This window comes from Pygocentrus nattereri, chromosome 23 (genome assembly GCF_015220715.1).
Source record: "Pygocentrus nattereri isolate fPygNat1 chromosome 23, fPygNat1.pri, whole genome shotgun sequence".
NCBI lineage: Eukaryota > Metazoa > Chordata > Actinopteri > Characiformes > Serrasalmidae > Pygocentrus > Pygocentrus nattereri.
The window spans coordinates 13,142,277-13,380,975 of NC_051233.1; the positions used below are offsets into that span (position 1 = coordinate 13,142,277).

A 238,699-nucleotide genomic window follows, 5' to 3' on the forward strand; every position below is an offset into this window, starting at 1 on the left:
GTTTTGCCCGGGTTGAACCTGCCCACAAGTCCAAGATCGTGGGCTACCTGCAGTCGTTTGATGAGATCACAGCCATGGTAAGATAAAAGCTCTGAAATCACTTAAAACAAATTTTGCCAAAAACTTTCCCCTTTTTCCAATTGTTGTCAAGACATGTTTGCATGAAATGCTTCTTTGGTGTTACACTGGTGCTCCTAGATTATTGTGGCAAATAACGGAAGACTATACCCCACTACTGAGCATCATTTATGCCTAAATAACAACACTCTTGCCTCAAACTACGTTGAGTTTTAAAGTAATCAAAAATAAACTTGCTTTTATGGTTTGTGACACTGGATGCTGTACTGTTATCTATAAAAGTGCACTAATGCATGTTTCACTTGAAAGTAGTAGTTGCAGTCTTGAAACCTTGACCAAATATTTACTTGACCAGTTTTCAGACTTTTTATTCATGTGTGTACGGAGCAACATCATTGCATGTGTTAGGACAGGGGTTGGTAACATGTGGCTCTTTTACTGCCCTGTTGTGCTTCTACAGCAGAATTAGGTGTTTAGGTAAAAAATAAAATAATCCTCCTTTACAGTAAAATAAAACTCTACTGATTGTTCTAAGAGTTTTAACCCTCCTGTTACCTTCAAATTTACTAACATCTTTTATCCATGGGGTCAGTTTGTCCCCAACAATTTAAACTTCCAGAAACGGATTATAATTAAAATTGTTACCCAAGTTATGTCACATATTTTCTTTGTTTGTTGACTATTTAAATAGCCTTTATGCAGGACAGCATCTTTGTGCATTGTGCTCATCAGCAGGACTTTTTTTCCCTTTCTTGGGGCAATAGGAGATGACAGTGGCTCTGTCAGTAAAGGAAAACATTGAAGATGTTAGCTTCCCTACCGTCACAAGCAGCTCAAAGGGAAGCTCCAGCTTGTTATTTCTCACTGTCCCCAACATGGTAACCTTCCTTTTCAGCAGTTCTTTGCCCAGGGCGTATGATGTGAAAAAATTATCACATGTAATGTTATGACCATTCAGTCCTTCATCTATGTCCAGTACCACTCTCATGCCCTGATTTTTTTTTCAGGTGCTTCCCCATGGAATTTATAAGTGTAAACCTGCATATTCCGGGCATAGTTGGGCTGTGTATCACATGCTGCCCATATTTTGATACCGTATATGGCCGATATCACGAAATGCAACCAGACATTCATCCACAGTCACGTGGGGGCCTGGATTGTAAAGAAAGGGTAATCGCTGAACCCACTTGTCTCATACATCCCATATTGCTGCGAGTTTGTCACACTCTTGTCAGCCCTGCATTGACATGGGAGAAAACATGGAAAGTGTTTAGAGACATGGTGGCTGGAAATATTGCCCTTCCAGTGTCAGCAGCCCAAAGGTTTGCTGTTGCTTCGCCTTGACTTACACTCGCCTTTTGACTTTCACTCCTGCCAAAATTAGCAACCTAATGTAGGCTTGCAAGGGGGTCACATACAAGTGTTTCCAACTGTCCCTATACATATGCCTCCCCTATAAATTTGTCATGTCAAGCATATCCTTTTCAATTGATGGTGTTATGAAAAGCTCAAATGCTGATTTTATGTCTTGGACGTGGCTCACTGCATATCTGGTGGGACCTGGAACCATTAGCAGTACTAAGTCTACCCTGTTGTTCAAGTGGGGAGACGGACCATAATAACTTTCCATTTTTGGAAGGTAGTGTGTTTGCTAGTGGTTGAGAGACAAAAGGAGAGCCAACACTGAGCCAACAACCTCATAATCAGGGTCCTCCTCAACATCATCCTCTCTCTAAGACATTCTCCTCTATGCCACTTTCATGGTCAAAGAGATGTGACAACAACTCATTGACAGAAAACCTTTCCTTAGTAGTCATGTTCAGTTGAAAGAGCAGAAAGAGAGAGCACACAGAGCACCATGAAAAATGGCTTAGAAGGATGCTTGCAAACCTTTTATATGTTTGCTCCACCCTATGTTGTGTGAACTATAAATATCTTTGCAGAAACCATATTTTCTCACCCTCACAGCATGGGAAGCATCAAAGTTCCTGTGAGAATGAGTTTTCCCCTCCCCCATGTCATGTAAGCTATCAGTGGTTCTTGCACTACTGCAGATATGGTTATGTTAGCTTAGGGCCCTAAAGTCAGTTAAAACAGCCTGGGGTCAAATTGACCCAAAAGAACACTGATGCGTACAACGTGTGTACAGGACATTGAAAACATATCATCATGTTAATTTTATGTTCACCCAGTTGTCCCCATTAAATTAGGAAAAGTCATTAAATAGGAAGCTAAAAAATGATGTCAATCATTTATTTAAAGATGTTGAAAACTGAATGGGATCAAACTGACCCTAAAGATAATAGGATGGTTAACAATAAATGGGAGTTAATGTGCAAATGTTAATTCACCCATTAACCCTGAAGATCAGTGCACAGACCACTGGTCTCATAGTAACACAAACAAAAGGCTCACCTAGCTATTAGCTAGCGAATAGACAAAGAGAAAGATTTAAGAGAAACATTAATAACTTGGATACGAATAGATCTGCATTTATAATCACCCCAGCTGGTTTCCTGATGCGTTTAATCTGCAAAGAGAAGCTGTCCAACTCTAAAAAAGTCCCAAAGCTGAAGTCATTTGCAGCTTCTTGTTTGAATTTTCCTGTTCACACAGCAAGCACCATTTAAGGTGGAAAGGGAAAATTTGAACAAGAAGCCGGCGAAACAGAAGGTGACTTAAGGCATATAAAAATTGAACCTTGAGAGACGTTTTACGAGAAACTGTTCTACTGTTGGAAAAGTTTCCTGCCAGAGATGAGAGAAAAGCACTATAGCTGAGCTAAAGCTTCAGTTATTTAAAGTCAGTTATCATGAACTATTCTTACTGCATGATGTGTGCAGTGTTGAACAGCATGTCCCCTCTGATTTCCACTTTACACAAGCCAAAACTATCCCCTCTAGCATAATGGAGGTTATGTTGTACCATTAATAATAATAGTAGTCTATCAGGTCAAATTAATTCAGATGTTTGTGACAGATGGTCTTGTGATGTACAGAATGCCCAGTTAGTTTTAGTATGGGATTATAATGTCATCTTAAGCCATCACTGATTGCCTGCTAGAAAAAAGATAGCCCAAAGATTCTTTAGATTTAGAAGCTGATGCATTCCCTGGCTGCACTTACTGCGTTTGCTATCTTTAGCTTTTATCATTAAGACTTTCCTTTAACACTGAACTGTTTTTTTCATTGAAATTTATGACTGCAACCATACATACATTCGTGGGCTCCTGCTGGTGTGGGTTTCTCTCAAAATGCTACTAAAGTGCTACTAGTGCCTTTGTGTGGATCTTAATTATTTTTGAGAAAATTAAAGCTGATTAAATGCTTACCTACAGCTCTGGTATATCCTACAGTCAGACTGAAAACACATTAGGAAGTGTATTATTTATTATGTTAGACTATTAGCAAATTTCAGCAACCAAGCATGTTATGACTGATCAGCTGCGGATGGGGGTAAGAGGAAAACTGGGATTTATTTATCCAGACCTTTTCTTTACGACCCTACCTGCCACCACAGTACTGCAAATACCTTTTGCACACACAGAAGGGTTTTGTTGCTGCAGTTATAAGAAAACTGTTTCTTGTCTACCCACTTCAGAGCCTGCAATATTAGTGAAGATTGTGAATAATTAGGCTGAACTTGACTAAAATTTGAAACTTTTGTTCCCACTGTTTACTGCTGTCTGAATTATTGAAAGATGTATCAGGACAGCAGCTGTAGATTGCCTCAGTGGTTGCTGTTCCCAGCATGGCCCAGTGCCTACAGTTCTCAGTATGCTTTGCCATCACATAGACAGGCAGTACTGCCTTCAGTCCTGCTATACTCTTTCAGCATCTATCAGACCATGTTCTCGTTTTCTCTCTGCATGTATCCCTGCACCACTACCTCCAGCCATCTCTATCTGACTGTGTCTGGATGGATCTGTTGTTTTTACTCTCCTGATGAGGTCTATAAATGCTAGGAAAGCATTAAAGAAAAAAGCATTTTAAAAAGCATTCTACTATTCCTATATGGGACCGTTGTGTAGCTGTGAGGAGACAAAGTGCAGCTTCTAGGTACAGTTTTAGATTTAGGATTTACAAATTTAGGTTTAGGCTGTGAAAATATAGAGTACAGTGGAAAACCCATTTAAAGAGAACATTATGGTTGTGAGCCAGTACCCGTGATTGGTACAGGTACAATTTTTTTGGGGCTAAAGTTTCCTATATCTGATAATTAGATTTGAATTAGTGATGTAATTGATTAACCATTAACTGACAAAGAAACAATTGTTCGATCAGTACTATTTGTCAGATGTTCACTACATTTGATTTCATTTCCAATAGACAACATTTCCAGTTTGTCAACAGCCTACTGTAATAGGCAGGTTTATCATTCAGTGTTTTGGAACTGTGCATAAGAGCACAACAGGCAGTTGGTTCTACTTGACAGACCCTCTAAAAATTTTAGTGTAAAGCAGAAAATAGTGGTGTAAATAACCACTTTTTGAGAGGACGATTGCATAACTACAACAATGATCACAACTATTTCATCCATGTTCTCTGAGAGAAAGTGTGATGCATGCTGGGGTGAGGATATCACACATGCAAACTTGTGGTGGATTGAAACAGCTTTCAGGAAATACTGAGGAACATGGATCCAGAGTTAACCTCAGTTATGGCATTTATGTTTGTTTTAACTTGGTCTCGTACTGAGTGGTAAATATAACTTTAGAACTTAAGAATGTATAACGTTTGGTAGCCAGTCATTTAATATAATCATGAACATGAATGTGTGATCATACAGAAAACTTTACAATTATTTTATATACATGCTGATGCCTAGTCCCACCTGTCAGTACTGCACTTGATGATCTATACAAGCAACACCTTTTACAATCTCACTGTTTTAATACAGAATTCAGTTGATGTGAGTACTCATATGTGTGCGTATATCAAGTGTTTTACAGCATCTTTGAACACGACCTTGCCGATTCAAACCAAGAACTATCGGTTTTATTACTGATATGTTGCCGGGTTGCATTCATGTTTTTATGCTAATTATCTGTTATCAATCAAAGGAATTTGCAATTTGCACACACAGCCAAATGATGTGTTTTGTTGATTGTTGAATACATCCTTTTTAGAGAACAAACATAAATGTGGCATCCTAATGTGCACAAGTATGTTCTTTAGAAGATGGTCTGTTAACTGATTTTCATTTTGTAAATCAACAGATCATGTCATTTGACCAGGGGCATCCAAACTTGTGAATTCTTCTTTCGGCTGCTCCCTTTAGGGGTCGCCACAGCGGATCATCTGCCTCCATCTTGCCCTATCCACTGCCTGCTCTACTTTTACACCAACCATCTCCATGTCCACCTTCACTACATCCATAAACCTTCTCTGAGGTCTACCTCTTCTCCTTCTGCCCGGCAGCTCCATCTCCAACATTCTTTGACCAATATATCCACTATTCCTCCTCAACACACGTCCAAACCATCTCAACCTGGCCTCTCTGGCTTTATCTCCAAACTGCTCCACCTTCACTGTCCCTCTGATCTGCTCATTTCTAATCTTGTCCATCCTTGTCACTCCTAATGAAAATCTCAGCATCTTCATCTCCGCCTCCTCCAGCTCAGCCTCCTGTCTTTTAAGCCACAGTCTCCAAACCATACATCATAGCATGACGCACTACTGTCTTGTAAACCTTCCCTTTCACTCTTGCTGCTATCCTTCTGTCACACATCAGCCCTGACACCTGTCTCCACCCACTCCATCCTGCTTGCACCCTCTTCTTCACCTCTTTTCTACACTGTCCATTGCTCTGGATGGTTGACGTATATTTAAACAGGAGGGACAAGTTCAACTCCAGATGGTACTGCAACCAGAAAATGTCTTTGTTTCTCTCAGCCCTCTACTTGTCTTTTTTTTTTTTTGTCTTTGAAGCGGGATTTCAAAAGTGTGTATTCAAAAGTGTGGAAAGCCAATTTGCGAAAGTGTTCTCATGAGTGTTGTGTTTTGTGCTCTCTAGCTTTCCTTTCATCTGTTAAATCATTACATCTTTTGGATGTTCTGTGAACACATCATTAACCTCCACCCTCTGACACTCTATCACAGACTGGCGATGGAGTGAACGATGCTCCTGCTCTGAAGAAAGCTGAAATCGGCATCGCGATGGGCTCCGGGACGGCTGTGGCCAAGTCTGCCTCAGAGATGGTGCTGTCGGATGACAACTTCTCCACCATCGTGGCAGCCGTAGAGGAGGGCCGAGCCATCTACAACAACATGAAGCAGTTCATCCGCTACCTTATCTCCTCCAATGTGGGAGAGGTTGTCTGGTGCGTCACTTTGACTATACCTGATCATCCAGAACCAACTGAGACTGAGGTTTTTGATGATCTAGTGTCAGCTGAAATTCTGTTCAAGACAGCACATTTAACGTCTAATAAATCTAGTATAGAGCCTACATTACTGTCCTAAAGTATAGAATCATTCTTCTAAATAATATAAGACTAGTTTGATTGCTTTTCAGGGTTTGATTTGTCCCGCGAATCCTGTGCAGTTTTACAGGTGTCAAAAATTCATTTGAAGCTGTAAAACAAAGAAACTGTTAATGTATTCAGAACTATACATGGTTTTAAAAGGTTGGTTCTAAAAGGTTGATTCTAGTTACTCAATTACAATTTATTGATTACTTCTCTCAGACTGTAATAGGACTACTTATTTCCATTCACACCCACCTGCTCTCTCTCTCTTTGCAGCATCTTTCTGACTGCGATTCTGGGGCTTCCTGAAGCTCTGATCCCAGTACAGTTGCTGTGGGTGAACCTCGTCACAGACGGTCTCCCTGCCACTGCTCTGGGCTTCAACCCTCCAGACCTGGATATCATGGACAAACCACCTCGCAACCCCAAAGAGCCACTCATCTCTGGCTGGCTCTTCTTCAGATACCTCGCCATCGGAGGTGAGCAAGCCCAAACAGCACTGAACAGTGTCTTGTACTGTGCTATTGTAGAACATTCTAGACAGTAATGTGGCTACAGTCAAATGCTGTTTAGGTTAGCTCAGAGTGGCGCAACCGTCTAAGCCTTGACGCTTTCATCAGGAGATTGTGAGTTCGATCCCTGGTGATGCTACAGCAATCCGTAGCCGGGAGTCCAAGGGAGCAAAATTGGCCTTGCTCTCTCTGGGTGGGTAGCCTGTGCTAGCCTCCACCCTTCTAATGTTGATGGCATCTTGAAACTGGGGGAGTCCTAACTAGTGGGTGGAATTGTAAACGATTAAATTGAGGACAAAAATCAGGTAAAAATATATATATATATATATTGTTTAGGAGTAGATTCTAGATTTCATGGTTTCCCAGAACAGAAATGATAATTATTTCAGCCTGATCATGACATAAAGTACATGTCTGTTTCTATTTTGAATTGTTTTTCCCCATGATAATTTATTGATAAATGATAATACTGTGTCATGAATGTCATTTTAACTTTAAACGCCCTTATCTGATTAGTGATATGAGTTTTTTGTCCATAAGCCTCTTACTGTTGGTGTTTGTTCCATTTTCTTTAGGATATGTGGGATTAGGCACAGTTAGTGCTGCCACCTGGTGGTACCTGTTTGATGAGCAGGGTCCTCAGGTGTCTTTCTACCAGCTGGTGAGTAGAAAAAAAATACATAATTTAGCTTTAGGAAACAGGTGGTTATAGTAGCTTAAGCCCATAATCCAAGTAGAAGTATTGGTTACACTTTAGTTTAATGAAAATATACTGTGGATTTACTAAGGTCTTGTTCTTTGTTCAGTAAAGCTAAAGTTACATTTATCTAAATGGTTCATTGTTCGTTAAGCTTTATTCATTATGACATGTATTAGTGCATAACTGGAGGTCTAGCATGTGAGAATCACTAATCATTACATTATTAGTGGCAGTAATGCACAATTAATACTTAAAAACGTAGTTATGCACATTAAAAGCACGAAGTAATCACCTAAATTGTCTTATTAGTGAGTAATGGGCAACATTATTCCTATAGGTTTTAAAGTGTCCAGTGAAGTTTGTTCCTTATTCTGAAGTGGAAGTAATTAGAGGCTAATAAATGGGTAAATCAGTTCACAGTAAAGATATTTTCTTGTTTTTTGGTATGCACAACAAAAAAAGTATTTTTTCTTGTATGGACGAGTTTTCAGTGGTGTCAATCAAAATATAATTTGAATGGGTAAAAGGCTGAATACTATGAGGACTAAATGGGCGCAGTATCCCACAGAAACACTCCAGAGTCTTGTAAACAGCCCTTCCAGAATAGTTTGTTACAGCCTCAAAGTGGGCCAACTCCATATTAATGCCGACAGTTTTGGAATGTGATGTCCAATAAGCTCGTTTGGGTGTGATGGTCAGGTGTCCACATACTTTTGGTAATATAAAGTAGATTGCTTTCCTCCAATCTGTTCATTCTGAGCAGAACCAGTTTTTTCATTATATTTCCATTATTGCATTCCAGCCCTGACACAACAACTAAATGAAAGCCAGTTGATTTTTGAGCCAGTAGTTATGTTTGTATTTATAAGGACATGCAGGCTATGGATTTTAATTATGTGAATCAGCAAATAAGTTTCAGTTTAATTTATTAAAGATTGACAAGGCAGGGTGCAACAGCATAAAAACATAGTTCTTAAACTGAAGTGTGGAGGGCATTACAGTGATCAACATCGTTGGCATCTGATAGCTGATGTAACAGATCTGGCTGTTGGCGCTTTCCTCCGAGCACGTTCGGCTATCCAGTGACATTGCGTGAGCGGCAGTTCGAAAAGATGCAGTGGCTGGTTCCACGGGTCTCGGAGGAAGACTGGTGTGATTGGGAGGGTCCTAACTAGCAGGTGGAATTGGAAACGACTAAATTGGGGAAAAATTTGGTAAAAATCCAAAAAACTAAAAAAAAAAAAAAAAGCAAAGCCATGCTAAATAGTTAACTGTTTTTTCTCATCATGACATAAATAATGTGATAAAAACAAACAACAAATAAAACATCATATGAGAGAGTATATATGACACATACATCTTGTAAAATAACACTATAGCAGTGTTAAATGCAGAATATTTTGCCTTAGATGTCATTATATGTCAAGTACCATAGTGGTACTAACGCTACTTTCCACCAACAGGTTCCTGAATTCATGTAAATCAGTCTAGTTTAGGATGGTTTTTGTTGGTGATGGTGTAAAATTGTGCTCACACCGCTCTGCCATTTGTTGCTGTACAGAGGCACTTCATGCAGTGTACGGATGAGAACCCCATGTTCCAGGGTATCGACTGTGAGGTGTTTGAGTCCCGCTATCCCACCACTATGGCCCTCTCTGTTCTCGTTACCATAGAGATGTTTAACGCACTCAACAGGTGGGTAATATTTTTATGGAGATGACACAGACTCCTATAGTAAAATGTTATTGTGAGGAGTTTTTAGGCAAAATGTAAATTGGCTTATTGCTTTTATGAAATAACATAACCTATAATAAAACACATACAAGCCCATTTCCAAAAAAAGTTGGGGCTCTGTGCAAAATATGAATGAAAACAGAATACAGTGATGTACCAATCATTTAAACCCTATATGTAATTGAAAATAGTACAAAAAAAGATATCAAAATGTTGAAACTTCTTTTCTTTTTTTTTGCAAATAAATGCTGATTTTGAATTTGATGCCAGCAACACATTTCAAAAAAGTTGGGACGTGGCAGCAAACGACTGGGAAAGTTCTGTAAAACTTTCAAATACTTTGCAAAAAAAAACCTGATGGAACATCTATCAACTAATTAGGTTCATTGGCAACAGTGTGAATCATGGCAATCCATGATTGGATATAAAAAGAGCTTTTCTCAGCATTCAGAAGATAGGGAATAGCTCAACACTCTGTAAAAGACTGTGCAATTATGCAGTAAGTCACAGGGCTCAGGAACACTTCTGAAAACCGCTGTCTGTAAACACAGCACGTCGCTGCGTCCACAAATGCAGGATCCAGAAACACAGCCACTTTCTCTGGGCCCAAGTTCATTTAAGATGGACAGAGGTATTATTTCAGGAATGTCAGATCACGTTCTGCATGTATTACAGCAGCATGGATCCATAGTGAAAGAGTCTGAGTGCTAAACTGACTTGCCTGCAGTCCAGACCTGTCACGGATTTAAAATATTTGGCGCATTTGCTGTGAAAATGCAACAAAGTAGTCCCTGAACCGTTGAGCAGACGAAACCCTATTTTAAGCAAGAATAAGAAAACATTTCACTTTCAAAACTACAGCAATTGCTTTCCTCAGTTCTCAAGCGCTTAGTGTTGTTAAACGAAGAGGTAATGCAGCACAGTTGTTAACATGCTTTTTTAAATGTATTGTTGGCATTAAATTCAAAATGAGCATATATTTTTCAAAAAACAATAATTATACATATATATGTGTTCACCCTTATATGTTTAATGTTTTTGTGTCAGTCTCTCAGAGAACCAGTCTCTGTTGAGGATGCCTCCATGGGTTAATATCTGGCTTTTGGGAGCAATCATTCTGTCCCTGTCTCTACATTTTCTCATACTGTACGTGGAGCCCCTACCAGTAAGTGCCAGTCAACACAGACACACACATTCATTCTTTCTGTCTCTCTTTTCCACTTGTTTGAAGAATACTGTATTCCTACATACTTTGTGCCACAAGCCAAAGAACTTTCACCAGCCACTGTATAAAATCCAGATATATCCACACATATATTCTTGGTATGACTAGAGTTGTTTAGCATACCTTAGAGGCCTAAAGGATCTACCTGTATCACAGGCAGTGCAGTAAACTTTACTGGTTTGAAATGAAATGGTGCCTTAAATGAAGCTCCTAGATCATACAGAAAAAATCAAAACAAAGATCACGTGAATCACAGAAACTCTGCAAATTTATTTTAAAAAAATCAGAAAAAAGCTCAGTCATTTGAACATGGATGTGTTAATATGAGTCCTGCTTCAAACATTTTCATTGCATATATCTTTATTTATACAGATGTAGATGTACTAAAAGCGCACACAGTGGACTGTGATATAGATTTTACGATGTTTGCTGTTCTGCTGTTATTTGGCCTCTAAAATAATTTCTCCTGTTCTTACCTAATTTTTCTCTCAGCTGATCTTTCAAGTGACCCCTCTACGCTGGTCCCAGTGGATAGTTGTCCTCAAAATCTCCATTCCAGTCATCCTCTTGGACGAAGCTCTCAAATACATCTCCCGGCATCATTTAGAAGGTACAGGGCCTCTGTCTTACCACTGCATCCTTCCCACTGCATGTGTAATGACTAGGGCTGTAATGATTTAAATTGCAATTATGGTATATAAATGATGCACCAGGCCTATTTTTTGACCACTTTTTAGGCTTCAGGCTTGATCACTGAATGTAATGTGTGAGCCAGTTAGTTGAGGTTCTGTTGTCATGCACGCATCATGTGGGTTTTGAGTCACTGCAGATTGTTCTAATTCAGGGGTGCACAACTCCAGTCCTAGAGGGCCGGTGTCCAACACAGCTTGTTGATTTACCTGCTCCAGCACACCTGACTACACTTATCCGTTAACTGCCAGGTTAAGTGGGTGTTTTTGAGCTGGGAAACCTCCAAACTATGCTGGCCCTCCAGGACCGGAGTTGTGCACCCCTGTTCTAATTCATCCTCAGGCAGATCACAAGTGCCATTTCAGGAAAAAAGCATCAAGTAAAAAAAATTCCAGTTCTTGCTATATAAAAACTGCAGTCTTTCAAATGCACCTCTTGTTTGTGTGCATATTTTTGTCACTTATGTCAATGACTGATCCTTTTATGCTTTCAGTACAAATGAGGTTGGACAAGCTTTGCAGAAAACTGACAACAATCCCATTTAACCTAATGAAACAAGGTAGCACAAAGCCCAGGTTTAGATTTTAAAAGTTCAGTTCAAATAACATGCATTTTGTATGCGTGAAAGTTCACAATGTAACTAAGTCATTGCATAGTTAGTATACTAACATTAGCATGGTGGCAAGTTCATAAATATTTACAACATGCCTTCTAATGATTAGCTACCACAATGTAGCTCAGCTTGGTTTTGTAGCATATTAAACTTAGTAATGAGTGTAAACTCCAGCCCAAACTCATTAGGTTAAATAGGTGACTGCATTCTGAAAAACTTGTCCAACAACAGTTGAAATGAGCCACAATTACACCATACTTTCAACTATTTTCATCTCTGGGATGGAGAAAAACTCAGGCGATTATAGGTTATTATTTTAGTTTCTCAGGATTTTCTCATTCAAAAGGCATTCAAAGCTATAATACCCCTTATAAAATGTTTGCTCAGTCCTGGTCCAGGAGATCTACCATCCTGGAGAGTTCAGATCCAGCACACTTTAATATTCAGATGCCCCTGAAAGCATTCATTCCTTAGATCAGGTGTGTTGGATTAATGTCTGAGTTAACCTCTGCAATGTGGTAGAGCTCCAGGCAACCCCTACATTGGAATGGGTGAAACTAAACTGCTGTAGGATATTTCTAAAGGAGTTTGTTGTTGTGACATACAGAAACAAGTTCAGCACATCAGTTGGTTTTGACTAATCATTGCAGCCCTAGTGCTAACTCTCCTGCTGTCTCTTACCCACTCAGCTGTTTTTTGTATCTTTCTTCTCTCTTTTTTCTTGCTGCAGTGTAACTCTGTCCTCCCATCTTTGTGAAAAGGTATTCCTCTCCCTTGCTTTTCTCCTACGCCTGCTCTCTTTCTTTCTTTCTCTCGGTCTCTCTCACTCACATGGTGTATTCTTGTGGATATTGATCTGGTCTTTTTCTTCTTTCATTCTATAGGCGAAGAGGAGGAGAGGTATATGAAGAGTCGGCAGCTGAAATTCTAGTACAACTCTCGCTTCAGCACATGCACACGCGCACACACACACTCACACACGGATACAGATACGCACACACACGCGGATACAGATACGCACACACAAGGATACAGATGCGCACACACACTCAAGCAAGCTCCCCTTCCCCTCTTGCCTTTATGTTTCAGGCACCTCAGAATCCTATTTGCTTCTTTAAAATAAATTCCCTGCATGTTCAGCCACCACTAGAAATGAGCAGGGCTTGTTAGCGTGTGTGTGTGTGTGTGTGCGTGTTGTTATGTGTCAGCACAAGCACGACACGGTCACGCAACATTGCGTGACAAGCAGCTAAAGTTATTTAGGGATTCTTGTTGCTTCTTTTTATACGGCTTCTTGGCTTCCACTCGTGCTGTAGATACTAGTGCAATAACTGGAGCTTGGGGAGCAGGGAGGGGAGAGGCCACAGTCAAAGTTTAAGGTCATGATGTTGGGTTTTATGTTGGGAATCAAGGCCTTTGGAGGACATTAAGGCCACAAATAGACAGCTTGTTCAGTCCTGAAGAGAGCCATGGGAGATGGAGGAAGAGGATGGAGACACCATCTGGACATCTCACTGTGTGGCGTGTGAATGTGTTTGCATGTGTCTATGTGACTGTGAGCAAGAACAGACTGCCTGACCAAGGAGGCACTTGTGGTCTCACTTGTTCATTCTTGACTCTCTCGCTCACTCTCGCATGCTTCATCTTCCTTTATCATCTCATCAGATTCCCAAAATTCACCTGTTCATGCACACAAATGTTCTTTTGTAGCTGTTGTTGAGAGATAGCTGGCCAGTACAAGGGGTGGGCAGTAGCTTAGTGGTAGAAGAGGTAAGTCAAATCCAAGAACAAACTGGGTATACCTGGTTGTGCCCTTGGGCGAGGGTCTTAACCATCCTCCACTGCCCCTGACAATGCTTACTGATCCTACAAATTCCCCTTGTAGAATCGATAAAGTACAAAGCTTAACAACTTTTTGTCAAAAAGTTCCAATCAATGTAATGAAAAAACTGTTCCACACAGCTCCGTTTTAGTCAGAAAACCTACATTTAGGTGGGTATGCATGTGCCAGATAACACTAGGGGCTCCCGAGTGGTGCAACCATCTGGTGGTGGTCACCAATCTTCTTAACAGGTCTGGTGTGGTTGCAGGTTTTCATTCCAACCAAGCATAAACACACCTCATATAACTAATCAGTTTATTGGAGTGGAATCAGATGTGCTTCTCCTTGGTTAGAATGCAACCCTTTAGCCACATCAGCCCTTTATTAGATAAGATTGGAGACCATAGTCTAAGCATTGGCACTGTTGACAGGAGATCACAAGTTCCATCTCCAATGATGCCACAACCATGAGAGCATAATTGGCCCTCTTTCTATGTATGTATAGGGTGGTTCTTCCTCTCCTTCCGATATTCAGCACCAACACCGGCATCTTAGCCTTCTCCTCCAAGTGTGTTGAGCTGTCTGATGATTAGCTGCAACTGGCTTCCTGTGATTGGGTGGAAGCATGTGCCAGCCTTCACTCTGCACTCTTGAGAGTTAGTAGAAAGCTAGTGGGTGGAACTGGACATTGCACATAAAATGGGAGTATGCCCATATATGGCAAGTACACAGAGGAAAGTGTCAGCACATGCCAAAGAGCAGAGTAACATGCTGCATATCCTGGTAATATAGTTTACTTAGTCAGTCAGCAAGGTTAAAACAATGGAATCTAATGATCTTTGGCTGAAACTGTCAATCAAAGTTTTCATTACAAGACTACAAAAAGTACAACCCATCTAATAGTGTGATTTTTCACAAGTATATTTGGAATCAGTAACGCACTCTAAATTTAGGTATTTTGACATTTATATGTTACGTTGTCTTATTCAGTTGAGTTTTTTTTTTTTTTTTTTTTTTACCAATATTTTGTAAAGCTTGTACAACCTCACAACAGTTGCTACGAAAGAACATGGAGGATGGCTAGGTCAGTAGTCCAGATACCACATAAAGATGCTCTACTTAGTTGTTAGGTGGCGCTAACAAGCAGCATCAGGGTCTTTAAAAATCTGAAGATGAGACGGAGGCCGATGAGGTTCATGAGGACTGTGTAGGCAGAAGCTGTTGATAAAGTTTATACACAAGTTCCCCATATTGCATGTTACCAAGGAGTAACCTAACCAAATTGGAGACTACTAAGCACAATTTGGCATCATTTCATTTGCATAATGCAGCTTGGTGGCTATTCCAGTTGAACATGCTTTAAAGGCGTAGCCCAAATAAATATGCTCATAGGAATAATGAATGAAAACTAGTTAGCAGTTAGCATGTATTAATTTGCGTGGTGCTACCTGGGGGCTATTGGTGTTCATTGTTAGCATTTCTGACTCGACTTTTTTTAATGGAATGGTCAAACTAGCCAAGAGCTCACAGAGGAGTGCAGTTTGAGCTGATTCAGTACCAGCGTCTAGCAGCATTAGCACGGCCCTTTGGTTGATAAATGTGAATTGCTCTGCTGTCCTTTCCGCTTTCATGGCGTTGGTCTCTGCTCTGACTCTGGAGATGTAGTCTGTCAGCGCCTCTAACGGGCTTCCCCTCTTTCTCTCCTTTCACATTGTACTAATTTTACAGGAACACTAGTCAACAGGAGCTGCTAGCATTCCCAACACGGAGCAGTTTAAGAATTCAGTTTACTCAGATATTTATAAGGAGCAGTTTTACGGATGATTGACGGATGATTTAGTGAGAGGAAGGGGAAGAAGAGGAAGTCTGTGAATCTTGCTAATTAAGACAGCTCCAAGCATAAGCGTACTTAGCAAGCAATCTTAGTAGGAGTTTTGATGCTTAATGTTACCTGAAGCCATTTATGTTAAGACCGTCTACTCATGCCTATGCGAGCACACACATATTTACTCCACACACCCAGTAAAGGAATCTTACATGAATGTACCTTCACATATTTCTCCTTCTTTAACCATTTGTGAACGCGCTCTCTGGCCCGCAGCTCGAGCCGATCCCCTTTTTGTTTACGTATTTTAATCGTGCGACCGTTTTCTCTCCTCATGTTTCCTTCGCTTTCATTTCCATCTCGAGTTCCACTCACCCGGGTCATTTCATAGTCGCTGAATGTCGTCTCCAGGACTTGAAAAAGCAGCGGAACATTTAAGCGGACCAACATACGACACCGCTTTAAATGTCGAGGGGCTTGTCACCACCAGTGCTTTGGCAATCTTGATTAACTCGGCTACTCGTTGTTTATTTTTTTCAAAGAAATAATAGTAGTAATAATAATGTGTTTGACTGAACGAACCCAGGCGGTTTAGGTTGTCCGTTTTGCTGTGAGGAAGGGTTTTATACGTCCTCACTGTCTGTTGATATGGGCCAGTGCGTGTAGAGAATTAGCATACGAGCTAATTCCGTTGCCTGTGTGCCACTATGAACTTTGCTAACTTTGGGAGATGTTGTCTAATATCTGTCCTGTCTCTGTCCGGTTCTGAAGCACTTATATTTTGTGGCAGATGTTCTATGTGAGATGTGCAGCCTACAGCGTGTTGGCGGCCGTTTTTCTTATGTCAATAACGGTCAGTGTCGTCCGACAGTTCAGTAATTTCAGCGTAACGTTACTCTGTGCACTGTCAGTGATCATTGAGCACATTTGCTCTGGCTTGAATTGAGAGATTGAGAGACCATGTAACTCTAAACCGAACGCACTGACATAAGGCAATAACCAGGCCTCCTTCCATCATCGTGGCTACAGAAACCACTGGCAGTCCAAGCAACAGAAAATGTGGGCTCGTACAGCCTTGCTAATTACTACTGATCTTGAAAATCTGTACAGGAAAAAAATAAGATTGCATGGAACCTTGTTACTGTAATTAATAACCTATACAGTATATAATATTTAATTTTAAAAAAAATATTAACTCACTTAAAATGAAACCTATTTACCAACAGCTAAAGAACTGAGTCAGAGTTTGTTTTCCTGCCCAAGGACGTTGCATCAGAGGATTTTGTTCGGTTTGTGGAAATAGCAGAGGGTGCTTATTAATTGTTACTGTTTATTTTTAAAGGTTGTTGGTTTTTTGTGTCTTTTACTTAAGTTTTGGGGTTGAAAAGTTGTAAAATAAAGATAAGAATCATGCTAATAATATTTGAGGATTTTTTTTACAGTAATTGTAATTTGGTTTAAGAATATCTATCTGAGAATTTTGTTTGTTTTCCCAGATGAGTTCAGCCCCTATTCACTTCCTCTAGTGTGTACATGTTGGGGAAAGTCAACGATGCAGGGATTTTCGTTTTAAAATGGTACACCATCTTGTAAATATAAGCTATACCTTCCACCTGAGATAGACTTAACAAAGGAACCACGTATAACTCTCTTAAATAAGGTGTGTTACGAAACGTTGAAGCCAACATGGATTTTCTTTTGTCCCTTAGCCGAAGTGGCGAGGCAAAGTAAGTAGGGGCTGATTCGGGATTGGATTGCAGTTTACACAGCAATGTCCAGTGATGAATGCCTAGTAATGAAGTTTTTTCATGTCTGTACATTTTGAAGGGCTTGGGGTGGGTACAGAGGCTCCAGAGGCGCACGACTGTAATTGTGTATTAGTTTGCGTGTTTGTGAGGAGTTTACATCTTAATATATTTATTAATATTTTAGTCATTCGTGGATTAATTATTCATTTATCTGATTTCTCCGCTGTAGACAGTGGCATGGTTGTTCTCTTGGTATCTCCTGGGCATCAGGGAAAAAAAATAAACCATCCAGAGCAGGTTCATATTTATGGACCTGTACCTACTGCATGCACAATTTCTGTCGAGCAGCGTCTGGAGCCTTGTATCCACTACTGAGAATGGAATCTCTGCATTGCCTTGGTAATATTAATTGTGGATACATAATTTTATATATATGAAAAAAACATGGAAATAAAGATTATTTATCTTGTTATTTATTCAAGGTGTCTGTTTTTTATCTGTTGGTGGTCACCTCAGTGTGGAGGGCTGCTGTGAAGCCTGTAGATGTAGCAATAACCGACTTATTTCAGTTGTAATGGGCAGTAATGACCAGCAGATGGTGCAATAGTACCGTTAAAGCTTTAAGCTCCACTCAACACAAGCATATGAGTCACTGTGGCTGATAACTGCTCAGCGTTTACTGAGCTTAGCACACAGATACTGACCTTATACAGACACTGTGTGTTTTCCTATCTTTAAATATGCTGTAATAGACAGAAGGTGAAAGAGATTAACTGAAAAACGAAAGGAAATATATCACTAAGCTGAGGTTTACTCTGTCTCCAGCATAACCGACCACTCAGTTTAGTTGAAAATGACCTTTTATAGTGAAATAGTGATACTTTTTTGCTCCCACAACCAGGGAAATTCCACCTCCGCATTTAACCCATCCGTGAAGTGAAACACCACATACGCACTAGTGAACACACACACTAGGGGGCAGTGAGCACACACTTGCCCGGAGCGGTGGGCAGCCCTATCCACGGCGCCCGGGGAGTAGTTGGGGGTTAGGTGTCTTGCTCAAGGACACCTCAGTCATGGACTGTCGGCCCTGGGGATCGAACCAGCAACCTTCCAGTCACAGGGCTAGATCCCTAACCTCCAGCCCACGACTGTCCCAAATGCTGCCTTTAATACTGAAAACACTTTCCATGCAGCTATTACTTAGCTAGAACATCAATAAATCTACATTTGAGAGTACTTTCAATCGAGTACTTTGATTGGGCAAGAGGCGTTCTAATCATTCCAAACATGTTCTATCACTTACGTGGTTTAACTGGTAGTCTGTATCGCCCCACCCCCACTTTTTTAAGCAGCAGCAGTAGCTGTGATGTCATTTACTCCAACGTGACCTTGAATATTCGACAGGTTTTTGTGCAAATATGTTTGTAATATGGGCGATGTCATCCAACAAAAAATGCTTTGCCACAAATGGCTTGCTGTGTGGTGACTAGCCTGGAGTCAGTGTAATGATACCAGTACGGTCAAAACAGTGGGCCTCATTCACCAACTGTTCTCAAGAAGAACGTTTTTAAGGTCCACTTACACAGTTTTTATGAAGATGTTCTTAGGTTAGAACAGAATCTGCCCACACTCAAGAGCACAAAGGTGTGAACAAGTCCATGGTTTAAGAACACGTCATGAATTTGACGTAGACGTTTTCTTAGCACCTTTCTCAAGAACACATTCAAGAATAAAATTAGGAAGATATTGGTGAATGAGCCCCATTATAATAGCAATGGTAATAATATATAGCCCAATAAATAAAACAGATATATAGACAACAAAAAAGAAAAACTACGGTACAGATATTAAACAGTCTTCTAAGCATCTTATTTAATTTTTTAAAGAACAGTTTTTGCCAAATGGGAAAGCCTAGTGCATATTTTATGGTGCCTAAATCTTACTAAAAGTTGACTTCTACAAGTGAGAAATTTCAGAGGATGAAGGTCTAGATTGACAAGTTTAAGTTTAATTCATTTAATGTGAATGAACCTCTGAATTTGCTGTCAAATAACTGGAATATTCTTTTTACTCGAATGTGTCTTTTCAATAAAAACACCTATTTGAAAAATATTAATATCATAAACAGTACAAATACAAAGTTTCTGAAGTAGATGACGTATATAAATCTGATCGGGTTGCAGTGCTACCTGGAAAACTCGCCTATATAACAAGATGAGAGATAAGGATACATTATAATGAAGAGTAAGAAGACCATTTGTGTTGACCAGGTGACCAACCCTCCTTACTATATCAAATCAAATCAAATCAGATTTATTGTCACATCACAAGAGTACAGGAGTACAGGTGAGTGAAAAACTTGGGTGCAAGTTCCCACTGAATGCAGCGACAGTATTTACAACATGGAGTAGAATGAGTGAGAGAAAATAGTAATAATAATAATAATAATAATAATAAGTAGAAGAAGAAGAGAGGAAAAAAAAAAGAGAAAAAAAATATCCCAGTCTATTTGTTTTCTCCAACTCAGACTCTCATCAACACACACACACACACACACACACACATCTAAACCATTTATCCTTCTGGGTCTCAGGCAGAGCTGGAGCCTATCTCAGCTGACATTAGGCGGAAGGCAGGAAACACCCTGGACAGGTCGCCAGTCAATCGCATGGCAGACAGACAGACCCACACACACAATCACACACCGATTCACCTCTCATCAACAATAATTCCCCCAAATTTTGTAGTTGACATTTGCAGCATCTCAGCATCTTTATAATTTTACATAAATCCTTAATGTTTAATGTTTGTTAATGTTTTGATTGTTGGTTGTATAGCTGAGTTGGTCTGCTTGCCAAATTTGATTGCATAGAATGTAACATTTTTACAGGGTTACAGGCCAGCTGTGATGGAACTACCTTTCAAAAGAAAATCTACTCAACACAAGCCTGGAGTGACGTCAGTTAAATATTAGGCTATGACAGATGAAAAGATGCTACTGGTCATTTCAAAGCTGAAAAAGTTTAGGATTCAGCGAGGTGGCACACCAAACTCAGAGGTTACCACCCTTCTAGAAAAGTCACATATATTTGTGTTCACAAGTAAACATACATAACATCATGAGAACATGTGGTCACAGTGACACATCATGGCTACACATGGGTACATGTGATCACATGTGGGAAAATAGCCAGCAAGGTCCTCATTTTCCACAAGGGCACACAAGTTACCTCAGCTCCAGTGTAAGCTAGGCTGTATTTGCTAACATTCATCTTACTACAATTCCTCCATGTTACTGAACTTTCAGGCTATTAGCACAGGATGCTTACCGGGTGGGCTGAGCTGAAAGTTCAGTTAAACAGTCAATTAAAGCGTGTGAGTTCTTGAGCTGTTATCTACCATATCATTCCCACAACCTGTAACATTGCTTCTCAGAGGCTAGTGACACCTCATCACTAAATATCCATCATCCCAGGTGGCAGCCTAGCTACTGCTTGAACATGTTGAAAGGAGCGTTTTAGCTGATGATGAGTGGAAATGCGACTAATTGGCTTCGCTTGACCCACCTTACAGGCCTGAGTCGGCACCATCGTACCTCAATTAAGTGCGATGTGGAGGTGAAAGTGGGCGTCAGCTGAGCGTTGAATCAGTATCCCCTAATATAGAGCCTTCTCTGAGGCAAAGCTTTTGTTTGAAACCCTGCCCAATTTCCATATTTGATGTATTTATTTCTTTTTTTTCCTCCCTCCTTTTTCATTCTAGGCGAATGTGTGCTGGAAAGCTCACTGCCAATTAATTACAGTTTGATGTCTGAGCAAGAAATTCTCTTCCCATGGCAACCCACGGTTTTTCCTCCTGGCAGAACCTGAATAATAATGGACAGCCAAGCTTAAGATTTCAAAAGTAGCTACCGAGGGGCTGCAGCAATGCAGCAAAGACCTCTAACAAATCGTTTAAAGTTTACTGTGTGCGGAGAGCATCCTGACCAATCATGTGCACATCCACAGATGCACCAGCTAGCATACGTGCTATACAAACTACACACCACATATAGCACTTCAGCTCTGTGTTTCAGACTGAGGGTTTTTCTATAATGAACGGTTGATTATGTGAAGCCATATTAAACCAGACAACGCTGTGAACTGTAGATGCTGACAGGTTTTTAGAAGGGTCTGTCTTTAGTGTAATGCAATGCCTGCAGCAAATAATGAGGCAAAACTAAAATTCTCTGCTGAAGAGCCAGTGACTCAAGAGTTGACTTGGACATCAACGTCTCTGTGTTGGTTGCACATGTTCCAACAACCAAATAAATGTAGTGCAATAAATGTAAGCCAGTCCTCAAGTGCTAAGTAATATGCTTTCCATGTATTCAAATGTATATTGCAGGCAGATGTATGGTGGGGGTTGGGGTGTGGCTTGATCCCCTGCCATTTTACCCTCAGACTGTACAAGAGCCCTCTTGGTCAGCATGTTTAATAATCATACTTTATGTGGATCTCCAGGATCCATTTCAGCGAGATGAGGTTGTGTGTTAATTTGGGTGTGTGAGCTTCGTTGCTCTTGAGCGCCAACTCTAATGCAGAACTTCCCACCTCGATTTCAATTTAATCCATGTTCAGTTTGCCCTGTTATTGTCTCAAGCCCCCACCCCCACTAAATGTCTGGGCACAGGTTTGGTATCCTGAATTACAACATGCAGCAATGTGTCATTTTGTCCACATCATTAAACTTCCCCCATTATTTCCATCACTAGAGTGAAAATCAGCTTTAGTTCATTTAATGGACAGAAGTATTGTGACACCTGCACGTTAGACCAATGGAGCTTTCGTGACATCCCATTCTAAATCCACAAGCATTAAATATGTAATTGGTCCCTCCCTTTGCAGCTTTAACAGCTTCCACTCTCCTGGGAAGCTTTCTACAAGATTTTGTTGTGTGTCTGTGGGAATCTTTGCCCATTCAACCAGAAGAGCATTTGTAAGGTCAGACACTGATGTTAGACGAGAGCGTCTGGTTCTGTACTAGTTCATCCCAAAGGTGTTCGATGGGGTTGAGGTCAGGGCTCTGTGTAGGCCAGTCAAGTTCTTCCACACCAAACGCACCCAGCCATGCCTATATGGATCTTGCTTTGTGCACATGCTAGAACAGAAAAGGGCCACACCCGAACTGTTCCTTCAAAGTTGGAAACATGCAATTGTCCAAAATGTCTTGGTTTGCTTAATCATTAAGATTTTCCCTTCAGGGTTCAATCCCTGAAAAACAACCCCATAGCATTATCCCTCCTCCACCAAACCTTACTCTTAGTACAAAGCGGTCAGGCAGGTAATGTTCTCCTGGCATTCACCAAACCCAGATCATCAGACGGTAGTGTTATTCGTCACTCCACGGAATGTTTCCACTGCTCTGAAGTCCAGTGGCAGCATGCTTTACACCACTTCCCCCAATGCTTGGCATTGCGCACTTTGATCTTAAACCCACTGCTGATTTTGCTTTCAGAAGGACTTTTTTTAGAACTTGTTAGTAAGTGACTAGACAGAGGATAGGCACTGTAAGCTTCAGCACTTGCTTACCCCACTCTGCATGGTCTACTGCTTCATGGTTATGCTGTTGTTGCTCTTGGGTGCTTCCAATTCACTTACAGGTGTTTCAGCTACACTCATTGCTAACAGTTGGCTGGGGCAGATCTAAGCAGGACAGACATGTCGCAAACTGACTTGTGGCAGAGGTGGGTTCCTATGACAGGCAATGTTTAAAGACACTGAGCTCATCAGTACGACATATTCTACTGCCAGTGTTTGTCTATGTAGACTGCAAGGCTATGTGCTTAATTTCATCCACCTGTTAGCAATGAGTGTAGCTGAAACACCTGAAAATACTTTTGTCCATATATTGTATATATATCAAGCACACTGCAGTGTCTTTGGCTACAGTTTTAGCTTCCTTTGGTGCTTAACATTGTACCTTTGTTTCTTTTCGTGCCTAAAACGAGGTAACTTGTTGGTGTGTGACCCCTAAACATGATGGGACCATGCTGAGTCAGCAGTATGATGATTCTTCCTATCGCACACACACACATAGATACTCGGCTCCCTGAGTCGCGTGGGTTCCTGGGCCTGCTGGGGTGTGCTCCTGTGGGGAGGAGAGCGGAAGGCAGGCTCTCGTTAGTGCCGGTGAGGGGTCGTTAGTTCCGCTTGCTGTGCTTTTCCTCTCACTCCGGGATTACAGAGAGGCTAAACCTGACTTACTGTTCTCAGGAGATCCAATCAGAGGCGGAACGTGCGACACAAGGCATCAATGCCCTGGAGCCCTTTCTCCTTCTCTCTTCTTCTACTTTCCTCTCTCTCTACTGATCTGCTCATTTGTCCACCCATCTATCCAATTAATCCCTGACCTATCGTCACTTTGTAACTCCACTTGAAAAAGAACTAGAGTGATACTACAGGACTTTCTTCACTGGGGGACTGGGGAGGGGGCATGCACACCCCATTCCTCTCACAAATAATGTGAGATACATTGGGAGGGTTGAGGGACGACTCACCAAAAGGACCTAAGCCTATGTTATTTATGGAAAACTTTGAATATGCCATAAAATCTCCCACACCAGTGATATTGCATTGTCATTCAACTGAAACAGTGAATAAAGATACACTCATGAAGATATGCAAATCTGAACGGTCTCTGGCTGTACAAATCAGCACCCCACTGTAATTTGCCTCTACACACTTGAACCCTTCAAGGGTTCTTTGGTCAAAGCAATGGTTCTATTTAGAACCACACGTTCTGTCCACAAGTTCTGTATAGAACCATTTGCTTGCTTAATGGTTCTTTGCATGGTGAAATAGTTCTTCAGAGAGATGGAGAATGAGTTGTATGTGGTCCTGTATAGCACCAAAAAGAGTTCTGGTATTGTTACAATGTCATGAACGTGACAGGAGGAAGAACCCTTTTTGGTGCTGTACAGAACCATTTTCAAAAAGGTTCTATAAAAATATGCAATCTTAAAAAGGCTTTTCTTCAAGGTTTCTTTAGTAAAGACAATGGTTCTATATAGCCTATGAAGGACCATTTTGCATGCTTAAAGGGTTCTTTGCATGGTGAAATGGTTCCTCAAATTGATGAGCGATATTGTCCTATATAGAACCTTTTTGAAAAGTGTTCAATATAGCACCAAAAAGGGATCTGGCATTGTTACAATGTCAAGCTTGTAACAATACGATATACACTGCTCAAAAAAATAAAGGGAACACTCAAATAACACATCCAAGATCTCAATGAATGAAATATTCTCATTGAATACTTTGTTCTGTACAAAGTTGAATGTGCTGACAACAAAATCACACAAAAATCATCAATGGAAATCAAATTTATTAACCAATGGAGGCCTGGATTTGGAGTCACACACAAAATTAAAGTGGAAAAACACTACAGGCTGATCCAACTTTGATGTAATGTCCTTAAAACAAGTCAAAATGAGGCTCAGTATTGTGTGTGGCCTCCACGTGCCTGTATGACATCCCTACAACGCCTGGGCATGCTCCTGATGAGGTGGCGGATGGTCTCCTGAGGACTCTCCTCCCAGACCTGGACTAAAGCATCTGCCAACTCCTGGACAGTCAGTGGTGCAATGTGGCGTTGGTGGATGGAGCGAGACATGATGTCCCAGATGTGCTCAATCGGATTCAGTTCTGGGGAACGGGCGGGCCAGTCCATAGCTTCAATGCCTTCATCTTGCAGGAATTGCTGACACACTCCAGCCACATGAGGTCTAGCATTGTCCTGCATTAGGAGGAACCCAGGGCCAACCGCACCAGTATATGGTCTCACATGGGGTCTGAGGATCTCATCTCGTTACCTAATGGCGGTCAGGCTACCTCTGGCGAGCACATGGAGGGCTGTGCGGCCCTCCAAAGAAATGCCACCCCACACCATTACTGACCCACTGCCAAACCGGTCATGCTGAAGGATGTTGCAGGCAGCAGATCGCTCTCCACGGCGTCTCCAGACTCTGTCACGTTTGTCACATGTGCTCAGTGTGAACCTGCTTTCATCTGTGAAGAGCACAGGGCACCAGTGGCGAATTTGCCAATCCTGGTGTTCTCTGGCAAATGCTAAGCGTCCTGCACGGTGTTGGGCTGTGAGCACAACCCCCATCTGTGGACGTCAGGTCCTCATACCATCCTCATGGAGTTGGTTTCTAACCGTTTGTGCAGAAACATGAACATTTGTGGCCTGCTGCAGGTCATTTTGCAGGGCTCTGGCAGTGCTCCTCCTGTTCCTCCCTGCACAAAGGCGGAGGTAGCGGCCCTACTGCTGGGTTGTTGCCCTCCTACGGCCTCCTCCACGTCTCCTGGTGTACTGGCCTGTCTCTTGGTAGTGCCTCCAGCCTCTGGGCACTACGCTGACAGACACAGCAAACCTTCTTGCCACAGCTCGCATTGATGTGCCATCCTGGATGAGCTGCACTACCTGAGCCACTTGTGTGGGTTGTAGAGTCCGTCTCATGCTACCTCGAGTGTGAAAGCACCACCAACATTCAAAAGTGACCAAAACATCAGCCAGAAAGCACAGGTACTGAGAAGTGGTCTGTGGTCCCCACCTGCAGAACCACTCCTTTATTGAGTGTGTCTTGTGAATTGCCAATAATTTCCACCTGTTGTCTATTCCATTTGCACAACAGCATGTGAAATTGATTGTCAATCAGTGTTGCTTCCTAAGTGGACAGTTTGATTTCACAGAAGTTTGATTTACTTGGAGTTGTTGTGTTGTTTAGGTGTTCCCTTTATTTTTTGAGCAGTGTATATAGCACCAAAAAGGGTTCTTCTATTGTTACAAGCTTGCTGCTGTAACGATTACAGAACCCTTTTTGGTACTGTATGTACATCACTCTGAAGGACATGGTTTTGGAGGTTCACAGCTCCAAAGCTGGATGTTTGCTATAAAAAGACTGAGCCTCGCATGTCATCAACAATATGAATCTATTTAACTACTGAAGCTCCGCTGTTCCTGTCAAAGTTTCTTCCTCCTGCTCTTAGGGAGTTTTTCCTAGCCACTGGGGCTTGGACCTCAAGGACACCTCAATCACGGACTGTTGGCCCTGGGGATCGAACCGCCAACTTTCCGGTCATAGGACCAGATCCCTAACCTCCAGCCCACAACTGCCCCCAACTTAACTTGATATTGTCACAGTTATGGTATTATTCAAATGAGCTCTGAGCATTAAATGCAAAAGAATGCAGAAATGTAGTCCTTTCCTTTCCTTTGGTCATATTTATCACTATCAATGATCAGAAAATATGCTACATTACTCCTGTTAAACAGCCTTTAGAAATTTGACAATGTGGTAACAGCAGAAGTACATTTTAACCAAGCTTTACTGTATGTAGAGTTTAGCCTCCCAGCACAATAGCCTAAATCATCTTATTAAAAACCGCTACCAGCATTGAAACTACAGATAGGATATTTAGATAAGTCTTAATCACCTAATCAGATGCTGAATAATAATATTTTTAAGCTAAATCTGCACTGAATTAACATTAAAAACAAAGATGTTTGAAAGCATGCATGGTAGGGCCGCTCAATGGGTAGGATAAATTAGAAAAACAGAGCTCAAAAACAGACTCTCTGGTCCTTAACTGGACACCTGAAAACCCTAGTTAGCCATACATATGTGTCACACAAATAGTGCTACACAATTAACTTCTTTTTCATGGTAAATAAACCTGCTGGACCCACTAAACTGGATAGATATATTAGCATGTATTAGCATCCTGGACAATGCTAATAGATATATTAGCATGTATTAGCATCCTGGACATTGCTAATAGATATATTAGCATGTATTAACATCCTGGACATTGCTAATAGATATATTAGCATGTATTAGCATCCTGGACATTGCCAATAGAAATATTAGCATGTATTAGCATCCTGGACAATGCTAATAGATATATTAGCATGTATTAGCATCCTGGACATTGCTAATTGATATATTTGCATGTATTAGCATCCTGGACAATGCTAATAGATATACTTTCATAATATATATTCTTGCACGGTAATAGATATACTTCTCTTCCTATTCTCTTATGTTCTACTGTAAATTATGGCTATATTTATTTCTGACTAACATATGTAAGTTTGTTTATGTTTATGTCTTGGGACTGTATTGCTGCAATTTCCAGCAGAATCAATAAAGTTCTGTCTATCTGTCTATTTATCTATCTATCTTAAACAACAAGACAAATCTAGCTGGCTCAGCTTATGAGAGACTGCATTTCCCAGGAATCTGTGTGCAGGGGTTAAAGACATGACAAGACATATGGACCAGATTTAAAGTGTGTGACAATTTGGTTTTCTTTGTGCACTCTCTATGCTATCTCCAACTCTTGACCAAACAAGGGATTTACCATACCTACAGCTGACCTTGAGCTCACCTTTATCCACAAAGCCTGCGCTTCCATTCTACATACTAAATCCATTTACTTCCCTAATGTCCTTTTCCTAACCTGACATCGTGCTCAACCCCTCTCAACCATAATCCAAATCTCATCATATACACTGCAAGTCGATGCTTTTACGTTTTAAACACAATAGTTTCCACAATAGTACATTAATGCTGTTCATTTTGTAGCGTGCAGTACGCCGAGCACAGAAGTCCACATCTTTCATTTTCAGTATGTTAATAGCATTTCACTAGCACACTCTCTGCAATGCAGATGTCTCTTGTAAGGATGCAGGTTTAGAAATTCTTGCCTCAGCCTGCCCTGGGATGAAGCATAATAACCTCACCGTAGTGCCAAGTCTCCGTGCCTTTGCAACTCTGGATGCAACTCTGGATACACTGCTCAGCACAGAGATCTAAAGCCGTCAGTGCTTTCCTCCAAAGCACCGGCCATCAACTTTTGATGTTCCTGACAGCTTTTTAGTGGCAGCCCTCTCTCTGCCTCTTTTCTCCTCTCTCTTGCTGTAACAGTGGTTGTGTGAACAGCGTATTAAAAGCAGTGTAAATTATTCGCATGAGTCATGCCAACGTAAAGATGAAGAGAAAGACGCCTGCAGGACACAGGAGGAGAGAAAGCACAAATACAAATGTGTCCTGAGAATATATATGCTTGCGTGCGCACATGAGACTAGGGGTCATTGCAAAGCAACTACAGTGGTTGATCCTGGATTCTGGTTAATCCCAGAGGATATGGCACTTTGAAGCAGCTCATCATCTGTAAGAATGTCGGCATCTCCCCTTGTCCTTTACTCCTTCACTTAGCCTGCTTAAGCCCGGATAAAGTTCACCATAGAAGCCAATAGACTTACATTACAGATCATCGAACAAACTGACCAAACAGATGGACTAATGTGTGAAGCTGTTCTGTTAAGTTAGTTGACCTCTCAGCTGAATGAGCTCATGCTCTTGTTCAACCTTTGCTTTGCTTTCTCCTCAAATTTCACAGCCACATCTTGCTCCCAGATTTGCTCTAATAACTGATTAAATAACATTCAAATGTACATTTAGTTCCAGTCAAGTGATAAGATGCGCTATAATATGATTTATTACTCTGCTGCCTGTTACCAGGCCTGTGGTTGAAAGCTGGTGTGAATGCGCTAGTGAAAGTTAGCATTATTGTAGCGGAGGTAAAGAAGCCAACAAGACTATTAATAAAGTGGATTAAAAGATATCTGCATTAACGTCATTACTGTTCTCTCACTACAATACTCTGCATGCATTATGTAAACACTGGAAAAACTCCTGACAGCTAGCCTAGCCACTAAGCTATAGGCTAAAAACAACAAGGCTAGCACTAGCGTAGCTCCTACCTCAGTTGTCAAACAAAATTAGCAAAGAAAACCTTTCCATTTCTGCCAGTGAATATCTACTTAGCCAGGTAGCTACTTTGCTAACTTTAGCTTAGCTTGTTGCCCTTCTCATCTGACAAGTCGTATCTGTTGTTGGAGTCAACCATTTTCTCCTCTGTCATGGTGATTTGAAGACACTAATAGCCGCAATGATAATCAGTTTAGTAGCTAATAATGTTAGCTAAGTGCCTTCGTTTTGCATTCATTAGCTAATATAAAAAGTCCATTAAAACTGATGCAGTTTTTCTAGTTTCTTTGATGATTTGCAATTTCTGTTGTTTATGTGACTCTATATTTTACATTTTCAAACTGAAAATAAATGCCTTTACATAGAAACTACAGAAATTTCTACTGGAATGTGTGCCTGTGTGACGTGTACATGTTAAGCAGAGTCAGATGCTGCAAGGAAGTCAGAATTTGGCACAACAACCTGTTGTCTAAAATGGCTGTCTCCCAGCTATACAGTGATGGTTTGTTCATTTTTACATTTCACAGTGAGTCATACAGCAACCTAAACCACATCAACAAGTCAGCATGACCTTGGTGAAGACCTGGATGCCATATGAGGGATTTTGTACACGCATTTACAGAAAAGCCTTTGGACTTTTGGTGGGTTTTATTAGGCCCAGTCATCCATTTCTTGTCTCCTAATTATTTGTAATATTTGCTTCACCTCATTTTCCAAAATAAAAGGCTATGAGTTTGAAGAGATTAAAAAAAATATTTGGACCTTATATACAGGATAATCATTTGGGTGGTCCTAGGGCAGAACAGCAGTGGCATACATTCAGCAGACCGATATATACAGGGTTGGGATGCAATGAAATGCAAATAATGGGAATATGTCTTCAGAATACAGAAATTACATATATGTTTTCAGTCTATGTTACATGTTGTAATTACAATATTCAGAATACACTTTTTTATATTTTCATAAATTGTTAATCTCAGTGTTACTGAGCTCTGCTAAAGCCTGAGTAGACTGATGAATCAATGTGATGAGTCAGTTACTAATCTTAGTGTTACTGAGTTCTGATAAAGCCTGAGTAGACTGATGAATCAATATGATGATTAGTTATTAATCTCAGTGCTACTGAGCTCTGCTAAAGCCTGAGTAGACTGATAAACCAATGTGATGATGAGTTAGTTATTCATCTCAGTGTTACTGAGCTCTGCTAAAGCCTGAGTAGACTGATAAACCAATATGATGATGAGTTAGTTATTCATCTCAGTGTTACTGAGCTCTGCTAAAGCCTGAGTAGACTGATGAATCAATGTGATGAGTCAGTTATTAATCTCAGTGTTACTGAGCTCTGCTAAAGCCTGAGTAGACTGATAAACCAATGTGATGATCAATTATTAATCTCAGTGTTACTGAGCTCTGCTAAAGCCTGAGTAGACTGATGAATCAATGTGATGAGTTAGTTATTAATCTCAGTGATACTGAGCTCTGCTAAAGCCTGAGTAGACTGATGAATCAATGTGATGAGTTAGTTATTAATCTCAGTGATACTGAGCTCTGCTAAAGCCTGAGTAGACTGATAAACCAATGTGATGATCAATTATTAATCTCAGTGTTACTGAGCTCTGCTAAAGCCTGAGTAGACTGATGAATCAATGTGATGAGTCAGTTATTAATCTCAGTGCTACTGAGCTCTGCTAAAGCCTGAGTAGACTGACGAATCAATGTGATGATCAGTTATTAATCTCAATGTTACTGAGCTCTGCTAAAGCCTGAGTAGACTGACGAATCAATGTGATGATCGGTTATTAATCTCAGTGCTACTGAGCTCTGCTAAAGCCTGAGTAGACTGATGAATCAATATAATGATCAGTTATTGATCTCAGTGTTACTGAGCTCTGCTAAAGCCTGAGTAAACTGATAAATCAAGGTGATGATCAGTTATTAATCTCAGTGTTACTGAGCTCTGCTAAAGCCTGAGTAGACTGATAAATCAATGTGATGAATCAGTTATTAATCTCAGTGTTACTGAGTTCTGCTAAAGCCTCAGTAGACTGATGAATGAATATGATGAGTTAGTTATTAATCTCAGTGTTACTGAGCTCTGCTAAAGCCTGAGTAGACTGATAAATCAAGGTGATGAATCAGTTATTAATCTCAGTGTTACTGAGTTCTGCTAAAGCCTCAGTAGACTGATGAATTAATATGATGAGTTAGTTATTAATCTCAGTGTTACTGAGCTCTGCTAAAGCCTCAGTAGACTGATGAATCAATATGATGAGTTAGTTATTAATCTCAGTGTTACTGAGCTCTGCTAAAGCCTGAGTAGACTGATAAATCAAGGTGATGAATCAGTTATTAATCTCAGTGTTACTGAGCTCTGCTAAAGCCTCAGTAGACTGATGAATCAATGTGATGAGTCAGTTATTAATCTCAGTGTTACTGAGCTCTGCTAAGGCCTGAGTAGACTGATAAATCAATGCTATTAATCAAACAGCTCCGGGGATTATGAGAGCAGCAGTGGACTAAAGCAGGAGGTGAGTGAGGAAAAAAAAAGATTGTTTATGTAATAAGTGAATATTTAATGTATTAACAGAATAATTCCTTTAACAGAATAATGCCAACCAGTAACAGTGAGAAACAGTGTGATTTCACTTTTGAAAAAGTACAGAACATTAAGTATTCGGCCATTTTTCAAAGTTTTGCCCATTCCTGGATATGTGATTGCTATCTGGGTCCTCCTCACTTTCTCGGGAATCGACGAAGGAAACGGGCGGGCTTTAGGACCCAACATGAGAGAAGAGGGGGAAATGTTTTAACGAAGCATGGAAGTTCCACCGGCTATCACTTCGCTCGATCATCGAGGCTATTTCACAACCCCAAGCCTGTTCAGCACAGCTCTGCAGCTCAGCTCTTTCACCAAAAACCGAGCGAGCGAGAGGAGAGCCCGGTTCCCCGCTGCCCCTGCTCCCTCACTGGCAGTGCGGAAGGAAGAGTGAGAGGGTGAAAAGGAGGGATGGGACGCGTTTGTGCACTCAGAGCAGAACACAAGAAGCGGCCGAAAACCGAGGTGCGGAGGCGGTGCGCGTCGAAATGAAAGCAGAACATCAAGTCGCATTCTTTTCTCTGCTGACGTGCAGTCCGGCGTCCTTGGGCTGAAGCAGCGAGTCCGAACCAAATCACGGAGTCGGTTCAGCGAAGCCTCGCACGCTCCGAGCAACCTCGGTTGGGGAAGAGGATCCAGGACGGCGTGGAATTGGTGAGTAAAACTTTCTGTTTTGGAGCGTTTCAGCTCTGATCCCAGGTCCATTTAAGGCCTGGCTCGGGCATTCTGTCTGCAAACCATTCATGGAAACAATGTGGATGAATCTGTGACCGTGTGTTGGCCACTGGCCGTGTAAGTTCAGTCTTTCTGGGCAGGCTGGCGTGTAGGCAGTTCTGAAGGATGGACTGGGTCTGAATGGTCTGCTTTATTATTGAGACCAATTGCATGATGTAAGTGCCACAGTACAACAGCAGCTCACCGCTTCGTGTCAAGACGCTGTTTTGTTTTGGAGAAGAGCTTCTAACAGGGGCCAGTTTGAATGATGTAGGGGCAAACGTGACATGTGAGATACACCGGTCTTATTTTGTGGCAAATCTCATAATAACGTGGCTACGTATTGTATTATACTGGGGCAAATATCATAAAGGTGGGATACTTAGTGGGGTTAATGTAAAAAAGATAAAACATGTCTCATTCTGGTAGATCCCATCATGATGCTACACTTGCTTTATATCAGGGCAGATCTCCTACTGATGACACCATTATCTCATACTGGGGCAGATGTCTTAATGCTGAGACTATCTTTGTCTTTTTTTGGGGTACATTTACTTAGCCAATTTTGTCTTCTGTTAGGTCAAGTACAGTAAAGATGAAACACCCCACCTTATTGTGGCAAATCTCATAATGATCTGCCTGTTTATGTCTTGCATTGGAGCAAATATCATAAAGATGAAACCCTTATTATCTTATAGTGGGGCAAAAGTAAGTAACATGAAAGATGTGCTGTCTTATACTGGGGCATAGATCCCATAGTGTTCTCATAGGCTTGTATTGTAATAGGGCAACGAGGATGGACAAGGTTAGAAATGAGCAGATCAGAGGGACAGTGAAGGTGGAGCAGTTTGGAGATAAAGCCAGAGAGGCCAGGTTGAGATGGTTTGGACATGTGTTGAGGAGGAATAGTGGATATATTGGTCAAAGAATGTTTGAGATGGAGCTGCCGGGTAGAAGGAGAAGAGGTAGACCTCAGAGAAGGTTTATGGATGTAGTGAAGGTTGACATGGAGATGGTTGGTGTGAAAGTAGAGGAGGCAATGGATAGGGCAAGATGGAGGCAGATGATCCGCTGTGGCGACTCCTAAAGGGAGCAGCCAAAAGAAGAAGAAGATTTTTATCCTATTCTGGGAAAATTGTCTAATGATAGATACATGTTGTCTTACACTGGGGTAAATGTAAATGCAATATGTGCTGTTTTATTTTGGGTTAGATCCCATATTGATGACACAGTCTTACACTGGAGCAAAATACAATAATGATGTTCTCATTCTTACAGGATCAATCAGTATAAAATCTCCTAATGATGAGACCATTTTTGACCAGTTTTGGGGCAAATCGCACAATGATTGAGACCACTTTTGGTCTTAAACTGGGACAAACATAATCGTGATAAGACAAGTTTGTCTTACATTTGGCGAAATCTCATATTGGTGTCTCCATTTTTGTCTTATAGAGGGGCAAATGTCATGATGATTGAACACATGTTGCCTTATAGTAGGGTAAATGCCATAATGATGCCACCCATATTCTGTCTCAAACTTCATAATGATAAGACTGCTTTTGTCTTGTTTTGGGGCAGATCCCCTAATGATGAGACAATCTTGTGTTATATTAAGCTAAATGTCATAATGTGCCCATTTTTGCCTTGTACTGGGTCAGCTCTCCCAATAATGAGACCATTTTTGTGTTGTTTGAGGCACTTGAGACACTTGCTGACACTCTCTTTTAAAAAATGCCAGTGTCTTGTCTTTGGGGCAGATCTTTTTATGATTTGTCTGTTATTACATGCAGCATTAACAGATTGCAGCCATTGCCTGAATGTGAGCTATTAGAGTCTTATGTAGGGATTAGGTTTTGCAATAGCAATATTGGGATGGAACATGAGTTGCATTTCTATATATATATGCACATATACACGCTCAATTTGCTGTCTTGCTAGGTGCAGTGAATTTAACATCAGCGTATTGATCATGCTGTGCTTGAAGAATGCCTCTGTATCACACAGCCTGACAGAGGAGCCACAGAATGGAAATGAGATGAAAGAAAAACATTTACGTTATATCTCAATGCCGAATACATGTTCTCTTTAGCTTTTACCATATGCTGATTTTATGTAACACTATTGTCATCAGAATCAATCATCTTATGCATCAGTATTTATGGCATATTACTATTTCCTACTATTGAAACAAGCTGCATGACTGCATGATTCAAAGCACCAAACGGAGAAATGAAGTCTGTACTGGCAAAACAAACGTATTTCAATAAGTCTTTGTCAGCAGTAGGAATATACCAACACCCAATTGTTGTTGCTGTTTAGTTCTTATAATCCGTTGTTCCTTTTTTTGATTGATGGCAGAAATATAACATCATGATTTTCATGATGCATGAATTATGTCATCATATTTAGGTTAACAAAATGAAATACAATAGTGCTGCATTTAACAGCTGTGAAATCTTGCATTGCCATTATTAATTATTCCCTTTTGATTAGTACAACTCTGATGTTAAGTAGAAGCTAGAAGACTATGCTGTTCTTTTGGCACAAACCAGCTCACCTCAGCCACAGACTGAATGGATACATTTTAACATTTGAAAAGACATTATCTAAAAACAATTACAACATTTTTTTCCCTAAATTGGGTGAAAACCACATACAAACTGAAGGCTAGGAAGTGAACATTAGTGCATCAGTAATAACCTAATGCCTCTACCTTGTCCAGGCATTTGAGTTTGGCTGGGTGGGCTGCTCGGCCTATGTTATTGTAGGGTAAATGCGGGGAAGAAATACACAGCTATCAACAGTGTAAATGTGTGCTATTTCATGCTAGATTTGTTACAGTATTGGAAGAGATTTATTCTTTTTTTCTCATCCAGTGTTTTCTTCTGATATGCAAAACCTGGCATTGGATCAGTGTTATCTATAGTCCATGTTGTTATCATACACTGGTTGTTGTTGTTTACAGACCTAATATAATTGGTCCAAATCTGTCTTTTTTTGTAAAACTTGCAACAGTTCATTGTTCGTCAAGTCCGGAGAACCACGATACGATACACTTGGAAAAGCACATCATGCCAGAATTGATCACGGTACTGATGACATCCCATTGCTTTGTCCACCACTGGTTCCACTTACTTTATATCGCAAAAGCCAAAGTCATACGCTGCATGCCGTTTTTGTATAACCGGTCGAGCTGTTGAAACGAGGCTTATTCTTTGCAGTGGGGATGCTTTGTTTGGCAGTGCAGGCACAGGTTCCATTCCAATCCACTCTTTGCTGTACCTCTAATTCAGCAGCATTAGAGGCTCTCGGCAAGACCACAGGCAGCCTTCGCCCACTCCCGGTGGGTGTGAATGAATGTGTTGAAGGCTTCCTGAATGTGTATGTGTGTCTATGGGTCTGTGTGTGTTTGCATGTATGTGTGTGTAGCCACTGAGACCAAGTGGCCTTTTCTGGCTGGTCAGTGAAAGGACTCTATTAGTCAGAACAGAAATGTGCAGGTCACTGAGAGAGAGAAACTGGGAATATGAGGGTTCCTATTTGGAGACTGCAGGTAGAATCAATCTGTGCAAATGGGTTGTTTTTTGAAATGTGAGCTTCACAATGGTATAAGTAAAAGAAGCAGCAACTCCTGCAGAGGAATGTACAAGCAAATGGAAAGTGCATGACCTGGGATTTTAGTAGATAGGTTCATTTACCAGAGATGTAACGATCTACGTAATTTCAAGTCCAGTGCGGTCAGTTTAATAACACACATTGAATTGGCTCATATTTCTAAGCGGCCTCAAGAAAAAAGACTTTGGGTATGTGTGTAGCTAAGCCCCTGTCCTTTGCCTACTTTACTCTGATATGATAAGAGTAAAATGATGGTTTCCGTGAAAGATGGCAAACGAAAGAATGAGGTGTGTATCAGCCATAATGGGGATGTAACAGAAGAATGTATTATAATGAATCACAGCATATCGTTCCTGTGTTGTGTTGTATTGAAACTAGTATTTTAGCTTGTGGCCGGTTGTTTTGGGGCTAACTTATTAGCTTGTGATTGTGATGAGTAGTACACTGTAAAGCACAGATTTTTTTCTTTTATATTGTTAAATGCTCTTCTAAACTAAAAATTCGACAACCAAAATATCACCATGAGGCAAATTTAAGCCATTTTTATTTTTGCTCGGTCAGAACATGTAACAAATTGACACACTGTTGTATCAGATTAAATGGAAATAATTATTAAAGTGATACAGATTTATTTTTTTTTTCCATTTTTAAAAAAAGTTGTTAGTACCTCTATTATTTAAATCAACACAACTTCACACTCTGCATGCTGCATGTCTTTTACTCCTATATAAGGATATAATATAAGGATGTTTGTGGCAGATATCATGTTGATTAATGCTACAGTGATTAGTCAACAAAACTGATTATCAGCCGAGGATGTCAAAGAAACGCTCCATAATCTACAAGCCATCTTTCTGACAAATAGCAGTACCCTACAGGAAGTGTAGGGGGCGATATGACTCTTTCACTGCATCATAAAAGAAGAAATCTGTTGCACAGAGTCGGCTTTAGTTTCAAGTCCAACGTTTAGATCTATAGGACATAAGAACTCACAGGTGCTTGGTCTGCATTAGAAAACAGTTTTGTGTGACATGCAGGTTCTGTACATTTATTATCTGCAGTATTTATTATGAACTGTGCACTCATTTCAGACTGTTGTGTCTCTGCACTCTATGTAGTTCCGTGTAATTTTACTGCTGTGGTGTGTTGCACCATGAGGCCTGAGGAACGATGTTTTATTCCAGTGTGAACAAGTTATTTAGAGGAATGAAAAAGACCACTTGACTGAACCTGAGAGTACATGTGAATTCTGGCTCAATTACAAGTTAAAACAATAAATGCATTTTAACTCGCATCTGAATATCTTCCGCAACGGTGCAGGATCAGCAGCCTATTACTCCAAAAATCCATCCATGAGATACAGTGGGCGGGTTTGTTTATAGCTCTCTGTCATTTTTGAGTAATAGGCTGCTGCTCAGTCCGCGTGATTGCGGTCCTCACTGAAGGTCGCAGTAAAGTCACACGGAGGGCACTAGCGAGCCCCCCTTTGAACAGTGAAAAGAGATTCCTTACAACCTTATGGTTTTGAATGAAGGTGATGCTGTGATGAGCCACAGTGACAGGTAATGCCAAAAGATATAGTGGTTTGATTAGTTGATTCATCAAATAATAATACTTGATTATAGAAATAATGTATAGAAATAACATTATTTTTTCGTTCTGTATCTCACTCAGATGCCACTAGCCCAGCATTGGCAGTAATGTTTAATTTGATCTCCTGCTTGTTGTGTCCACATATCCTGTTTCAGGTTTGTTTTTGAGGCCTTGTCGAGCTTGTTCCGGAACATTCTGACGTAGCATGAGGGCAGCACCGTCACTTTTGCTTCCACTTCTGACTCAGCAAGAATGGTCGCTGGAGGCTTCTCTAGTAATTAACTTATAGTAGAACCCACAAACAGCACACGTGTCTCCTTCACGCACTGCAGAGTAGCACCATCATCCACACCTTCGTTTTCCACACGTCTGAGCAGCGCAGACTGAGTGAACACAGTCGCACTACTGCTATCAGACTGAGATAAGTGTGTGTGTGTGTGTTTGGAGAGTGGTAGAGTAGAACAGTTGCAGACGAAAGGAGTGTGGGGGAGTTCCCATGTCAACTCAGATGTATGAGTAAGGGATGAGAGAAGAAGGAGAGCAGTATGAGAGGGGGATATAGTAGGACTGAGAACACATCGCTGAAGAGATAAGACTGTTTTGCACAGTCGGGAACTCGTGCACTGCAAGGAACATTGTCACGGATATTTTGTACGTTACTTGTCAGAACGAGCGTATGGCTGCACACAGCCTTAGAGAGGGTGATGTGTGAGCCATATATACGTTCACATGCAAAAGTTTGATTACCCCCAGTACAAAAAATTGCATTATTGGTTTTTTAAAATATTGGTTGTGTTTCTGACCTCTTCCCCAAGCAGTTAAATCATATATTTGCAAGCACTTTGAAAGAGATTTTTTAGAGATTTCAGTCAAAACTTAATGTGTCTTCTGAAGATGTGAGTTAATTATCTACTATTATCTTCATACAGTGGCAAAAAAGTGTGTGAATCCTTTGGAATGACCTAGTTTCTGCATTAATTGGTCTTAAAATGTGGTGTGTTCATCTAAATGACTAGTATAGACAAACAATCTGCTAAAGCTAGCAACATGCAGGCAATTATAATCATTATCTTAATTATGCACACCAATTAAACATTCATAGTGCTGGTGGAACTGGTCAAACCTCTTTTAGCAAAAGAGAAGCAAAAGCTTCTGGTAGCTGCAAATACTGGGCCATTCTTTCTTACAGAACTGCTTCGGCTCAACCGTATTCTTCCAATGTCTGGTGAGGTCATTCCAGTGCATCTCTATTGGGTTAAGGTCTGAGCTCTGACTGGACCACTCCAAAAGTCAGATTTAATTTTTGAAGCAATTCGATTCATTTTAATCTTGAGTCATTGTCCTGCTGCATCTGTCAGCTGAGGTTACTGAGGTTCAGCCAGTGAACAGCCACCCTCACATGATCCTGTAGGATATCTTGACAAACTTGGGAATTCATTTTTTCCTCAATGATGGTAATCAGTCCAGGACCAGAGGCAGAAAAACAGCCCCAAATCATGATGCTCCCACCACCAGACTTCACTGCTGGGCTGGTGTTTTCATGTTAGAATGCAGCACCCTTTTTACGCCAGACGTACAGCTGTGTGTTCTTCCTGAGCAATTAAAGCTTGGTTTCATCAGTTTATAAAACATTTTCCCAGCAGCAATTTGGAATATCAGGATGCTTTGTAAAAATTTCCTTCATGCAGAAATGTTTTTCAAGATCAGCAGCTTCCTACGCAGTGTCCTGCCATGGACACCATGCCTATTCAAAGCTTTTCTTATGATGGAGTCTTGAACAGAGATGTTAATCAGTTCCAATGATTCCTTCAGAGCTTAAGCTGCTGCTGTAGGTTTCTTTTTTCCTTTTTTGGTCTATGTTCAGTCATTTTTTTAGCATCAAGTAAACAGGTTGGTTCAAGTATAATGACAGCCTAAGTAGAGCTGGGCGACATGGCCAAAAATGTTGGAGAAGGTTAATGGGAGAAAGTGTCTTGTGAGCTGTTTTTACCACCTGGAAAAGCACAGCCGCAGTTTTTGTAGTAGTCATTATTTTTAGCTGTCTGGTGACGAGTGTTGGGCTAACCCTGTTGCAAATGCTAAGTGGCCAAAAACCGTGCTAAACTGTTTAGTTTCTCACTTCAGCGTTTCCTGTGAACGGCAAACATTACTGCCATCACTCCTACCACATCCATGTCGGAGCATATCACAGTATTCAAACACCAGCTAGCAGACTTCTGGATTTCTCTGTAGTAGTTTGAGGGCTGAACCAAAATATATGTAACACCAGTCAAACGGAGTCCTCCTTTCAGGTACGTTTGAACTAAAAGCAGTGCTTTTCTGTCACATTTGATCTACAGTATCAGTTTGCCATGTTGTTTGAGTGATGGAGCACTGCTTCAAGTTAGCCAGCTGCTAAAACCAGCTAGCCTGGAAAGATGGCGTTCTCCCACTCTCTAATGCCTCACAGCGTCCATAGTTTCCTTTCATTTAAATCAGGGCTGTAACTGACATGAACTCACTTCTTTCTTTCACTTTCATTGCTTGGGAATACACTAATACTTAAATATGACTTTTTGACAGTGCTGTAGTTGTGAGGATTGTGATTTAATGCTGCTAAACTTGTTAGGATTTAAGGAAAGAGGTGAGTTCACTGTAGGTCAGCACAGCAACACCACTTATCTTGTCACTCACACTTGGTCACAGGAGAACAGATCACCGGGTGTTCCACTCACAGGAAATATATAACTCCACGTTTCAGACGTTGCTATAGTATATTTTGTGACCCTTTTTTACTTATCGCCCCCTCCCTCTCTAATCGTGTTGAGATACTCGGAAGTGCGCCCTCTCCTGGTGACAGCAGAGTACTGTTTTCCTTGCAGTAGAAAACGCCACCAGGGCTTTCGCTGAACGTGGAAGTGTGAGAATAGTGTATTATATTGAACATTTATCAAACCTTTCTTATCGCTCTATCGAGGAAAGTTATATCGTGATAATTATTGTTACCACAAAGCCCTAACCCTAAGTGTACATTCTACCCATCAAATCCATTTGTGTGCCCATCATGTACATGTGCATGTATATGTTCTAATAAGCCAAAAGGTTATTATTAACACTATGTAAGTGAAAAGTTGGTTCTCGTAGGTCGCATGTTGGATGCAGGAGAAACAGGAACGCGTCTATAACTGAGCGACTTCGACAAGGGTCCAGACGTTTCGGCTAGATGACTGGTCAGAGCATCTCTGAAATGTCAAGGCTTGTGAATCAGCATTGATGAATACCTACTGACGGTGGGCCGAGGCTAAGGCTCATAGATTTGCACGGGCAACAAAGTTTATCCCATCTGGTCTGAACTGACAGAAGGGCTACTGTATCAAAGTCACAGACATTCTTAATGACAGTTGTGGGTTGAATGTCGCAACACACAGTGTATCACACTCTCCTGTGTATGGGGCTACATAGCCACAGACCAGTCAGAGTGCTCATGCTGTCCTCTGTCCACTGTGGAAAGCACCTACAATGGGCACGTGAGCATTGGAACTAGACCTTGGAGCAATGGAATAAGATCTACTGGTCTGAGGGGTCTTATTTTTTTTTTTCCGTTGGCTCATCATGTTGACAACCGGGTACTGTTTACCTGGGGAAGTGATGGCACTAGGATGCACTGTAGAAAGCAGGCAAGCCGGTGTAGGGATGATTTGCTCTGGGCAAAGTTCTACTGGGAATCGCAGGGTCCGGGCATTCATGTGACTGTCAGTTTGATACCTGGCACTAACCTAAGCGTTTTGGCAGATCAGGTACACCGCTTCAAGGCAGTGATATTCCTCTGTTGTAGTGCTCTCTTTAAGCAGGGTGATGCCCCATGCCACACTGCACACATTGTTCAGAAACAGTTTGAGGAAGATTACCAAGACTTTAGGAGTGCCAAATTGACCAGATCTCAATCCGTTCAAACATCTGTGGGATGTGCTAGCATAAGTAGCCCAATCCGCAGGTTCTCCACCCAGCAATTTACAGGCTGATGTCTTAGAGACAGACAACATAGGGCACTTTCAGTGGTCTTTGAATCCATGCGTATGTGAGTTGGAGCTGTTTTGGTGGCCCAACAGAATATTGGGTGTAATAATACATCATAGTGTTTTGGCTAATCAGTGTTTGCTACCCAAAAAAGAAGCATATAGTCCTGAGGGTCCATATAATCCCACATATCAGATTTCCTTCCAGTCTGTGGGAGTTTCTGAGTAAATTCCATGATTAAGTTGTGTCTCTCTCCATGGTGGGAGTGCACAGTGATTTGATTCTGGCTTTGATGTTTAGATCTGCGCAGCATCTTCATCAGGCTATGTAAAGTGTTACACTAATTACAGGGTAGAATAGGTGGCGTAGAGTGCCGAGCAGGAACAAAGCTTATTATTATCTGCGCCACGTTACTTCTGTGTAAGCAAGGGGTGTGTGTGTGTGTGTGTGTGTGTGAGAGAGAGAGAGAGAAAGAGTATTGTATGAAGGAGAAATGCTTTGTGAGTAATTTTAATTTAGATGCTGCATTTGCAGGACATGACTCATCTTTTATGGTTTTGAATGTGTTCATATTGCTTGTTCTCGACTGAGATTGCATCTCATAATAGAAGTTCTGTGATATGATCTTGGGTTTGACAGTGTAATATGCTGGGCTGCCAGGAGAAGCATTGCAGTCGTTGACATTTTATTTTTGGATACATTTCAATCTGGAAGAGTTAAAATTGTCCCAAATTGAGATGTCTTGACTGAAATTTGTCACTTTAAAGTGACAGCTTGGCCAAACACATGCAGTTTTCCCCCTTACCACAATTGTAGTTGCTCAAGCAAGACGTTTGGTGTCTGAAGGTTGATTTGCACTGGTGCTACAAGGCTAATGTAGCTAACAAGTAATTAAAGCTTACAGCCCACTAGGCCTGGGTGATGACATGTATCCCAACTGCAATATGTAAAAGGTTGCATTTTTGGGAAAAGAACTGAGAGAGAATAAAGGAGAAATAATAAGGTAAGAAGTGTGCAGTGTGAGCTGCAATAGTCACTGGACTCCAGATGAAAAAGTTCAGATCGGCTCTGTGGTTTAAGTACACTATATTGCCAAAAGTATTCATTCGTCTACCTTCACACGCATATTAACTTTAGTGACATCCCATTCTGAATCCATTATGATGTTGACCCACCCGTTGCGGCTATAACAGCTTCAACTCTTCTGAGAAGGCTTTCAACAAGGTTTAGGAGTGTGTTTATGGGAATTTTTATGCGGTCAGACACAGATGTTGGACAAGAAGGCCTGGCTCGCAGTCTCCACTCTAATTCATCCTAAAGGTGTTCTGTCGGGTTGAGGTCAGGACTCTGTGCAGGCCAATCAAGTTCTACCACACCAAACTCACTCATCTGTGTCTTTATGGACCTTGCTTTGTGCACTGATGCGCAGTCATGTTGAAACAGGAAGGGACCGTCCCCAAATTGTTCCCACAAAGTTGGGAGCATGAAACTGTCCAAAATCTCTTGGTGCTGAAGCATTAAGAGTTCCTTTCACTGGAACTAAGGGGCTGAGCCCAACTCCTGAAAAAACAACCCCACACCATAATCCCCCCTCCACCAAACCTTGCACTTGGCACAACGCAGTCAGACAAGTACCATTCTGGCAACCGCCAACTCGCCCATTGGATTGCCAGGCGGAGAAGCGTGATTCGTCACTCCAGAGAACACGTCTCCACTGCTCTAGAGTCCATTGGTGGTGCTTTACACCACTGCAGTCGACACTTTGCATTGTGCTTGGTGATGGATTGGATGGTGCTAGAATGCAGCTACTCGGCCATAGAAACCCATTCCATGAAGCTCTCTACTCTGTTCTTGAGCTAATCTGAAGGCCACAGATTTTTTGGAGGTCTGTGGTGATTGACTGCAGAAAGTTGGTGACCTCTGCGCACTATGCACCTCAGCATCCACTGACCGTTGTAGACTGGTCTACAACTTCGTGGCTGAGTTGCTGTCGTTCCCAATCACTTCCACTTTGTTATAATACCTCTGACAGTTGACTGTGGAATATTTAGTAGCGAGGGAATTTCACGACTGGACAGGTGGCATCCTATCATGGTACCACGCTGGAATTCACTGAGCTCCTGAGAGCGACCCATTCTTTCACTAATGTTTATAGAAGCAGTCTGCAGGCCTAGGGGCTTGGTTTTATACACCTGTGACCGTGGAAGTGATTGGAACACCCGAATTCATTGATTTTGGATGGGTGAGTGAATACTTTTGGAAATATAGTGTATGTCTGCCTTCCACTGTGGCTGATTCTCGTCATGCATATTATCAGATATCTTTGGACACATCCAGTTTTTTTCACTAAGAAGATTTCATTAAGAGGTGAATTTGGTGAAGGATAGTTATTAACATGCTATCATGTAGGCTGTTTTGAATTTAATTTTAAGCTAATTTTAATTGATTTCTTTTCCAGATGTTTTTTTGCATGCACAACACTTTTTTTTCTATTTAGGATTTCTATTTTCTTACTGTGTGAGGACTTGGTAGTTTTAAAGCAAAGTAAAAAGTGTGCAACAGGATTCTCAGTGATTGAGTACGGAGGTAAATCCTTGGCAATAAAAGTTGCGATAGAGTTTTGTAATTTGCTTCGTCCTTTCCGCATTGGGTGGCAGCTTTGACGTTGCTTGATCGATGGTCCCCTGGTTGGCAGCAAGTACAAGTACAGCAGCAAAATAAGGCTCTGCTGATCATCCTAACACTGTTTTACCAGTGGATGGTCTTAAATCCTGCTAAATCACCACCCTATAACCCTGAAGGTCGGCGTTCAGACTACAGATCACATAGCAGTGCAGACAGTCTCGTAGCTAGTTAGTAGCTATGAAAAGACAAAGAGAGAGATTTAAAATGAACATTTGGCGATGAATGGACTTTTTTGCATTTATAAGCACCGTGGTTGGTTTTCTGGAAGTTTTCATCTGCAACGAGACTGTCAAACATTAAAAAGTTGCAAAGGTGGTGCCTCAAGCAGAATTTAAGGTGGAATGGGAAAATTCGAACAAGAAGCTGGCGAATAAGAAGTGACTTCAGCCTCATAAAACAGTCGGTCCGTAAACACTGTCTCTTATTGGAATATCCTGTGGAAGCTTATTCTGTGCCTTTGAATATGAACTCTAATCATTTGAAACGGCTCACATTTTGGTTTTTGTGGTTGATGATGGCCTCACTCAGTGAAGCGGATTTCTGTGTAACAGTATTATGTAGCGTACACGCTCTGCTCAGTTCCTGGGATTTACAGAGGTTCTAGGAAAGTCTTTTTCTGTTTATGCAGCAGCTGAGCGTCTGCTTGCTTCAGTCTCTCTCTCTCTTTTTCTCTCTCACTTGCTCTTTTTTTCCCTCCCTCCCTCTCCCTCTCTCTCTTTCTTCCCATTCCACTTTTCCAGTTGCACATGTACGTTTTCACATGCACACAAATGCAGGTAATTAATCCAGTCAGCCTTGTTGATCTTGTCAACTGCGCTCTGTGTCTGTGACATTCGTTCCTCCTCTCGTGCCTTCACGCCTGTGATTTGAAAGTGGTTTAGTCAGAAACGCATCACGTGCATTCAACCTGCTTCTTATATGCTAAACCTCGTAACACGCTCTTCTTTTCATATCTCTGTCGCTTCCTTATATGTGAGTGAGACATGCTGAACTAACTGCAGAGCATCTCCTAGAGCTGTGAAATCATATTCCATTCTCTTCGAATCTCTTCTTCTCCCCCAATACAGCACACAGCGATTTTTAAAATTTATTTATTTATTTATTTATTTATTTCTTTTTTTGGCAACCTACAAGTGTAGAATTGAATTTTTATGCGCTAGCCTGTTAGCACCCACAATGCTCTTGCTTTTTTTGTACTTTCACTGCAAAAGCAAGAGAAAATCTCTTCAAATATTCAAGTATATTTCAAATCTGATGAAATAAATCCGTGTACGGGTGTGATGACCTAATGTTTGCGCAAGAAAGAGAGTGCGTATAGATGCTGCATTGGCCGCTGGATCTTGTGTTGAAGTCGTCGCCTTATTTTATAACTGGACGTTTAGCCGATTGGTTAACTTCCTTTCCATGCAGAAGATCAGAGCTGCGCCACTCTGGGGCTGCATGCATGAGGTAATTTGCTCTGTCCTGTCATTGCAGCCCTTACTTATTGGAAACTCATCATGATCATGATAAAATGCATTTAATGAGAATGCGTGGGTCTTACAGGAAGTGACTGAGTCTCAAAAGCTAGGAAATCAATTGGTCATTTTAAGCTGCCGAAGACGCACAGTTAGTTTCATGCCAAGTTAGTCATCAGTAATAAGTAGGCAGTATATATTTTTTAACTTGCTGGGTCTGCTCATGTAATATTTCATTCCAAGTAATTTCTATAGCATTTATATTTGTCCATTTACCTAGAAATGTTTATAAAGTGAAGATAATAACATTTATTTTGAAAAATGAAGATATGGAAGCAATGAAATATTAGAACTCTGATTTATCCTATAGATGTGTGGTTTAATCGAAGTCAGATTTGGAAGAATAAGTCCTAAACAGTATTTCAAATGGAGCCTAGAGCAGCAAGATTATGGATGTACAGTGCTGAAGATGGCTAGGTGGCTATGATCAATCAAGGAAAGTGAGGATTTGTGGGGTAATTTAGACCAGCCAACAAACTGCACAAAAGATCTATTTGGTTTAAGCAGTGACTTGACATCAGCGTTTTCCAGCTCCATTACAGCTGAGGAAACAGAGCTTTATGCCCTTCTCTATCAAAATGACTGACATTGCTCTCTTGCCAGACAGTAGTACATTCATGCAGGAGCCTGTAGCTTAAAGAATTAACAGATTAAAAAATATGTTCAGAGCCCCTTTAAGCTGAGCACAAGCTGAACACAGATACATTTAAATAAATGAGCTGGTCATGTGAACTTATTAGACCTTTCGTGATGCTCTCACTAAACTTCAGGAAGTTTAATGGTTTGTTAGAGGACTCATTTGCATGTGCCGGCCTTGTGTGGCTGGTGTTGCAGTAATGAATATTAACTGATATATTACGCAGGCCTTGAGTGCACCTGTGGACTGTGCTGGACTGGAAGGTTAATGGTTAGAGGCTGGCTCTTCAGCTCGTCTGCTCTTTGCTGGCCTCTTGAAAAACAGCGCTGATCCAGGCTGTGTTCCTGCCCCCTGCTGCGCCACTCTTGCTTACCAGCGTCCTCTGTGCCCATAAATAATTCTCTCTGTGTGTCGGCAGGTAGAATCATTCTCTCTCTTTCTTGCCTTGCTCACACACTGTTTCTCTGTCAGTCTCTATCTCTCTGACCCTCTGCAGACCCTATGCAGTCTCACGCTACCCGTTGACCTGCGTACCTACTCACCAACCGACCTGCCTGCCTACTATCCTAGCTGCGTATCTGCCTACCTACCTACAGACCAACCAGCCTGTCAACCTATCTGCCTACCTACCTACAGACCAACCAGCCTGTCAACCTATCTGCCTACCTACTCACCAACAGACCTACCTACCTACCAACCTAACTGTCTACCAACCTAGCTGCCCACCAACCTACCTTACTTCCTACCTACCTACCCAGCAAACGACTGACCTTCCTGCCTTCCTGCCTACCTATTCATCTAACTGAGTAGCGACCTATACCTGCCTAGTGACTTTCCTACCCACCAACCGACCGGCCTACCTACCTGTCTACCAATCTACCTACTAACCGTCCTGCCTGCTTGCATACCTGCCTTCCTACCTACCTACCCACCAAGTCATTACATGTCACTTTTTCCTTGTTTTGAATTAGCCAGCTTGCCTCAAGCTCTGCCTTATCCTTTAATGTCAACAGCACATGTGGAGTTATCAGGTAGCCTCCTGTGGGCCTGTGCCTCATTTACTGCTGGGTCTGTGTTCATTGCTCTGGAGGAGGTCTGCGGAAGCACCCTGGAATTAACACACCATTAACGCGAAACTGCCAGCCCGTTGGCATGAGGTTCTCCCGCTACAGTATTATTATTCATGAGAGCTGTGAAATATTAGGCTGGCCAAAGAGAGGTGGGGAGAAAATGAGCAAGAGGATGAGGAATTCTGCGGTAGATAAGGAAAGATGGGAAATGGTAGAGGTTTGGAATGCTAATCAGGTTTTGCATGCATGCTGTCAGCCAGCACTACTCAATGGATTTTTGCGTGAAAGCCGGCAAAGAGCCCAATCATCCAATCAAACCTTCAGGTCGGGATTAACAAGACAGCAGGAAGGCAGACAAGCAGGAAAAAGACTAAAAACTAATTCACGTGAAATGGAAGAAGAGTAAGAGTAGTTTGTTTTTGTATGTTGGAACCACAAATGCCAGGTGTCCATACTATCAAAAAACAAGTTCTCAGTTTCAACATTTGATATGTTGTCTTTGTACTGTTTTCAATTAAATATAGGATTTAAATTATTTGCACATCATTGCATTTTGTTTTTATTTACATTTTGAGCAGTGTCCCAACTTTTTTGGAAATGGGGTTGTACACGTGTTTGCCACAACCCAATGACAATTGACGTTGTTGTGATTAAGCATATGATTGTGAAAGCAATGAAAACCATTTAAAACAGTGTAGTAACAGCGATCGGCTTATGCTCAGGGCTATTTTTTGCCCTTAAGCAAGTTGCCCTTTTGGAACAAACTGAGTGAACTTTGCACAATGAAGAAGTGTTTCTTAAGGACTTGATTATTATGAGCTTGTGAGCCAAATCTACCAAGAGTAGAGACTAAGGGCCAACATTTTTGGTCTGGATAGATCATATTTTGATTGGCTTCTGATTTATAGAATTGACAGCATGTATGAAAATGAATATTTTCTCATTAAAACCATACGGGGATAAATAGCACTGCATGTCTTTTTCGTGATTAAGTGCTTTGAGATAATAGTCATGACTCATATCCAGGAGACCATTCCAAACACTATAGACCCTCTCCAGTTTGCATACAGTCAGAACCGGTCCACAGATGACACCGTGAACACTGCCCTTCACACAGCCCTCACACACCTGGAGGGAAAGGACACGTATGTCAGAATGCTCTTTATTGACTTCAGCTCACCATTTAACACGGTCTTCCCATTTAACACGCTCCTCACCCTCAGACAGACACCCGCCCCCTGTTACTGGGTGCTGAACTTTCTAACAGGCAGACCCCAGTCATTCAGTCGGCAGCCACACATCCAGAACAAGAACAGTGAGCACGGGTCCCCTAGGGCTGTGTGCTGAGCCCCCTTCCATACACGTGCTTCACTTATGACTGCATGGCCCCCCAGAACAACACCAGCAGTTTGCTGATGATACTACAGTCATTGGGTTGCTCACTACTGGGGATGAGACAGCGTACATGAAGGAGGTGGCTGAGCTGGTGGCCTGGTGTCATGACAACAATATTTCCTTGAATGCAGACAAGACCAAGCAAATGATTGTTGATCCAAGGAGGAAGCGGGAGCTGCACACACCCCTCTACATAGGTGAGACAAAGGTGGGGAGGGTGAAAACCTTCAAATTCCTTGGCATCCACATCAGTGAGGATCTCACCTGGTCTCGCAACACAAACCTCATCATCAGGAAGTCCCAGCAGCGGCTGTACTTTCTGAGAAGGCTGAGGAAATTTGGCATGCCAGCCAAAATTCTCAGCACCTCGTACAGGAGTACGATCGAGAGTGTTCTTACCATCAGAGTCACTGCACTGCTCAGGACAGAAAGGCTCCCCAGCGTGTGATCAAAACTGCACAGTCCATCTCAGGAGCAGCCTTCCCCTCACATACACGACTTAGCCATAATATATGTACGTCCCCTCGCTATTCTACAAAGCGCTCAATAAAACCTTTTACCGCACTACAATTTATAGAAAACCTCCCAGAACCATCAACCCCAGTTTTCACGTCATCAGACCCAGTGGAGCTAGATTTACTAACCAGTTATTTAGAAAACACCTTCCAATCTACTTTAGAAATGTGGCACCACTTAAAATAAAAAGAGTAAGGCAGAAAAAGCTCGCCCCATGGTACAACGATAAAACCCGTGCCTTAAAACAAACAGTTGAGTGGAAATGGTGACAAACCAAGCTGGAGGTGTTCCACTCTGCCTGGAAGGACAGCCTTATAGAGCATAGAAATGCCCTCACTGAAGCTCGCTCAGCATATCTGGCCTCGCTGATCGAGAATAATAAATCCCAGAGTTCTGTTTGGTGTGATTTCCAGAATCACAAAAAATCAGGCAGGTACTGAACCACAAATTCCGGCAACTCTCACCAGTGAAGTTTTTATGGGCTTCTTTAATAATCAAATTGATAATATTAGATAAAATTCAACCCACAGTATTTAATCCAACATGGCTGTCATCTGACTTGGCTGATATAAAACAAAACACAGTTGTAGAAAAAAGGCTGGAAATTTTTTACCCACTCCCACAGCTAGAACTAGAGAAGATTACCTCCTCTGCAAATTGCACAACCTGCACACTCGATGCAATTCCCTCAAAATTACTCAGAGAAGTATTGCAAGTTATTATAAACCCTCTTTTAACTATAGTAAACTCATCCCTTAGTCTGGGCCATGTACCCAAAGCTTTTAAACTAGCAGTTATCAAACCTCTGATCAAGTTGAAGTTTTCATAGACTCCTAGCTGTTACTACTACTAATACTACTGCTATTAATATTAGTAGTATAATCACTTGTAGGTAGTTTGACCAGAGGAAGATGGGTCCCCCCTGATGAGCCTGGTTTCTCCCAAGGTTTCTTCCTCAGCTCTGAGGGAGTTTTTCCTTGCCACTGGCACCCCTGGCTTGCTCACCTGGGGGTTTTTACATTCTTGTTGAAACTTTTGTCTTTTCTGGAATTCTGTTTAGCTGCTTTGTGACAACATCCATTGTAAAAAGCGCTATACAAAATGATTTGATTTATCATGCCAGGGTCATCAGGAGGGCCCACAACATAATCAGGGACAGTACACACCCCCACACTCTTCACACTCCTACCTTCAGGCTGACGCTACAGGAGTGTGAAGCCTAGGACTACAAGACTGACCAACAGTTTCTATTCACAGGCCAGTAGGCTGGTGAATACCTCACTCACTTCACCTCTTCCCCCTCCCACTCTGAACTGGTTTAATTTTTGGCCAACCTTGCACTTAATAACTGCACCTTACATACACTGTACTGCTGCTGTCAGAACACTACTGTTTACATCTGTTACTTGCAGCATGCACTTTATGAACTGCTGCTGGACATACTTGCACAATATGCACATGTAACTTTAATTTTTCTTTCAACTACTGTTTTACTGTTGTTTTACTGGTATTATTCTTATTGTCTGTTTTTTCTGTTTTCTTCAAAAATTATATTAAGATTATATTTCGTGAATAGAGGAATAGCAGCGTAAGAATTTCATTGTACAGTGTAACCTAACCATCTGTTCTGCTCTGCATATGACAATAAAACTCTTGAATTGAATCTTGAATGTCTTCACAATACTTGTGTAATGTCAGAAATAACAGCTGGATGTAAAGCTGGATATGAGATCTCAGAAATCTGTTGGTTTGGTTTCTGTATTTTGATAATTGTATGATCAGTAGCTTTCATTGCATTCTGTACTGAACCAAAATGATGTGCAGTGTGATGTGCAGTCAAGTCATTAATAAAAGAAGGATTTTCCTTGTTTTTGCTATTTGCTCGTGGGTGTGGCTTAGCGACTGTATGAATCATTCTACTTAATTGGTTCAAAAAATGTAAAGCACGTTTTAGGCTTTTAACTGATTTCTGACTTTAGTTTTAGTCTAAAATCCCTTTACTGTGAGTTACCCTATACCTTAATTATGTGTTTGTTTTTTTTTTGTCCCTACTAGACCAATCATAACACCACTGAAACCTTACCAAATGTTTTGGTAGTGACTGTTTTAGCTCATATTGAACAGGTCTCTGAATAGCAAGCACAGCTTTGAACAGTTGTACACACACAAAATCAGAATATTTACACAAATAAAATCAGAATATAACAAATACTTAGTTGCAGAAAATGTGTCTGTAGTGACAATTCTCACTTATTTTCAGACTTTTGGACACATTTACTTCAAAACAACTAACTGCTTGCCATGTGGCCATGAGAGACAGGGATGCAGTCTCACTTCCTGCACTAAAATGCACCTGCAGAATTGTGTTTTGGGAAAACCTGAGATATTTTTATTTTTATTTTTATTTTTATATATATATATATATATATATATATATATATATATATATATATATATATATATATATATATATATATATATAATTATTATTATTATTATTATTATTATTATTATTATTTATTTATTTTTTTTTGTTAAGCTCATGATAAAACTAAATCTGTCAACTTCACTAAAAAAAAAAATCAAAAAGTTGTTTAAAAAGAGCAAAATTTAAATGTTATCTATATAGATAGATAGATAGATAGATAGATAGATAGATAGATAGATAACATTTAAATTTTGCTCTTTTTAAACAACTTTTTGATTTTTTTTTTTTAAGTGAAGTTGACAGATTTATTATATATATATATATATATATATATATATATATATATATATATATATATATATATATATATATATAAAATGATGATTGTACATTTTTAGCTTATAATTAATACCTTGAATGGAAATAGATCATAACATAATCCTTGTAAATATCTAATCTTTTTTTTCTTTTCTGTTGGACTGCAGTTTAAGCTAATTTGGTAGATCGTTCCATATAAATTTGTCTTGGACGACATTAACCTTCAAAATGAGGTGTCTTATATTCAATCAGCCATCTTATGGTATTTTTTTCATTCTGGATCCCCCCTCAAACCTTCTGTGAGAGGTTCTAGTAGCTTATGAATAAAACAGAATCCCACTGTGTGCTGTTTTTATGCTGCTTTCAATGCATTCACTAGAGCTGTCCAATCCAGACACTGAAACGAGGCCATTGGCGTCTGTCTCGTGCAGCATTAGGGATGGCAGTGAACAGTGAAACACAAACACTCTCACTCCAGAAGGGCGTTTCAATGCCCCTGAAGAGCTTTCATTTCAAGAGACGTGCTCAGAGGTGCTGCAAGGTATTGCAGTGAAACTACTGCTACTACTGCTTCCTGGACAATAAATTCTTAGCAGTCCCTACCGAATCCTTCTCCTGGTTCTGGGACAGTTGTGGAGAAAGAGAAAAGATTAAACTGCAGAAATTCCAGCTTGTGTGATTTTCCTCTTACACCATATGTAATTCATCCGTCAGGACGTGTTTGGTGAAGTTCGCTCCATATGAGCTAAAACTCTCTCAGAATCAAAGGCAGAAAACGGTCACCCCTCTTGTCACTGGGATGAGACCTTCGGGAGTAGTCTGTGATCATAACTGTACAGTAATCCATTGAAATTTTATTTCTAAGCTGTGTTGACCCCACACACCCCATCTCATCTCCAGGCCTTTTATTTTACTGTTCTGTATTAAAACATTAGGTTGTGAAAAGGCACAAAAACTTTTCACTGGGAAAAACTTATTTAAGGTGTATAATTGGGCCTTAAAACCATAAAACCTTAAAAACTGGTGCATGTTTTCAAAAGTACATTCACATTGTTTGTACCTTAATGATCGAAAAATATACCTGCACAGTAGCTTTATTTCTAACTGTGTACAACTAATAATTTACACTGCAAGCCTAAATCATCACATGCTTGCCCCAAACTGTGTTGTTGTCTTGACTTGCTTATTTGATACTGCATGACACACATTATATTATCTATAAAAATGAACAGAGGTACAGATAAGACTCCAGCTTCTGGATGACCTTAAGGTCTGTGCTGTTAGAGATGACTCTTTCTGTCAAATGTGATATGCAAATTTGCTGGAAAAAAATAAGGCCATTTTATTATCGCTGCACACTGGACTGAGACCTCAAAAATCCATATTAAGTGATGTGTGGCTTGAAATGTACACCAATAATCCTGCTTAGTTTGGAAGCTCCACTTACCCCTTGTGTTGAGTTAAAATGAAGAACTGACCCACAAAAATGGTTATAAATTACTTCCACCAATGTGTTTGTGTTTGTGTAGTGAAGATGTATCTGTGTGTACACAGTTCAAAAGCCTGCATCTCTGATGGTATGGGGTGGCATTGGTGCCTGTGGTGTGGGCAGCTTACACATCTGGAAAGGCTCCAGACCTTTCACCAATAAAAAAACATTTGGCGCATCATGAAACAAAAAATCCGGTAAAGAAGACCCAGGACTGTCAAGCAACTGGAATCAAGTGAGAATGGGACAACATTCCTCTGTCAAAACTCCAGCAGTTGGTCTCCTCACTTCCCAGACATTTACAGACTCTTGTGAAAGGAAGAGGGGATGCTAGACAATGATGGACACGTCCCTGTCCCAACTTTTCTGAGATACGTTGCTGCCATCAAGTTCTAAATAAGTGAATGTTTTTCATGAAATGGTAAAATGTCTCACTTTCAACGTCTGATATGTGTTCTATGTTTTACTGTGAATAAAATGTGGCTCTATAAGATTTGCAAATCACTGCATTCTGTTTTTATTTACATATGTTTACATTTTACACAGCATCCCAACTTTTTTGGAATTGGGGTTGTATTTTATTTCATTAATTGTTAGTATTAGGCAAATGTGTATTGCAATTCCAGCCATAGCTAAATCCATGTAGAATAACAGATTTTTATGACTGTTAAACATTAGCATTTAGGTACATTAGGTAGGTTTCCCTATCTAGATGATAAACATGTTGATGTTATTTGATCTGCTGTCTGTTTGCTCAGAGGGATCATCATAATAATACTGACCTTTATCAGCTTCCTTATTTCTACACTGACCGTTCTTTTATAGCCAACTGTTAGTGTTTCACAAATATAGTCACGTAAATTTAAGTTATCAAGAACATGCAGAAATCTCTGACAATTATGGCTGCACAGACGTTGTGTTGTGTCCAGTTGAGAATGACGGGCAACACATCATTTATGAACGTGTATCTATGTGTGGTGGCCTTTAGCCGGCTGCAGTAGTCTGTGCTTTATTCTTTGGCCTAAGCAGAATAGATTCTTTGACCAAAACATGAGGCACAAGCCCTACACTGCCTTCTAATAGAGCAGAGTTTAGACAGCTTAGAGTTCTTAAATATGAGATTGTATAATCTTAGAGAGAAACTAAAATGTTTTCCAATCTACTCTTTCAAATCTTAGGATGAACTGTGTTGTAAGTGGCTTACTCAAGCATAAGCTCTGCTCCTTTTTGAGGGTAGCATTATAAGGGTGGAATATTGGCTGATGTAGATGCCAACTGGCCTCTGGTGGAGACGCTGACTAGCTTTTGGTGGCTCCTCTAGCTTACCATGTGCTTCCATGCTTTTCTTGCGGTGGTGCTGCAGATTTACAGGCGGGAGGCTTGGCATGGTTCAACTTCATTCAGTCCCTCGCCACATTGGATACATTGGAAATTGTGGCCTCGAAATACATGTACCCTGACAGCACTGCGTGTTTTGGAATCATTAGAATGATTTAGAGATTACCCGCTGCTGTTGTTTTGGATTTGTTGTTGTTTTTGTCATTTTCCGCAGCAGTTCAGGAGAACAAAGTGGCAGATGGCTCTTGCATGAGGCCCGGCCCAGTTACCCGGTCAGCAAAGCTGTTGCTGAAGAGCACGCCGGCCAAAAAGGAGCTCTCCTGACGTGCTTGGGTTGTTCACTCCTGATTCGCTCAGCGAGACCGCCTGTCACGTACCAATTTGGTCCTTTGACCCCAATGTCTTGGATGCTTAGGCCAAGACAGAATGAAGTCAGTTTCTCTATTTTGGGCAGTGAAGAAGCTGTCTGACAAACGTTCCTTCTCTTCTCTGATCTTAATGGCATGACTCAGTTCTCGATTACTGAGGTGGAACAAGTGAATGTACGTGTGTCTCTTATGTCTTGATTTTGAGCCCACTGTCCTGCCCACTCACTGTCAATTCTCCAAATGTGATGACAAGATTAAAAAGTGAAACCTTAATAGTTTAGTGTTCTTTATGCAAGCGTTTTGTTGATAATTCACTTTCCTTGACTTTCATATTAGGGTCTTGATGTTGGACCTATTTTAAGTCTTCGCTGCCTGTGTGCGGAGGCAAGATGACACAGCGAGGGGGTGGGGGTGGGGGGCGTGTTTTGAAGAGTGCAAAGTTTCTTGCCAGATAATTAAGCTGATCTCCAGAGGGTTTGGAAATAAACAATCTTGAAGGCTGGATCATAATTTGCTTCTCAGCAGATGGCCCCCCCCCCCCAATGCAAACACATTTAGCGGGACGTTTTGAGCAAACATTCTCTTTGAGGGAAGCTGACAATTTTCTCCGCCGCTGCCCACTGCTCTAAACTTCGACATGGAGCTGCAGATGTGGTGGCCGGCTGTCCACTGCTGAGACTCCAGGGCCGCAGATGGTGTTGTTTTTCCCCCTGTTATCAACAGAAGGCTGGCAGTTGGGTTTGGAGAGAGAAAGACTGTTTGGAGTGAAGAAGACATTCGTTGGTAAATAACATGCAGATTTTTTTCCCATGTCGTTGGCCGATGTTTAGATGTTTAGCCGTGAAGTGTGTCTGTGGAGGCGCCAGACTGATCAGCCTTTAGAGCTTGGCTAAGCTGTAAAATGGCTGTTTGGGAAAGCCAAACTTGGTCGCAAGTTGGGAAGTCACAATTAGCAATCTCTAAAGCCTTGAGTGAAACTAACCACAGTAAGGCAGTAGTGACAGTTCGTTTGCTTTTTCCCACCATCCATCCTTGGAATTGGTGGGCAAGGCAGAAAGCACAATGCAAATGTTGCCAGTAGGGATGTATCATTCTGGAAATTTTGGACCAACTCAGACATTCAGTGTTTTTCATGTACATATCTGCTGATGCCAATACATAAGCATTTGTTAAATGTAGAAACTGGAACTAGATACACCTGGATTAACAATATAGAGAATTATCCCAGACTGTGCAAAGGTCAAAGATTGCCCTCAATTTCTTTAATTTAACAGACTTGCTTTTGCAAATTATTGCCGAAATATTTTGTCAACATCAGTCTTAGATGTTGGTTGCAAGAAATATCATAAATGTTCATTGTCATGTTGAGGTCTGGGCTCTGGGGTGGTCGGACTGTTGTTCTGAGAATATCTGCAGCTTCTTTGTTTGGTTTGGCTTTTTAACAGCTACACACGCTTTCAGATCCATAGCTTTGAGTTGTGATAGTTTTGGTGGTCTGTCACCGCCTGCTTTCTCTATATCACTTTCAGAGCCGCAAATGTGCCTGACTCAGCTCAGCAGCTGTTTGGCAAGACACTAATTTGTAGCAGGTTGTGGTCTAAAAGGAACCCGTTTTGCCACCCCAGGGTTACAAAAATGATCGAGTGCGTTTAAATGTACTCAGTAATCTGATTCATAATAATTGGATTTCTGCAGTTATCTAATTAGTAAAGTGGTCATGTAAACACCATACTCTGATCTAGAAATCTGATTAAGAAATCCAATACAGAGCTGTAATCAGGTTTCTCAGTGTGTGTAAACTCTTACTCTGATTTCTTTTGAATTTCTCAGTCTGCACATGCACAAGAACAGAGGCGGTACCGGCAGCGCTGTCACTAAATGGCAACACAACACCTTTGGAGCGGCGCTGAAACCAAACAAGAAAAAAATAAGGGTTCAAATATTTTTTATGTTCTGAATAATGTATGTTCATATAGTCAAGCAAAGTGGCACAATGTTAAAAAAATAAATAAGTAAAGCTGTGGCAGGAAGTTAGTTTCACGTTACAATTACGTCGTCTTCTGTGAGTTTATTGGCAGAAATGTGTATAATGTGAGTTTCACATTATATGATTATTAAGTACATGTAAATGGGTTGATCAGATGACTGACAAAATCATGTACAATCAATGCACTCAGTGATTAATTTTAGATGGCCTTGAGAACTATGAGAACATGGCTAAATCAGACATGAGAATGTTGGTAAACGTGTAGCGTTTAGCCTATTTTCTTATCCAGAGTCACATATAGTTAAGTTAACTTGCTCAAGGAGTTTTGGTTATAGCTGTAGTGTTCCGGCAATAGCGGATCCTCCAGTTATCTGTGTGTGGGCCTTTGGTGTGCATCATCTATTATGCTATGCATTTCAGTGGAAAGTTTAAAGCATAACTTCGTCTCCTCTGCAGACTAGTTTTTATGATGCAGACTCACATACACAGAATGTACTTAAACTTTCCCAGTGGGAATGTAGTCAGTTACACGTGTTTACATGCTTATTATTCTTCTACTTAATGGATTATTTACAGGTTAACCCACCTCGTTCGATCGGATTAAAAGTCTCTTCCAAATGGCCTCAGTGAGACCAGTCTACTCTGATATAGGTGTATATGGACATATTTTCCATTTCAGTTGAGCAGTCTATTGGATTATTAATGGCTTATCATGGCTACTGACTACACATACACCAAGATGGTTGTTGTAGTTTGGGCCGATAACCATTCTAGATGCACAATGATATTGCAGTCACGTCTATATTGATGATCAACTGATGACAGATGCTTAGATCTGGCTGATATTTTAAACGGACATAACCAACTATGTATTTGTTTCACTTTGGAAAAGAAGAATGTTTAGGTGATGCTGGGTTACTGTAGCAAAATATCTGTATTTCATTCATTTTACTGCATTTGTGTCTTTTAAGACTTAAGAACTATTTCTTTGTGATGCTAATCTAGGTGGATTTAGTTCCAGTTTCCACGCTTTATAGATGTTTATGTATTGCCATTGGTATCAGCATCAGACGATTTGTACATTGAAAAATATTTAATTTTAGCTTTAGCCCACAATTCCTGTATTGCTGCTTCCCAAATAACACATTTTTACTGTTGTTACCAGTATATCATGCCCACTATGGTTTTTAACTCCCTAATGCTACTGCACTGCCTCTAAGCTGCAGCCTCTCTAAATCAATACGAATATCATTCAGAGGCCTCTGAATTTGGCCTTTTTTAAATTAAGGCAAGAGAGCGGCAGTTTATAGACTCTGTCTGGGCTCAGTTTGAACTTTTATATGGAGTTATTGAGCTGACTGTTTTACCGATGAAATCACTTGGAGAATTTGTAATAATCTGCTCCCACATCATATTCAGTATGTTGGTGCAACTGCAAATCATCCTTTCAATGTGATGCAAATGAGACCTCTAGCTAGGTTTATGTAAGCACTCTCAGTAGCATATCTAGTAATAGGCCTGTGAAAGACGTTCTCATACCTGAAGAAGAATTCGGCTGCTATACTGACTGAAGTTCTTCATTAGGTATGCGTTTTTTTATAATGAACAGAGTAAACCACTCTAGCATTAGGCCATTTAGCTAAATAGCTGAGGCCTGGATGTTTCCTGATGTTGTGACATTTCAAATGTGAAAGTGAAAAAGCAGACGTCCCTCAGTCACCTCCCTCTGTCCAGTCTGTTGCATCAGGTGTAGTCAACTTGAGGCAGTGACCACTCTTTTCAGGTTAGCCTTAGCCTAACATGGACACCGGACTGATAACCATGCTTTGTTTCCTTTTGTACCGCCTGAGAAGCTGCCTTGCTTGATCAGCTGCGTCAAGCCATGTTGTGCAGTTGTGAGCAGCTGGTACCGACCCTGTAAACAAGTGTAATATTTTCCAGACTCCAGCAGTATCTGAGGCTCAGAGGCACGAGTATATGGGACGCACATATAGGACAAGTGACTAGAGAAATATGACAAAGTTGAAGTTGGTTTCTTATTTATATTTTTTGATGTACATATCTGCTGATGCCAATGCATAAGCGGTTATTAAATGTAGAAACTGGCGGTTACATTCTGGCACATTTACAGCCCTTTGGAAATTTAAGACACAAATCAACGAGGCCTGTTTGGTTAGAGTTAGATAGGTTTATCAACATGTTGTTAAGCTTTCTTTTCACTGTTTTGTACAATATAATTCATTAACTTTTTTGTTAAAAAATGTCAAGGGACATTCCAGAATAATAACTGCTGACCTAAAAATACAGGTTGACTTAAGCATCTGAAACAAGAAAACAAGTTGACCAGCCTCTTCATTAAGTACACCAAGCTCTTACCTAGATCACTGTCCAGTTTATCAGCTCAACTTACCATATAGGTGCAGACTATAGTTCATCTATTTCTCCACATAGTTTGTTTAGTCCTCTTTCACCCTGTTCTTCAGTGGTGAGGGTGACATGGATGAAGTCTTGAGTATTGTGATGTTGTATTTTTCATCCCTAATATAATACATTATCCTGCTGTGTGTGTGTGCGTGTGTGTGTGTGTCTGTGTGTGCGTGCGTGTGCATGCGTGCGTGTGTGTTTTGACTTGTATGTGCAGTAGTGGTACACTTATGTAATACACAGTTGTGTGTTGTATAATTCATGTTCCACACGGGCATATAATGTGACTCTGCTCAGAATACCTTTATAAATGTAAGACAAATTGAGGAGAGGACATAATAAATTGAAAATGACCCTGAAAGGGGGCTTTTCAACCATAACATGTCAGTTGCCAGCACATTATGTGTAGGAGTCCTTTAACTAGGCCTGTCGCCATTGTGCTGTCATCACCGTGAATTTTAGCAGACTATTTACTGCCATGTACATAATTGAGATTAACACCAACGCCTTTCATTTTATTTCAAACATGAACGTCAAGTGGCCAAATTGACTGATTTGCTGTTTCCCTAAGACCCATGTTGTGTCTCAATAAATGCTTTTTTGCTTGTTTGTTTTACTTGGTTACATGTGTTTGCCTCAACCTAACTGATAAAAATGTACACAATTCTGTTTGTTGCAGTGTAAACATATTGGGACAACTGTGGAAAATAATTGCTGTCAGCTGAAAACGACACTAGGTGAGATTTTTCTGTTAAAATAAAAGAGGTAACATTACAGAGTCTGAGTGTTCGCTGCTGTGCATCACCCTGTAAAGCCTGAAATAATCATTTAAAAGTCAGAGGTGTCGGGTCTGATGTAGGAAGGTTTTTTCAGCCTATCTCATACATCTTGTATATATTAATGTCACACACCTCACAAAAAGAAGGTCTGGCTTGAGATTTAGATCAATTTTAAAACCAAAATGAACATTTATACTGATAAAGATATGATGATTCACTCATATTCTCAGCACACACGTCATTCACATCATTCTCTTTGAAAACTCTCGCTTGCAATCAAATTTAACTTCTCTGGGAAGGGGTCTGAAACACAACCCATGTTACATAATATTCTGCAGTTACACATTTCCACCGGAGAGGTCTCCAAATCCCTGAAGCTTACTTAGTGTAGCATTGAATTATTGCAGTTATCATTTACGTAATAACTGTGACACAGGGACAGTGAAATCGGCACTAAAGTGAGAATTGTATTTCAGTAGGATTTCAAATGCAGTAAAATGAATAAAAGCCTGATATTTTTTAGTGCGGCAGCACATCAACTAAACAGCCTCTGCTCTTCTGATAATCATGTCAGTTTAAAAGATCTGAAAAATATTAAATAGAACAATTTTATGATCATGGTAAATTCCCTCACAGTATGTCCCAGTTTTAGCACTATGTGGATATCCTCACTGCTTAAACATTTTCCAATTGTATGTTTAATTGCAAAGCAACTATGTTCAGCCCTCTTTATTTTGATTTAATGTAGGTCTGTATCTAAAATGTCTGAGTTTTATTTTTTGTTTTTTTACTTTGCTATTACTTTGTCTGTTCCAACTTTACTAATGTCAGAAATATTCATATATAGTGTGACATCATGTACTGTGAAAAAAACTCCTCAAAGTATCATGACATTACATTTTTGCCACAACCATCAGCTCAACTTGGCCACATGCTCAAGTGCCTCAGACCTCTGAGTAATACATGCAAGACTGAGCACTCTCATTGGCACAGCTGGACACCAATCACACTTTTAGTCTTCCAGCTGTAGATTCTGTTTAACTGAATCCATCATCCTTTATTGGCCTTGTACTGTCAGCTTTAGACTGAGACGTATCAGGGGAAATGTCATTGACATTGACCAAGTATACAAACTAGTGTAATGAAGGATCAAGGCTGTTTCATGAGTCCTGGAGGAGAATTCCCATGCCTTCTTCCCAGCTGTCAGTGGTTGGTCGTGACTGATGTATTATGACAGTTTTTTAACCTGGCTTGGCTCTCGGCTCTTGTTAAAGAGTATGCCAGATGTTGGCAGTGTGTAAATCAGGCATCATCAAACTGATTTAATTAGGTAATTAGAAATGGGTTATTAAAGCAGTCCCTGGCCAATCTATTGGAGCTGGTCTGCTTTGGTTGGCATCAAGAACAGGAAAGAGTAGCAGAGAAGCCTCAGAATCCCCCCCAGAGGAAATATTCTACCAAGTAGTTACCCCTGTATTTTTGATTGAATATTTTGTCTTTCATCAGAATGTGGTGTCTTATGCCCTCCTCTGAAACAGTGTGTGATCTTTGATTACAACACTGTCCACCGGTGGGTGGGGAAAATAACGTTAATAACCCATAACTGCATGTTTCACCCCAACCCACCCATAACCCCCACCTTTTATTGAGCCAAAATGCTCAACTATCACTAATGTGTCAGGGGACGAAAGGTAAATATGTTGTGATTTGCGTTTCATGCTCACTTTCTGGAGTTCTGCAAGGGCTCTTTCGTAAAAGCCCTAGATCCATGACCACGCCAAGACCCATTTCCATGCTTTGTGTGCCAGTCTTATTATGCTGCAGTTGCCTTTACAAGCTTCTGGTGGTGGTGGTGTTGGTGGTTGTTGCTGTCGTCATTATTATTATTATTATTATTATTATTACAAACCTTAATTCCAAAAAGTTGAAATGCAAATAAAAACAGAAAGTGTTGGTTTATGACTCCACTTTGACCTGTAATTGAACAAAAACAGTGCAAAGACAGGCTATTTCATGTTTTATCTTATCAACTTCGTTGTTATTGATTAAACAAATGATGCAGTCATGCTTGGGTATGAAAGGAGCATCCAGGAAAGGCTGAGTCCTTCATGAGTAAGGGTGGGTCGAGGCTCGCCAAAACATGCATTAGCAACTGTTTGAGAACAGCGCAAGAAGTGATTGCAAGGGTTTTTCTAAGTATTTAAACCTTTAAGGTACATAATATCATCTCAGGATTAAAGGATTCCAAAGAAATATCTGTCCATGAAGGAAAAGGCCATGACTGAATGCCCATGACCTTTGACTCCTTTGCACCCTCATACAGCACTGTATTAAAAACCAGCATGCTTCTGTGTTGTATATCATAGTGTGGACTCAAGAACACATTGACACATTGTTGTGAGTAAACACTGTCTGTCAGTGTGTCCACAAATGCAGGTTAAGACTATACTGTGCGTGGTGATCGCCATTTTTCAGCAGCATCCAGAAATGCTGCTGACTTCTCTGGGCTCGAGCTTATCTGAAATGGGCTGATGCAAGGTGCAAACATGTTTTGTGGTCTGATGAGTCTATAAAAGCCATCTTTTGCCAGGATGTCCATGCTTATTTCGAGGAGATCGTACCATACCACATTCTCCATGTGTTACAACAGCATGGTTGCCAAATCAGAGTGTGGGTCCTAAAATGGCCTGCCTGCAGTCCAGAACTGTCTCACATTTAAATTGTGTCTTATTAAGCTCAAAATACAGCAAAGGCCCTGAACAGTTGCACAGCTGAAGACTTGTATAACCAAAAAAAAAAATGGCAAAAGGAAAAATAGACTTTCAAACCTGGATTAGTTTCGGTCTTCAGTCCCCAAATGATTATTAAGTGATATTACACAAAATGTTGTGTTTTGTATCATGTTCAGTTTAATACAGGTCAAACAGAGACAGACCACTGCTGTTTTATTAGCATTTCACATAGCAACCCAAAAAAGCACAGTTCTGATTTCTTTTTATCAGCCTTATTCTAATCAAGTACATTTTCAGAACTTTTTATGAGTCAAACTTGCTATATAAACCACACTGTTTTCTCTTTTCTTGGCTGAAATGGCATTTAATTTTTATTCCATTTTATATTAGTTGCCTGTTTAAAAAGCATGAATCAAGTAAAATGCTGCACTGAAATGAAGTGCTGACTGGCTATTCAGCACAGATACAGCACGAGTGGAGTTTATTTACATCACGTTACTTTCCTCATTAAATCGCACACAGATGTGTTTAAAACTTTTGTGTATGACCTTTGTATGCGACATTCCTTTTAAACTGGCTTTATACTGTACATCGTTCTGCTGTTATAATAGACACTATAGAACATTTTTGCGGACGTTAGAAGACCTTTATTAAACTTGACGTCAGTAAAATGGTAAAATAGGCCATTTCCGTGGAAGTGGATTTGTGGAAGCTCACTAGCTTGCTCGCTCTGGCCTTCACTGATATTTCATCCCATTTTTATGTCTACTGCAAAACCTGTTTTTCAGACTAGCATCATCCAGTCGAGGCCCACCCTCAGTGCTCTGTGTGGCTGCACTAATCTTCATCTAGAAGCTGTAGTATCATATTCCACAATGACCTTTAACCACCGGCAGAGCAGAGTAGCAGTCTCACTGCAGAGATGGTGTTATACTGCCTGGGTTTACTGCATGCTCTTGCTATTCAGTGTGGCCTGTTCTGAATAGCCTAGAGAAGATAAGAGGGGGCTTGACTGTGAAATTTCCCATGTACTTTGCCCAAGATTGGCTTCATCTGATTGCCAGACCTCTTGGTGTTGTTGCTGTTCTTATTGTTGCTGTTGCTGCTATTTGTTGTTTGTTGTTTTAAAGTACTTAATTGCTTTTTTGCTGAAATACTGCTGTCAAAAGCAAAAACGCAATCAGCAAATTTACAAATATTATATCAGGATTACATTTTTCTTTTTTTACTTCCCACTTATGATGGTTGTGATCTTATGTTCCAATAACACCCTGCGATGGACTGGCGACATGTCCAGGGTGTATCCTGCCTTTCGTTCAGTGACAGCTGGCATAGGCTCCAGCACCCCCCGTGACCCAGAAGGAGAAGCGTCTTATAAGGGGTGTGTGTGTGTGTGTGTGTGTGTGTGTGTGTGTGTTCATGTTCCAAAAACAGTCGTGATTGATTTCTTCGTGACCTTTTTCCAACCTCTTCTTAACCCTTAGAATTAAAGAGGCTGTTTTTGTTATTTTGCCTTAAGACTGATATACAGTATGTCCTTGCTGTCCAAAGTAAATAGTGGCTTTACAGGAAAAGGCAAAAGAAAATTCCACTTTTAACTGTCTTAACTTTTATTGTAAGTTACTATAAAGAAATTTTATTCTAAAAAGTTTTTTCATTATTTTGTGTAGCTAACTATGATTAATCAGAATTTTATGCAGTTGATCAGTTACATTAAATGTGAGCTTAATTGAAGGTTTTTCCAACAAAATCTTCACCAGAATGTATTTATTACTGTAAATAATTCAGCGACCAAATTTTCATCAGTTCACATACACCTTAACTTGAAAATGATTTGGTAAATTAGACAACAAGATGTGTAATATTTATGCAAAGACAATAATGTGACACGCACATTTAAACTTTGGTGGTAGTTTGGTGAACAGTACCTCAGAACATTCACTTTCACAGCTTTTTACATTTACCAGCCACATTTAAGCCGATTTATAGATTACTAGTACATTAATTGTCAAATAGCAGAATATTCATTTGTTGCCCTGAGCATGGCAAGATGTTTGTAATATCATTCAGTTCCTTCATCTATTACTTTTTTATTTATATTTATTTACTTAAAATGTTTGCTACTAAATATGCTGTATGTATTGCTACTGCAGTCAAAGCCTTTAAGGAATACCAGGAAGACCTGATGCTGTTTTTAAGACTGTCCATTTAGATTCATCACATACACACACACACTTTCCCACACACTGCTGACTGGGGCTGATTTGATTTCCCGTCGCTACTCTTTACATGCCATCTTTTCCCTTAATTGGATTTGCCTGGATGGAGAGTGACGCAGTTACGTGGGCCATGGAGAATTTGGACACACAACAAAATATTGTGGGTTACTTCAGCGTCATTCAAGCCTTCATCCTTATTAATTTATTCACACTCTCTCTGTGAGTGCCAACTACAACAAACAGCGTTTCTGTTACATCTGTGAAAAGAATCCATTCCCCCTTACCTGTTTAGAGCAGGGAGAGGTGGGCTGTGCCTCTGTATAAAAGTTAGCTAAGAAGTCATTGTAAAATACAGGTAGGCCTGTGTGTGGTGATGATGGTTAACTGAGTCACCATAGTAACAGCCCACACTGGCGGTTAAAACTTATTTTCTGCTGGTCTCCTTTGTTCATTTATAGCTTTATTTCATGCAAATACACTGCACTTGAACATAACTGAACTTTTAACCATGTTGCATGATGAACATAGATGAGACTGTTCTAGAAAAGCAGCTGTTAAGCTGCACTGGTTGCACATATGATGCTTGTACAGAAAGCTGGCTATGTGTTCAGGGGTGACTCTATATTAATAATGGATTATTTTTTTATTCGTAACTAACGTTGTTATGCACTTATTACATATAATAGTGGTAGGGCTGCCCAATACGATCCAAGTATCTTCCTGTACCTGCTGTGTAAATGCCAGTAGGCTACCTATTTCTCCAAGCGGTCTTCGTTTGGCGAAGGACTGTAGGGCTTTGTTTGTAGGGCTGGCCCATCAGCGCTCCTCTAACCAAGTCAGTAGTTAAAAACACACCATGCATGTTCTACATCCTTTAAGTAACCAGCTGTGGGGCCCAATCACATTGGCTCCATGCTGAGAACATAAAAAAAGAATAAATTTACATACATCCAGATGTTTAGTAGATGTCATTTACAGTATGGGTGTTGCTATGCAGCTAGCCATAGTTCTTCATCAATTGTGGTAGCTACTTCTAATAGCAAGGCAACATATTAAGTTCAGTTGAAAATGTAATAAAAGTTAAATTGATAAACTGCCATTAGAGCAGAAATTAGAGATTAAACGTTTGGGACAGACTAGATAGAGGATTTCAACATCATTCAGTCTGGAATGACAAAAACAGTTCCTTCAGTCCAGAGTGGTTCAAGAGAAAAACATGGCTAACTGTGAGTATAGCTAAAAACACTTTCACAAGATTTTTGAGCAGTGAACATCACCATCGAGTCATTTTGCATTATTACAAGGTGTATTATTCCTAATGCCCGGAAAGCAGCGTTTCCCTGTTTCAAAATGTTGCTTTGGAAATGTAGTTGCAGACCATAATGATTGTATACTGCTAGAAAATCTTGAATTTGTATTGCAATGCTGTATAACAAGGGTTTTGTGCAATCTACTGCTATTATGATCTAATGTTATTATATTCGCCTGCACCATGTTACGTTAATTTGTGAATTTGTGATTTCATTGATGGGGTGCGTTTGTGTTTGGATCAGGTTTGTGTGTAGATTTATTGACTAGTCGGCTGCTGTCCCTGCAGTTTTTTATGCCGCACCAGGCTTTCTATGCCAGAGACACCACTGTATCACTGGATCAGGTATACTAGATTAGGGTTGGAGATGAACACTGCAGGGCAGTAGATCTTCAGGATCTCCAGGATCAGACCACAGTGTCAGGTTTCAAATATCTGACAAAACAGCCACAGGTTTCGAGAGAAACACAGTAGAACTTTGACAAAAACAAAGAAATATGTAAAAAAACAAATTCCACTATTGCCTTCCAGATGATTATTGACCTCAGAAATACTGCCGTTTATATCACTTGTGTTTTCCACAACCACCAGCTCCACTGAATGAACGTCTACTCACTGCCAAGCACATGCTTTCTCAAATACTAACAGCTTTCCCAGGGACACATGGAAACTGTTCCACTGAAAGTGGCTGAAAACAGCAGCATCTCTAAAGCTTCAACTGGCTTTACTACAACACTGCCTTCACTAGTCAGCAACGATCAAGTGCTGACACAAGGGTCCTCCCCATCTGAACAACATTAACTCCTTCATCCCTCCGAATTGCACACATCAATTTTCCTCTGCTCACCATCAGCTGAGAGCCATAAACCTGAGACTTAAGTTTGTTTTTGCTTCTTGTTCAGACACTTGAGTGCATAGCAAAAGCTCTTCTTTTCCTCAGCCATAGTTGTTATTGCTGTTGTTTTGGCAGAACGAACCCAGTAACAAGCATTTCCAGCAGAAAAAAAAACAGAACTATGAAAAGTGCCTATGATGTCTTAGCTCTCATACATCAGGCAGTACAGACTGGCCTCAGGCGAAATGGCTTCAGAGAAGAAGGCATCAGGCTAAGCTAAGAGGTCTCAGACAGTAAAGTTCATGTGACAGTTCTCTTCTTTATTGCTAGATTATGTAGTGTTGTGGCCAAAGGATGAGTGTGTACTTCAACCTCAGCTTTTACAACGGAGCTTTCATCATGTTCTTTTAATCTGAAAAGCTTAAGCTGCAACTCACACAATATAACTGTGTTTGCGCCCGGGTCCAATTCTGTGTTAAGACTTGCCTCAAAATGACCAGACCAAAAACTGTTGCTATTATTATTTTTGTATTTATTTATGCAGTTGTAATTGTTGTTTGTGTGGGGAAATAAATTAAAGGTAAAGATAAGGGGGAAAAACGCCTCCAAAGGCCCAAGACTGCTTCACCTACCCACCTGTTCAGCGTTTATGTGCCACACTGTTACCAAATAAGAGGCCTGACAAAAGCCTGATTACCGCAGTAGAAAGTAGAACAAGGCTGTGTTGCTTGTTTAAGACCCAGCGAGTCTAAATCTTGTTCTTGCGGGCAGACAGTAAGCATGTACTAAGTAAACCCTGAATAGTGTTCATATGACCAATACATGACCAACATATTTCACCTTATTGCTCTCCTCTCGATTCACACTGGGTGGTCCTAAAATTGGGTAATGCTTCTGTAAGCATCCCCCCTGACCTATCAAAAAGTTGGCTTCTCTCATCTTTGTTTGTCTGTCCATCTGTCTGCACATGTGCTCATCTGTTTCCTTTTTCTCCAGTTACCGTCATATAAAACCTAGATAATAATTTTAGTTCAGCATGAGAGGTGGAGCCTGTTGGACAGAGAGCTGCCAATCAAGGTGCTCTTTAGCCACGCCCACACTGTTCTCAGGTCTGATGAGCTTATAATTTTCATTCAAGCTTTGTTGGATGGTTAATATGACACTCGGGTTTAGAATACATTTTTATTCTTCTCTTTGTTCCCAGAGACTGTAACTGTAATCACAATGTCGACCTTTGTGATGCTGATTTCACTGAATGCTACAATATGCAAATGAGCTTTCACAGTGGTTTTATTATGTTTTGGACAATCACAGTTCCAGTTAAGTTTTTGTGGGTGTTGTGATGAATGTATTTGTGTATTCCAGCTAAAGTTATTTTAGTCAAAATAAGCAGACCAGTCTTTAGAATCAATGTAAAACAGAAATAAATGTGTTCTTCACCCCCTCGCCGAACTTAAATGATTAAAAAATCGTCAAGTATGAAATTAGAATTTAACGTCATGAAAGAATGAGAGGTATTCTCTGCTCTGAATGCTGGGGGCGTGTCAGCTGAAGGGCCTGGAACCTTGTCCATTTGCAGGAAAAAGGGCAGACTCTCTTCACCTTCGTATTTGTCAGCATGTAACTGCAGAATTTAAAGATAAACGAGAACAAAATTGGGAAAAGAAATTGATTTATTCTTCTGTTATTTATTGACCCGTGTTCTCCACAATGTAACTGCTGCAGCATTTAAGGTGGAACAGAATAATTCATATAGGAAGCTGACTTCAGCTTTGCATTTGCCAGAATGTAACTGCTACAGCATTAATGTAGAACGGGAAAACTGGAGTTTTCATGTTCTTCAGAATGTAACTGCTTTACCCTTTTAAGGTGGATCGGGAGCATTGAAATACAAAGCTGATTTAAGCTTCGTGTTCACCAGAATGTAACTGCAGCACAATTTAAGGTGGAATGGGAAAATTCAAATACGAAGCTGATTTATGCTTTGTGTTTTTCAGAATGTAACTGCTTTACTATTTAAGGTGGAACAGGAAAATTTGCTTCAGGAAAAAACTTCAGCTTCCTGTTTATGAGAATGTAACAACTGCACAATTTAAGGTGGAATGAGAAAATATGAATAAGAAGCTGATTTAAGTACTGATTTAACTGCTGCACCATTTAAGGTGGAATGGGAAAATTAGAATAGGAAGCTGACGTCTGCTTTGTACTCGCTTTAGCATATGCTTTAGCTTGCTAGGTGAGAAAATGCCTCCAGCGTTGAATTTCAGAATTTTCAAAAGAGTAGTATTCAGCCGTCCCGTCACAGTGTTACAGTGAATCTTTCAGTAATAGTCAGAAAAAATGATGGATGAGCCTGTTGGCCTGCTGGCAGTCTACCAGCTGCTTGCTAAACAAAATCACATTCTTTTTGCTAGGACTTTGTAAAGACTTATAAAACTGTGTTAGTGGGGCTTGTTGTCTATGAAAATGTGGTCCTCAAACTCTTGATCTGATTTGTTTGTGACAGTCACTGGTTAGGAGACACAATCTTTGTTCAATCGATTTCACTGGTTCCTTCCAGTAATTGAAGAAAGATCTCCTTCAGCCTGCAGGTCCAAAGGCAGGTTTGATCTCTCGGGTCCTCGTCCATGCTGTCAGGCAGTCAGATGGACACCTAAATCCTATGTGATCCTGTGCCTGTCTGTGAACAGAAGGCAGCTGAGCTCATTAAAAGCTCCTTTTCCATTAGGCCCCAGTACAGAACAGGCCTGGGTACAGAGAGACTTAGGAACATCCATGCAGGCTGGCCAGCAAGGGCAGAGATGGATTAACCAATTACAGCCACTGTATACACATGGGGAAAGTGTTGGTGGACACAGATTGGATTAATGGGACATTGGCTTTTGGCCATTTGTAATAAGCAGTGGTTCAGTGACATCTGATTAGTGATCAGTCTAGCAGTCTCTACAAAGATGCAAGGAACTGTTTTTCTGATAATTTTCTTCATGTCTGCTGTTTGATACAATATGAAATGGGCTGTTCATCACCAGTACTTTTATATGTGGGAATTTTCCACATACTGATACGTCCAAGACACCTCCGTATCAGCAAGCCAGTATATTGATTGGGCCTTAGTATTGGATTGGTGGGTATACTGTGTCTTGCCTTAATGTGGATTTTCACAGTATGTGTGAATCTGCAGTGCAAACCTGTATTATTATGTTTACTACTATTTGTTTTTGCAGATTTTTGGGTGACTAAAACATTGGGGATCACACACTAAATGATTAGGGATCACACACTACTCAACATTACTAGGAGAACCAAACAAACATGGAACTGCTCGCTGCTGCTGCTGTTTTCTCTGCTGTTTGCACTGACACAGTAAAGAATCAGCAGGTAAATATGTTAAACTGAGGCTCATGGATTTAAATGTCATCAGTGTGAATTTTTTTTTTTTTAGACGTATAATTAAAAAGCTTTGCTCCACTTATGAGTGACTTTTTTGCCATTTTCTTTGTTTACTTGCTGTATTTTCTTCTTTCATGCTCTTTGTATTCAATGGCTGTTGCAGGAGTCATATTGAGTCGTTGACTTGTTTCTCTCCAACTGTCGACTTCAGCTGACCCAGACTAGAGCCAACTAGCGTAGACATGGCCGGACTGAGCATAACAGCTAAAATTGGGGTAAAAATCGTGCAGTGTAACCCCGGCTCTATAGTCAGTATCCACAGGTGTTTCTGCCTATCCTTCCACTGTGAGAAGAAAACTCAGCACAATGGGTCTGGAAGGATGTGTAGCTGTTAAGAAGAAAGAAAACTTGCAAATCAAGCTGTTGGGGTCCAACCCTGACCTTAGCGTCCCTAGATGTGTTTGGAATTACAGAGAAGCAGAAAATCCAACCAACATCTAAAATTTAACAAGCTGAAAGCAAGTTTATCAAAAAGAATGGACGCTATGATAAAGGGAAGGGGCAAGAGGTGGGCACACTAAATACTGAACAGTTGTACTTGCACTGAATGGCAGTTTTGATTGGTGGTCTCTGACATTGGGTGTACTGCAGTTGCTAGCAAGCGTTATCAGTCTCATCACTGACTGTAGATCATGACAGATGAAAGAACTGTAAAACACATGAAGGAGTGCGCTGGTTATCCGAGTCATGACTGGGCGACTGTGAAGTCCTGGTCAAAGCAGAATCAAAGCGAGAGATGCATCTGCTCATTTTGCGCTGTTTTTTAGGGTTTTGATTAAATGCTGTATATCTGTAACTATGTGCCAAAACACTAGTGCTGAGAACTGATGAGACAGTAGTCAAAGGGACTGAAGCTGCTCTTTTGAAGATCTGAAAATAAAAGCATAGGAGGGTTTTAGTGATGCACACAGTGGTAGTGATTTGACTCCGGCTTGTTTTTAATAGCCCAACACAGCTGGATGGGATCCAGACTCTCCCAGTATAACTCCATTCATCATTTGTGAATCACTATTAGCCATTGGCTATTTAAAGCACGGCGTGTGGGTGTGTGTGATCTCAGGAATGTTAAGGAAGGGATCTCCCAGACACGTCTATGAGCTCCATGTCATGGTAAATCTCTGTCTTTCTGTCTCAGTCAGGGCATTAGAGGGATCACCCAGACTATAAATAAATATGCAGTGAACAGTGTCAAAGCTGAGAGAGAGAGAGAGAGAGAGAGAGATGCAGTGGGTGTAATGGGAAGATAGGAAGAAGGAATAGAAAGGAAAGGAGAAAGGAACAGAATGATAGATAGAGGCGGGTGATGGAAAGACAGGAAGAAAAGAGGAAATGAAATAAGGAAGAGGGAGAGAATTAGAGAGGGGGAAGAGAGAGGAAAAGAAGGAGTAGAGAAATGAAGGGAGGAAGAAGAAATGGAGAAACGGGAGAGGAGAAAGCATGAAGGGGAGAAGGAAAGGAGAAGAGAGGAAGAAGGGAGAAAAAGAATAATTGTGAGAGAGGAAAAGGAATAGAGAAAAGAGAAAAACAGAGAGAGGAAGAAAGAATGGTGAAAAGTGAGATGGGAATAGAGCGAAGGGAAGAAAAAAATGGAGAGAGTGAGGGAAGAATGTGATGGTAAAAGAAGGAAGGGAAATAGGAATAGATGCAGACAAAGAAGGAAGAGAGAAGAGGGAATAAAGAGAGGGAAAAGGAAGGGAGAAGTGGGAACAAGGGGAAAAGGAAGAGAGAATAGGGAATGGGGGGGGAAGGGAAAATAGGGCAAATAAGGAAAAGGAATAAAGAGAGATGGAAAAGGTAAGAAGAGTGAAAAAAAGAATATAAAGAGTAAAAAGGAAGAGAGAAGAGTGAAAAAAGGAATAGAAATAGAAAAAAAGAGAAGAGGCAAAATAGAATAGAGAGAGAAAAAGAAGGGAAAGGGGAAAAAGAAAAGGAAAAGAGGGATAGAGTGAACTAAAGAAACAGGAGGTGGAGGGGAAGAAAGAAAGGAATAAAAAAGGAACTCTGGGGGGAAGAGAGAGAGAAGAGGGAGAGTAAGAGAGAGACAAAGAAAGAGGAAGGGTAGAGTGAGAGGAGAAAGTGAGCGATGTTAAGAAGCTCCAGCCTGTCTGTCCTCCAGGCTCCACCCCCTGTCCCGCCCACTGTGAGTGTTTGGCTGTGTGGTGTTTGCTGAGCACTGGAGCGTTTGACCTAGAGTTCTTAGTGCAGTGGACAGTGGAGGAAGGGCAAAGGGCTGGAAGCCCCAGCTGCAGACCAATGGACTTCCCTCAGTCTCTTCTCATCTGAACATTCAGTGTCCCCTCAGACAGACTGGACCATGTCTCCACCAGCCAACACCCAACCACGCAGCGGCCCGTCTGTTTGTGTGAGTAGACAAAAGGCAGGAGGAGAGTAAAAGAGAGAGAGAGATGAAGGAAACAGATGTGAAGATGTGGAGCCATTGGTTTTGGAATGTTGAGAATGGGATTTTGGTACCTTGTTGTATTTTCCTAGTAAATAATTATGTACGTCGTTCTGAATCAAATCAAATTGTGGTTGAATCTTGAGATTTCTTGAGGTTTGGAATCGTTTCCCAAAGAATCGTAATCGTGCCATAGTGTTTTACAATTTGACATTTCCTTTATGCTCTGAATCAAAAGGTAAACATGTAATAATGGTTAATTTGAGATTTTGCTATGCATTTAATTGTTTTTTAAAAAAAAAATAACTGTAATCAGATCATTGCAAGAAGAGAGGCTTTGCTGATGTAATTCAGCTTACTCACAATCACATTTTCTGAAAAAAATACAGTTTTATGATTTTTCGAATCAAACCTGAAATTTGAAATGTTATGAAGGACGGTTGTTTCCTGAAAAAGTGCAGATCATTATGAAATTTGAGATTTCCTGATGCAGTTCAGGTAAATTGTGTTGACATTAATAAGTCCATGAATCGATTCCTAAGAAAGCGCACATCTTCTGATGAAATCTGAAATTTGAGATTTCCTGCAGTACTATATCGTTTCCTAAGTAATAAAATCATGAAATCGCATTGAACTGAAACTGATGGAATGATGAGCGGGTTCTTTGATGCAGTTCTGTCAGTTTGTGGTGATATTTAAGATTCCATGAGTCATTAATTCTTTCCTGAATAGTTTGTGACACTTAGAATCGAATCAAATCTGAAACCCGAGATGTGACAAAGCAGTTTCCTGTGAACTGTAATCAAGTCATTGTGAAATGGGAGTTGCTGACGCTCTGAATCTTTTCCTAAATATCTGTAATCAAGTGAAATCATCAAACTGCATTGAAATGAATCAAATTGTGGTGAGATTTGAGATTTGATGATGAATATTCTTTGAAGAATCCTAATGGAATCGTTGAGAGGTCAGAGATTTCCACTCCTAAAAGGCAACCTGCTCTTCATCTCTCTGACCCTCCACTAATCCCTCAGTCAGTGACCCATAGTGGGAGAGCTGGAGGAAGGTTAGCTCAGGATTTGGCCTGGATCGCCCCTGTGCCTATTTTGGTCCAGCCAGTGCGACCTTTCGATTGGTTTACGGTCGGCTGGACGGCACAGCCACGGAGCCCCGTGTTTTCCTGCATTTGTGTTTTGTTCTGACTGCTCGTAATGGCTGCTATTGATTTGGAGTTTGCTGCTAAGACTGTCCGCCCTATTTCCGATAAGGGGAGATAATCTGAGTGATTCAATTAAAGGGGCCTGAGGATTAACCACTCGGATTCGCACTGGAGAGAGTGGACAGCTAGCGTCATTATGCTTCCCCACACTCTATTAGAACAGAACAGAAATGTAAGAGTTCTGTTATTAAAATAAGGGGAAATATAATTTTTGTTATTATAGAATAGATCATTTCGTCCTCATTATCCTCTGCGGTGTCTCTGGGGTTCCAGGGGGTTTAGTGGGGCCTGCTGTGCTGGAGGACTGTAATCATTTTAAATGGAATGGAGTGTTAACTCTAGTTGCGCTCATTAGCTTTGGGAATTACGCCGATTGGATTGATTAGCCTCTTTCTAGCCACTAGTGCTAACGTAACCGACACTGCAGTATGTGTGGCTCGGCCCTGACCCTCAGCAGCATAATCCAATATGACCCTTGACCCCATTTGTAGATGTGCTATTTTGTGCCTCGCTGTCACTCGTCTAATTGCTGTCGATCTTAGCCATTAGCACACGTGAAAGCTAGCACTGAGCTCCCATGTTGATGTTGGAGATGTCACAAGCGCTGTAAACTTAAACGTATAGTGTAATGTATTAATTTTTCAGAAGATATTTGACATTTAGATACAAGATTAAGATCAGACACTGAAAAAAGTGATCAAACCTTATATAGGGTGATCAACATTTTATTGGTGTGCATGTAAACATAGTGACTTAAAGAAAGGTGGGCAATATGGCAAAAATATCATATCACTGTACTTCGTCATTTTCATGATACACAATATGCACTGCAATATTTCTTATTTCTGAGATTAAATAAGCTGGAATACACAGTCATTGCCATAAATGAATAACTATTCTCTGTTGTCAAGCCCCATTCTGACTAGATCAATTTAGGGGGTGCGAGTTTTGGGGCTATAAATTCTGCAAACCTAGATGTTTGTGTCCCACAGGGTCATATGTTTACACTTTAATCACATGAAAAGTTGATGGTATTGTCCTGAAGTAACACTTTGATGATATTGTGTAGATATATGTGAATTTAAAGTGCTATAAATGTAGCTGCCATTATAATCGCCCCCCTTTATCAGATATCACTTTTCATTCTCCTGCTTCAGACCAAGTAAATGGTGCAAAAATGTTTGTTTAATATAGATATGAGTGCTTGGAGACTCAATAAGACCAGTTGTAACAATAAAAATGTCCAATGTGATGCGACATCTGCCTGGAAAATCCACCAAAATCGCAGGGATTTGTATCCAGACTCGATTCCAGTTGTATTTTGGTGAAAAACAGGAGGCCTGTAATTTTCTTAGAGCAGGAGGGAGAACAGCACTGACATGGATCTGCATTTATTCTGATGAAATATGGTGGTTTGTGCAAACACAAATGGGCTCAGCTGCCCAAGACCTTTGCACAGTACTGCATATGACTGTGGTTCACACACAGTTTTCAGTAAAGGAAGTTATTCACAGCTCTGCAAGGTCTTTAATAAATACATGATCCTCCTTGCTCTGCATTATGAATGAAAATAAATTCACAGGAACACCTGTGGAAGGAGAAATGAGCCCAGGACTCCATGTAAATCGAATCCCATCCAAGCAGAGGTTAATTATAACTGATCATATTATTCCAACGGCAGTGAATTACCAGCATGTGATCGATGCCTCATGATACAGCAATGCATTTTTGCACCCAGTGTGTGTGCGCGTGTGGTGCTGTGTGAGTGGCGGAGTCATTAAGTGTGCTAATCCACTCCTCCTGGGTTTCCTCTGCTTCAGACAGACACTGACACTGTCTCTGCCTCCAGCCACTGCGATTAGCAAATACTGTCTCTTGCCTCACTGTCCACACTGAATAACCTTATCATGCTTTGCCTCGCTGCAGAGCTGGGTTGCCTTGGTTTCTTTTGCTCTGTGTGTGTGTGTGTGTGTGTGTGTGTGGGTGTGTGTGTGTGTGTGTGTCTGTGTGTGTGTCTGTGTGTGTGTGTGTGTGTGAGGATGTCTGTGTTAGGTCAAGGCAGAAAGTGATGCAGAGCAAACAAGATCATGCATTTATTAAAGACCTTGCAGAGCTGGCTGTAACTTCCTTTACTGTCTATGTGTGAACCACAGTCATATACAGTACTGTGCAGAAGTCTCAGGCCCCTAAGCACACTTGTTCTCCAGGGTATATTTTGGTTTGTCTATCTGAATTTACATGAATCGTAATGCAAATTATTGAGTAACTGCATGGAATAAATTTTTATTTTATTTATTTATCTGTAAAATCTCCCCTCAATTTAACAGAATGTGTTTTATGATCACACATATTGCTATATGCTTACAATTTACAGCTGAAAGCCAAAAATCTTTAGACGCTCTTTGTATTATTTTATAAAATTAATTTTTACAGAGCAGATCACTGAAGAGATGCCACCTGTTTATAGTTTATAGCCCAGGTTTGTGGAAAAATGGGTCGAGTTTCAGTAGAAGAAAAGAAATAGTGAACAGGTGACAGTTACAGCCTCATATGACACCCACTTTTTGAATATAGCTTATGAAATATGAAAGTTATGAAGAATATGACAGTGTTTTGGATCCAACCGGTGGTCTCAATAAGTAGAAGAGGTTAAAACCATTTGCTAAAAACCCCCCATTATTAGAATAAATGCAAAGAAATATAAATGCAGCAAATGGTTGATATCTTGTGAGCTAGTGTGGTTCCAGATATCTCCTGGATGCACCCTGGATACACTACTTAGCTACTGTATGTAAGTTTTGGGGATTTGGTGAAAATGTGTAATTGCATGTAACATCAATAGTGCTTCTGACCCCTTCCCTGAGTGGATGAGTCTGACGATAGCAAGCATGTTGAAAACGCTTTGAGTATTCAAAGACAACTCAGTCAAAACTTTGTGAAAGATGTGTCTTCTGAGGATGTGAGTGAATTATCTACTACACTCCCAGAATAATGGCACGGAACTGTCACTGGGGCAATACCCTTTCTTGTCACTGGGGTGAGACACTCAAGGGTACATCTCAGTACCTTTAGTCCGGGAACATAATTGTACCATAATCCATTGAAATTATATTTTCTAAGTTGTATTGACTCCACACCTCATCTCATCTCCAGGCTTTTTATTATATTGTTATGTTTTAAAACACTAGATGAAAAAATACAAATATGTACTTTTAACCTGGAAAAACGTATTAAAGGTGCACAATTAGACCTTAAATTAACTGTTTTACCTTTGAGGGAACTTTTGCATTGTTTGTACCTTAATGAATGGAAATGAACTGTGCAGAACCTTTTATTTCTAACAGTGTCTTGTCATCGTATATTCATGTGGAACATTTTGACTTTGTACTTTACTTCTTTTTGAACCTGTGCATCTGGAAAAACTCCCAGAATCTGATCCATCACCTCTTTCTCAAGATCAGTAAGGCCACTATCAATTTTAACCAAAAAAAAAAAAAACTTGGTGCAGCTTTTAATTCACTCACCCAGCAGACTTGACACATCATGGTGAAGTGTTGAGTAACCAAAACCGGTACTGGATGATGACCACAAGCAATACTGAGCTGCCACTAAGAGAAGTTTCGATTCTAATCTTCATATGCCTAAAAGTTTTGCACAGCTCTGTGTGTGTGTGTGTGTGTGTGTGTGTGTGTGTGTGTGTGTGCGTGTGCGTTAGACAGACAGCAGTAATGAGTCTGTTATTGCTGAAATGGATGACTGAAAGAATCCCTAATTGTTTAATTGTGTTGATTGCAGAAAAGGTTTGATGATCCATTCAATTTGCATCTGTTTTGTATTTCCATTTTTATTATTGTAAGCTTGCACGGCTCTGCATGTCTTCTCCTGAACAATATACCGGACTCTAGTTAGTCTCTTCGTTCCTAGGTTTTTCCAGTTCAATCCCTGGCAATGCTACAGACATCAGAAGCTGTTCCTCACCTTCTATTATCAGTGTGTTTTGTGCCAAGAGATTTTCTGTTCTTACAGAAGCACAGCAGGTCAAATTGATTGCCCATGATTATCGACGGTGTGATACAGATGTGGCAAACAGAGAAGTCCCACACTGATCCTGCTATTGTGTGCTTTTTAGCTCTCAGTCCTGGGTCCTTTGATCTTGACTATCTGATTTTAACGTCCCAATCTCATATGTGTATTTTCATTGATAATAGTGCAGGAAGTGCACACTTAACATACGTCACATTTGGTAAAACCATGTCAGGCTTCCTTGACTCTGTACATAAAAGCTAAATGGTAGAGGGAGTTAAGCATTGATATTACAGAGGAAGAGTGGACTAAAATGTGTATAACACAGCACATGACCACTAACTCAAGGATATGGAAAGAATTTGGATGGAAGAATTTGACCCGTTATGTTATAACTCCTGAAATACGGAGTTTACAAATTGGTAATCAGCAGCCATGTTGGAGGATGTGTGGGAATAAGGAGGCCAATCATACACACATCTTTTGGAAACTGTACTCTTTCTGGGAAAGTGTATATGATGCGGTGAAAGACATTTTGGGTTATTTAGTCCCTGAAGAATGCAAAGTTATGTACCTTGGAGATATAGATGAACATGTTATGGTTAATGATAAATATGTGACAAGAATTCTTTTGACAGCCAGCAAAAAAGCAATAACATGAATTTGGTATAAAATTGAACCCCCCTCAACAGAACAGTGGGTGGAAATTGTAAGACAAATTTATATACTAGAAAAAAATGTCTTAGGAACTTCGATTGAGGGAAAATATATGTGCTAACAAGTGTTGAAAATGGATGACATGCGACACCATAAGGAATAAATAGAAATAAATGCAAGGATATTGTATCTTTACATATGATCACTTGATCATTTGAGTTTTGTAACCATAGACAACCCTTTTTTTTTTGGTGTTGTCTGTGATGTTTCATCGTTGTGTACATTTTACATATTTTACATATTTTACATCTATGTCTACTTGTGTAAAAAAAACTCAAACACTTAAGTATAAAAAAAACAAATGGTAAAACCAATGAAATTGATTTGAGACATACTAGGCCACAATTTACTTTAAATTTAAGCTGATTTGATTGACCAGTTTCTAATTATTTTGGTCATTACTTAATGCCTCAGTAAAAAAAGAGCATTCAAAGAGAAGTCAGTCAAAACTTGAAGTCACTGTAGAATGTATAGTGTGAATAGTATGTTTTAGCTGATTGATGATAATACTACTACTACTACAACAACACTAGACATAAATGGAGCACATCGTAGTTGAATAGCAGTAAGAAAGGGTCAGAATTGGGTTCACTCTTCATAAACTGATACCAGTCCATTAACCTGCCTGGACAGACTCCAATTCCGCTCTTTCCAATCATATCAGAACGTCCCCATCATTCACACAGGCTTTTCTCCGTGGAACCCAGAACTTGCCTTTGCTATCATTCCAGTTTCATCCCCCTCCATTTCTCCTGTCGACCAGACGTGTCTCTTCCTCTCTCAGGCTGGGATTAAAAGTGACAGACAGAACCAGCAGAACGAAGCGTGTCCCCAGCACTGGGTTATCTTCAGGACAGACCGCAACACTGAGTTCTATTACATCCACCTTGCACAGCTGAGGAACGAGACCCGAATACCTGCAGCCGTCGTTCATCTTCCTCTCTTTCATCCAGTCAGAATTAACGAATGAATGTCTTTGCTGTCAACTTCCATCTGCTCCCCTAAGTAGAAAAGCTGGGAAAAAAGCCCAGCAGATTCGCCGCCACTGTCTTCTGCGAAAATGGTTTCAGGATTGCCGTTGTGCGAGAGGCTTTGCAGTAATCCAGTTGACACCTCTTTATGTCTGTGTCTCTTTTACCCCAAACTGTTTTGAATAGGGACTGAATGATGACATTTCCAAGCTTATGTCTGAAGACCGCAGGCAGTAGCCAGAGCACTCGGTGCAGTGACATTTAACGAATTAAGAATCCAGAGTTGGCATCTGTTCAGGAGCCTGGAATGCAGCCTGGTTGGCCCAGTGTTGGAAGTGCTCCAACCATCTTCTGCACAAAGCATCTGGATCTACTTTAGTTGGTGATGCTGAGTTAATCAAAGTGCAGCCTGATGGGTTACAAGTCCTGCTGGCAAGGCGGCAGTTTTTAACTCTTAAGAACATTGTGGTGTAGTTTGGCAGATTGTATAAAGCGCAGCTATGCCACATAGAATATGTTGAATGTGAGTGTCGATAAACATCAAGCTTGCTTATGCTATGGAGTAAACTCTCTACATCATTTAGTGAATTTGTCACATTTGGTGTCAACTAAGTAGGTTTACAAACTGTAGATTCCAAGGTAGAAGATATGAGGACCAAAAAATAGAAGCTAGTAACTATCTAGGATGTCATGACCCGCTTATTAATATTCATTTTTTCATTGTTGAGGGAGTTGGGGAGCGATAAATGCTGCAAATCGAGTACAATTAGATATCATGCTGTAAAATACACAGTAATGGAAATGATAATCCTAGTTCTATTTAACACAATCTATGATATTCCTTAATGTGATAACCTCAAATACCCACGCTAATACCAGAAATATGCCAACTCATTTGTGAAGACATCAACAAAAGGTGCCAGCTACTAGGGTGAAGCCATAGTCCACCAGCTTTTTATTAAAGTTTTCTGTTCCACTTTAAATGGAGAAGCAGTAACATTTAACTACTGCTTTGTATAAGATGCAGTGGAATTTTTAAGAAGCTGACTAAAGCCAGCTTTAACCTCAGGGAGAACACAAAGAAAAAGTTTCAGCAGGTATGTCTCCTCACAGGTTTCAGGCACCCACTAAGTAATGATTCTGAGTGGACCTTGCTCCGTAGTGATGCTAATAGCTACCATTTTGCACCACTATTTGGTTGTGCTGTCCACCTCTGTTTGGTTGTGGATTCCGCAGTTTGCTTGGAATGATTGTATGATGATGCAGAAAACTTTGTTAATGTAGTTCAAAATATCCATGATGGATAGCAAATGTGTGCTATGATAGGTGACCACAGCATATTAACAGTCCGGCTGAAGCCTATCGACTCACCTGCTTTTTTGCTGTACTAGAATTCATGAAATTCCTCTCGTTGACAGTCTTTATAAATCACTTCTACCACATATGTCATTTGTTTTTGTTTTTTCAGTTCATGAGTAATTTTTATTCTTGAGTTATTTAATTTGGCTATTGTCACTTTTCACCATGGAAATCAGCACTGAGGTTGACTTTGAGGCTGAGTTCAGCTCAGTCACACAGCCTAAAGAGTCACAGGCTAGATTGTGTAATGCGCACACGCATCTGTCTGAGAGCAAGTGAAGTTGAATTGAAACTAGCAGAGAAATTCTTGCAAATATTTCAATCCATGTTGGACTGGTGTTTGTAAGCAGAAGATATTTTAGTACAACTTCTTCTTTCGGCTGCTCCCTTTAGGGGTCGCCACAGCGGATCATCTGCCTCCATCTTGCCCTATCCACTGCCTCCTCTACTTTTACACCAACCATCTCCATGTCCACCTTCACTACATCCATAAACCTTCTCTGAGGTCTGCCTCTTCTCCTTCTACCCGGCAGCTCCATCTCCAACATTCTTTGACCAATATATCCACTATTCCTCCTCAACACATGTCCAAACCATCTCAACCTGGCCTCTCTGGCTTTATCTCCAAACTGCTCCACCTTCACTGTCCCTCTGATCTGCTCATTTCTAATCTTGTCCATCCTTGCCACTCCCAACGAAAATGTCAGCATCTTCATCTCCGCCACCTCCAGCTCAGCCTCCTGTCTTTTAGACAGAGCCACAGTCTCCAAACCATACATCATAGCAGGATGCACTATTTTATTACAATTTGAATTTGATAAGTCTGTAGATAGTCTTGTTTTTCTGAGCGACAAAACGTCTTTTACATCCAGTGTTTGTGCCGCTGTTTGACTTCTGACTTCTTCCCTTGTTTGTTTCAAAGTACATAATACTGAATGTAATTTGAATATAAATGTAATTCATTACCTAACTAAGTATATATGCTGTGTAATTACATTTAATTAGTATATCGAAACAGTGATAACTCTGTTACTTGTAAGCACAGTTACAGTTGCATATATACTTATTTAGGAAGTCAATTACATTTATAAACAAACAATCCTGCTTGCTGTATGTTGACCTCTGTGTAATAGCAGGGCCATAAGCTGGGCCAAGGACAGCTACTGAATAATTTCTGAGCCATTCTATTTGTTTAGTCATCTCACTGAAAGCAGACGCTTTTAGAGGAAGTCTGCTGTCTCAGAGGAAAAGGCTGACCCTCGCTTTTGTTGGGACGAGTCTGTTTGAAGGACAGTGGCTGTAGCATGTGTGCCAGAGCCTTTTTGCAGACTGACTCGTGTGTTGACTGCTTGATGTTTCTGGAAGTGTTTTATACAACTTAGCAGCATGTCTGCTGACAGAGATTGGCCTGGGTCTGGCATTTAACATGAGATATTAATCTGTACTTGACAAGCTAAAGCCACTGATGCTCCTCTAACTGCTGTTCAGAGCATCATTCTGCTGTGAAGGCTTGTGAGGCAGGTCATCATGGGAGCATTCTGGAAATGTTTAAACAATGCTGTGAACGTTTGTTTAGGATGCTAATTTAGGTTTAAACCCATGCCTAGTTTTAGTGACTTCTGCTCATTGCTAGTCCTTTAGAACATTTTGCTATTGACCAGCGTTTAGCGGGGCCTCCTTTTGTCATGTTTTTGTTTAATATGTGGTAATTAGCTAAGAATGAACTGTAGTATCTGAGTGAACAGATATATTTGGTTAACTGGTAAATATTTGGTAAAAGGGAAAAGGAGTTTCAGCTGATGACAATGTGCTGAAATCTTACTGATAGTACACAACCAGGTTAACTGGTTCACTAGTGCTAGCAGGCTAAAAACATCAGTCGCAGGAACATATAACAGCACACAAAGGATTTGAAAACATGCTTTCTTTTTTATTCAAAAACAGTCAAGGGACAGTGTAAAGCCATTGTGAATTAAACCACAGGCAAACATCCTTTTATGGAGTCTCTGTTAAGACTTGTGCAACAGAGGCTGCTCCTTCAGATGAGCTTTTAAATGCTAACACTTGAGCTAACCTGTGCAGTGGTAGATGATAGTAACTCGTGAGCTTCTGCTTAAGGTTTTTTTTTTTTCCTCAGTGGCATGTTCATTTGTGTTTTGGTTGTGACATGAAAATGTGGGACAGCAATTTTTGAAGTTTTTTAATTAAAAAAAACGTATTATTTCATGTTCACTTTAAAGGAAATCTAAAGATTGTTAAACTTTTATACATAACAAAAATATATATATTTTCACAAGTTGAAATTTAGGGGTTAGGGTTTGGCACAGACATCTCCCCATAGAAAATACACTATAATTGATAAAGTTTTATATATGTAGCTTATTACTATCTCAATTAATGCCTTGGGCTTACATAGATCACAGTTTGATAGAATGGTCCATTTATTAATGTAATGATGTACTTCTATGTAACCTATTATCCTGCAAGCTTATGATTCATCCATTATGAGAGTGAGGAATGGGGGCCACATTAGACTGTAACAGTTACAATATAGTAACTCATTATTGTTATACTGAAAAACTCAGTAACTAGTCATTTAAAGCTAAGTTTGGCACACAGACTAAAAGACTAGACTCTGTCATATTTGTTTCACTGTTTGTTCCTGAGTCAGTGTATGTTCCTGTATGATCATGTGCCTGACTGACAGCACTGTATGCTTGATGCATGTCGTTCACAGAGGGAAGTACTAACCAGGAATCAGGATGTGTGGTCTCCCCATCCCCCCCCATCCTCACTTGAGCTTCGAACAGCTTGCTTCCCTGTTCTGTTCTTATAGCCTGTGGTACTTTCTCGTTGCAGGTGTTCGTCTGTTACAGAGAGAGGAGGTAGGGCCAGATGTCTTTGGTGTGAGGTGAGTTTGCTCAGATGTACTGCTGCGTCTTCACTGTTCGCTACATATACAAAAATGTTTATTTAGTTGATTTTGAAGTGAACACATCCTCTACAGAGATCACACTTAAATACTTTTCCTTCGATTTCTGTTAGTCATGAATTTCACATATTGGGGAAAAAATAGCATGAAATGTGCCATGACCTTTTTTTTATAGGGTACATTTTATGTATTTTTCCTCAAAATGTTACATTCGGCAAATGAATAGCAACTGTGCACTAAAATGTGTGGGATGTAAAGGGTGTGCTGTCGTTTTCACTTGAACAGCCCATATCCTACATTTTTCTTGCATTTTATTGTTGGACCTGACATCCACTAATGAAATACTTCACTGCTGTCAGAACAAAACCTCATATGTCCATTTTTGCTGTTTTTAAGTTTTTGACATAATTTAAAATTAAAATTCTTGTTGGCCTTTACATAGTGTGTAAATTTAATGATGGATAGAACAAAATAAATGCCCCAAACTGTTTGGAAAAAGGACTGGTTCCACTGAATTGCAATAAAGGTCAAGTATGTTTTTTCTTTCTCCTGTCATCATTTTAGAGAATGAAATTTTGATCTGACAGCAGATTATTTTAGGTAGCAAAAACGGTAATTCATGTTTACATGACCAGTTTCCATCCTGTCTTTATCCTTTAGAATGAAACATTTTTTGTTACTGTGACTGTGACTAAGTAACTAAGCTTCAAATGGATGCTGTATTGTGCCTCATTTAAGAAGCAGTCCAGGCTAAAACACCCCTTTATAACTTCAGTCTTAAGGGGAATTCCACTAATTCTCTAAATTTCTGCATAATTCAATATCTAAGATGTAAACAGTGTCATTTAGAATGGGTTTTATTTAAAATGTTTAATTGTAGAGAAACATGTAGATTGTTTATTTATTTTGGTGGTGAATCAAGGACTGCGAGACAGCCGTTTTATTGACTATGCAAAACTACCAGTGAACCTGGCTTCTGAATTTTTGTGTGTGATGTTGGTGATGGTTAAAAATGCTAAATCAGAAAATATTTTCCTTTAGGAATGTTCTTTTAATCCTTTACGACACCCCGCGTGTGCCTTTTAAAGGTAAATGCTGTTAATGCATTAGGAGTCACAACATACTGTATTTGTAATCACTTCTTGTGAGCTCATAGTGAGCAAGCATTACATGCTTCTTACGTCTGATTGTTATCACTGTTGTGAACGCTTCAAAACAAGTCATTTTCTCTAGAACCGAGCATTTTGCATCAAATTACTCTGAATGACTTTGTTTACATCTTAACCATAATTATACAGAAATCTTCCCTTTAAAGTCTGTTTGGCTGAATGCGGCTGGATTAAAGGGGAATTCCACAGAAGTTCTGAATAAATAAACTTATTGAGTCAGAGTTGTTTGCACTGGTGTTAATAGGAAAAGATGTCTGAAGGGTTTAGAGCCTGGGAAAGCTCCCTCACAGAAGGTTATTACATGGAATGGATACGATGCTTCATGCCTTAGACGTAGTCTTATGATAGTTTGGAGAGAAGATTCTGGCCTAAAAACCTTTTTTGATTTTTTTTAAAGTGCACTTTGGTGGAGAAGTACATGCAGGGTGCTGTAAGGCAAAATAGTCCCCAAAGAAAATGTAAACGTTTCATATACATTACAAATAAATGTATCACAACTTTATATATATTTCAATTAAATGTGTTGCAACGTTTCATATACATTACATATAATATTTCACATCAGACCACTTCTGAATGACTTTGTTTACATCTCAGTGATTGAATTATGCTAAAGTGTTCTGCTTAAATGAGTGGTACTAAACTGATGCATGTGAAGTAGGTTGATATATGCAAATAATTTGGGTTTTTAAAGACACGACAAAAACACTGAATTCAAGCTGTTTTTGTAGCTTAGTTCTGCTGCAAACCTCATATCTCCATTTCTGTCTTTTTTATGCTTTTGACATCATTTGAAAATGCCTGCTGTCCTTTATAATAACTTCATTTCATGATGAATGGACAAACAAACCAAAAAGACTTGGAAAAATGTCTGATTCCATTGACTTGCATTAAGTTTTTTCCCTCTTCTGGTGCCCAAAGCTTTGCATGCGCCTGTAGAAACTATTGCCATTTTTGCAGTTTTATATAACAGGAGGTTACAGTATGATATAATAGTCCATATAAAAGAAGAATGGATATGTACAGTGTGGGATGAATGACTGATCTTATTCAGGATGGTGTGGGTAGCGTGGTGTTTGGTAGGATCATCTATAGCAGTTTCCTTTAAAGAGGATGTTGTGCAGTGATACTGTTGTACATCTTGTGTAAGTCTTTACGACTTGCTGAGCTGTGGTACTGCTTTGATTTGATTTGTTATTCTTTCCAGTTTTATCCCATTGGTAGGATTGCCCTCAATTTCATTTATTTACATACCGACCACTCCTACTTTGTAGTTAGTCTGTGGTGCATTTTGGTGCACTTAGGCATCAGAGTGTAACTACTGCAGCTTTTAAGGTGGGATTGAATATTCAACAAAGTTTAAGATTAAACAGCTTCTAAAGACACACTGTGTTTTACTTGACTCTTGTGCCAGACGTACTAGCATGTTTTACCTTGGAGGAGTTTTATAGGCTCTTTCAGTAGAGAACTCTGCTAAAGAGCTGCTGCTGCTGCTCATGTTCACAGCCAGTGACGTATCTAGAACTTCCAGAATGCCTAGTGTGATGTTTTTTTCTCACAAAATTAGTCCTGCAAGCTTATGATTCATCCATTATTGCAGGAATAAATATATGGTTGATTTCTCTGTCCCTTTATAGTTATGCAGATGGTTAATCTAACAGGTTAGGCCTTCTTTTCAGCTCCTGAAGTCCTAACCAATAGGAGAATTCACTTTGCTATATGTGCCTGAATATCATGGCGACAAATGATTCCTGATTAAAAAAAATTTGATTTTTTAACTTTTTGTTTCTATCCAAACATAATGAAACGAGTAGTTCTGTCTCTGTCTCTCTAATAGTTGCAGAGTGTAAATAGAAGCAAGATTCTGTTGATTAAAAAATGAACTAAAAATTACAGACACTTATCGAGTCTAGAAGGCCTACAGAATTCTTCTATGGTTCATACATAATTTGTCTTGAGCCCCATTTGGGCTGGAATTTGGGGGGGGGGGGGGGGGGGGGGTTGTCAGTTAATTACAGGACATCTGTAATGTTTATGAGCAATTCTTATGGGATAAGAAATCTCTGTATAAATGACAGAAATGGGAGTGGCTGCTCGATTTATGCACCGCCTTTAGAGTAGAAAGGATATTAAAATGTTTAAATTTAGCCATTATTTAGTTTCTTATAACTTTTTGTCTCGCTGTCTTAAGTGAATGCAATGCATCATTAACATTGCCATTAGCTGGCAATTCACAAGAAAAAGTCAGCTTAAGCACAAAATCTAAATTTCTTTGTAATTTTTACGTCATGAGTTATTTAGGTGAAACACGATAGTAACATTTACATATCGGCCCAATCCTATTTCAGATTTTTACCCCTACCTCTTGTTTTCAAGTGTCACCTTGCCACTTGGAACTGAGATACAAGGGGTAGTGATTGAAATCTTCCCTTATGAAATGGTACCCTCGAATAAAAAAGAACACTGCTTCGTTATCCGACTACTAGCGATGCTCTGGAGGTGACCTTGCCAATCTGCAGTGATAGCAGAGGAGGGTAAAGTTCAGCAACCTCAGTTAAATTTATGGCATCATATGCCTTCAAAGGTGGGATATGTTTAGAGTGTGCCTCTGACAAAACCTCCGTAGCCCTAACACTTCACCCTACCCCTCTATCTCAACAAAAATCAGGACCCCCTACCCCGTAGGCGTGAACGCGCAAAGTGGGATTGGTCTATCAACTTGATTTTAGCCACAGAGTATAACGAGGCTGAAGTTGGCTTCCTATTCACCAGCTGTTTGTTCACATTTTCCTGTTCCATCTTAAATGGTGCAGCAGTTAAATTCTGCTACCTCAGGTGTTGTAATAATAACTGCTGCACTGTTTAAGGTGGAACGGGAACATTTGAATAAGAAGCTGACTTCAGCTTCATGAGAAAACACAAGCAAACGCTTCTTCAAGGCTCCATACTTAAGAAACTGCTTTTCCACAGGATATGATAGCATTTTTATCAACATGTGGATTCGCACAGGATTAATATAAGCTGAGGTTATTTTTAAGGCCTGTTTTACAGAAGGTGCTGTAATTTATACTGAAGTGTGAGTGCGCCAGTCAGTAAAAATGACAGACATGGTGCATTACAGTACAAATGTTGCTGAAGTAAATGAAGGACACGTTAATAATTGTTATGCCACCTCCTCATGTAACAACCATCCAAATAGAGGTTTAGTTATCCTCTGGCCATTCATTGATTGTCAGTTTCTGACCACAGAGCTGCTCTAGACTGGATATTTTTGGGTGGTGGACCACTCAACTGAGCATTGATACTGATGTGCCAGTTCATGTCAATGCTTTGCTGAGAATGGTCCACCACCCAAATAACTTCTGGTCAGCAGTGGTCAGAAACTGACTCAGGCTAGGGGAGGGCTGACAACAGGTGGACTACAGAAAATATATAATTGACCTGTAAGGTTGGTAGAGCCCATAAAGTGAACAGTGAGGTGGACACACAGAGCAGGCATTTCTCTACATTGACTATGATGCAGACTCTTTTCCTGTAGTTCCTCCCTCTTAGTGCCCAGCTTCCATTTTCATTTGTGTTGCCACCCTGACCATGTTGATCCCCACTTTCCGCTCATCATGTTTTAAACCTGTCAGGGACCATCTCATCAGAATTCAGTCTCTCCCCCACACTAGCCAATTAGGAGGCTCTTAGAGGTGGAGTGATGGGTCTGCGGGGACATGCGGTGGTCTGCACGAGAATACTGCCCAGCTCTTAAGAGCCTTTTGAAAAAGGTTGCTTCATATAAACAAGTGCTCTTTTTTTGTATGGCTAGGCTTGAAATTCATGGATTTGTTGTTGAAGTGTGTACATTTAGAGCATTTGTTGTGAAGCTTGGTTTCATTGAACAAGATGTGTAGAATCATAATTAATCTTTATTTATGTTGCACCTCTTTTACATAAGATGCAGAGTTGAATTAAAAAAATCTGATATCTGAACAAACTATATATACTGAGCCATTTGTAAATAAGAGGAAGAAAAATAAAACGATGTGATAAACAATTCATGATTCAAATAAAATGTGGTTAAATATGAACAAAGACTAAATAATTAAACAATTAAAGAAAAGCTTTGATATGGTGAAAAAATGTGGACGTCCCATATAGAGTTCACGTGTTTCCGCCACACCGGTGTATAAAATCAAGCACATAACCCTGCAGTCTCCATTTACAAACACTGACGGTGGAATGGCTCATACACTAGCACTGTCATATGATCCCACCTTTGCCACAATTCAGTCCCTGAAATATCTACCCAGCAAGATCTGCCCCAGTCAACCGTAAGTACTATTACTATCAAATAGAAGCATCTAGGAAAAACAACAGCTTAGCCACGAAGTGGTAGACCATGCAAACTAACAGAGTGCAGTCACTGCATGCTGTTGCATTGCTCACTATAGATTTCCATACTGCAACTGTAAGTAGCTTCAGCACGAGAACCTTGTGTGTCTAAAGCTTAATGAAATGGCCTTCAGTGGCTGAGCACCTGTGCACAAGATCACTATGTGCAATGCCAGACATCGACTAAAGCACACCACCACTGGCCATTAGAGCAGCGGAAACATGTTCCCTGGAGTGATGAATCTAGCGGACCGATGGGTAGATCTTGTTTGCCGGATGCCAGGAGAGCACTACCTCCCGAAATGCATATAATATGTGATCAAGTTTCTCAGTACGGAATATGTATTGTGATATTTAACTTTTCTGAAATTATATTCTTAGGTTTTCACATTGTGTGTCATATCAAAATATTAGATAATCGAATATTCAAATCCATCGAAGATGCCTGGTGTATTGGAAATAGTTTGAGAAATTTTACAAATAATTCTGTGCTGTGCCAAAATAACATGCTAAAATATGGGATTTATTGAATCATTTCTGATTAACATTAGAATAATCGTAATCATACTTAATTTTTGAGGTCATAAACCTACAGTTCCCCCTCCTACTGTGGACAGTGAGTTTAAATCATTTATTTCAGCAAAGAAGTGTTTAATATTATAGGATTTAAATGACTAATTAAAATACATTTATAATAGCTAACAGCATTGTACAATAAGTATCGGCCACAATTTTTCATATCACTTAGGCCCTGCTAACAATATCTTTAAGAGGCTAAGTAATGAGTAGATATGAGTTCTTTGGCTGCTGTATAAGCAAGTGATCACACTTTGCTGGCAGGGGCATCTCACAGTTTATATCAAAGCTTTGCTTGAAGAGCGCAAGGAGGCCAGTCTATGTTCTGAACTCCATTCCCCTTTTCCCTTTCATCCCTCGCTTCTCTCCTCCTCTCTGCTCTGCATGTCGCCCAGCCTCAGTAGAGACTGTTTAGCCACATGGTCCAGTGCACCTTGCAGTGTGTGTGTGTGTGTGTGTGTGTGTGTGTGTGTGTTCATAGGATTTTTTGCCATGAAAGCTGTAGTTTAGTGAAAAAACTGATTTATCAGTTACAGCAGATGCAGTCGATCAGCCAAGATAGATTTTTAGTTCTTTAGTCTACAATGGGAGATGTGAGACTAACGTTGCTAACAAACAATGGACTGAACTCCAGAAACAATCCGAAATCTTTTATTTATTTGCTTCAAAAATCTGTTTATCAGCTACATTAATACAGCTTTTTTAATGGTTTAGTAAAATGACATTGATGGACCTGATTTAAACATTATCCATCCATCCATCCGTTTTCTAAGCCGCTTCTCCGTCGGGGGGGGGGGGTCGCCCGGCCGGGGAATCGAACCCAGGCCCTCCTTGCTGTGAGGCGATAGCGCTACCCACCACGCCACCGTGCCGCCTTATTTAAACATTATGCTTTTGGTAATAAACCACAAACTTGCTAGATAACTTAACGTAAGCGTTGATCATTTTTCACCTGAGAATGACAAAGAAGGTTGCAAACGGGATATTCTAAAATCTACATCCAGCTAACATGCTTGAGAAATGTTGTTTTACAGTTTGATTGCAGAAATAAAGAAACTTTTTTTTTTTAAACCACCTTTAGCACCGTGTGGTTGCATAACATTTTATTTAGAACATTTTTAACTGTATTTAAATTTTTGAATAAACACAGACATACTAACACATTTTTTTTCTTTTTAGCAGATTCAGAGTAACTCTTTCAGTACTGAACTCTGGTGTAGAGCTGCTGCCACTGTTCTCCGCTTCTAACGACCCGTTCATTAGGCTGCTGCCCATACAGTCAGTGATGTACCTAGGACTTTCAGAAGGCCTAGAGTGACATTTTTCTCATGAAATATTTCCCATGTACTGGAAATCAAAATGTGATGGGTTCATTTCTGTTTAATATAATGTGTTAAGCAGCCTCTTTAACTCATAAAGCCGTAGCCAATAGGAGAGCGCGCTTAACGATATCTACCTAAAACTATGAAGAAAAGTAATTCCTGTTTGGCCAATTTTCTGTTCTGCATTTCAAGAATGAATTTCATTACTGACTGTAATGTATCATTTGGCGGAGTAACCAGAGCTGCCGAGCTATCTAATATTAGCTGGTTCATTAATGTGAAATGCAGTGGAGATTTTATAAAGTGGCCCAAAAGCTGTTTGTCCACTTTAACTGTTGGTAAACCTGAATTAAGTTTTTTGGGTTACTTCATAAAATAATAATTGTTTCAGAGAAATGGAAAACTGGCGATAGAGAATCTGAAGAATTCCAACCAGATTGCGCTGCTGTACAGCAAAAAGGTGGAAACAGTCAAATGTGGGGCTTTTTCTTAGTGCTGTTTTGTGAGCTTGTGTTCATTGGTGGGATCATGAACTCCCGAGGTGTACAAAGGCACTGGATGCAAACCTGCAGATATCATCACAGAAACTGCTCAAACGACAGTGGAACTTTCAGCAGAATAACAATCTGAAACACACCAGCTGCCTTTTGAAAGGTGAATGACCTGTTTAAAACTAATGCTATTTGGTTTAACAGTGAACTGAGTATATTTTTGAGTGTGGCACAAATGCCCAAATACTTTTTGAGTGACTGTTAATTAAAATTGATGGACAATTTGTAGAGCTGAATAGGTTTGTCTGTTACAGTTGAACAAATGTGCAGTTTAGTTCTCTAAAATGATATTTTCATTGACAAAGTGTGACTGATATGTGAATTAATATCCCTGTTTACTGGTTAAAAAATGTAGTTTGTCAGACAATCTACTTATTTTATTCATTTATTTATTTTGCCTTATTAGGTCAGTTTTCCATGTTGAATAAAGGCAAAGGGAAATCTAAGCATTTCCAAAGATTTGGAAATTTAACTGATTACAAGCACCATAACACAAAAGTTAAGATCTACCAAAATTATACTCAAGTATGGTAATGACAAGCACGCCAGTATTTGCCACCCCTGCCTTATAATGCCTCTTCTCAGATTATCCTGAAATGTGTGTGCTTCCTCTCAGGAATCTCCGACTGTACTTCCCAGCTTCTTTTTGCTTGTTATGGTTCAACTTCTGCATTTTAAATCTCTAAACAGCCCTGCATTCCCATACGCCCAGTACGCTGAGACTGTGTCTGCAGAATCCAAACTGCGCTTGTTAAATGCTCTATGACTGGAAGCCTGGCTGTGCTCACTTTTTGATAGATGTTGTTTTTGTATATGCGCTGCTGTTCCCTGCAGGTGATCCCTTCAGTATGAGACACTAAGCTCAGGTTATTGGATTTGGAGCCCTCTGAAAGAGGCGCAGGGCGACTGGAAGCAGAGGACGCTGGGATGTGTGCTGTGCAGAGGGCTAAGCACAGTCAGGAGTCTTTCTAGGTCATCTAGTTTGAAGTGCTATATCAGGGCTGTGTGGTATTGACAAACACTATATTGGGATTACATCACTATATATTGCAGTTGTGATGTACCTCACAATATACATGTCCGTTATCTTTGGATTATGGACCATATGTTTATTTCATTCATTTAATTTTTGGTTGAAGGAGGTTAGAATGCTGAACACATCATTTAAAGATATTCACTGGATTGTGTAAGAGGCTATTCTATTGCTCAGCGCCTTGAAAATAGAGGTTATCTTTATTTTATAGAAGCCTTGCAGTGGTAGTGTATAATAGCAGCTGATGATGCCCAGCTAGAGCGAGCACTGCGAGGGAAGGTGGAGTGAGAAAAGGTTAAAAGGAGAGATAGAAGTGGTGAAGGCAGAGAGAATATCCGGTTTCGGCTTTCAGCAAAGGCCTAGAAAATCCCTCAGTCGACGTTTTGTTTTGACCTTAGGAAATGTAGGCTTATTGACTGCTGTGGCTCATGTCTGAACGTAGTAGTGCACAGCTATACGTAACGCAGCGTGCATTGTGAAGAACACTGACCTAGAAAGTGCTGCTTATTATATGGGATGCTATGGAATCCCTCTAATAAAACTCATTTTGGTAGTTTGTTTGACCAACAACTGACTAGGAGTGAATGACTTTGGCAAAATATCTAATTGCAATTTTTTCAGACTGATATTGTGATTACAATTCAAATTGCAGTTGTTTATAATTGAGGGATGAATTGAGGTTTGGACCTTTTCTTGGCTAAGCAGACCAACGTGTGCTTTTTGTATCTTGAGATTTGAACTCAAGCTTGTTCACAAGCTCCATGTTATTAGGTAAAACTTCTTAAAACGTGTAGCGTACCAACATTGTTGCTAAAAGAGTGTAAGACTATACTAAAAATCACAGCTCTGCGATTGCAAAATTTCACATTTGCGATTTTGATATAAAGATATATTTGATATAATAAAGATTAGTCCTATAACTAATCTTTAATCAGCGATTGACGGTTAGCTGGCAAGCATAAAATCAAGGATGCAGCCCACCAAAATATCAGTTATTAAACAGATTGCTCCGGCTCTGAAAACCTGATTGGCTGAGCCAGGAAAATGAGCAAGGAGGATGTTGTTGAGGAAAATGAGAATAAAGCTATTTCTCTTACATTTTCAGTGCAAGATGACTGTGACACTGTGTCTAAGATGAGCTGCAGTTTCTAGTGACATTAGTGTTTGTCAAAGCGGCTGCAAATGAATTACTGTGCACTGAAAGTGATCTAATAAGCCTCAGTCTGGGTGCATTTCAAATGCATTTTCATTTACATCACTGTGTCTTTTTCCTCATGAGTCATCGTTATGTGAACTGCTTTGACTGCAAAGCCTCTGTCTCATCTAATGCTTCATATCTTACAGAATTCTTTGTAGTCCATCTACTTCAAAAAGCCATTGAAGAACTGAGGAACATGACTACAACATTCTTAAGAAGAGTGTTCTCATATTCATAATGGAAGACTTCCAGATTTAAGTAGTCTTTACTTATAGTCTTTACTTAAAGACAGAGTGCAGTCTTAGATTGGCATTGCTGCTTTATCTCCTGACTTTCAATGTCACTGGTGTTTAATTGACTTTGTCAAGTAGCTGTTGCGGCGATATTGTGTGTGTTGCTTCTGGAAAGCCTTAATGGAGCTAATGTAAGAGGGATTGTGTGAGGAAAGGGGGGATGAACTGAGTGAAGCAACAGAGGGAGGCCTTGCAGTGAAAGATCTTTTACATAAAGATGACAGATAGGAGTAGATGATACATTAGCGTAATCAAATACATTCGAAATGCACACCCAGTGATTGCTATCAGAACGTCTTTGAAGCCCAGCAGTTTATTTGGAACAGCTCTGCTCTGACAAACACTTAAATCACCAGAAACTGCAGCTAAACTGAAACACAGCCTTCATTTCACTACCATTACTATGCCCTGGTTAGCTCGGAATTGATGACAGTCCCTGATTGCAGTCTTAATGGCTGTTCCAATGCTGTATTAGCTGAATGTATTAAGTGTGTTGGCTCACATCCCCATCCCATACCATAACCATTCAAAGACAAAATTCTTGGTTTCCTGTAATCTACACTAAATTTAATGACTTTTTGCCTGCCTCATGAATGTCAGTTATGAGTAGCAAACAATGCTAATCCAAGAAGTCCTGGAGATCATTTTACCACATTGTCTTAAAACTGAAAATAGATTTTTGGTGACCTCCCTCTCAGTGAGCAAGAGGGTGACCATGTTTTAGGTTCTTTTTGAATTCTTTAGGTTTAAGCTGCTCAAAAACCATGTTATGCATGAGTATGTGGAAAATTCTGCTGTAATTGTAATGCCGGGTGCAGTTTCTTTCTTCTTCAGCTGGGCGGCTCGCTATAATTTATTCTTTGAAATAAATGTGAAGCAGAGTGGCTAGCTAGCAGTCTGGAGCAGTAGGAAAAGCATTTGGGCTACATCATGCACTTTAAACTGACATCATCACCCCTCAGATTAGAGCTCTAATACAGACTGGAACAGAGCCTGATTTCTGACCACTGTCGAGATATCACCGCTGCTTTTACAAGGAAGTACCATCTAACTAACATGAAAAAAGGCTGACCATAAATCACTGTTTTTGTGAAATGCGCAGGCAGCTCATCTCGTTCTCTGTAGAGGTGCTGCTTCTGCACCCTATTGTCTGGCTTGATAAACAAAACAACACTTTGTTTCCTGATGCACTGAAGCAAGCACGTTCATGAAAACTGGTAAAAGTATCAGTTGCTGAATTTGCTGTTTAATTTTAAAAGATTTTAATTATCAAATTTATCTCATCAAATATTTGCACCCGACCTCTAATGCATTATTTTGCTAGTTTGAAAAAGTAGCATAGGCAGAAAACAGTTTAGTAGATATAACTTCGAAATGCGCTAATGTCCCCTATTGTCCCACAAAGCAGATGACCTGACTGAGATACAGTCGGACAGCTGAGATGTGCAAAGACAAGGAATAACAATGCAACAAACCTAAACACCTCATCACCAAAGCCAGATACATACTGCCATGGTGGGCATAAAAAATGTTTCATAGGCCAGTCGTGTCTTACCTTTGATTCACTGTTAGATGTTTGCTTTAACATTTTCACGAAGCACATTGCAGTATTGAGAAGTAATTGAACTTTCTGCTACATTGTGCAACTCTAGCTAATTTGCTCACTTAGGCTAGCGAAGCCAATGACAAGTGGGCTCTTATTGAAAAATCCACCCCTTGTTGGCGCTCACATTCTTATAAAACTCTCCACATAGGTCTGAATCTGGCAGATTTGCCTTGCCTCCATTTCTTTTTAATTACTGTTTGAGTCTGCTCTAATAGGTCTGAATCAGAACGAGGTAGGAAATGAGCTCAGGTGAAAGCACAGCCTGCAATTTGTGCGTACATCAGAGTTGGCTTGGCATGACTGGTTGTCAGGGGCAACGGGACGACCACCTGTTGAGAATGAAGTGCAGTTGGAGGGTCACAGCATTCTCTCCTACCGATCGGTCACCAAAGACGTTCGTGTTACACAACCTGCACTTGTGCAATGGAAAGTACGGGAAATGATTTTATCCTCTTTCAGTGGAGATGCTTTTCTCTGAGGGGAGAGAAATGATGAATGATGTTCCAGGTCTGGAGTGGATGTTTTTTTTTTTTTTTGTGAGGGTGATTTCGGTCACTACTGCTGTCTTTCAGTATATGTGTTTGAGTTTACATGCAGTCTGCCCTGCGATGGACTGGCGACCTGTCCAGAGTGTATCCTGCCTTCCGCCCGATGACTGCTGGGATAGGCTCCAGCACCCCCGGCCCCCCCCGCGACCCTGATGGAGAAGTGGCTTAGAAAATAGATGGATGGATGGATGGATGGAAGGCCAGAACAATATCAGATAGGAAGAGTGGTGCTTTATGTATAACACTGTAGAATAGTAGCGTATACTTTAATCTCTTTCCACATTGGCCATAAAAGGCAGTTTGTGGATGCTCAGTTGAACTATACATTTTTTTTCTTCAATAATTTTGATGCAAATGTGGAAGAGATTCACTAAAACGAAGTGAACTGAATTTTTTCTTTATAGCTTAGCAAGCAAAAAATCTACAAGTTTCTTTTTTTTGAGGCACTTGTGCTGCTCTGTTACCCCTCTTTGCTTGCTAGCAGCTCAACATTTCACCAGTTGTAACTAGGACACAGCAGAGTTTGAAGGAAAAATATTTGATTGTATTTATTAAAAGTCAGTTCCCACTGGGGGGGCTGAAGAATTGAACTCTACCATAGAACAAAATTTCATTTGACCAACCCCAGTAGAGCTCTGGAAATGGTCAAGGTAACGCACTGTCATACATTAGTCCAAAACGTTTTGTTCACATGTTTATTCTTATTTATTCTAATATTTGCATTTTTTAAACAAATTAACACATACTGCCCAGTTAAATGGCTTTACGTATTATTTTCTCAGGTGTCTAAAGCCAGACCGTGCTGTAGATACAAAAAACTTATCCACACATTTTACACCATAACTGCTATCACCACTATAGGCTACTGATACATGCCACCTACTGGATAGATTTTCAACTGCAATAATATTGAAGCATAAATATTTTTGTTTTTAAATGTAATTTTTAGAAGTACCAATAATCAAAGCCTGTAAAATGCTGTTCAGGCCACAACAAAGAAAAAGGAAGGATATTTTAACTTAGTTGTTAACTGACCAGATGTTTGTCCGCAGGGCATTTTTACATGCTGCTATGGAGGGTAGCTCGTTGCTAGCTGATATGAACAGACATACAGGACTGCTTAAAAGAACTGAACAAATGCAGTAATCAGTTGAATCAGAAGTTCTGAAAGTATTGTTATTATATAATGACGAGTTATTATATAATGACGACTGTAAATAAATATGTACTTATATACACTATTCATATATGCCACAACAATAATGAACATAAAATTATGGTTAATTATGGAACATGAATAATTTTGTTTTGATAGGTGAGGGGTACCAATCCTGTAAAATACTCTTTGGGCCCCAACCATAAAAAAGAAGGGCATTTTAACTTGCTGCTATAGAATTAGCTCATTGCTAACTGACAAAGTTTATCTGAAGGCCATTTTCCCACTGTTGTGGAGGTGAGCTCATTGCTAACTGACAGAAAGTTTGTCTGAAGGACATTTTCTCATTGTTATGGAGGTTAGTTTATTGCTAGCTGACAAAGTTTGTCTGAAGGACATTTTAACACTGCTATGGAGGTTAGCTCATTGCTAACTGACAAAGTTTGTCTGAAGGACATTTTCTCATTGTTATGGAGGTTAGCTCATTGCTAACTGACAAAGTTTGTCTGAAGGACATTTTAACACTGCTATGGAGGTTAGCTCATTGCTAACTGACAAAGTTTGTCTGAAGGACATTTTAACACTGCTATGGAGGTTAGCTCATTGCTAACTGACAGAAAGTTTGTCTGAAGGACATTTTCACACTGCTATGGAGGTTAGCTCATTGCTAGCAGAATGTTTGTGAGAGACAATGCGTCTCTGATATGAACCGAAGTAAATAGATGCTGAAAGAACTGGACAAATGCAGTAATCAGCCATATTTAGAAATACAGAAAAAAATATTATACAATTTTTTTCCCCTGTTTGGTATTGTAAACATCATGAGATCATGCTACAGCTTCTGTTGACAAGCACAGTGATTTTGCCTGAAACAGTAATTGCTGGCTGAATGTTTTATGGGTCCTCTGTTAGACCTCTTTACTCGGTGACTGTATTGCCTTGCCCAAAATGACCTGTAACGGAGAGATGGAAAAGCAATCTGTGACTGGAACAATGATGCATGAAGGCAACCGGCCTGCTACGAGTCTGAGGTTCCACATATTTGTCTTGAAATCCGAAGCACTCCAGGGAACGCGGGGAATGAAAGGAGCTCTAAATGCTCTGTGTGTTTTTGGGTAACCTTGAGCGTATGAGCAGAGTGAGAGAGAGAGAGAGGGAGCGAGACAGGAAATACTTGGCATGCCCTAAATCTGTCTAATTGAGAGTGGGTCCCCTGCCATTTGTGTTAGAAGTTTGAACATTGTGTCTTTTTTAAAACTGCCCTCTCTGCTTAGTCATTCAGGCCATCTGTTTTTTTTTCCTGCCTGTAGGCGGCCAGGAGCAGGTCTGCTGTGATAGACGGATCTTTTATTTTTCTTTTAGTTGCATTTGCGTCATTCGATTTACCTTGTTCTGCTGATTGGCCAGATTGGTGCGTGGTCGTTTGTGTCCTGCACTGTGACAGTAATTTGGTTCTGCACAGCACAAATTGATTAGTATTAATTCCTGATGAGAAGTGGCTGAAGAGGCTTGAAGGTGGGTTAATGAGTTTATGTAATCCATCATCTCTCTCTCTCTCTCTCCTTCTCCCTCTCTGTATATATCTGTATCTCTTACTCTCTTGTTTCTTGCTCTTTCTCTTTTAGTCTTTCTCTCCTCATTTTTTTCTTCTCTCTCTCTGTATATCTGTTGCTCTCTCTTTTTGTCTCGCTATATCTTTCATTCTCTTGTGCTGTTTTTGCCTTCTTATGGTCTCTCTCTCTCTCTCTCTCTCTCTCTCTCTCTCTCTCTCTCTCTCTCTCTCTTGTGAATTCTTTCTCTTTCATTCTTTCTTTTTTTCCCTCCTTTCCCATCTGTATATCTCCATTTCTTTAGCCATTCTCTCCTCTCAGTCTCTTGCTATCTCTCTCTCTCTCTCTCTCTCTCTTGCTCTCTCTGTATATCCCCTGCCCTCTGCTTCTCTCTCTAGCTCTATCAGGCTGTCTATTTGAAGAGCATTCCTTTTGTGTCTTTTTATCTGGGGAACAATGGCTCAACCAGCTGTCCAGTACTGCTTTGATTCTCCTTCAGTGAACTGAATGATGTCTGTGATCACCACAGAAACAAGAGCGAACGGAAGGTGGACAGGGCCAGATGGACAGGGCTGAGGTAATTGGTCACTCTGTGACACAGCTTAGCTGTTGTGGTTGACTACTTGCAGGATGCGTCTTGCTGTCAAATGTTGAGTAGTCTGAAAGCAGACAGGCTGTGTTCAGGATGCCCTGACAATAATAAAGGTACTGGCTGCAGAGAGATAAAGATTTAAGGTGTGAAATGAACATTTATGGTTGACTGTTATAATTTCTACTTATAAAGTACTTAATAAGTAAACTCCAGTGCCAATCAGAGACGACACCAATCCGATACCATGTAGCAGAAAATGGAGTGGATCAGACCCAGCAATGCTTTTTAAATACCTCATTGTCACTGCTGGACTGAGAATAGTCCACCAGCCATATATACCCAGCCAACAACATCCTGTGAGCAGAGTACTCTGAGCACTGATGAAGAACTAAAGGATGACCAACAACAACTGTTGCAGCAGATGAGCTACTGTCTCTGACTTTAAATCCACAAGTTGGATCAACACGGTAGGTGTGTCACATAGAGTCAACAGTGAGTGGACACAGTGTTTAAGAACTTCAGTAGCACTGCTGTGTCTGATCCAACACATCAGTGTCACTGCAGTGCTTAGAATGATCCACCACCCAAATAATACCTGTTCTTTGGTGGTACTGTAGGGGTCCTGGGGGAATGTAGGGGACTACAGTCTGTAATAGTAGAAATACAAAGTGCAGCTATGTGGTAAACGAAGCTGATAAAATGGACCATGAGTGTAGATACAAGGAGGTGGTTTTGTGCTTTTGCTCTGTTTTACAGCTTTACAACTGCTGTGTTAGCTCCCTGGCCAACCACAGCTGCACACAAATCACCTCACACTTGTCTGCTATGCTGGTAATTTACATTGTTTTTTTTTTTGTTGTTTTTTTTTACAGATCAGTGTGCAGCACTATACTCATTGGTATAACACATTGTTCACATTTATGACTACTGTTTATGGTTAGCAAATTAGCTTGGTAATTGCACCAACATGTAGGATTTCTCAGCCTCGATCACACCCATCAATCACACCCATACTGTGCCTTTGGCTTAATATGAAGTCAAAGGTAGTGTCCCACAGAGTAAAAATATGCATGAATTTTGGAGAGCAAGAATACTTGAGAGCACACACACACACACACACACACACACACACACACACACACACACACACACACACACACACACACACACACACTTTCATCTGCTGCACTTAATCTTCATTATTTCACTTCTCCAGGCAAAGTTCTCTCAGACACGTTTTTTCCAATTAGCCGATCATGTGTAGATGACTTCGTCTGGCAGTGGCAGAATTCACGCCGTCCCTGTAATGACTGTAATAGCTAAGAGAGTGAGAGTGGTTACACAACAAGCCTTCATTTATCCTCCAGCCACAGACAATATAATCTTCATAATAGCATTTATTTAGGACTTCTTTTCTCGCTTTCAGCAAAGAGGGCGGGAAGGAGGCTGGCTGCAGAGTACCGAAGCAGAGAGAAAGATAAATTGAAGCAGTTGTAACTGAGGACAGAGAGTTCATTTCCACCTGTGTTCGAGCAGAGTACCAGAGCACATCTGGCTGCTGTACTGACCACAGAAATGCAAAGTGGTTACATAATCCATGACGGGTTGTACTGTTCTGTTGTACTGTTCGTAAGGATGCTAGAAAATTAATGGCCATGTCATCCGAAAAATTCAATACATCCACACTAGGCCTGCACAATATGGACAGAAAATAGGACAATATAAGACAAGTTAAAATATAAATGAAGTAGTGTGACTGGGTGCCACCAAGTACAGACTATAATTTTGGTTTTGTCTGTGTTGTAAAGTCTAATATAGGTGCAAAAAACAATAAAATATACACAGATGTGCCAAAACATTATGACTACCTCCCTGCTAGTTGTTCTCTATGTGCCGCCAAAACAGCCCTGACCAACCAAAGTTTCTGAAGGTATCCTGTGGTATCTTGCACCATGACGTTGGCAGCAGGTCCTGTAAGTTGCGGGCTGGAGCCACCGTGGTTTAGACTTGTTATTCCAGCACATTCAACAGATGCCCAATCAGATTGATATCTGGGGATTTTTATCATGTTGCTCAATCCATTCCCTATCAGTGTATGCAGTGTGGTAGGATGCACTGTCTTACTGAAAGAGGCCACTGCCATCTGGGAATACCATTGCTGTGAAGGGATATACCTGGCCGCAGCAATGTTCAATTTGGTGACACTTTATTCCCAGACCCAGGGTTCTGGGCTCAGCCAGAGTGTGATGCACTATGTTTTCTGTCGTTGCTTAACCATCATTAAAATATATTTTGACTTGTGACAGAGTAGTCCTTCTGTCAGTTTGAATCAGGTAGGATAACCTTTGTTGCTCTTGCGCGTTCATGAGCCTTGAACCACTTTCGGTAGTTATTCACAACTGTGGACCAGCCTTGCCATTTTTGAGATGCTCCAACCCAGTCATCTGGCCAAAATGATTTGTCCCTCAGGTCTTCACACATGCCTGTTTCTCCAGCATCCAAAACGTTCACCATGAGAACTGACTTTTCTCAGTCACTTACTGTCTGATGGATTCCAGACCTTGACAAGCTCTGTTGTTATGAGATAATCAATGTTATTTATTTGATTTATGAGTGCTCATAATGTTTTGGCTTGTTGGTGTATATTAACTCCTTTAAAAGCTGCTCTTTTGTTGTAACAGTAGCCATTGCTGCTTCATAAACAGTTGATTAAAAATAGAATAGTTTTTGAGCTTTGCTCAAAAGAACTGGACAAACTGGATATGTTTGTATTTTAAATTGGCTCTGTAGCAGAGTGGCTAACTCACTTTGCATGTTGGAGAGCAGTGTTCAAGCCCAGCTTATGAGCTGTCACCGCTGTTGATACTGTTATAATATTAGGCACCACTACGTTCCTGCCAGTCTAATTACATCAGACTTGCGCTGTATATAAAATTTAAATTGATCCACTCTGTCAGCGCAGCCCATGTTCTCACTTATATTGCAAAAATGTTAAAAAAATCATGCGGTAATGATTTACACACATACATAAGCTTGCACTCCAAATTCTATTTGCTATTTGATTTCTAAAAGTGATAAATTTTGGGCACTCCTGGCTGAATAATATATTATGTTTTGATTTTTGAAGTGAAAACCTCTGTAGCAGACAGTATTTTGTAAATACAAAAAGATATTTTTGTAAACGTAAGTGCACAGCCATTTTATATTTGAGAAGCCTAAATAACAAAATATAGTAATTGTGGCATATGCAGAATTTTGGACTTTGTGACATCTCCCTCCCCTTAGGCAGACATCATAGCTTGCAAACACTTTTTTGTAGACATCTAGTCTTCCTGTCCTTGTTATAGAAATTTTCACCCCCTCTTCCTGCTTTACACTTCCAGTTCTGCAAAATTCTTGGACTCTTTTGCAAGATCTACCCACAGATTTCAGTGCTGATCAAGTGAGGTGAAGTCATTCCAAAAGCTTCAGCTTGTGATTCTTGAAGTAGTTCGTGGTGAAGTTTGAGGTATTGTGTCCTGTTGTAGAAGCCAGCCTTGTTTCAGCTTCAGTTTGTTGACTGAGTGGGTCATGTTTGCTTCCAGAATTTGTGGATATTTAGGAATCCATTCTTCCATCTACCCATAAAATGTTTCCTGTGCCACACAACCCCAAATGTAATAGATCCACCCTAAGCTTAACAGCTCTTTCAATCTTTTCATTTGGCGAAAGGTGACTGAACGTTTGCATACAACTGTTTGTATACTTTCACTCTCTTACTTTGGTTGTTTAGTGTTCTTTATAAAACATGAAAGGTCCTCTACAAGTTTTCCAATATCTGGATAATGACCTGAATTTAAATGACCTGGACTGAAGGCATAGCTCAAACAGTCGTGGGTCACCAGTGATATAACAGTCTTAAAGCTGCAGTTTAAAAGCCTTTTTAATTCTAAGAGAAAAAGAGAGGTTGGAAAATGTAAAAAATAATTATGATTGCTATTGCTACATAAACCTACACAAACATTATAAGCGGGCTTCAGGGAAGAAAATAAAATGTAGAATATGGCCTTTAATATTCCAACAGTTTATAAACTGAAGTTGGAAATGCAAATGTTCCATTGTTTGTCATGCTAGTAAAGCACTCTCAATTAAATGAAACTGTATTAATTGATTATGTATGTGTTTTTCTCTCTCTCTCTCTCTCTCTCTCTCTCTCTCTCTCTCTTTCTTTCTTTCTTTCTTTCTTTCTTTCTTTCTTTCTTTCTTTCTTTCTTTCTTTCTCTCTCTCTTTCTCTCTCTTTCTCTCTCTCTCTCTTTCTCTCTCTCCCTCTCTCTCTTTCTCTTTCTCTCTCTCTCTCTCTGTCTGTCTCTCTCTCGCTAGCTCACTCTGACTACAGGAGGGGTAGGGGTGAGCAGTTGATGAAAACACTCCACACACCCCTCTCGCTCCCTGTCTGCAAGCTCCTCCTCCTGTAGCCCCATCGTCATGGCGATGAGTAGCGATCCTGGCTGCATGGGGACGGAGCCTGACCCCGACCCCGAACCCTTCTCCCAGTCCGAGCTGGCTGATAAGATGGCTGCCATCACCATAACGGACCCATCAACCAACGGGCTAAGGAATGGGGCGGGGGTCCGGAAAGTCCCACCACAGCGACCGCACCTGTCCGGCAGGAAGATGTCTCTACAGGAGAGAGGGACATACCTGTCTGCGGGGGGTGGAGCCGAACGATACCACCATATATCCCCACGGGCTGCCCGCAGGCCCACCATAGAGTCCAAACGCGTGTCCATCTCAGATGCACCGGTAAGGACTCAAAGGATTTGATTCTGATTCTTTAGGAAACGATTCAGGACACAATCTCAGGTTTCACCAAGAATCAGTGCAGTGTTTCAGTATAATTCATAATAATAGTATTGTATTATATTATTAATAATATTACACTAAATACATAAATGGAACTGAAGGAACTATTATATTTTTCCTGTATGAAAATAGCCTAAATTCCTTTACACACATAGCACAATTTGTTCATGCAATTTATTTAGACGACAATAAATGTATTCAACCAGATGTATAACTGGCGATATCTTGTACACCCATTTGGCAAAAATATGGCATTGCTTTATTTACCCACTTTTTGATTTTTGCAACACTTGGCTGGAAACATGAACTGTCTGAGCAGTCACAGTTGTCTATGGTGTTAGCATGGCAACTACCAAGCTGACAGATTGGCTATATCTAAAAGGATTTGAATCTCCTAAAGTAGCTCAAATGGGGCTCAGACTGGGCTACAAACATCCATATTATAGCCAGAAGCACTCAAAAAGTTTCAGGTTCTGAAAGGAAAAATAAAGCTCTTCGTGCTACTTTCTTTTTTGACAAATAAGTATTTTTTGAGTTTTTTATAAGCAGACATAGATGTGTTCAATAAAGAAATGTAACAATCAGAACATAACCAAAAAGAGGAGGGGTAAAGAAAAAAGGTTGTATGTGGTTACAAAACTTTTATCACAATCATATTTAAAAACGTATTGTTATTGCTTTTACGTCCATTTATCCCTATGTATTTCTAGGGTGTCATGTCATCCATTTTAAACAACTTTTTCTCTAACTCAAAGCTGTTAAGTCATTTTTTCTAGTATATACACTCGCTGTACAATTCGGTCTTACGATTGTAGATGCAGGACTACATGGTTCACAATTGTTTAGGTAACTGATTAAAATCTGTCCTTAATATGAACGATCTGGTGTCCTGAAATGACTTACATGCACACATCCTACTCATTAATGTCATTTGAATGAACCATGTACATAATCAGCACAAACTAACAAGCAGAACGAGTCTTTGCTCTGAAGACAGTGAACTCTGATCAGCTCTCAGCTGTTCATTATTAAAGCAAGATGACGGCAGAAAAGGTGAGATGTGTTGCTTTTCTACAGGCTTTAACGTCTGTTTGCCGCTGCTGCCATGGTAACGCTGAATGATGGCGCATGCACAATGGTGAGAAAAAGCACATGAATTCCGATCTGAGCGTTCACATTAAGGTCGTATGGCCACAAATCCGATCTAGGACCACATATGAAAGTGACTCAGGTTGTTTTCGAAAAGATCAGATTTGTGTGTCCACACAGCCCTAAACCAGATCTGAGGCAAAAAATCTGATTTGTGGCACTTCAACCTGATGATACTACCCCAAATGTTTCGGGAATGACTGTTTTAGCTAATTTTGAGCATAATTCAGAGTTACACTCGGCAGTATATGGCTAGCAAGCCTTCAAACAGAGCTTTGAACAGTTTTACAGACAAAGTCAATATTTCTCACCAAAGCACAAAATTTATTTAATTGCAAATTATGTGTTTCAGTAGTGACAATTCTTAATGTTACACACTGATTTTCTGACTTTGGGACACATTTACTTGAAAGCAGTGAAGCCTAACTTCACTTAGGGGGGGGGGGTAGGGGGGGACGGGGGTGTGGCGGCTAAGTGGGTGTTAGAACGCTCTTCCTGTAATCAGACCACAGGTCATGCAGTAATATATAGAATTATGACGCGGTGCTGCTCATAATCATTCAATGGTGGGTCTCTCTCTCTTTATGTCCCTCTCTCTTGCTCAACAATCACAGTACAATCACAGTGTAGCCCTGGTCAGGGACAGCGAAGATTGTTTGTTTGTTGCTGTGGTTACTATAGTTTCCATCTTTTCTTCTTTATTTCCTTTCATTATGTCATGTTTAAAACACCAACCCAGGAACGAATGCTTTCCTTCTCCTATTCATTTGCTGCCCTTGAAGAAGAAGATGAGATGAGGCGACCGACAGTAAGTGCCTTCAGGAATCCACTGTGCTGAGGCGGGTAGTGGTGGTCTTCCAGTGTGTATGTTTTTTTTTTTTTTCTTTTCTGTTTTTGCGAATGGATTCATGCCAAAAATAATATCCACACCATTGAATGATAATGTAGGATGACAGTAAGGCTAAAAGGTTTCGTCCATCTTTGTGTGAATTGAGCAAATGAGTTAGCAGTGCTTGCACATTGCTTTGCAGTGCGCAACACAATTGTTATTCGTTATGTCATTTTGTGATACCAACACTGAACCTCCACAGTGTTTGGTCTGATTGGGGATGACGAGCTTGTATTCAGGTTTTTGATCAGGTTGATCAGTTGTACAATGATTGTTAAATGTCAAAAAAGTTTTTGTGAAAGAAATAAATGGTAGAAATATGTGCCCAAGGGAATTTGCACCTCTCTCTGTTTGTCACCTAGATACACTAGTACACTAGCAACATCTTAGCATCCATGTAGGACTACATAACAACTGCTAAGCAACATCCTAGCAACTACTTTAAATACAGTCTTAACCACCTCACAGCACTGTAGGAACACCAGAGATACCATAGTAACCACCCAACAACATCCTAGCAACTACCAGAAATACCATAGCAAACAGTTAACAACACCCTCGCGACCACCTGGGGTACCATAGCATTATTAATGAATTGGCAAGACCAAAACTAAGCTGGAACTTGTATATTCATAGTAACTACTGTCTTAGTAATAGCTAACATAATATTTTTGGGTTATAAACTGTTGAGAATGGGGATTATCTGGTAGACTTTATGGCAAAATACAGTGAAATACTGCAGTGTAAGAAAACATTGTTAATGTTAATTGTAACTGTAATATTACAGCATCTAGGCATCCACAGTTTATGAAATGCAAGCATTGGCTAGCATGTTTGGTCATTGTCCATTCAGACAGTCATTATTATATTCATACGTATTTAAAATTATGTTAATGGATATGTTTGCAACTGAAAGACAATGATTAATTAACATTTAATGTATTAGTCAAACACTTAATAGCATTATTAATGCATTATTATAAATACATTTATGCTTTGACTCTCATGCATTTTCTGTTGGTGTATATTTTCTTCTTTACATGCTACATATTTTTATATATATATAATGTTGTTTTGTCTAATGTGAGCACAGGTGTTAATCATTTCCCAGCCAGTTTCATTCTGAAGTATTACTGAACTCTTTAACTCTTTGTAAGGACTTTTACAGGCAAATAGGAGGATTATCTGATACCATCTCTGCAATTTTGCAATAATTATGCAAAGCTCATAAAGCGGAGGAAGCTTAGCAGAGAGAATATAGTCTACTTTAAGCTATATTTGCTTTGGTGAACTTTTATAATGTTGGCATGTCAGTCAAATGTATTGGTACTTAGTTATTGAACAATTTTGCATTCATCATATAAATTACAGATCTTCATTCCTTTTGTTCATTTAGATTTTCTGTACGTTTCCATTTAACAGATTCTTTTAAGAGTAGAGGTAGCTGTGACGTGACAGCTGGTCGTTGTCTCTGTCTCTCTTAGAGAGCTAAAGGCCTGTCATTCTGTCTCTTGAGGTATGATGAGTGACAGGATGAGAGATAGATAGATAGATATCTAGATAGATAGATAGATAGATAGATATATACATACGGACTTACTGACTTGCATACTTACTTACTTACGTACTTCACTGATCCTGAAGGAAATTTAGCAGTCACACAACACGGGACAGTAATAGTAATAAGGGTGTAAAAAATATAACAGGCATATATACAAACAGAAAAATACAAAATCTGGGATAATATCTATAACCTAAAATGAAAAGACGCAGTGCAATAATGACTACAAGGAGGTGCAGGTAACGGCATATAATAACAATACAGAATAAATGTTCAGATATTGGTACCAAAATAAAGTGTCTAGTGTGGAGTGTCCTAATGTGCAAGATGCGCAATAAGGTATGTAGAAAGTGCAGATTGTGCAGATGGATAAAGAAACACAAGATTAAGCCTGAGATGTAAGACCTATAATTTGTGATTTAACATGAGATTTAGTCCTCATCTCTCCTCTTCCCTCTTCGCTCTTCTCTTCTGGCCCCCCTGGGAAGAGTTGAAGGGCCTGATGGCTCTGGGGACAAAGGATCTCAAGGGGACAAAGGTGGTCAAAGTAATTGGCCTGTAATGTCATTATATGAGTCTTTTCTCTTCTGTGGAGTAAGAATACGGCTTTCTTTGCGCTGCCTCACACTCAATAGCTTACGTTCTCGGTCAGTCTTTGTCTTGTTCCCTTGCTACTGCACACACTTATCTCTCTCGTTCTCACTCGAGTTGTGTACAGTCATATCTGATTGTAAAATAAGCGCACACAAGTTTCACTGACAGGTTTGTGGTTAATCAGTTTCTCCTTTAGCGTATCTGTAAGATCACTTGTATAGTGTGTGTACATTTGTAATAGTTTAAAAATGCTGAAAACATGCTTTGTGTTAAACCAGCGCTATTACATTTATATTTAAAACCAGTTAGGTTAAAAATGTGTGTGCAGAACAGTGCAGTATATTGTTTCATATCAGGGTGTAAGGGATGCTAGCTAGCAAGCAACGTAACTAATTAGATGCTTAAATGAGCAAAAAGTTTTAATCCTGGTTATTATAAGGGCTCCAGCTGTCTCCCAGGCAGTTTCAAAGTGAATTAGAACCAGAATCATAAATGTAGTTGGTTCATGTTGGGTTCAGTTCCGTTTGAATGTGGAGAAAAAAAACATACTTATAAAGTGAAATGCTTTTGTATTAAACCTTCCATTATAATGTGTGGCTGATGCAAGTTCATGATCATAGAATAAAATGAATTACACAGTCCTGAAGTTATTGACCTGAGAAGGTGATTTTAAGAAAGTTTAGTTTTTTCTGTCTTGAGTCTTGGTTTAAAACTCTTAATAGGGACAAAAAGACAGCCAGCCAGCAGCACCTAGCTCTACGACTCACCACACAGTGGATTTCAACAAACAAACCTCCATCTTGCGGTTCATTGATGCTGGAATCCGTTCTGCATTTAATCCCCCTCATTGCTGCTTCTACTTTCTGTAACACTAACTTTGGTCCGTATGTCCATAAACGGGCCAGATCAATAGGCCTTGTTCCCTTGTTCACATTGAACATGCTGGGTTTGTTTTCCCCGTCAGGAATGATCCCATATGGCGAGGTCCACCACAGTGACCCTGCCCAGAGGGGCAATAGGCTGGAAGAGAAGGGGAAATATTAAGCTTGCCCCAACCTCAGCCATTGAACATGCATAGTCAGTCTCACTGAAGGATTAGCACACCAGGGCTGGTCAGTTGTTGGTGAAATGTGCATGATACTTTTCCACGGGTATAAAAAGTTTAAATAATTAAATGAGTGAAGTTGAAATAACTCAGAGAGAGAGAGTGAGAGAGAGTACAGCTCAGCACTTGAGTTACCTCAGACAGGGTGATGTGGTGCGTATGGAGTTGTCTGTGTGGGAAAACAGTTTATGGCAGGGTTATCAAAAAAAAAAAAAATAAAAATAAAAAGGAGTCCATGTATGTATACTGCAAAAATAAATATTTTGCTTGCCCCTTTACAAGATTGTAATGTAGAGTTTTAGTTGAAGTAGAGAATGCTGGGTGATATGCAAATTAAACTAACACACTCTTGTACATGAGATCTGCTCTTCTGTAGAGAATAACATAGATGAGCTTGTGCAAAAGAAGGGTGCTAACGTGCCAGTTTGGCAATTATTTAGCTTCTATCAAACAAACACAATGTTGAGAGGGTTAAATGTCATCTATTTGGATTATAGTTACCATTATAAATGGCTGTATGATGGTAGAAGCTAGTCCATTCAGTAATTATATGGTGATTACATTACCATCAGTGAAAATTCAGTGTATAGTGCAGGAGTCGGCAATGGGCATAGAGAAAGATTTACGATGAACATCGATAATTTGGAGACGAATGGACTCGTTGGTGTTTATAATGACTCCAGCTGGTTTCCTGATATGTTTAATCTGCAGAGAGAAACTGTCGAACACTAAAATGTTGCAAGGCTTAAGTCAGCTTCTCATTCAGTTTTCTGTTCCACTTTAATTGGTGGAGCAGTTATATTCTGGCATCTCAGACGCTAAGGTGGAACGGGAAAATTTGAACAAGAAACTGCGAATGAGTGACTGTCTTCAGCCTCGTAAGAAGTCAGTCATTGAGAGAGATTTTACAAGAAACTATTAAACTTTTGAGAAGAAGTTTCCTGCCAGAGATGCGAGAAAATGCGAGCTATAGATGAGCTATAAGTCAGTGTTTTTGTTCATATTATATTTTTAAACCTATACTAGTACTTTAGCACACACCGAGACATATTTCAGCCACAATGGCAAAAAGAACATAAAATCCTGTGGTTCCCAGGGTGGTATGATTTTTGTTGAAGGACAAAATGACTTTCCTTAACATTTGGGTTGCTGAACCCTGGTATACTGTAAAGCTCTAACACTCGTGGTGGTACTTCATTTCTGAATTTGAATCACAATAATATTTTTTTATTGCCTAATTGTTTACATTGTCATCCAGGCTTTGCATTTAAAGTCAAAAGAGTGTTAGTGAGGTCTGCTGATATCATGTGATAAAGCCTAGCTCACAGTCAACATTCCAGTTCATCCCAATGGTGTTGGATAGCGTTAACTTCAGGCAAGTCAAGCTCTTTGATGCAAAACTCAGCAAACAGTTTCTTTATGGAGCTCTCTGTGTGCATGCTGAAACAGGAAAAGGTCTCCCCCAAATAGGGACTAAACCAAACAGTCCCAGACCATTATTCCTCCTCCACCAAACTTTAAAGCTGGCACCATGCATTTGAAGAGGTAGTGTTTTCCTGATATCCACCAAACGTGGATTCATTCCTCAGAGAGCCAGACACTAAAGCGTGATTGACTGAGCTTATCAGTACCATCCAATCTCTTGCCAGTGTTTGTGTAAAGAGATTGTGTATGCTTGATTTGATATGTGTTAGCAATAGGAGTAGGCAGACACACTAATTAGAAGTGGTAAAATGAATGTCTTTCTTTGCCGCCCATCCCTCCTTTCTCAGAATCTCCTTCTCTCTGAAGACATGTAATTGTTCCTGTGGTATTGAGACAGTGCCAGTTTGAGCCATGATGACTTTTCTGGGCCTGTTATTACCATTAATATTGCTATAATAAGGCCTGTATGGAAGCGGACATGAGGTTGCTCTGTGTCTTTCCATAACAAACACAATACTCGTCCTCACTGCACATTCCCCCCACCGCCCACTGGCCTGAGAAACATGTCAGCTCAGTTTAACGTCTCTCTCTCTCTCTCTCTCTCTCTCTCTCTCTCTCTCCCCCTGTATCTCTCCCTCTCTCTCTCTCTCTCTCCCCCTGTATCTCTCCCTCTCTCTCTCTCTCTCTCTCTCTCTCTCTCTCTCCCTCTCTCTCTCTCTCTCCCCCTGTCTCTCTCTCTCTCTCTCTCTCTCTCTCTCTCTCTTTCTCTCTCTCTCTCTCTCTCTCATATTCAGGACTGCATCCAGCTTAACCAGTACAAACTGAAGAGTGAAATCGGAAAGGTAAGAGTTCCTTATTTATAGACTCCAAATATAGTTTATAGTATTCACAGTGTATGTTAACCCCTTACCAAGCCATGGGCCCACCGACAGGCCCAAAGTTTTATTAAACACTTCTATAACCTGAGAAAAGCTCCATTAGTTTGCATTGAAGTCCTTGTAGTTACTGAATAATAAGCCTTAATATGTAAATAGGAATGTTAAGGAGTTAAGCTTGTCTTACGTAAGAATAAAATAACAATTGCTTTTATATCAAAATCGCAAATTAAATGAGTGGACTTTTCCATCTTGTGCTTCATAATGCACTGCATGTTTTCAATGAGTGACAGGTCTGGACTGCAGACAGGCCAGTCTCGCACCTGTATTCTCTTACTACAAAGCAACGCTGTTATAACACATGCAGAATGTAGCTTGGCATTGTTTTGCCGAAACAACCAGGGATGTACCTGAAAAAGGTTAATAGTGCCTTCACAGATATGCAAGTGATCCTGGCCATTGGCACTAATTCAATACTCTGACAAATGCTGGCTCCAAAAACAAGTGCAGACATGGGCGTCAGTCCATCTCAGATGAGCTTTAGCCCAGAGAAGTTGACGGCATTTCCATGTGATATGTGACTTTTGCTTTGTGCAGTTTTCTGTGTTCCTTTGATAAAATATAAGGAGTTCCCAAAAAGTGATTTCAGTATTTAAATACTGGCACCTTGAACAGTTAACTGAGTACCCATGCACATCTTTAACTTAACATTGCTTTACTGAAAATATTTGCAATTGGGCAAGAAAAGGAACTATGTAATTTCTCCAAATTGTTCAGCCCTTGTCTTATCTAATGTATAATTATCTAATGTATGATTCAGAGACCTTGTTGTTGTCCTCTTTTAAAATGTAGAATGCTGAAAAGCAACTTAAGCATGAAGAATATTCCTATTCATTTGTTTCCTCGCTTAAATGTTATTTCTCACACTGATTTTTGATTGCAGTATATTGGGTTCTTTAAATATAAAAAAAAAAAACAACAGCATTGAGAAATCATCATCGTCCTCATTAACCGCTTAATCCAGATAGGGTCGCAGTAGCAGTTGGAAAAGAGAATCCCAGATGACCCTGTCCTCCGCAACTTCCTCCAGCTCATTCCGAGGGACCCCAAGCTGCTCCCAGGCCAACTTAGAGATGTAATCCCTCCAGCGGGTCCTAGGGCGACCCCGGGCCTTATCCCAGTAGGCTGTGCCTGGTACACCCTCACCGGGAGGCATCCAGGGGGCATCCGAATCATATGCCCAAAACCACCTTAGCTGGCTCCTCTCAATGTGGAGGAGTAGCGGCTCTACTCCGAGCTCCTCCCGGATGGCTGAGCTCCTCACCCTATCAAATAGAGTGTAGCCCACCACCCTGCGAAGAAAGCTCATTCCCGCCACTTGTAATCGCGATCTCATTCTTTCAGTCATTGAGAAATCATGTCATTTAAAGTCAACATGAGTCATGGTGCATTTACTCTCACTACCATAATAGTATTATTGAGGGTCTCTGAGCTAGCTGAGTGTTTAGCTCAGTCACAGGTGGGGTTGCTGGGTGAAGAAGGTGAAACAAGGTTTTATTGGTTACTATTAATTGATTCAACTTTCTGGTGCACACTGACATGATGAAAACTCAGAAGACATTTTGTAGATGGTCAGAAGTTGTTACAATTTAATAAAAACTACAGGTACAAGAAGTTTGTCTTATGCATGGTATATGTTATTATTTTAGATGTATGAAATGACCATGGGGATAAACCTGCAAGACAAAGTGGTCTATTTTAATTTTAGGTTGACTTTAAAGCTGGAGAGTAGAAGGCAGGAACAGTTTTTTTTTTTTTTTTTTTTTTTTTTTTTTTTTTTTTTGGTTTCACATAGAAGATTAAGTCTAATCCCAGCTGCTTTCCTTGTTATTTCTTGGTGTCCACAGATGCTTTTCTATTTCTCTTTATTTGCTTTTTCTGCAGGGCTCTTACGGAGTGGTCAAACTGGCTTACAACGAGGATGATGACAAGTATTATGTGAGTCTTTCTGAGTGTTGCGTTGTTTCTATTCGCTAAACTTTCAGCTTCAGAATCTTCTGATGGCGTGGGGGTTTGGGGGTTTGGGATATAGTGAAATGTAATTTGAGAACAACAGCAAAATGATGTGATCATCAGTACCAAGGTAAAATGCCATTACTCTCATGTCACTCTGCATCTTAATTAGCATCTTTCACTCTTTGCCCTGTTTTGGAAGGTTGTGCTCAGATAGACTTGAAGGAATATTTTGCTGAAGAATCACATGGACACAATTTTTCTCTCAAAAGTTCAATTCAAATGTAATTGCTCTGACAGGACATGGTTGAGGTCTAAATTTTGCTTTTTTAGCTTTGCACTGAAGCAACTAGGTAATTACAGATACCCCACATAGAATTATGTTATAATATGTAGAATAGCTAAAAGCTATTTTTCTGTGTTGTTGCCTCATGTATTAGATGTAGAATTAGGCCTTCAGTTCAGAGCAGAAATATCAACACTTAAAACCTACACTATATTGCCAAAAGTATTCACTCACCCATCCAAATAATTGAGTTCAGGTGTTCCAATCACTTCCATGGCCACAGGTGTATAAAAACAAGCACCTAGGCCTGCAGACTGCTTCTACAAACATTAGTGAAAGAATGGGTCGCTCAATGAATTTCAGCATGTTACCGTGATAGGATGCCACCTGTGTAACAAGTCCAGTCATGAAATTCCTTCGCTACTAAATATTCCACAGTCAACTGTCAGTGGTATTTTAACAAAGTGGAAGCGATTGGAAACGACAACAACTCACCCACGAAATGGTAGGCCATGTTAAATGATAGAGAGGGGTCAGTGGATGCTGAGGTGCATAGTGCGCAGAGGTCGCCAACTTTCTGCAGAGTCAATCGCTTCAGACTTCCAAACTTCATGTGGCCTTCAGATTAGCTCAAGAACAATGCACAGAGCTCCATGGAATGGGTTCCCATGGCCAAGCAGCTGCATCCAAGCCTTACATTACCAAGCGCAATGCAAAGCGTTGTGTGTCTGACCTCACAAATGTGCTTCTGGAAGAACGTGGAAAGCCTTCCCAGAAGAGTTGAAGTTGATATAGCTGCATAGGTGGACCGACATCATATTAAACCCTATTGAATAAGAATGGGATGCGGCTCAAGTTCATATCCGTGTGAAGGCAGACGAGCGAATACTTTTGGAAATATAGTGTATCTACTATACTTATTTCTACTAGCATCTAAATGGAGAAAGTTTGGTAGCACTAAGCTATTGCTGGTGCATATGAACTTTTTGGTGATTCTACGTTGGCCCCACCCATTGGAAATCCCAACGTGATTAGTTGATTCCACTGTCAGTTCCTAATTATGTTAGTGGTTAATCTGACACATTAGGCCTTCAGTTTAGCTCCTGAAGGCCTAAAAAGTAGGAAAACCCACTTGGCTGAATCTATCTTGATAACATGGAGAAAAACCATCCTTACTGCTTTTATTTGGAAACTTGGAAAGTTTGACCATTTTGATTTCCAGCAAAAATAAATCATATAACAAAAGTATTACTGCAGTAGTACAATACGTATAGTTTACAGCAAGCATAATGATTCTTATTTTAATAAAAGTGAATTGAAAAATTAGACCTTTTTTTTTTTCTTTTCCGAAATCATTCGGCCTTTTCCTAAAAACCATAATGGTTCCTCACTGCTTGTGCAATGTTAGAAACCACATAAGCAAGTCTGTAGCACAAACTTGATACAGTTGCTTTTGCATGAGGTTATTTGAGTATATGTTTTAGTGCTTGATAGCTACATTCACCTCAGTGCTCCAGTGCAAAACGAAAGAAGCAAACATGTCTTGGCTGATCATCTCCACTTGTTTTACAGTGGAAAATTTTGTAAAGTGTGGTGGACAAGCCTGTAGCGTTGTAGAGCCTCTGTTGGTCTTGTAGACTCTGAAGTGTTCATTAAATGCACTAAGATTCTAGAGTCAAAGAGATTCTGTGAGTGGAGTAATGGCCTTATATGACTCTGCAGTGTGTGTGTCTGATGCACTCTGGGTGAAATGAGGCTTGCTTTCCCCCCCCCCCCCCCCCCCCCCCCCCTGCCGATTTGCACAGGCTGCAAATGACCTGTAAAACATGACGACTATAGCTCTGTTGCTGGTCTGCTGGGGCACATAAGGTCAAACATATGCTAGTTGTAATGTAAGGCTTTATTCAGTTCAGTTTTACATATTACTAAATCTAAGTGACTCAACCCACACAAAAAAACTAGTTTTTACATTAAGCTAAATATGTACACCTACTCTCAAGCGGTTTAAGTGTTGAGAAATCAATTTCTGGTTTTAAATTTCAGCTCCAAACATGAAGCGAGCATCCACAGCGCCAGTTCAGTGAGACTCAGCTGCTCCCGAACTGTCTAAACTGATGCCGCTGTTATGTCAGTTAAACTGTTGTTTAAAATTTGTTCACGTTCGATTGTTGCATGGAAATATTAACCGTTAGAGCCCCACAGGGGGCAACCCCGCTAACAGATTTCCTAAATTCCTAAAAATAGTGGCTCATCACAAAAAAATTAAACGGAAATTTACAGACATGTGCCTATTTATCCATTTTCTGTTCCATGTTGTCTGGAGGCCTAGAAGACCCCAGGGGTTCTCCACTTGTCAGCTTTAAGTGTGTTGGACAGGGCCTGTAGTGTCATAGAGCTCCACAGAGTCATGAATGGCCTCCATGAAGGATGGAACCCACTGCCTTCTGGTTGCTGGCTCCCTTATTTTACTACTAGTCTACCAGCCACCCTTGGTAACTAAAGACTTAAGCACAAGCTTAAGTACAAACTTATACAAAACTGGTGTACCCAAAAATGGACAAAGAGAGGTCCAGTATGAAAACATTGACAAAGATGGAGCAAAGACGTGAGGCATATTTGAAAGGTGAGCGGGAGTTATGAGAAGGAAAGAGATAAAAAATTTTTTGAAAATGGAGAATGTGGGGGAGGCAGGCACATGCAGAATGAAAAAGTACTGATCATCCGGCTCTGTGTCCATTCTCCGTATTGATCCAGCGCACGTCAGTAATGGCTGCACACGTGCACAACCACACGGACACATACAAACAGCAGCAAATCCACGCATAAGCATCCTGTACGTGCATAAGCAATACCTGTCTGTTGCCAACATATGGGCAGATCATCTAGAGAGAGCCAGTGTGTGTCGATCTTTATCTTCTTAAGGGAATAAATTCACTGTAACACTGTATTCATATAGATCTTTCATCATAGCAGTGTCTCTAATCACACTGTTGACAGTAGGAATACAGATTGAAATGAAAAGATCTTTAAGAGTATGTCTCAGCATGGCAGCAGCAACTGTTCTAAGGTGTTCCATTATAGATTCATTATGTAATTTTCTTATGAAACCTTGAGTTGCCATAGCGAGCACATTTGTTCCCGGTGTTCACAGCTTAGTTTGTTCTCTTCACTGTCCTCCTGTTACCTTCATGAGTTCAGCTCTGTTTAAAGGCTGTGTAGGGGAAGAAAATAAGATAGCTGTACTTCCTCCTTAGCTGCAGAGCCTTAGCAGTCCAGATGGTATTTGAGCTCAGGTCAGCGCCTGAGGACAGGATACTCTCCAGCAGACATGCAGCTCATTACGGGTAGCACTTATGCTGACCCTACATCTGTGATTCCAAACTTTTTGCTGAAAGTTTCGAAGCAGCAGTTAGTTGGCAAAATTGAGAAGTAGGAGTTGACGGAGTCTGTTAGGGTTGGGTGGTATAACTGTAATAAGGTACACTGCTGCATTTCAAAATGATGCTTATAATACAAAATTCTGACATGTCACATTTCTGTTACATATCTGAACGGCCAAACACATTCCACCTATTTATATTCTAGAATAATACGTACATTTTCATTGTTAGCAACCAGTACAATCAGCTACTATATGGTTTTACTCCTAGAAATGATGTAGTTGGTCCCTACAGTAGAGATTTGTTTTTTTTAAAACTTTATGATGCTCATAAATTTTCATGTCTAGTTTTACAAAGGCTATCAAAAGATTAACCACTTGATTTCCTCATCTGCCTTCAAATCATCAGAGATGATCCTGCTTTTTTTTTAAATTTGATCATTCAACTAGTGCTTCCAATTAGTGGATTGCCTCTTGGCACTACCTGACCCTAACCTGACCTTTTAAATCAGTGAGCTTGAGTCTAGGGAGGGAATAATTACCAGACACGATCTTTCCTCAGCGGAGATGATGCTCTAATGACTGGTCACCTAATCAAAGTTTTTGAGAGAGTCTCCTCTGCTGAACATACAGAGACCGGGTAGAGAGTTTTGTGGTGTAGAGAGGGGGGAGTCCAGGAGGTCATTAAATTGAGATGATTGAGTGAAACAAATGTAAAAGAGTAACAGAAAAGTTTGCTTTAATAAATCAAAGAAAAGATAGCTGCAGTGTATATATACATTTATTATATACATACCTACATATATTAAGCATTTGCCAGCATAATTGCTTGACTCTGTGTGACAATGTTACCTGTTAAAAAGTACATCACATACAGTACTGTGCAAAAGTGGGAGGCATCATCTCATACATTTAATTTACAAGATATACATTTTTCAGCATCAGTGGAAAAAAACAAAACAAAAACACCTTCAATGAAAAATAACATAATTCTCTAACACAGAGTATATCAAATCTGTCAGTATTTAATTTGTCCGCTCTTTGCTTCTGTGCCTTTTACTGCCACTTTAACTCTTCCATCCTTTCAGTCTGAAAACTAAGTTAGAGCTGCATCCTCCCAACAAAAGCTGCTCCCAAAGGAGTCTCACTGACAATATGATCCCCTTCAAAGAGACACTAACGTTCACACAAGCAAACTACTCAAAGTCACCTTAACTGCCTTTAAATTTCTCTCTCGTGCATCTAACGGGGCTATTTCTGAGGTGATGAGATAAAAGATTATCCACCTGCAAAAAAAAGTAGAAAGTCAAACAAAAGAAAAATGGGGAAAAAAAAGAATTTTCCAAAGCTTGAGCTTAAAATGATTAAAATAGGAAAGTGGAGCTTTTAATGACTGTGAGTCCTGGTAGACCGCCAGACTTATCACATTCAGAAAAACAGCACTTAAAGCTTTCATCTTTGAGAGAGAGAGAGGACAGTCAAGCCACGTTCTTACTTCGGATCTGAAAAACTCCATATTTCTGTCAGTCCATTCACTGTGAGAACACAGCTCAATGCTATGGGTCTGAAAGGACGTGTAGCTGTCAATAAGTATTTACTGAGAAAAGATCCATCCATCCATTTTCTAAGCCGCTTCTCCGTCAGGGTCGCAGGGGGGTGCTGGAGCCTATCCCAGCAGTCTTCGGGCGGAAGGCCTGAGAAAAGATCATAGACAAAAAAAGAAGAAAATTTGTAAATCAAACACAGAAGCTGCTGCTTGCATAGTGCTAATTAGCAGGTACTTGTTTTCATTACTTAGCCACATTAGGCTTCTAGCACCAATACAGAACTGAAGAAGCAAACTTTAGACTCCAGAAATGTCTTGGCTGATCAACAACAAGGAGGAAATTGTGTAAATGTAATTTTTGGCTGAACTTTCTCTTTAAAGGATTGCTGCGCTTCCGCCTCATCTTTAATGAATGGAATGTGCTTGTATGACTCTGTAATATTGCTGAATCATTAAATGCCTGAAACCCCCAAGTTTATACTGCTCTCCAAGATTACAAATTTTCCTCTCCTGTCATTCCTCCAGCACATTACCTAATTATCATTGACTCTGGGTTCTAATCTTTCATAAAATGTTCTTTTTTTCACAGCAAGCCAGTGAAATTAAGCCTTTTTCTCATAGGGTGTGATGAATGTATAACTCTAAAAGAGTCAGTGGTGTAGCAGGTATTAACCCACCCTCAGTGTAGTTTTTGCCTCCTTTTTTGTTTAGATAAAGGTTACAGTGATTTGGAGAAAATTCATAATTGGACCAAGTTATATCAGGTAGCTTGACAAATGATTACAGTTGTGTACAGCACATCTTACCATTTCAATTTACATAATATCACATATTTCATATAATGAGGCTGCTGAAGCAGAACCTCAGACTGCCACTGAAATTGTGACCACAAGTTATTATTTTGCAAGTAATAAAATTAAATAGCTTACCAGTGGTGACAGTTGTTTGGGTTAACTATTAATTACTATTGTTCTGTATTTAGTACCTTTTTTGTTTTCGTGTGTTTTTATTTATTTTTTGCCATTTTGAATCCTAAAATGTAACTGACAGGCCACCTATCATAAAAACGTCTGCCTGCTTGCAGGATTTCATCGCAATTTCTAATTCTCTTCTAAAAGCAAGGAAAGATACAGCTGGAAAAATGTATTTCTTACCAGAACTGAATCATTAAAAAATGGAGATGGTGAAAAAGCATGGCGAGAGTCAAACACATAAAATGCATGTGATTTCATTAACGCAGAGAGTGGCTCCCTTAGCCAGCGTAGCATCTCTTGCATGTGACAGAACAGCTGAGAAAGGATTCATAGAGCTTAAAATTAAATTCAACACAGCCTAAACACATGAAGGACTACCCTTCACGCTTCACTTCCCAAATCTTCCTAATGAAGTAAACAGGCTGGATGTGTCAAAGATGTCTAATATATACGCCAAGATACTTGAATCACAGAGCTGATTTGAAGTGGGTTGGAAAGCTATTGGCATCTGATTTTTTCTTTTAAGCTAATATTTTTGTTGGGAGCTCTGTGAAACAAGTCTGATCTTCAACTGGAAACCCAGAGTGACGTACTAGAAAGTCATTACTATGCTCAGAATCCTGTGAAAGTAAACCATTATTAGCCAGTTAACCAGATTTAAAGTAAAGTTTTTGTGTCCGAGCTCTCTTGTTTTCTGGTTCTCTGTTTCACAAGGCTAAAGTGAGCTAATTTGCCAGTTTCTTATTTTTATCACCTTAAATACAGTTGTGACAGGAGTGTACAGATGCAATAATGTACCTACAGTGCCATTTAAGATGGAACAGAAATTTGAATAAAAAGCTGCCAAAAAAAATTCAGCTTCGTGCTATTTTCAACAACCTTTGGTTAAAAATGTAGTTTTCTTTTTGTTCCATAAACCATTTTAAATCCTTGTTTGTTGCAGCCCTAAACATGAAGAAAATGAAGAATTTGGCTTTCCGTAGCAGAGTTAGAGTGCAGAGTGAGGCAGTATTAAGGCAGTCGTATTAAAAAGTTTTTGTCGGAGGCTAGTGAGCAGCATAGGCACGTCATAAAGCTGGAGTCGGCAGAGACGAAGAGACGACTTCAAGCACTTTGACTTGGTGTCACTGGCCAGGAATCTCTCAGACGTGTTGTAGTCAAGGAATTGACTCTCCATCACTGCTGTCCTTGAGAAACAGAGTAGTGACAGCTGGTCATAATATTGGATGGTGGGCTAACACCTATCAACAGCTCAGGCATTGTAGCATCACATTTGAGAGCGCCTTCAGAACTACAGCAGTGAATCAATGGAGTAAGTTGTCTAGCGAGCAACCGATCACAATTGTTTAAATAGTGATACCATCACTTAATGCAACAGCAAGCTAACAGAACACAACAGAACACAGTATATTTTGCAGCAAGCCTGTGCTTTTTATCAACTACACCAGCACAACATTCATTCATTTATCTTCTAAGCTGCTCATTCTCCTGGCTCTCTAGGGGTGCTGGAGCCTGTCCCAGTGGTCATTGGGTGGGAAGGCAGGAAACACCCTGGACAGGTCGCCAGTCCATCACAGAATAGCAGAGCATGATAAGATTTAAGTTTAAAACATTAGCAAAGAACAGAAATACATGTTAAGTAAAAAAAAATACTGCTAGCATGGTGTTAACATAATGCTGCACATCCCATACGGGGATAGAAACTAGCATTATTAATCAGATGAACACACTTCTTATGAAACGTTTTAAAATGTATCTTCGTCAAACATTGCTTTATAATGACATACAGTTTGACTGTATCTGACTCTGAAAATTTATATAGTACTTTATAAAGACGAACATGTCTAAGCGTTTTTGGAGAAGACCTGCCTGCCCCAACAATGACTGACTGCACACTGCTTGAGGGCAGAACTAGACATTGTGGGCTGTATGAATCTACAGCTTGTGCTTCAAGTAAATCAGCCCTGCCTTAGCCAGTTCAAATCTGGGTGGACATTGTAGTGGACAGCTCTGAAAAGTCATCTCCTGTACAAACCAAACCTGTTCATTTGAAATGGCACCACATCATGGAAACATGAATTTCCCATGCAGTTTTGAAATAAAGCAGTTTAAAATGAAATGTAGGTATTGTTGAGGTTTCAAAATGAACCATTGGCCAAGAGTCTCTCAGAGATGTTGGAGTTGAGGAATAGACTATTGTAATTGACTCCCGATCACTGCTGTGCTGGAGAAACAGAGTAGTGACAGCTGGTCATAATATTGGATGGGGGCTAACACCTATCAACAGCTCAGGCATTGTAGCATCACATTTGATCTCTCTTCATAACTACAGCAATGAATTGGTGAAATCAGTTGCTCTTCACACTTAATTGTTTAAATTACTATAACCTATAGATACAGCAAGCTGCAAATCCCATAAGGGCACTAATAAAACTAGCATTATAAATGAGATAAATCCAGGCTTCTTATAAAGTGTTTTAAAATTAATTTTGAATTTATAATGAATTGTTTCTGTGATGTCACGAGAGCTAACTCATTTACATATCTCTGTTGTCGGAAGAAAAGCTTGTATCTCCAAAATAGTAACTTTACAGTGAAAGGAAAAAACCTTTACTTTTAATGTAAGTCAGTGGAACCACACTTTTTTTCTGTATCATTTTGGGCTGCTTCTTTTGGTCCATTCCTTATGAAATTTACAGACAACAGAAAGGGCAACAGGTATTTTCAAATTATGTCAAAAACTGAAAAACGTCAAAACTGGAGATATGAGTTTTTCCAACAGCAGCAATATGCTACTTTCAGGTAGTCTTGGTTTTATCAGAAAAGAGTTTCCCACCAGGAAGAACCACATGAACGGTCTTTGAAGTCATATAATAAGACTGGGTGCATCAGAATTTTTGATGCTGTGTGAATTGGTGAAACTGTTTTCATCAAGCCTGAGGAGAGAAGCCTGTTTTATGACCATTTTTGACACATTAATATAAGACTGAAATATTGTAAGTGGACCTTGGTAGGGGGGTCCTTTGGACCTTTTGAGAAATAAACTCAAAAAGCAGTATAAACCTTTTTTCCCCAAATACATTTCCAGTCTGAACAGTTTGCACTTCTTCCCTTGAGAAAGTAATTTCAGGCAATGTGCTTGAAACAGCTTCCCAATTCATTCATTGCAGAGCCCTAATCTTCTCCACAGGTGCTGCAAATTGGCGGACTGTTTCTGCCTGTAATGAACAGAGATGTGTTTCAAAGCACTTCCTCAGTTGCATAAGACTCAGTGCTCAGTGTTTACACAAAGCACAGCTTCCTCTGCTTTTCACAAGTGGAGAATAGGCACAGGTGCACTTATCTTTTTTTTTTTTTTTTTAATCAATCCGTTTCATTCAGATGAGATGCAAATCAATCATTGTAGAAATACGAGGAACTGATGTTGCACGGATTTGTCCGGGTGTTGGATACCTTGTAAAAAGGCTGCTACATTTGTTAGTGCTTGGTTATACATCCACAAAGACTCAGCATCACAGTGGAAGGATATACAGTGCATGAGGTTTGCTTAAATTTGCAGCTAAAATGTATTGGGATCCATTGCAAGTTTTGCTAAAAATAATTTTACTCACCTTTTTGTAGGTACTGGCCATCAAATGCATCATAATGCAGCTTTCCATTAGAGCTTGTAATGTGAAATTTCCAACCTTCAACTAGAATGAAAGGTACATGTACTAAAAAAACCCACCTCAACTACGAATTCATTGTATTCCAACTTGAAGTTCATTGTATGATATCATATCAACATGGCTGCTCACACCACCATTAGTAATAAAGTACCACTTCTCTGCTTGAACATTTGCTTTACATTAGTCAACATACAGACACGGCAAGTGACGACTCTTAAATCTACAACTCTCTCCAACTATCTACAGCTACTCTCAACATAAATACTGTTTTGAAAAGGTAAATACATAATAATACATAGCCAGCTAGCATGTTATTAATAATACTGACAGTCATGACGCATTAGTTTAAGTTAAGGCATCATCAACATTAAATTAGCAACATTAGCTGGCTAGCTTACAAACAATACTCTTACTTCATGGAGGTGTCCATGCTTTTCTGCCCCTCTGTAGCTTGAAGGAGGTCGAAAATGTGTATGTAATTTCGAACTCTGACATCCAACTTCCATATGTTGTGGTTCTTTAGTCTTTTTGCAACACTTTGTGATATTTTCTTCACGTTCCGACAGCTGTCAATAAAATGTGGCTCAGCCTTGTAAACATGGAAAAAAATAAGTGGGCCACCCAACCTTAAGCCAAGAAGGAAGCTACTTGTTCTGTATCTACAGCACATACCAGAAGGCTGTAGCTTAGACATTTGTGTAGTGGACTAGAGAACTGAGTTATATGAAGTGCTGGGACAGCTGGTTAGTTCCTCAGATAAATACTGGCAGTCAAAATAACACCAAAATAGCCAGTTCCACCATTATCTTCAACAGCTTACAAGCTGAAGCCTAAAGCCCTGTGTGGTTGGCATTGGCTTTACATGGGGAGGTGTGGTAATGCAAACTTTTCCGATGTTTCTCAGAGGTTTTAATCCTGTCTGAATGCGCCATGTCAGTCATTTTTAATGACCGCATGCTCCAGCTTTAGTAAAGATTCCAGCGCCTTTTACCTTCCATGAAACGAGCCATATAAATAGCCCCTGTTTGAATCGACATTAGATGAACATGCTATCACATTCTGTAGAAAAGGAGTTTCTAAAGTATGAGGCACTCAAAGAAGTGTTTGTGTCCTCTGAGGCTAAAATTAAGCCGATATATAACAACGTCCTGTCTCATTTGTACAACTCGGAACAAGTTACAGAAGAACGTTCGATTTTTTTGAAGTTGACTGTTAGCAGTGATCTAAAAAGCTAATGCTGATGCTAATGACGCACTGCATTCACTTCAAACAGCAAGCTAAATGGTTAGACTAAACACAATAATGGCAAAATGAAATGTTTTGACGTGTTTTCTACTCTTTTTTTCTGAAGTGAAGAAGTGCATTAAGCAGCCACTCTCATCTCTATCATTTATTCAGGGATTTCTAATCCTGTGCCAATCGGCCATGAACATTAGACACCCTGTGGTAAACTGGTATTATCCACTTCACAATGGAGGACTAATTTCGTCAAAATAGGGCTTAAGACAGTTGAAAAGAAACAAATGTGCCCAACTGAGAGCAAAGACAAGCGTGAACATCGATGTGGCTTGCCAGTGAGAGTGCTAGTGCATTTCATTCTAAACTGCAGCTGACATTGATAAGTTGCTAATGTAGTTAACCCATGAACTCTGTCAGTCTGTGCTGTAGCGTTTGCGAAGACATTTAGAGATAATAGACATTCTTAAGCTAAAAACTCCAACATAGCCAGTGTTAGCTAACTGGCTAATTAGCTGCAGTGATTAAAATGGCCCAGTAAGGAGGTTTGTCACATTTATTTGCTGGGAAAAACTCTAATATGAATACAAATACCATTAATACAATAAAAAGGGATTTTATGTAGCCTTTTCCCAAAACTTTTTTTTCTCATAGGAGCCCAGTATTATCTGTGGTTATCACCAAGTACTTGGTTTGTCAGTCAGTACTTCATAATGTTTACTCAGCTGTGCTGATGGTGCATGAAACATATCAATTCAAACCAGCTTACAAGATATCAACTACTTTTATCAAAATAAATCAATCTTGCTCTATGGTTATTTGCATCTGTTCTATCAATGTGTTTTTTTTTGCCAAAAAATACTGTGGGGACAGTTTTAAATAATTAAATAATGATTAAATAATTAAATAAGAGTTTTGCACAGTTCTGTGTTTGGCTGGGTATTCAAACCTTTGTATACAACTGTAGCTTCTTTACTTGTTTATTGTCTTTTTGGCCCTTGGCTCAACACAAATGTTGCGTTTGCACCCCGAGACAAAAAGTGATATGGTGTGTAATCATTATTATTATTATTGTTATTATTATCAAATATGACAGACATTAAATTATAGAGATGGGTGACATGGTAAAAACATAGTATCTTGATACTTGAACACACTATATTGTGATGTGTAGTTTGAACAGACAATACTAGTAATGGTGTGTTTAAAAAAGTGCTCTAAAACTATTAATACAGTGCTTTCACACATTGAAGTGCACTAAATCTAAATATACAGGCCTCATTGTTCTCTTTTTGTAACGAAACATGCCGTCAGTCAGTGTTCTCGAAGTCCTGACGATATCCACGATACGCTCAGAAAAGCATATTGTGATATAATTTATTGTGATGTAAAACAAATCATCTTGTCCATCCCTCTCAAATTACAGTGGAACTCAGTTCTGCCATTGACATAAAGCTGAGATGCTGGAGCTCTGTATTTTAACCTGTGGACATGACCATATTCCTCCTTTCTGTTTGTTTTTTTTTTTTTTCCCTTCAGCCCATCCCATCTTTTTTTTTTTTCCTGGAACATTACTTTGCCGAGTTCCAAAGCTGCTGGTTGGTGAGCAGCCTTTTTTGAGCTCATTACTCTCGAGAATCTGCCACTCAATTATTCATTGGCAAATTTCCATATTCGCTTGTGGATTTCCATAATCACTTTTGCAATCACTTAGCCGGAGCCACTGCTGGGAGGCGAACCTGGAGTGCTCCATTAAGGCTGGGGGGGTGGGGGAGGGGTGGTGAGGGGTCTTGGCCAGACTGCACCGTATAAAGGCTCTTTGTTTGATTAATATGGAAATGCAAGAAAGTCAGCCGATTATGTCACCCTCTCAAAAGTGTTTGACAGCCACCTCCGGGTGTAATGGTGATTGGGACGTTCTGTGTGCAATGGAGGAAAGGGATGAAAAAAAAAGTGTTTGTTTGAGAACATCATGGTTTCAGCTTTCAGCTAATTATTTTTTTTGTTCTTCTCTTTCTTTCTCCCACTATTTCTACCTCTCTATTTCACTTCATCCAGGCGATGAAAGTAGTCTCTAAGAAGAAGCTGATGAAGCAGTATGGATTTCCACGTATGAATGTTTCTTCTGCTTGGACTAACTGGCAATCAGTGCTTACAAATACATATTTTTTCAAATATCTTAATATTTCAACCAGTATTATGTGCATTCAGAAGTTTGGGCACACTTCATTTAATGTATGTTTTTCGTTGTCCTAAAACGATTGTGTTCTAGAGGTTTGTTTTTAAGTTTCCCACACCCTTTAGTGTAATAACTTTTTTGTGAGGTAGCTCTAAGAGGCATTGAATGCTTCAGACATCTAGTTTCTGTCACCACCAATGTAAACAAATTTGACTCATTTTTATCTAGGCACATTTCACCATAAACCACTCGGAATGACTTGCATTCATTGTAACTTTTGGAAAATTTGGAAATATCATCAGAGTTTTTTTCAAGTATAATTCTGTATGTGTGGCATCAAATCCAATTCAAAATTTGCAAGTGAGGGAAAACTACTCTCGCACATGAAGACAACTACTCGTATCCAGAGTTACTCAGAAGCAGAAGTGCTCATACACAAAGAAAAATTGTTCCAACAATCACCTGTTCTTTCTGCATGCTATTAAGCTTCTGCTCTGCAATGGCATTACTGCTCTGTTTGTAATTACTGAATTGTTTCTTGGTAAAGGGAAGGGTTTGCTTCACATGCACAAGAGTAGTTTTCGTCGTACGAGAGTGGTTTTCCTTGCTTGCAAATTTTGAATTGGATTTGACACCATACATTTTGTTTGTCTGATACGGTGCATCATTCTGTAGTCAGCGTCAAGCCCATATAATGAGCTCAGAGTCTAACCAAGTTTTTCTGTATGGAAAAAATGAATGCCATTTTTGAAAATGTCCATGTGCTGAACAGAAATGTTACAAAAGTTATATTGTTTTCTGTACATACATTTTCCTCTGAATATCACTGGATCCTGTACATTATTGAAATAATTGAATTATTTTTGTTGTTAAAGCATTGAAATATGACTATTGCTGCATGCAAACTAACATTGCTATGCACTGAATTGGCATCAGAAGACAGCTGACATGAAAGCTTGGTGTCAAACTTGGTAGTTACTTTGGCACAGGTCTACAAAATCAACCACATAGCCTTGCAATCTGCATAGACATACATTAGCAGTGAGGGCAGTATTACTGCCCTGCTAGCTCTGCCCCAGACAGCTGTAAGTGCTATTATTGTGAAATGAAAGTAGAAACAGCTCAGCTACGAAGATGAGAGGAGAACACTTTCCTGGAATGCATAGTGCAATCAGTAGAGTTTGGCAGAGGAGGGATAATGGTCTGGGCTGTTTTTCAGGGTTTGGACCCCTTAATTCTAGTGAAGGGTGACGTTAATGCTAGAACACAGACATTTTAGACAATTATATACTTACAATGTAGTGACAACAGTTTGGGGAAGATCTGTTCTTGTTCCAGACTGTGCTCCTGTGCACAAAGCAAGGTCTATAAAGACGAGGTTTGATTAGTTTTGTGTGGAGGACCTTCAGTGGCCTGCACAGAGCACTGATCTCAATTCCTTCTGAACACCTCTGGGTTGACCTTGACCATTGACTGTGAGCCAGGCCTTCTTGCCCAACACCAGTGCCTGATTTCACAAATGCTCTTTTAACTGAATGGGTAAAAATTCCCACAGACACCCTCCAAAATCTTGTGGAAGGCTTCCCAGAAAAATGGAGGATGTTATAGCCGCACAGGCTGGGCAACTCCTTATTAATGCCCATGATTTTAGCCAGGGATGGGGGAGCAGCAAAGTAGCGCACTACTTTTTGTAGCTAACTACAAATATTAGTAGATAGTAGCTGTAGCTGCTACAGTTTCATGAAATGTAGCTGTAGTGCCTGCAATTTTTTTGTGTAGCTATAGCAAACATTTCGCTACAGGCTTCAGTCAATCCGAGTAAACCTGAACCACAGAATGTGGTCGTTAACTGGACTGGTGGCGATTGTGCAAACCTGACTGAGCTGCGTTGATCACCCCTAACTATAGGCTTAACTCAGGGGTCACAACCAAAATGTTAATAAGAGCCATTTTGTCCATTCAGCAATAATGAAACCAACTTGGGAACTGTGGACGAAACCAGTCCTGCATGTCCGTTGATGCAAAAAATGAGACGAGTAGATCAGACTGAAGTGAAACAAACAAAGTTTTATTACAGAATTCTGGAGAGGTTACAAACAGACAACATGCATCATGTATCTCCCAAGTAAGCTCTGACCTCTTCTCATCAGACTCCCTTTTTATACTCTCATGACCGCTCCTCCCTTACCCAAGATATCAGTAGATTCCATCAAGCCTCAAATGTGTGCGTTAGCACATCTCACCAAACGATATCATGGAGGTGTAAGTATGTGCTTGAGAAGTGAGCGCTTCTGCAACGGTCAGCTCAAGGTGTTTCCTGTGTTTATCAACTCCTCCCGCTTTTCACACAATGGCTCTGCTTATCTGATGGGATGAAACACATGTATGGTGGGCTGATCGCAGTGTCTGCTACTATCAGCTTTGAGCTGTTTTCTGTTATCTGACGTCCTTATTCATTCCACCGTTAGTCAGCACACAGTCTTATGTGCTGACTCTTAGCTCTTATCTATTCCAGCCTTATAGTTGAACAATATGACCATTAAGCTTTCAATGCTAAACATAAGCTTTCTTTAATAAATCTCAAAAGAGTAATAAAAATAATAATAATAAGGCTAACAATTCCACAGAACCACAACATTTTCTGTCCTTTTACCATCTTGGCTGTAATTATGTCTCTGTGTGCTGATGTTGTAGTACAGGCTAAAAATATAAACACAAACCCGGATTTTGCTCTGCTTTAACCTTTAGCTCAGTTATATCCGCTTTTCTCGCTTCTTAGGAAACTTCTCCGTGAGTTTCTTATAAAATGTCTCTCATTGTTTGACTTTTTATGAGGTTGAAGTCACTTCTCATCCTCCGGCTTCTAGTTCAAATGGTTCCACCTTAAATGGTGCCAGATTGTACTGCTGCGGCATTCAAGGTGGAGCGGGAGAATTCGAAAGAGAAGCTGACTTCATTTTCGCAAGTTGCTGCAGATAAAGCGTATCAGGAAACCAGTGATTTTATAAATGTAAATTTAAGTGACGTCCATTCATCTCCAAATTATCGATTCGTTTCGTTCTCTGCGTTGGTGTGATCAACAGTCTGTGTGTCAGTCTTCAGCGTTAGAGGTTGGTGAATTAGCAGTTGTGTTACCTCCAAAAATCAGCTCTGCAGCAGTGGAGAGATTATGCAGGCCTGATTCTCACCCCAAACAGAGTCAGAGTCACTCATAAGAATTTTGAGGCTAAAGTGTTGCTGAAGTTTAATAAAGTCTCTGAATGTCACGTCTGTTCATAAACCAATCAAACATAGCATTATGACCACCTCCTTGTTTCTATGCTCATTTTTAAACACTGTGTCCACTCACTGTCCATTCTATTAGACGCACCTGCTGTCGATTCACCCTGTAGATGTAAAAAGAGAGATGACATGTCTTGCTGAACAGTATGAGCTAATCATCCCCTAGTCGTCCCCTAGTCGTTTAAAAACTCCAGCAGCACTGCTGTGTCTGATCCACTCAGACCAGTGGAACACCCACTAACCCCTTACCACCATGTCAGTGTTACTGCAGTGCTGAGAATGATCCACCATCCAAATAGTACCTGCTCTGTGAGGGTCCATGGGGGTCCTGACCACTAAAGAATAGGGTAAAAGGGGGCTAACAAGGTATCAAAGAAACAGATGGACTACAGTCTGTAACTGTAGAACTGTTTTTTTTTTTTTTTGTTTTTTTTTTTATGAAAAACCTGGAATGATTGACTTTGCCTTAATTAAGTCTTAATTTTTGCTGGATATCACGCCTTTGGGTGTGTAAGTTTGATTGTTGGTTACACTTTTTGGTGATATTTTTATATATTTGTAGCTTTTCAGTTGTGTTTCTGGCACAGGATTAAATGCAGTGTCTTGTTCACACTATCAGTTGGGCTTGCTTGGTGTGTCAGGTGGACATTCACAACCAAACATTCTGGCAATCACGCTTTGAAAGTAGCTAAAAAGTAACGCACTACTTTTCAAAAAGTAGCTAAAATGTAGCCACTAATCTTTCTAGAAAAGTAGCTAAATTGTAGCTAGTTACACATTTTGAGAAAGTAGCCACAAAGTAGCTAACTACAAATTTTTCAGTAGCTGTCCCAACCCTGGTTTTAGCTCATATAGATGGTCAGATGTTCGCATGCTTTTATCCATATAATGCATCATAGTTTATATTGGTAGACTGGTTTTGTGCATCATTCCAGTCCAGGAGTATTCTCTTGCTTGCATTATTCAAAATTCAAAGGATCACTTGACATTCAAGTGTAAAAAGGACAAAAATCTGTCCAGAACATTTTTATCACAGGGTGAGAGAGCAGCGATTTTCGAAAATGGCATTCATCTCTCCCTTACAGACATCTGCTTAGGTCTTCAAAGGTCTGTTGGCATCACTATTAACCTTAAAGTGTCCGTATATTATAGCAGTTTTCTCAATCCTGGTCCTGGAGTACCACTGTCCCTGCCTAATGAACTGATTAACAGGGATTCTTGAGTTGAAGTGAATACGTTAGAGTGAGGAGAACACTACAGCATGCAGATCAGTGGTATTCCATGACCAGGATTGAGAAACACTGCCCATTAGAATCTATATTGCTTGTTAAAGCTCACTATCTCCAGTTCCTTTGCCTCTTTTTAAACACTGCTCCTACTCTTTGTGCAGGCCGCCCTCCTCCACGGGGTCCGAAAGCAGCCCTGGGTGAGCAGCCTAAAGTGCTTGGGCCCCTGGAGAGGGTCTACCAAGAGATCGCCATCCTCAAAAAGCTCGACCACCTCAACATCGTCAAGCTGGTGGAGGTTAGCGCTGGTCCTTTTACACTTAGAAATAAGCCTTTCATGTGAGCTGAGATGCTGAGATTCAGGCCGAGGTTTCAGGCTTTTAAAAAGTTTGTTTGAGCAGTGCTTTTCGGAACGGTGCCTGAGGCTTAAATGAGTCAGCCTAAGTGACTGATGTGGTTCTGTGGAGAGAGAAAGCGAGAGAAGCGCCCTGAGAATTGAACTGAAGATTAAAAGAATGTGATTCAGTGCAATCAGAACTTGAAAACTGAGTCACGCAGCTGGTCATCTAGCAGGGGGACAAAGCAAATGGCAGTTTTTCAGAAATTAGCCAACATTATTGAACCGAGGAATCCTTTGTACCTTTAAGATCAGACAAAAAGAAGGAGATCGATTGGAGGAGAGCGAGCAAAAATGGTGGGATGGAAAGATGCTGAAGAGAAAAGGGGGGGCACTGCTGAGCTCTCAGCATGGCCCTGTTGGAGAGTCCTTCAATCACAGGCTTTTAGAGAAAGGCCAAAAGAGGGAAAGAGTGAGAGGGCTGGGCTAGAGCTAAATGAGACTTCAGTAAGTAGGCAGTGCTCCACTCCATGGTTGTCAGTTTGTTCATAAATAGCTTTTTACTGTTCTCTGTTTTCCCGCGTTATTGTCTACAATAATACACTGTCTGGTGTGCTGTACTGTAGTTCAATAGACTTCTGCATGACTTTGTAGCTTCAAAAGCTTCTCTAGTCATTGTAGGAACAGTGCAGAAAGATAATAAATATGCTCCACAGGGGACAACATTCATCCCGTGTTCCGTTTTTGTTCTCATTTTAGCTTGCGTCCTTGTTTTGTATGTTATGTAGTGTGATTTGTATGTTGCGTAATCCAGTTTGCAGAATTCTGGGTCATGCTCGACATCTCTTCGACATTGATATTAACACCAGTGCAGCACAGAAAGGGCCTGTGGGAGCTTTTGATCTACATAATGTTTCTTTTCCAGGTGCTGGATGACCCAGCTGAGGACAATCTGCACATGGGTAAGGGCATTGAACTGTTCAGATACACAACAATCTGCCAAAATATTGAATTTCTATTCAACTTACAAGTAAATGATTATTTTGCCATTAAAATGGCTGATGTTGGATGAGAAGGCCCAGCTTTGGCAGTCGACACTACAGTTCATCCCAAAGGTGTTCAGTAGGGTTGAGGTCAGGGCTCTGCAGCCACTGCAGCTGCTTGGCCATGGAAATCCATTTCATGAAGGTCCTCATGCACAGTTCTTGTGTTGGTGTTGCTTCGAGAGGCCGTTTCGAACTCTGTAGCCAGTGATGCAACAGAGTCTTTCACTTTTTTGATGCAACTGTCTTTCACTTTGTGGCACCAAGACACTGTGAAGATAAGTGAATGTATCCTCTACAGGAAACAAACATAAAGATTGAACTGTTCTATGGAATTTAGTGCACAGTAATTTCTGTTCAGTTGCAGAGTTTAACATGTGGGGGGGCAATATATGAATAAACAGTTGTACATTGTAATGTGCAGAGATGTGTTCTCTGTAGAGGATATATTAACTTAATGTCACTTGAAAAATCAACAAAACATATCATTTGACCAGGGCCACCCAAACCTTTGCATACAACTGTATAAAAGTAGAGAAAAAAAAAACAAGGACTCGTCAAAACCATGGCTGGATCTACCAGCTGGGCAACTGTCAAAGGGGCAAGGGGCACCACAGAAATTTATTCACAGACCAAACTCAGTCTAATATCCAGGTGATAACACCCCATAAGCTATGTTATATATGACATACGTTTTGTGGGCAGTAAAGTATCTGGAAAACATGGAGAAATGATCATTTTGGCATCTTACCTGATGTAGATTATGATGTTAGTGATCTACGTGGGTGACTTTTGCTGGCATGATTTTGCAAGACAACAGCTGAGGAGCTTTAAGAGTACTGGACATGTCTCCATTGAAACTGTTTTAAGGTGTCCTGACAAACACCTTTTTTTTCTAAAACAGATATTTCATATCCTGAAATCTGATTGGCTGGGCCATGTTGGAAGCCTTTGTAAAATAACCAAAATTTGAGATTCAGCCTCAGCATGAAAATAAAATGACCAAACAAATTCAACGAGAATGCAAAACTAACCAAACTAACTGTAATAATACTAAATGATGATGATTATTAGTAATATTATTATTATTATTATTATTATTATTATTATCTGCAGTAGTAGTATTAGTGGTACTTGTTGTTGTTTTTGTTTATGGTTTGTGGTGACCGAATAGTTGCTAATAAACATTGACTAAGATCCACTTAAATTACTGTATGTGTTGAGTAGTTAAACCTCATACACAAAAAATGGGACCCTGCATTTTTTTAACTGGCCCCCTCTTAGATGATCACCTAGTGGCACCCAAAGTAATTTGAGTTTGAGACCCCAGCTCTACACACCTTACACAATCTTCCTTCACCTACCAGCAGCAAGCAGCCGAGAAAGCCCAGAGCCCATCGTCAGAGGAAAGAAATCGATTTAGCAAATTTTGCAGACAAGTGCTCTATTACAGTGGTGGAGACTGTGGATGGAAGCTCATCTCCCCCCTGCTGCTCTCACTGACAAGCAGGACAAATGAAAAAAGAATGCAATTTGGGGAGTTTGAAGAACTCTTGTTCCAAACAACGGAGTGCCTTTGTCTGCGATGCTGGAATTTTATGCTTGCACCTCCTGGCCATTTTGAAAATACCAATCCCCACACCAATGGTTTCCAACCCTGGTCCTGGATAGCTAACTGCAGAACCTAGTTCCAACTACAATTTGCCACACCTCTTTCAGGTAATGAGCCTATTTCCATGTCCCTGATTGGCTGAATCAATTGTGTTTGAGTTAACTAAGGGGTGTGGCCACTCTCAAGGGCCAGGTTTGGAGACCACTGATCACTGTAGATTCTGGCAGTAAGCAGCACTTTCAATAGTAGCTTTGATTCACTCTTCATAAATCTGCATGTTCTAACAGTATATAATAAAATTGCTCATCTAACACAAATTTTCCAGCTAATTCTCAAATGTCAATTACATCTGAGACATGTACACTACTCAAGTCAAAGACCACCTTTTTATTTATTTTTAATAAGAACAGCTATGAAATGTTATTTTTAAATCTCAGGAAAATAAAGAAAAACATGTTTAATAGAAATTTACCCAAAGACTTCATCAGGTGAATGTCATTTTTTCCCCAGTAATTGGTGGGTCCACTCTTTACCTTTTGAACTTTCAGGAGCCATTCATACTTCCCGTCAACGTTTCAGTAAAATCTGTAGGGATATCTTCCACACCTCCAAAGTTCAGTCTTGAGTTAGTTGCAGTTTCTGCTTCTCATTATCCTTTTAATCCTAAGTACAAATTCAGTCCATAAAACCTTACTCCACTTCGCAGATGTCCCGTTTGAGTGTTCTATTTCAAATTTGCATCTTTTTTAATGTATTTCCTTTTCTCTGTAACAGCATCATGACACTGATGTCTGTAACGTTTATAATGTCAGAGAGAGCTTTGGGAACAGCTTTTGTTGGGAGGTCACAGCTGTAAATGGTTGGTTTTAAGACTGGAAGGATAGAAGAGTTAAAGTAGCAGTAGAGTCCACAAAAGCAAGGAGTGGACAGATACTGGCAGTGTTTGCTCTTTATTTTTCTGTTAAATGTGTTTCCTGCTTTTTTTCTGAATCTGAATAAAGAATAACGTGAAAGCGGGAAAGAAATCTGATTATGGAGCGACTCATGTAGACTGAGTTTTCACAGTATCACATAACTGAAGTGTGCTTGTATACATGTTGAACAAATTATTGCCGATATTGTCCATGCTTATTTTAACATGACAATAGTTAACCACATCCTGTATGTTACAACAGCATGGCTGCATAATCAATGTGGGTGCTAGACTGACCTACGTGCCGCCCAGTCTCTCAATGAAAATGTGTTTTGTTAAGCCTAAAATATGACAACAAAGGCTTTGTACATCTGCACCGCAGAATACTTGCTTTTCAAGCTGTATCAATTGATGTCTTCAGTCTCCAAATGATCATTAGGTATTGGTAGAAAGGTGGAAAGGTGATGTAACACAGTGCTGGCTTATCGCTAACATAACATTGCAAATCCACAAAGGGTTAAGTGGAAATTAGTGCTGTTGTAGTGTTGATCAGATTACTCTTGGTCAAAGGTATCAAATTTATCACAGTGTGCTTGGACACGTGCAGAACCAATGATCTTCTCAGTTCAGTTTGCAGAGAGAAATGAGGCAGTGAATTGATCTATAGTGGATGTATTTTCTACATTATATGCAGTAGAACTGATCTGTATATTTTAATACAGCGCTCTCTCTCTCTCTCTCTCTCTCCCTCTCTCTCTCTCTCTCTCTCTCTCTCTCTCTCTCTCTCTCTCTCTCTCTCTCTCTCTCTCACTCTCTCCCCCCAGTGTTTGAACTAATGCAGAAAGGGTGAGTGTTGTATCCTCTCTCGTGTGTAATTGAAGCTTTGGCTCCTCACTGCCTTTCTCTCTCTGCCTCTCTCCATCCCTCCATTCATACCTGTCCTCTCTAGCATAGCTATCAGCTCTTCAGCTCTGCCATTCCACCTCCATTTGCCCCTTCTGCTCCTGCCTTCCCAAAGGATTCATTACATGCTTATGCTTTCACTTTACAGTTAATTCTGTTGTTATTTTTTCTGTTGGTCGTGCCTCATTTTCTGTTCTTTTTTATTATTATTATTATTCACTACATTTTTGAATACGGTTTGTTGTTGATCAGACTGCAGGGCTTGACTTCTACATAGCCCACATGTCACTTCATTGTGATGCCCAATAATGTATATGATGACTAACTTTTGGATGAATAACTGAATTTGCTGAATAATAAGTTTATTTCTCTCTCATCTCTTTTTCTCTGTATGATTCTCCTTCTTCTCTCCTTCTTCTTCTTGTTTTTTCTTTCTTTGTATTTCTCTTCCTTTTTTTATTTTTTCTCTTTGTATTTCTCTGTTTCTGTTCTCTGTCGTTATCTCTATTTCTCTCTCTTTCTTTGCCTCACTCTTTCTCTCTTTTTCTTTCTGTCTCTCTCTTTTTTGTTTCTCTCTTTCTTTTTGGCTTTATCTGTCTCTCTCTGTACCCTCTCTCTGTTTTCTCTTTTTCTTTTTATCTCTCCATTTTTCTTTTTTCTTTCTCTTTTTCTTTTGTTTCTCTCCATTTTGTTTTTCTTTCTTTTTCTCATCGTTTTCTTTCTCTTTTTCTCATCATCTTTTTCTTCGTTTCTGTCTTTGTCTCTCTTGCCTCTCTCTCTCTCTCTCTCTCTCTCTCTCTCTCTCTCTCTCTGTCTCTCTTTCAGAAATTAAGCTGTGCTAGTTCCCTGCAGTCTCAGTGAAGTGTTATAAAAGGGCAGGCAGCATCCCGCTTCACCACACGACTCTATTCTTTTTACAATGTGACATTTAGTTGTAATTGAAAGCAACTTCGGCCAGCTAATCGGCTCTGCTGCGGTGTGGAGGGTGAATGTGTTATTTCGTCTCGCTCTGCTTTGTGCATCTGTTCTCAGTGAAAAGCAAAGGATCTGCTTTGGTAATTCCAGAATGCTCTGTTATCCAGCAAAACGGCCTGAATTGGCCCTTTCCTCAGCGTTGTGCTGGCGTGTCTGTAGGTTATGAATGATGCGGGGAGGTTTTTTTTTTATGTAAATCTCTTGACGGGCTGTAGTGTTTGGAGGATTTATCTGAACTGTGCGCTGTAGTGTCCTCTCACTGCTCAGCTCCTCTGGTTCGTAGAGCCTCTGGCTTCAAACGCCGTGTTTAAACCTCTCTTTGTAATGAGACTCTTCAAGTATTAGACCTCTATTGAACTCTCAATTACAGACATGCTCTCTCTCTCTCTCTCTCTCTCTCTCTCTCTCTCTCTCTCTCTCGCTCTCGCTCTCGCTCTCTCTCTCTCGCTCTCTCTCTCTCGCTCTCTCTCTCTCGCTCTCTCTCTCTCGCTCTCTCTCTCTCTCTCTCTCGCTCTCTCTCTCTCGCTCTCGCTCTCTCTCTCGCTCTCTCTCTCTCCCTCTCGCTCTCTCTCGCTCTCTCTCTCCCTCTCTCTCTCCCTCTCTCGCTCGCTCTCTCTCTCTCTCGCTCTCTCTCTCGCTCTCTCTCTCGCTCTCTCTCTCTCTCTCTCTCTCGCTCTCTCTCTCGCTCTCTCGCTCTCTCTCTCGCTCTCTCTCTCTCCCCCTCCCTTCCAGGCCTGTGATGGAGGTACCTACAGAAAACCCCTTCAGTGAAGAGCAGGCACGCCTCTACTTCAGAGATATCGTCCTGGGCATTGAGTACTGTGAGTTATTATCTAGCACTTGCAGAGCTGCAGAGGGCTTAAGAAAATGATCAAAAACACTAGGCAGTCTTTAGATATATAATATACTGTGCAGCAGACTTAAACTGCCTGAGAACATTCCGTTCATAGTTATTTATTTGCTTTGTGTCTGTTTTTCTCAGAAACTCACTAATATTAAAATAAATTCCAACCGGCCTCTAAAATGGATTCATTTTTGATGAAAGCTGGCGATTTCTGGTGACAGGAAACAGCACAAACGTTGGTGAGGCAAAGTGGGCGGAGTTAGTGATGTGACAAAGTTAAGCAGAGTTTAACACTATTCAAATAAGGAGCAACTAGAGACTGAATAATGGCAAAAGTGCAACCAAATATTGTTTTCCTCACAAACTGACCAGACAGACACAGGGATTAAATAAAAATAAGCACACAAGCGTTTTTACACCAATGTATTGTAGTGGGAATGCATCTAATTTGTGCTTGGCATCAGTGAAACCGTGGCAGTTATTGGTCCGGAATTTAGAAGCACCCACAGGCGATAAGTCGCTGCTGGTGTGAACGGTGTGTCAGTCTGACATGCACTGCCATCCTTTTAATGACATCAGTACTCGCTCTGCCACAACTGTGTACTGTGTTGTGAACCACGTACTGTAGGGCAACAAGAGTTGCACTGAACGTATATTAACACTGTCATACTGGTAATAAGGTAATTAAATCTAAAAACTTTCAAAATAAAAGCTACAATAATGATAAGACATGAATGTTGGGTTTGTTCCCACTCGTTGAGATACATATGCTTGGAAGCCAGAACAACCCAAAAAATCTTTTTGCTGTTTTTGCAAGATTTTACCAGCAAAATGTTAATTTTGCTTTTAGTTTGGGGTTTAAAGGTCTCCTTCTTTTCAAAAATATAGATGCCTGGTCTTGTTTGCCTGGAAATATCTGTCTAGGGGATGTTAGCAAGATGGTCATCCAATAGACAGACTCTTCTATAATCCTAAAGAAAACAAAAGCTGAAAATGAATGATATTTTGGTAGATGGTAGATGACCATAGAAGTAAGGTAAACTTGTAAAATTTGCTAATAAATCTGTAAAATAAAACACCTTGCAAGCATTTATATTTTAGATGACTCACTGATTATTGGCGTAGGAGCTGACCGATAGGTGGCACTGGCAGAAAGAGAGGAAAAATCAAAGGCAGGAGAAACCTCAGAAAAATGAAGAGTGACAGTGGCTCATCGATGGCTAAGAGCTACACACACCACAGAGCACGTTTGAGTCCAACTTTCAATCTTTGACTTTGCACTCTCAGATATCCTCTAATGGGTGTGATCAGCCGGAGCCAAGCCTGTGCTGTGGTGTGTGGTGCGTTTGGCCACCTAACTAAGCTGTCAGAATCACTGATTTCTGAATTCTTTCTGCTCTATGTCCCCTTACAAGAAAAGAGGAGATTAACCTCAGCATTAAATTGAAAGACGTTCTACTGATGAATGAGAAAAGTGTGAGATCAATGAGAACAATGAGATTTTTCTTTTCTTAAGGAAAAAAAAATTATATTCTAAGACTGGGGTGAGACGAGTCAGACACAGAAGAGTTCGTCCACATGTGTGACAATGTTTTGATCAAAATGAGAAAATCTAAGGGGTTATTTCTCAGGAATTCAGAAAATGGCTTAAGTCTCACTTTGAGAAGAACATGAGCTTTAGAGGTGATCTCATTTAAAGTATTTCTTTCATCTGGGAAAGTTCTAAACTCCACAGAACAGGTACTGCATGATTTCAGTCGCTCCAACTCCGACTTTCACTCTCTCAGACATTAGTTTTTATTCTCTACGCTTGTTCCAGCACAGCAGCAGTTAGTCAGAACCAGGCCTGTGCTGTGATGTGTGGCGTGTTTGGCCTGCTAACTAAACGCTTGTAAGCTTAGCCAAAATGCTACAGTCCCAGACACCACAGAACAGGTTTAACTTCAGCTTTCTGTCACTTCAACACACTTCACTCAATTTTCTACGCTCGTTTCTACAAAGCACCAGTTACTCAGAATCAGGCCTGTACTATGATGTATGGCAGTATTTGGGTCTGTAGTGTGTTCTCTAAGCTAGCTTTAGTTAGCCGATCAGGCTATACATCCAAACATCACAGAACAGGTTTAATTTTGCCATTCTGTCCATTCAGCACCAAGTGTTTGACTTGACTAACTCAGGTTGGAATCATTATCATCTAAACTTGTGCCTTTGCTGTAGGTAGCTAGAATCAAACGTGTTCTTTGGAGAACAGATATGTTATCATGCTAGCTAAGCTAGTGCTAACCAGCTTCTCTCTGCTAGTTTACAGCACTGCTTAATAGTCATAAATTGTTAAGATAGATGGTTTGACCTTTATTAAATGATGGCTTGCAAATTGTGCACTGTGTTCATCTATTTAGTGACCATGTAAGCAGACTTCTGATGCTGTTTTATTCAATTTTGAAATAATGCAGAACAAGATGGCAAAAAAGACGGATGGGAGATATGAAAAATGTCCAATACCACACAGCCTTTTTATAGGCTATGTTGTATACAATGTTACATAAATATCAAAAAAGATTGGCTAAATGAATACTTTTTTTTCTACTGTGTTTTTCTTTTAAACACATGCCAAAAGACTTTTCAAGGCTCCTTAGATGTAGTAAGTGAGCTGTGTGTGAGCTGCATTTATTTAATTTTTTTAATCCAATCTTGGGGTTTTGAGACTCCCACCTCTTAATACACATTCAAAGCAATTTGCAGTCATTTTCAAAGTAATGAAACATTGCTGAGTTCCAACAGGTGGGTGTCTGAGTGACCCTGGAGCCAAATAAAAAATATTCCAATAAGGTTTGTTACAATTTGCCAGGTAGAGCAGAGATTTCAGAGGCCTGTATTTCTGTGGAGCGTGAGACTGTTTGAAACATGGAATCCACAAATTCATTAAAAAAACAGGAAATTTGGCCGTCCTCATGAGAAATGTATTATGTGCTGGAGGAAACGGACGACTGGCTTGATGAAGCGCCGTGTTTTTAAAACAAAGCCTCAAAAGTTAGCGGTCCCCGGAGGGGTGAGCTAGCTCACAGGCTTGCTAGCATCCCTCCTGCATTTCCGTGGTTACGGTTAGTCATTGTCACTTATGTAAAAGTGAGTGCCTTGGGGAGCTGTAACTCGAGAAGCGTCTCCATGTTTGTTGCTCTGTTGTTCTAGCACATCCTAGTGTCCGATTAGTCTAGTGGGAAAGCGGTCAGGGGAATTTTAGTATGTGTCAGGGGCATTTGTGAGGGTGTGTACGCAGTGCTGAATGAAGTCTTGCTCTTTTGGTGTGAGATACATTTGCCTGTGTGATAAAACATGAATGACAAAAATGTAAAGTTTTGATCATGTGCACTCGAGGTATTCTTGGTAAAATGGGGAGGGAAAGCATAAATCAGTGTGACAGTAAGGGAAAGTAACCATATAGATTTTGTTTAGGATTTTATATAATTAGTTTTTTTGATAATTTCCCTTATTAGTGTACATGATTGCACCACCTGCCATTTTTAGAGTTTTTGAAGGCAAAAGAAGCTAAAATGAATTGTATATGAATGTAGTAAAATTGTTTCACATAGAAGAGGAATTGTTTAAGAATTAGATATATGTTATGTATTAAATTATTTTGGGAAAATTATGGGCATCTCATGTCAGTGATCCTTATTCACACATTGGTGGAACCCAGAAGTCTGAGACCACATTACAAATTTTTTTTTTTTTACTTGAAATAACAGGAAATAAACAACAGAAAGTCAACAACAAAATATGGAAACAAAATAAAGTTATGAGAAGTAAAATAAAGAGTATAGATGATTTTGTTGTTACGAGGTCACTGTTCAAACTGAAGCATATTTTGTTTTATCACCTCCATTAAATCCATATTCAGACAATTCTTAGGTGGATTTGACCTGCTAATCAGAGGCTGTTGCACAAACTTGTAGTCAGCTCGACCAAATACTGAAATTCTGGAATTAATGTTCGAATTTCAAGGATTTTAATTTTCATGAAAATTGTTATGCACATAATTTGTAATAAAAAGCTTTGTAGAAAACAATAGTAGTAGTGGTCAGGCTACTCAGGCATATGTGTGTGTGTATGTATGTATGTATGTATGTATATATATATATATATATATATATATATATATATATATATATATATAAGATTGCTTTTGCTTTGAATCATCCTATACCAGTGGTCCAGGAGAACTACATTCCTGCAGTTTACTTCCAGCCTGTATGCAATAAGCTGCCCTGTCCCTTACTTAACTCTAACTGATCCAGCCAATCAGAGACTTGGAAACAGGTTGATTAGCTGGTGCAGGTGTGGTAGGTAAACTTACCAAACTTTCCCAAATGTTTCAGTAGTGACAGCTTTATTTTATGTTGATCAGGGCTCAAAAACACTAGCAAACTTAGCTTTGAACAGTTGTGCACACATAAAATCATAATATTTCTCATTAAAACACAAAAAAAAGTTTACTTCAGTGTAGAAATTTTGTTTCAGTAGTGACCATTGTTAATGTTACACACTGATCTTTAGACTCATATGGGACACATATTTATTCAAAAACACTGAAGTAACTGTTTGAAAAGGTTGAAATGGCCAGTTAGAATCTAACTGATGAAATTATGATAATTGTGGCCAACTTGGTATACAATAATTATCAAACCCTCTGTGTGGCTCTGTGGACAGAGCATCATAAACAGTGACTGCTGAAGGAGTAAGACCTGTGGTCTGGAATTGTCAAGAGTGGAGTCATCTCCACTCCAGGGCTTGGGCCTCCGCTCGGTCATTAGCATGAGCCGCCTCATCTGTCCTCAGCATGCCTGTGCCACAATGACAAGATAGCAGAGATACAGAGATGACCACAGGCTGTCTGTTTGATTTAATTACTGAGCTATGCTCGTCCGTTTCCTCTATGGGGCATTTGTTATGTCTGTTGTGTTCAAGCCCTGAGAGTGCCAAGCTCTGTCTGTTCTGAGAGCAGCTACTTATGTCTGCCATCTGTCTCTGATTTTGTGCATAGTTGATTCAAAACTGTATAGTCACTGACCATTGAGTATGCTGTGTTGATATTGGGCCCCTGAAGCTTATCAATACAGATTTAGTCTCATATTGCTTTGCACGTTATGTAAATAGATCAATATCTATTACAGGTCATGATCTCTCCCACGTCCAATCTCTCCACATGCGTTTGCTCATGTCTGTTTTCAGAGTAGGTTGGAGGGACTTGCCTTTGATGGACCTAGCTCTTGTTTTTCATTAGCTCTGTGTGAGGCACCCCAGGGAATGTGGGGAACGTTTACTAAATCAATAGGGCTATTCAACACTCTGCATTAGGGAAGCCTGTGATGGCCCGGATTGACTTTTGTTATTTTAATGTTTGCTTTTCTTGATCTGTGTGTGTGGATCAGATCCCACAAGGAGGTAGAATAAATGCCATGGGGGTGGGGGGTGGGCAAAAAATCCCATACTCATTATTTCTCCTAATGTACAATGCATTTTTCCACTTCCACTTATTTTTTAAGAGACGCTTTGTGTTTGTTTTTTATACTGAAAGGGCAAAACCATTTTTTTTGGTTACTGAACTATTCTTATTACATACACCAGCTGTCCACTCCATTAAGTACACCTCCTTGTATCTACACTTATTGTCAATTTTATCGGCTCCTCTTACTATATAGGTGCACTCCGTAGTTCTACAATTACAGACTGTAGTTCATCTGTTTCTCTGCATACTTTGTTATCCCCTTTTACCCTGTTCTTCAGTGGGCAGGACCCCCTTAGAACAGGTATTATTTGGGTGATGGATCATTATCAGCACTGCAGTAACACAGACACAGCAGTGCTGATGGAGTTTTTAAACACCTCAGTGTCACTGCTGGACTGAGAACAGTCCACCAACCAAAAATATCCAGCCAACATCGTCCTGTAGGCAGCGTCCTGTGACCACTGATGAGGGACTAGATGATGACCAACACAAACTGTGCAGCAGCAGATGAGCTACTGTTGTTGATTTGACATCTTCAAAATGGACCGCAAAAAGTAGAGGTGTGGGGGGGAAAGAAAATGGACAGTAACTGGACAGTGTATAAAACTGCTGTCTAATCCATTTGTACCAGAACCCAAACATTTGCATACAGCTGTACCCAGTGTGCAAAGTAGGCTGCAGGGCCAACCTGAAGGAGAGCAGTGCAGTAAAGTATCCCGAACTCAGAAGCTCAGCAATTGTAGCAGAACCTTTCCCTAAATTTGCCTTTAAGCATCTATTTTTGCCTGACAGCATAATATAAGTGATTCTAAGACACTCGGGGGGGATTTAAGAGGTTAATTAGGAGAGTCCTGGACACCCCATGACTGCATCTTTTATTTATTTTTTAGCTCAAAAATTTCCCTTTCCTTGTGCTAGTGGATTGTTTTATATACAATCTCAGAAATATCTTCTGAAACATGGATAACTCTATTTTGACTAGAAGGTAATTAAATTAAATCTGGGTTCTGCCCTTTGCACGGTACTGTATTGGTCTCGACTAAGAAAGCAGTATACGCAGTAGGCCTGGGTGATAGGACAATGTAATCAGATATTGATGGACAAGTATCCTGATGATAATGCTTAAAATGCAATTACTGCCACGTTGGGAAACTGACAGGGAATTAGAGTGGACTACTTTACTGTTAAACAGCTTACTAAACCTGTTGAGAGATTGGAACTCGTTTCTCTAAGAAGTGTAGCTTTACTTACCTTACAGCTCCTCACCTTTTGCTTGTTTTACTATACGTTGGGTTTAGCTTGTGTACGAGTAAAATAAACGCTGATGTGCATTCAGACTTTCTCGCTTCAGTGTTCCTCACTGCAGTAAAAACAACCAAGCTTCTGTTGCCGCAGAGCACCATCTCTAGCCCTGGCTACTCTCTAATCCTTGTCTATGGCCAGGAAATGGGATTAAAAAAGGTAACAGATAATGTTAAATACTATATACACATAATGTTGCATGTATGCACTAGCTGAATTACAGTGTGACTCTGCAAATCTGGCAGATTTTTTTTTTTTTTTTGTGTGGCTTTGGAAATCACTTGCAAACCCAGGTCAGCGTGAATCTGCACCAGAGCTGAGAGGTGAAGTAATTTTCAAAAAAGCTGGATTGCTTAGTGTTATTTAATGTTTTAAAACAAATATTTGCATTAAATCAGTTATTGTATGAAAAATATAAACTAAAAATAGAGCAAAAAGTGGGACAAAGCTGCAGAGGACTGTGTGTATTGTTTTGGGGGATATAATCAATAATTGCAATTTTTCAACCAGAAAATATTGTGCTTATTATTTTTAGATACCTTCTAGGCTATATTTTTCCCTTTGATTACTGAAATGTCTGAATGTAGGATTGCCTTTGATTTGTAGGATCGTCTGTAGCACCCTTAATCCTTTTTGTAGCCATCAACACAAGATGTCTGAATTTTTTACACTGGCTTAATCACAGAACAAAACAAATGACAATTTCCTGAAGGGCATTGGCACCAGTTTAGCTTTGATTGACCACTTGAGACAGGAAGGCACCACTCCTCCAGTCAGCTTTTGTGTACTTTTGTCAGTTGGCTGTGGTGACCTCTCTTGACCGCTTAAGTGGCCCTCATGAACTTTAAGAGGCAGTCTGCTTTGGCAGTTTTTTGGTTTTTTTTAAAGTGTATTATTTTATAGCCCTTGTTTAACTTTTCAGTTGTGATTTAATTGCAATTTCATTACAGTGCTGAAGATTTAAAAAACATTTGAAAAATTTGACTTTCCTCTGCTCCTCAGTGCACTATCAGAAGATTGTCCACAGGGACATCAAGCCGTCTAATTTGTTGCTGGGAGACGACGGCCATGTGAAGATTGCTGATTTTGGTGTTAGTAACCAGTTCGAGGGGAATGATGCCTTGCTCTCCAGCACGGCTGGGACTCCTGCTTTCATGGCCCCAGAGACCCTTTCTGACAACCGCAAAAGCTTCAGTGGAAAGGTGAATGTGTAAATATGTGTAAATATCTTTCAGTGTTGCCCAGTGATGCCTTCCTGAACAATAACAGTTGGCTTTTGAACTTGGAACTGCTGGTAACTGTTGGGATGGCCTTTTACTTTTTTGGGCCTTGTCTTGTACACACAGAGATTTCTCCAGATTCCCTAAATCTTTTAGTGATATTAGGCATGGTAGAGGGTGAAATGCCTAAAATCCTTGCAGTCTTTGGCTGGAGTGTTAATCTGTTAACTGTTTGATTTTTTGCTGATTAGAGAAGGGTATCGTTAGGGTTTTTTTCGATACCAATGACAATGCCGATACTGATCAATACTTTTATTGATACTGCTTTACATAAATAAAATAGACGTGACATAAAAGATGTGAACATTCATGAAGATTCAAGATGTGAAAGGGCTGTGGTCATCTCTCTACAGTTGAAAATATTAATCATAAGCAATACAAAATCAGCTTCATCAAATATAACGGGTCGCTTGTCTTTTCGTTTATGTGTTACAACAGGTGTTTTAAAGTTTTCAGGACCTAATTAATAAACTCATTTTAAACCATTCCTAAACCATTTATAAGAATAGCCTTATTGTGAATGGTACCCCTCCCACCCAGTTTGTATGTAAATTATTTTTTTGTTTACATGCTGAATTACATTTGCTTATATATTACATCAAACACTGTTACATCAAAACATAAGAAAATTTAGATTTTCTATGGGCTCTTTAGACCCATCAGGCTCTCTGTATTTTGACATACTGACCACTGCCTGTGCTTAAATAGTGGCCAGTGTTTATATAAAGCTCCGGCACGGTCAGTAATGACAGCATGTTGACTGTATTAGGTCCAGTGACCTGTGCTGTAGGCTGCTTATCAGCTTGTGACACTGTGCATTGAACTAGTAATGAGCTGCTGTGTGTGTGTGTGTGTGTGTGTGTGTGTGTGTGTGTGTGTGTGTGTCCAGTGCCAACAGTAAATCACAGTAAAAATATGATCTGTGATGTGAATAAGTAGGTGGCACACACAGTCGTTTTTTTTTTCCCCCTTTATTTCTCTTCAACATTCCATACACACATACAGACTCTGTACGTGTGCTGTTACACTGCAGGCACGTGTCACCAGCCAGATTGATTTAGGTCTGCTGTCACCCCAGAGACTCGGCCAGACAGTCACTGATTCAGACAGGCTCTTGTGTTTACAGGACCACAGTGTCCAGAACCTGCCATGCACTCCAGACGGCCTTTCTGATGGGCTGGCAGAGTCTGAGGAAGTTTTAAAGTGCCAGCGTGCAGGGAGACAAAGAGATAAGGGCTACAGTCATTACCTCAGTACTGCAGCACTGGTGAAGTAGCGTGCCAAGTGCGTCACCACCATAACCACACATTTCCATTTTTCCCCATGAGAGCACAGTTATGCAAAGCGAAGCTGACTGGAAACCAGAAGAGGTAAGCGTGTAGCTTCTGAACCGCATTGTGCTGCTTGAGTACACTCCTGTGTTAATCAGTATAGCCCTACAACAACGGTTGCCCCCTGCCACACCTGTAGTGTATTACAATATCTCAGAATGACCACGAAATATGAACGTTATAGAGCATTATAGGGTGCTTTTGTTTTTATGTGTATATTTGATATTTGTCAGGTTTTTTCTAGGGATGCCCCAAAATTTGTTATTTTCATATATATATATATATATATATATATATATATATATATATATATATATATATATATATATATATATATATATATATATACACACACACACAATTCCAATGAAGTTGGGACGTTGTGCAAAACATAAATAAAAACAGGATATGATGATTTGCAAATCCTTTTCAACCTATATTCAATTGAATACACTACAAAGACAAGATATTTAATGTTCAAATGGATAAACTTTATTGTTTTTTGCAAATATTCACTCATTTTGAATTTGATACCTGCAACATGTTCCAAAGAAGTTGGGACAGGGGCAACAAAAGACTGGGAAACTTGAGGAATGCTCAAAAAACACCTGTTTGGAACATTCCACAGGTGAACAGGTTAATTGGAAATTAATTGGAGCATCCCTGAAAGGTTCCATCGTTCACAAGTAAGGGTGGGGTGAGGTTCACCACTTTGTGAACAACTGCGTGAGCAAATAGTCCAACAGTTTAAGAACAACTTTTCTCAATGTGTAATTACAAGGAATTTCAGGATTTCATCATCTGCAGTCCATAATATCAAAAGATTCAGAGAATCTGGAGAAATCTCTGCAAGTAAGCGGCAAGGCAGAAAACCAACATTGAATGCCCGTGAAAGTGGAAAAGTGTCCTGTGTTCTGACGAGTCCACATTTCAAATTGTTTTTGAAAATCATGGACGTCGTGTCCTCCGGGCCAAAGAGGAAAAGGACTGTCCGGATTGTTATCAGCGCAAAGTTCAAAAGCCGGCATCTCTGATGGTATGGCGGTGTGTAACTTGCACATCTGTGAAGGCATCATTAATGCTGAAAGGTACATACAGGTTTAGGAGCAACATATGCTGCCATCCAAGCAACGTGTTTTTCAGGGACGTCCTGCTTATTTCAGCAAGACAATGCCAAGCCACATTCTGCACATGTTGGTGTGCAGGGCACAGTGCGGGTACTAAACTGGCCTGCCTGCAGCCCAGACCTGTCTCCCATATTATGGTATATTATATACATAATATACATATATATATATATAATATATTATATATATTATATATATATATATTATATATTATATATTATATATATATATATTATATATATAATATACATGGTATATTAAAAACGTGTGGCGCATTATGAAGCGCAAAATACAACAACGGAGACCCCGGACTGTTGAGCAACTGAAGTTGTACATCAAGCAAGAATGGGAAAGAATTCCATTCCAATATAGGTTGAAAAGGATTTGCAAATCATGGTATTCTGTTTTTATTTATGTTTTACACAACGTCCCAACTACATAGGAATTGTGTGTGTGTGTGTGTGTGTGTGTGTGTGTGTACAAAAAACAACATAAAATGTGGTCTGTGCAAATGTTATTTTCTCTGTCTCAGTAAAACTCTGCACTACAGTTTACAATGAATTGCCATATGTACGTTTGTTCCCTGTAGAGAAAGTATTAACTTGTTTTCACTTAGAAAATTAACAACATATTCAATCTTTTCCATACCACTAGAAGTATGTTTCATTGTTTTGCTTCAGCCCTGCTAACTCAAAGCTATACTATGTAAAATTTGGAGATTTGGAGACCTCTCTGGTGGAAATGTGGAATTACATGCAACATGTGGAAAAGTATTTTGTAATGTGGGTTTTGCTTTGGACCCTTTCCCCAAATGGATGAATCTGATCATTGTGTGTTGAAAGAGTATTCTTAGGATGTGTACAGACTGTAGGAAAAGCAAATTTGTTTCTCACATCAGATTTTTTGAAACATCACACTGTTATTTTCAACTGATGAATCGGATTTGTATCCAGATATCACCAACCTATTTGCGTGTTGCTGTGGTAACCACATAGGTGCCAGTAACTGTGTAGCTATGCTGATGATGTATATTTCAAGTCTTTGGTGCTCTTCTTGAATCCCAGCACTTCCATCACTTGGGATTTGATGTTGTTTGTTGCATTGAAATTGATGCAAAAGACGATTTGAAATCTGATTTGATCTTAAAAATCCAATTGGAATTGCAATTCAGACCATATCTAAATGTTGTTTGGATCCAAGATGGATTTTATGTGGGTTTGTGCTGTCCAGACTACCAAAAATCAAACAGGATAGTCTGGCTATGCCAAAGGTGACTTGCAGCAGCGCATGGGCGTTGTATATTTTGGCGTGTTACTTTTCCTCCTCAGACAGTAGTGCTACTTCTTTCAGTGGAAACAAAAAAAATCTTACATAGCCTGTGTGCAATGGCTGTGGCTTTCTTGTGTTTCAGGCTCTTGATGTGTGGGCAATGGGGGTGACGCTCTACTGCTTTGTATTCGGAAAGGTAAGACTATAGAGGAGGATTGGAAGCTGTTGGTTTTTGATGTTTTTCTGATGATGAATGGAAATTAGCAGTGTGGAGTCCATTTATTGCAATGGAGGCTTTTCCGTCTTTCATTTTTGATGTATAGCAAAGCTCATGTGTGATTCTCTCTTTTCAGTGCCCTTTTATTGATGAGTACATATTGGCTCTGCACAACAAGATCAGGAGCAAGCCGGTGGAGTTTCCCGAGACGTGAGTTGTTCCTTTCGTCTCCACCTGTGTGTGATCCATCAGAGAGACAGGGACATGTACAATGAGCATGTGCAAACCACTCCAAGCCTCTGGGTGCAATTACCCTGATCTGGCACAGCGACTGAGGTGATAAGCCCCTCTTCAGCTGGCTGCTACAATTGCCAATCGCAAATTCTGCAGTTGGGTGTTACGAGGGCATTTTTGAATTTTTGTCTCAAAGTCAATATTTATGTGACTTTGTTTGGAACAATCATAAATCCAACATAGTGTGAATCATTAAGCTAGTATTCCTGCACAGGTTGTTATCACTTGCAGTCAACCACAGTGATTTAATTATGTTAACATCCAGCCCTACCATTCGGACCATAAGTGTGAGAATTAGGTAAAAAACAAAAAGAACACTACTACACTAGTGTTAATTTCTGCTAACGTCCCTCTGGGAATCTAGTAGTTTGGTAGTGCTAAATTAATGCCAAGTCACTGTTCTAGGTTAAACTCAGACATACAAAGCTTCTAAAAGACATTCAGTGTATCCCAGTGAAATGGGGGAAAGATTTTTCTTTTTCTTTCTGTCACTATGTCATGGCAAATCAAATCATTATGTTCTCCACTGTTCTCTGCCTTATTTTCTCACCCCCCTCCTAATCATTGCACAGTAAAGCATAGCTATCTGTCAATGCCTCAAGTATTCGATTACTTGTCAGAGTGGCAGTATTTGAATTTAAAGTTTAAAGCTTAAAGGGACCCCTGACTGTTCAGACTTGTAGGCCTTCAAATAATGTATGTTTAATACTATTGAAACATGATATATAAATCAAGTTGATTTGTTCAATTTGATTTTCTCAATAACAAATAAAATATTTTACTTGGTCTAAACAATGTATTTCACCAGCATTGGACCTATACATTATTTTGAGGCTTGCATGTCTTAACAGTCAGGGTTCCTTGTACCTGGGGATGTTTAAAAGTGAAATTCCACCCCACAGAACATTGTTTTTTTTTCTTTAACCCATCTAAAGCCATCAGTTTTGCTGCAAAGACCACAATGTGCTTTGTGAAATTGTCAAAGCAAACATCTAACATTACTTCAGTGAATCAAAGGTAAGACATGAATAGACCAGAAATATGCCCACTGTAGTATGTTTATGCCTTTGATGATTAGGTTTCTAAATTTGTAGTTGATTTTTCTTGTCTTTGCATATTATATCATATTCATTGTGCCTGTGGTGAGCATCATATTTAATAGTCTTTCTAATAAAGGGTGTTGGTTGGTTGTGTTTATGTGAATTCAGTATTCTGGTTGACTGCCAGAATACGGAGATATCATTATAGGAAGGACGTGTTGGTAGAGGTACGGTGAGGACTGCATAACTGTCAGGAATAGACTATAGCCTGATATAATGGCATTGTGGGACATAAGCACATTTGGAAGTTGTATCTACCAAACTGGCCTACCCACATGCTGCCTACGCCACTGCACCAAATGTCTTGGCTGATCGACTGCCTTTTGGGTGAGAGGGAAATTGTGAGAATTAGATTTTTCACTGAAACATCGCTTTAAATTGACTGAATTGTTAATTTTGCCTGAGGGAGCTACGTTGGAAAGATATGAATAAATCACGAAAGGATTTGTCCTTGGAAAAGTGTCAGCGAAGGCAGAGAAGCTCAGAGAAGAGCCTGGCAGAGAGAGAGAATGGCTTTGCCCGCAGCATCCTCAACCTTGCGCTCTTTGAAGTTCCTCAGCTCTCTGAATATGGAGATAAAATGTCAATAAAATGTCTCTGTTAGTCTGTTAGGCCTTTTCAGCCCTTTAAAGTGTGTGTGACTGCGTACATCTGTATGTATGTGTGTGTGCACGTGTTGGCTTAGCAGCGTGCATGTGTTTCTGAGAGTCGGGAGGCATATCGGGGAGATTGGCAGCTGGAGTGTGTGGTTGGACAGGTTGTCATCAGCTAATGAAAGCGTTTTCTTGAGAGCCTCTCATACCCACACATGCTCGCGGTCACACACACACACATGCACTGTATGCTGATCTCAACCCACATGCAGCTATGAGTCTGCATTCCACTCAGTCACACTCTGGTGCTTTTAATTATGTACGAGTTAAACTATACTACTGTTGATTTGGCCATTTTTATAGATAACTATATGAGATGAAGTGTCAGAAAGCATCAAGACAGGTCTGTTTGAGATTGCTCAAAGAGGAATTACGCAGATTTTTAAACATTTCTGCATATCTCAGTCATTCAGAGTTGTTTGCTGTGAAATGCTCGGTTCTAGAGAAACTTGCAAAGTTAGAATTTTTCACAGAAGTGGTAGTAGGAACCAGACATTGATATTAGAATAAATACAAATAAAATCAGTATGATATTAATATGTATCCTCTAAATTGTTATATATTAAACACATCTAGAAACAACTACATGAATGAAATACATGAAAAATTGCATGTGGTGTTAGTGGCTGGTTTGGCCTGAAAGAAGGCTGTTACAATATAGACACAATAGGAGTTCATACATTAATAAGACTGATTTTGTTTATATTAAAAAAAAGGAGCAATTTAAAAAAATGTTGAATCTTAATCTCACAGGAGTTTTTCATTATTTTATGTAACTTTTTTTTTTTTTACATCATTTATTTTTATTGGTCTTGCATGTTGTGATGGGCCTCACAACCCAGCAGGATAAGCAGCTTAGAAAGTGTGCGTGCATGTGTGCGTGCGTGTGTGTGCATGTGTGTGTGCGTCTGTGCATGTGTGTGCATGTGTGTGTGCGTCTGTGCATGTGTGTGCGTGTGTGTGTTTGTGTGTGTGTTGTAGTTCGGGGTTGCTTCCAAATACTCTTGTGCCCAGAGGCCTCACAAGACCATGATTCATCCTTCATGCTTCCATTGCTTTTTAGCTACATTAGTCTCATTTCAACACACATGGAGGAGCTTCTCTCTAGAACTGGAAGTTCGGGCAGAAGAGGGAAGTAAACACACAGGAGTCACTGTGTTTTTAATTTGCACCTCTACTTTGTGCCACTCCTTAAAAATGCATAATAATGAAATCAGGCGCTAAAACCTGCATCTTGGCAGTGGCCTCGTGTTCACGCTCTAAAAGCCTTCTGATTAATAGATCAGTCAGCTGTGGTGCTTTTATGCGAACAGTTTTCATTAGTGCCACCACAGATTTTTGGTAGGTATGGGCATGATGTCCTGACTGGGAGGAAAAAAGGTGGGGTCTTTCTCTCACCCATTGCTACCTGCAAAAGCCTAAAGTGTTCTTTGCCTTCCTAAAATGTACAGCATAGTTTGGCTGGGCTACAGTAGGATTGGACGAACTGGAACAAACGGCTAATACCCTGTAATGGCTGGCTGTATGAAATACGTCAGTAGAGATGCACTGTAGTCTAGGCTTAAGTTTAACCACTTATGTGTCCACATTTTTTTGCATAATCACAAAAGCTTAATGAAATCAAACAGTAAATTCAGCTGAATCTGAATTCTTACTGATTGAGACGAGCCAGATCTTCAGTATTTAGAAAGATTCGGTCTTTCTGTCACACCAGCACTGGTCAGTCGATTTTACTAGCTCAGAGTCCTAACTTGCCTAAACGCAGTACTAGTGAGCCAGATTTGCCCTTTTGCTAAGGTTAGCTTCTGGCGCTAACAATGATATGCATTAAAAGTAGCTTAAGCTAACAGTTTCACACACACTACCAGTAAGATTTGAGTCTTTATTCTCTAAATTTGAGTCAGTGAGGCTTCAGTGATCCAGAATAAACCTACATGCGTGTTTGTATAGCTGCTTAAGCCGTCTCTCGAAGTTAACGCTAGATTCTAGTGCTAACAAGGTTCCTGGTAGCAGGTACCAAAGCTGAAAGAGACAGTGACAGCAATGTGGGATTGCTGTCACTGTCTCTTTCAGATTTGGTTACTTTTAGAGGATTAGAACACAAAAGATACTTTGAGTTGTGCTGCCTTTGATTTGATTGCCACCCAGTTTCTCTACCACTCTCTGTTAAGTTCCATCTGTCTGCTTCGAAGCTTTTACAAAATGACTGTCTGACAGCGGATGTAATGATAGCTCTGCCAGTTTGTTGTCTGCTCAGGGACTTTGTGTTTTTTTGTGAGCGCATTTGGGATTTCCTATAACAATGGGTTGTCATAGTTGTTTTTCAGTTCCAAGGCCCTAAATAGGTTTTGTGGAGAATAGAGAATTGTTTCTGTGACTGGTTGAAGAGATGAATAAATCCAGGATAAAGCTGGATCATTGTAATGTTCAATGTCTTATTTGATCATTCAGGTGTGAAAGACTTGATTTATGAGATCAAAGTCAATTTTATCGACTTGATTTGCAAGATAAAAGTCTATTCAAACTGCCGCTTTTAGATAAAACTGATTTCATGACCTTATTCAATCAATTTTATTTCCATCAGGCCAGCTGTCAGCGAAGGCCTGAGGAACCTGATCCTGAGAATGCTGGACAAGAACCCAGATAACAGGATCACCATTCCTGAGATCAAGGTGAGTTAATGTGCAGTCTAAATCTGTATGTAACAGAGTGCCTTTAGGCACATTTCCTCCATAAAAGAGATTTGGACACCCAGAACCCACTGGTTTGGGGAAAATGTGAATTAATGTGGAACCTATTTGAACACCATAATAACTTGCAAAGGGTTTTTCAACTAAGTATGTATTTCCCTGCCTATATCAGCTAAACTGTTTTCTGTCTAACATAACTTTGATTTAAAACAGAAGGTGAACTAAGATGCTGTCAGAACCCAATATAACAGATTTTAAGAAGCAAGTAATTTCAGGTTTGTCACTAAAATGTAAATCACTTTAGGGGCTGTGTTCATAGCTCTCTCAATGTAGACATGCAGATCTGCGAGGATATTGCTCTTTTATTTACAGTAACCTTTCTGACAAACAGATCTTTGATCAGCACTCGTTTGAATGCGGATCAGCTTTATGAATACAGTCCCAGGATTGGTTCATGCAATAAAAAGACTGGGATTTGACCAGCTTGTGTGAGATTATTACTGGTGAGGGAGAAAAAGTGAGGGCCTTAATGTGGAACCTATGTGAACACCACCATAATGAGCAGTGTCTTCAACTGAAACATGCTTTCTTGACCTTATCAACTAAAGTTAGTTATTAATGTACTTCTTAAATGTGATTTGAGGTATCTCAAGCACTGAAAAATAAAAGGTGAGAGATTTTGAGAAATGTTAATCTTCTCAATGTAGGAGTGCTCATCTAGAATCAGATTGCTTATTTATTTATGAATAACTCTCACATCAGCGTTCCTACTCTGGAAAGCATTAGTGATTTTAGCCTAGGTGTGTTTCATCTGCTAAAAAGACTTGAATTTGACTTCTTCATGTGAGAATTCCACAGGTGTAGGGAAGAAGTGAGTGGCCCTAATATGGAACCTATGTGCATGCCATCAAGAGGAGCAAAGGGATTTCTAATGAATATAATCTTTCCTTTATCTATCTATCTATTAACTAAACTTAATTGTTGCATTGTTTTGGCAGATAATTTGGCTGCAAGTTGCAGATGTTTGGCTTGCATAATAAGCTGATATGCCAGCAAATTACAGATGTGATATGCAGTTGCATTGGGTCCCAAGTGAAGACTCAAATTCTGTTCTGGAAACTTCCATCTGCTGTCTTGATGTGAAAGTGTGTGTAGATCATTAACACACATACACACACAGAATCCAGGCCATGTGCAATTACCTAAATATGAAATGTTCCAGTAAAGCTGAACTCCCCTGAGCACTCATGAGACACTTTAGGGAGCGCTCCTTTCCCTCAGCTCTGTTAGATGGGGTTTTTAGGGCATGTTTTAATACATTTGAATATGATTCAGATCATGTTTGATTTTGTCCTCTTCAACCCTTAGAAATTGATTGATAATTGCAGTCACTATTGTTATCCGACAGCATATTATTTGTCCTCTACTTGATTCATATTTTTTGTCTGCTAACTCGTCCCACAGTTTTCAAAATATCGACACTATTTCAACTCCAGAATGTTCAGTCTGATTGGAAATTGTGTGCTTGTATACAGGTTTCTGATCGGACATGAGGTTCTTGTACAATTTTTTTTTTCTATAGAAATGAATGGGGTGCAAAAGTTGTGCCATGTTCATGCAAGTCCATTAGTCACACCCTATTAACCATGTGGGCATCCACCTGGGATACCATAGCAACCATGTAGAAACCATCTAAAATACCATAGTAACTGTGCAGCAACACCCTAGCCACAGTTAACTAGAACCTACCTGGGAACTGCTTAAGCTGTGTAATCCTCTGTATTTTCTTCAGGAAAATCAATTGTAACTCATTGAATCATGAGGAGAAATTTTGTAGAAACGTATTTTAAACTTTCAATCCATACCACTTTTGTATTTTAAGTCAAAGAGAAGATATTTTATTATGGTTTGAATTTGACGAAAAGGTACGGTTGTGCAGACTTATTTTGTGGAAAGTAAAAACACATTTGGCATGTATTTGTCTTCAAATGAACACAGAAATATCATCTTAAACACAAAATATAAATCAAATGTAAGTGTAGTTCATTACGTAGCTAACTTTGGAATTATGTTATTATTTTGAATAGTATAGCAAGTCGATAATAACTTCTTTTACAGGTTTAACAACAAAACTAAAAGACGTGTATATACATTTGTTTTTTACAATTGTTTTAGTCGGCTATAGAAAACATTTTTAAAAACAGCCCTACCGTTAGCCAGTTCACAAACCTGACCTGGTTCAACTAAGATTCACTACTGAAAATGCTGTGTAGTCCAGGAATTTGAGTGGATTCCTCACTTAAGTATTATTCACTTATGCATTTATTATATTATAATTAATCTGTGCTGTTCTGCTGGTTTGGTTTATGTCTGTGTGTCTAGCTGGACCCCTGGGTCTCTCAGGATGGTACTGATCCATTGCCTTTAGAAGAAGAGCACTGCACAGTGGTGGAGGTCACTGAAGAGGAGATTCAAAACTCTGTTAAATTTGTCCCCAGCCTCTCTGCTGTGGTGAGTGTGTGCATAGGTATAGTACCAGTCAAATGTTTGGACTCAGAAAAAGAGTTGTTGATGCTCTCTGAAGAGTTTGGACTTTACCAATCCACTGTCAGGCAGAAAATGTAACATCATTATTACCCTTTCTAGGAGTGGTTGTCCAACAGAAATCTAATATTGTATAGTGTAATATCCTGAGAATCACAAAGAACCCCAATATGACATCTAAGGATCAGCTAGCCTCTGTTTAACTGGCTAATGGCAATGTTTTTGAATCCACCATCAGGCAAACATGAATATTGTGTATAGAGTGATAACAGGGAGCCACTATTCTTCCATAAGAACATTACTGCATGTTTAAAGTTACCTAGAGACTACATGGATGAGTGAGAAGACTACTAAATGAATGCTATTTGAAATGAATAGGCTAGGCAAAAACATAAACATTTTTTGTTAAAAACTAATCAGTGCATTCCAGCATAAGAACCTAATTCCAGCTATGAAACATGGTGCTGGCAGTATCACCATTTGTGGCTACCTTTGACCATAACAGCTTGCAATCATTTGATGGTGCTATTAATGCTGGATTACACCAGGAAATTCTGTGGGCGAATGTCAGGGCATCTGTTGTCCTGCTGCAAGAAGGTGGGTCTGTCAGATGTCATGTCATGATGTAAAATGTGTCTAAATATTCTTATTTGACAGAAGGCGTATATGTGTTAGTATGGTAGTTCCATATGCGTTTTTAAAGTTTGATGTGTTCAGTATCATTCTAAATTGTGGAGAAAAGTAAAAATAAATTAAAACCCTTCTACTAGGCCGTGGTTTTTAACTTGTACTTCATATATAAAAGTAATTATATGTAATGGACAGACATGTGTATTGTCCTTATCTGTATGTGCTAGAAATTGAATTTCACTTGAATGATGGACTGAAAGATCATATGATAAGTGTAAATAAATCTAACCTCATTAGTTAAACCATTCTCAGCCTTTCCTCTTTCTGTCATTTAGATCCTAGTGAAGGCCATGTTGCGCAAGCGCTCTTTCGGGAACCCTTTCGAGTGTCCTAGCAGGAGAGAGGAGAGGTCCATGTCTGCACCAGGAAGCCTGCTAATGTGAGTGTTCTTAACACGCACTGTTTATGTCTCTGTTTTCCTATTTTCCAATCAGTCTACAACCCCATTTCCTGAAAAGTTCCGACGCTGTGCAAAATGTAAATAAAAATAGAATGGACTGATACGCAAATCACGTAAACCACATTTTAAAAGGAAAATACTACAAAGATGACATGTATCGAATGTTGAAACTGAGAAATTGTATTGATTTTTTGAAAAAAAATGTATTTGATGCCAACAACTCGCTCCAAAATAGTTGGGACGGGGGCATGTTTCTTTACCTATTCTTTTACCAACATGTGGGAACAACACATTTGAGAGCTGCTGTAGTTTTTTCCCAAACTTGTTTGATACAGGATTTCAGCTGCTCAACATTTCAGAGTCTACGTTGTTCTATGTTTCATTTCATAACGCACCAAATGTTATCAGTGGGTGACAGGTCTGGACTGCAGGCAGACACCCCTGCATTTAGTAGTTTGTGCAAACTCTGTTTACCAGCATAACAGCAGTGTGTCTTCTCCTGTAATGCTTGGTGAGTTTGAAGAATACAGAGCAATGAATCTGAAACCACTCCTCCACACAGAACCACTCCACATTTTCCATTGTCTGAGGTCCTGTCCTCTAGAGTCTCCTCTCCAGGTTAGGTCACCTCCCAGGTTTTTTAGTGAGGGACTGGGATGACCATGTCAAAAGCTTGATTCTGTGGTCAGTGAGCTATTTTTATGTGCATTTGGATGCATATCACTGCTGGCGAAGCAAAACCTTGTCCAAATCTCCGAAATGATAACTGTACTGAACTTTACATACTATACTTTTAACGTAAGTTAATGGAAGCAGACTTTTTCTCCACAAGTTATTTTGGGCTGTTTCTACTTGTCCAAATTTACACACATTGTAAAAAGCAACAGGCAGTTTCAAATTATGTCAGAACCTGAAAAATGACCAAAATGGAGATGCACGTTTTCAACAGCAGAGATCATTATCCTGCTGGAAGACCTACCACAGCCCAGATTTAATACAGCCAGCCAGATTTTCATTTAAATATCCTGGTATGTCATGGAGTCCATCATGCCATGTACCCTAATAAGGTTCCAAGAACTTCAGGAGTCACAACAGATCCAAAGCAAGAGTCCCGCATCAAACTTAACAGTGGGGTCGTGGTTCTTTATTGTATTACCATCCTTCATTTTACACCAAACCAGGCTCTATTTTGTCTCATCTGAAAATAGAACCCAGTTCCAGTCAAAGTTATAGAAGCATCTAGTGCTTATGTTTATGTTTAGATGAAAGAGAGGCTTTCTTCTGGTACACCTTTTAAATAGTTTGGCCTGGAAGTGACATTTAATTGTAGTTAAAAATGAAAAGAATAGACTTTCTTTCTGCAGAACAAGACCGTGTGCTTAATAACTTTAATTATAATGTAGAATAAAATGCCTCCTATTTTTCATAATAACATGTATTGATTGATAGTTCACAGTGCAGAATTTTTCAGCTGAACATTTCTCAGCAGACATTTTAGTGCAAATTTTAGTGCACAGTTTTTATTTACTTGCTGAGTTAAACAGTTACGTGTCACAAATTAAGTTTTTTTCTGATGTTAAATTCGGCAAATAAACTTATGATATATAAATATATAAAATTATGCGTATGACTTTTTATGCCCACTACCTTTGTCCTTCTGTAGTGTTCTGTTTTTTGACTGTGGTCATTCAAGTCAGCTGAATAGCCCCTCCTTTTCACATCCAATCCCTTTTCTCTCTCTTAAAATGACCACATGAGCAAGGTCACAGCATGCCATTTGGAATGGCTTGCTTGGCTGTTTGAACAGGTGAACAGAAGGGACACACTAATAAGCACCCATTACCTTCCCCTCTGACCAGCAGCGTAGCGTTTCCATAGTAGCGTGAGTCAATGACATTTACCTCCGCTCTGTTCTTCTCCGGCATTTTGTGCTGAAACGCAGCACTCTGTAAACCCTTTTACAAACTTTAGCGGCTCGGCTCAGTCTGTCAGAGCCTCCATATGACCTCGTATCTGTGCATGTTTCATATCTCTCTCTTTCCATTACTCTCTTCTCTCTCGCTCTGTCCCTCTCTTTCCCATATGCAATCTCTCTTTCTCTCCCTTTCTGTTTCTCTCTCATTTTTCTCTTCTCTTTTCTCTCTCCTCTTTATTTCTATAGGTTTGTATCGCTCTTTCTCACCTGTTTCTCATCTGTCTCTCTTTCTTTCTTTCTTCCTTCCTTCTTTCCTTCCTTCCTTTCTTTCATTTCTTATTTCCATCCCTCTTTGTTATCTGTCTCACTCTTTATTTTCCCTTGTCTTCTTCTTCTTCTTTTCTCTCTCTCTCTCTCTCTCTCTCTCTCTCTCTCTCTCTCTCTTTCTATTTCTGTCTGTAACTCTTTCCATTGTTTTCTTTTCTCTTTCCTTCTTTCTCTTTTGTTTCTCCTGTCTCTATATCATTTTTTCTTTTCACTCTCTCTCTGTCTGCCCTTCTGTCTCTTTCCATTGCACTCTCTCTGTCTCTGTCTCTGTTTGTCTGCCCTTCTGTGTCTCTCTTTCCATTACTCTCTCTCTCCCTCTCCCCCATTTTGTCTCTCTCTATATCATTTTTTCTGTTTGTATCCCTCTCTCTGAGCTCTGCCTCTTGCCCTTTATTTCCTCTCATGTTCCTCTTTTCTTTTTCTCACTTGCTATTTCTCTGTCTGCATCTCTCTTTCCATTACTCTCTTCTCTTCCCTTCTCTTTCATCTCTCTGTCTCTGTCTCGCTCCCTTTCTCTCTCTGTTTCCTTCTTTCTGTATCTTTCTCTTTCCATTACACTCTCTCTCTGTTTCTCTCTCTCTCTCTGTTTCTCTCTCTCTCTCCCTTTTTCTCTGTTTCCTTCTTTCTGTATCTTTCTCTTTCCATTACACTCTCTCTCTCTCTCTCTCTCTCTCTCTCTCTCTCTCTCTCTCTCTCTCTCTCTCTCTCTGTCTCTCTCCCTTTCTCTCTCTGTTTCCTTCTTTCTGTATCTTTCTCTTTCCATTACACTCTCTCTCTGTTTCTCTCTCTCTTTCTCTGTCTCTCTCCCTTTGTCTCTCTGTTTCCTTCTTTCTGTATCTTTTTCTTTCCATTACACTCTCTCTATCCGTTTCTCTCTCTGTCTCTCTCCCTTTTTCTCTCTGTTTCCTTCTTTCTGTCTTTCTGTATCTTTCTCTCTTTCCATTACACTCTATTGCTCTGTGTTTCTCTCTCTCTCTCTCTCTCTCTCTCTCTCTCTCTCTCTCTCTCTCTCTCTCTCTCTCTCTCTCAGCAGATTGGCAGTAAGTGTCTCTGTACAGTAATTTCTGGTCTGAGTGCAGCTCATCAGAGTGTTTTACTCAAGGCCAGCAGATAGACTTCACTCAGCATGCTTTTCCAATCCTCTCTCTCTGCCAGTGTAGCCTTGATGCCACTCTCCCTCTTTCCTTAACAAGCTCTTCCTCACATGGAAAAGTGTTCACTCTAACAAGCATCTCACTACAGCCATCACCTGCACTGTGTTTGAGTTGGGATGTCTAGGCTTGGTTTTGCTATGAGTCACATTTTTTGCTTCGTGGAAAGAAAAACATCAATTTATGTGCTTCTGTGAATTCTTTTTGTATTCTTTAGAACGCTCCCTTGGTCAGCGTCAGTCATTTAGAGACTAAATGTCAAGCAGGGCTTGGTCAGCGAGGGAAGCCCAAAGTTGCCCCATAAGAATGTTTGGCCCATCAAAAGTTTTTACCCTACCCACTCCCTCCACCTCACTCAATGAGAGAACAAACATTTTTATATAACTCATTTTTTTAAGATTAGATTTTTTACTAAGTATGCTATATTTAAGTATGTGAACCCCTTTTAAAGGGTTGGGACCACAAATGTTAAGAAGAGTCATTTTGTCCTTTCAATAAAAATTAAACCACCTTGGGAGCCACAACATTTTACTTCCATTTTACCATAGTGTGTGTGAATATGTCTCAGTATGTGCTAATGTCTTAGTAGTGGATAAAAATATTATATAAACCAAAACACAGACTTACTTTGCTCTGCTTTAAACTTTAGCTCAGCTATAGCTGCTTTTCTTGCATCTTTTCTGCAAAAGTAAAATAATTTCTTAAAAATGTCTCTCAACAATCAACTTTTTACCAGACTGAAGCTGCTCATTCTCCAGCTTCCTGTTCCAATTATCTCGTTCCCCCTAAAATGGTACATGAGACCCCAGAATGTACCTGCCGCACCATTTAAGGTGGAACAGGAAAATTCAAACATGAAGCTGGTGAACAAGAAACTGACTTCAGCTTTGTGACTGGTTTTTTAGTGTTTGACAGTTTCTCGTCGCAAATATCAGAAAACTAGCGGAGTGCTTATAAACACAAATGAGTCCATTCGTCTCCAAGTTCTCGATATTCATCTTAAATCTTCCTCTTCACTATGGTGACCAGCAGTCTGGTCTTCAAGGTTAAACATAGGTGAATTAGCAGTTAGACATTATATTCAGTCTTTAAGACCATTTATTGTTAAAACTGTGTTTGAATGATCAGCAGAGCTTTATTTTACCAAAAAGGGGGAATATTAGATTTTTACCTGACAGTCTAAAACTGCTGAGGAGCTGCAACAGGGCAGTAAAAGAGCCACATGTTGCCAACCCCTGCCAAACCTGCAATTAATGAGGTGAGGCTGGAGGTGTGGGCTAGAGCTACTTTGACTTGTAAATGTTTCTTAAACATTTTGAGTTTGCTGTTAACAAGAAGCATCTGCTGATGTGAACCACACCTCACAAAAAAGAGCTCTCAGAACCTACAATCAATAATTGTTGGTTTGCATAAAAGCTTGACAGACTTACACAGTGATCTTTAGAGTTTAGGTGTTCATCAGTCTACACTTAGATTGACTATAAATAAAGATGATTTAGTACTGTGTCTACTCTCACTAGAAATGGACACTCAGCCAAGATCACTCCAAAGGCACAATGTCGAACACTCAATGAACACTAATGTGACAGCTAAAGCTTTGAAGGAATGAGGAAGTGGTTATCATCTCTGTTCATGAGCCTATTATACAAAAAAATGATGTTTGACAAAGAGCAACTTGACACTCTGAAATAATCCTTGGAAATGGTTTTGCATGCTGAGGTCTGAGGTAGAATTGTTCAAGAAGAACATACAGCACTACATACAGTGTAAAAATGGTGCTTCATACCAAAAAGAAACACCAGCCCAACAGTGAAGTATGGTAGGGGGAGCATTATGCTCTGCCGCTTCCTGCCCTGCACTGCTTGCCATTATTAAGAGAAAGTTTATGAAAGTATGGATCATTTGAGTGTGGCTGTCCGTCAGCTGAATCTGAGTAGAAGCTGAGTGATGCAGCAGGACAATGACCCTAAACACAGAGGTAAATCTGCTAAAGAATGTCAAATCTTATGGTCAATTATTGCAGAGAACTAGGGTATTCCAAAGGGTTCTCATACTTTTAATACTTTTAATCATACAGTTAATGGAGGGAAATGGACAGTGCCAGTCAAAACAAGTCAGCTTCACATGAAAGAAAACTGTTGTATTTAAAGCACATAGCATTCATCAACATTGTGAAAGCATGCATGCTCCCAATGTGCATAAGGCTAGTGAGTTGCTCTTTTGTCTTTTTGGCCCTCAGCCCACCACAAACATGATACTTTGGCCCCAGAAGAGTCTCTGGTCTAAAGGTTCTCCTGTATTAACTTCCACAAAAACGCAGCTTTAAGTAATATAAACTATCCAACTTCACCAACACATTATGATGACCACATTATGATGACCTAATTACATAATACATTTCCTCTGCTACTAGGTCATTCCGCCATTGCACTGACAACTTTTCTTGTTAAAACAAATAAAGAAAACGGATGTTCTTGTTTTTAAATTTTTAGGTTCAATTTTTAGCTTAGTGATTTTAGGCATGTTGAGCATGGCACAGCAGTGACTTTACAGATGCTGATGTATTACGTTTAATATTAAGTATTTTTTTCATTTTTCAGTCTAAAAATGTTATTTTTTCTGTCCTATGGTAAAATTATTTTACACGTATCTCAATTTTTTTTATTTTTTAGGGATATCTCAAAGGACAAAAGACTAACTTTGAGAAAGTGCGTGGTTAATGAAAAGTCACCTTAGGTGTAGCAAGAAGATTGTGTCTGTGGTGTTACTCATGACACTTTAAGTGATTTTAAAGTTAAAATAAACATCATAAATGCAGTATTTTCTACATAAATTGTGACAAACAAGCATGAGTAGACTGTATTTTAGAAAAGCTCAGATTTTAGTAATGTCATCAGTGATGTTACAACTGATGATGTTCAGCAGTCTCTTTTACGCTTTGATTACATCATCAGTGTTGTAACCTGTTTGTCACCGCAGTGGTGGAGTGACCCTGCTGCTGCATATACTCTATATTGACAAAAGTATTCGCTCGTCTGCCTTCACACACATATGAAATTAAGTGAGATCCCATTCTTAATCCATAGGGTTTAATATGATGTCAGCCCACCCTTTGCAGCTATAACAGCTTCAACTCTTCTGGGAAGGCTTTCCACAAGAGTTGGGAGTGAGTTTATAGGAATTTTTGACCATTCTTCCAGAAGTGTATTTGTGAGGTCAGACAGTGATGTTGGACGAGAAGGCCTGACTTGTAATCTCCGCTTTAATTCATCCCAAAGGTGTTCTGTTGGGTTGAGGTCAGGACGCTGTGCAGGCCAGTCAAGTTCTTCCACACCAAACTCGCTCATGTCTTTATGGACCTTGCTTTGTGCACTGGTGCGCAGTCATGTTGGAACAGGAAGGGGCCGTCCCCAAACCATTCCCACAAAGTTGGGAGTATGAAATTATCCAAAATCACTTGGTCTCCTGAAGCATTAAGAGTTCCTTTCACTGGAACTAAGGGGCCGAGCCCAACTCCTGAAAAACAACCCAACACCACAATCCCCCCTCCACCAAACTTTACACTCAGCACAATGCAGTCCGACAAGTACCGTTCTCCTGGCAACCGCCAAACCCAGTCATCCATCAGATTGCCAGACAGAGAAGCATGATTCGTTACTATAGAGAACACGTCTCCACTGCTCTAGAGTCCGGTGGCGGCGCTTTACACCACTGCATTCAACGCTTTGCACAGCACTTGTTGATGTAAGGCTTGGATGCAGCTGCTCGACCATGGAAACTTATTCCATGAAGCTCTCTACTCTGTTGATGAGCTACTGTGAAGGCCACAGGAAGTTTGGAAGTTTGTAGCGATTGACTCTGCAGAAAGTTGGTGACCTCTGCGCACTATGCACCTCAGCTTCCGCTGACCCCTGTCTGTCATTTTACGAGTTGCTGTCATTCCCAATCACTTCCACTTTGTTATAATACCTCTGACAGTTTACTGTGGAATATTTAGTAGCGAGGAAATTTCATGACTGGACTTGTTGCACAGGTGGCATCCTATCACGGTACCATGCTTAAATTCACTCCTGAGAGCGGCCCATTCTTTCAGGAATGTTTGTAGAAGCAGTCTGCAGGCCTAGGTTCTTGGTTTTATACACCTGTGGCTATGGAAGTGAGTGGACCACCTGAATTCCATTATTTGGATGGGTGAGTGAATACTTTTGGAAATATAGTATATGTGAAAAGGCTAAAAAAAACAACAGCTCCCCCTGGTGGTGAAATAACTTTCTGTCCCTGACTGCTTTATTCCTGCAGTCAAATAAATCTCTTGCTCTCTGTGTGGTGCATTTACATCTTGTTAATAATTCAGTGTCAACTTTAATTATACTCACTATGTATTTCTCATTAACCTTTCACACAAACTGTGTGGAGTTCCTCAGTTTCAGCATATAGTTAAGCTAAGCTAGTCTTTTAAACTGACCATGTGTTCAAAATTCAGTTAATAAAATACTTCATATTTGCAGTACTACAGAGTTGGCAGTGTTTATTGTGGTGTTTCCTATTAATTTTGTACTGGGTGTCCTCGCAAAGTGTCTGACATCAAACAAAACTTCTTAATATATTGCAAAAAGTCTGATTGCTAAAAAGCCAGGTTTTAGAACAGTAGATGATGAGACGGTTTTTAAAAGTTGTTAAAAGGTCAGTATCTAACACAGTGTCGGATTTTTTGTATCTCAGTCATTTAAAGGACAGTTTCTGGCACGGTCTCTGATTTTGTGTTTTTTGTAGCACAGTCTCTTAAAGGACAGTTTATAGCACAGTCTCTGATTTTGTCTTTTTTGTAACACAGTCTCTTAAAGGACGGTTTCTGGCACAGTGTCTGATTTTGTGTTTTTTGTAGCACAGTCTCTTAAAGGACAGTTTCTAGCACAGTGTCTGATTTTGTGTTTTTTGTAGCACAGTCTCTTAAAGGACAGTTTCTAGCACAGTGTCTGATTTTGTGTTTTTTGTAGCACAGTCACTTAAAGGACAGTTTATAGCACAGTCTCTGATTTTGTCTTTTTTGTAACACAGTCTCTTAAAGGACGGTTTCTGGCACAGTGTCTGATTTTGTGTTTTTTGTAGCACAGTCTCTTAAAGGACAGTTTCTAGCACAGTGTCTGATTTTGTCTTTTTTGTAGCACAGTCTCTTAAAGGACAGTTTCTAGCGCAGTCTCTGATTTTGTCTTTTTTGTAGCACAGTCTCTTAAAGGACGGTTTCTGGCACAGTGTCTGATTTTGTGTTTTTTGTAGCACAGTCTCTTAAAGGACAGTTTCTAGCACAGTGTCTGATTTTGTGCTTTTTGTAGCACAGTCACTTAAAGGACAGTTTATAGCACAGTCTCTGATTTTGTCTTTTTTGTAGCACAGTCACTTAAAGGGTGGTTTATAGCACAGTCTCTGATTTTTGTCTTTTTTGTAGCACAGTCACTTAAAGGATGGTTTATAGCACAGTGTCTGATTTTGTGTTTTTTGTAACACAGTCACTTAAAGGACTGTTTATAGCACAGTGTCTGATTTTGTGTTTTTTGTAGCACAGTCACTTAAAGGATGGTTTCTAGCACAGTCTCTGATTTTGTGTTTTTTGTAGCACAGTCACTTAAAGGACAGTTTCTAACACAGTCTCTGATTTTGTCTTTATTGTAGCACAGTCACTTAAAGAATGGTTTCTAGCAGTGTCTGATTTTGTGTTTTTTGTAGCACAGTTGCTTAAAGGACAGTTTCTAGCACAGTCTCTGATTTTGTCTTTTTTGTAGCACAGTCACTTAAAGGACAGTTTCTAGCGCATTCTCTGATTTTGTCTTTTTTGTAGCACAGTCTCTTAAAGGATGGTTTCTAGCGCAGTCTCTGATTTTGTCTTTTTTGTAGCACAGTCACTTAAAGGACAGTTTCTAGCGCAGTCTCTGATTTTGTCTTTTTTGTAGCACAGTCTCTTAAAGGACAGTTTCTAGCGCAGTCTCTGATTTTGTCTTTTTTGTAGCACAGTCTCTTAAAGGACAGTTTCTAGCGCAGTCTCTGATTTTGTCTTTTTTGTAGCACAGTCGCTTAAAGGACAGTTTCTAGCGCAGTCTCTGATTTTGTCTTTTTTTGTAGCACAGTCACTTAAAGGACAGTTTCTAGCACAGTCTCTGATTTTGTCTTTTTTGTAGCACAGTCACTTAAAGGACAGTTTCTAGCGCAGTCTCTGATTTTGTCTTTTTTGTAGCACAGTCTCTTAAAGGACAGTTTCTAGCGCAGTCTCTGATTTTGTCTTTTTTGTAGCACAGTCTCTTAAAGGACAGTTTCTAGCGCAGTCTCTGATTTTGTCTTTTTTGTAGCACAGTCGCTTAAAGGACAGTTTCTAGCGCAGTCTCTGATTTTGTCTTTTTTTGTAGCACAGTCACTTAAAGGACAGTTTCTAGCACAGTCTCTGATTTTGTCTTTTTGTAGCACAGTCACTTATAGGATGGTTTCTAGCACAGTCTCTGATTTTGACTTTTAGTAGCACAGTCACTTAAAGGATAGTTTCTAGCGCAGTCTCTGATTTTGTCTTTTTTGTAGCAGTCTCTTAAAGGACAGTTTCTAGCGCAGTCTCTGATTTTGTCTTTTTTGTAGCACAGTCACTTAAAGGACAGTTTCTAGTACAGTCTCTGATTTTGTCTTTTTTGTAGCGTTGTCACTTAAAGGACAGTTTCTAGGACAGTGCCAAAAATAATGTTTTTAGCACAGTTGTGGAAAGTCCACCGAGTTGTTACATCTCCAGTTACCTATGACCTCTGACTCTCTTTCCCTCACTCTCTCTCTCTCTCTCTCTCTCTCTCTCTCTTCGGTGCAGGGACTCATGGCCGTTCCGCCCCTCTCTAAAACTCCACCCTTCTTTAAGGTAATTGTTTGCTGTATGGCCATCTGTATGGTCATCATGCTGTTTGGCTAGCCATCGGTCAAATGCTTCATGCAACCCCTTATCCTCTTCAGTGATGTTTGTGTGCCTGCTGGTTTGAGACTCTTGAATGTAAGATGACATGTCCATATTGAATGTCCATCTTTTCATATTCATACCGTATTTTAGCCGTGTGGTCATCATTGTTGAAGGGGCAGACCCAGTGTTTGTCTGTGTTTGTTGTGTTGTGTATCCCTTCCCTCTTTGAAGTCTGCTTGTTGTTTGCTATACTTGGATCAGGTTGTGGGTGTCACTAGTGTTACAGCCAGAGAATAATGTTCCCCTGTGCTCATCTCAGTTCATGTCTACACAGGCTTACATATCCACTTTGGTAAGCTTTAAATTTACTGAGACCAAGCATGAGCAGTGTCCTATTATTTTACAATTCTCCTTTTAAGTAACAGCATGGATTTTTAAAGGAATAGATTCTGCAAGAATCAAGTGTAAGAGAGTGTGGCAAAATGTATCATTAATATTTAATCTAGTTAAGCATATTAAAAGTAAAGAGTGCTATTATTAATCATCTTGTAGTCCCATAGCAACATCTGTGAATAAAGATATTTCTTGGGATTCAGTCTGAATACTGTTTTTTTTACCATCAAATAAATTTAAAATAACATTTTTAACATAATTTTAATGATTACCAAGTGCTTATTCCCTGCGTGATTTGCAGCCTCAGTTGTAATACAGCACCATTTTAAAGAATATAAACAACTTACAATGAGAGCTGGTCAGGCTAAAGTGTAGCCTCCACATGGCAGAGTTAGTTTTAACACAGTGTTACAACAAAGGCCCTGAATTAAACAGTGAGAGAAGTGTTAAATATAAATTTAATGCCTTAATTTTTTATGAACACATCAAAATCAAACGCTGAGTGCTGAAGATATCATGCAAATGAAATATATTTGTGTTATTTTGCTGAAACTTGTGGGCTTTATGCCCCCCCAGCCAATGCTTGGCTTGGTCATGGTTACCCTAGGCTTCTCCAGAGCATTCAAATCTATTGGTACATTAAGGGGAAAGTGGTGTAATTTAGATACAAGATCAAGCTATTGATATATACATATATATCATATATATATAAAGCTTTTGTTTCTCTTTCCTTCTTAGAAAAGGTAGCAGTGGGGAAGGTGGAAGGGAAGTGGAGCTGGAGGACCTGCATGAAGATGAGCCACCCTCTTCCTGAGCATCTTCGCCTCTTCTAACATTCGCAGATGACTGTACGTGCCCTGCCCTTTACTAACTACTACACTGGACATCAAAATGAATACTGCTGCACGCCATTTGCAATCTGCTCAAGTTCAGTCCTGCTTGCACTTCTTGTTTCTTTAGACGTAGCTCCTCTTTCCCGCTCCTCTGATGACTATTGTTATTCCAAAACCTTTCGAGCAGCCTGGATGCTAGTAGTTTAGCCTGACCACCCTTGCTTTTTGGTCCTAACTTGATCCTTCCTTCATTCTGGATGCCTGAAAGCTGTATGTCCACCAGCTCTCTTCTACAAGATGATATCCCTGGCTTCACCTTTCCCCACAGTGGAACTCCACATGCCAGAAAGACGCTGGGAGCTTCATGAAACACGGACCATCTTCACTTTGGAAATGCCGCCCTTTATATTTCATTCATGCTCAAGTGGTCAGCATGTCCATCATGAAGTGAGCAGAGCTTCGCTGGCTCAATCTCAGAGACTTTTGCTGAATTCTAAGGTGTGTTTGGAGGACTGCCTTTGCTTGACAGTGGACTAAGCTTTAAAAAAAAAAAGAAAAAAAGTCCTTGTTGGAAAAATTATGAACGGAGAACCAAAAGACTTGGAGCTACTTCTGAGGAACATTTATTTAACATCTCAAATCTAGAACAAGGACATTGTTCTGGTGCCACCTTCTGACAGAAGCAGGAATAGCATGGCTCTATCAGCTCAGTAGAGCTTTTTTTTTTTTTTTTTTGTATATGTGTGGAATATAATGTTGATGTCTTGCTTTGTCGCACTTTGCATACCGTAATATTTATTCTCAACATGGCCAGTTTTACTATGCTTGTCACTTTGGTATATTCAAGCATTCACAGAACGTATCTTCATTCACATATACACACACTCACATGGGCAAAAATGAGCCAATTATGATAGGGCTGTCTTAATATGCGTGTTTCAGACAAACACAATGCTACAGAATAGGGCTTGCACACAATTACATGCAAAGTGTTTGAGGGCTTCTTGTTTTAACCCCTTAAACTGCAAGGCCAGGGCCGTCTCTGAGAAACGTTCTACGTGGGGGGCCCAGACCCAACCCAGTCATGTACGTAAATGTGTATGCAAGAATTTAAAAAATAATGCTTAGTTTGTTTGTTTTTCAGGGAAAAAAATAACAATGGAATATTTTTCTTGCAAGCAATATTAAATAAGTAAAGCACAGTACTCTTCAGAAGTCAGAGGCCATCCTTCATTTATTTCATTTCCAGTTAAGTACAATTTTTTCAGAAGTTTAAAGAGCTCCTGAAGGGACATCTGGTACACACCAGATACAATGTGGTGAGTATCAATACATTCAATGCGTCCCTGATTATATCAGGCGTGATTAGCAACTCATGGATTATTGGGACCTTAACACATAGTATCTGGTGCCCACCACATAATACGTTTTTTGAGTTTTTTTACCTTATTATACCCTACTAAATACACCATATACACCATTTCTGAAAGTTGCACTTAATGGCTGATTTGACTGGAAATTAAATAAATGAAGGTGATCTCTGACTTTTTCCACATAACTGTACATACTGGTGGGCCCTTGGCTTGAGGGCCCTTAAATTACTGCTTATACCTCTTACAGCTTACAGGGAAATGGCTCTGTGCCTGTGTCTGTATGTGGCTTACATTTAATTCCTTTCTCACTGCATAACCTTCAAGTTAGTTTTATAGTAATTGCCCTGTGATTTTAATTGTGGCTTCAGTGTACCGTTACAGAAGCCTTAAGATCAGTTACTGATTAAGTCTGCGGTTTAAGGGGTTAAACACACACACACACACACACACACACACACACACACACACACACACAGAGACACCACTACCATACAGGACTTTCTTTCCTCATCATGGTGAATGTTGCAGATGCTCCATTCTGACAGAATCGGTAGCAAAGATACTGTTGTGTGTCACAGTGTGCTATTGTCTCCCTGCAGAAGCAGAAATCTGTCATTATTTACAGTCTCTTCATTCTGAATGGCTTATTTGTCAGTTAGGAACGCAGACAGTCTCTCTATCTCACACACAAACATCCATCCATAAACACATGAGTGAATGAGCATGTATTGGTGCAGAAACAGAGAGAATCGCTTTCGCTCGGTCTCAGACAGCCGCCTGCAATCTGAATACAGTGATTAGTATCAGAGCACCCGGCATTTAAAGGAAATGCAGTCCCTCAAGTCCTGAAGTACAGCTGTAAAGCACCAAACTCATCTTTTTTTTTTCCTCCATCCTCCCTTTGAAAGGCGCCCTTATTGGACCTTCCAAGCAGTTCAGCTGGGCAAAGGGTACTGTTTTCTGGACAAGAATGGCAGCTGTGGGCTGGCGGTCTTATCACACTGTAATTGCAGGGGCATTTTAAATTGGCACCCATCTAAATTGGATTTTGTCCGCTTAGGAAGCAGCCGTGCTCTTTCAGATCAAGTGAACACTGGGGGGACTGCCCAAATTAGAGTAGCTGCTAATTATTCACCCTGAATGCAGCTTGTTTTTTTTTTTGGATGAAAGTATAAAAACTCTAAAAGCAGCCTTCTCTCTCTTAGGTAATGTAGATGACTGCATACACAGGCAGATTCAAAACAGCTTGTAAATCTATCATTTTTAAATGTGTTAACAGCTGCTCCAGTTCTGAAACGAGTACTAAAGCAGGGTTCCCAACCAGGAGTTCAGGATCCCCAAGGGGTTTCTGGTGCCAGAAATGTCACTATCAAATTGTATAAAATGTCAAAAATATCACTTTTATACAAATTGTGTCCTGATAAGTTACAAAAATGTCCATTATAACATGTTTTCATGTTTCATCTGTTGTGTTTGGAGGCGAGTTGGGCATCAATACTGTAAAGTCACTGGCGTAACTACTCAGAGGAAAGGGAGGAGGGGTGCAACCAGGCCTTATAAAACCTAATTGGACCCCTCATATAGATCATGACACAATTGTACCCAAGGCTCATGCGTAGTTTCATATCAACATGCGTGATCAGTTAGCTCCCATCACTACACAACCAGTCCATTATTTATTATTTATCTCTCTTATTCATAATACATCTCATCCATTGTTGCTGTAAAGGTTGCACCATGATATCGATATTGGCAGATATTATCTGTACATACGCCACTGGACAGATGTTTAGATTGGACTGTTATTTCAAAGTGATAATAGAAGAATCTGGAAGAGCAGAATGTTTAGGTGACACTGGATTACTGTGCCATAACATCTGCATTTTGTTCATTTCCTGCAGAAATTTCTGTGTAAGGCTAAACCAGAAGGATCTTGTCCAGATGTACTAAATAAGATGTCATAGGATGTTTGCTTTAGGGAGGTGCGTTCTTGCTTAGGATCATACAATCCTAGTTACATCACTGTCTAAAATCATGCATTAAATGCACTTGACTCCAATGTGTTCTTTTCTCCATTTTCACCTGTAAAATACATTACAGGATCAGTTTTATCAGTGTACCTGCCTTTGGCAGTAACTGTATTACTTTAATATATCTTTCTAACATGGAAATGATGTACACATTTCAGTCAAGTCACTTTAAAAACTTTTTTTTCTCAGCACCAGTTATTTAGCAGATAAACTAATAAACAGATTTAGCAGATAAACCAGGTACACACATACACGAAAGTGTTCAATATTGACAAATTTCTTGCTACATGCTCAGAAAAACGCTGTATGTATGTGTTTCATAAGTGTAACCCCTCTTAATGTTCACTATGCACTTGTATGTCGTTTGTATGTCATGTGGCATGAGCTTGACCTCAATATAACTTTATAACTTCCGTCTAACAAAAGCTCGAATATCAGGTGCAGCGCATATGGCTCAAGTATATCATTAATTGTGGTACGACTCAAGTTAACTTTAAAACCCCTTTAACACATTTTATCATAGAGCAAGCAAACACAAATGCTAACAGGTGCAGGTGCTTATACCTCAGCTTTAACCACAGTGTAGTCTCTGTTGTGTGGTGTGGCTCACCATTTGCACTTCATTACTTTGTGTACATTGACTTCTGAAGTTCTGGCATCGTTTCTTAGTCGATGACATGCCCATATAAGGAACTACAGTAGTTGTTTTTGCAGCCTCAGTGTGCCCTGTCATAGGCTACCTTCACATTACGAGCCTCTTTGCTCAAATCCGGTCTCTCTGGATCTTCTGAGTTATGAGACTATGTTGTCACAATCTGAATGTTGCTACATGCAGGCTAACACTGCTGTGCGTTGAATTGACAACCTTGCCAAAGCAGCAAGCTTTGTCAAATGTCTTGGTTAAGTTACCTTGACAGTTCTAGGTTACAGTTTGAGTAGCTGGTATTGGTATATAATATTGTCAAAGTATGACAGCAGACTTACTTTCATTCAACATCATTTCAATGTGCAAGATGGTAGCATTTATTAATATTATGACTATTTAAACCTTTAAGGTCGACACAAAAAAGTGTCTGTTTCTGCTTTTTTATTTACTCATTTTTGATATTTGATCACATCAGGCACTCTCCATATAGTAACTCTAATTTTATTTATTTATTATTTTTTTGGATGCAAATTCTGTTCTGAGTGAGCTCATGCACTCACTCGGAGGAAACATGGTGCATCCACCAAGAAAGGAAGCCTTGTGCATCTTTTATACAGTGATATAAAACACGGAAGCACACGGAAAGTTTATTTTCTACATGCTGAATTTGGTCAATTTTTTTACTGTTTACAACGGGAACATGTACATGGCAGCAGATTTAAAAGAGTGACTTTCTTTTTTGGGAGCCCAGCACTAGGCCTGTTGGGTTCATGGGGGTGCAGATGTTTTGGAGGATCCAGTGACTTTGGGTGGGGAGTATTTTTGTGAGGAGTATATTTTGAACATTTTTGTTTTGGCTACTTTTGAAAATACCATTCATTTTCCCTATAGAGACAAATGGCTCAGTCCCCGGAGTTCCCTATATTGGCATGACGTCAACTATAGAATAGTGCACGACTTCAGATATTTGTAGCAGACAGAGTGCTTCTCGCTGTCCTTGGACCCCTTTAACACGTCTGATTCTGCTCATGTGAATGGTCTGGTAATGAGCTTAGGTGTGTTACAGGAGGTACAGATGTACAGAGCCCTATGGTTTCATTGCAAAGCCCTCATTTAAAAGTTATGTTGGGGTTTTTATGTTAAGGGAACAAGGGCAGTTTTGACAAGCTCAGTGAAATGTAACGTCACTTTACTTTGATATTTTTTGGATCCAAAGCTTTTCTGGTTGTAAATATCTTCCTGTTCTAAATTTGTGTGTGAATGTGAGGGTTCACGAGGGTGAGTTTTCATAATGGGGTGTTAACAAAAAGGATTGATGGCCTATAAATGAACTGCAGTTTCTCACATATACTCGTCTGATTTCTCTTTGCTTGAGTGACGTTGCTGGTTGTTACATGGATATCTGTGTTCTCGTGCATTAACCTGAATGTACTTTATATTTCTGAAAATGACAAATACAAAAAAAAGAGAAGCATGGCACAAAAACTACTGAATGCAACTTATTACAATGTAAATATGTACCAAAAATATACAAAGAAGCTATTTTTTGCATGCTTTTTGTACACTTAGACATAATCAAGGACAATAAAGATATCACAACCAATCCCTGAAAATAATCTGCTTGTTTATTGTCTTGGGACATTCCACACCAGAGCAAACCAACAACATCAATGATGCAGTTTGGTATTTAGTGCAGAAGGAAAAATCATTTGTGTTCTTTTTTTGTTCTTAATAAATAACAGCAAAGGAAGACAAATGATTGTCAGGTGGAATTCCCAAATAGTCTCAGTGATCAGAATTTGTGTCTCTGTAAATAACGTCCATCAAAAACAAGTAATACATACAATCACCACCATCCACTTTATCCGAAACATCTGCATTGTGCTTCCACAAACCAGCCACTTCATAAGTTCCACCTACCTAATAGGTTCACTATATAGACTACACTATATACACTGCAATGTTCTTGGCTTGGTTGTTCTGTTGTAATTGGGGTAGAGAGTGTACAGTTCTTTAAAAAGGGTCTTCATACTTGACAATCACATTTACAAACATGGTTCTTTAAAGACTCTCCAACAAGGTTCCAGGGACCCCAAAATGGTCTAGATTTTTGCATCTATCTAACTTACAACATGTAGAGATAAGGCAAAGTTGTGGAGCATCTGGGGATCCTTGAGGACCAATTTGAAAACTATTGCTTTAAAGAATCATCCTTTGAAAGATTCTTCCAGCTGAAAGTGTTTATTTTATGGCATTGCTCTAAAGAACCCTTTTCAGTTCCATTTGGCAGCTTTACTTTTTTAAAAGTATTCTGTTCAAAAGTGTAGAATTGCTGTTCAGCTCAATATTAAATCAGTTTGGCTGCGGATAAATGTGTTCTAATACTCTACAGCAGAGCTCCACACTTTGAATCCAGTTTTTTCAAGTTTTTTTTCAAAACAGGACCTGAAACTGGATTCAAGGTCTGTGTGGTTTTATGCACAATTAGGAATAATTCATTGTAAATGGCCATTTTCTAACCTCTTTACGTCGTTGAATTAAGTTTTTGTTGTTGTGCCTTTAAGGCATGTAATACATGGTCATGAGCTCTGATACATGTAAATGAGCTCTGTTCTGATTGGCAGCCCTGTATAGTGCCTCATTCAAAAAGCAGTCCAGTTCAACTTCAGTGTGACTGGGCAGCGCTAAACCACTGGTGGCTGAGAAGGTGGATACGTGTACATGTGGTTGGTTTTTGTGACCTCACAAAAGCAATGAATTTAAAAAGGGCTGTTTTTACTGCTTAGTTTTCATATTTATACTCTTAAGAAAAGATGGTTCTCCAAGGGCTGTTTAGTAAAGGAACTAGTTCTAAGGATTCAAAATCTGCATTGGAAGACCTCTGGTCTAAAATTTCATTGGTTTTTGACTACTTAAAGTAATAATTGAGTGAAAGTAAAAATGAAAGATGAGCAGAGCTGTATATGATTTCATAGTAACTGAGAGAGCCGAATAATATCAAGAATGTTAGACAAATGTTATACATACATATTAGAACATCACGGTCAGACAAAAACCTGGTAACTTTGCAGAAGGAAAAAACATCCTTAATTCGTAATAAAAGTTGGTGTGAACATTTTATTCCAAGTCATTTAAGGTCATTTCTGTTGGTCCCTTCATCATGAAATTCTGACCCAATGTAAAGAGCGGCTGGTAATTCAATTCATGTTGTCAAAAACAGAAAAGCAGAAACAGCAATACAAGGGTTTTTTTTTGGACAGTGACGAGATGTATATCTATCCACCAACAAAACTTTGTATCTCCAAAATTATGATTTTACAAGAGAAGGGAAAAAACGACTTTGCTTTTAATGTAAGTCAATGGAACCAGACTTTTTCATGCAATTTTGGGCTGTTTCTTTTGCTACTTTAACCAATACATACAATACACAGTGTAAAGGGCAGCAGGCATTTTCAATGTCAAACAAAAACTGAAAAGCAACAAAAATGGAGATATGAGGTTTTGCTCTCTGAAAGCAGCAATATATATATAACAGTATATTCAGTATCCAAATTGTAATCAATTGCAATATTGAATAAAACATCTAAAATACCTTCTGTTTACCTTCTTACCAAGTAAAATAAAATTAACATACAGAATTCTTCACATTTTGAAACTGGTGATCAAATAGGCAGATAACATGATGTTGAACCATTGAATAAAACCTGTACAAATTTAAGCCTACACTGTATAAAAATGTATTATTAACCTGAAAATTGATTCCAAACTTTTGAACAGTAGTATATAGATGCAGAATTATAGACTGTAGCTCATCTGTTGTCATGTACAATTCATCATCCACTATGTACCTCATTCATCGTTGGTCAGTTTCTGACCACAGGACCACTGTTGACCAGGTGGGAGTCTTCTCAGCACAGCAGTCACACTGACATGGTGCTGGTGTTTCTAGGCTCTTTACTTACTTCACTGTCACTGTTGGGTTGAAAGTGGTCCACCACCCAAAAACATGCAGGCAAGAGCAGCTCTGGGGTCAGTAGAGGGGCTACAGTCTCTAACTGTACACCAGAAAGGTGGAGCTTCTAGGTGGAAGTTTCGAATAAAGTGGTCTGTGAATGTTTATGTTCAACAGAAGTTTTTGGTGTAGGGCCCGACCGATAAATCATATATGGCCTATAAAATCTGCAAATGTTAGGAGGCTAAGGATTTGTCTGCATACTTCAGATTATCAAGTGTACTTTTTAAAAAATAGAACACTTTTAAGGTAAAGATCTGATGCATGTAAATGAGCTCTTCTCTGATTCTCTCCATGTGAGTGGGCAGAGCTAAACCACTGGAGGCTGAATAGGTGGATATATGTAAATATGGTTAGTTTTTCATGACATTGCAAAAAACAATGAGTTCAAAAATGGCTCTTTTTATACTGCTTAGTTCTCACATATTTACTCTTAGAAAAGATGGTTCTTCAAGGGCTGTTTAGTAAATGTTATATATGGGTTGATGAAAGTGAGATTTCTGATCATGATCCTTGTGATCCGTGTGAAGGTCATTCAATTGCAGTTTGATGTGAAATGAGCAGGACTTGAGGAATTTACCAGTTTAGAGTAGTTGTGGCAGTGATGGGAACCAAACGTCTGAAGAGTTGAATGTACCTAGAAGCTGCATTAGAGAGCTGTGAAATGGTATATATGTATATATAATGCATGAGACATTTGTTTTATGAAATTTTTGAATTAAGATTTTGGCATGAAATAATTTTATGGTGTAGCTGTAGATGCAGATTGTTGTAAGGGAAAATAGTCCCTCAAAAAAACTTTTTTTCATGTTTACCATTATTTTACCATTATCAATATTGCATATAAAATCTTATAAAATGTGTAGGTTCACTGGTTCCTATCACCATCACTGTAATAGAGAGGTCTGCACTGCTGCGGATTCCTGCGAGACCTACCACAATATATTGCTGTGGAGCCCAGCGAAACAGCAAAAATAACCATTCTGTGGTTTAATTTCTGTTTGTGTTAACTGGGAATAAATGGCGTTTGGTGAAGTTACACACAGTGAGCCTGATGGCCGTAACTGCCGTGCTATTTCAGTAGAGGATAATGTAATTGTTAATAGACTATGCCAGAGATTGGATGTCAGTTCGTCTTGACGGAACTGCGTGGGCAGGAGCGGCACAAGTCGCTTTGGTTGCGGGCGGGAGCGGGATGAAATCCCGTGGGAGCAGACCTCTGCTGTAATGAAAGCAGAGTCTTCTCTACTTAGAACCATTTCACACCAAACTAAGCTGAACAAATGCGTTTCATTCTAAGTGAAGGACTAAATCTGAGCTGTGAAAAATGAGTATACATTTTTTCTGTTTCAACTCCGAGAAAGAAAATTTGACAATTTGAACCTACAGTCATATTTAGAATATTAAGGTAAGCAATGTTCAACTAAACAGTCTAATTTTTTGACTGATATTGATTAGCAGAATAGTTTGAATTCGCTTGTATATCAGTCGGGCTCGAGGCAGGTCCAGGTACAGTATCTTACATCAACAGAATCTATTTACAAATGTGCTTTCTTTAGTGTGAAGTTCTTTCACTTTTTTCACATCTGCAGAGTCCACAGTACCTTGACGTTCCAAAATTCTGTCCATGTACAACAGTGTGTTCTGACCATTCTGCCACGGTGACTCTTCATGTTTACCAGGTACATTCAGCCTCTCCATAATCTCTGCTACAAAACGGCTGCTGTGATTGTGGTCACTTTGGGTTCTCCGTCTGGCTCTGTGCAAAGGTGAGTGAAGTGATGTTAGTGTGAGTGTGGCAGGTCTCAGAGGCCTCGTGGTCCAGTGTAGTGTTTTGAGTTTTGTGCTCTTTATTTTGTTGTTTTTTTCTTTGTTGTCAGTGCAGTAGTCAGCGAGCCCAGCTGCATTCGCTTCTTCTTCACTCCTTTGCAAAGAAACACATTACCATGACAATGAGATGGAAAATACTGTTTTCCTAGGAACCTGGGCAAAATCTCGTCAACATAGTGATGACCGATGCATCAATTTCTGGTGTCATGATTTTGACACAACGTAATATTGTTTTCCTGTTTTAGCAATGTTTGTAAGGGAGTATAATTTAGGAATATATCTAACAGCGTACATGAGTACATGTGCTAGAGTATGAGTACACAGCACCGTTTAATGCAAAAACCTTCACTTTATAAGTATTTTTGGTCACAAAATTACTACCAATCCAGAGGCGCCCTCTTCTAATGCTGGGGCTCAATCTCAAGCAGCTCTATGCACCCTACATAGCGCACTACATAGGAATTTAAATAGTGGCTCCTGCAGCCCAACAGTAAATAATATAGCTAAAAGATAGAATCTGGGTTTCAGCCACATACATACTTCATAAATGCTGCACTATTTGGCTATAGAGGCTAGGATTTCTAAACTTTCATAGCTAGCACTCTATTTTGAGCGTTTGTGATTTGTCCTGGCTTTGACACGACTTCTGACTGAAACACAAACATGTGAAGTGTGTAATCCAGTCAAGTCCCATTACTTAGACTTGTATACAGCCATTTTACAGTTAATCATACCGTAAATACTTCAAGTCTATGATATTAATGATGCAGTTGTTTAGGATGTTTGCTATCTTTTAGCCTGTTAGCTAGTTGACCACCCTAGTTCTAGTTAAGAACATAAGTTGCCAGCCACTCAGTTTGAACAAAAAAATGGGTTCTTATTTCATCAATATACTCGGTGGTCCATGCGAGCAGCGTGAGAATCAAAGGTTATTCCATTAACAGCACAAGGGATTTTCATGCCGTGGCGCAGTGATACACAATTCAGTCTCTGTGAGGCGGTCCTTGGGCATATTGTTGATTTGCTTCGAACATGGCTCAGCCAATCAGATTTTGCAACAGATTTTCAGCTTTATAATATAATGTAATAATTTTATAAAGTTTGTTGTAATAAATATTATGAAACTGTGGTGTTTATTTTGCTAAGCAGTTTGATTTGTAGTTTTGTTTGATCTATTTTGCTTTGCTCATATCCAGAATCTGACAGTTAACCGGTGTCTATTTATTTGGAGCTTCAGATTGTTTTGAAAGTTTTAAAGGCATAATAATGGCATAAATAAGGCGTCTTACCTTTTCCTGATCCTCTTTGTCCAGCTGTATAACTGGCACCTGCAGAGTGGCAGAGTGGTTCATTGTTATAAATCAGAAAAAACACTAATGACTATAAGTCTATGTGACAAATGATGATGCTGCTTATGAGGTGAACCGCACACACTGTTAGTTACTTCCCACACAACCTGTGCACTGTGTTCTTATTCATCAGTTCACTGTCTGAGTCACTTTTGTTTAAAAAGGATTACAGTGTCTGATTTTTGTAGGGGGTCCAGAGCTGTTACTCTGTGAAAAAGAAAACACTTCAACTCTGTCAAATTGTGGCTTAGATGTTATGAGAAGTGAGCGTTTGTATAAACTAGAGAGGAAAACTTCACTTTCACTGGATGGGCAGATGATTCCTCTGGGTGAGCCACGCCCTCCTCAGCTCACCTGTAGACACGCCCTTGCCAGAGAGTAGGTGAAATATTTATTTCTGTTGTAATTGAATGTATCGTGTCATTTAAATGTAAATGGAAGTATTTTATGATTTTGTTGTTTGACACATTATCTCGCTTTTGTCTTTTTTATCTTGCGCTCTCTCCCTCTCTCTCTCTCTCTCTCTCTCTCTCTCTCTCTCTCTCTCTCTCTCTCTCTGAGATAGATGAGTTGTGTCAGTGTGTGTGTTGCTAGGGTAACTGTCGCTGGGGGATTTCTGGGGACAGTCTTGGCCTTGTATGTAGCGGAGTGTGAGAGGCTATAAAAAACAGGAGCTGTCCACGTGCTCTCAACTCACAAACACACAGCTACACACACAGTCCTGTGCTACAGTCAGAAGACTCACTTCATCTGTTTCATTTCCAGCTAAAACAGCTATTAAATACAAGTTATTCATGTTTCAGCACCAGGAGAAAAAGCAAACAACATTTACTCGACAGAAAATTATTCCCAACAACTAAATATAATATCAGTGTTCAGTACTGAGTGTATCAAGTTGCATCCCAAACACACGTTTAGCACCTCAGTTGTCCAGTTTCAGTGTTCCTTCTTTTTTTGTCTATTTCCTACATACCATTTCAGGGTCATAGTATTGGTTTGTCGTCTTTTTCAGATCTGAAGCAAGAGTAGAGCTTTCAGTGCTGTTTATCTGATGGGGACAGTTTTGTTGGCCTACAAGATCTTGCAGGGTTGTTAGGAGTTCAGTGTTCCCTATGTATTAAATAATGATTTGGAAACTCCATAAGTTTGAACTTGTTTTTTCACTTCTCTTCCAGAAATGGAAATGGCTACCCTGACTGGAAATTAAATAATGAAATGAAATAATAATTCCTATTCCAATTTTTGCTGACTGATATAATTGGACAAAATTTAATTTCGTCACATTTATTCAATGGCTATGGCCCAATTAATTCTGGAATTTATCTTGAAGACGGGGGTTTATGCCCCCAGAATATTGTTTTTTTTGTGACTGCATCATAGTGATCTGGTTTGCTTTATTATATTAAATATATTAATTTGCACCAGAAAAATGCTGAAATGTAAAAAATAGAATTATATGTGGGGGGTTCTGTAGAGAGAAAAGTACATTTGGTTTCAGAGGATTTTGTAAAAAAAAAATGAAGTTGGACCTTCGAGGTCTGAAATCCCCCAAACAGGGGGCAAAAGCCTTCTTTAGCATGCTGCCCACATTTATTATTCAGTCAGTTAACCCCTTAAAAGGCCAGGGCCCACCATCAGACCTGGAGTTTTATTAAACACTTCTATAACCTAATCAAATCAAGTTTATTTGTATAGAGCTCTTTACAATGGATGTTGTCACAAAGCAGCTTCACAGAATTCCAGAAAAGACAAAGTTTTAACATGAATGTAAAAACCCCCCGGCGGGCAAGCCAGGGGCAACAGTGGCAAGAAGAAACTCCCTCAGAGCTGAGGAAGAAACCTTGGGAGGAACCAGGCTCATCCGGGGGTGTACCCATCCTCCTCTGGTCCTAAGATAGATTATAACCTAAGAATAGCTCAACAAGTTTACATTGAAGTTACTGAATAATAAGCCTTAGTATGTAAAATGCCTGAGATTTTAGGGGATTAAAAACACAAAGTTGCTCATTGGAGTTTGACTGACCAGCTAGATTTAGTGTTATGTGTCTATAGAGATTGTTAGATACATTCAGGCAACACTGGTATTGCAGCATCTTACCCCAGATAGTGAGACACAGTTGACCTAACAGTGCATGGGTTTATGTCATCATCTTGTACCTGCTACACTCATGCGTAGATGTAGTTTAGTATTGCGGTATACAGACTTTGTCCTTTGTAATAATGTTAAAGATGCTGCACTCACAGTGCGAAGTCAGATTGAAGTGCAGTGTGAAAGGTATGTAACTTTCACTCAGCTCTCCTGACAGCAATGGCTATCTGGCGCCATCTGCCGTACGCAGATAAAAAGAGCAGCTACGGTTTTACAGCAGCTGCTGCTGTTTGTCTCTAACTCAACTCTGATTCAGTTTATAAGTGTGGCTTCTATGTAAATCCATCTTTGTCAGCACCAGTGGTCTGATATCTCGTTCACGTGTGGCAGATGAAGGGTTTTTGACACAACTCACTAAGTTGTGTCAAGAACACTGAAGCAGCTCTAGATTCCTAGAAGAATGCATTTCTTTTGAGTGAGCCCTCAAGCACCTTGGGAGCTTCCTAGAAGAACCACCTTTTAGGCCACAAAAAGGGGTTATTTTAATAACTCTGGACTTTCCTAGTTTTCTCAAAGTCTGTTTGTGTGGTTTTGTGAACCCCAACATCCTTTTAGAGCATGACTGAACTGGAATTTGCAAGCATTCATTTAAATTTTTTTTGTGCATAGACTTTCTAGGCTTTCTGAGACTGTGTGAATGCTGGCGTTTTTTGAAATACTAAAGAGCCTGTCAGTGCCTCGAGGTTTCCCGCCAGTGTAGCAGGCTAAGGAATCCCAGTGTGCCTTGACTATACTTTTGTTTTCTCAGTGTGTATTGCCAGTATGTGTAAGCCATACCTGAAAAATATGGTGCAAAATAAAACTATTTTATCCTAAAAGAGATTTGACCCCAGCAATTTAGACCTCTGGGAAATATCAAAGTTGGGATTTGGAACCGGAGGGAATTATGTTTTCCGCTCCGTCATGTGGTGTGAACTACCAGCAGAGGGAAGTTTGTTTGAATGTTATAAAATTGCATGTTATAGAGACTGAAGAACGCTGATGCATACAAAACGTGAACATTGAAAACATATGTAAATTTTTTTGTTTACACAGTTTTCACCAATAAATTAGAAAATGTTAAATTTTAAGCAAAGAATTATGACGACCATTTATTTAGAGATGTTAAACTCTGAATGGGGTCAAACGGAACTCAGAGATAATAGGAGAGTTAGCTGTTTTAAAAGGGTTTATCCTTTTTATATTTATATATATTTTATACAAATTCTCCCATTTACTCTAAAGAGTAAAAATATTGCAGCAAAGCTCTCATATTTAATGCATTTCAGCTCCTGTTTTTCTAATAGTGTTTGCATGCAATTAATAAACTGATAACTGCAGAAAATCAGATTTTGTAATCCGATCAACATAATCAGATAATTATGATATAACTATGATAAGGCTATATTGCCTACGTATTATTGATGTAACAGATCATTGTATGTTGCATACAAGATGTTCAATGTGGGTGTGTATGTATATGTGTATACATATATCTTACCACTGTATTTACTTAACATACTGCCTGCCTGTCATTATTAGAATTATTAATCATTTTCTCTCTCTCTTTTTTTGGCCTAATGTACTGTCTGTTCATTTCTTTTAAGTATTGTTTTTTTTTTTTTTTTTGTTTTTTTTCTCTTCCTTATCTCTTTGTGGCTTGTCTTGTAATAATGCACCTGTCTATTTCTTGTACTATATATCTGTTGGTAATAATTAAAAAATAATAATAATAATAAATAAATAATCAGATAATAGTGCAGATCCAGGTCTACATGAACAATCGGATTTCTGCTTTGCAACCAGCCAGTAAACTTATAAATGTAATATGAAACTCTAACTTCATGCCATGGCCTTTTTTTTTTTAAACATTGTGCCACTTTATCTAGAACTATCATCTAGAAAGTGAAAAATATTTAAATCTTACTTTTTTTGTCAAAAATGTATTTGGTTGTTTTGCATTGTTCCAAAAGTGTTTTGCTGCCATCTTGTGGCAACACTGCTTACTTATTTTCAGTACCGCCATCTGTTTTCGCACATACACAGACTGAGAAAAACGAAGGAAATCAGAGTAAGAGTATACATGCACTGAGACATCAGGTTACTGAGGTAAAATATAGATGCCTTTATCGGATATCTTCATCTAAAAAAGTTGGAAAAAAATTGGAGTATGCTGACTGCAGAAAGCCAATAATGATTGGATTATTGAGTGAATGTAAACATTTCCCATGTCTTAGTGTAAACTGCTTTACTCAGCTAATAAGCTTATCAGGTTGCCAACCTATCAGCACTTAGCAGCACTAAAGTTAACATCATAGTGCACAAAATGTGTTTGCTGTAGAAAAATGGAAAGTTCCTAGATGAATGGCCAGAAACATCTTTAAGTGAAAATATTAGCTGTAATCTCCATTCACCCCAGTGAAGCTTGCGTGTGCCCTCTAGCATTTACAATATCACTGAATTGATGCAACAGCTGTCTTCCTTCACTTCCCAAATGGAAAGAAATTTATGCAAAGCACATTCATTTAATGCACTAGAAAATGTGTTTTTGCTTAATGTACTTCAGTGTTTGAAATACACTTTGGAATGAAATGTATCTCACATATAAAAAATACTTGTATTTCTTTTCCATTTGGGTTTGTCCCCTTCTTCTGTGTGCACTTACCTCATCCTGTACTGCTGTGTATTTGAATTTCATATTTTTGTAGAAGTCTTTCTTCGGCACTAAATTTAAGAGCACCAAATCACACACGACGGTCGCCTAGAAAGGAACCAAATGTCAAAATCCTGTGCTAGTTTAGTCACACTATGTCTTTAAGCCATCTGCTGCTTATCACCATATCAACTTAAATGAACCAAAATTATAAACCAGTTCAATATGTTTATAGTCCTGGTCATCATATTACAGAATATCAATCATTCCTAATGCACTATAGGCCTCTTCATTCAAAAAAACAGTGTTCCTAATATGGATTCAATTCAACATCTCTCAGGCTGCTTCCATAAACATCAGGAGGTGAATGTGAATTGTTTGGAATGATAGAGGAAAGTGGTCCTGATTCGTCCTACCGCTGCGCTGTCTGTGATACTTACCACTCCGAAGATTCCCACTCCAGAGCCTATCGCTGTCAGTGTTGGAATGATATCAAATTTTCTCGCCTAAATGGAAGACAATAGCTTCAGTTACATGTAAATGGACACCGGAGCAGAACAAGGGCTGATGGTCTTACCAGTCCGTGAACAACGATGTCGATGCGTATGCCAAAGATCTTCATCAGTGTCCTCTTCTCCACTTTGTCCTCCATGTAATATTTTGCCGTTCTGAAATGTCACAGAAGAGTTCACACACTGTTCAGTCTGATTTAAGACTCAGTCAGATCATTAAACTCTGTGAGTCAGTTTCTTTAAAATTCAGCAGAACTGCTACTACTGTTTTTGGCTATGCTACATACTTATGTCCATTTTTACATGACAACATTTTGAAGTACACCAACCTGGGATCCATACTCTGTCCAGCTTATTGGCTCCACTTATGCGCTTTATAGCTCTACAGTTGCACTGCAACTGCATACCATTTTACCCTACCCTACAACTTTCACAACCACCACAGAGCAGGTATTATTTGGGTGGAGGGTCAAGTTTCAAGTTTATTTCAAGTCATGTGCACAACATGTCCGGACATTTCTGCATTGAAATGCTTGGGGTGAGGCTCAGGTTAATCACATTACAGAAAGTTAAAGTAAAGTAATAAAGTTAAAGCACTGCAGTGACATTGAGGTGTCCACTCACTGTCCACTCTATTAGACACCCCTACCTTGTTGGTCCACCTTGTAGATGTAAAGTTAGAGACAGTAGCTCATCTGCAAGTGTGTGCTGGTCATCCTTCATCAGTGGTCACAGGAGGAAGTTGGCTGGATAATTTTGGTTGGTGGACTATTCTCAGCCCAGCAGTGACACTGGGATGTTTAAAAACTCCAGCAGCACTGCTGTCAAACAAAGTCAAGTCAAGGTTTATTTATATAGCACTTTTTATAACAGGTGTTACAAAGCAGCTTTACACAATAATCCGGGGTCCAAGCCCCCATGAGCAAGCCAGTGGAGACAGTGGCAAGGAAAAACTCCCTAAGAGCAAAAGGAAGAAACCTTGAGAGGAACCAAGATTCAAAGGGGGAACCCATCCTCCTCTGATCCACTTGTACCAGCACAACACACACTAACACACCACCACCACGTCAGTGTCACTGCAGTGCTGAGAATGATTCACCACCCAAATAATACAACTGCATAGAAAAGCATGATATTCAGTGTTTTACTTGTTGCCATTGATGACATTTACTAATCGTTACAGGGTTGAAGAAACAATTGGTTTTGAAAACAGTATTTTTTGCATTTTTTCAGTTATCCAAATGTTCATTTGTGCAACTTTACAGGGCCTTTGTTGTCATTGTTTGTCCTTCATCCTTCATAATACATCAGACTTCAAAGGCAGACAGACAAGCCAGTCTAGCACACACACACACACACAGACACACCACCCCATACACACACACACACACACACACACACACACACACACACACTCTGATTACGCAGCCATGCTTTTGTTACATGGGCAGAATGTGGCTTAGTGTTAACCCCCCTGAAAAAGACAGTGTCTAAAAAGCAGCAAATATTGCACCAAACGTCATTTAGCATTGGTGGTGCTTTTACAGTTGTGCAATACCATAGCATGCCAGATCTTGGACGCTTCTTTACTTCTTTGACTCAAGAAACATAATGGCCATTATCTACATAAACAGTCTGACAGGTTGACTCGTCAGATTACAATACACATTTTTTTTTAAGTTCATCACTCTCTTTCAGATGAGCTTGAGCCCAGAGAAGTTGGTGGAGTTTCCAGAACTTGTTGACAGATGGTGTTTGTAAACTTGCATTAATGAATGCAGCAATAACAGTTTGTCAGAATACTCCCTGGCCATGTGATAACGTCCATCACAAAGGCATGCTGGATTTAATACAGTTCTGTCTGAGGGATCAAAGGTCACAGATATTCATTTGTAGTTTCTGGCCTTGCTTTTCATGCATAGATTTGTCTGGACTCTGAATCTTTTGATTATACTACGCAATGTAGATTGTAGTAAAAGCTTGTTGTCTAACGTTCTAATTAACTGGACAGTTTTTTTTTTTGGCAAAGTTTTTTCTTTGGCCCATTCTTGCACTTACAGGACTAGGCCTTTTGCTGCTGTCAGAACAAATCGTTTACTCACCTGAAATTGTAGCCCACTGATGCCTGGCTACTTTCTCCCTCTTTGGCGTTTCCATAGAGGCCATGGAATCCATACTTGGGGATGCATCTTTGGAGACTGAGGTCCAGATTACATTCCCATTCAATGAGTATCCCTATAGCTCCACCCTGCCGGAGAAAAACAGGAAAGTATTTACTTACTAATATAGAGAATATCTCATTTAAACAAAGTAGATATTTTTACCCAGATTACGACTCCGTAGGTGCAGAATGTTACTTAGACAATGCTGCTGTAAACTGTCAACCAAGACAATCTTGTAAAGCCAGCCAAAGTGATTGTGCTGCTTTAACAGCAGGTAAACAATTATTAGGGTGCTACCAAATGGGTGCTATTGTATTTTAGGTGGTTGCAAAGATGTTCATTTCTGGTATCCCACTTAGTTGCTAGGTGGTTGCCATGACATCCTAAGTAAATGCTGGAGTGCTGCTAGGTGGTTGCTGTGGTGTCCCTGATGGTTGCTCAGGGGCTGTTACCTCATTGCCATGGTATATCACACGATTATGGGGTGTTGTTAATAGATTTGTGTCATCATGTAATACACTCATTCATTTCTAAGCGAAAAAGGTCATTTAATGGTGACTGTGTGAATATTGTACTCCCAATCAAAAAGCTGTATACAGGCATATTATTCCCAGACAGACTGAATGCTGTCTGAGTGCATGAGTACATGAGTGTATGTATGTATGCATGTAAATATTGTTTAAGTATCAAAACATACTGTTCACTCCTAGTTAAAACAATCCATGTATGGAAACACAGAACACCCCATTTTGAAATCTTTTTTGTGATTTTAATGAAAAAACAAATCATTTTTCATTTGCAGTTGCTTGAAAAAGTTTTGTTGAAAATAAGTTAGCGCATGCTCTATAGAGAACATACTTCTGCACATTTTAATGAACTGTTTCTTCTTTTTTTCCCTTTTTTTGTTTGTTGTATCCCCCCCCCCAATTTTCTCCCCAATTTAGTCATATTCAGTTTCACCCACTAGTTAGGACTGCCCCAGTCACATGAAACTACCAACGCTAAGGCGAAAGCTAGCACATTCTTCCTCTAAGACCTGTGAAGCGCCACAGGTCACCTCTAACATAACGTCATTGGACAGCCGAAAGCGCTTGGAAGAGGGCAGGAATTTGTAGGAAAAATCCATATTTAAATCTATTCCCGGCAGAGGACGTGTTAACATATTTTCACTTAGAAAATGAACAAAATGTGTATCTTGAGAGTTTTGTCTATGATTGTATCTGCCTATTCAGTCTACAGTAGTTTAGCCCCACCTATTCACACTGAAGTTACAAGGAGTCTTTCAGCCTGGACTGCTTTTTGAATAAGGCACAATACAGGGCATCCAGGCAGACAGGAGGCTGTTTACATATATCAGTGTTAAGGGCACAGTAAGAAAAACAGCCTGAATAATTATAAGGGTTAAATGCAGAGATGTTGGAAAATGTGTGACTAACTGAGTGCCAGGTACTGTAAAGTAGAACCGTACTTTAAACACAAAATAAACCTTCCATTTTGCAGGGTGAAATAAAGTGTACAGATGTCTGACACCAGTAGACTGTGAAGGCTGCCAATGAAAGCTGCCAATGAAAGCTATGTGAGGAAAAGCCTTACGATGGAGAGTGAAGTGGAAATGTATTTATGATTGATATTATTCAAATGGACTCAGACGCACATCAAAGCCAAGCTTACAGTGTTCTCTGGCAAGGCCTGCTTATCAGGAAATCCTTGAGAAATGAGGGCAAACAGCAAATCCGCACACAGCATGAAGTGTGTGTGTGTGTGTGTGTGTGTGTGAGTGAGTGAGTGAGAGTGTAAGTGTAAAAGAGAGAGAGACCTACCACTCCAGCCATCTGAGAGAAATTGAAGCCAGAGAGCCTGACGATGTCACCGAGTCTGAAGATGGGACACAGTTGGTGCTCATCAGGGTCATACAAACACTTTTTGATGTATCTTTGATCCACACCTTCCACCAGGTTACTCCTGCAGAGAGACGGAAATGTATGTTTTCCTGTCAGTTCTTGTTCATTTCAGAGTTGCTGTGCCTGCTTTTCCCTTCTTTTTCAACGGATGTGATGTGCATCTGTTCTTCTGCTCTCTGAAGGTATTTTTGAGAAACTAAAGAACTTAGTGCCTCACAATAATGAGAATGTTTCTTATCTTAATTATGACTTAGTCTCAGACGGCTTACTGTCTCATTATGATGAGAAAATATTCTCATTGTCATGAGATTCTGTCATTAGGACATTTTGTCATTGTCATTATATTGTTATTATGAGTAAGTTAGTCCATTATGAGATGCTAAGTCATAATTACATCCTTAAAGGTTATGGTTCTTCAAGGGTTCTTTAGTAGAGCAAATGGCCATGAACAGTCAAAGAACCCTTTGTATGATTAAAGGGTTCTTGAGACTGATGGAGAATCTGCTGTAGATGATTCTATATAGAACCTTTTTAAAAGGGTTCTATATAGCACCAAAAAGAATTGTACTATTGTTACAATGTCAAGCTTGTTACAATAGAAGAACACTTTTTGGTGCTATATATGCCATATAAAACACATTCTCCTTCAATCTGATTAATAATTTAATGATGCAAAGAACCCTTTATTCATGCAAAGGGTTCTTTAAGTGTTCATGGTTCTATATATTAGAACCATTTTCTCTACTAAAGAACCCTTGAAAAACCATGATTAAGAGTGTAACGATGACTTTGCACCTCATAATGGACTCACTTTCTCATAATGATGACTTACTTTCTCATGATTATGACTTAACATCTCATATGAATGAAAATATTTTATTTTTTCTTCTCATCATAATGACATAGTAAGTCATAATTATGAGAAACGTTCTCATTATTATGAGAGACCTATTTTATTGAAGAGACAACTTTTTTTCAAGTGTGTGTGAGATACAAGTCATAATTATGAGACATTAAGTCATAATTACAAGATCTTCTTCTACTTTCAGCTGCTCCCTTTAGGGGTCACCACAGCGGATCATCTGCCTCCATCTTGCCCTATCTACTGCCTCCTCTATTTTTACACCAACCATCTCCATGTCCACCTTCACTACATCCATAAACCTTCTCTGAGGTCTACCTCTTCTCCTTCTACCCGGCAGCTCCATCTCCAACGTTCTTTGACCAATATATCCACTATTCCTCCTCAACACATGTCCAAACCATTCATATTACAAGATACAAAGTCATAATTTGTCATTAATCATTAATTAATTGAACTAATGTGATTGCAAATAAATAGACTTGCTTATGGGGTTTCGGACACTGTACTGCACTGTTATCTACAGAAAATGGGCAAATGTGCATCACATAGGGTGGCGCAGTGAGAAGAGCTGTTGCCTAACAGCAATAAGGGCCCGGGTTTGATTCCCCGGCTGGGCGACCAGAGTCCTTTCTGTGTGAAGTTTGCATGTTCTCCCCATGCCTGTGTGAATTTCCTCCGGTACTCCGGTTTCCTCCCAGAGTTCAAAAACATGGTAAATCCACCCTAGGTGTGAGTGATGCAATGGACTGGCAACCTGTCCAGAGTGTATCCTGCCTTCTTCCTGATGACAGCTGGGATAGGTTTCAGCACCCCCTGTGACCCTGAGGGCGAAGCAACTTAGAAGATGTGTGTGTGTGTGTGTGTGTGTGTGTGTGTGTGTGTGTGTGTGTGTGCATCACATAGCCAAAAGTAGCAGCTGTCTTTTGGGAATTTTGTCTGTATCTACATCTGTATCCTGGCTGACATATACACACTCGTGTGATTCTTAAAAAACACTGTACCTGACTACTCCAAACGCTGGGAAGGTGATGGAGTTTTTGATGAAGAGTGTGAAGTTCTCAGCCACAGAGAGAAGTGGAGGACTGAGAGAGAGAGAGAGAGAGAGAGAGAGAGAGAGAGAGAGAGAGAGAGAGAGAGAGAGAGAGAGAGAGAGAGAGAGAGAGAGAGAGAGATTGCTGTGATCAAAGGTAAAAAAGTTGAACATTAGGCATGCACTGATCATTATTTTTGATTCCAGTATAATTTCTATAGCCAAATTGTCCAATATTATTGGCCATATATTATTGACTTTTCTAAGCATTTTTAACCCAATAGTAAATGGGAAAAAATTATACAAATAACAATATAAATAGAGTATTTGCTCTTTAATGGGCCAAACTTGCATTTTAAAGGGCCCATATCATGAAAAGCCCAACGTCTCTCTCTTTTTAATACAGAAGTTTGAAATAATATGTAAACAATGTTAAAGTGCCAGATGTACCATTCACTCCTCAGTCTATACATCAAAACTAAAGCACCCAGCAGCCTGTTTCATTTACTCTGTGAGGTCACAAATACCAACTCCATTACATACATTGAGTAATTCAGACTACAGCACTTTATCCCCACCCATTCATATTGAACTCATAAAGAGTGTTTCAGCGCAGACTGATTTTTCAATGAGGCACAGTACAGAGCAGCCAATCAGAAGAGAGCTGATTGATTTTATATCAGTCTTAAAGGCACGGTAACAAAAAGTCTATTTAAATCTAAAGGGATAAAGAGAAGTTGGAAAGTGGCCATGTAAAAATTAATTATGACCATTTTTGTACATAAAAACACAGAAATGTGATTTGGGAAAAATGAACTCACAAGAAAAACATTGGATATGAGCCCTTTAGGATTGTAAGGAAAAAAAAATCAGCATTTAGATTATACGAGCCAATTAAAGTGCTACACTGTGGGTAAGAAACAACTGAGTCCTCTCTCTCAAAGATGACAGCTTTTTATCTGTTTATCTGATGGGGACAGTTTCGTGGTCTACCAGCTCTTGCACGGTTGTTAGGGGTCCCACTTTCTCTGTATACTTTGATCATTTATAGAACTCTTTGCTCTTATTTAGGCAAAGAAGACTATCTTATACCTAATCTCCTCAGGAAATGGAACAAATGAAGGGTGGTATCTGACTTTTGTGCAGTACTGTATATTTCTATTTCTGTACTATTTTTAATTACATTCTCTGTATGGAAAAAATGCCCTACTTTGGAATTGTCCTGTCATCTTCGATGGGACACCAGGACATGATCTCGCACGTATTGGTTGTGTTCACACACTTCCCTGTCATGTGCCCTAGGAGGAAGAGAGTTCAGTAACATTAGGTAGAGAGAAAAGACACTGAGCCGGGCCTGAGCGGATTAGAACAGGGCCCAGAGCAGCTTCAATGTAACACTACACACTCCTGCTTCAAGCTGGAAGGAGCAAGAAAAGAGCATTAGACTTGCACATGCACTTGAAAGCAGTTTATATCACTGTTAACACAGTAGTGCACATTGAACAGTGTGAGCTTAGCTTCTCCCAATTCTCCCTCTTAGAAAAGCTCCATTTGGCATGAATATTTCAACAAAAGCTAGCAAACCTACAGTGCAGCTGGTTGAAGGGGGGACGTTTGCACTTTACTTATTTGACTAACATTAAGAAACACATTAGAATCACATTATGTTTCTCTTAATGTGTGCTAATGTGATAAATGACAAAACTGGGTCTCTGGTTACAGCAAAAAACTGAAGCAGCATTTCCAATGTTTCCCAAACCAGGTCCTGGGAGCCCCCCTGGTCTGCCCCCTGAGTTTACCTCCATGAATGTAGTGGCAAACCATGACTATTAAAGCTAGGTCTTCAGTTCAGCCTTACATGTTAAAACGAGGAAAAACTCCAAAAATGCTAATGCTAATTTCTGCTAGTGCCATTGTGGGAGTCTATGCACTTTAAAAAGATGTTTTTCTAAGGGTTTTTAGTAAAGGCAGTGGTTCTATTTAGAACCATATCATGCTGAAACAGTTCTTTGCATGGTGAAATGGTTCTTCAGGTAACTGATGTACATTTTTGAAAATTCTATAGCAGCAAAAAGGGTTCTTCTATTGTTATAAGCTTGACATTATAACAGTGAATCCCTTTTTAGTGCTGCAGTGTGTTCAACAGTGTAGCCTTAGTGCAGGTCAGCATGTAGGGCTGAGATATCACACTGGCAAAGCACGTGCTCTTTTTAAGGAGGCTGCCAGTCTAATGACGTCAAATTCAAGCATTTCAATTCTTTAATGACCTCATAATCCAGATTTAGTGATATTAGAGAGAAAAATGTTGATAGGGTAAAACCTATGGGCTTTGGAGCACTTTTGTTCACCACAGGATGTGATGGGGTAAATTTTGAAAACTCTATTTTTCTCATAGAGAAACTCCTATTAGACATGGCCTTGTATTGGCATGGCGTTGACTACAGAATTATGAACTTCAGTGGTCTGTACTAAATGTAATTTAACATAAATGTGTTACTGTTTTGAAGATCAACTTTCAACTTTTTTCAATAAAATCTATCCGACAGTAATCATGAATGTTAGCTCGGGATTCTAATAATGTTAATAAAATTGAATATTGTTAACTGGACAGCTGTTTGCTATGTGCAAAGGATACGGCTGATTTTATAGACGTCCTTTTGTGGCAGCTGAGACTCCTTAGGTAAATATGGTGTCTCCCTATGTGGCGTGTCTTCTTATGTAAATATGACTATGAACCATCTTCGGTGGAGTGTTTGCATACAGTGGGTTGCAAAAGTATTCAGCCCCCTTGAACTTTTCAACCTTTTGCCACATTTCAGGCTTCAAACATAAAGATATGAAATTGACATTTTTTGTGAAGAGTCAACAACAAGTGGGACACAATTGTGAAGTGGAACGAAATTTGTTGGATATTTTAAACTTTTTTTAGAAATAAAAAACTGAAAAGTGGGGCGTGCAATATTATTCAGCCCCCTTGCTTTAATACTTTGTAGCGCCACCTTTTGCTGTGATTACAACTGCAAGTGGCTTGGGGTACGTCTCTGTCAGTCTTGCACATCGAGAGACTGAAATTTTTGCCCATTCTTCCTTGCAAAACAGCTCGAGCTCAGTGAAGTTGGATGGAGAGCGTTTGTGAACAGCAGTTTTCAGCTCTTTCCACAGATTCTCGATTGGATTCAGGTCTGGACTTTGACTTGGCCATTCTAACACCTGGATACGTTTATTTGTGAACCATTCCATTGTAGATGTTGCTTTATGTTTTGGATCATTGTCTTGTTGGAAGATAAATCTCCGTCCCAGTCTCAGGTCTTTTGCAGACTCCAACAGGTTTTCTTCCAGAATGGTCCTGTATTTGGCTCCATCCATCTTCCCATCAATATTAACCATCTTCCCTGTCCCTGCTGAAGAAAAGCAGGCCCAAACCATGATGCTGCCACCACCATGTTTGACAGTGGGGATGGTGTGTTCAGGGTGATGAGCTGTATTGCTTTTACGCCAAACATAAGTTCGATTTTGGTTTCATCTGACCAGAGCACCTTCTTCCACATGTTTGGTGTGTCTCCCAGGTGGCTTGTGGCAAACATTAAATGAGACTTTTTATGGATATCTTTGAGAAATGGCTTTTTCTTGCCACTCTTCCATAAAGCCCAGATTTGTGCAGTGTACCACTGATCGTTGTCCTATGGACAAAGTCTCCCACCTCAGCTGTAGATCTCTGCAGTTCATCCAGAGTGATCATGGGCCTCTTGGCTGCATCTATGATCAGTCTTCTCCTTGTTTGAGCTGAAAGTTTAGAGGGACGGCCGGGTCTCGGTAGATTTGCAGTGGTCTGATGCTCCTTCCATTTCAATATGATCGCTTGCACAGTGCTCCTTGAGATGTTTAAAGCTTGGGAAATCTTTTTCTTTCCAAATCCGGCTTTAAACTTCTCCACAACGGTATCTCGGACCTGCCTGGTGTGTTCCTTGGTCTTCATGATGCTCTCTGCGCTTTAAACAGAACTCTGAGACTATCACAGAGCAGGTGCATTTATACGGAGACTTGATTACACACAGGTGGATTCTATTTATCATCATCAGTCATTTAGGTCAACATTGGATCATTCAGAGATCCTCACTGAACTTCTGGAGTGAGTTTGCTGCACTGAAAGTAAAGGGGCTGAATAATATTGCACGCCCCACTTTTCAGTTTTTTATTTCTAAAAAAAGTTAAAAATATCCAATAAATTTCGTTCCACTTCACAATTGTGTCCCACTTGTTGTTGATTCTTCACAAAAAATTACAATTTCATATCTTTATGTTTGAAGCCTGAAATGTGGCAAAAGGTTGAAAAGTTCAAGGGGGCTGAATACTTTTGCAACCCACTGTATATGTGTGTGTGTGTGTTTGTATGTGATGACCCCATACGTGACAAGCAGACAGCTTGAGAGCATAAGAAGAAAGACCAGACCTTTTCTCAACATCTACTTGTAGACTAGAAAGCTGACCTAAAGTATTGTAATGAAATTCAACTGAAAATTGTAGTGACGTTTGAGATTTTATGTTGAAAAGTGTAATCAAACTTTTTGATTTTCCTGATGCACTGAATCTTTTTCTAAAGAATCATAATCAGATTGAATGCTGGTGAAATTTAGGATTTCATGATTCACTAAATGAACTCCGACAGACTTATAATGAAATTAAACTGTACAAAGTTGTAGAAAAAATTTGAGATTTTGTGATGCACTGAATAAATTCTGATTGAAGATTGAATCACTTTGAGATTTGAATAATTATCTAAAAATATTAAATTACACTGAATCTTAACCTGTTAATTGCAATATTTCACAATTCACTGAATAATGTCTTTAAAAATCATAAAAGAAAAGAACTGAAGTGGATTGCAGTAAAATTTAAGGTTTCATAATGCGCTGAATAAATTGAGAATGAACTGCAATTAAATTGAATAACTGGGGAATTTGAGATTTGATGATTCACTGAGTGAATTTCTAAAGAATCTGAAACTGAATTAAATTGTGGGGAAATCTGATAATTCATGATTAATTGAATTATTTCTAAAAGAATCATAATCGAATTCAATGTTGGTTAAATGTTGATATTTCAGGATTCACATAATAATTTCCTGCATAATCATAAAGGAATGGAACTAAACTTAATTGTAGTGAAATTGAAATCTAATTGAATCCTGGTGAAATTTGAGATTTCACCATGCACTGAATCATTTTGTAAGGAATCATGATTCAGTCAAATCATTATGTGGTCAGCTGTTTGCTCTAAATGGATAATTTAGAAACATTTTATTAGACTTTACTAGCCAAACATTCCAGAAGCCAGAGGAATCGTCATGGAATGGGTGTCTACCAGAATCCTGGGTAACTCTTTATTTTGAGTGGTCCTTTTCAAATGATGCAAACACTCATGTAACTCTTAGGAACCTTTCAAAACATAGTAGGGTGAGGGTTAGGTTTTGGGTTGAGGTTAACGTCAGGGTTAGGATTAGGACCAGGGTTATGGGTTAGGTTTTACATCTACTTACTGTAAGTAATCCATCAGCAGTACATCTTCAAGATATTTACTTCAATGTATTCAGATGCTTTATTAGTGCTGCTTCACTAATATGTTGTTGATGTGTTACTGATACTCTTTTAAGATTTTATTAATCAGCTACAAAGAAGCACTCCAAATAAAGTGATCCCAAAACCTGGACTCTTTGCACGGACAGTGTTGAAGAAGAGCTCCACCAAGAGTAATGGCTTCAGAAGAAGGCTGGTTTATCAAGATACTATAGGTGAGATATATAGCAGGGGTCATCAATTCCTGTTGCAGTTCTGGAGGGCCGGTGTCCAGCACAGTTTGATGATTTCCTTGCAAACACACCTACTAAAACTGCATATTAACTGATGAGTTGAATCAGGTGTGTTTGAGCAAAGGTGTCACTACTTGTGCTGGACACCGGCCCACCAGAACTGAAAATGATGACCATAGAACTGTAAAAAAGCAAGAATGTTCAGTAAAATGTGTTCAAACAGGCGTTGTGTTGGATGCAGAGAAATGAAATTTTATGTCCTCAGACCTGTGAATTTCCACTTTGCCCATGTTTGTCAAGCATCTCAGAGAAAGGCCATAACTAGTAACATTTTATTAGCAACCCACATCACATAATGAATGTAAATACACCAAACGTAATTTTCTTCCTTAGGTTGTTTATCAATTCATTGCTCCCTTTTTTAACATAAATGCATTTAACTACAGGTAAAGGATCAGGTCATGTCTGTGCATGTACTTCTGTTGAGTATTATGAAAGGCTCTGAGAAGGCTGATAAACAGGGGCTCTGAATCCTATCTTGATGTGTTCTCTGTGTGAGTATAGCTTATATACAATCCTTTGTGATATTTTTAGTTCCTCTGCATCCAGGTTTGAATGGGTTAATGAGTTATTGTCGACTATGAAAGACCTGTTAAATGTGTTAAGTGCTGATGACCACGCTGAAGACATAGAAGTTTTGATTAGCGGTTTACCATTTCCCGTACGTTTAAATTGGCCCTTCGTGCAGTCTGCGTCCGAATTGCAGGTGTTCTTTCCATCTGGCAACTGAAACAACACACACACACACACACACACACACACACACACACACATACACACACACACACACACACACCATGTATAACTAAATGGTTCCGAGCTCTAAACACAGGCAATTTACTGGTCAATAACAGTCACTTTAATACTTTAGTTACTCTAGTCTTGTTATTCTGTCATACTTTTAAATGGAACAATACATTCCAAAGTTTGAAATGACCAAAAACACCAAAAGGAATCAGTGTTTTCAATTATATAAAACTAATTTTGTTCTAGGTACATGTATGAACTGATTCTATATGCTACTACAACATCTTCCGAGGTTTTAATTTATTGGTAGGTAACTGTTATATTAAAATCTGGGGCTATTTCAAGATCTTAATCATAATAGTTCAGACTTGATTTTGAGGCATGTTTTGGATCATTGTCTTGCAAAATCCAGTCTCTTTTTATATATTTATATTTAATATCTATACTTATTTCCTCTATCCCCACGACATTTCCTGCACTGCCACACAACACCAAAGTATAGTACTCTCACCCCATGCTTGACAATTGGCAATGTTTTTTATTTAAATGCTGCTCTATATTTTCTCTAAACATACCTTATTTGATTATAACCACACTTATGCACAACACTTTGTGGACTTTGATGCACTTTAACTTCTGATGACCCTTCCACGGATAGTATGTTTGTCTGACAATATTGCACCACACATCAGTAAATCACTGCTCCAGTGCAAACCAAATCTTCCTGTAAGTCCTTGGCAGTGATGTGGGGGGTTTTGCTTACCTGATACATCTGCAAGATTCTGTTCTGATGTCAACAGTTCTGCTTAACTTACATTTCTTAATGTCATTGCATACAATGAAGCAGGACGTGTTTATATAGTCCTCTGCTTTGTAACAGTCAGATATCCTTAGTTTCTGATCCCCAGTCAGCTGCTTCATGTGCCAGATTTGATCTTTTTCATTCTTCCAATACATTCAATTTAGCAAGTAAGTGGCAAAAGTGCATTAAAAGTTGTAGAATGTGTACTATTGAAGTGTGTTCCATGCAGATGTTGTGTTCTTTTCGCAACGAAAATGAATAAAACACATTTCATACAACTTTATACAGGTATGCATGCATGTGACATTCATGATTCCACTTTAAGTTCAGTAAGGACTACCTCAAGATACATCATTTGTAATGATTTACCTGCAAACATGTATAAACCTAAATTGTTATTTAAGTCTATCGTACATCTTGTAACTCTTTGCATATTTAATTTCCTAAAGAATCATAAAGTTAAATGGCCTTAAATGGCTCAATTAAACACTTCTATAACCAAAGAATAGCTCAGCCTGTTTGCCCTGAAGTTCCTGTAGTTACTGAATAATTAAGCCTTAGTAGGTAATAATGCTGGGATTTTAAGGGGTTAATTCTATTCTATTAATCGGTTTTGCTGTCTATAACACTGATAACCAGCACACGAGAGAGTGTGAATGCGTGTATGGGGGAAGATGTAGAGTCAGTGTGTCAGTCTGCTCGCATGACTACATTTGAATATCAGGGCACAGAACTATTATTCAAATCTGTTGCATGGCAAATTTTACATTTCGAATAGACTAATGCAAAGATGAGATACAAAAGGATTACGAGGCATGTGCAGCAGCCTACAGGTCACAAGAAAACACAATACTGTTACTGTATGCGTCTATGGTAAGAAGCTAAATATTTACCTATAGTAAAATAAGAGAGACAATAATAGAAAACAAGAGAAACAAAACATGAAATAATACAAACGATTAGCAATATCTTCCCCAGATACTGTAGATGCTCACCTATCTAACATTTCTCTTGAAACCAGAGGTATGTTAGTTTCTGTATAATTAAATGCTTAAGATGCAGACAAGTCGTTCAGACTGTTTAATGTTCTGTCAACAATCAATGATATTCAACATCTCAAAATGAGAAATATTAGATAGATCGACTAGATCGACGGTGATTTCATGTGCTAAGACATTTTTTGCAGTGCAGATGGCTGTGAATCCAAAAGGCCTCATTTCTGTCATTTGCCTAGAGCCCCAAAATCACTGCTGTGTCTGAGTAATAGCATTTGTCATGAACGGGTTGTCACATGGCATTGGAAGATGGTTGGTGTGCCAACCATTTATGTTTGCTAAGTCTGGTCTCTATGTCTTCATGTGTGGGCAATACACTGATTCATCATCTTGTAGCTGCTGTTCAGAACCTGCCTCTGCTTCTGCCCACGGCATTTGGCTAATAACTACAGTGGGGCAAAAAAGTATTTAGTCAGCCACTGATTGTGCAAGTCCTCCTACTTAGAAAGATGAGAGAGGTCTGTAATTTTCATCATAGCTACACTTCAACTATGAGAGACGAAGTGAGAAAAATCCAGGAAATCACATTGTAGCATTTTTAAAGAATTTATTTGTAAATTATGGTGGAAAATATTTGGTCAATAACAAAAGTTCAACTCAGTACTTTGTAACATAACCTTTGTTGGTAATGACAGAGGTCAAACGTTTCCTGTAAGTCTTCACCAGGTTTGCACACACTGTAGCTGGTATTTTGGCCCATTCCTCCTGCAGATCTCCTCTAGAGCAGTGATGTTTTGGGGCTGTCGCTGGGCAACACGGACTTCCAACTCCCTCCACAAATTTTCTATGGGGTTGAGGTCTGGAGACTGGCTAGGCCACTCCAGGACCTTGAAATGCTTTTTACGGAGCCACTCCTTTGTTGCCTGAGCGGTGTGTTTGGGATCGTTGTCATGCTGGAAGACCCAGCCACGTTCCATCTTCAATGCTCTCACTGATGGAAGGAGGTTTTGGCTTAAAATCTCATGATACATGGCCCCGTTCATTCTTCCCTTAACACGGATCAGTCGTCCTGTCCCCTTTGCAGAAAAACAGCCCCAAAGCATGATGTTTCCACCCCCATGCTTCACAGTAGGTATGGTGTTCTTGGGATGCAACTCAGCATTCTTCTTCCTCCAAACACGAGTTCTATTTTGGTTTCATCTGACCACATGATATTCTCCCAGTCCTCTTCTAGATCATCCATATGCTCTCTGGCAAACTTCAGACGGGCCTGGACACGTACTGGCTTAAGCAGGGGGACACGCCTGACACTGCAGGATTTGAGTCCCTCTGGGCGTAGTGTGTTACTGATGGTAGCCTTTGTTAGTTTGGTCCCAGCTCTCTGCAGGTCATTCATCAGGTCCCTCCGTGTAGTTCTGGGATTGTTGCTCACTGTTCTCATGATCATTTTGACCCCATGGGATGAGTTCTTGTGTGGGGCCCCAGATCGAGGGAGATTATCAATGGTCTTGTACGTCTTCCATTTTCTTACAATTGCTCCCACAGTTGATTTATTCACACCAACCGGCTTGCCTATTGTAGAGTCACTCTTCCCAGCCTGGTGCAGGTCTACAATTTTCTTCCTGGTGTCCTTCGACAGCTCTTTGGTCTTGGCCATGGTTAAGTTTGGAGTCTGACTGTCAGGTGTCTTTTATACAGATAACAAGGTCAAACAGGTGCCATTAATACAGGTAAAGAGAGGAGGACAGAAGAGCTTCTTAAAGAAGAAGTTACTTGTCTGTGAGAGACAGAAATCTTGCTTGTTTGTGGGTGACCAAATACTTATTTTCCACCATAATTTACAAATAAATTCTTTAAAAATGCTACAATGTGATTTCCTGGATTTTTTTTCTCATTTTGTCTCTCATAGTTGAAGTGTAGCTATGATGAAAATTACAGACCTCTCTCATCTTTCTGAGTAGGAGAACTTGCACAATCAGTGGCTGACTAAATACTTTTTTGCCTCACTGTAAATACAGCTTGACACTGCACATCTTCGCTTCCTTCTCACTATGACATGTCCTGGCCCTTCCCTTCTTGCGCTGCTGTAATTCTCACCTCAGCAGCTAAAACCTTACATGTGATCCAGCCCAACCCAAACATGAATTTTTCACAAAATGAACTTACAGCACTGCTACTCACCTCGTCTAACCTTTTCAAGAAACCAGCATTTACTTGATATACAAAAAACGACCAGTCACAGCTGGCTGTTCTGGTGTGGTGTGAAAGGAGAGCACATTGTGAAAGATAGATAGATATACATCTTTCTCTAAATGGCCAAGTTTCATTACAGTGTCCAGTACAGATAGCTGTTTGCTATTTCTGACTAGAATTTAGCTGGAAAAGAAAAAAGGTTCCCATCTGAGTGAAAAAATGCTGCATGGAAGTATACGAGTCCTAATTAACTTCTTCCCTGGTCCCTGATTGGCTGGATCAGATTAATTAGTTTTAAGTAAGAGGGCAGGAAAACCAAGGCTTGTTTAACCTGACCCCGCACTGTGCAGACCAATCATCATCTGCCGATTGCTGATGGCTCGTTATAGTGGATGTTTGCATTGCAATAAGTCAAAGTGACGTATGCTGTTATAATGCATGTGCTAGCTTGATACAAGGTTTTCTTGCAACAATAGTGATATGTATGTATGTATATATATATATATATAGAGAGAGAGAGAGAGATTCTTTTTTATTAAGTTTGTCTTTTATGAAAATGTGAAATTTTTTCCTTCAACATGGATTTTTGTCTTTTTGACACAATAGTAGCAATTCCAATTTCCATGTTTTGGGAATTGCTAAAAAATAAATGTAGAAGTTATCATACCGTGACAGAAAACTGACAATGGTCAAATGGTAAAATTCACATATCGTTACATTCCTATTAAACACTATTAAAATTACATGTGTGTCGACCTATCACGATTCACGGCCATACCATACCCTCTAAGCAAGTCATCTGTTATGTCACAGAAGAGGGCCATCTCCCTATATGCAGATCAGCAATAGCTAGCAAAATGGACAAGGTTCTGGTTATGGTAAGACATGGACCTTTGTTGACACTAATGGCTGGTGCAGGAGGCTTGGGTTGAGGTTGCACTGTGGCTCATTTTCACCTGTAGTCTGTATGAGTGCTGTTATGTTCATTTAGACCAATTTATATCCAAAACTATATTTATGTTCCTGCTCAAAGAACTTATATTTCAGAATGAGATTTTTGAAAAGTGCTTAAATATATGATTATAGTATGCATGCATACATACCTCTGGACACATGCTTTGGGTCTGTCCATCTGTAATGATGAAATTCGTCATTATGACAAAAGACTCGCCACCCTGTAAACGAGACAGAGAAAAAAAAAAATCAAGCTGTTGGTGTTTGGCTGTATGCTAGAGCTGCTTGTAGCAGCTGTTTCTGTGTTACTATATCACTTCAGGCTTCTTAATATTAGAGATCTCCATTTTTGGAGTAGATCAACAGTCAGAAACTTGTCTGTGACCCAAGAGGTCATGGGTTTAATCTTGGATATTATTTTTATGCTGTGTCCTTGAGTAGGGGACGCTAATCTAAGCTGCTCCAAAGACATTGATGTGTTTCAGCTTGTGTAAAGTCAGCCCACCATGTATGGCCAAAGATAAACCAACAAAAAGAAAAGCGGCTAAAGATATGAATCTGGAAATGTGTCCATCATGTGATGCTATTGCTGATCTGAATGTAAACTTTTATATTTGACAATGAGGTGGTTATTTGGATAACAAAAGATGTGCTGTTAACATAAACATGGTTCATTCAGAGCCAAATGACGTATTGACTGTCACTGATAATGCATGCAAACAGGCTTAACTTTGCTTTGAACAGTGATGGGAAAGAATGTAAAAGTGGGCTGGGTGAAAAAGTAAGCAGCTTGCATAATCAGAGTGACAGTTTTATGCTTTTTTTACTGTAATGTTTTGGATTGGGTTGCAAAGTAGCTAGCTACAGTGCTGTGAAAAAGTATTTGCTCCCTCCTCATTTGCTCTATTTTTTGCATATTTGTCACGTTGCATGCTGTCAAATTATACAGAATCAATTTAAGACATGAATAATGTGAGGAAACACAGAATTCAAAATCATTGCACATGATAATTAAATGTTTTCAAAGGAAAAGTCACATCTGTGTCAACTGTGTGAAAAAGCAGCCTAATCTCACTAAGAAACTGGTTGTGCCACTTTTAGCAAGTAGAAACTGCAAACAAATGCTTCCTTTTAACCAGATATCAATCTATCATATCGCTGTGAGAGAACTATAGCCCAGTCTTCTTTGCAGAATTGCTTTCATTCCAACATACTGGAGGGCTTTCAAGCATGAACTGCCCATTTAAGGTCCTGCGACAGCATCTCAATGGGGTTCAAGTCAGGACTTTGATTCGACCATTCCAAAATCTTCATTCAGTTTCTTTTGAGCCATTCAGAGGTGGGCTCGCCTCTGGACTTCAGAGCTTTGTCTTGCTGCCTAAATCCATCTGTGCTGGGCTTCAGATCATGAGCGATGAGTGGACATTCTCTTGGTGGATTTTCTGGTAGAGTGGAGAATTCATGGTTCCATCAGTTCTGTCAAGTCATCCAGGCCCTGAAGCAGTGAAGTGCCCCCCATCATTACACTAGTAATAGTAGTAGTCAGACCCCTGCCTTCTTTTTTTTTTTTTGTGAAAATGTGAGCTTTTATGTTTTTCTTGGTTATCAATTGTTTGCTTTGCGGACACTATTTATGCTCTCTCTCTTTCTAATGGTGGAATCATGAACACTAAGTATATCTGAATCGAGTGGGGCTTGCAGTTTCTTAGATGTTCGTTTGGGTTCTTTCATGACTTCTCGGATTCCTGGACTTCCTGGAGTTGTTCCTGGAGTTGTTGGCTACTTCTGGGAAAATTCATCACGTTTTTGCTGTTTAAAGATAATGGCAATTGCTGGAGTCCCAGAGCCTTTGAAACAACTTTGTAGCTCTTTCCAAACAGATATATTTCATATATCTGCAGATATACTGCATTTAATGTTTTTTTTCTAGAATGGAACCATTGAATATGTTCTATTTAGCTCCAAACATGGTTCTCCTATTGTTACCAGCTTGACAATGTAACAATAGCAAGACATTGTTTGGTGCCAAATGAAACCATTTCCCAAAAGATTCTATATAGAAGCATATACAACACATTCTTGCAAAAGCCATTAAGCATAGAATAGTTCTATATGGAACTCACAGTTCTAACCTTCTTATGTTGCACTATTAATTTATGTTATGATAAAAGGCAGCAGAAGATGACATTTGGCCAGGAATGCTGGGCACAAGAAAGTGAAATATCTTTCCACCTGAAGGACATGACAGGACACGAATACAGTCCCACGGAAATGGGCAAGACAGAGATGGTACAAGCCATAGAAAAGCAATATCAACTCCAGTTACAGGTGAGATGACCGTAGATTGGCATGTTGCTGTATTTTGTTCATTTCAGTGTACCAAGCCCTTACAAACCAGTCTTGCTCCTTTGAGTCCCAACAGCAAGTGAGTGTTATCAAAGCCTTGCAAACATCACTTCACTGGAAATGTCAAGGCTGCATGTTAATATGTAAATTACCAATCATCTGTATAACTTCAATGTAAATCCAATGTTTATGAGGATATTTTAGCTACATATTTTACTATTGCCTAGCAAGTTTGCAATATCAGTTGTGTATAGCAGACAACATCTGTTATTTGACAGTTAGGTCCATAAATATTTGGATGTTGAGAAAGTTATTGTTGTTTTAGCTATCTAATATAGCATATTGGAGTTTAAATTAAAGAATATATATGACCTCAAAGTAACTTTCAATTTGAGGATATTTAGACCAAAATGGGATAAAAAGTGTAGGGATTACATTGATTTGCATATATAGCTCCATTTTTAGGGGCTCAAAAGTAATTGGATAAACAAATACAATCAAATAAAAAATTTCTTGCAGACACTGACGCCTGAAATCTGGCACTCTTAGACTAGATGCTGCGGTTCTTCCTTGATGATGCTCAGGCCTTCACTGCAGCTGTCTTCTGTTCCTGCTTGTTCTTTGGGCATTTTACTGTCAGGTTGGCTTTAGTATGTGAAATGCATGCTTGGTTGGATTGAGGTCAGGGGTTAACGTGACCTTTGCAGAACAATCCACTTATTTGCCATAAAAAAAGTTTGAGGTTTGAAACATTTGGCTAAATCTGAAGTATTTCATGCCTTTTGGTATTTGAGTAGGCTTTCTTTCTTTTTTAAATTGTATCAAAAAATTGATTTGGCCACATACAATGTATCTTTCTGATGGATTTGTTTATTTTTCAGCCTAATGATGGCTTGCTTTACTGGCACTGACAGCTCTTTGGACTTCGTTCCAATCCCATTTCATGCCTTGCCCCTAACACTTAGCCCCAGTTCACGCCTATGTGTAGGATGTCCTGACTTTTGTTGAGATTGAGGGTTAGGTTGAATTATTGGGGCTACTTGTACCTCCAAACGAAGGTTTCTCATAGGCACAATTTACAAGTTATTTTGAAATTACAGGAGGATTTTGAAATTACAAGCTCTTAAGAGAGAAACGTGACCACTACTGTCGGCAAGTCAATAATTCTCCATAATGAGTGACTTCACATCAAACTCTTCATGATGTGCATGTGAACTCACTATCGGGTAGTTTCATCCAAGTACACTAAACACCCAGCTGAGATAATGGGTCCTTGTTCATATAAGAATGACAATTCAACACTTGATGGCCAGTTATCTTATGACAGTTACCTCCCAAGTGTTCTCCATGTGTGCTTTTGTTACTGTTGAATTGTATGTTGCTATGGGACTTTTACAACCACAAACATCCTGTTTCAGCAGGAGCATGGGTATAATTATCACTGGTACTTTCCTAAGTCACAGGGTCACTATGCAACTGCACTGCTGTGCCCTGCGCTCTATTTTACCTGCATACCATCTTCCCCAATGAACCTGATTTAGCTGCAAGAAAAACAAATAAAAGCTGATATATACAGTAATTTAAAATGCACATTTAACAAAATATAATAAATCATTTTTGGCAGGGCCGGAGTTCAACTTTTCTCTTTCCCACTTGCTCAGATATCTTCCTTAAGTAGTCCTTTCATTCTTGTTATCTCTGTGCCACATTTTTTTGCAGATTGTGTCCTTATTGTCCATCTTTACATTAATAATTTAAGTAAATTGGTAACATTGAAAAAAGTACTATGGCATCGGTATAGAAGAGCACTGTGCAATTTTTCTCATGTCTTCTTCCATGTCAAAGCCACAGTGGTGTCAGAAGTGGGATAGGGTGTGGCAGATGAAATAGTACTGAACTCTGTAAAGCACTGTACTAACTTCAACTTTATTTAATCTCTGCCCTCTGTATGGGAGTTACAATTAGGAAACTGGGGCTGTATCACTTAAGATGGGGGCTGCTGGTTTAACTCCTAAATTACTATAGATGAACAATTGGTTGTAACATTTATAATTTGTCTAAATGGTCATGTCAAGTGCTACCTGCCCAGTGGGAACTTAATAAAAAGTTGATGAGCTTCCATATAATATAGCATTTCACACCAAACCACTCAGAATGTTACTGTTTACATCTCAGTGTCTAAATTATGCAGATAGTAAAAGAAAAATAAAGGTGCTGCGACAAAATACTTATATACATAACATATTCATAGTACATTTAGAATATATATTGATAAAGCAGATGGGAAAATTACTGCTGTAATTTTTATTTCATTCATGTGGTTCAACACTGAGATTCATTACTGATCATCACATTGATTTATCAGTCTACTCAGCCTTTAGCAGGAAACTTAGTGGTTGTAAAAATGTTTATTGGGTTCTGCTTTAGAATTGACCTAAGGAGCTTTGTTTGCTGCAAGCAATGCACTGATTTTAAAACAGTTAACAAACAAGCATTGATGGTGTTTCTTTGGATGATTGTATGTTTTTATTTATTTATTTATTTAACAGGTATTATAAAAGTATTCACCTAAAAATGTAAAAAGTAACTGTACTCTGTGTACTTAATTTCTGTATGTGTGTTGAATACGTATCCTATTACATCTCAACACTGGATATAGGCTTACAGTCTTCTTCAGGTTTTCCAGAACTATGTTTTGTTTTCAGGTCTTAACAGAGGACAGTTGCAGTGCCACTCCTTTGATTGCTCAGCATTGGCATCCGTAATGTTTGCCTTTTTTTTTTTTTTTGTTTAAACCTTTGGTTCCTTTAGCACTCATCACATGGGAGCTCTTTTGGCTCAGAATTCAGCTGTGTATCTCTCTGTCATGTTCAGCTCATACACTCACCACATTGGTTGAGGTTTCAAGTTTCAAGTTTATTTGTCATTTGCACAACATGTCATTGAAATACTTTGAAATGCTTGAAATGCTTGTGGAGAGGCTCAGATAATCACTCTACAGAAAATAAATAAGTAAAATATATAAATAAAATATATATTTAAAATTATATATATATATATATATATATATATATATGTGTGTGTGTGTGTGTGTGTGTGTGTGTCAATGAAATATATTAAATATACAATATACACAAAATATAGACACAGTATACACAAGACATAGACACAATATACATTTATAGTGACTTGATTGATTCTGTGCTATTGTTCTTTAAAGTGGCGTAGTGTTAAGCTGTTATTGTCCATAGCTGAGATGATATGATACAATAATAATGCTGACAAAGTGACTGACTGAAAATGGTAGTTGGGGAAGGACCCACAGCTTCATAGCTTATTCAGAAGCCTGATAGCCTGTGGGTAGAAACTGTTCATTAACTGGGTTGTTCTAGCCTGGATGCTGCGGAATCTCCTGCCTGAAGGCAGGATGATGAACAGGCCGTGTGCTGGGTGGCTTCTGTCTGACCGGATCTTTTTGATCTTCCTGAGGCAGTGGGACTGGTAGATGTCCCGTAAGGCTCATAGTTTGTTGCCTATGATGGCTTCTGCCATCCTCACCACTCCACTAAGGGCCTTGTGGTCACAGGCAGTGCAGCTGCTGGACCAGACAGTGATTGAGCCCGTTTCATCTCCATCACTGATGAGACCTAGGATGGTGGTGTCATCAGCAAACTTGAAGAGGATGTTAGACATGTGTTTGGCTACACAGTCATGTGTGTACAGGGGTTACAGGAGGGGGCTGAGCACACATCCCTGGGGAACCCCTGTGCTCAGAGTCAGTGTGGAAGAGAAGCTGTTCCCAACTTTCACCACCTGGGGTCTGCTCATCAGGAAGTGCAGTATCCAGTTGCACAGATGAGAGTTCAAACCCAAGTGTGTGAGCTTAGGAATGAGTTCAGCAGGGATGATAGTGTTGAATGCTGAGCTGTAATCTATGAACAGCATTCTTACATATTGCTATACTGTTGGAAAATGTTTTGTCATTTTTCAGTTTTTAACATAATTTCAAAGGACCTGTTGCCCTTTACATTGTGTGTAAATTTCATGATGAATGGAGCAAAAGAAACGGCCCAAAATGACTTGGAAAGATGTCTGGTTCCTTTGACTTGCAAACTACAGCATGTTTTTTCTTTCTTCTGTAAAGTTCTAATTTTGGAGATATGAGGTTTTCTTCCGACAACATTATTTATTGGGGACTGGAACAATTGTGGTTTCCTTAAAGAACTTGGGAATCACTGGCAGTCTTAAGCAGAGGTTAAAGATGTCAGTGAAAACCTCAGCCAGCTGGTTAGCACATGCTTTAAGTACCCGACTGTGGACGGCGTCGGGACCAAGTGCCTTGAGTGGGTTAACTGCCCTGAAGGATCTTACCACCTCAGACAGGGGAATGGCTAGAGTGCAGCTCTCCTCATCTACTGGGAGTTTCTCAGCAGGTGAGGTGTTAGTTGCCTCAAAACGAGAATAATGAGCATTTAGTTCATCTGCATGTGAGGAGGAAGAGCCCCTATCACAGATCACACCTACTTTGTAGTCAATGATGGTGCGCAGGCCACTCCACATATGTCTGAGATCAGTTCCAAGAAAGCTGGATTCTACTCTGTACCTGTAGCTCCTTTTGGCTAGCTTGATGGTCCTTTGAAGGTATATCTGGCCTTCTTGTAGCTGGCCAGGTCACCGGAGTTGTAGGCAGCAGCCCGAGCTCTTAGTTTGGCTCAAACCTCAACATTGATCCAGGGTTTCTGGTTTGGAAATGATCTGACATTGATTTTTGGTACAATGTCTTCAGTGTATTTACTGATGTAGCTTGTGATGGAGTGTATTCATTGATGTCTGTGCCAGCCACATGACAGAACATCATCCAGTCTGTGGATTCAAAGCAGACTTGAAGTGTGAAATGGCCTCCTCACTCCATAGATAGACTGATCTGAGAACTGGTTTTGCCTGTTTACTACAACTAAGGTTGTTTGCAATGTTTGAATATTTGCATTTTCTGTGTTCTCTGGCAATTTGAGGTCTGCACTCTTAAAGTTTCCTAAATGATGCTTGGACATATGACCTACATTTGTCTCATGTTTTATCTTTTCTCTTGAAGTCTCTCTAATTTATATTTAATATTTGTGTGGTTTTATTAACCAAAAATGGTCATAATTCACATGACATAAATTTTCCAGCGCCTTAGAATCCTTTAAATTAAACAGTCTGTTTTTGTTACTGTACCATTAAGACTGATATAAGATAAATGAGCTCTGTTGTGACTGGCTGCCCTGTGTATGCCTCATTCAGAAAGCACTCAGAGCTGAAACACTCCTTAGAACTTCAATATGAATGGGCGGGGTTAAACTGCTATAGGTGGGTATATGTAAACGAGTTGGTTCTTGTGACATCACAGAAACAGTTCTTTGGTTTCCATATACAGACTTACATTTTAGTTTTTCATTATATGGGCCCTTTAAGTGGCACAGAACCTTTCTGTTATTCTGTTATGATTCTTTTAAAATGTTCATGTCTGTATATCTTATTTAAAAAGATGACACCTTCCACTGAAAGGCTGTTGAAGGAATCTGATTTACAAAATAAATGTAAGGGTACTTTTATTTTTAAAGAGCAATTCCATCTATTTTTGAAAAATGTCTATGGTTCAGTGGCTAAGATGTAAACAAAATGTGGTTTGATGTGAAATGGTTCATCGTAGAGAAATGTACCCGATTCCGATTTCTTTACAGTGCTGGTGATAAGATCCAGGGGTCATATTGCCTACAACTCAGTTATAGCTTTGTGGCATATTTTTCTATAGTATTCTAGTATTTCTATAGTATTATGCTTTGCATGTACCTCTGGAGTTTTAAAAACATGTTTTAGGCCCAAACTCAAAACTATCATAAAGCAATAAGTGCATTTATGTGTACTTAATAATAAGGTCATAATCATAATCATTGTCTCAAATGACAGGCAACATACTATATACAACCATTTTAGTGGCATTAAATTCTGTAGACATCTGGAGCCTTTCACTTCCATTGTGAATAATTCTAACAGCACATTTTGTTAAAACAGGAAACTTCACATTAAACCACTCTGATAAAAATAATATCAGTATGTGAGTCATTTGTGCTTGGACATTTTATTATATTTATTCTATAATTGGTCCACATGCAGACCTAAAAGACACCTTTATATAAAACCTGCACATTAATTTCTTTATTATCCAAGTATTCATGTATTTTAAAGCAGGCATTTCATGGAAAACTGAAATCTGTCCATTTTAAATCCATACAGTCTATATATGGAAACTAAGCTTCAGAAATAGCCCATACTGCCAACACTTACATTTTCATGGTGTCACATATATCAGCTTTTTCAGCCTAAACCAGTTTAGTTCACACCACCCATTCACACTAGTGTTACAAGGAGAGTTTCATCTTGGACTGCTTTTTGAATGAAGCACAAGACAAGGCAGCCAATCAGAACAGAGTTTGTTTACATATGTCAGTCTTAATATCTATTTTGTTTGTTTACATATGTCAGTCTTTTATACGGAGCATCCTCCTGACTCTGCCATCTTGAATAAATAATATACACTGGTAAAACTCTCCTGTAATAACCATCTACAATTGCTACAACACTGAAACACATTCAAACATTTGCAACTTCATGCCACCGTTGGCCATTTGCTGCTATGAGGCATGGTTGTTTTTATTTAATGTCAACATGTAAACATGTAATAAAGGATAAAAAAGGTTGGAAAACATTATTATGAAAATGAATTATGTCTGTTTTTGGTACTTAAAAGACACAAACATTATAAGTGAACCTCAAGGCAAAAAACAAAATACAACATAGGATATGGAAAATTAAAATGGGCTTGTTTTACTCGTGATGTGAAAAGTGCCTGTGTACTCACCTGATCAGGATAGACATAATCAGACACATCCCACACCCTCTCCTCTCCACTGATATCAGTGTAGGCCACTCCCTTCATCTTAGTGAAGACTGAGCCTATCGCTATGTCCACGGTCTGGTAGCCTTTCTCATAGATGAACACCCACCTAGAAGAGATAAGAGGCTGTTATACTTCACCTTTCACAGCCGTTCCCCTGGTCACTCTCTTGAAAGCCCTGTACTTCATTAAAACCTTCATTATAATTTGTAAAAGTTTTTCTTTGTCTGCATATTCTAATTTGCAATTAATTACCATTTTACTTTAAACTAGAAAATGAATGCACTTGATTTGCCTCTCCATTCCCTGCTTTCTGAGATATATGTATGAATATATATATATATATATATATATATATATATATATATATATATATATATATATATATATGTATCCTTCCTCTAGTGTTAGCCCGTTTGTTAGTTTTAAATGCATAAAAGCACTACATAAATTTGTTTATTGCATCAAGACTTTTTCACTTTGTCAGGAACTTCTATTTAAACAAAATTTTTTTACTAAATAATAAAATACTCTTGTTAAAATGATGACCTTTCTGATGTTAGGGTCAATTTTGACCCAGGTATAATATAAGATTAGAAAACAATAATATGTGACGAAACTGAAATCATAAACACACTATACACCAACAGTCCATAGCCAGCTCTTCTTATAACCACTTGAGCTTCAGTTAGGGGCTTCTATCTTTGCCTGTTTTACAAAACAAGGAAAGACAGACATCTGATCAGTCTGATGAGGAGGTCACTGGTGCTGAAGCTGCTGGTTCAGCTCCTGCTGAAACATTCAAATCCAAAAGTGGCAACATCTTTTGGAGCTCAGCACCTCCTGACATACATGGCAGGGCAGCTGCTGCAAATGTCATCGAAATGACCCCTGGGATCTCAAGGTTTGCTGTGATGAGAGTAAGTGACATCAAGACATGTTTTGATCTGTTTATGCCATCGTCACTAAAAAACGTCATCATTGCTACGACAAACCTTGAAGGAATAAAAATCCATGGCAACATGTGGAATGACATTCATGATGAATGCCTGGATGCCTACATTGGTGTTCTTCTCCTTGCTGGAGTGTACAGATCCAGCAATGAGGCCACTGATAGTCTCTGGGACGCATCGACAGGCAGGAATATTTTCCGGGCAAAAATGTCACTTCAGACCTTTCAAAAGATATCAAGAGTCCTCAGATTTGACAACAGAGACACCAGAGCAAAATCTGACTTGATATGACTACTGGACTGCAGGGTCACATTTTTTGTGACAATTTCTTTACCTTGGACAAGAACTTCTCAGGAGGAAACTCACCATGGTGGGTACAGTAAAAAAAATAAACCTGGGCTGCCTGCTGAAATTTTGCAGATTTTGCAGGGCTTCACTTTCCTCAAAGTTTGTTTTTACAGGCACCACCACTGCTGTTTCATACTGTCCAAAAAAATGACAGAATGTGATATTGTTGTCCACGCTTCACAAAGCTGCAGCTGTGTTATCAGGAAGTGACAAAAAGCCCATAAGTGAACAACCTGGACAAGCTGACTGCCACCTACACTTGCCAGCAAATGACCAGGAGATGGCCAATGGCTGAGTGTGGATAAGTGGCCTTTATCTTGAAGTAATTATATATGGGTCAAATATATGGGTCAAATACATATATATATATATATATATATATATATATATATATATATATATATATATATATATATATATATATATATTATATGTTAATAAATGTGTTCTAATACCCTTCAGTAATAGGCAGATAACATAACAAACTTTTATTTATCTATATTATTCTCTTGAGGTTCATTTGACCATTTTTTTTATATTGAAAACGAGGGGTACGCTGTCAAAAGAAAGGCCCAGGGGGCCACAACAAAAATATTAAAACCAATACTTTCATGGATAAGACAGCCTAACAAGCTAAACAAGAGGTAAGAAACAAATTGGATGATAAATCATTGTTTGTAGGGTATCTAATGGCTGTTTTAAGACACAGGTCAAAACTGACCCATTAACCCGAGAGATAGTAACAGAAAGCTAACACAAGAGGAAGGAGATATATATATATATATATATATATATATATATATATATATATATATATATATATATATATATACATTTTCGTCCACACAACTGCCGCTCACTGGATATTTTTTCTTTTTCTGACCATTCTCTGGTTGTGCATAAAAACTTTTAATGTAAGTCAATGGAACCAGAGTTTTTTATATGTAATTTTATGCCATTTCTTTTGGTCCATTCATCTTGAAATTCACACACAGTGTAAAGGGCAACAGGCATTTTCAAATTATGTTAAAAAGTGAAAAACGACTAAATTGGAGACAGAAGGTTTTCTTCCGACAGCAGTGAGATGTATATATCTATATCTATATATCTATCTATCCAACTATATATATATATATATATATATATATATATATATATATATATATATATATATATATATATATAACCATATCAAAGCATTTCCAACTCGCAATTTCCACTGTCCAAAAGATCAATGACAAATGGCAGTTATGAAGAACCATGTAATTCAAGACAAGCTCAAGAATGGCCAAGAAGAGGTATAACTGCTTGTGTGCTGACCAGAAAGGCAAAGCAAAACCCCCATATGGCAGCAAAGGACCGGCAGAATGGTTGAGCTCACACAGAATTGGTAATGCACCATTCCACTGTGCAGCACTGCTTGCACAAATATGATCTGCATGGAACCAACAGAGGGAAATATTTCCTGTGATTTCATCACAAAAGTCAACTTGTAAAGTAAGCAAAAAACATCTACACATGCCAGAATCAATTTGAAAACATGTGTTGTGGACTGATGAAGTAAATATAGAACTCTTTGGCCACAAACACCAAAGCACTACTTGGAGGAAAAAAAGAAGCAGCATTTGATGAAAAGAACACCTCGCTAACTATGCAGCATGGGGATGGATCTGTTCAGCTTTTGGGTTGTTTGACAGCCGGTGGCAAGGGAAACTGTAACGTGGAGCGGGGTAGCGGATGCATGTGCGGAGGTAAGCAACTTTTATTGAGGGCAAATCCTAAATCAGGGTCATAACGGTCCAGGTTCATGTAGCCAACACGGAGAGATTCAGAAACAGACATGACAAAAAACACTAACAACAGCAAACACCAATACAGCAAACAAAGATTCAAACAACAGCAAACACAAGGGGCAAACACAGGGCTTAAATACACAGGGATAACGAGGGACAGGTGAAAACAATCAGGGGCGGAGTTACAAAACAAGGGGCTGGACTAAACCCAAACAAATGCACATGGACAGGACTGGGAGGGGCCAATCATGACAGTACCTCTCCCCCCACTCCCCCCCTAAAGGTGCGTACACCGAGGCACGCCAACCAAAAAGAGGGGAGGGGCCAATTGTGACAGTAACGTTGTACGGATTGATTGAAGAATGGCTTTTCCAAAATATCAGCAAATTCTGGAAGCAAATATGATCAAGAAACTGAAGCTGAAAAGAGGCCAGCTTCTACAACAGGACTGAGATGCAAAACATACCTCACAATCCACCATGAACTACTTAATGAAATGCAAGTTGATGCCTTATCAGTGCTGCACTGTAAGTTCCCCTCAGCTGTTAATGCTGCTATTGCATCACAGTTATAATATGAACTGTGCACTAAAACACAGTTTTTATCTGTCAGCAATGTACTGACTTCTGCTTCCCCATTGCACTGTTCTACTGTTGTACATGTTGCACAATGAAGCAGAATGATGTTGTTTTTCAGCCTTAAAATTTACCATATTCAACTTTATGAATAACAAGTTTCTTGTGTTTCTCAGAAATGTAATTGTCATGTGTGCATGCTGACATCTGTTATTTAAAGTGGATGCATGGAGCTCTGAGATGGATTCCATGAAAGGTAATGTTTACATTCTGTAATGTACTTACCAAGTGTATGCTTGATATGAGCGTCAGGAGCTGAGTAGCTCATTGTATTACAGAGTTAAGTTCCAATGTATATTGTAATATCTGTGACACTGGCAATAGGTATTTCCCTTCAAAACCATCCAGTGATCAAATAGTCCAAAAGCTGAGTAGAAATCTCACATTTTGCGGAATTTATTTGTTTACGGCAGTACCGGTCTTAAGAGGTCAGTGTTGGTAAATGTCAGAACCCTCCCAAAACAATATACTACTATGCAACATTTTAAATCACAAACATAATAACCATTAACATACACCGTCCGGACACTTTGTCGTATCTCGACACTTGTTTAACCACCAAGCCTAAGTTCTATCTATGGTTTGTAAAATAAAACGAATTCAATTTGTTGAAAGAAATTAAAAAGAATTGAACAAACTATAAAATACGGGAAGTACGAGAAGACTCTTCAGAATTCAGAAGTGCAGGTCCTTTATTTCTTGAGCATGGAGAATGTTTTCCAAAGGCCGTTGGACGACACACCCAAATATACAGAATTTGTACACATGTTTTTATACCCTCGGTGAAGGTGGGGTGACATCGCCCCACCTCTTTTTTGTCATCTCCTGGTTTCACAAAACCACCATTATATTCAAATTGACCTTCATATGTCTATGAAATAGGGTCTTGTGTGAACCATTATCTCCAAGTCTTGTCCGAATTCTTTTTTAAAAAAAACATTGTGCCAAGCACATGCTGGTACTTATCCATCTCGGCTTTTTGGCCTTGAAAGGTTCACAAGTTCACTCGCTCCTTATATAGTATCTGTTTCCTCTCTTGCACCCTACTGAGGTTATTTCAGGGCACTTATTCCAATGTGCTTAGGCCTTATTCATGATCTAGCCTGTATAATACATGGCATTTTAATTTTGAGGATTTTTAATTTACATCACACTTCATCACCATGTATCTACACTCTTTTTCAATTTGCTCAGCTCAGCTGACCCTACAGGAGCACTTTGTATTTCTACAGTTACAGACTGTAGTCCATCTGTTTCTCTGCATACTTTGTTAACCCCCTTTTCACTCTGTTCTTCAATGGTCAGGACCCCCACAAGACCACCACAGAGGAGGTATTATTTTGATGGGGGCTCAAAAAGATGAGCTATAGTCTGTAACTGTCTGTAAAGATTGTCTGTAATATAGTCTGTAATTATAGTCTGTAAAGAACTACAAAGTGCACCTATATGGTAAATAGAGCTGATACAATGGACAAAGGGTGTTGATACAAAGAGGTGTACTTAATACAGTGGCTGGTCAGTATACATTAGCTTAAATTGAGGACAAACAAAGATGAAGCCATGAATCAGCAGTCAAGTCAAATACAAGCTAAACTAACATCAGAATGCATGTCAATAACATAGCCTCATTAAGTGGACCAAACAATCCAGATTAGCGTATCACTATAAACATCACAGCCAGGTGAAGATTTAGGCTTTATTTGTTGTCTACCACAGCATATTGGAGTTGAAATTGAACAGAGGACGGGGGTAGGAATTCTAACCACAAACTTATGTATGAAATGGGTGGTTCTGGATGTAAATAACCCGCAAATTAAAGCCTGCATTTTGAGCTCATACTCATTGCTTAATTTTAGCCCTAATATGTTGTGATAAAAAATTAAAATAACAAGCACTTAGTTAATATCCAAATATTCATGGACCTGACTGTCTATCTTTTTGGGCTAATATAGGTGTCTCTAATAAATAAACAATTGTGTAAATAAATAAATAAAAGGTTGATAACTGACTCAAACAGGGAAAACACTGAGATGGAGATTACTCCACATTAGATTTGAACAAGTGCCCGAAGGAATTAACTTCTTTTGCAAGCAGCAGTGAGTCTGATAATAAGGCTTTTCGCCGCTTCCTTATCTTCTTCTGTGCTATCGCTTCTGTCATCTTAAAAAGGCCCCCAGCTGCTGTATCTTTCTAGTGCTGACTGACTGCTGTTAACTTTGGATGCTTTCAAAATGGAGTTCTCTTTAAGTATACAAGTATAAATATATCCCTTTGAGTACAGTTCTACATGCTTCAGAAACAGGAGTTAAGGATCAGTTAAGTTAACTTACATATAGGTCCAAGTCCCACACTTAACTACAATAGAGCCACAATGATTGGGCAACAAAGTTGATTATGGGAGAAAAAAAGTTGATCTTTTTAAAAAGTCACATCCATAGCAGTGCATTTTGCCACAGGTTCACATTTAGGCAGTCAAGGTTCAGGGTGATACACACACATACACACACGCACACACATTATCTAAGCTGGTTATCCTGCTGGGTCACGGAGGGAGCAGGAGTCTTTTCTAATGGTCTTTGGGTGGAAGGCAGGAAACACCCTGAACAGGTTGCAAGTCCATTGCAGGGCAGACAGACAGACATATGCAATCACACACACACTCACACCTACGGGCAATTTAGTTTGTCCAGTTGGCCTGACTGCATGTCTTTGGACTGTGGGAGGAAACTGGAGTATCTGGAGGAAACCCACGCAGACAAGGGGAGAACATGCAAACTCCACACAGAAAGAACCCTGGTCGCCTGGCCTGAGTGGCACAGTGTAATATAAATACAAATAGGAGCAAAATAGTAACACTTACAGTCCTGTTAAATGATAAGAGTTCCGTTTCCCTGTATTGTAGTGGAGTATCTGAAAAGTGATTTCAGTATTAGAATAATAGCAACTCGAATAGTCAACCATACTTGAGCATCCACATCCCTAACAACAACACGTGCTCATACACTGTATGGTACTGGAGGGATATTTTGGGCTAAGGAGAAAATGTTTTACAGCAGAAATGGGGATCAAATGTACTAAAAACCTTTTAGTATAGTATTATAAGCTGCTTTTTAAATGAATTCTTCATCTAAGAGAATCTCGTTATACCTTATAGGTAAAATTTGAGTTCATCTTTACAACTAATAACTAAAAGAGAGTTAAAGAGTTAAGAGGGAGATCATTTTGAAGATAATTTTCTGCCTTCCTCATGAACACTGACCAGCTTTCAAGCGGTAAATTGGCTTTTAACTGATGGAGACTGTGTGTGTCTAAGATGTTCAGTAGATAACAGAAAGACGTTGTATAAAAGTCACTCTGAAGCAATATTTCTCTGGCCTCTTGCCTAACAGCAGGGTGTGTAACGCGTTTTTCATCTTTCCTCATGCAAAAGTTACATTGCTTAACGCCCCTGCTGCTTCACACCGAACTCAATTCTGGATACAGAATCTATGACACTTTCACCGTTTTAACTTTTTAACTTCATTTCTTTTTCAAGCTAAGGTCACTTTTAGATACACTGATTAATCCATGAGTGGAGGACACAGTGGACCTGAAAAAGGGAAGAAAATCTCACACTTATTACATACTAAGGCTTATTATTCAGTAACTACAGAGACTCCAGTGCAAACTGGTTGAGCTGTTCTTAGGTTATAGAAGTGTGTAACCAAACTTTGGTCTAATCTCTATCAGTTGTATCTGTAGCATACGGTCAGTTAGCACTGACAACAGTTTTGATGCATTTCTCTGTGTTTGGGAAAGAACAGAAGCTCTGTTCACTCTCGATGCATTTGCAATAGAAGCAGTTGCTGAATTCCATCAGTAAACATTTATACAAGTTACATATTTTTCTATTACATCTTCATGAATTCCTGAGCTGTAAATCGGCATAATTTGCTCTCTCAGAGCTTGGATTAGTTTTCCAGGACTTAAATGTAATACATTATTAACGTAAAGTGAAAGTGATCCGAACTGATTTTTTTCACCCACTAGGACTGCCCTAGTCATACAATACCACACGACAGAGTATGATGACTCTGAGCTCTGTTTTATCCCACATGTAAACACAAAAGTAGATTTTTATCTAGAACCTAGAACCTGCTTACATCACAGAGTTTATGTCTGTTTATGTTCCAGCATGTAATCTAAGATCTGCAGATAGTGGCCTTCTACAGATACCCTCTGTGAAATATAGAAAACTTGGAGAGGCCTTTCAGTTTTTATGCTTCTATACTGCGAAACTCAATTCCACCTTTTATTAGACAGTCAAGCTCAGTGCTGACTTTAAGAAGCACCTAAAAAAGTATCTCTTTAACTTAGCATTTAAATAAAACTCTAAGTCTGATGGTGTTTGTCTTCTAATTTGATCTTTTTCATTTCCTTCTGATTCTAAATAAATACTAATGATTTATTGTATAACTATGTTTTATCACCATATCATGTCTGTAAAGCACTTTGAGCTGCCACTGACATGAAAAGTGCTATATAAATAAACACTAATGCTAGGAGGGTTAAGGCTAGCGCAAGCTTTCTCCAAGCCTTTTGAAACCAGTCAGTGCAACGCTTACATACCAGTGTTAGACAGCTGAACACTAACCACCAGTTCTGTTACATTTGCTAACAGAAGCCACACTGGCTGGGAGGAGAGGGAGGCCTGTTGTGCACCCCTGGACTCCAAGCAACAGATGGCTATAGCATCACTGAGAATCTCCTGATGATAAACCAACACTTAGATGGTTGCACCAGTAGGGAGCCGAAACTGAATTTTGCACTGTGGATAAATAATTAAGGTAAATTTTCATAAGAACAGCTTTGATAAGATTTCCTTTAATGTTGCTCTGATTTTAAGATCTGTAGTGTTACCTTGTATAGGTAACAGTTGAAATTGCACTTTCTGTTATAGTCCAACATATTTCACACATTTATTCATGGAATTCAGTAACTTTCCAATAGCTTCTGTTATAAATGTTTTTTTTTATGAATTTGAATTTTTCTTTGTTCCATGTACGTACAGTAAAATGCATTGAAATGATTGCCTATAGTACTGGCCATTGATGGTACAATATAGATACAAACTACAGATATTCAGTTGAATAATAGTGGGGTATTACTTTAATTGATGTGCAAAATACCGGAGGTCCTAGGGGTCTAGGACCCTCTATTTAACCTCTTGGGTCCCCTGAATGTCTCAAAATCAAACTTCTGGGGGGTTCCTGAGAATAAACTGGTCATGAATGTTATGCTGTCTGTTAGAGAAAAAACACTCAAATACATATTCAGGGGAAGGACAGTTTAGCTGTTTCAGCCACAATCGCCAAGCTTCTGTCTTTGGTATTCTTAACTGACTAGACCTGTAGCAAGGGATTGTTGGGAAAGTGAACTGTTACTCTTTTCACAAACTGAAGACAAAAGATGAGATGTGGATGATCTCAATTAATGTGTCCATTACTAAATGTGCATTACGAAATTAGAAAAGAGCATAAAAAGAATTGGCAACACTGCAGTAGCCAGCCAATGGGACCCCCCCTCCTGTATCTGTTGAAGAAAAATCCCTCAATTTTTCTTCAACAGAATTAATAGAAACATTTACAGAACATGAAGCAAAATGGATTTTTGACATTTATTAAAGTGTGTTTATTGAGTTTAAATGCTATTTTCCATTCTGGCAGTTGTACACAATCTTTGAAGTGAAGAAAGCTGCAGTTGTGGTGTACGTTTTATCTCAGCAGGGCTGTCTGAAAAAGAGTGAATTGTTTTCAGCAGGATGTTCTCACACTGTCCCTTCAGTGCTCACTAGCAGCTCAACATTTCATGTACAAAGAGACATTAGTGTTTCACTTAATCTGATGACAGAGGAAATGACAAAATAGCCAATTCGGAATGGCCACTAGAGGGCGTGCAGAAAAAGGCAACTGTAATCTATCACTGAACGGAGTCTATTTGTGTTGAAGTGTGTTTCTACTAGTCGCTTCAAGTTTTCTGGCTGATGAATGGCTTCAGACAGTCTGCTAATCAAATCCACTTTCACGTCCATCACAGTGTGATAGAATGCTGTCTGATAAGCCACAAGGTGTGTGTGAAACAGAGAGAGATTGAAGAGAGAGTGAAATTAAATAGACAGAGCCAGGCCTATTGTGACTGACGTCAAAGAAAATTTAATGCTGATAACCCAATTTCCCAGAGGGAATACTTTATATCTATTATAGAGCAGCTTCACTGAAAACTTGTTTAACTTTTTCTCTCATAAGTCCTAAACCATTTGAATTTTCAAAGCATTGGATACAGTTATGTAATGCTATATGGATATGGCCTCCAGAGCTAAGACTGCTGAGACTGGCCTTTGCTTTTAAACTGGCACTGGTAAAAATGTTATAAACATCTCACGCACCATGTGCTGTTGTGCATAAATGAGAAAAGGCAACAAAAAAATGGTCATTTTGAGCCAATGAGACAGCTATTTAAAGGATAGATTTACTAAAAACTATTAAATAATAAACAATCCAACAGTAATACTATACAGTATGTTGCTGCAAGCAGCAATAATAGGGGTCCAAGCACATTCGCAAGTCTCCACTTTGCAACTATTGTAGTTCCCTGTAATGATCAATCTTATCGTGATGCAGAGTACATTTGAGTTGAATTTAGTGATGATAAAGTTCCTAAGCTTATGCTGTCATGATTTTTTCCCCCCACATTTGATTCCTGTAACACATTTCAAAAACCTTGGGATTGTGGCATTGTAAGACTGGGGAGGTTGTGGAATGTTAAAACTACCTGTTTTGGAAATCCTCAGGTAAACAGGTGACTATGGTTGTGTTTAAAAGGAACATTCATGAAAGGCTCAGTGTCCCCTTTGTGATAAAGCTAATCTGACATGAAGTGGAATTGTGCGTTCTGATGAGTCTTCCTTTAATATTGTTTTTGTAAATAATAGACAATGTGTTCTCTGGGCCAGAAAGGCAAAGCATCATCCCAGTTGTTACTAACACAAAAGCCAGGATCTGCCATGGTCTGTGGTATGTTAATGCTAATTGCATGGGTAACTTGCAACATATGGTGACATCTAGACAATGTCTTTTTCAGGGATACCTCTGCTTGTTTCAGCAAGACAGTGCCAAGCCACATTCTGCATGTTACAACACCGTGGCTTTGTAGTAAGAGAGTGCAGGTGCTTGCAGGCCAGACCTGTCTCACATTGAAAACATATGGTGCATTATGAAGCACAATAATATGACAACCCTGAACTTTTGAGGTAGCAGCTGAAGCAGCTTAATCAAGCAAGAATGGGAAAAAATCCACTTTCACAACTATAACAAATGGTGTTCTCAGTTTCATAACAATTGCTGAGTATTGTTGAAACAGCTGGCGACCTGTCCAGGATGTATCCTGCCTTCCGCCCGATGACCCTGACGGAGAAGCGGCTTGGAAAATGGATGGATGGATGTTGAAACATTAAGCATCTTGCCTTTGTGCTGTTTTCGACTGATCACATTTTGCTGTCGTGCTGTCCCATCTTGAAATGGGTTTATGTTATATACAGTTCTGTACATTTACTATTATAGGTTATATTATTCATATGAAGGCTTGATTGGTTGATTTATCCATTCATTCATTTATTCATTTGTGAATTCATGTTCATTAAAACCATCGCATCTTTCAAATAAATCCATTCAACATAAAAAAGGTGAGCAGTTTGTTAGGGTTTCTTTTTTACATTGACCTTTCAAGTGCAGAGATACAAGCACAGACATGCTTATTTGTTTTCAGTACACACGTGATTGGTACAGTTCCGAAGAATGTGCTGTTTCCACATAAGTGAGTGAACATGTATTAACTTGTAACCCAAACTCACTCTTTGCACATTCCTCATTTGCCTCAAATGCCATAATCTGTGTGGCACTGATGCCTGATAGCAGCAAGACCTACTAGTCTGAAATAAGGGCTAAAACACGGGGAGGAAATGAGATGAGAAGAGCAGAAACTCATTCAGAAAAAAGTGCTGCAATCAGACTATGTGATTATAGAGCATGTAAGTCTATGTGAGCATAACTGTACATACCAAATAATATTCTAGGATGATTTTGATGTTTTTCTGGGGTTGGAGATTACTGAAATTGCCCCAGAAATTCTGAAATGTTAATACTTTAGTAATGGATAAAATAGCTTAGTGGATCATGTTCAATAATAAAATGATCTGTGTATAACAGTAAATATAGAATTACTACCACTTGGCGGTCAATAATAACACACACCCCAAAGTTTGTTGTGAAAGCCATTCTTGTTGCTAATAATTTAAAACATAACTAGAAGTGGGGCAGTGTGTCCACAACTTTAATTCCCTTTTATAGTATCAAGAACATAAAGTTTATTCTCTGCAACAAAAAGGTAACTATGAATGTTACTCTTTGTCCCATTTTTCAACCTCTATTCTGCTGCATATGTAGCATAAGATTTTTTGCACTGTAAAAATGGTTAATATTTAGTAAATAAGTAAGTTAGTTTAACTTAGTAAGTTAAAAGTACTTTGTCTTTTTATTATGCAACTCAAATAAAAGCTTTGAATGAAACAACGTAAAGCAAAACTCTAGTTTAGATGAACAAAACAAATAATTTTACATTATCTTCGTATTAGCTTCTACCCTGTTCCACTTTTTACTGTATATTGTAGTAATTCTCTTATTCCATTGTTTGGTTTTGGTGGAAATAAATGGGTTAATATTCTAAAACTATCAATTAAAAATGATCCAATCAGATTTTTTCCTGTGGTGATAAGCAAGCTCTATTGCTGAGGGCTTTAGAAGCTGAAGAGAAGGCAAAATGCTCCTATGGTAATGTAGACTTTTACATGTACACTGTTAGAAATAAACATACTATGCAAGTACATGATTCATTCATCAAGGTACAAACAATGTAAGTGTATCCTCAAAGGTACAACAGTAGTTTTAAGGTCCAGTGGTGTACCTTACATAAGTTTTTCCTAGTGGAAAAGTAGATATTTTTACCTTTTCATAACCAAACGCTTTAAATCAGAACAATGAAATAAAAAGCCTGGAGGCAAGACAGGGTGTGTGGAGCATGAAAATATAACTTCACTGGATTCTTGTACAGTTCTGTTCCCTGACTAAAGGTACTGAGATGTACCCCTGAGGGTACCACCACAGTGACAAGCGGGTTACTACCCCAGTGACAGTGTTGTACCTTTTTTTCTGAAAGTGTAGTGCAACAGTAATGCACATGCTTTATGTCTATTTTTGCTTGCCTCAAGCAACATATTAAGTTCTTGGCTAGGAAGAGCAAAACGTTCTGTATTCCTGCCATATTGTGCTATCTAGGTCCATAATAAAAACAGCAGTTAGTGATACTTTGAGTTGTATCAGCAGCATTGCACTAGTACAAGAAGGTTCTGAAGTCTGTTGGACTGATGAGGGAAATAACTGAGGAATCAGCTAATCAGAACCTCTTTCAAATAGCTGTGCTCAAAAGTCATGTACATAAAGTTTATTTACTTATAAACAGAATAAAGACATCTGCAGGTTATATTAATGTATGCAATACTAGGAAAAATCATTTCTCAGAAATGCTCCTTGCATCATGTGTGTGTGTCACAGCATGATATAGCAGTTTTAGCCATGTCATTTCTGGTGTACAATCAGTGTTACCTGTTAGATTAACCACCAACTCAATTAGGAAGTGAAAGCACTCTGGATGTCTAATGTGTGGGATCGCACTACTTAGAAAAACATTGCCATAGGCTAGCAGTGTTCAGCCCTGCTCCTGGAGATCTACCAACCAGGAGCACTCAGATCCAGCACTCCTGGCTCTTAAATGCAGATGTCCCTGAAGGCCTTTTTTTTTACTTGGGTCAGGGTGGAGCTAAACTCTGCAGGGTGGTAGATCTCTATGAACCAGACTGAGCACCACTGCTCTAGGCCTTCATCAGAGACTCTAAATATGAGTGATAGCCTGAACAGGTAGTCTTCTGTTAGAAATGGAAAACGGATGCCTGTAATTTCTTTAAATACAAAAATATGGAGTAATCTTGTCCATCCTTGTCACTCCCAACAAAAATCTCAGCATCTTCATCTCCGCCACCTCCAGCTCAGCCTCCTGTCTTTTAGACAGAGCCACAGTCTCCAAACCATACATCATAGCAGGATGCACTACTGTCTTGTAAACCTTCCCTTTCACTCTTGCTGCTATCCTTCTGTCACACATCAGCCCTGACACCAGTGTCCACCCACTCCATCCTGCCTGCACCCTCTTCTTCACCTCTTTTTTGCACTGTCCATTGCTCTGGATGGTTGACCCAATATATTTGAAGTCATCCACCTTTACATTCACACACATGTATTCCGTCTTGTCTCTACTGACCTTCATTCCTGTCACAATGTCATCTGCAAACATCATGGTCCATGGAGCCTCCTGCCTGACCTCATCTGTCAACCTTTCCATCACCATTGCAAACAAGAAGGGGCTCAAAGCTGATCCCTGATGTAACCCTACCTTCACCTTGAAACCATTTGTCAGTCCAACTGCACACCTCACCACTGTCTCACTATCCTCATACATGTCCTGCACCACCCTAACATACTTTTCATCTACACCTGACTTCCTCATACAGTACCACAGTTCCTCTCTTGGCACCCTATCATATGCCTTCTCTAGATCCACAAAGACACAATGTAGCTCCTTCTGACCTTCTCTGTACTTCTCTACCAACACTCAATGCAAAAATTGCATCTGTGGTACTCTTTCTGGGCATGAAACCAAACCGCTGCTCACTGATCTGAACCTCTTGCCTTAGCCTTGCTTCAACAACTCTTTCCCATACCTTCATGGTGTGGCTCATCAACTTTATACCTCTGTAGTTACTGCAGCTCTGCACATCACCCTTGTTCTTAAAAATGGGGACCAGTACACTACTTCTCCACTCATCAGGCATCCTCTCACTCTCCAGGATTTTGTTAAACAACCTGGTTAAAAAGTCCACTGCTTTCTCTCCTAAATATCTCCATACATCCACAGGTATGTCATTTGGACCAACTGCCTTTCCATTCTTCATCCTGTTTAAAGCTGCCCTCACTTCCACCTTACTAATTGTCTGCACTTCCTGATCCACTATCTCTCCCCCCGTTGTCCTCTCTCTCTCGTTTTCCTCATTCATTAGTTCCTCAAAGTACTCCTTCCATCTACTCAACACTCTCTGTTCACTCACTAGTACATTTCCCTCTCTATCCTTTATCAGCCTAACCTGTTGTACATCCTTTCTAACTCTATCTCTCTGTTTAGCCAAACGATACATGTCCTTTACGCCTTCATTACTGTCCAGCCTCTCATACAGCTCATCATAGGCCTGAGCCTTTGCCTTTGCCACCATTCTTTTTGCTATGTGACTAGCCTCACAGTACTCCTGCCTACTTCCTTCATCTCTCTGGTTATCCCACTTTTTCTTAGCTGCCTTCTTCTTCTGAATACTCTCCTGGACTTCCTCATTCCACCACCAACTTTCCTTCTCTTTTTCCTCTGACCAGATGGAACACCCAACACATTTTTGCCAGCTTCTCTCACCACCTTAGCTGTTTCCCAGTCCTCAGGTAGGTCCTCACTGCCCCCAAGGGCCTGTTGTAATTTTTCCCTGAACTGCCTGCAACCATCCTCCTCCTTCAGCTTCCACCATCTAATCTTTGGCTCTGTCTTCACTCTCTTCCTCTTCTTTGTTTCTAATCTCATTCTACAGACAACCACCCTATGCTGCCTTGCTACACTTTCCCCTGGCACCACTTTACAATCTCCAATCTCCTTTAGGTGGCATCTCCTGCTAAGGATATAATCCACCTGTGTGCACCTCCCTCCACTCTTGTATGTCATCCTGTGTTCTTCCCTCTTCTGAAAATAAGTGTTCACCACAGCCATTTCCATTCTCTTTGCAAAATCTACAACCATTTGACCTTCCGCATTTCTGTCTTTCACACCATACATACCCAGAACCCCTTCATCCCCTCTGTTCCCTTCACCAACATGTACATTGAAGTCTGCACCAATCACCAATCTCTCCTCTCTTGGGATACCATCTACCACTTCATCCATCTTACTCCAAAATTCCTCTTTCTCCTCTAACTGACAACCAACAACTGACCACATTCAAAATTACACCATCAACCTCCAACTTACGGCTCATGATCCTGTCTGACACTCTCTTTACTTTCAGAAGCTGTTCCTTTAGGATTATTCCTGCTCCATTTCTCTTCCTCTCTACATCATGATAGAACAGTTTGAATCCACCTCCAATGTTTCTGGCCTCGCTTCCTTTCCATCTGGTCTCCTGAACACACAGAATATCTACTTTCCTTCTCTCCATCATGTCTGCAAGCTCTCTGCCTTTACCAGTTATTGTCCCTATGTTCAGAGTCCTTACTCTAACCTCCACACTCCTGCCTTTGCTTCTCTCTTGCTGCCTTCTAACCCGCCTTCCTCCTCTCCTCTTTGATGGTCTTCGACCTACAGTAGTCCAATTTCCACCGGCACCCTGCTGGTCAACAGCACCGGAGGCGGTCATTGTTAACCCGTGCCTCGACCGATCCGGTATGGCAATCATATTTGTGATCCTCATGATAGTTTTGGCACAAGTTTTGCGCCGGATGCCCTTCCTGACGCAACCCTCACCATTTATCCGGGCTTGGGACCAGAAGAACACAAAGTACACCCCTAATAGCTGGTTTATAGTAACTACTACCAGTACAGTCTTGAAAAATTATGTTATTGTTTAATTGACAAAATTTTACAAAATGTATTTCCTTCATCGTCCAATCCTCTTTTGATATGGTCCCTTTAGCAGTTGAGTTTAACAGCCCTGCTCTACATTAACCCTCACCACTAGGCTTCAGGTGTTATCTTGTAATCATTCAACATACCATGAATCACAAGTCTTAAAACATTCTTCTTGTACTTCTACATCCTGTTCAAGCTTCAACACATCCAAGCCTTGACCTCATTTTTATGGCTGTTCTCCTGTGGAATCTGAGCAATCACATCAGGGCATTTTTGTGAAGAATGGTCTGAGGGACTTTAGAACTCTTTCACTACACTTTGTCAGGGTGAACGTTTCCTGGGAACAACTTCATCTTCATTACTCACCAGAGACCTGGTGGAGATAAGTGCATATGCCATCTCTCTAAATAACAATAATAATAAGAAAAGGTGTGGGGTTAATATGTAGTACTGTTCTCAAACTCAACAAAGCTCATGAACTCATCAACATTTGAATCTACCATAGCACAAGGAAACAAAGTGAACCATTTTTACTGTATCTACTGAATGTAATTTCCACCTGTTTTCCAACTGATTTCCACTAGGGGTTACTGGAGAGGACATGAAAGTCTGTAGTAAGAGGCTACAGACAGATAGCATGACAAAAATGGAGGCAAGCTATATAATGCACATAAGCAATAAAATAGAGGAGACACAAGACATATCAGCACAAGATTTCAGACACAAACTATTAGGGTGGCACAGAGTGCACAGGGAGAAAATGCTTATGTTTAAGCACCTTGTCAACATGCATGCATTTCACTTAAACAGCGCATAAACAGTATTGCATTGAAATGAATGGGACTTTAAAACCAGTATCTTCATTTAGAATTTCACACAAGCACAAAATACTGTAATGTAAACAAACCCTGAACATTATCCTGCAACCTTTAAGAAGAGGATTGTTGAAGGAGAAATGGTTCTTTTTATGGTTTGGACAAATGAGTGGTTTAAACATTCCATTGGTTTGTGAGAGAGTAACATTAATCAGTTAGTATAAAAACGAAGTGGTAAATAGAAAAAGTAAATGTTCAAGTCTTTAACTGTTATGATGAATATAGAGGGAGTTCTTACCCGATAATGTAAGCCAGGACCCCCAGCTGGATGAGTCTGCAGACGACTCCCACTCTTCTGTTTCTCACCAGGACCTGCCGAGGGGTCTCATACTCGAAGAAGAAGTTTGAAAGGGCTTCTGTTATGTAGCTCTTCATTTTGGATGAAATGATACACATGGAAGTACGACGGTGAGAGGTTCGTCTTCCTCTGGAGCACTGACACTTTCCCTGCCTCACTGTCTTCTCACAGATCCTACTGTCATCTTGCAGAGAGAGAGACAGAGAGAGACTTCACTACTCTAAGATGTTGTTGAAACGTTGCAGTCTCATACTTCCTCCCCCCTCCTTCTCTCTCTCTCTCTCTCTCTCTCTCTGTCCCCTCCTCTGTGCTCTTGCTCTATGTCACTATTTCACTTTCTTGTCCTCCTTCTTTCACACTCTCTCTTTTCTTCTGCTCTCGTTCTTTGTCACTCTCTCTTACTTTTTGTCTTCTCTCCCTCTTTCGCAGTGTATTCTTTCTCTCTCCCCCTTTTCTCTTCACTCTGTTTCTCTCTCTTCCTTTACACTGTTCTCTCTGTTACTTTCTTTCTCTCCTCTCTCTTCCTTATCCTCTTGCTATCTCTCTCTCTCTCTCTCTCTCTCTCTCATTTCTTACCATTTCTCTCGACTTCCTGTCTCCCTCTTCTACACCTCATGTTTAAGGTCAAATGCTATAAATATATAAAGAGCCCAAACAGACTGAGGGTGTTATTTGAAAACTAACCACATAACTATAACATGTATAACACTCTCTCTCTCTCTCTCTCTCTCTCTCTCTCTCTGTCTCTCTCTCTTTCTATCAGTAGGCATATACACATATGCTTCTTCCTCACCACTGCCTTCCTGAGTGGATGCCAAAGATAGTGACTGAAGCGTAAATACGCTCATTAGAATTACATACCACACTCATGTCACATTAAGTCAGATGTCTTTAGCCGTATTACCAAACAAATATTTGACAAGTTCTCTCTCAGCCTTCTAATCCACCTTTACTTACATCATCTTTTACAAATATAAGTGAGCAAACACGAGTGCAAAACACGTACACTATATAAAACTACATATATTTATTTGACAGGTCAGCTGTTATCCCACATTTTGTTTGAACTCAAATAAAAAAGTCTGTTGTACATAAACCTGAATATGTCTGAGGTATTACTCATTTTTGAGCTGAATTAACTTATTGCAATTTAGTCTGTTGCCATTGGCAGCTCTCTCATTTAAGTTACTCAGCAAATGTATAGAACTGAGTGAAAGCTATAGTGAGATAAAGTGAAAAGTTTGTTTCACAATCTTGTTGGGTAAAACTTCTTTCCCATTAGCTCCTGGCTCCATCTATTTTAATATTGAAACTTTCTTTATGTTTGTTTTACTCACCAACAATGTATTTTCATTAAACTCAGGCTACCTTTTCTCTGGTGCATGAGTTATATATATATTTATACACAAAAAATCGTGTACCCTGCCCGGGAAAGGGTCACCGGGGTAGCTCCACCCCTGGAGCCAGGCCTGGGGGTAGTGTTCCACAGCGAGCGCCTGGTGGCCGGGCAGCCCACGTAATCCGGCCCGAAGAGGCAATGTGATGAGGCCATGTGGGCTCACCACCCGCGAGATAAAGTGAAAAGTTTGTTTCACAATCTTGTTGGGTAAAACTTCTTTCCCATTAGCTCCTGGCTCCATCTATTTTAATATTGAAACTTTCTTTATGTTTGTTTTACTCACCAACAATGTATTTTCATTAAACTCAGGCTACCTTTTCTCTGGTGCATGAGTTATATATATATTTATACACAAAAAATCGTGTACCCTGCCCGGGAAAGGGTCACCGGGGATAGCTCCACCCCTGGAGCCAGGCCTGGGGGTAGTGTTCCACAGCGAGCGCCTGGTGGCCGGGCAGCCCACGTAATCCGGCCCGAAGAGGCAATGTGATGAGGCCATGTGGGCTCACCACCCGCAAGGTCCAGCATGGGGCAGCGGTGCAGTGCCATATTGGCAGTGGGAGATTGTGGAGAGGCCCTAGGTGGCCTAGGCCCCTGCAGCAGAAACTAGCTCTTGGTACATGGAATGTAACCTCACTGGGGGGGAGGGAGCCAGAACTTGTGCAGGAGGTTGAGAGGTACCAACTAGATATAGTTGGGCTCACCTCCACCCACAGTGTCGGCTCTGGAACCAAACTCCTGGATAGGGGTTGGTCTCTCTCCTACTCAGGGGTTGCACAGGGTGAGAGGTGCCGGGCGGGTGTGGGGATACTCACAAGTCCCCGGCTGGTGACCATGCAGTTGGAGTTTGTCCCGGTGGACGAGAGGGTCGCATCAATGCGAATTAAAATCGCAGAGAGGAAAACTTTGACTGTTGTCTGTGCTTATGCACCAAACAACAGGTCAGAGTATTTGGCCTTCTTGGAGCGAGTGGGCGGAGTTCTGGAAAGGGTCCTGCCTACAGACTCCATAGTCCTACTGGGAGACTTCAATGATCATGTTGGCAATGACTGGGAGACCTGGAGAGGCGTGATTGGGAAGAACGGCCTGCCCGATCTAAACCCGAGTGGTGAATTGTTATTGGACTTCTGTGCCAGGCATGGATTGTCCATAACGAACACCAAGTTCGAACACTAGGATGTTCATAAGTGTACATGGTACCAGAGCTCCTTGGGTCAAAGGTCAATGATTGACTTTGCTGTCGTTTCATCTGACTTGGGACCATATGTTCTGGACACTAGTGTGAAGAGAGGTGCTGAGCTGTCAACTGATCACCATCTGGTGGTGAGTTGGATCAGATGGCAGGGAATACTGATGGTCAGATCCGGTAGGCCCAAGCGAATAGTGAGGGTGTGCTGGGAATGACTTTCGGAGGCCCAAGAACCTCCTAGTGGACACCGGTGGTGAGGGAGGCCGTCAAGCTGAAGAAAGAGGCCTTTAGGGACTGGTTGGCCCGAAGGACTCCCGATTCAGCAGATAGGTACCGACAGGCAAAAAAGGTGGCAGCTGCAACGGTGGCAGAAGCAAAATCCAGGGCATGGGAGGAGTTGACTCCCCTCACGGGAGTCAGGGTCAGAGGCTTCTGTGTTGTCAAGTTCCATTTCCCTGGTGGAGGTCACTGAGGTAGTTGATAAGCTCCTCAGTGGCAAGGCACTGGGGGTGGATGAGATTCGTCCAGAAATGCTTAAGGCTCTGAATATTGTGGGGCTGTCATGGCTAACACGCCTCTGCAATATTGCATGGACCTCGGGAACAGTACCCTTGGACTGGTAGACTGGGGTGGTGGTTCCTATTTTTAAAAAGGGGGACCGTAGGTTGTGTGCCAATTATCGGGGTATCACACTGCTAAGCCTCCCTGGGAAAGTCTATGCAAAGGTGCTGGAAAGGAGACTCTGACCAATAGTTGAACCTCAGATTGAGGAGGAACAATGTGGATTCCGTCCCGGCCGTGGAACAATGGATCAGCTTTTCACCCTCTCACAGATTGTTGAGGGGGCATGGGAATTTGCCAACCCAGTCTACATGTGTTTTGTAGACTTGGAGAAGGCTTATGACCGTGCTCCTCGAGATATCTTGTGGGAGGTCCTCCGGGAGTATGGGGTGCCGGGGCTACTACTCAGAGCTATCCAATCTCTGTACTCCCGGAGTGAGAGCTGTGTCCGTATACTTGGCATTAAGTCAGACTCTTTCAGTGTTAGCGTTGGACTCTGCCAGGGTTGTGCTCCTTCTCCACTCTTGTTCGTGATATTCATGGACAGAGTGTCAGGGTGTAGCCGGGGTCAGGAGGGCATTATCTGTGGAGGCCTGCTATTTGCAGATGATATTGTTCTTGGAATCACATGGATGCCTCCAGCGCTCGCTGGAGCGGTTTGCAGCTGAGTGTGAAGCGGTTGAGTGTATGTGGATCAGCACCTCCAAGTCTGAGTCCATGGTCTTGGCCCAGAAAAGGATGGCATGCCCACACCAGGTAAGGGGAAAGGACCTGCCCCAGGTGGAGGAGTTTAAGTATCTTGGGGTCTTGTTCACGAGTGACGGGAAGAGGGATCGTGAGATCGGCCGTAGGCTGGGACAGGCGACAGCAGTAATGCGGTCACTGTACCGGACTGTAGTGGTGAAGAGGGAGTTGACCCAATTGCGAAGCTCTCTGTTTACCGGTTGATCTACATCCCAACCCTCACCTATGGTCATGAGCTGTGGGTAATGACCGAAAGAACGAGATCGCGAATACAAGTGGTGGAAATGAGCTTTCTTCACAGAGTGGCAGGCTACACGCTATGCGATAGAGTGAGGAGCTCGGTCATCCGGAAGGAGCTCAGAGTAGAGCCGCTACTTCTCCACATTGAAAGGAGCCAGCTGAGGTGGTTCAGGCATCTGATCCGGATGCCCCCTGGACGCCTCCCGGTGGGGGTGTTCCAGGCATGGTCATCTGGGATTCTCTGCTCTCCCAACTGCTACCGCGACCCTGTCTGGACTAGCGGTCAATGATGATGGATGGATATTTTCCTTCCTTTCAAATGTTTTAGAAGCTTTTATTCCACCTTCACCACTTGAAGCTATGTTTGGGGTGATACTTCAAGATATTTGTATAGGCAAACCAACAAAAACTGTGATAGCAAGACGATTGATATTGTTCAAATGGAAAGATACACACCCACCTACTTTTAACCACTGGGTTAGGGATTTAATGTTTTTCTTGAATCTCGAAAAAATATGTTGCACAACAAGAGGAGATAGCTCAAAATTTTATCCTATCTGACAGCCTGTCATTACATATGTGGAACAAATGGACTCTGTGGATACTGATGCATGAGATTGTACTACCACTGTTTTTGTTATTGCCACTACTTTTTTCTCTTTTTGACTGTTACAGCCACCTATTTTGTATTTGTTTATATATGCATTTATTTTTAAAGAAGAGAATTTATAGATGCAGTAGGGAGTGGGGAGGTTTGGGGTTTATTTTATTTTATTTCTTTAATGTAATAACTCATTCAAAATAATAAAAAGACCTTTGACAAAAAAGATGTAAAATTAAAATGAGATTTTTAGATAAATACAACAACATAGTTAAATTCAATTTGCACAAATGTTTTTATGTTAATCTAACACAAAAATTACAAACCTATTTGGGAATTCAGTGACACAGTTGTATGCAAAATGTAAGCACCCCTGCCATATATAGTGTCCAGAGTACTGTACTGTAAAAAAAACTTTTGCTTTTACAATTGAAACAAAAAAGTTATTCAATCAACTTATGTAACTTCTTAATTATACTACCTGATATTTTTATGTTAACACAAAAAATAAATATTTAGTGGAGCCAGTATTCGAACATTTGTTGTGCTAAAACATACAACTAGACTTGAGCAAAGCTCTTTGAGTTGTACTAATTTTTATTTCTTTGTGCAACCAACAAAGAAAATCTAGTTTATGTACCCATTACGTTCTAGCTCACTAAGCAAAGCTTATTGAAGTTGAGGTAAATAAAAATATTAATTGGAAATCCGTACTAAGGAATATTAAGTAGTGTCACTACACTTGACAGTCAGTATCAAGCTCTATAGTGCTGTGAATGTGTAAAGAAATAGAAGAGGCAGATCACACAGGTGATCACAGCTTAGCAATCAATATTCTGTCACAGTTCTGAGAAAATGTCATACATTAAGCCATTATGTACTGCATAATGTCCTCTAAATTTAACAATTCTTAAAGCTCTGTGTTCACTGGTATGTGGACATTGACTGATTGCAACAGAAAGCATTTTAAAGTGATTGTCAGTGGAACCCAAACGTTATGAAAAGGTAATTTGTCCCACAACATTGTATGTCCATTTTACCATCATGTCTGAAAATATGTCTCAGTATGTACTGATATACTAGTATAGGCTAAAAACATAAACAAAAACACCAACCTACTTTGCTCTGCTTTAAGCTTTAGCTCATCTGTAGCTGCTTTTCTCACATCTCCAGCAGGAAACCTTTCCACAAAAGTAGAATAGTTTCTTGTACAATGTCTCTCAACAATCAACTTTTTATGAGGCTGAAGTCAGCTTATCAGTCACCAGCTTCTTGTTTGAATCT

The 238,699-nt window shown here is 39.7% G+C and overlaps 3 protein-coding genes across 13 annotated transcripts in view; 2 read left to right on the top strand and 1 right to left on the bottom strand.

The window, feature by feature from the left end:
• atp2a3 (ATPase sarcoplasmic/endoplasmic reticulum Ca2+ transporting 3) overlaps window positions 1-17,892 on the top strand; it is a 129,316-nt gene extending 111,424 nt beyond the window's left edge. Inside the window, exons 14-22 of one of the 2 annotated variants that reach the window (XM_017701729.2) lie at window positions 1-77; window positions 6,180-6,400; window positions 6,824-7,026; window positions 7,635-7,720; window positions 9,321-9,454; window positions 10,541-10,658; window positions 11,211-11,328; window positions 12,752-12,782; window positions 12,906-17,892. The exon at window positions 1-77 is cut by the window's left edge and continues 259 nt beyond it. In XM_017701729.2, the coding sequence (XP_017557218.1) occupies window positions 1-77; window positions 6,180-6,400; window positions 6,824-7,026; window positions 7,635-7,720; window positions 9,321-9,454; window positions 10,541-10,658; window positions 11,211-11,328; window positions 12,752-12,756 (962 nt within the window). In that variant the 3' untranslated portion in view covers window positions 12,757-12,782; window positions 12,906-17,892. The remainder of the gene's footprint in view (window positions 78-6,179; window positions 6,401-6,823; window positions 7,027-7,634; window positions 7,721-9,320; window positions 9,455-10,540; window positions 10,659-11,210; window positions 11,329-12,751; window positions 12,783-12,905) is intronic. The other variant, XM_017701728.2, reaches the window with a different exon arrangement.
• A 14,120-nt stretch (window positions 17,893-32,012) lies between these two features.
• Window positions 32,013-177,301, top strand: camkk1a (calcium/calmodulin-dependent protein kinase kinase 1, alpha a). 8 transcript variants are annotated; one of them, XM_017701721.2, is made up of 19 exons: window positions 32,016-32,490; window positions 60,609-60,666; window positions 84,797-84,848; window positions 105,204-105,626; window positions 113,204-113,251; window positions 115,229-115,282; window positions 128,445-128,496; window positions 133,238-133,371; window positions 134,336-134,372; window positions 137,803-137,824; window positions 139,589-139,677; window positions 147,511-147,710; window positions 151,658-151,711; window positions 151,869-151,942; window positions 156,364-156,451; window positions 158,852-158,980; window positions 159,979-160,082; window positions 170,335-170,382; window positions 171,550-177,301. In XM_017701721.2, the coding sequence occupies exons 4-19, from the start codon at window positions 105,309-105,311 to the stop codon at window positions 171,623-171,625; spliced, it is 1,527 nt and encodes a 508-aa protein (XP_017557210.1). In that variant the 5' UTR covers window positions 32,016-32,490; window positions 60,609-60,666; window positions 84,797-84,848; window positions 105,204-105,308; the 3' UTR covers window positions 171,626-177,301. The 8 variants fall into 8 exon arrangements, with proteins under 8 accessions (XP_017557216.1, XP_037389025.1, XP_017557213.1 ...); XM_017701720.2 differs by lacking the exon at window positions 60,609-60,666; XM_017701723.2 differs by lacking the exons at window positions 32,016-32,490; window positions 60,609-60,666 and adding an exon at window positions 56,146-56,301.
• Window positions 177,302-179,128: 1,827 nt separating this feature from the next.
• Window positions 179,129-232,942, bottom strand: p2rx1 (purinergic receptor P2X, ligand-gated ion channel, 1). 3 transcript variants are annotated; one of them, XM_017701718.2, is made up of 13 exons: window positions 232,622-232,942; window positions 214,940-215,084; window positions 205,842-205,913; window positions 200,667-200,727; window positions 195,346-195,433; window positions 194,107-194,187; window positions 192,160-192,301; window positions 190,280-190,425; window positions 188,243-188,333; window positions 188,106-188,171; window positions 187,678-187,773; window positions 182,825-182,863; window positions 179,129-181,464 (listed from the first exon to the last, which is right to left on the bottom strand). In XM_017701718.2, the coding sequence occupies exons 1-13, from the start codon at window positions 232,777-232,779 to the stop codon at window positions 181,441-181,443; spliced, it is 1,209 nt and encodes a 402-aa protein (XP_017557207.1). In that variant the 5' UTR covers window positions 232,780-232,942; the 3' UTR covers window positions 179,129-181,440. The 3 variants fall into 3 exon arrangements, with proteins under 3 accessions (XP_017557207.1, XP_017557206.1, XP_017557208.1); XM_017701717.2 differs by having other exon boundaries at window positions 200,655-200,727; XM_017701719.2 differs by lacking the exon at window positions 179,129-181,464 and adding an exon at window positions 181,575-181,629 and having other exon boundaries at window positions 200,655-200,727.
• Window positions 232,943-238,699: the final 5,757 nt, after the last annotated feature.

Bases quoted from the DNA above. Each gene is read 5' to 3' on its own strand.
- camkk1a (XM_017701724.2), top strand. From the start codon at position 105,309: ATGGCGATGAGTAGCGATCCTGGCTGCATGGGGACGGAGCCTGACCCC. The intron at 113,252-115,228 runs GTAAGAGTTCCT...CTTTTTCTGCAG, and splicing joins TGAAGAGTGAAATCGGAAAG to GGCTCTTACGGAGTGGTCAA. The intron at 151,712-151,868 runs GTAAGACTATAG...CTCTCTTTTCAG, and splicing joins ACTGCTTTGTATTCGGAAAG to TGCCCTTTTATTGATGAGTA.
- p2rx1 (XM_017701717.2), bottom strand. From the start codon at position 232,779: ATGTGTATCATTTCATCCAAAATGAAGAGCTACATAACAGAAGCCCTT. The intron at 190,426-192,159 runs GTAGGTCTCTCT...TTTCTCCGGCAG, and splicing joins TCTCTCAGATGGCTGGAGTG to GGTGGAGCTATAGGGATACT. The intron at 181,465-182,824 runs GTAAGACGCCTT...ACCTTTGCACAG, and splicing joins ACAAAGAGGATCAGGAAAAG to AGCCAGACGGAGAACCCAAA.